The 288,358-nt window shown below is 40.2% G+C and overlaps 2 protein-coding genes and 1 long non-coding RNA gene across 30 annotated transcripts; 1 reads left to right on the forward strand and 2 right to left on the reverse strand.

The window, feature by feature from the left end:
• Positions 1 to 5,963: 5,963 nt before the first annotated feature.
• On the reverse strand, positions 5,964 to 113,446 carry golga4 (golgin A4). 6 transcript variants are annotated; one of them, XM_008112813.3, is made up of 26 exons: positions 113,163 to 113,446; positions 109,626 to 109,718; positions 102,657 to 102,755; positions 94,182 to 94,241; positions 93,450 to 93,764; positions 89,030 to 89,077; positions 76,277 to 76,333; positions 66,605 to 66,703; positions 61,136 to 61,268; positions 57,594 to 57,781; positions 57,251 to 57,334; positions 56,675 to 56,822; positions 45,980 to 46,158; positions 44,920 to 45,021; positions 42,555 to 42,710; positions 37,893 to 42,121; positions 33,807 to 33,928; positions 31,420 to 31,550; positions 20,460 to 20,540; positions 18,575 to 18,595; positions 17,330 to 17,398; positions 16,364 to 16,439; positions 15,041 to 15,144; positions 13,468 to 13,554; positions 8,376 to 8,440; positions 5,964 to 6,684 (listed from the first exon to the last, which is right to left on the reverse strand). In XM_008112813.3, the coding sequence occupies exons 1-25, from the start codon at positions 113,238 to 113,240 to the stop codon at positions 8,411 to 8,413; spliced, it is 6,789 nt and encodes a 2,262-aa protein (XP_008111020.2). In that variant the 5' UTR covers positions 113,241 to 113,446; the 3' UTR covers positions 5,964 to 6,684; positions 8,376 to 8,410. The 6 variants fall into 6 exon arrangements, with proteins under 6 accessions (XP_008111020.2, XP_008111018.2, XP_008111019.2 ...); XM_008112811.3 differs by having other exon boundaries at positions 44,890 to 45,021; XM_008112812.3 differs by lacking the exon at positions 8,376 to 8,440 and having other exon boundaries at positions 44,890 to 45,021.
• Positions 113,447 to 128,654: 15,208 nt separating this feature from the next.
• On the reverse strand, positions 128,655 to 195,154 carry lrrfip2 (LRR binding FLII interacting protein 2). Of its 23 annotated transcripts, none has more exons than XM_008112798.3 (28): positions 194,909 to 195,151; positions 185,564 to 185,712; positions 179,260 to 179,346; positions 177,239 to 177,289; positions 172,818 to 172,871; positions 172,682 to 172,726; positions 172,124 to 172,192; positions 169,273 to 169,335; positions 167,386 to 167,460; positions 166,462 to 166,509; positions 166,337 to 166,381; positions 164,246 to 164,293; positions 164,088 to 164,144; positions 161,859 to 161,927; positions 158,648 to 158,761; positions 154,361 to 154,405; positions 151,731 to 151,838; positions 150,786 to 150,857; positions 146,216 to 146,386; positions 144,102 to 144,194; positions 142,929 to 143,021; positions 141,121 to 141,222; positions 140,780 to 140,912; positions 140,533 to 140,582; positions 139,603 to 139,723; positions 132,055 to 132,134; positions 130,844 to 130,948; positions 128,655 to 129,561 (listed from the first exon to the last, which is right to left on the reverse strand). In XM_008112798.3, exons 2-28 carry the CDS (start codon positions 185,651 to 185,653, stop codon positions 129,451 to 129,453), a joined length of 2,199 nt encoding a protein of 732 aa, XP_008111005.1. In that variant the 5' UTR covers positions 185,654 to 185,712; positions 194,909 to 195,151; the 3' UTR covers positions 128,655 to 129,450. The 23 variants fall into 23 exon arrangements, with proteins under 23 accessions (XP_008111005.1, XP_008111006.1, XP_062840043.1 ...); XM_008112799.3 differs by lacking the exon at positions 194,909 to 195,151 and adding an exon at positions 194,519 to 194,644; XM_062983973.1 differs by lacking the exon at positions 194,909 to 195,151 and adding an exon at positions 192,182 to 192,204.
• Positions 195,155 to 195,210: 56 nt separating this feature from the next.
• LOC134299894 (uncharacterized) lies at positions 195,211 to 210,188 on the forward strand. The gene is made up of 2 exons (XR_010007146.1): positions 195,211 to 195,299; positions 203,616 to 210,188. It is a non-coding gene; the product is annotated as an uncharacterized LOC134299894 (long non-coding RNA).
• Positions 210,189 to 288,358: the final 78,170 nt, after the last annotated feature.

The raw sequence follows: 288,358 nt of genomic DNA on the forward strand, positions 1-288,358 counted from the left end.
TGCGGCCTAGCCACCTGAAAGGCAGCAGATCTGGCCTGTTGCTAGAGTCTAGGCAGGTCTAGCTGTGAATTGTTTTCTAGATGAGCAAACTGGCACAATGATCTTCGGGTGTTTTGCTCATGCGATCAGCTCAAACTGGATTTATTTAAAGAATTTTGAGCACTATTATAATGGTAAATGTTAAAATGAAATAAAACTTACCATAGCTGTAGACACGGATGTTAATTGACAGTTGCTACGGTGACGGATTTTATTTTACATTGACTTATCTTCCTTGGCTAAAGATCTGCCACATTTTCATCCTAGAGGACTCCCTCTTTCGGTTTGTACATGGTGCCATCCAACAGTCACCAGGTCTTAACTGCATTTGCAATTTTTTCTCAGCTTCTTTTGCACATGGCCTTACCCTCTTTGACAGATTGCCATGGCCTCTTATGCACATTGTCTCAGCCTATTTGATGCACTCTCTCAATCAATATGGAAAATTTTATCAGCCTACATGATGGCACAATTTTTCAACCAGTCAGGTACACTCTCTAAGCTTATTAGGCATACTCTCTCTGTCAAGTCATAGTAGTACCCTGTGTGCTGGAGCTTCTTTTTTTAATATAATTTTTATTGAAATTTGTTACAATCATGTATCCAATATTTATTTATTTATTTCCAGAATTTATACCCCGCCCTTCTCACCCGGGGGGACTCAGGGCGGCTTACACAGTTGGCAACATTTAATGCCAAGAACATAATAATAAAACAAAAAACAGTACATATAATCAATTAAAACTATAAAAATACATCATTAAAATACATTATAAAAATTAAAACATAAGTAAATTAGATCCATTTGTCTAAAAACCTCATGCTTCAGCCTTCAATCGGACCATGTCGACGTTATCATATTACTCGTTAAAAGCTTGACCGAGAGCAGGGCATCTCCAGATGATCTTAGGGATCTAGCTGGCTCATATGAGGAGATACGTTCGGATAAGTAAATTGGGCCAGAACCGTTTAGGGCTTTATAGGTCAAGACCAGCACTTTGAATTGGGCTCGGTAGCATATCGGCAGCCAGTGGAGCTGGCTTAGCAGGGGGGTGGTACGCTCCCTGTATTCCGCCGCAGTTATTAATCTGGCTGCCGCCCGTTGTACTAGTTGGAGCTTCTGGGCCGTCTTCAAAGGCAACCCCACATAGAGAGCGTTGCAGTAATCCAAACGAGCTGTAACCAGAGCGTGGACCACCGTGGCCAAGTCAGACCTCCCAAGGAACGGGCGCAGCTGGCGCACAAGTCTCAGTTGTGCGAATGCTCCCCTGGCCACCGCCGAGACCTGGGGCTCCAGGCTCAGCGATGAGTCCAGGATCACACCCAGACTGCGAACCTGCGTCTTCAGTGGGAGTGCGACCCCGTCCAACACAGGCTGTAACCCTATTTCCTGTTTGGCCTTACGACTGACCAGGAGGACCTCTGTCTTGTCTGGATTTGTTGGCCCTCATCCAGTCCGACACAGCGGCCAGACACCGGTTCAGGACCTGAACAGCCTCCTTAGTGACAGGTGGGAAGGAGTGACAGAGCTGGACATCATCTGCGTACAGATGACACGGAACCCCGAAACTCCGGATGATCTCTCCCAGCGGCTTCATGTAGATGTTAAACAACATGGGGGACAGTACTGACCCCTGCGGGACCCCACAAGACAATGGTCTAAGAGGAAGAACAGGGTAAGCGTGGGTAGGTAAAGGAGTGGGGTGGGGACAGGGGGATTGGGGTGGGGGTCAACTAACTTTAGGTATTAGAGAAAGTGGGGTTCCTACCTATATGCATGGGGGAGGGGTGGTTGTGGATAGGGGGAGGTCCTTGGGGAAAGGAAAAAAGGGGAGGGAAAAGTTACCTAACTGGGGGGGGGGGGTAGACTTCCACTCTTCTGTCTTCCGATTATTTCTATTTTTTTTAGTCATCTTCTTAGTTCTTCTTATATTGTCTTCAAAGCTCGACCAGTCCGTTTCTTTCATGGCTCGTCCAGTATTTTTTTTAATCAAATAAGTAAATTTATCCATATCTTTAATCTCTATTACTTTTTCTAACCACATTTCTTTAGTAGGGATAATTGTCCCTTTCCAGTATATCGCTATCACTAATCTCGCTGCAGTAACTAAAAATGTAAAAAAAAAAATCTGTATTCTCTTTATTTTTCATTTTACCTTTCCCCTCACTATCTTGTGTGGGGCATAATCCTAGTAAATAAGAATCCAGTTTACATTCCAATTTTATTTTTAAAAATTTTCCGCATTCAATATTATTTTCCATTTTTTTTATATCCTTACAACCCCACCACATATAATATGAACCCACTTGTTCCTTACACCTTCAACATTTATTATCCATATTTTTGTACATTAAGCCAATTTTTTTTGGTGTTAAGTACCATCTGTGGAGTGTTTTCAACCAATTTTCTTTAAGATCTGTTGCTAGACAATACTTAATTTTTTTATTCCAAATTTCTTCCCATTCACACATCAGGATTGGTCTGCCCAAATCCCTTGACCATTTTAACATCGACTCTTTAATAACTTCTGATTCTGTAGCCCAATCAACTAATCTATATATATATATAAAAGGATAAAAAAAATTCGGCCTAGGACAAAACAACAAAACTATACATCCCAGAAACACTAAACTTGGCAACACAACCCCTCATCCAAGCCTCTACGTTCATACAACAAAAAGAAAAGAAAAATAAAGTCCTAATTAGAGGGAGAGCAATAATTGTTTTTTTATCCAATTGCTGCCAGTTACAAGGATAAACTCTGCCCACTTGGTCTCCTAGCAACCTACTCAGCCCAGGGGACAGGTACAGTTAGGCCTCAGGCCTCTTCCCCACTGCCTATAAAATACAGATTATCTGATTTTAACTGGGTTATATGGCAGTGTAGACTCAAGGCCCTTCCACACAGCTATATTACCCATTTATAATCTTACATCTGCTTTGAACTGGATTATCTTGAGTCCACACTGCCAGATAATTCACTTCAGTGTGCATTTTATACAGTTGTGTAGAAGGGGCCTCATATAATCCAGTTCTAAGCAGATAATATAAGATTATAAATATACAGTAGAGTCTCACTTATCCAATATAAACAGGCGGGCAGAACGCTGGATAAGTGAATATGTTGGATAATAAAAATTAAAATAATTAAACATCAAATTAGGTAATGATTATACAAATTAAACACCAAACATCATGTTATACAACGAATTTGACAGAAAAAGTAGTTCAATGCTCAGTAATGCTATGTTGTAATTACTGTATTTACAAATTTACCACCAAAATATCACAATGAATTTAAAACATTGACTACAAAAACATTGACTACTAAAAGGCAGACTGTGTTGGATAATCCAGAACACTGGATAAGCGAATTTTGGATAAGTGAGATTCTACTGTAATATGAAATAATTATTGTGGTAATCCAGTCCAACCCAATTCTGCCATGGACGACACAATCCAAGCGCCCAACAGATGGCCACCCAGCCTCTCAATAATAATAATAATAATAATAATAATAATAATAATAATAATAATAATAATAATTTATTTACAACTCGCTTCCATCTCCCCAAGGGAGATGGAAGAAGAAGAAGAAGAAGAAGAAGAAGAAGAAGAAGAAGAAGAAGAAGAAGAAGAAGAAGAAGAAGAAGATACAATCCTAAGGTTAGCAAATACCCCTAAGGATCATCCAGTTCAACTTCCTTATATCATGCAGGAGGACACAATCCAAGCACTCCTGACATATGGCCATCCAGCCTCTACATAATGATGAAGAAGAAGAAGAAGAAGAAGAAGAAGAAGTTGATGATGATGATGATGATAATAATAATAATAATAGAAGCATAGAATCCAAGAGTTTGGAGAGACCCCTAACCCTTTCTACTATGAGTAGGACACAATCCAAGCATTCACAACACATGGACAAAGTATAAATACTATACAATACTACACAAGGACATAGACCCCCCTCTACCCTCACCACTTTCACAGTACACAAACAACCAAATGCATACTAAACATAAAGACAACCATACAACACACATTCAATACCACCACTACCTCAACAAGTTCTCACCAACACCACCAGACAACGCCACAACAACGCGTGGCCGGGCACAGCTAGTTTATTATATAATACTGTTATAATTTTTTTCCTTTGGAGCAGATTATCCCAAAACCCATTGTTCGTATTAAATCCTACTTCTTTATTGTTCTTAAAGCTCTCTTTAATTTGAAAATACTGGAACCAGAAGACATTATTATAATCTTTTTGGATTTCCTCCAACTCCTTAATTTGAGGTGTCCCTTCACTTATACTTGATCTATAGGTCGGCCAGTTGGTCCAGCCTCCTCTGATGTGCTTCTAATGGGGAAAACCAAAGCAGGGTTTTTTCATAGAAATATCTTTTAATGTTTTAATTAGGGACAATCTAATAAAATGATTGCCGAAGTTTTTCTCAATTTTAAATTTGTAGCACCATAAATATCCATGCCAACCTCTCCTCAGGTGATATTCTTCCAATGTTAGTATTTTTACTTTGTCTAATCTTACCCAGTCTCTAATCCAATCTAATGCGCACGCTTCATGATACAACTTAAAATCCGGAAGACCAAATCCACCTTTTGATTTCGGGGTAACCATTGTCACAAATTTAATTCTAGGTTTTTTTGTTTTTCCATATAAATTTACTTATTTCTTTATGCCAATCGTTAAATAATTTCATATTTCTAATAATGGGGATATTCTGAAATAAATACAGTAATTTAGGTAAAATGTTATTTTAACAGTTGCTATTTTTCCCAATAGAGATAAGTTTAATTTTTCCAATTTTCTAAATCTTTTTTTATTTCTTTCCACTTTGCCCCATAATTCAGCTCCAGCAATTTATTATTTTTGTCGCTATCCAAATTCCTAATTTTTTTTTTTTTTACTATTTCTAGGCCAGAAATTTTCTTTAATACTTCTTGACGTTCTAATGGCATATTCTTTGTTAGGATCACCGTTTTGTCCCTATTAATTCTGACTCCTGCTAACTTAACGAATTCTTCAATTCTATTTAGCCAATCTTTAATTTTAGATTTTGGATTATCCACTATACAAATTATATCGTCCGCAAACGCGCGGATTTTAATTTCTTGTTTGTCCAATTTGATACCTTTTAAATTTTCATCCATCCTGATTGATCTTAACAAAACTTCTAATGCTAAAATAAAAATAAGTGGGGATAATGGACATCCTTGCCTAGTACCCTTTTTTATTTCAAATTCCTCTGTTGTTTGGCCATTGACCCTTAATTTAGCTTTTTGTTGATCATAGATTGCGTGAATTCCATTTAAAAATTGTGTACCTATGTCCAATTCTTTTAGTAATAATTTTACAAAATCCCAATTGAGCTTATCAAAGGCTTTCTCTGCGTCCAGCAACAGGAAACCCACCTCTTTTTGACAATTCTGATCATAATATTCAATTGCGTCAACTATAATTCTAACATTCAGAGTTTCTTGAACTCTTTCCTCTCACACGTCATGGTATTCATTTCATGTTGACCGTGTTTGGTGATTACACACCAGATTGTTAGAGTGGGAGGGTCACACAGTGTAGACCTTGGAGATAATGTTTAATGATGCCAAATAAATTGTTGGTAGTATGATGCCAAATTGAGGCTCCCAGAATAGCTTGGAGAGTCATGATTTCCTTCAATCCTTGCCTGATGTTTGGCCAAACCAAAACAAAATACATCATCTCCAGTTAGGAATACCATTGTATATTGTTTTCATTGTAACTGTGGTCTTTTGGTTATACCAGCTCCTTGTACTGTATTTCTCTTTACTTGGGTCCCCAGTGGGGGGAGGTTGGTCGCCACTGCCCATGCAATTAGTTAATAACTCTGTGTATTAACAAGCACGCCAAGTCTCAGCATTTTAAAGTAAATAGAAGTTTTATTTCTCCCAGCTCTGCAAGATTAGCACTGCCAACAGTCAGAGATCAGCGTATGATACAATTTGGTAGTAACTATTTACAATTTACAGCAGTGTAAATTTAATCCCCACAAAATATAAGTACAAAAGCTAGGAATAAACAAATGAGGTACTGCATTTTGAACCGATTATAAGTCAACATTTAAATAAATTGTATTCTGTAAACAAGTAATCATTCAAATTTGGGGGGAGGGGTCAATAGTAGCTTGTCAGGAAGATCATTAAGGTCTGCTACCCACCCAAAGTGTATTGCACAAATATTTCAGGAAAAAAATCAGACAAAACCTGCAATAAAATAAATAAGACAAACTATTAATTTCTTATAGTGATATCATGTGAAATCTGCATTGAGATATTGCAGTGAGGCAAAGCATTGAATTCCTTTTCTCTTAAAAACATCAAGAACAAAATACAAAAAAAGGAGCTAACTTAAGCATTTATCACCTAATAAACAATCTTTCCTCAAGGCAACTGATTATGATATTCCTGGCCTAGGTTTCCAACTCATCTTTGCTCTCTGTATAGCTTCTTCCTCGGGGCCTTGAATAATCATTCTTCTGTAGTCATTTCCCAAAGAGCTAATAAGGAGATACCATCAAAAGTGCCGTCTGCTATAAAGTGCACGTGTCACAAGTTCTTCAAGAGGATGGTCGTAGCCAAGACTGGATGAGGGAGGGGAGGGGAGGAAAAGAGAAATAAAATATTAGTTCAGAAAAGTGAAAAGAAAAATGTTCCTACACTGGTAGGTTGAGGCATCTAGGTTACTGGACTCATGCTCCCATAAGCCAAAACCAACAGCATTCATGGTCAGTGGACTAGAATGTGTGTGTACACATTCTCTGCCCCTGCATATTTTCCAGCTAAATTGGAAATCAGCTGTATATTCCAATATCTCCTGAAATTAGAATTGAAAAATGTGAACAGGGTTTCTTGAAAACCAACACATTCTAACATACTGAGAACATGTGCTATATTGAATTTTGCTTTAAAAACTGAATTTGTAAATTGGACATGTGGCCAGAGGTAAAGGAATGGGGACGCCCCTAACTCCTAAGATGTAACAGAAAATACCGATTTTTTCTCTCCAGGAAAACAATGTAAATGAGAATTAATATGGTGCAGTGATTTTGCTGTTGAGAACCAGAGTCCAATATCTGTTCAGCAATGGAAACCCACTTGGTGACTCTGGGCAAGTCACACTTTATCAACCTCAGGGCAAAGCAAATGCAAGCCTGCTCTAAAATCTTGACAAGAAGCACTGTGATAGATTTGCCTTAAGTCAACCTAAGTAGGAAATGATGTGAAGGCACACAACAATGACAAGGTAATGTGAAAATGCTGCTAATAAACTTGACTGTCTACAGTATTCAAACCTGCATACAGTCGTCTGGCAGTGTTTTAATCATAATCCCATGCATCAGACAATATGTATCTGAATTTCCAGAGAATTCAGGAATGCTAATGGAATGAATGAGTATGAATGGCAATGAAAAATGGAGCAGCAACAATTACATGATAGAAAAATAGCAGAGACATTGACTTGGCAGCAGGCACAGAACCCAAGCCATCACTGTGCACAAAGCACATTTATTTATTAAACTTTCTGTCCTATACTATCCTATTACTTTAATATGCCCCATCACTATGGAAGTATGGCAATATTAGATTATTATGTTCTCGTCCCAATTTAGATTTTGTATTATTATCTCAATTCTTATAAATTCTATTTATTTCTCCCCCAACAAAAAAGATGGTTAAAACAACTACAAAATTGGAGCAAGATAATATTAACTTTCCCAATGTACCATTTTCTTTACTTGAATTTCCTCTGCTCCCAAATACGCCATTAGACCAGTAAAGAAGTAAGGAAAAATTGATGCATTTATAGGTTATGCATTTATTTGCATTTATTTGAGGAAAGGAAAAAGCTGGGGAATACAGGACAGAGAGGATTAACAATTTCCATATATCTTCCCCAATTTAAAGTTGTGGGTTGTTTCGACTGATTTTAATTCAAGGAAGAAACACTGGGAAGTATAAGAATGGAAACTTTGGACATAAAATTTATTCTAACCGAGATAGGAAAATGAAAATTAAGAGCCAATGAAATAAGAGCCAAAATACAATTGAATCTGTATTGTACAAAAATAATATTGTGCAGTTGTGCACAAGCTTTTCAGAAAGGTTTGAAATAATTTTATATCAGAAAAATGTAAAGAGGCTAAGTGCTTATTACAGTTGTTTTCTTTGACAAACTAATATGGTTGGAACAGATGTGCAGAATCTTAGTGTAATAGTGGTATACTATTATAGAAAAAGAGAAAACTGATGTTAAGGATTATATAACACTCACCCACATGCTAAATAAAGCAGTAATTGATGGTTTATTCAGAAGATGCCAACACGAGGTTGAGTGTGCTACAAAGCCAAGAAAAGAACAGCTGATGGGTTAGTAAAAGCAAATGTGCACTATAGAAGCTTTAGCATCTATAGTTCCCCTTTTTGGTTCTCCTAAGAGTTTCAATACATGAACTATGGCATATCTATGTTCGGAACAGCCATGGTTCTCAGTCTTTTAGACCACTACGTATTTTGGATTTCAACTTTTAGAATCCCTGACCATTAGCCAACATGATTGGGAACTGAAATCTACACATCTGGAAGGCCCAAGTTTAAGAAATACTTCTGTTCTACAGCTAGCATGCTACTAAAAGTTATTTAAGTGTTAATGTAATATTGACAATAAATTCAGGTACCATCTTCCTGGACAGTTTACAGTGAAGTGCTACCAGTTTCATGCCATGGACATGAACAAACTGAGAAATTGTATTTACTGTGCAGGTTCATTCTGGGATGGCAGGAGGAGTAATCCACTATAATTGGTTTCACCCCCATGCTCCAACTGGAATTTTCAGTTGACCCATTAAGACTCCACCCCTTTCTTCAAGTTTTATTATCAAGTCTTAACTAACGTAAATTCTGAGAACCACTTTCACTTGTCAACTATTTTTTTGTTTGTTTGTTTGAGGGAGGTTGTGGATAGCTCCTCCTGCCATCACAGAATGAACCTTCATGGTAAGTAGCATTTCTCATTCTCGGAATGGTCAAGTGGAGCAACTCACTACAATTTGGGACTTACCCAAGCCCTTCTTATAGGTGGGAGAATCACTTTGATACTACAAATGGTGCTTCAAAAGTTGCTTAGGCTGACTTATATTAGTCCAACTTACAATGTCTCACAAACTCTAAAGCTTCAACCTATCCTGCAGGATGACAAATATCCTGTAATGCAGAGGTTCACAACCTGCGGGTCCCCAGATATTTTGACCTTCAACTCCCAGAAATCCTAACAGCTGGTAAACTGGTTGGGATTTCTGGGAGTTGTAGGCCAAAACACCTGGGGAGAACCACAGGTTGAGAACCACTGCTGTAATGACACTTAAACAGAAAAAGGCTGATGACAATTCATGGGATCTTGTCAAATGATGCTGAACACATTCCAGTTGCGATTTATTCTCATAGTTATAGTATTTAATATGTATGCACACATTCATCTTCCAATAATCAGTCTAGATACCTTTTGTTTTACAATTCTAAGATTGTATATATTATATTATAAACAAAGCCCCTGTGAAACTAAATTCGAGATGTCCTCTTCCAATAAATTCACAGCTCTTTTCTCATCTAAGTGTGTCATCTGTTTTTCTAGATGACATTTTAGGCAAAGCTTTTGAAGATAAACTACTTCCATGGCACTCTTTCTTTCTAAGCACTTAGGAAAAAAATCCAGATCCACTATAAACTTTAATCTGTCCTGCTCAACTGACAGAAATAAAATTTCACCAGTAAAGCTGCCTTTCTGTTTTAAACCTACCACCTGTCTTAAGCTATTGCATTGTTCTTTTTTATTTTAGAGGCATCCCCCCTAAGTTCCAGTTTTCAAAATGGCTGCTGTTTTCAAAATGACAGTTGCAGCTTTTTGGGAGATATCAGTGCTACTGCAATGTTCTTCTCCAACATGGAGGCATTGTCTCTGAAATCTTTTCAAAACTGAGTTGCAGCATACCAGGAGACATATCATGGCTTTTTTACCTTATTTTCTCCTTGTTATTTATCCTTACTAACATCCTTGCCTTTTAAGTATGTCAGAGAAGGGCAAACATGACTGGTTGGTTAGGCAGGATTGAAAAACTGTTGGAGGAGGTGAGATCTCAATGGCTCAACTGAAAAAGAACCTTGGATCCTGCCGTTCCAGTTGGAACGTGGGGGTGAAAACCAGTTGTAGTGGATTGCTCCTCCTGGCCATCCGAAGAATGCACAAGTCATTGCCACTTAGCAGCCATCTGAGAAGCACTTTTAGTTATTTTATTTTGTCCCTGATATGGTCATATGCCATCAGGGGAAAGGTTCCTTCTTTATTATTTGTTTCCGTTTCAATTTTTAAAATCGCTCTCGCTAAAGGACAGAAATGTTTCCTTAAGTTTCCTTTTCACAAGAGACCCGCAGGTTGATGGTAATATGATATACGTGCAGACAGAGGCAAACTGCTCCCAAGCAATCCACTGATTTAGAGCGGTGGTCTTCAAAATGGCGGTTGCAGAGAAACCAGGGGGCATATGATTGCTACTACAATATTATCCTCTCCTTTGGAGCCACTGTTTTCAAGTTGCTTTTTTCAAATGGCAGTTGCAGCTTTCTATGAGAGGTGTAATTGCTACCGCAATGTTCTTCTTCACTCTGGAGGCATCGCCTCTAAGCTCCAGTTTTCAAAATGGCTGCTGTTTTCAAAATGACAGTTGCAGCTTTTGGGGAGATATCATTGCTACTGCATTGTTCTTCTCCACTCTGGAGGCATTTCCTCTGAAATTGAGTTTCCTTTCAAATTTGAATTGCAGCTTACCAGGAGACATATCCTTACTTACCTATCCTAATTGTATCTAGTTATTTATCCTTATTAATATCCTTGTCTTTTAAGTTTGTCAAAAAAGGTTAGGAGGATTGAAAAAACAGTTGGAGAAGGGGTGGAGTCTTAATGGCTCAACTGAAAAAGAACCTTGGATCCTATCATTCCGATTAGCACAAGTTCATTGCCACCTATCTAAGGATGCCTTTCAGTGGTTCTTTGTCGATTTCCTTTGCTCATTTCAGGTACACTGGGCAAAATATGGTAAGTCTGAATACAATTATTAATACCCAACTAAAGCAGACCCACTGAATCAATGGAAACTTGGTAGATCAATATTTGTTTAGTTAGAATCAGCAACTATATTTAGATCTAGTGTCCAAGATGACACTGAATGAAAAAAGACATGCAAAATGAAATGCTGATATTCTTGCCATATCATTCAACATTTGCAAACAAAGTTAAATAGAATTAACATCAGTAGCCTACATCTGTTTAGGACTGGCAGAAAAGCACATCAGAAGGATTAGTATGTATTAAAGCAGGATAGTTTTCAGACAAAGCAGCCAAACAGAAATTATGAACAGATAGGTACATATCATTTTTCAACAGTATATCTATGTAATAACCTGCCTCTTCCACAAAATATGGCATTTACATAGATTTCCAACAAAAAAACCAAAAATAAATCGGAAAGTCATTTAAAAGTATAATAGCTGCATTTTGACCCTCTTTTTGGTGTCTCATGTTCTCCAAAATAGTAATTATCATGTATACCCCAATAGCCTTGTATCCTAATAATCTTTAAAGTAAATTATATTAAAATGGCTAGCTGAATTCAATACAAAAATCATTTTAAATGTATGTTTAAATGGGATAACAGAAACTTAAGAGGAGAAATCCAGACTGCTCCGTTTAGTGAGATTAACAAGAAACAATTTCTTGTGTGATGAGCAAAGAAAAGTGATGTTGAAATAGCTGTTTGCTGAAAATTTGGCTGGTTTGCCCAAGTGGAATCATATCACATCAGTTCCTAAAGAGTTAGCTAGGTATGTGTGCACTACCAAACTTAAGGTGCTAACTTTCTTCAAATAGCCAACTGAAGACTCTGTGGATTCCCTTCGGGTCCCTGTGCTGATTTTAACAGGCAAAGCCAAGACCATTTCTCTTTTTTGCCATATCATAGCCGCTGCACATCTTTCTGGCCACCACTGATCTTTTTCTGATCTCAACGCAAAAGTCTTTTAGATCACCTGAACTTTAAGATTCTATTTCTACCTTCACCACATAGAGAGTATTTAGAATATCAGGAAGAAGTGAGGAAAAGGTTTATCTTATCAGTTTTGTTATTGTTGTTACTGAAAGATATAAATAAATATTAAGTACAATGGTACTTGGTATCCATTGCAATTCCAAAGAGCCCAAAATCTATGGACGTTTAAGTCCCATTACATAAAATTGTATTCTTTATATAAAGAGGCATAATCTATATTTGTTATTTTGATTTTTGGAGGGAATATTTTAAAGCTGTAGATGATGGAATCTATAAATGCAGAATCCATGGATACAGAAGCCCGATTGTAGAATGAAGAAAGACTATGTCAAAAAGTACATAGGACAGCTTACAAGTGACAAGAGAGATCCTGAAACATGAGTAGTTGGCAACAAAAACTCAAGGGGAGAGAGAAGAATTAATGAATGTAAATGAAAAATAACTTTGATGCTTACACAAGAGAATAACCCACATGAGTGTGGACTACTTTTCTGCAGTATTTTGAAAATGACTGGGGGTAGAACAGCAACTATCTAATGGGCATTCATTACATTTTAAAACTAAAACCAACCCTTTTTATTTTGCGTGATAAGTACAGTACAATCCTCTTCTTCAGAGATTTAATAACCACAGCTTCACTTACTCACACTCCCCCGACTGAAGTGCATGTAAGTCTCTTTAGGTCCTCCAGTTCAATGCTATGGTATGCTTCTGGCTCAAGTATAGCCAAAATATAAGATTCCTGATTATCTGCAGTTTCAGGTATCCATGGGGGACATACTGTATCTACTTTTACCTCTACAGTTCAGCTAGCAGCTACAATACATTATTCATTTTGTCACAAGTGGGACAGGAACTGAATAAAATAATTCAAAATGGGAGAAACCCTAATGAGCAGTAACCTGAAGTATTCATCGTATACATATGAAAGACCAAAAAATAGAGCTAAATCCCATTATGAGGAGTTTGTTCACTGAATCAATGATCCTTACATAAATTTTGATTTCACAAGTCCCACTAATTCATCCGGTCTATTGTAATGTGCTTAGCTGAACACCCCCAGCCTTTTACCCCATTACTGCCATTTAAAAATTTATAGGAAAACATTCCTTCAACCACTTTTTAGTCCTATTCAAAATCATTATTCCCAAATCTACTTTTATAATATGTAATCCTGCTGAAGAAATACTAGAATACTAATGCCAAATGTTTTTATATTTTGATATACGTAGATAAGACAACTTTGTTCACTATCTTAGTATAACTTACCACTGTCCGGGCAGCTTCTCGTTCTAAAATCTTCTGTGCTTGTTCAGCAGGAAATTTCAGCACTGTTGTTATAACCTTTGCCATTGTCTTAAGAAAAAGATAACCAAGATATTAGCAGTTTCAAATGTACCAATATACCAAAACACTGCATTTTACTTCCAAATTGCATATAGAAACATAGCTTAGAAAAAAATACTTACACATTTAGTTTTTTATTTCACTTACCCGACAGATTGTAACTTATGTGAATTGTAAATGAACTGAGATCACCTAATTTACTCAGCATACACTACAAATTTTTTTACTACCATTTATTTTTACAGTCTAATGTATTCTTCTTTTTCTTATATACTACCTTGCTGTACACTTCCCTTATGAAATCTGTATGGAAAGGTAGTACATATGTATTAATGATAAATAATAAATTTCTAATCACAGATATTTAGAAGAGATTGTAATTAATCTTTGACCTCTCATTGTATTAACATCAGTACACTGTGGCCATTCCTCTTAGAAACAATAAATCAGGGATCTTGTCTGTTTGGGTATGTAAGACTTACATCATAACAAAAGGAGCAATTGGGGTTGAAACTGTCATTTGACATTTAACTACAGTAATCCAGAACACAGGAGACACAACACAAGTGTCTCAAATAACTATACCTGAATATCTACATAAACATCTGTCCTTCAAATTTCTGAAATCTCTGGGAACTTAAAGATACCCACTAAGAAATAATTCTGAACAAAGGAGATGCAGAATGGATAAATTAGCACATACAGTAGAGTCTCACTTATCCAAGCCTCGCTCATCCAAGCCTCTGGATAATCCAAGCCTTTTTTGTAGTCAATGTTTTCAATACATCGTGATATTTTGGTGCTAAATTCGTAAATACAGTAATTACTACGTAGCATTACTGCATATTGAACTACTTTTTCTGTCAAATTTGTTGTATAACATGATGTTTTGGTGCTTAATTTGTAAAATCTTAACTTAATTTGATGTTTAATAGGCTTCTCCTTAATCTCTCCTTATTATCCAAGATATTCGCTTATCCAAGCTTCTGCCGGCCCGTTTAGCTTGGATAAGTGAGACTCTACTGTAATGAAAAAAGAAACAATTGTTTCTAAGCAGTCCTCATGAACCTGTAAGCTGCATATTTTCAGTAAAGAGAGATCTTTAGAGATGTCAGGATTCTAGACAATGGTTATAACAATGTAAGCATGAATAAACTCAGTGTTTGAGATCTGCATGAAGAACAAACCACAGACTCAGATATATGGTCAGTGGAGTCAAATAACTGTAACATAAGCTCTCGTTCCATTACATACAACAGGTAAATAATTTCTATCTCTGGTGAAAATCAAAACTGATCACAATCCTCACTAAGACTAACATACTAATTTCAGAAATGGCAAGGAAGGCACCTTTTGTGTTCACCATCCAGTCTTTTTTCATGGAAGTAATTATCTGGCTCACATTGTGAAGTTATTACTAGATTTCATCCTGCATTGCTTCCCTTCTCCCTCATGAAGTTTACATAATAATTATGTTCCCAAACATAAGAAATACCTTTGTCTCACGACCCATCATATATTCGAAGAACACCTTCCTCAAGTATTCAAATTCAGTTGGTTCCCCAAAGAGAGAAACATCTGAATGGCACAGGTTCCCTTCTGCAGACAAAAAAAAACAGCTTTTATATAGGTCTCCTTTTTTTACAGATGCATGCAGCTAAGTTAAGAATTATATTGTCTACGCATTTATTTTTTGAAGTCAAAAGGCTTCAGAACCTTAACTTTCCACACAGGTGGCTGTGGGTGCATCTATACTATCTGTATTCTTGAATTTTTCAGTTTTATATTTCTATCTATGCCTTTAAAAATGTTTTACAACATCTTGGAGGGAATGCTCATTTCTTTGTCCCATGTAGATTTTAACCTTTCTAAATGCCAAAGGAAAATATGAAATAATTTTTTATCAACCTGAGGCTCTTTGGCAGAGAAGTCCCATCTCAATGTTTTGCCCTTCTGCCACTGAAAAAGACATAAATACCCCCAAGGTTTTAGAAAGAGTGGAAAATTTCTTTCTTTCTTTCTTTCTTTCTTTCTTTCTTTCTTTCTTTCTTTCTTTCTTTCTTTCTTTCTGTCTTTCTTTTAAAAAAATAGATTGGTAGAAAATTACATGTGTGTAATGTTAGCTACTAGCAATTCCAATATTCCTGTGAAGGCTTGTGTTTTCAGACTTTGTGTATATGTGTGTGCATGCAGGCAACAGGCATATTGAAATCATAAAATTATTTTCAAAGAAATAGAAACTTAAACTAAGCTAGGAACAAACAACAACTCTGAAGCACAAGTTGCAATGTGCACCATAACGGCAACTGCATCACTACAATGCACATTTATAATTTTAAACTTCTAATTTGAAATGAAAATGGATAAAATCATGAACTATGTTTTATTAGCAATTCCAATGTAATATGTTTTCCAAAGGAGGAACATTGCTTACATGAATTGCATGAATGAAAGGGAACATCAATATTGACTGAAACTGGAAAATTCTTTTTTAAAAAAAAATAATCTGTACTTCTCTATATAAAAAGGAGATTCAATAGCAATCCAGATACCTACATTTCTCTATAACATTACTGATGTCTACAAACTGTAATTGAAATCTGGTATTATCAGAAATTAATATTACTGAAATATAGCATAAAGACTGAAGAGTAACATACATCTCTTTAAACTATAGATTATCCTAAATTTATTTCTAGTGATCATATGGTTTAATGGAATTTATTCCAAACAAGTATGAACAGGATCACAGTTCTATTTAGCCTTGCAATTATTTTCTTATGCTATACTCCCTGGTGCCAAGACAAACATTTCTCACCTCTATAAGGACTTTCAACTGTGGTGACATACATGTTCTTCTCGTACTTTTTCAACTTGTCTTGGAGTGTATGAATCTAAAAAAAAGTGGCGAATGAGGAGGATAAAGCAAATATAACTGAGATGCCTCTGGAATATGTTTCAACACCAATGTTTATTGAATGTATGAAATATTACCAAAAACCACAAATCACAATTGTAGATGTTACAATGTCATATCTGTTTTTCTAAATGTACTATGATAATATTGATTATGTTAATAAGAAATTACAGTTATTCTATGAAAGATGGAAGCATTGTGTCCACTAGAGCAACAATTTATAAGATGTCTCACTAAACATAAGTATCCAAAAATGGCCCCACTCTGCAAAATAAAAATAAGAAGCCTTGCTTATTACTTGTTGTAAGAAATACTCTTGATACTTGACTCAGTCTTACTCAGACTAATCTACTGTGGGGAGACAGTGTGAACTCTCTGGAAAAGTATGATAATATTTGTTATAAAAGCCTTCTATATTCGCTTAAAGGGCTATAAGACCTCTATTTACACAAAGAGTTTAGTCCTTAACTGGCATGAATGGGATTATAAATAGAAAGTGTAAGTATGGCTGCAGTAGGTATACATGAATCCAGACTGGAGCATATTGGGAAGAAACAGAAAGGAGAAAGAATACAAAGTGCATTGCAAATTTAAACTGTCCAGAGGTCACAACTGCTCACAAAGAAGAATGAAAGCTATCGTTCTGAATACAAAGTGAGAATTTTCTTTTTGTCCAAAGAACAGTTTTCTATCTTTTACAACTCATGGCACTCAAGCACATTTAAAGCAGATTTATAAATATTGTGTATCTGAACTAGATTTTGAAAGCAGTTTTAAAGTGACTCTTTCAAAAGATCCCGATAATATATTTCAGTGGACAGCATAGCTGAAGTTGAAAATGCCTTCTATTTAAAACTAGTTTCTTACCCGTTCTCTAAATTCTTGTTCTTGTAACTTTGAATCATTAAGAAGTGTTGTCTTCTGGGCTAGCTGAACCTGGTTTTGGGGGTAGGGGAAATGTACTTTAGCATAAAATGTATATCAGACTGTACACTGTTAAACCTTATTTATTTATTATTTATTTACAGCATTTATATTCCGCCCTTCTCACCCCGAAGGAGACTCAGGGCGGATCACATTACACGTATAGGCATACATTCAATGCCTTTTAACATAGAACAAAGACAAGACAAACATAGGCTCCGAGCGGGCCTCGAACTCATGACCTCCTGGTCAGAGTGATTCATTGCAGCTGGTTGCAGCTGGCTTGCTCTCCCGCCTGCGCCACAGCCTATTTTACTACTTTTGATCAGCACAGGAAAACGACTGGTGACATTATTTATTTATTTATTTATTTATTTATTTATTTATACTGCTCTTCTCCCCCAGGGGGACCCAGAGCGCTCTTAGACAATGGAAGAATTAGATGCCACATATAATACAAATGTAGTAAAAACCAAACATAAAACACAATTAAAAGCCGGTATCCAGATCAAATTAAAACAATAAAAACTATGTGACAATTACAACAGGGGCAGTAGAATTGAGCCAAAAGTCAGAGCCAGTTCGTGTTCAACTTCATATTAAACCACAGAATCCATCAGGTCATATCAACCCATATCCTAGAATGGTCCAAAAGCTTGGTCCCACATCTAGGTCTTCAGCTGCTTCCGAAAAGATATGAGTGAGGGGGCTTCCCTAATCTCCCTTGGCAAGGAGTTCCACAGCCGTGGAGCCACCACTGAAAAAGCTCTGTCTCTCGTCCCCGCCAACCGCACCTGTGACGGTGGCGGGACCGAGAGCAGGGCCTCACTTGAAGATCTTAATCTGCGGGACGGCTCGTAGAGGGAGATATGTTCTGAGAGGTAAGTTGGACCAGAGCCATTTAAGGCTTTGTAGGCCAAAGCCAGCACTTTGAATTGTGCCCGGAAGCTAACAGCCAGCCAGTAGAGCTGCTTCAACAGAGGAGTTGTATGCTCCCTGAATGGCGCTCCAGTTAGTACCTGGCTGTGGAACGTTGGACTAGTTCCAGCTTCCGAACAATCTTCAAAGGCAACCCATGTAGAGCGCGTTGCAATAGTTTCAAAAGAAATGTAACAAGAGCGTGAACCACCGTGGCCAATGCATTATGTCAATGGAAAAGCATAAATGTATTCATGAAGCCAGTCTCACCTGAAGGTCTTCTACGATTACCTACAATAAAAAACAAACCATAGATCATTAAATAGAATACACTTTCTTTGCACCCTAGCAGAATTATAAAGTATTATAAAATGTTTTTGAGCTATACTATTTCCCATTAATTTTCTGTTAACACTGAGTACCTATGTTTCACAAGCTAGAATCACAAAGAAATATTTCAGATAATTAATGATCAATACTATATTCCATAACTGCCATTATAGGTTGAGCATCTCTATCCGGAATATCAAAATCCAAAATGCTCATCTCCATAATATCTCATTATGTATGTATATGGAAAAATCTGTCATCCAAAACAGTTCTTGTCCCAAGCATTTTGAATAGGAAAAATTCAACCTGTATATAAAATCCATTATATTTCCATTATTATGAGTATTAATTTGGGAATGGGCAGCTTTGCAATTGCCAGAATAAAAACTAGTACATTAAGTATTATAAACTATTAAAAGAGAGATTCCACTTCTCACTAAATACAGTAATATTAAACCCAAAGACAAGCATTTTCAATCTGAAATCCCATGCTCCTTGCAAATATCCATTTTAAAATAATTGGACATTTTCAATTAATCACTTTATTTATATGTAAAACATCTATTTATAAAATCACTAGCTGTGCCTGTGATGAAGTATGGTGGTATGGGAAATAAAGTATTGAGGAATTGGTGGTAGTTAAGGTAAAGGGTAAACGTTTTCCCCTCACATTAAGTCCAGTCATGTCTGACACTGGGGGTTGGTGCTCATCTCAATTTCTAAGCCAAAGAGCCTGCGTTGTCCGTAGACACCTCCAAGGTCATGTGGTCAGCATGACTGCATGGAGCGCCGTTAACTTCCTACTGTACCTATTGATCTACTCATATTTGCATGTTTTCGAACTGCTAGGTTGGCAGAAGCTGGGGATAACAGCGGGTGCTCACTCCGCTCCCTGGATTCGAACCTGCAACCTTTCCAGCCCTAGTAAAAAAAAATGTTGGGAACCACTGGTTTAAAGCCAATTGCAAAGGCACACTACAATAGGACATGCCTTTTGCTTTCACTACTCTTTCTGTGTAACATGAAAGAGAAAGATACAAGAGATGTTAAAATGTGTGATGCTGTTCTGTATACTGGCACTACTAGAAAAAAAGAGTAGTAAACATTAGACTAGATTGCATACAGACTAGCTGCGCCTAGACCTCATTAAAATCAGAGACTATGTCCTTTTAAAGTGCAACTAGTTTTGTCAGGACTAAACTCTGTGTCACTACCTAGTTTACTGCTGAAATAAAAGAAAGATCTCTATCAATGATTTAGGTCCCCAGGTTCACCAACTTTGCCTCTGTGGCACAGAATTCGCAGTAGAGTCTCACTTATCCATGCTAAATGGGCCGGCAGAAGCTTGGATAAGCGAATATCTTGGATAATAAGGAGGGATTAAGGAAAAGCCTATTAAACCTCAAATTAGGTTATGATTTTACAAATTAAGCACCAAAACATCATGTTATACAACAAATTTGACAGAAAAAGTAGTTCAATAAGCAGTAATGTTATGTTGTAATTATTGTATTTACGAATTTAGCACCAAAATATCACGATATATTAAAAACATTGACTACAAAAATGGCTTGGATAATCCAGAAGCTTGGATTAGTGAGACTCTACTGTACTTCAAATCTGAGCTAACAGTGATAACAATAAAAAAGATAACCATGTTGCCAACAGTTTTGGCAAAACGGAGTTTAAAATACCAGAAGTCTCTTTGTCAAAAGTCCATACTAAAGAAATAAAGAGTCACAGGAGATTTTTTAGATTTCCAAATGATAAGAGAGCGAGAATATATAGATCCATGCTATACACAAATTTCACTATCCCAGCTTACTTCATCTGCCAGTCTTTGTTTATGTTCCTCCAGCTGCCTTTCCAGTTCATTTACTTTTTCTGTCATTTCCTCTTCACGAGACTACAGAATATAAAAAAAAAGAAACTCAAGTTAGAGCTTTTTTTCACCTATTTGATTCTTTAGCATAATAACTGTATTAGTAAGATAATCTCTGGTAGGATTTATGTGCTACCATCTAACTACCATATACCATTGCATAATAGTCACATCCTCCTTTTTGGGTACCAGTTTCAGTATTTTATGTTTCCTCATATAACAGTGCCCCCCGCCCCCCGGGCCTGCATACCTGCCTCTTAGAGCTATGGGAATTTTCAGCCGAAGGAAGCCCATGTAGCTTTGAGGAGCAGACACACAAGCAACTGAAGTCGCAAAAAGCATAATAGTCATCACATAATAGTTGCAGCCCCCTTTCCCCCCAAAACAGGAGAAAGGTGCAAAAATTACGCAGTGAAATATAGTACTTTTTGTTAATGATTACATCTAAATTGATTATCGGTATTGATATTCCCTCTCACCACAGCAGCAATAATCTGCCACTCAAACATCTGCATAATACTATGCCAACTGAGGCACATTTCAGCATCTAGTGGACAAGCTGCAGTCCATGAAGAGGGTTGCCCTATCTGTAGACAGATTGAAGAGTTGGCTCAGGAAGCAGGAGTCCAGAAACAAGAGAACTCAGTCACAGCAGCTGGAACTTGTTCCCTTCCAAGCTCACAATACTTTAAGTTGATGCTATGCTTGCTCACCACTTCTCTGTCACCGGCCTGAATCTCCTTCTTGTTCATGTGGCATCTCTTCCTCACTACCTCGTCTCCCTCTTAATCTTCCAGCTCCTTCCCCTTTCCATCTCCTGACTTGTCACTCACCTAGTATGCTTGTGCTTCATTAGCCAAACTTCCCTACTTCTTTTTCATCGCCTCTTTCTCCATGCAGCAATAACAGTAATTGCCCCCTGCTTTTACTTCCTCCCACCTGCCTGCTTCTGTGTCAATTACTTCCTTGCTGCTGCTATATGCCCAAAACCAGCAAAACTAGCCAAACTTCTTAAAATTACAAGGAGACAATAAAAAGGTGTTAGCAAAGGCGGCAGCAGCAGCACTTCTTTTCCCACTTATGGCAGTGGAAGCATTTAGGTCATTGCTTTTCATGAAAACCTATACAAAATAAAAGGATTTTGCCTCCAAGACTGTGTTTCATCTGTCTTCACCAACACAGATAGTCCTTAAAAAGTCTGAAATGTTCTTCTTGATGTAAAAAAATAGATATTTTTTACAACAAATATCAATACAGTGTAGTGAACCTGTGTTAAACTCATAACATCATTCCCTCACATTTTGTTTTCACTTTTTTATAACAATACTAGCTGTGCCCGGCCACGCGTTGCTGTGGCGTTGTCTGGTGGTGTTGGTGAGAAATTGTTGAGGTTGTGGTGGTATTGAATGTCTGTTGTATGGTTGTCTTTATGTTTAGTATGCATTTGGTTGTTTGTGTACTGTGAAAGTGGTGAGGATAGCGGACACTGTTTATGTTGGATTAGTGAGACTCTACTGTATATTTGTAATCTTATATTATCTGCCTGGAACTGCCCCTTCTACACAGCTGTATAAAATGCATACTGAAGTGGATTATCTGGCAGTGTGGAGTCAAGATAATCCAGTACAAAGCAGATAATATAAGATTCTAAATGGGTAATATAGCCTTGAGTCTACACTGCCATATAATCCAGTTAAAATCAGATAATCTGTATCTTATAGGCAGTGTGGAAGAGGCCTGAGGCCTAACTGTGCCTGTCTCCTGGACTGAGTAGGTTGCTAGGAGACCAAGTGGGCGGAGCTTAGCCCTCTAAACTGGCAGCAATTGGATAAAAACAATTATTGCTCTCCCTCTAATTAGGACTTTATTTTTCTTTTCTTTTTGTTGTATCAACCTAGAGGCGTGGATGATGGGTTGTGTTGTCAAATTTTGAGGTTGGGAGGCCTGGAGTTTTGTTGTTTTGTGGGTCGCCGTGATGCCATCACTCTTTTATATATATAGATGAATCTTTTCTGAGAAAATGATTCAAAAGATAAATCACACACCTAAGATGTAATGGTTGTTTACCTGGAACCATGTTTCTCTGAGTGGTCACCTGTGAAATTCACACACATGGTAGTGCCTGTGCAGGCAGCTTTGGAATCTTCTAGAAAGCTCTTTAGTACAAAATGGTGGTAGCCCCACCCACTCTCCCAATAGAGTATATAGCCAGTGGGAGGAGCTACTGCCCCAGTTCCTCTGCCATGTGCAGCAGCCTGAAGAACCGAGGCATGACGACAACAGGGAGGATGGGTGGGGATGTGCAAATTTCACAGGTGACCACTCAGAGAAACAGTTACAAGTAAGCAGCCATTACTTCTCCATCGTGGTCCCTGTGAAATCGCACATATGGTAAACTAGGAAGCTACTAATCTTTGCTAGTGGGCGTCATGCCACCCAAGAGATGAGGACTGCTCTGTCGAACGCCGCATCCCTCCAGGAAAGGGCATCAACTTTGTAGTGTGTGACAGCAGAGTGGACCAGGCTGCTGCAGGCAAACGTCGTCTAAAGGGATGCACCTCAGGAAGGCAGTAGAGGTTGCCACAGACCTTGTAGAATGTCCCCTGATCTGGGCAGGAAGGTCTTGGCCAGCCAGCTGATAAGACAACTGAATTGTAGCAATGATCCACGACAATAGTCACTGTGAGGAAACCGGAAGGCCACTGGCATCCTTCCAGTACTTCACAAATAGTCTTGGGAATTTTCTGATCTCTGCCATTCTAGCAATGTAGAAGGCAAAGGCCCTGTGAGCGTCCAACATGTGGACGGTCCGTTCTAAGGAAGAAGATGGGTTTTGAAAGAAGGCTGGTAGGATTATGCCCTGTGAAGTGTGAAAGCAGGAAGCTATCTTGGGCAGAAATGCAATATCAGTGCATAAGACAGCCTTATCTTTGTGGAGACAGAGATAGGGCTCATCAATCCTGAGCGCACAAAGCTCACTGGCACTCCAAGCTGAAGGGATGGCAACCAGGAATGCTTTTTTCCACGAAAGATATGTCAATTGAGGTCATGGGCTTGAACGGAGGCTTGGATAAGGAGGAAAGCACAAGTTCCAAGCTCCATGCTGGCACTACAGGAGAAACTGAAGGTCTGAAGTTTCTAAATCCTTGGAGAAAAAGAGTTACCAGGGGATCAGAAAAGAATAAAGGTAGTATTGCTTTACTTCTGTACCGTGATATAGCTGCCACATAGCATTTTAATGATGATAGTGAGAGGCCTGCATCTGCAAGGGAAGTCCAATATTACTGAGGTTGTGGCTGAGGTAGGGTTTTCTCCCTTCTGTGTAGCAAAAGATGAGAAGCTCAACCATTTGTAGATGTACAAACTCTTAGTGGATGCCCTTTGAGCAGCATCTATAATCGCCTGCACGGGGCGTGATAGGAGAGATGTCACTGATTGGGCCTGATGCGCCACACAGTCGGAGACGGAGTACACCTGGGTAAAGGACTAGACCTTCGTGGGTCAAGAGGAGGCCCACACAATGCGGGAGACGCAGGAATTCATTGTTGGACATCTCCAGGCGCAAGGAGAACCATGGCTGGCAGGGCCATCACGGGGCAATTAAGATGCAGTTCCAGTTGTAGTTTAGACACTACTCGTATTAGTAGAGGTATAGGGGGAAATGCATAGAGGTAGTGGTGACCCCAAGGCAGGAGGAATGCATCCCCAAGGCAGCCCTAAGTATGGTCCATGGGCCTGAGTATGGTCCATGGAGTGACCACTCATGGTGAGCACTTACTTACTTACTTAGGCGATCCCTCGTAGGCCGGGGATGATGGTCCTCCAGTTATAGGGTCCTGGGGGTGTGTCCGTAGATGGCTGAAGAGACCTATTCTTGATCTGCATGTTCTCCCGCAGTGAGGACATCGGTTTCCAGGTGGAAGGCGGTCTTGGTCAGGATTGGCTTGACGGGCCTTCTTCTTGGCACGTTTCTCCCTTAAGCCCTCCATTCGTGCCTCTTCGAACTCCGCAGCACTGCTGGTCACAGCTGACCTCCAGCTAGAGCGCTCAAGGGCCAGGGCTTCCCAGTTTTCAGTGTCTATGCCACAGTTTTTAAGGTTGGCTTTGAGCGCATCTTTAAATCTCTTTTCCTGCCCACCAACATTACGTTTCCCATTCTTGAGTTCGGAGTAGAGTTAACTGCTTTGGGAGATGGTGATCGGGTATTCAGACAACGTGGCCAGTCCAGCGGAGTTGGTGGCGTAGGAGCATCGCTTCAATGCTGGTGGTCTTTGCTTCTTGCAGCACGCTGACATTTGTCCGCCTGTCTTCCCAAGAGATTTGCAGGTTTTTTCTGAAGCAACGCTGATGGAAACGCTCCAGGAGTTTGGTGTGATGTCCACGTTTCGCAGGCATAGAGCAGGGTTGGGAGAACAATGGCTTTATAAAAAAGCACCTTGGTATCTCTTTTTTTAAAAAATAATTTTTCTTTATACTTAAAACTTATACATTCTTTAACAAATTTACAATACAGAGTTATGTATATTAAGCTCATATAGTATTTTCACTCTCTATATTACATACTCATATTATTTACCTTTTATTACCCTTCACCTAGTGCTATCCCTTCACCCCAGACCAGCCAATTACAATATTTATTTCCAAAATTTCATTGTTTCTTTTACAGGTTTTCCCCCCTTACCTTCTACATATACAAACTCTATAAATTTTCCCCATATCTTCCCAAAATCATGCTTTTTTAATAACCCTCTTTTAATTTTAATCTTACATGTCAATTTATCATTTATCGCAATATCCCAAATCTCCTTATACCATTCTTCCAATTTGCACTCCTCACTTCCTTTCCATTTTTTGGCTATTAACAATCTTGCTGCTGTTAGCAAGTTGGCGATTAGTTCCTTTAACTCTTTTGATATTTGAATATTATCCATAAATGACAACAGTGCTATTTCAGGCATTCCTATTATTTCTGTTTTGGTGATTCCCTTTATTTCCTTAAAAACGTTCTCCCAAAATTTTTGAACATATTTACAGGACCACCACATATGTATATATGTACCATTTTCCTGGCAGCCCCTCCAGCACTGCTTAGAGTATTTCTTATCAATTTGGTTTAATCTAATTGGTGTGAGGTACCATCTCCAAACCACTTTATAATAATTCTCTTTTATTCTTATAGACATGTTTTTAATATACGCATATTCCACATTTCTTTCCAGATTTGAGGGTGTATTTCCTTATTGCAATCTAACTCCCACATTTCTTTAAGGTGATCCTCCTCCTGTTCTTTATCTATTAGCAATTTGTAAATATCACTTGTTATACCTTTGGTTCTTTCTTTTCCTTCCCTTCCCCCCCTTTGACTAATCGTCTTCTCAAATTTTGTAAGTTCTCTATCTCCCTTATATTTCTTTCTTATTTCCCTTGCCCATCTTTCCAATTGTAGAACTTTATACCATCCAATACTCCCTAATAGTTGATTCCTTATTTCCAAGATTTTTCATTTTTGATTCCCAATCCTTTAATTTTATCATTCCTTTTTCTTTAAATTTTCTTTCTAACTCTCTTTTGAGATTCATTGGGAAATTTTTTGTAATGGGGAGATCGGTGGAATTAGTTTTTCTTCATACTTGGCCCAAATTTCTTATATATTTTTTAAAAAGGGGTTCCCTATTTTATTATATCATTTCTTCTCCGAATTCCTGGTTTTCCCTATGAAGAAAATATTCTCTAATTTCATATCTATATCTTTACTCTCTTCTTCCAACCATTCTAAATCCTCTTGTCCTATAATCCCTTCAATAATATACCTTAATTGATTTGCCATATAGTATAATTTTAAGTTTGGTATTCCCAGACCTCCATTCTTTTGTATTTTATACCATTTTTCCTTATTTATTCTAGCCCTTTTATTCCCATTACAAAAGGTATTTATCATATTCTGCCAATTTGTAATTTCACCAGTTGAAATTTTGATAGGTAGCATTCTAAACAAAAATTTTATTTTGGGTAAGGTTTTCATTTTTATTAATGCAATCCTACCGAACCAAGATAGTTTAAGCTTGGTAAATTTAGCCAGAGTGTCTTTAACATTTTTTCTTAATCTGATTATATTATCTCTTTCTAAATTGCCAATTTCTTTAGATATATTGATTCTTAAGTATTTTATTGACTTCTTTATTTTTATTCTACACAAACCCCCTTCTCTTATTTTCTCTTCCTCTTCTTTAGTATAATTAAATAATAAAATTTCTGATTTGTTCCAATTAACTTGAAGGCCTGTGACTTCCCCAAACTCTGTTAAGTGTGTTTCTATTCTTTTTAACTGTTCTATTGGATTTTCAAGGGATAATAGCGTATCGTCTGCAAATAAACATATTTTGTATCTTCCTTCCCTCCCTATCCCCTTTATATTTGTATCCTCTCGTATCATATTTGCTAATATTTCTATAACTATTGCAAATAGGGTAGGTGAAAGGGGGCATCCCTGTCTTGTCCCTCGGGTTAATCTTATTTTCTCTGTTAGGCCATCGTTTACTTGAATTGCAGCATAATTAGTTGAGTATAATTTATCAATCAATCCTCTAAATCTCTCTCCTAATCTAAATTTTTCTAATATTTTTTTTAATGCCTTCCATGAGACACAGTTAAATGCTTTGAATATATCTAGGGCCAATATCCCTGCCTTTAATTTTTTCCCCTTAATTTTATGAATTATATTTAGTGCTCTTCCCACTAGGTTTGACATATTTCTTCCAGGGATAAATCCACATTGATCTTTTTGAATATAATTATATATGAAGCTATTTATTCTCTTTGCCATTATTGCTGTCAATATTTTAGCATCTTGATTTATAAGGGAGATAGGTATATATGAACCAGGATCTGTAGGATCTTTATTTGGTTTTAGAATTAATATGATCCTTGATTCTTGCCACGACGGTGGGATCTGTTCTCCTGCCATTATCCTATTATATAATTCTTTTAATTTTGGTACCAACATTAATTTAATTTTTTTATAATATTCCGGTCCCAACCCATCCACTCCTGGGGTCTTCCCTCCTTTTAATTTATCTATAGCCTCTTCTATTTCCTTTTCTGAAACGAATTGCTCCATGCATTTTTAATCTATTTCTTGTAATTCTATTTTCCAATATTTATCTATCACCTCCTCTATCCTATTATTTGGATTATCAACAGCTGTATATAGTTTTTGATAAAATTCTTGGAAAACAGCCAATTTTTCTTTCATTGAGATAGCTTCTCTGCCCCATTTATCTCTAATAGTTCCAATTAAGTTTTTACTTCTCTTATCTTGTGCTGCTCTAGCTAATATTTTAGAATTCCGATTACTATATTCAAAATATTCCCGTTTTGTATATATTAAATCCCTCTGTGCTTTTTCTAAATTATATTTTTCTAGTTCCTTCCTTTTTGCCAAAGCTTTAAGATAACTTTGTTTATCTTTGTCTTTTACATATCTCTTTTCTAATTCCTGGATTTCTAACTCCAATTTCTTTCTCTCTACTTCTTGCTCTCTTCTCAAATTACATGCTTCTTTTATAAAAAGGCCCCTTGTTACTGCTTTCATAGTATCCCACACCATTGCGTAAGAACATTGATTATTATCATTAATTTCCCAAATTTCTCCTAGTTCTTTAGCTATTTTCTCTACCATCTTATTATTCTCTAATATTGCGTTTCCTACTTTCCAATTCTTATATGTTTTGTAATCCTTCTTTATTTGGAAATCCAAGCTTATTAATGCATGGTCTGAACATTTTATTACTCCTATTCCAGCATCTACTATCTTAGGTAACATGTTTGGTGAAACAAAGAAATAATCTATCCTAGAGAAATTTTGATGGGCCATAGAATGAAATGTAAATCTTTTCTCATTTCCCTTTAGCATTCTCCAAACATCAACCATCCTTTTATTCCTTATTACCTTACTTAGAATTGTATTTTTTTTTTGTGTTTTCCCATTCCTTTTCATTGTAAAATGGGATTTATCCATTTCCTCATCTATTATTCCATTAAAATCCCCTCCTAAAATCAAATATCCTTTTTGTATTCCCTCTATTTCTTTAAATATTGTTTCGTAAAATTCTGCCTGATTGGTGTTTGGGGCGTATACATTGGCTAGAGTAAAATCTTCACCATCCATTGTCCTTTGTATAATAATGTATCTTCCTAGTTCGTCTATCTTTGTTTCCTTTATGTTAAAACCACATTGATTTTGAATTATAATTGCCACACCCTTCAATTTAGATGTTCCATATGATTTTATATATGTTACAGATCCACACATCTTAAGCTCATTTACCCCTGATCTTGCTTGGTGTGTTTCTTGTAAAAAAGCAAAATGTGCTTTAGCTTTAAATATCATGTCCGCAATGATCTTCCTTTTGTAAACTGAGCCTAAACCTTTACAATTCAGAGATACAACCCTTACATATTCCTCCATTTGATTACAAATCCACTTTCCATCCTACTTGGCTGGTCTCTAATCCGTGTCCTCCCCTGTTTTACCCCCCTCTCCCTCCCTTCGCCCCTTTCCCTTGTGGAGTGTATTTCCCCTATTTCTTCCCCCCCACTACGTTCAGAGACCCCTGGTCTCGAACCTGGTTTATTCCAAACCTCTTTGTGGGGTGGGGGAGGGGTCCCCTCTTCCCACCGAGTGTGCCCATTCCGATATCTCCCAGGGTAATTATTTATATAATACCTTAACTACTAGAATTTACTCAAACATGGAATTAATCAGTCCTTGTCGCAGTCTTTTTCCTTCCTTCCTTCCTTCTTTCCAGTCTTAGTCCAGTCACAATCCAGTAACAGTCCTATCGTAGTCCAGTTATAGTCCACATTAGTCCATATTAGTCTGTATTAATCCATATTAGTCCATATTAATCCAATCTTAGTCCATATTAGTTCAGTCTTAGTCCATATTAATCCATATTAATCCAGTCTTAGTTCATATTAGTCCAGTCTTAGTCCATATTAATCCAGTCTTAGTCTTAGTCCATATTAATCCAGTCTTAGTCCATATTAGTCCAGTCTTAGTCCATATTAATCTCCTCCTCCTGTTGCTGCATCTTTCTTCCCCCTTTCCTCTTCTCTTTCCTTCTCCATCGGTACTGGTTCTGTTGCCTCAGTTGTCAAGTTCAATTCCTGAAGTAACGCTAGCCCTTGATCTAAAGATGTGATTTTGTAGTTGTTGCTTCTCCAGCGAAACCTCAGGTGTACCGGATAACCCCAGCTATACGGAATCTTCTGACTTTGTAGTATAGTTGTGACTCTCTTAATAGATTTTCTCCATGCCAGGGTTTCAGGACACAGGTCTGGAAAAATCTGTATTAGTGTCCCCTGGTATTTTAATGGGGATACCTGTCCTCTTAATACTTTCATAATCTTGTCTTTATAGTAGAAGTTTCCAAATCTGACCAAAATATCCCGAGGAAAAGGGGTATTCTTCTTGTATCCCACCCTGTGAATCCTCTCAAACCAAGATTCCTCACAGTCTGTTTGCGAGATTTCTTTTATCCATTTAATCATTTCTCTCTTTAATATCCCAGGATTTTCTCCGTTTATCTCTGGAAAATTTCTAATTCGAATATTCATCCTATCTCTGTCCATTAAATTTATCACCCTCAAATCCATCCTTTGAAGGCTTTCCTGGCATTGCTTTGTCTCTATTGAATTCACAGCCACCTGTGCTTCAGTAGCTGTAATCTTCAAATCCAGATCTTGGGTTTTTTTTTTCAATTTCTGTGATGTTGAATGCAATTTTTTTATCTGATTTTCCAGCCCAAATATTTTAGATGTAGTTTCTTGGGTGCTGTTTAAAATCAGATCCTGGAGCCCCTTAATCTGTTGTAATATCTCATTGTTTACATTTGTACTTGGGCATTCTCCTTCTCCTGGTTCCTTCCTCCCAGCTTTCTGTGCTGTCGCCATTTCGTCTTTATTTGTTTCTTGGGAGTCAGCCTGATTCTCAGCAACTTTGGCTTGTACCCTTTCCGGGTTTCTATCAGATGGACGGGGCCGTAAGTAATAATTAATTTGCTTTTGCTCACCCCTCTCTCTTTGAATGGGACAGCTTCTGCCCCCTCGCTTCATAAATCTTTTTCTTCTCTTTGCTAATTTCAGCTTTATCTGATCGCCATTAAAGGAGGCCTCGCTGTCCGGAGTCAAAATCGAAAGTAATTTATCCTGACTTCCCTATCTGCTCTTTTTCGGCATTGAAGATTTTTATGGGTGGTTTGACAAATCCCACATCCAAAAATATTCTTTACTCACTGCGAGTCCATTTCTAATAGTTAAATTTCTTTATTTTTCCTTTCCCCTCATGGGAGCTCCGGTTTCAGCGTCCACTCATGGGTCTGTGGCTCCGCCTCCCACCTTGGTATCTCTACGGTATTGTGGTGAGCAAATGGCGTCCTGATAAGATGATCTGCCAGGATGCTGTCCTTTTCCAGAAGGTGGATTGCCGTCAGGATTATCCACTTGCTAATGCACCAGTCCCACAAGTCAAGTGTGAGCAACAGGAGTGGGGCAGAGCATGTTCCTGCTTGTTTGTTTACATAGTACTTTGTAATTGTGTTGTCTGTGACAATTTTACTATGTGTCCCAAAAGCACAAGCTTGAAGTCTATTAGCGCCTTTCCAACTGCAAGGAGTTCCAGGTAGTTTATGTGGTTGGTGGAGTCCTGTTTAACATATGTACAATTTCACAGGGAACATGATGGAGAACTGAAATTATTCATTATTTATTATTTGACCAGAAAATGATATTAATAGCATGCACCTTTAAACAAAACAAAAGCTAAGTTTGGAATCTAGGGCAGTTACAGGACAGAAAACATTGCAAAAAAAAATAAAACAAAACAAAAAACAATTCAACATACCTGTAGTATTTCTTCATACTTTTTTACTGTCCTTTGTAGATCTTCATCTTTTTCTAAATTCTTTTTATTTAATTGAGTTATCTCTGCATGGTGGCTTTCTATCAGTTCAGATTCAACCTCTTGGGCTTTACCTGTTTAAAAGTAGCCAACTGGGTTAGTACAGCACAAGAGAGGGTAATTATTTTTAAAAATGTTAAATTACCAGTAAGGCTGTGATACCTCAGGCACCTTTGGCCCCTGACCCTGTGACTATTGCTGACCAGGACGAAGAAGACTTTGGTTTTCTTCCAAGTCAGCAAGATTCAACTCCTTTCCAGATGCCTTCTATTGACATTGCTGAGCCAGCACCAATTAAGGATGCCCTTGAAACAGTGCTGGCTCTCCCAGATTCTCCGGACTTGTTAGCGTTTGATCGCAGGGCCTTTTTGAAAACAGAGAGATCGCAGAGACAAAGCTTGAGGAGAAGCGCCAGATTAGCGGAGCATGGTGACTATGGCTAAGCTTAGTTCTCTTGGGAAGAATTAGGGAGTCAGGCATCTGGCGCGGCGACTATGGCAAGCTCAGTTCTCTTGGGAAGAATTGGAGAGTCAGGCACCTGGTTTGGGGGAACTTATGAACTGCAATAAAAGTATTGCGCCAGGAACTTTCCTTTGCAGTGTCAACTTTCCTTCTTACTGAAAAGCATCATCGTCTCTAGCTCTTGGAATCCAAGCGGCCTGAAGGTGCGCTTACTCTTGAGTAGACCGGGCGCCGGTCTACCTCCTTGCCCAAGTTTGGACTGTGTTTCAGCTCCTGCACATCCAGTTCATGCCTTACCCTGAAATCCTGCTTTTGGACATCTACTCCAGAGAACTCTTCTTTGCCACTTTGCTCCTTTTCCTCACTCAATACTCAAGCCAAGTTTGAGTGTGTTTCGGTTTCTGGACTTTGGACTTTAATATCGGACATAAGACTTTCACTTATTGGACTAATTTTGATCTTTCCTGAAAGGTCAATTGCTTATTCAACTTTGCTGCTTATTTCCTTTTGGAACTTTATTTGCTTTAATAAAGATATTATATTGTTATTGGCCTCTGTGTTGGTTTTCAGTGTTCTCACTGCCTAGGGGTGTAGCATAGGCATTCTAGACATGTTGCAAAAGTAAACTGACAAAAGAAGCTCTAGAGAGAGAAAAATGTGCAGAGTAAAGCAACTGAATTGGGATCTTGAAACCTGAGTTTAATAAAAAAAAAAATGTAATTTTCTTCCTACAGGAACATCCCTAAAGTTGGCAAAAAAGTATCATGTTGCATAAAATCAATAAAAAGGCAGACAAAATAAATAAAAATATACAATGAGTTAAAATTATTCTAAATTTCAGAAGCAATAACAGGACTTCTCTATCACCCTTCTTTCCCTTTATGTATTACCAGATAATATTAATGTAGTCAACTTCTGCTGCTCTACTGTGGCTATCCTCAAAACCACAGAAAGTTCTCGCAAGCAGAAGAAACACCCAGGAATACAAATGTAAGTTAACTTCAGATGGTAATAGAAATTTATATTTCCATTGATTTCTACACATGAATATGAATGCTAGGCAATGAAGAAAGCCAATTAAGAATTGAACAGAGCTCTACCTATAGCATGGACTGCCAAAACAATAAAGAAAGAGGTCCGAAAGCACATCAGGTCTGAACCCTCCCTAGAAGCCAAAATAATTAAATTGTACTTTTGACATATTATCAGATAACATGACTCTTTAGAAAATGGTGCCTAGACACAATACGGGAGGACAAAGCTTTAGGTTTTCATGATCTTAACTGGGTTATTAATAAGGTCTTTCGCCCACAGAGTTGCTACAGGCTGAAGGTAACATGATGACAATTAAGAACAACAACCATCCTTTCATGCCATACAGCCCCTTTGGATTCCATGAAGAGCCTTTCTCTGGAAGTCCATAGCCCTTCCAAATAACAGTGAGTCAATCAGCAAAGAAAAAAATTAAAAGTGAGCAAATATCTGCAATTTTTTTAATTGATTTCCTTCCATACACTACATTTTGGGAGGGCATCTCCATAAAAATCCTGTATTTTACATGAAGTGAAGGGTGCATGTATCAAAAGTATGCATACACCAAGAGATGCAGTATACACAAGAATTCAGATGTAACAATAGAATTGGGAAGAGAAGGAGAAAATATCAAGCTTAAATAGCAATGAAACTTGGCTTTAAAATAACCCTGTGTCACAATGTCTTCACACATGTTGTAAAATAAACCTGACTTCGGTTTGAACATAACCATGTCCCTCTTCTAAACTGATCCTTCAATAATAGATCTGATGTTTGGATTTAAAAAGAAAAGAAATAGCCATTCAAAATCTATACAAGGCATTGTTCCAACTCACTGATAGTTTCTTTTACAGCTGTTTCTAATTCCTGGTCCTTTTGTGCCAGCTGAGTATTGAATTCCCGCATTAATTGCTTTAATGTGGAGTTGTGCTTCAATTCAATGTCCTCTTTTTCATATCTATAAAGAAACAGGAAAACATGTTTTCCAGAGCAGGTAAGGCAGTTCAAATTAATAACTGAAACACATATTGTTTTTTTCTGACTGGTTTTGCTCCCAAACTCTTTAAAATGCTGTTAAAATAAGGCAGTTAAAATAGTTGTCCATGATATGCCCAAACTCCAAAAGAAACTTGGTTTATAAAGAACAGTGTGTTTGCGCATCCTGCTAAAGAAACTACAGGTCAGTTTTATTATGATGTAAAACACTGGCTGAGAGACAGTTGTCTGATTTGATTATTTTCTTAGAAGCTTAGAAGTAATAATTACAACATTAATTACAGAACAAACTGTCTTAATTCTCTATTTTGTTAAGGGAGAGACAAGCCAGAAAGCTGTCTCTCTGCCAGATTAATTCACAGCAAACAAACTAGAGTCTGTGATTTCTATAATCACTCTTACTGTCCACAAAAAGGTGGAATTCCTTCAAATTCTGTTGAGTTGTGAAATCTTTCTTCAGGTGTATATTACCAGCAAATATGAGTTACATACAACTCCTAGTTACAAACATGGGTGAGTGGAGGTGCTAGATGGGCCCAGGAGTGGGTGTGCCAACCAGCAGAGTGCACAATGCAGTATTTGAAAATGTTTAAGCATTTACATGCATCAGTAAAAATAAATAATGTGTTAAGACAAACTTCTGTCCTAGCTGCATTTCAAGTATAATTCCATGAAATTTCTTTTAAAAGTTTTTGGTTAGTATGGTATGGGATTAGAGTCACTATGAGGTTTTATTACTGCTGTCTGTATCTGCATTAGGAAGATTTAAACTCACATCCTGTCCCTGAGACAACCGGATGTTAGAGGAAATCTACTCCTAGGAAGGGGAAGAGTTATCATGGGGAAAAGGTGTCTCCACTGAAGCTTTATCACCAATCCCTGTTTCCATGACAATCCATTAAAAAAAATCCAATTGGCACAGGGACAGAAAGTGAGGTGAAATCTTCTGAACAGGGGCACAGACAACACAATTAACCTTCCCCTATATTATCCAAAAATAAAAAATAAAAGGTTTTTGGTTGGAGTTACACTTGAATCTGTTCCAATTTAAATACAAATTCAATTTAAGAACAAACCTACAGAACCTATGTTGTTTGTAACCCGGTGTGAAGACGTGCCTCTTCAACTTCAGGCAGAGGATAATCTTGTCATCCCAATCACTGCCATTAATAGATATATGGAGGCCCCTCTTCACAGAGATTAATCTGTTGGATCCTCTTCATAGAGTTTTCTTCACACTCAAAGTAAAAACTTTTGTTTAACATTGTTTTAGAGTCACAGTCTTTCTCTCTTGAATGAAACAGTAACAAAGTTTATTTTATTGTTGTCTGGCACAGAAGCGTGTTGGTTACATTGGAGCTTTGCTTTCTTAGTTGAAATACAATATTATAGTATTACTTTCTCTCACACAGTCTTGCAAACACAATAAGGAACACTTTTTACTTTGCAGAGGCAGAACTCTATTCTCAACTTATTATATTAGTTATTCTAGCAAATATCTTCTGTTAACACATTCCTTAACCTATCTTCACTGACAACTAACTATCCTGTCCTAACAGATAGCTTTCCCCATCCTAACTGCTTTAGAATGTTCAGCTGCTCTCCCAACTACCAACTACACTTTTAAACTTTGGCACATGCTCATTTACATATGACCAATCTGGTCACTGCTATGTAAATCAGCTCCTCTCTTGATGTCAGATTCCAAGTGCTACAAAATGGCGGTTCACACACCAACCCTGCAAGGTAAACTATGTCTTAACTGTTACAACAAGTTCTAAAATTTCCCATATAATTACACATTTCGCTACACCCGGGTACTAATTGCACTATTCTTCTGTTAATATAATATTTATTAAAATATTTAAAAATCCATTATCAAAATACCGTTACTAAATCGGCCAAATGCTATTCACAGTGTAATTTCCTGCAATTGTGAATCTGGTTTATAGTAGCCAATTTAATTGGGGGAGTGTTAATTAAATGTCATAGTTGCTTCATCATCTATAAAAAAGGAAATTTTGCTTTCCCTCTTCTGAAGAACTATAGCACAAAAAATTATAAGAGGAAAAAAATCAATATACAAATATTCGTGAAACTCATCCTTTTCTTGTTTATTCATAGAAAAGTCCTCAAATCTAAGTAACTCATCTAGGAGCAAATGGCACTGAATATGATGGAACCACACCATATTAACTATAATCTATATATATAAAATGATAAAGTTGTTTGCGCAGTGACTATAACAACAAAACTAAACATCCCAGAAATACGAAACTTGGCAACACAATGCAAAAGGCTTGCCTCCAGGTTACAACAACACAACCACACCACAAAACCACAATCCAGACCCACAAAACTCACAACAACGCATCATGTGATAACAACACAACTAAATGCCCCAGAAATACAAAACTTGGCAACACAATGCAGAAGCCTTGCCTCCCAGTTGTAACAACACAACCACACCACAAAACCACACAGGACCCACAAAACTCACAACAACGCATCATGACTCTAACAACACAACTAAACGCCCCAGAAATACGAAACTTGGCAACACAACGCAAAAGCATTCCCTCCCGATTGTAACAACACAACCACACCACAAAACCACAATCCGGACCCACAAAACTCACAAGAGTGCATCGTGACTATAACAACACAACTAAACGCCCCAGAAATACAAAACTTGGCACACAACTAAATGCCCCAGAAATACAAAACTTGGCAACACAACACAAAATCCTTGCCTCTCAGTTGTAACAACACAACCACACCACAAAACCACAATCTGGACCCACAAAACTCACAACAACGCATTGTGACTATAACAAATACAAAATTTGACAACATAACTCATCCACCTCCCCAATCCCTACATTCACACTTGGCCTCCAAAAAAACATTTACAATAATAACAATGACAACAACAACAACAATAAGAATCAACACCATCACAGGCAAGAAACAGCCAGGCACTGAGGCTGAGAGGTCAGTCAGTGCTACACTGGGCCTCCAAAAAACAATACAGTGGCATCTAACTTATCCAGCCTTCGTGACCACTACAACAACAACAATAATAAACACCTACACAGGCAAACAAAAAAAAGACTATCGTACCACAATAAGATGTAAACCGCACTCAGCAGAATCAGACATCACGATTAACAACAAACCAAAGACAACAGGGATCTCAAGCAATTATCAATCAACACAAAAATTGAAGAAGGTAACAGACTTCAAATACTACTACTAATGTGAGTATAAAGAAGGGTGGAGGTCACAGCATCAATACAACCTAATGTAGACTGACCAACACCACCAGACTAAGCCACAGCAACGCGTGGCCGGGCACAGCTAGTATACATTATAAACCGAAAACTGCAGAATATAATGTAAATTGTCAGGACTTCCTTAGACACCAACTATCAACAGCTACTCTCAGATGATCATCCTTTACACTCAATTGCAGGCTTTTTGCTCCTTTCTTTGCGGGGTAAGAATTTTAAACCATAATTTCTCATTTTGTCAAAAGCACAGATATCCGTTTCAGAACAAGTCATGATATGAAATCAATGTCAATGGGTTATTCCAGAGCAAGCGGTACCCACAGCTTCCTATTTGGGGTGAAATTGGACACTATGGTTACATAAAGGTTTCCTGGTTTGATTATTTGCTGCACTAGAGGAAGAGCAAGGGATCTGTTATGTATGGGCAAAAATCTCATTCGTATGTTGGGTTTGTTTGGGCAAGATACAAGAATACGGAATAACTTTCCACTTTTGATTTTCAAAACATCTAAAAATGTTATGGTCAATGTCAACGAAGCACTGATATCCATTATTTGATTGTAAAGTTTGGTAAAATCAATATACTGCTTCATTAAGTATAACATTGGCTAGTGCAACGTAACTAGAACTTACTTTATTTTTTGTTCCATTTCTTCCAAGGATTCTTTCTTCATTATTTCCAACTCCTGCTGATGCTCCTTCCGTAGAGCCCGCAAATCCTTCTGCAGTTTACTCAGATCTCTATGCTGTTTCTGCTTTTCCCGCTCAGTTTCTTCCAGTTTATTTTGCATTTCCTTTTGCTGGGTTTGCAAATCGTCAAGCGATTTCTGAAGTTCAAGGATTGATCTAGTCTTTTCTTCTCTGCTTTCTTCCAAAGCCTTTATATGGCTACTTCTTTCATCCAGCTGTTCTTGGACCCCTCGCAATCTTTCATCATATTTTGAAATTATTTCTCCCATCTCAATTCTGTGCTTTTCTCTCTCTTTCATTAAACACTCTTCAAAACTGTTTATCGTCTGCTGGAAAGATTGACCTTCTTTTTCTTTTTCTTTTAGTTTTTCTTGCAAATCTTTAATCACATTTTCCATATTTTGCTGCTCTTGTTCTTTGCTTTTAAATATTTCTCTGATGTTTGCTAAGTCACTATCATTCCTTTTGCATTGCTCAAGCAATGCAGTTTGTTTCTTCATTTGCTCCTCAATTTCTTGCTGAAGTTTTTCAATTATGATCTGATCTCCTTGTTTTCTTTTATGGAGCTCTTCTTGTTGACTCTGTACCTGAAGCTTTAAATTATTACTTGTTTTTTGTTCCTCATCAAACGCCTTTAGTAGTTTTTCTTTTTCCAATAAATCTTTCTGTAAAGCATCAATTTTCAGTTCATACATTTGTTGCATGTTCTCTAATGAATGGGTTTTGTCCTGTTGTGTAGAAACTTCTACTGCTTCAGCCTTCTGTATAATCTCCTTTTCGAATTCTGAATCTCTTGATCTAATTTTTTCTTCTAAAGACATGATCCAATTTTCCTTGTCTTGCAATTTTTGCTCCAGCTGCTTTTCCATGTCTAGTCTACATTGCTGTTCCCTTTCTTCCATTTGAGAGGTCAGCTGCTTTTTAATAGAAGCAATTTTTTGTTCAGCCTTCTTTTTCAGGTCTGCTATTTTAGCTGTGGTTTCTGAAGTAAGTGTCTCTTCTAAAGCTTTTAATTCTTTCTCTTTAGTTTTCGTTAGAGCTACTTTTATTTCTTCACATTCTTTTGATTTGTTTTCAATATCTACTTCTATAGATTGAACTTTCTTTTCAAAAATTACTATTTTGTCTTCCATTTCCTTAATCCTAGTATCTTTTTCCACAACGGCAACTTCAGCCTGTTGAAGCCTTAGTTCCAGTTCATTTTTTTCATTCTTTTGCTCATTGCATTTTTTGAGCTCATCCATTAAAGAGTCATTTTCTGCTGTTTTCCGAGCAATGTGTTCCTCTAGTTCAGCAATTCTTGCTATATGGATTTTTAATTCAGCAACTAAATCAGATTCTTGTTTTTCTTTTCTGATCTGTTTTTGTTCTATTAAGCCTTTCAAATGTTCTAAATGTTTACTTTGTTGATCACATTCTTTCTTCAGTCTGCTCAATTCCTCATCTTTTTCACAAGCTTGATTATTGCTCAGTTCAACTTTGTTTTGTAATTCCTTAATGGTATTATGATTCTGTGTAAACCTTGACTGTGCTTTTTTCTTCCATTCTGACATTTTATTCATCCAGTGGTCTACCTGTTCAAGAGCAGTTGCTTTTTCTAGAGTCAGCATTTCAACTTTGGAAGACAGTTCCTGCACCTCATTCAATAACTGTTCTTGATTCTCTTTGTGTTGCTTGTTTAGCAATGCTAAGGTAGCATCTTTGTCTGAGAGGCTGGTTTCAAGTCTGAGATTCAACTCACTAGTAAGTTTGTTCAGATCTGCAATCTCTGACTTCTTTGCATTCAATTCCTCCTTTGTGGAAGTGATGACATTAATATGCTCAGATAATTCTTTCTTCAGCTGTGTGATACAAGTTTCCTTCTCTGTTGCTGCTTCCTGTTGGTGTCCTCCTTCCTTTTGCAACTGCTCTTTGTCTGCTATAAGCCCTTCAATGTCCACCTTCATGGACATAATCAGATTTTCCTTTTCCTGCAAGTGTTGTTTTGACTCTTGTAAACTCTTAGTCAAATTACAATTAATATCTGTACTTTCTTTAAGTTGAGTTTCTAGGCCAGGAATTTTACACATTTTAATTAACATTGTTTCTTTAGCTTTTATCGCCTGTTCCTGGCAATGTTCAATTCTAACACTTACTGAACACATTTTTTCATTACATTTTTCTATCAGTTCACTGGTTTTTGTCTGCAATAAAGTCTCTGCTTTCTTCTGGTAGTCCTCTAGTTGTGTAATTGTGTCTCTTGTGAACTTCTCCAAATCAGTTGTTTTTTGTTGAAGCTCCAAATTTTTATCTTCAAGTCTTTTCTTATAGTCTTCACAGTCTTTAATATGGGAAGATTTCAGAGCCTCCAGTTGCTCTTCAGATGCTTTCAGTTTATCAGCCAATTCGCTAATTTTATTCTTCTCTTTTTCCTCAACTGCCTTTATTTCATTAAGCTGTTCCTGAATTGCCATCTTTTCCTCTAAAGATAAACTAAAGTCATTCTCAAGTTTGGCAAGCTTAATTTTCAAATCAGTTTCTTTTTGAGTCAAAACATCTACTTGACCTAAAGCCTGCTGGAGCTGCTCTTTCAGTTCATTAATGGATGTATCCTTTTTTGATTGCTGATCCTTTAAAAGAATAATCTCCGCATTGCTTCCTTCTCTTTCAGCATTTAAGGTGGCTAGTTTCTGCTTCAGATCTCCTACTTCCTGTTCTTTTTCTTGCAATTCCATTTCATGCTTTTCTTGAAGTTCTTCAGCCTGCTGAGTCACCTTATTTTCCCACATTCGTACAACTTCTTCTAGTTCTTGTCTATGAGTTTGAGTGAGACCTTCCAGTTGCTCCTTCTGATTTATCTCAAGTTTTGAGACAGCTTCACTGATTCCAATTGAACTGGCATGAGCCATTTCTAGAATTTTTGAATTGAACTCCTGATCTTTCTTACTAAGCTCCAATTGTTTGTTTTCAATTTCCTTTTTCAGTTTTGCTTCCTGCTCTGAAAGCTTCTTCTTGAATGTTTCTTGCATCTCCCTTGCTTTGTCTTTAATTTTTTGTGTTTGCGCCTGTTGATGTTTTAATTTGTTTTCATATTCATCTTTTAAAGTACTACTTTTGTCTTCTTGTGCCAATAAATCCTTTCTGAGATCATCAATTTGTTGATTCAAGCATTCTTTCATTTGTTGAAGCTCATTTTCCTTTGTAGTACAATGACTCTTCGCATGGTTTACTTCTTCTCTAAGATCTCTTAACTGTGATTCAAAGCCTTCTGTTAGAGAGGATACTTTCTGCATATTTTCAATCCTTTGCGCTTCCATTTCACATTTCAAATCACGTACCTGAGATATCTGAGACTCCAACTCTGCTTTGACTTCACTCAGGTGAGTCTCAGTTTTTACAATTTGTTCTTCAAGTTCTGATTTTTCAGCTTTTATATTAGCATGCTGCTGCTGCATATCTGTCAATTTCTGTTCATAAATGTTAGCCTGTTCTCTGGCACTGTCATTTCTGGACTGAGAAAGATGATCTACTTCTGTAGACATTTCTTTACACTCATTTTCAGCTTTTATGAGAGATTCCTGTAGTGTTTTTATTTGCTTTTCCAGCTCTTCTTGGCATTTCTCTTTTGCTTCCAAGAGTAGTCTCAAATGATTAATTTCTTCCTTGAATGCTTTCTTAGCTACTTCAGTTTGTTCCTTGTAGAGACATTTTTGTTCTTCCAGCTTTGCTTCAAACTCTTGTTTTTCTTTATCTGCTTTTTCTTGTAATGCAGACAGACATTTTTCAAGATCCTCACGAATTTTTAATGCATCTGACAACTCAGATGAGAGTGCTTCTAGTTCTGTCTGTTTCACATCAAGCTTTTCCAATGTTTTTTCATTCATCTCTTCTATATGGGCATGAAATATGGTCTCTTTGTCTTTCATCACCTTAGATAGTTTTTCCGCATAAATTCTTTCCAGTTTCTCAATTTCTGCATGCTGCTCCTGTGTAAGTATGTTCAGTTTTTCTGTCCAAAGCTGTTGCTCTTTCTGTTTCACCATCTCAAGCTCTTCTCTATGTTTTTCAACCATGGCAGTGATTTCTTGGTTGTGCTTGTTTCTCTCCACTTCTATTTGGGTAGACAAATCCTCCAATTGGTTTTTGTCATTTGGTGAACATTTTGTAAGGGAGCTCTCCAGCTCAAGAATTCTCTGTTAACAAGATTGATTGGGGGAAAATAGCATAAATACAATTTTTCTGTGAATTGATTTTTATATTCTACTCCGTTAGCTATACTCTATTCAGTTTAATTAACCTAAAGAACATTTAAATTTGATAAAACTATGCCCTTAATAAAGTGAAGAATGGAGAATGCTGTACTTCAATGCCAATGGAAATTTAAAAAACAATTTCAGTACTTTTAATATGAATAAAAAATAAATATTACTTCCTACAATAAATTAGAGAGAAGGGGGTCTCCAATTTCAAAGCATGAAACAACAATACCAATTTTGAATCTTCCAAGTATGATTAAGAGAAGAAATACAGAAACTAAATACTTCATCAGAATCTTCATCAGAATCTCTCCACATATGTGAATCATTTTAAATTTAAGTGAGAAAAGAAAAAGATTCTTCTACTCACCGTTTTGAAAGTTTCTACTTCTTGTTGTTTCTCCTCAAGTTTTTTGTCACATTCCAACTCAATAGCTTTTTTCTGCAGTTCCAGTTCTTCCAAGGCCAAAGATCCTTGTTGTTCCTTTTCTTGTATAGTCTGTAGATGTTCCCTTTGGCACTTTTCCTGCGTCAAGAATTATGACATTTCAGCAAAAAAGGTCTCTTACCCAAAAGCTGTTACACAAATTTAGCGAATATATGATAAGTAAATTGTTGACAAAAAACAACAAAAAAGTCAATTCCCATGGACATGGCTCCTAAAATATGTTCTGATGAATTAAAATCCTTGACTGAGGGGTAACAGTTAGATTGTCAGACAACATCAAATTATGTTGGCTATTTACAACAAAAACAGATTGCAATGTGTTTCCAAACTGAGGAACATTAAACTGGGGGATTAAATTGAGACATTAAAATTACAAATTCAGCCAACATTGATTATGCATACTGGGATCAATAATCCAAACTGTTCATACACACTGATTTGAAAGAAGTCATAAAGATATCTCAGTGTCATAGTGGATAGCTTGATTAAAAAAAAATTGAACCAGTGAGCAGTGGCTATGAAAGAGGCAAAACTGGTAATAACACAGTGACTTTCTCTAAATTCACACCAAATTACCCTGGACAATTATGATCATGGCATGTAAAGAAGGATACTCTAGAGCAGGGGTCCCCAAACTAAGGCCCATGGGCCGGATGCGGCCCTCCAAGGTCATTTACCTGTCCTAAACTTGACCTAGGTTGACCTAAGTCTACCTGGTCTTTGGAGGTCTCTTTGCTTACCTATGGTCTTATGAGATCGTCTAGATTGTTTTTGAAGGTCTCTTTGCTTAGCTATGGCCTTATGAGACCATCTAGATGGCTTTTGGAGGCCACTTTCCTTACCTATGGTCGTATGAGACCGTCTAGATGGCTTTTGAGGGTCCCTTTCCTTATTTTTATGGTCTTCTGATGGCCTGATGAGATCATCTACATGGTCTTTGAGGGTCCCTTTCCTTATCTATGGTCTTCTGATGGCCTGATGAGATCATCTAGATGGTCTTTGAAGGTCCCTTTCCTTATCTATGGTCTTCTGATGGCCTGATGAGATCATCTAGATCAATGGTTCCCAAACTTATTTGGCCTGCCGCCCCCTTTCCAGAAAATATATTACTCAGTGCCCCTGGAAAGGGGGGCGTGGCTTAGAGGGGTGGGCGTGGCTCCTGCTCAAGAGGGGGAGGGGGAGGGGGAGGTGGGTGGGGCCACAAATGGGTAGCCAGGACTGGGATGGGCAGAGTTACGAGCTCTGAGGCAGGGCTGAGCTTCTATCCCTGTCCTGCGGCGCCTGCCAGGACATGGGGCGTGGCTAGAGGAGTGGGCGGGGCCTCTTCCCAAGTGCCTGACGGGGCTGAACCTCTATACCCCGCTCCCGTGTTCTAACAAGCGCCTCAGGGGAGATATACACAGGCTCAGCCCTGTCTCGCTCTCTTAGGAAGAGGCCCTGCCCCAGCCCCGCCCTTTAGTCCTAAAAGGCCTCTCAGGAGAGTTATAGAGGCTCAGCCCTGTCTCAGGCTCTTGGAAGGAGGCCCCGCTCCCTTCCCTAGCTCCACCCTCTGTGTCCCAACAAGCGCCTTAAGAGAGGTATAGACTCTCAGCCCTATCTCGGGCTCTTGGGAAGAAGCCACACCCCTCCCCTGGCCCCACCCCCAAATACACATGTGGCCATCACCACCCCCCTGGATTGCTGCAACGCCCACCAAGAGGCAGTAGCACCCTCTTTGGGAATCACTGATCTAGATAGTCTTTAAGGGTCCCTCGATATGCTGTATGGCTGAAATCTAAAATTCTGAAGAAATTATTTATTTCTTAATAGGATACCCATATATTGAAATGATATAGAATTTTTTTTCTACAAGTCAAGGTAACATAGGAATGTATTGAAGGCAAATACTTTCAGTGGTGGTACTCTGTCTGAAGAATTTCTTTCTCAAGGGAACCTGTGTGAAATTGTTTTGTTTTCCATGCATGGCAATGCATTTTGGTTTTTTTTCAGTTTCTAACTATATTTTAAGGATACTGGAGTTTGTAAAGCCACACTGTAATTTCTTAAAATTTTAGGTCTGGGTTTTATTTTGTTTGGTAACTGGCTCCTGTAATCTGTAAACTTTCCTGATAAATATATGCATGCTTAAATGTAATGAACAGACAGTGTACCAAACATTTGGCAAACATCCAAGTACGTTCTTCACACTGCACACAAAAGAAGGACACACCACAGATATAGTCATACCAGGTATATTTTAGTCATTAAATGCACTTACAAGAGCCCTTTGCATTTGTTCCTGGAATACCTGATCCTGAGCTTGCAATCTCTCATTTAACATCTGTTCCTTCTTAGCCAGTTCGCTGTTATGCAGTCTTTCCAAATCAACAACTCGTTCTTCTAAAGATTTCTGAAAATTTAAAGCAATAAATAAAAGAATAACAGTGCTACTACAAGACAAGCAAAAGTAATTGAAAATAATAAAAACCCAGAATAACAGTATATCCACTGTACTGAAAGTTATATTTTAAAGGAAATCCATGTAAATCAATGGGACATAATTTCCAATCACTACTTAGGTGAGCTGAAAATATTTAAATAGTTTCACTTTAAATGTTACAAAAATTATTCCAGTCCACTGCTTTGCTGCAGAAAGGACAACCCGATGCAGGAAAATTAGTTCCAACAAGACTGTTTAATACTCTGCACACTTTCTGTAAATAGGTTTCATTAATCTCAATGGACCTCGTTTCTGAGTTGACATACATAGGATTGAACTGTGGGTGTTATAATTCATTCCTACACTATTTCAGTTCATTGAAAACTCACTCCAGGATATGTTTGTATATATTTATAGTGAAGCCGGTGATCCAATAAAAGTCAACAGCCTTTGCAAATCTTATCCTGTGAGGACGTGGGTCATATTCATGCATTTCTAGCTGTTTCATTTTGCTCCTATTGATTGTAGAGTGAAAAACCTTTGGTTCCAGCAAGCCTTTGGGAATTGATTTTCAAGGTAAGAAACTAGCCTTAAGCTGGATTTTGTTGTTGCTTTTAAACTTTTGCATGTTGTTAATTTTTAATTATGTTCGTGATAGCTGTTTTAAGTGTTCAGTCGCAAGCAAGAAAAAACACAGGATAGAAACAAGTATTATTATCTTTTATAAAATTCAAAATACTAATATTAAAACTAGGTTTTGCAACACATACAGAAGCATAATTAAAAATTCAAATTATTAGATATATTGTCTTTAAACTCAAATTGCTAATATAAATCTCTTCCTCAGAATCCTACCCCAGCACATAAAAGACTGAGAAATAACTCTAAAATAACATGATGTACTCAGACTTTATTCATCAGCATTTACCTTCATAATATTGACTACCTCTTGCTTCACCTTTGTTAACTCTCGTTGAAGAGTCACACGCTCCTCCTCACTGGCCTTTTCCACAGCCTTTATCTTTTCATCCATTTCTGCTTGTAATTTCTTGTGTGCTTCTTCAGTCCTTTGGGCTGCACTGAGAGCCCTCTCAAGTTCTTTAAATGCTGTAGAATGAATAGAAGAAACAAACATTTTTATAGTGCACACATGGAATTTGTAAGGCAAAAGTGTTTTCGGTGAATTGCATACCCAAAGACAAATTACCTGACTCTAGAAAAAAGTAATGGGTTCCCTCATCTAGAAACAATAAACTATAAATCTATAAATCAAACTATCAATCAAAGGACTAGAGCCTGCTTTCTGTTTAATACCAACAATAAAAATCTCAACGTCAAACTTAAAGGACTGAACAAGAATACTGTATGAGGACCTTCACTGGCAATTGTATTAAACCTTAATGTTTGGCTAAGAATTCTCAGGAGTCAATAAATGAAGAACGTCTGGAATGCAAAGCCTGCTGCAAGGTTATGAGCAGTTACATTCTCTAAAAATAATGAACAACAACAATATTGCCCATATGACTTTTCTGTGTTTTCTGTTTATTTATTTATTTATTTACTACATTTATATCCCGCTCTTCTCACCCCGAAGGGGACTCAGAGCGGCTTACAAATCAAATGAACATACAATATATTATTAGCATAGCACAATATAAGCATTAAATTACTATACTGTACTATATCATTACAGTAGAATCTCACTTATCCAACATAAACGGGCCGGCAGAACGTTGGATGAGCGAATGTTGGATAATAAGGAGAGATTAAGAAAAAGCCTATTAAACATCAAAATAGGTTATGATTTTACAAATTAAGCACCAAAACATGTGTATTTGGTCTGGAACTACATTATTACCGTAGCAACTTCAGGACAACCTGCCGACCACTTACTATACTACAGGCAGTCTCCTGTATAGTCTCCTGTTGTTTGACTTACAAACAACTCATAGTTAAGAAAGGGGGTGAGACAACAGGAAGTGGGTGAAATTTACCCGTAGAAAGGGAAATTCACTTCTGAGTTATCATGGGGAAAGAGAAGCACAACTGAAGCTTTCTAACCAATCCTTGTTTCTACAACAAGTCATTTTTTTTCAAAATCCAATTATCAGAGGGACAGAAAGAGTGGCAAAATCTTCTGAACAGAGGCACAAACAGCAAAACAAACACCACAAGGGTGTTAACCCTTCCCCAGACTATCCAAAGCAAAATATATCTCTAAATTTGGCTAGTTACACTTAAAAATCTATCTATTCTGACTTGCAAACAAATTCAATTTAAGAACAAACCTATAGAACATATATTGTTTGTAACTTGGGGACTGCCTGTATTTAGTTTTTTTTTTAATCTTTTGTGCTGTTTTCATATATTTTTAATGTATTTTATTTCTTCACTTCTAAGACACACTATAAGGGGCCCCTGGTGGCACAGTGAGTTAAAGCGCTGAGCTGCTGAACTTGCGGACCAAAAGGTGCCAGGTTCAAATCCCGGGAGCGGAATGAGCACCCGCTGTTAGCCCCACCTCCTGCCAACCTAGCAGTTCGAAAACATGCCAATGTGAGTAGATCAATGGGTACCGCTCCAGCGGGAAGGTAACGGCGCTCCATGCAGTCATGCCGGCCACATGACCTTGGAGGTGTCTACGGACAATGCCAGCTCTTTGGCTTAGAAATGGAGATGGGATCCAACCCCCAGAGTCGGTCATGACTGGACTTATCGTCAGGGGAAAACCTTTACCTTAAGACACACTACACCCCCATAAACATCTGTAAAAATTAGTTGCATCTTACAATTGCAAGTGTATCCTATGTATTTTTATTGATGGCGGTGCTCCTGAAATTAGGGTGTATCTTACAATTGATGGCATCTTACAACTGAAGAACTATAGTAATTATCAGCTGCTTTGTTAGCCATTTTAGGCATAGAAAATAAGACAGAAACCACTTTTAATACATACAAATCATGTTTAAAGTGATATAAATGGATATACCAAAATATAAAAATATGGTATTTAAAATTTTAAACTTCTTTTGAAAAGGACAGTATTTTTTAAACAGAATTATAATTACTCTATTCCATTTTTATGTGAAACACAGCCAGCTTAAAGGGGAAAAGGTTACTACAACATTAGAGAAACTGGGTTTTTTTTCGTGTCAGGAGCAACTTGAGAAACTGCAAGTCACTTCTGGTGTGAGAGAATTGGCCATCTGCAAGGATGTTGCCCAGGGGATGCCCGGATGTTTCTGATGTTTTTACCATCCTTGTGGGAGGCTTCTCTCATGTCCCCGCATGGAGCTGGAGCTGATAAAGGGAGCTCATCCGCACTCTCCCCAGGTTGGATTCGAACCTGGCAGCCTTCAGATCAGCAACCCAACCTTCAAGTCACAGGCTTTAACCCACTATGCCACCGGGGGCTCCTAGAGAAATTGTTGTAACAGCATGTCTAATACATACACCTACCACATTCTTGAGGATGTATTTTCAGATAAAAGTACATAGGATTGTCCTCATAGCAGGATTCAGGAGAAAATGTGGCAAAAGGTAAAATATACTTTTTTTATAAGGCAAATACAAAATTCCACATAATCTAGATGTGCATATCAGTTCATTAAAAAAAGAAGTCACTATCACTACTGAGCAGTCTCCAATACCAGCTCTGGTAGAGTGGCAGAACATTAACAATGAATGTGTCATCTCCTTGTCATCTTTCTCACCTACATTTTAATTGTATTTATAATTCTATACTAAATGGCTCCTATGACACATAATTAATTGTTCCTACAGTAGTGGCAAATATATAACAATATGTTCTTATAAGAGTGAAAGAACAATTCAATTTAAGAAGGCTACTTTTGGTGGCAGGCCTAAGAAATGTATATTTTTGCTCTGTAATGAATACTGGAGCCTCAATAAAGGTTTATACTGCAATATATTTGATTCCCAGTGTCACAGAACTAATTTCTAAGTCGCTGTATTCAACATTATACAGTCTTCTATCTAAAAAGCATTTGGGGACATCGAGTGGGTTAAAGGAAAATATACATTTAGGAAAATATGAAGAATAACCAGACATCTTCAATACATTTAAGATTGAACCACTCAAATGCAGTAACCCAGAAACATGCAGGTGCATGAACATATTTACAGGCACACAGACACAGGAAGAAAGCTAGACAAGCAAAAGGATATATGGTTGAAGGAAAAAAGAATGAAAAACACAAAGAAGCAACACTCCACAAAAACACATTCTATTTTCAAAAAGCAAAATTTTATGCATCTCAGGCACTCTTAACATATAAGCAAAAACGCAGGGCATTTTTAATTGAAATACCTAATTCTAATGCAAAATATATGTATTGTTGGACTTTGGTTGTGTGTATATGAAATGTAAATCAAGTGTTTCTGCTGTTTTGCATGTGTGTGTTTCAGCAATGAAACAGTAAACAGCAGACCAGTTTGACTAACAGCCTGCTGTGACCTATAGGACATGATTGGTTGGAACTTCCTTCGGACTAAGGAATGTGCTTTCTTATCTCTGTTGAACTGTGTGAGCCGAGCCATGCCGAAGAATGCCAGCTTCTAGTGATGGACTTTGCTGTTTGTAAATATCTTTGTAAATAAGTGTTTGAACTTCAGACTGCAGATGTCTTTGAGTCTGACATTGGAGAGGAATTGGTGAGGGCAGAAGTTCAGCAATTCATCAGGGTGCTGATCTGGAGCTGAGTGATCAATGGTTTTGAAGAAACCCACCAACACGCACCGTGACCCCCTGACTGCTGATCATTGACACTTCACAGTAGGAAGTGAATGGGTATAGTAAGACAATTACACCTACAGGTATCCAAATTTACTCATTGTTTCTCTTTATACATCAAGGCCATGAAACTAGCCCTAAGGCTTTTTTCTTCTTCCTTCCACTAATGTAATTGTTTCCAAATAAGAGATGCTTCAAAATATTCTATAGCGTTCACTGAGGTGGGATGAGAAGAGGACATCTTTATCAAGGTAAGAAACACCTAATAAGATGATCAACTTTACTCTCGGGTAAAAATAAGAATGTTTCCTTTAAAAATATCCAATTCATTATCATACAAAGTCATTAATTCAAGTGGAATCTGAAGCCTAGTTTCAATAAATAAACAAGGCTTCTGATTTCAATTGAATTAGTGTCATTGTTTGAGAATGGGCAGATGAAGTGATAAGACTGTGTTCTTGAATGTATCACTTCAAGTTCAGATGTGGACTCAAAAACCCAAATCCAGAACACAAAGTTATGTCCACAGGGATCTGAAAGAGGGAAGGTGAGTAGGTTTTGTGTGAGGGACAAACTATCATTCAAAGAACCACAGTTACAATTAATCAACTTTTGCTTCTTCATGGTCTCTGTGCCATACAAAAATGGATAACTATAAAGCTTACCAAGGTCGTTAAAACACAAAAAATAAAATAAAATAAAAATATGATTGTATAGCCAAAAGTAGTATCTGCTTTGGATCTGCAGTCCAGTCTACAGTGCTGAATGAATGTGGATATTTGTGTTAGTGAAACTGCTTTAGAAAACTCAAGATATGGCTATTCTGTAAAAGTGCTGCAGATGAAGTCATGGCTCTTGTTGAATGTGCACTACATTCTGTGTCAACCAAATGAGCTGCTATGCAGTAAACATGTCTCTTCAAACACCATCGCCATAGTCATAGCCAAGGCGAGCCATCATTGAATGTGCATTCTCGTTGGTTTATGACACAGACCATGGTTGAACTGTCTGAGGTCACTTGAACAACTCTGTTGTGAATCTTCCTCTCGAACGCTCTGAATGTTTTGATCACTGCATGAAGCACGACACAACTGTTGTGAAGTTCTGCTTCCTGAGCTGACCAATGTTTTTGCATAGTTCTACATCAGTCTTCACCCAAATGTCTCATCAAGTTATAGGTTTTCACCATACAGGCAGATCATCTTATCAGGATGCCATTTGCTCACCACGATACCATAGAGATACCAAGGTGCTTGTTTATAATGCCATTGTCCTCCCAACCCTGCTCTACACCTGCAAAACGTGGACATCACACCAAACTCCTGGAGCGTTTCCATCAGTGTTGCCTCAGAAAAATCCTGCAAATCTCTTGGGAAGACAGGCGGACAAATGTCAGCGTGCTGCAAGAAGCAAAGACCACCAGCATTGAGGCGATGCTCCTACGCCACCCACTCCGCTGGACTGGCCACGTTGTCCGAATGCCCGATCACCGTCTCCCAAAATAGTTACTCTACTCCGAACTCAAGAACGGGAAACGTAATGTTGATGGGCAGGAAAAGAGATTTAAAGATGGGCTCAAAGCCAACGTTAAAAACTGTGGCATAGACACTGAAAACTGGGAAGCCCTGGCCCTTGAGTGCTCTAATTGGAGGTCAGCTGTGACCAGCAGTGCTGTGAAGAGGCATGAATGGAGGGCTTAAGGGAGAAACGTGCCAAGAGAAAGGAGCATCAAGCCAACCCTGACCGGGACCACCTTCCACCTGGAAACCAATGTCCTCACTGCAGGAGAACATGCAGATCAAGAATAGGTCTCTTCAGCCATCTACGGACACACCCCCAAGATGGAAGACAATCATCCTCGAACTACGAGGGATCGCCTAAGTAAAAAGCATGTTATAATTAGATACAGAGGTGTAAAGTGATTCCTCCAGATATCAGTAGTCTCAATGTGATGCCCTCAAGTAGGCATATAGACTATCACTAGTGGAAGCATAAACCACAGGAACTTGTGGAGACAGTTACTTCATTTCAACAGTGTGAGTTGTCACTATCAATGTTACCGAGATAGCCTGGAAGCTTCAAGTATAACATGATGCTTGAGCAGTTTCTCCTCTTTAACAGTAGAAGCATCTCCTTACTCATAGAATTTGAGTTGACTTAATAGAAGTTGGCCCCTATTTCATTCAGATTTCAAATGGGATGACCTGCCTGACTTCTCTTCTTGTACTGAAGCAGAATCCCTTGCAAGTACAATAGCAGCAAGCTATGGGGTTATTGAATTTAATACCCACAAAGTAGAAAAGGGCTTCATAGCAGACATTCAACATGTTGATACTGAGAGAAAAGATGGCACAGTAAAGATCTTTGATACTGAAGAGGCTCTCAATATCACAAAAGATTTAGATTTCTTAGACTTAGAAGAGGAGCAAGTTTAAGTCTGCCTTTCCTGGTCAGCTCTGAAAGTGAGGCCAAGTGGTTGTTGGAAGGGCCAGTTTGGAAGTTGAAGAACAGCAGTTCGCAGCAGCTCCCCCCCCCCCCCCCCCCAGTCTATATTAGTTATTGCAGAAAAGAGCCTTCAGCAGGCAAAGCAGGCAGAAGCCACTACATCAGAGCAGGCTGATTAAATGCATGGGTTGAATGTACACAGATGACAATGTGCAGATGACAATGTGCAGAGGACTGCAGATCTGCACAATTAACAGAGAAATGGACGCTACACAGGTAACACCTGAGAATAAAGAACAAAAGGCTGTCAAGGTGAAACCTTGTTTTGCTTTGTGGTGTGAATCTGGTATCTGATCGTCTTTGTATTATCGGACTTGTTGATTCTGGACTGTGCTCTTCACTGTTGCATTTTGGTTCTTGGCTTGGATTTCTGACTACGCTATTTATGGACTGCTTGCGTTGTTGATTTTTGACTGGAATTCTGGTTTGTGTTTGTTCCTGAATGAACTCAGAAACTTCTTTGGTGTGATCACATGACTTTGGCTTTATCTCACTCGCAATGGCTTGTGTGTGTATGTACCTTAATATTGTGAGCCTACTAAAACTCTGGCATTTGGGGGCTTTTGCTGTTAATATATCAGGACTTTGTTTGACCCTTCTGTGGCTTGGAAAACCTTTGTTTATATAACCAGGACTTGGCAAAACAGAACACTGCTAAATTACAAACTTTCAGTGACTTCTCAGACCAATTAAGGTAAAGTTATTGAGGCCCTAAGATGCAAATCCTTGATCAATTGGGCATTTATCTACAAAGTGTCTCCCCCCAAACAAAAAAGCCACAGCAAAGAAAGACTTTTTGATCACATTTAGAACAGAACACAGATATTGACAGAAAGGAAAAAGGGGAGGATGAGGGGTGAAAGGAGTAAAAAGAGCAAGCTCCATGCTTTGCTTTAATCTGATGAAATACCAATGTGAGGTTTGAAAGCTTGGGAAATATTTTAAAAAATAAAACCACTAGAGTTGGTACAATAAAAGCTATCTTTACCTCTTTCTTTTAAGAATGTCCTGTCATGTTAACTTGTGTATTCAACTATGGCATCATCTAGTGGTGACAATCCTTGACATGGTGAGGGGGCTTGCGTGTTCCAATGAACCTGCGGGCACAACCACGGGAGTCACACACTCCCAGGAGTGGCCACAGGGGAGGATCCAGACCAAGAACAATCCAAAGACCCAAAGACCTCAACAGCGGAGCAGGCAGAGGATAACATGGTACATGTTACAATGGCTGTGAAGGCAGAAGAAGGCTGCAACAGACTGAGAAGCCACTCTCATTGTGTTAATCACACCACAGCTGGGACCTCAATCTGTGAAGACTGTGTGTTGACCGGTTGTGCACCGACCTCCACACATTAAAAGAAATCACGCACAGGCATCTTCCAAGAAATGGAGGACCATCATCCTCAAACTACGAGGGATCGCCTAAGCATCTAGTGGTGAAAGCTGAAGAAAGCAGAAGAGAGTAGAATGGAGCCAAATTAGGCCGACTGAGATCCACCTTATCTATTTCAACCAATCTGTGAAAATTAAAGTGCAAAGGGGTAAAAAAGTACCTAGTCAAAACAGTAGTTTTCCCTAACCAAGCACTGAATACAGAGCAGAGTTGTTCTTAGGGACATGTTTTGCTAAAAGAAGTTTCATGCTGTTTGTGAAATAAAAGAAATAAAAAACTAAGTTGTTTTATTGGTGCTAAAGTAAATTCTCAATGTTTTGAAAAAAATCCAAAATTTAATTCTGAGAAATTTCTATTTTAATTATGAGAACCTGGTCAAATATGTCAAGACACTGAACAGAAAGAAGATGAGGATACTTATTTTTGATAATGCCTGAGAAGCATAGAATTTACTTTCTAACGCTCGCTGCAAGCAGCAGTTGAGTGATGTAAGTAAAAGATCCCTTACCCCAATCCTGTTCATACAAGGCTTGGGAAAGGCACCATGATTCACTTATTGGCATGTGTGGATGCACAAAAATAAGATGCTTAGTGAGATTTGTTTATTCAATACATACACTGTTACAGAATGAAAAGCTGTCATAGTCATCTTACATAGGAATTGTTATGATTTTTTTTCTTTTCAATTCAATTCTAAAACCATACTCAACAAAATCTTAATTAAACAGTTATTAAACAGCAACTTGGGGCTCTCAATTATTTAGAAACTTAAACTGATGAGTTGGCTCCAAATGTAAATAGTGTCTGATTCCAGAAGAAATTCCATTAGCAGAAGGGATACAACAGTGTTTTTCACTGTTCCAGAGCAGCCCGCACCCGAAAGCTAAAAAAATTGTTCTAGTTTTTAATCTGTTTGGTTGTTCATAAAATGGCAAAAAATGAAAGACCTGATTTTGCTATTTATATAAGCAGCACCATTTACTACTCCTTTGTGCTTCCACAAATTTTGGTATGCATAAGGGCTCCTGGAACCAAACCAGAGCAGATATCAAGAGCCTGCTGTAAGGTAAAGGTTTCCCCTTGATATTAAGTCTAGTCGAGCCCAACTCTGAGGGGTGGTGCTCATCTCCATTTCTAAGCCAAAGAGCTGGCGCTGTCCGTAGATGCCTCCAAGGTCATGTGGCTGGCATGACTGCATGGAGTGCTGTTACTTTCCCGCCAAAGTGGTACCTATTGATCTACACACATTTGCATGCTTTTGAACTGCTAGATTAGCAGAGCAAAGGGGGCTAGCAACGGGAGCTCACCCCGTCCCATGGATTCAAACTGCTGACCTTCTGGTCAGCAAGTTCCTGCAACTTAGCGGTTTAGCCCACTGCGCCACTGTGGCCCACTGTACTTTCTTTAAAATTTTATTCGTTTTCCCAGTCCTATTCTATCTGTGCAATAATGTCTACACAGCTGATTTTTTGCTTATTTCCACTGACATGCCAGGAATAGAAACATTTTGGAAGAAAGGATGTTAGCTGAAATAATCAAAATAAAAGTCTCGACTAGGTGCAGGCACAAATACTGTCTACATAAAATCTATTGTTTGAAAGATAGTGCAGTCCCTGTTATTACCCTTTCCTTTCCTCTCTCCTGCAATTTCTCATTGCATATTGGTGTTAACCAGGGATTCTAAGCATGACAGGGTTTGAATCTCTGCTCAGTCCGCTGGGTAACCTTGGCAAGTCACATTCTCTCAACCTCAAAGGAAGGCAAAGGCAAACTGCCTCTGAACAAATCTTGCCAAGAAAATTCCACGATACACTTGCCTTCGAGTCGCCATAAGTCAGAAACAACTTGAAGGCACAACAACAACAATAACATTCTATTGCAGACAAGGCAAAACACATTTCTAAACCACAGGCTGAAATTATTAGCATGTAATTTATTTTTTAGAATGACTGCACATATAAAATGAAACTGTGGGTAATGTTTGGAAGAGAAGGGTTAGAGCAAAAACACTAGGAAGTTAGGATATGAGTATGCATATTCATAAGGCTAATTCCTGATTTGCAGGTACTTTACAGCAGTGGTTCCCGAACTGTGTTCTGTAGAACTCCAGGTTTCTGCAAAAGCATCACAAGGGTTCCACAAAAAAAGTGCCAGAAAATGAAGACCTACTTCAAAAACAAATTTTAAATCTCTGTATTTCCAAACCTATTACAATGTACAAAACACTCAGACAACAGAAGTAGATGAAAGAAGGAAGAACTGTGTTCACAGTGCTTATTAATAGGGTTTCACAAGAAAATCAGGGACAGTTGGGGTTCGAAAGGAAGAAAAAATAAGTCTTTTGAAGGTTTCCATGACCAAAAATGTTTGAGAACCACTGCTCTATAGTATGTATTAGTGGACAGACTGCTATATCCCCCCCTTACCCACTCAGTCTGCAAGACTCTGTCATTTTTAATATTCAGAATGAATTTTTCATCCAGGACAGAGGGGAAAGCAATCATGGAGTACCTTTTCCTCTTACATACCATAGGACTTCCTGCTTAAGTTATATAGTGGCCTTTGTTCAGAGGGCATGAAGTCCATATTACTGATCTATTCCTTGGACCTGGTAAGAAACTGGCGCAACCAGTTTTCATTAATCAAAATAAGGTTGAATAAATTTACAAAGCATTCTAACCTTTTTTGGTCACTGTGGTAAGAAGAAAATACTTACCTCTAGCAATGTTAATTTTTTTTAAAAGAGCAGTTGTTTTGACTGCCAAAATGTTACAGCCTCTACTATTACTAGACTGACAAAAAGAAAATGGGGCAGTTTTCACTGAGTACCACAATTATGTTGATTTTGATGGGGGGGGGGGCACAAGGGGAACTAATGAAATTGTTATAATGACGAATGACAAAAAGGCAAACAAAAGATGCAAAAAGGTTTCCTGCTCAAACGAGCAACAATCATTGTGATGCCTTACCAGCTTTTTCAGACTTTTCTTTCCCATCTTTTAACTCTTCACTTTCTAGAACAACCTGCTTGATATTGGCACGCAACTGAGCTATTTCTTCTTCCTTCATTTCCAGTGTTTCATGCATCTGCCGTTTTGTTTCTGCTATAACCATGCCCTGTAATACCAGTAGAAATACAATGTGTGAATACTTAAATGTAAAAACTTAGCATACATGCAAGACACTATCACTGTTATTTTTTAAAATCCATTTTAAACTCAATAGTACGTTCTGAACCAAGAATATACAATTCTAAAGGCTATTGTGGAACTTCTATGCTTACAAACCTCTGAAGCTGTGAAATACATTAACACACTTAGAATTAAATTTCTGCCTTCTTGTTTTTCTACATACTTCTGTTCTTATAAAACTCTATGCAGGCAAACAAAATTAAATTTTGGTATTTAAATGTGCTTAAAATGTGTTAAGTAGCAATACAATACCATAAAATATTTTTTAATTTCACAGGTTATACATATGAACCGCTTTTATGAACAGCTGACAACAATATGAAGCAATAGCAATTTAAGGTGCACTATACTTACTTTATCTTGCTCTAACTGTTCAATCAAGTTCTTAGCATCACGTAACTGAGTAATCAGTTTTGTTTTTTCAGCCATGTGAAGATCCTATGAGAGAAAAGTGGATGAACTTGCATTATATATATTTATGTGAAGTAGCTCTTTTCCCCATCCGGCTGAGCTTTCATGAGAGCTCAAGGCACACAACTCTGGGATCCTTCCGAATTCAATAACCCTTCCCCATGGACAACAAGAAAAAATGTTTATTGGACTATGCGTGTGAAAATTACTTCTGATACATTTTGATATAAGTATCAATTAATCAAAACCAATGTTTGAACTGATGAGTAAGAACTTTTTTCAGTACCTTTATTTTCTCTAGCTCCTGAAGTCTTTCATCTAGTTGCTCTTGCAGTGCCTCTTTCTCATTGGCCAGCTGTGCTGAGTGTTCCTTATGCAATCGAAGTTTTTCTTTACATCGATAAAGCAAGTTTTCTTGACGTTTAACTCGCTGAGTAAGAGTTTCCAGTGTTTTAGCTGTATCACCATCATCACCTACAAAGCAACGGACAATTATGATGGACTATGTAACACATTTTTTGTTCCTGGGTTATACATGTCATTTCCTAACTGGTTCTATCATAAAAACATAGAAAAAGCTTATTAAACTGCAAAAATGTTGTTTTTGCAGGACATCCTGCAGCACATTTTGCAATAGTTTTTTAATGAATATCTCACAGAGTCTCAATCAATTTAAATAGTTTGTTGTCGAAGGCTTTCATGGCCAGGATCACAGGGTTGTTGTGTGTCTTTCGGGCTGTGTGGCCATGTTCCAGAAGCATTCTCTCCTGACGTTTCGCCCACATCTATGGCAGGCATCCTCTGAGGATACCTGCCATAGATGTGGGCGAAACGTCAGGAGAGAATGCTTCTGGAACATGGCCACACAGCCCGAAAGACACACAACAACCCAATTTAAATAGTTTGTTATAAACAGGACGGATGGGTAGAAACAGGAATACAACCTAACATGATTGACTGCTGCTTCATAGGATGTGAGTGGGAGAAATCAAATTCAAGTGAAAGAAGCAGGTTTTGGGAAAGTAGTATAATTAATAGTTGATGTTCGTGGAACTCACATTTTACTGGCAATTAAAGGAAACTATACAATTAAATAAACTGGTGTAATTCAGAATGTGGGCCTGGGCTTGAATGTTTTTGAGAATGCCCACTGCACTAATAAAAGTATCTACAGAAAGATACTCAGAACAGCAGAGCATTCACTGAGTACCAGTACAGTTGAGAGACAGCCTCTGGAATGCTTCCAAGCACACTTGGAAGAGATGATTCTTCAGAGTGCATAAAAATTAGAGGTGGAAGGGCAGCAACTGCATACACAACTGATCCTACTGCACATTGATTCAGTCTTCCAAGAAGGACCAACTGAAGATACTTCTGTCATGAGAGGCAGAGATGAAAGGAATTTGTGCAGAAATCCAGACTTCTACTTGAACCTGCTGCCTCTACCTACACCTGAATAAGGCAGTGGTCTAGGTCAAAGCTTCCTAAAATGTAGGTTGCGACCCCAAATGAGGTCATCAGAGATTTATTTTGGGGTCCTGACACAGGTCGTGACACAAAGAGGAGGTGAGGGAGGGGAAAAGTGTCCTCTTCTGAGATGGATCATTTATCCCTAGAACCTTGTTGTCTCTGCTTGCCTTAAAGAGAGAAAAGGAAGAGGGAAAAGGAGGGAAGGCTTCAATTGGGGACCCTGTCTTTAAGGCCTGTGAAGAGGAGGGAGGAAAACGCCTTCCCATCTTGTGAATCTGGGTGTTTTTTCTTTCCTTCCGATCTTGGATGTCTGGGCATTCTTTCTTTCCCATCTTGGGGGTCTAGGGGTCCATTCCATTTTGGGGGTCTAACCGTGTTTCCTTTCCGTCTTGAGGGTCTGAGGGTCGCTCCTTTCCTTCTCATCTTCTAAGTCTAGGTATTTTTGTATTTTCTTTCCATCTTGGGAGTTTGGGTGTTTTTCCTTTTCTTCCCATCTTGGGGTTCTGGGGGATCACTTATTTCCCTCTGATCTTAGGAATCTGAGCTTTTTTCCCTTCCCTTCCCTTCCCTTCCCTTCCCTTCCCTTCCCTTCCCTTCCCTTCCCATCTTGGTCATGTGGAGTATTTTCTTTTCCTTTCCATCTTGGCTGTCTGGGCGTTTTTCATTTCCATCTCATCTTGGGGGTTTAGGGAGGGTTCACTCGCTTTCCCTCCTCTTTAATTCATTGTGCCTCCTGATTAAAGTGTCCCACTTGTGCCTCATACTCCTCCCTTCCTCAATGCTTCAACTGACATATCTGTCCATGAAGGCACTGTCCATGAGAGTTTATTTCCCTTTGAATCCTTTGTGCAGAGGAGGAGAGAGATTGCCGGGGGGGGGGGGTTAATCAGATTGTTTCAAAATAAATTTATTATTACCACCTACGACAAGCGAGGCAACTGGCACCCTATCTATCTGATGAGGCTCTGGTAACAGTAATCCATGCCACGGTCACGTCTAGGCTGGACTATTGCAATGCCCTGTATGTTGGGCTTCCGATGTCCATGACCCGAAAGCTCCGTATTGTTCAGAATGCGGCAGCCAGGCTACTCACAAGAACACCCATGAAATGCCACATAACACCAGTGCTGCAGCATCTGCATTGGCTTCCAACTGATTACCGTGGTCTATATAAAATGCTAGTCCTGACTTTTAAAACTCTTTACAGCCAGGGCCCATTGTATCTTAGGGACCGTCTCTCCTTTTCCCATCATTGGAGGTCACAACGACCATCCCAACGAGACTTACTCTATGTACCGGGTCCTAGAGAAGTGCACTTGGAGAGGACCAGGCGCAGAGCTTTTTCTGTTTCTGCTCCTGCCTTATGGAACGCCTTGCCGCCCTATATGAGAGCCATGCGTGAGTTAGGGCCTTTTACCCTAGCACTCAAGACCTGGCTCTTTACTGGAGCTTTTAATCTATTTTAATTTTTTTAAATCAATATTTGTATGTATGTATTTTTATCCTTTACAATTTTATCTTGTAAATCGCCTAGAGCATCGTGAATGAAGGGCGATTAATAAGTAATTAAATGATGATGATGATGATGATGATTATCAGTAAAAGCTTGATTTGTATACATATTTCATATATCTTGGATCTGGAATAAATTTCTCAGACGAAACAGGGTCATGAGCTGAAAAAGTTTAAGAATGTAGGCAATCAACAGGCAATATGTTACAAGTAGAAAATTTACTTTTATAAATCTTTAGACTGGGGTAAAGTGTAACCCACACTGTATGGGTCCAAAGCATCCTGAGTTGAAGCCTACTGCTCTTGGATGCAAAAGCTGCCTTCTCCTAATTTATCTTGGAAACAAACAAATATGTTATGTAATACAAAGGTAAACAATATGCCAAATTGGAAAGAGACAAATTAAATAAATTAAATAACTGTATAAGACTGAGTTATGCATTTCCAGCTCAACCCCAGCCTCCACCTACCCCTGAACAAGGCAGTGAATTATGAAACTGACAGGCAGCCTGTTGAATTGGAAAATTTACTCATAAATACCCATTGCACTGACAATAGTAAATTGTCCCATGTTGACAAATAAACAAAAGCTGTCTTACTTCCGTTTCTGTTTGTTCCCAAAAGAGAAAATTTTGTTTGTTTAAGCTGGAAGTAATAGTGGGGTATTTTTTTTCATACATAGAAAAGAAATTGGTTACCCTGCTTCAAAAAAAAAAAAAAAAAAAGGCCACAGAGTTAGTCAAAGCAAATGTTTCACTTCATGTAGAATGTCAATCTCATACGACTCTGGGTGTTTGTGAGATAAAAAAGATACCTAAAGCATTTTTGTTGAAGACATTAACTTACCAGGACTTTCCAAGTCATTCTCTGCATCTGTGTCCTTTGTTGGACTGTGAAGCTGTGTCTGAGTCTGATCATTTGCATCAGGCAGTTCAACGCATATTTGCTTATTCTGCAACCGTTCTTTCAGTAATGATACCTATGTAAACAGAGTAATATTCAGCTAATGACAGACTTTCCCCCCTTTAAAAAACTGAAGACAAAAACTAAAATATTTCCAAGGAAAGGATTAACATATTTTTTCCAACTCCAATGGAAACAGTGCTTTCAGTACGAGTGCTGGAAAGGCAAGCAGAAGGAAACAGCCTCCTTGAGGACTTCTCGGGTGCATGTGGTTTGCTACTGAGGGAAGACTGATGGACTAGAAAGGCCTTCAGTCTAATCCAACAGGATATGTATGTTCTTATAAACAAGTTGGATTTATGATGCTGATCTTCTGGTTTTCTTTTTTCCCAATTTATAAAACAATTAAGTCAAAATGAATCATAACGTTAGCCCTGTCAGCATTGGGCATTTTTATTTATTCTTATAACTGGCCCTAAAATTAGGACTCAGGGTAACTAAGACAAATAATCAGTGATCCAGTGTAGAAATTTATCTGTTTTCCTCCTAGTACTGACAGGGGGTTGTTGACACATCAAAACATGCTACTGCTACCATTTAACTGTTCAGTGGCAAGACAACACTGGGTGGTTGTTATTGTTATTATTTGTACACTGCTTTTTATTTTAAAAAACAGACTCGAAGCAACTTACAGAAAAACACAATACAATTCAAAACCTAAAAAATACAAACATTAAAATAGGATTAATAAACAGTTAAAACCCTTAAAACTAATGAAATCCTATTTATAGCTAAAACCACAGCACCCCCTAACTTGATCTTAAAAATCTCTTTCTTTAAAAGCCTGTTTGAAAAAAAGTCTTAGCTTTCAGAAGGATAGCAGAGAGTTTTTACTTTCGTATGAAGAGGAAGTAGAAGAGTGTCAATCACTGTGCTCAGAAGAAAGGCCATTCTCCCAATCGTTATGAGGAGAAATCCATCTCAACTGTTTTCTTCACCACACTCTGACCAGAATGGCAAGATTCTTTTTCAATTGAGTTCCAGCCCCCTTAGAATAATAGAATCATAGAGTTGGAAGGGGACCATATGGACCATCCAATCCAGCCTCCTGCCATGCAGGAAAAGCACAAAGTACCCCAAACAGATGGCCACCCAGCCTCTTTTTAAAAGACTACACCATGCTCTGAGGCAGAGACCATAGCTCTCATGGTCAGGAGTTCTTCCTAATGTTCAGGTGGAATCTCCTTTCCTGTAATTTAAAACCAATGTTCCATTGAGTTCTAGTCTCCATTGCAGCAGAAAACAAGTTTACTCCCTCCTTCTTATGACATCCTTTCACATATTTATATATGGCTATCATGTCTCCTCTCAACCTTCTCTTTGGCAAGCTAAATACACAAAGCTCTTTAAACTACTGCTCACAGGACATGGTTTCCAGACCTTTGATCATTTCAGTTGTCCTCTCTCTCTTGAACTGTGATGCCCAGAACTGGACAGAGTATTCTAGGAGAGGTTTGACCAAAGCAAAATAGAGAGGCATTATTACTTCCCTTGGTCTAGACCAGGGGTCCCCAAACTAAGGCCCGGGGGCCGGATGCGGCCCTCCAAGGTCATTTACCTGGCCCCCACCCTCAGTTTTAGACTTAGGCTCCCCCAAAGTCTGAAATGACTTTAAGACACACAACAACAACAATCCTACTTAACTTGACTATCTCATTGGCCAGAAGCAGGCCCACACTTCCCATTGAAATCCTGATAGGTTTACAGTATGTTGGTTAAAATTGTTGTTATTTTTAAACATTGCATTGTTCTTTCATTTACTAATATAGTGCTATGGTAATAATATAATATATTGTGTATACATATGGATAATAATATTATAATGTAATACAATATAATATTTATTTATTTATTTATTTATTTATTTATTACAGTCTTTCTACCCCACCCTTCTCACCCAATAGGGGACTCAGAGCGGCTAATAATAATGATACAATATAATAATATTGTATAATATAATAATATTAATTATATCTTATATATTAAATGTAATAATACAGTAGAGTCTCACTTATCCAAGCTAAACGGGCCGGCAGAAGCTTGGATAAGTGAATATCTTGGATAATAAGGAGGGATTAAGGAAAAGCTTATCAAACATCAAATTAGGTTATGATTTTACAAATTAAGCACCAAAACATCATGTTTTACAACAAATTTGACAGAAAAAGCAGTTCAATACGCAGTAATGTTATGTTGTAATTACTGTATTTACGAATTTAGCACCAAAATATCACGATATATTGAAAATATTGAATACAAAAATGGCTTGGATAATCCAGAAGCTTGGATAAGTGAGGCTTGGATAAGTGAGACTCTACTGTACTAATAATATTATGGTATATTGGTATAGTGCTCTATAGTAATATATAATTCTAATATTGTGCTATGCTAATAATATAATATATTGTATGTACATACAACTTGTAAGCTGCTCTAAGTCCCCTTCGGCGTGAGAGAGGGTGGGCATAAATGTAGCAAATAAATAAATAAATAATTGTTGTTGGGGGGCTTTTTGCACAACAAATAAGACATGTGTAGTGTGCATAGGAGTTTGTTCATATATTTTTTTCAAATGATAATTCGGCCCCTCAACAATCTGAGGGACCATGAACCGGCCCTCCACTTAAAAAGTTTGAGGACCCCTGGTCTAGACCCTATACTTCGTTTAGGGCTATTTTAGCTGCTGCATCACATGGTTGGCTCATGTTCAACATGGTCTAGTAAGACTCCAAAATCGCTTTCACATAAATTGCTGTCAAGCCAGACGTCACCCATCCTGTATCTGTGCATTTCATTTTTTCTGCCTAAGTCTCTAAGTTACAAACAAGATATATTCTGTAGATTTGTTCTCAAGTTGAATTTTTATTGTAAGCCGGAACAGGTACAGTTTTTTTTAATGTAACTCCAACTATCTATCTATCTGTCTATCTATCTATCAGCTTTGGATAGCATAGGGAAGAGTTAACATCCCTGGGGTATTTGTTTTGCTGTCTATGCCCCTGTTCAGAAGATTTCAACAAACTTTCTGTCCCTGTGATAATTGGATTTTGAAAATTTTGGCTTGTTGTGGAAACATAGATTGAAGAGAAAGCTTGAGTGGAGACACCTTTTCCCCATGATAACTCTTTCAGGGGTTAATTTCCCTTTCGAGGGGTAGATTTCCCACATTTCCTGTTGTCTCACCCCCTTACTTAACTATAAATAGTTTGCAAGTCGGATGTTTGTAACTGAATTCTACATTTCTCCTTACTGAAATTCATTTTGTTAGTATTGCCCCAAGTCTCTAAACTGTTTTGAATTCTGATCCTGACTTCTGGAGTAATAAAACTTTATTTATACCCCGCCACCATCTCCCCAACGGGGACTCGGGGCGGCTTACATGGGGCCATGCCCAGAACAGTACAATATAGCAAAATATAAAACAACATATCACAATACAATTAAACAATACAATAAATAATCATATACACTGCAACACTATATATATATATATATATATATACACACACACACACACACACACACACACACACAGGGCGGGCCGCATGAGACACTTAATTAAAACTTGGGGTGAGAAAAGGATAAGAATATAATCACGGAGACCAGGGACATAAGATAAAAACAATCTAGAGGGTAGATGATGGGAGAGTAACAAAAGAAGTGTGTAATAGTTACTCTCCGAAAGCACATTGGAAAAGCCAGGTTTTTAAATCTTTCCTGAAGGCTAAAAGAGTGGGGGCTTGCCTAATTTCGATGGGCAGTGAGTTCCATAAACGGGGGCCACAGCAGAAAAGGCCCTCTCCCTTGTTCCCACCAGGCGGGTCTGGGATACAGGCAGTGGTGACAGGAGGGCCTCCCCTGATGATCGAAGATATCGGGCAGGTTTATGGTAGGAGCTAATAGCTATCCCTCCCAAATTGGTGTCATCTGTTGACTTGGTAAGCCTACTCTCTAAACCTTAATCCAAGCCATTAATAAAGATGTTGAACTGCACTGGGCCTAGGACAAAACCCTTTGGCACTCCGCTACTCAGTTCTGCTGGAAAAATGAAAAGGAGGAAACTCTAAGCCTCCTTGAGATGCATGTGGTTTGTGACTGTGGGAAGAGTGCTGAGCTGGAAAGGCCTTCTAACAGGATATGTATGTTCTTATAGACAGCTTGATTTCTAATTCCTAACTTCTGATTTTCTTTCTCATTTCTCATTTATAAAACAATTCAGTCAACTTCTGAGGATGCCTGCCATAGATGTGGGCGAAACGTCAGGAGAGAATACTTCCAGAACAAGGTCATACAGCCCGGAAAACATACAACAACCCTGTGATCCCGGCCATGAAAGCCTTTCAGTATTGACAGAGAATTATTGGCTGTTTATACATCAAACCATGCTATAGCTACCATTTAACTATTCGATAACAAGACAACAATATACTGATGATGATTATTATTAGGCAGCAGAAATCAATCCTGCTCCCTCTTCCTTATGACATCCTTTCAAAGACTGAAACATGGCTTTGTCTCCTCTCCACCTTTTCTTCTTCAAGCTAAATATAACCAGCTTTTTAATCTGCTTCAGATAGGGTATGCTTTCCAGATCTTTGATCATTTTAGTTGGTAAGTGAAAGTTGTTTGGACAATTTAGGTTAGCTAAGACTTGATAGCAAAACTGTGGGAGAAGGGGCAGAGCTGTAACAGCTGGACTGAAAAGGAATCCTAGACCCTGCCATTCCAGTTAGAGTGTGGGGGAGTGAAACTCAATCATAGTGGATCGCTCCTCCTGCCATCCCAGGATGACTCTTCACGGTAAGGACAATTTCTTATTTTAAAAAGCCCTTGGATAAATACTGACCTATTGAGCAACATTACAAATCACAATATCTCCCTTCACAAGATTCTGAGAATGAAACACCTGGGTAACAGATTTAGAAATAATACATTATTGGCAGTTGATAGGATAGTTGGGTACGCAATCTCTCATAGAAGTAGTATACTATATGATAAAATTTATTTATTTATTTATTACAGCATTTCTATCCCACCCTTCTAACCGCCGAAGGGGGACTCAGGGCGGCTTACAACAAGATATAAAACAGAATATATAAAACAGTTACAATACAACAATAATAAAACATTAAATTAGTTAACTTAAATCATCCATATTAAACATTCAAAGGTGCATTCCAGGTCACAGTCCAAATCTGTCAGTTCTTTATCATAAGGTCATCAATTATTAGTACTGCATTCATCTCTCAAAAGCTTGGTCCCATAACCAAGTTTTCAGTTTTTTGCGAAAGGATAAGAGAGAGTGCATTGTTTCTTTCTTTGAAAACATATGTGTGGCTCAAACACAAATACCTGAGTCTGCAGGACACTGATGAGTTGGTCCTTCTCTTCTAATGAAGCATCAAACTCTTCCTGAAGATGTTTTTTGGCTTGTTGATCCATCTGGAGTTCCTAAAAAGCATTTTTAAAAAAGCACTTCTAGTTAAAAGCATAAAACCGCTTTAAGATGTTGTTTTAAACAATACATACAGGCAAATTAAAGGTATAAGCCAAGCTATGTTTGAATATTCTAAATACAGTGGATAAATCTAAATTTATTTGATATTAAGATTTCCTCCCCATTCCTCTTCCTCACTAGAGGGCTATATGTTTTAGCACCACTCTTAATTTCTTTTCTTCCATAAATTTCTGAAGAAACTCTCTTTTTATAAAAGTAGTCATGGCCCTACTCCTTTTTGCTCCTCCCAATATTAATTTCATCTTGTTCTGGAATACAATATCCTCAGTTAGCCTTTTAATTTTGGAGACTAGGCTATGTTTTAATAGCTTTACCGTATTTATGTTTTTATCTGTTTTATTATTTAATGTTTTTTATATTTGTATTTGCAATGTAGCATGGAAATTTGCAAAATTAACTGCTCTGAGTTTCCTCCGGGGTGAGAGAGAGTGGAAAAGAAATATAGTAAGTAAATAAATACATAACATTTTAAAACCGTAAGATAGAGGTATCCTTTTCAAAGACTTTACTGACATTTCCTAAAGGGAGAGATAAGGAGAGACTATTAACACAGCATTTTCAGAAGCAGGTAACAACAGCAGAGAGAGAGGGAGAGACTGGCTGTGTTAGCCCTCCTTATGTGATAACACAGAGCACAACAAAAAGCATATGCGCTAAGTCCAGGGGCTGTAGTTTTAACTCTAGGGGAAATAACTGTCTTTCAGAAGGTTATTAGAAATGCTTCAGGAAACATATCAATAGCAGCTGAGCATTCCTGAAAGTTAATCTTTTTCTGCAACGTGTATTTTTTAACACATCCTCAATTTACACTCAGCAAAATCATATAACAACCCTGGCTAATATCCGGTTTTCTAATCCTGATTTGTGGGCAATCACAAAACACAGTTTTCTGCTTCATATGAACAATTTCAGATTTTATGCAATATCTCTTATCACACTATGTACTCTGTAGTGTTTGGAATCATTTTTATCAGTTCAGCTGAAAACTTATGAAAAACACTGTTGTACAAAACAGACATATTGTCAAGAGTCAGGTGCAGTGGCCAAACATTCCCATTTTATTCCCCTTCCTCCTGGGTGACCAAACACTCACACCCAAACACCAGGTGTCCCAAATCTACTCAGAGTCTGAACTCCACACAGCTAGAGCTCGTGGATCTGGAGTACCTAGCAATTCGTCGGAGTCCCAATCATCCTGCCCACACTTAGCCCCATGAACACTTAAAGAACCATCCTCCCTTCTCCAAGCATCCCAATTGGGATCAGCTCCTGCAGAAACCCCAGGTTCAGAAGTATCCATAAGCCCCAAATCCCCAGACATCTCTGGTGGGTGTGCCCATTCAGTGCCCGCTTCCCCAGCCACCACCTGTTCCTCAGCATCCATCTCCCCATCTGAATCTTCCTCAGAAGATCCCCCATATAGCTCTCTAAGTCGCTTCCTGCGCAACTCCTCCAGTGAACCCTCATCACGAGGGTTTTTTCTTCCTCTCCGAATTCCATCACCATCAACCATAATCCCCGAAGGCGCAGTCACAACACATATAATATGTATAATGTATAACTATCTAGGTTTTTTCATGCAAGTTCTTAATTTTAATGTAATTTTTAATCTAAACTGATTTTTAAATGTGATATAAATTGTTCTGATGTATATCAGGGCGGGGTAGAAATCATGCAATAAATAAATAATAAATATACTTTGTTAAAGATGTAAACATTAATAAGCACAGGGTTTTAAATTTATACCTCCCACTGTCTATCCTCAGCAAAATTCAAATTCTGAAGTCATTGTACTAAGCCTTTGTCTAAAACAGTACTGGTGCTTTCAATATTTGCTTTGAATTGCTTGTAAAATTTCTTTGGTAAGGAATATACTGGGAGAAACACAAGTAAAATGCTGAAGCTGGGGGATTGTTGTTGGCCAACTAGTGAAGAAATACGAAACAACCAATATTAATTTTGGATGAAACATATGTAAAAAGGATTATGGCCTACTTATCAAGTATTCCTTTTGCTGTGACTAACAGAAGTAGTTCACTGGTGGCTTTTCTTATGAAAAACTTTACCTGTTTATCCCTGCATCTCAAGCTGTTGTTGAAAAGTACAAGAGCAGGATCATTTGGACTATGGCAAATTAGAAACACAATTCATTTTTTTCAGTATTATGAGAATATTGTAAACGAAATTAATAGAAAAGTAGAGATCTTGCTCCTGCTGTGTAGTTTGTGTTATGATTGAGCCTCATGGCTCTGTTACTGACAGACGTGGGCGTAAGACTCCTCGGGAGTCAGATACTCTCGAGGAGCGAGAGAGAAAAAGACTGCGAGACATATTTGCAGCACCATCTGACGAAGAATCTTTCGAAGGGTTTACGGAGAGAATGGAGGAGGGGCTGGTTAGCTCAGAGGAGGATGAGATGGATTGGACTCGGGTAAGGGAGGAATTGGGGGCCACTGGCCATGATGGGGCAGAAGATGAATGGGGACCTTCAGGATTAGACCCATGGCTTAGCTGGAGGGATGGGACGGGATCCACAGCTGGAGATGCTGTTGGGCGTAGTCAGAGGTGTTCCAGCTCTGACGAGGAAAGTGATGAGGAAACGCCCGGGTTAAGGAGGACAGCTGACAGTGATGAAGATTTGTAACTGGCATAAAATGGGGCTTGGGAGCAATTGCAAATTGCGTCAGGCAAGGTAATCTGGGCAAACGCTTGGGATCCGTGTGTGTGTGGGACGCTTCCCTGAAGACTTGTGTACTTTCCTGTGCTGAGACGTAAGTTGATTGGAATCCAGGGTCAGACGGCGGGAGGGATTGTGTGGGCATTTGTTTGTGCAAACCTGTGCTTACTCTTATTAGCTTGACCTTCCGTCGTCTTTCTGACGGACGCCATCTCCTGCTTTGAGAACCCGGACTGAACTGACCACGGCTTGTCTTTCCCCCTTCTTGGACTTGGAAAAACTACAAACGTCTGCTTCTGGCTTTGATCTACGGAACGGAACTGGTCTACTCTACTTCTACAATCCTTGGCTGAATTGCTCGTGTTGGAGATCCTGTCTACTGTGTGTGTGTGGGAGCGACGCAAGTTACTCTAAGCACAGTGCTGGCAGCAGAGAGGAATCTGCTGCCAATTAGTTGCATTCTTTGTATCTTTTGTTCCTTGGCTTTCGTTCTGTTAATACCTAGGCTGAAGCAAGCAGTTTGTTTTTACCCGGATTAAACTCCGGTTTAATCCGGTTTATCTTTTGAACATTTACTTTTGTCCCCTTTTTGCTCCTAAAGGCAAAAATTGCCTGGCCCTTGTGTTTTTACGGGCATTTTTGAGTTCTGTAATCTAATAAACTCTGTTACTTTGAATCTTGTGGCGTTCTGTCCTTGACAGATTGCCTGACGCCCATAAAAAGTTTATTGCAGCAATAAACCCGTCAGGAAGACGATGGATGAGTTAAGAGCCAAAGTAGACCAATTGCAAACGGCCTTTACCGTAAGCCAAACAGCTTTTGCTGTGAAAGGACATGTTTTGACTCCTGAACGCTTTGACGGAACCAGGTGCAAGTTGCCAACCTTTTTGGCACAAGTGGAGCTTTATTTTTCCCAGCTCAGTGCTCATGCTTTTCCTACTGACACTAGCAAGGTGGCTTTTATTTTGAGTTTGTTGACCGGTCCCGCAGGACAATGGGCCACTAATTTAATTTTGGGAAATGACCCAGTCAAGGACAATTTGAATAATTTCAAAAAGTTGTTAACTGATACTTTTGGGGATCCTCTCCGCACGGAGAACGCTGGGTGGGCTCTATATCGGTTGAAACAGGGAAAGGGGACTGTTTTGGATTACTTAAATAAGTTTAACCTGTATCGCCACCAGCTGGATTGGGGGGAGAATGCATTCATGCTTTTATTTACTGCCGGGTTAAGTGATATGCTCCAGGATGAATTAGCACGCTTGGAGCCGGCTGAAAGCTGGGACGCCTTAGTAGCTAAGGTGCTGCGTTTAGACGCAAGGTTCGAGGCTCGTAAACACTCAAAAGCAATGTGTGCGCCACCCATGCATGTAACCAGGGCACCTGTGGTGATGGGGGAAGAGCCCATGGAGCTTGGGGTCTTTAAAAAACTGTCTACAGAGGAAAAGAGCCGTAGGAGGCAGCTGGGCTTGTGTTTGTACTGTGGGAATGCTGGGCATTTTGCCAAAAATTGTAATGTGAAACCTTCCCAGCTTTCGGGAAAAGGCCAGCCCTAGTGCGACGTGAGTCCAACGCACTAGGGCTCCTCAAGCAGTCAACTGAGGGGAGGAAGCATGTTTTCGTACCCATTACATTATCTGTTGGGGGAAGGGAACTTGTTTCTACTCTGGCACTGCTGGACTCAGGAGCTACGGTCTCCTATGTAGATATTGAGTTTGCTAAGAAGCATGGCATTCCTAGAGTGCGCAAGGCATGCGACGTGTGGGTGGAGGGAGCAGATGGGAGACTGCTGGAGACTGGGGTGGTTAACCAGGAAACCTCAGCAGTAACGTGGGAGGTGCAGGGAGTAACGGGAACGTTTGTGTGGGATATTACGAGCTTGCCTCGATATGATGTGATCCTGGGGATGGATTGGCTAGCTGTAGTAAACCCACAAGTGGATTGGGCAACACGTAAAGTGATCTTAAAGAGGCAGGATTGTTGCACTCTAAACGTTACTCATGCTGATATGGAGGGAGTGCCTGCTGAGTATGGGGAGTTCTCTGATGTATTTTGTAAAAGAGAAGCGGACAAATTACCACCGCACAGGCCATATGATTGCGCCATCAAGTTGGCAGAAGGTGCGAAACTGCCAGCAGGGAGGCTGTATGCCTTGACTGTACCGGAAAGGCAAGCTTTGCGGGAGTTTTTAGATGAAAATTTAGCCAAGGGGTTTATTCGCCCATCTAGTTCTCCAACTGCGGCACCAGTATTCTTTGTAGCCAAAAAGACTGGGGAACTTAGGCTGGTCTGCGACTATCGGATCCTAAACAAATACACCATTCGGGATAGGTACCCGCTCCCTTTAATCTCGGAACTGTTATCAAGGGTGCAAGGGGCTAAGGTCTTTACCAAGCTTGATCTGCGGGGGGCCTATAACTTAATCCGTATACGGGAAGGGGATGAATGGAAGACGGCATTTAACACGTGTTTCGGATGCCACGAGTTCCGAGTCATGCCTTTTGGGCTTTGTAATGCTCCTGCGGTCTTCCAGAGGTTCATGAACGATGTGTTCAGGGATCTAATTGACCAATTTTTAGTGATTTATTTGGATGATATCTTGATTTTTTCTAAGGACGAGAAAGAACATCGTCAACATGTCAAGCAGGTTCTGCACCGACTGCGGGCTAATGGGCTTTTCGCCAAGGCTTCCAAATGCGTCTTTCATGTGCCTGAAGTGGAGTTCCTAGGTCATGTAGTGTCAGGTAGGGAACTTAAAATGGACCCACATAAGGTTGACGCCGTCAACTCATGGCAGGAGCTGAAAACTAAGAAGGATGTACAAAGGTTCTTAGGTTTTGCTAATTACTACCGGGAATTTATTCCGAATTTTGCAAAGCTCACGGTACCTTTGACGCAGCTTCTGCGCAAGAAACAGCCATTTGTGTGGGGGCGGGAAGCTCATGAGGCGTTTCTACAACTTAAGTCTAGTTTTCAATCGGACAACATACTAACCCATCCTGATGTTGACAAACCGTTCGTGGTAGAAGCGGACGCTTCTAGCTACGCGTTGGGGGCTGTATTGTCTCAGAAGGATTCCTCAGGGACCTTGCGTCCCTGTGGATTTTACTCGCGGCAACTAACACCCTTCGAGCAGAACTATACCATATGGGAGAAGGAGTTGTTGGCGATTAAGGTGGCGTTTGAGGTGTGGCGGCACTGGCTTGAAGGGGCACGGCACCAGATCGTGGTCAGATCTGATCACAAGAATTTAGAGCACTTGCAAACAGCAAAGAAGTTAAACCAGCGTCAAATCCGATGGGCTTTGTTTTTCTCCAGGTTTAACTTCAAGGTGCAGTTCGTAGAGGGGAAGGCAAACTTGCGGGCCGATGCTTTATCCCGCAAGCCGGAGTTTAAGACCAATGAGCAGGTTGTATGTCAGACCATCTTGCCTACTGCCTCTCTGTGTGTTGTAGATAATGAGCTCGGGTTACATGACCAGATCCTTGAGGCTCAGAAAGATGATGTGTGGACACAGGAGCAACTGATGCTGCTCTCAGCAGGTAACCGTACCATACTGCCGCATCTACAAGATCAAGACGGAGTATTGGTACGCAGGGGGCAGGTCTACGTACCAGTGGGGGCCCTCAGGTTGGAGGTGATTAGAGCCCACCATGACGAACCCATGGCTGGGCACTTTGGCAGATTCAAGACCGTGCAGCTCATTACCAGGAGCTATTGGTGGCCAAAGATGCGGCAAGACATTTTGCGCTTTTGTGACAGCTGCGCCGTTTGCCAGCAGAGTAAGACGCCTGTTGGGCGCCCTAGAGGGTTGTTGTCGTCTTTACCTGTTCCGGACAGGCCATGGCAAATCATTTCCATGGATTTCATTTCAGATTTGCCTAAGTCTGGGGGTTATACTTGTATTTGGGTGGTGGTGGATTTATTTAGTAAACTGGCTCATTTTATTCCTTGTTCAACCATTCCGGCGGCCCCTACGTTGGCCTTACTATTTACTAAGCACATCTATCGTTTGCACGGAGCACCCGAGGTGATTATTTCAGATAGGGCTCCGCAATTTGTGTCACGCTTTTGGAAACATTTCCATGAGTGCTTGGGGACTAAGTTAAACGTTTCTTCAGCCTTTCATCCGCAAACGGATGGACAGTCGGAACGGGTTAATGGGCTCTTAGAGCAATACCTGCGTTGTTTTTGTTTAGATCAACCCACGGCTTGGGTGAAGTGGCTACCGGTGGCGGAATTTGCTTACAACAATGCGGTGCACACATCTAGTCAGCATACGCCATTTGAGCTAACTTATGGTTTTCACCCACGGGGAGGTGTGGCGCCGTCGACCAATGTGGTCTCTTCGGACCCTGTGTACCGCTCTACGGAAATGGCTGCATTGCATGATGTTGCCCGTCGCTTACTGTTGGAAGCTAAGGCAACGCAGAAGACTCAGGCTGACCGCCACAGGCAGGCAGGGGAGGAGTTGGAAGAAGGGGATTTGGTGTGGTTATCTTCCAAACATATTAAACAGGCTGGGGGAAAGTTTGCGCCTCGGTATTTGGGTCCCTTTCCTATCGTTAAAAAGATTTCTTCCGTTGCGTTTCGTTTGCGTTTACCGTCTAGTTTAAAGGTCCATCCAGTCTTTCATCGTTCGCTGTTGAAACTTGATACCTCTAGTCGTCGTGGTGCTATAGCGGAGGGTATCACTGCCACTTCTCCGCCATCGGGGGAGGAGGCCTTTGTGAGAGGGGATAGTGTTATGATTGAGCCTCATGGCTCTGTTACTGACAGACGTGGGCGTAAGACTCCTCGGGAGTCAGATACTCTCGAGGAGCGAGAGAGAAAAAGACTGCGAGACATATTTGCAGCACCATCTGACGAAGAATCTTTCGAAGGGTTTACGGAGAGAATGGAGGAGGGGCTGGTTAGCTCAGAGGAGGATGAGATGGATTGGACTCGGGTAAGGGAGGAATTGGGGGCCACTGGCCATGATGGGGCAGAAGATGAATGGGGACCTTCAGGATTAGACCCATGGCTTAGCTGGAGGGATGGGACGGGATCCACAGCTGGAGATGCTGTTGGGCGTAGTCAGAGGTGTTCCAGCTCTGACGAGGAAAGTGATGAGGAAACGCCCGGGTTAAGGAGGACAGCTGACAGTGATGAAGATTTGTAACTGGCATAAAATGGGGCTTGGGAGCAATTGCAAATTGCGTCAGGCAAGGTAATCTGGGCAAACGCTTGGGATCCGTGTGTGTGTGGGACGCTTCCCTGAAGACTTGTGTACTTTCCTGTGCTGAGACGTAAGTTGATTGGAATCCAGGGTCAGACGGCGGGAGGGATTGTGTGGGCATTTGTTTGTGCAAACCTGTGCTTACTCTTATTAGCTTGACCTTCCGTCGTCTTTCTGACGGACGCCATCTCCTGCTTTGAGAACCCGGACTGAACTGACCACGGCTTGTCTTTCCCCCTTCTTGGACTTGGAAAAACTACAAACGTCTGCTTCTGGCTTTGATCTACGGAACGGAACTGGTCTACTCTACTTCTACAATCCTTGGCTGAATTGCTCGTGTTGGAGATCCTGTCTACTGTGTGTGTGTGGGAGCGACGCAAGTTACTCTAAGCACAGTGCTGGCAGCAGAGAGGAATCTGCTGCCAATTAGTTGCATTCTTTGTATCTTTTGTTCCTTGGCTTTCGTTCTGTTAATACCTAGGCTGAAGCAAGCAGTTTGTTTTTACCCGGATTAAACTCCGGTTTAATCCGGTTTATCTTTTGAACATTTACTTTTGTCCCCTTTTTGCTCCTAAAGGCAAAAATTGCCTGGCCCTTGTGTTTTTACGGGCATTTTTGAGTTCTGTAATCTAATAAACTCTGTTACTTTGAATCTTGTGGCGTTCTGTCCTTGACAGTTTGACCTTGTCAAAGAAAGGTTTGAAGAAAGAAGTGCTCTCTATACTTCAAAACCACTTTATAGTGTCAGGATAAATTGTTCAAAGTACATATTTACTTGAAGTAGACTCCACTTGGTGAAAAAATCATGTTTGTTGTCCAGAGTATTAAAACTGTATATATCACAATAAAAATCAGATAAAAGTATATCCACAGTGATGACTAAATATGCTCATTTTAATGGATTTGAAGATGTATTTGCCAAGCCATATCCTAGAATCCATTTGTTTAGCTACTTATCTAAGGAGACTTAAAAAAAACTACACAGGTTGCTATTTTCACAGTTCTGGATCTTATCAGTTAGTTGTTACTACAGTAATGAACATTAGCAATCTGTAGAACCCAGTGACATCACTGTATCACTCTGTGTGCAGAATGTGTTCATCTAGTTTCAATAAATAGCTAGGAAAACAGCTAGATGAATATACCTCTACATTTCATTGCATAATAGTCTCAATCGCATAATAGTCCACCCCCCAATTGGGAAAACAGACTGCAAGTGGTTGCCTTGTGAAAATGGTAATTTTTTGGTATGGAGTAACAAACAGTCATCTTTAATATCACTGTAGCTAGTTAATTCTAGTGTTACTTAGAACAAAGATCAAATGTTCATAGAACCTTAGTAATTATTCTATTTGCACAATTACACACAGATCAAATTGTGTGTACTGACTGTATTATTACACATAAATTTCAAGGCAACCTTACCCCAAACTGGGGCCTCCCCATAATAAATGGGCTATAATCATCTGGTTATGGATCACAGGAGCTGTAATCTAACACACATCAGGAACACCAGATTGGGGAATGCTGTGTTAAAGAATTAATGATATATAAAATTTAACATCTTTTTTAAATGGGCACATTATATATACAAACGGAAAGAGCAGTTACCTCTCGCAGCTCACCAATTCTACGAAGTGCTTTATCCTGACTTTGGCTCAATATTCCCTGAAACAGAATAAACGTCAAAAATAATATCAATAATGAAAAAAAAATATATACTACACATCCAAATCAAGCCATTTACAAACTTTAAATCAAGAGAATGTTTTCCGGGAAAACGCCACCACAATATAACACACCACCACGCAAAACAAACATTCTGTGGGCAGAATGTTACCACTAAAAAAGAAACTGTGTTTCTTTATGCCTTCAAACAAAATGTATGACAATCTGAGCTTAATATATATAGTTAAAACATATTTTAAAGTGATTTAACACATTTCCTATTTATAAAAAAGACCATCTTTTTTACAGTTAAATAACACTGAATGTTTAGGTTTTGATCTAATACAATTGCATGGGGTATAGCTGTCAGGACCCAGGCTGCAGAACACCAATAACCATGCGCAGAGGCCAGACTCTATCTAATATCTTTATTAAAGAAATATATAAAAACAATAAAACAAGTGAAGAATATAGTTCAGAAGCAGACCTTTCAGATGAGGTCAAATATAGTCCAGAAATGTATTGTCCAATATAAGATATTAGAGTTCAAAGTTTTAATCTACTTGACCGAAACACACACTTTGCCAAGCAATAGTGTGGGGAAATGACAAAGTCTTTAAAGTCCAATGTAGCTTGACAAAAGGCTGGAAAATAAAGGCTGGAAAATAAACTTGATTCTTGGCAAGATCAAAGACTTGAAACGAGGCAAACATGAAGCTTGAAACAAGGTCCGTGGCAAAACGTGAAACAAGGCAGGCTTGAAACTTGATCCGGGAAGCAAGGAACTGGGGTTACGAAGTCCACACACGATCTCTCTCCTCAAGCTGATCAATTGACTCCGCAAAGTTCCCCTTGCAACAAACACCTATATTGGGTCTCGTTTTCCCGCCAACAGAACACTTTCCCTAGAGAACGAGAAGCGAAACCCAACTCTGTCCAGATGCATGACTCCTTAGAATTTCCCAAGGGAAGCAGACCTAATCAGCTAGTTGTTTGGCAGCGATTCTCAGGCTCCGGCGATTAGCCTCTCTGACTCCTCTATCTCTAGTATAATTGTCCCTCCGGGAAAACGGGGGGGAGTTCTGCCCAAGGCCTGTTTGGCTGAATTCTTGAGGGCAAACATCCTCCAGGTGGAGAGGCTCCGGCTCTGGCTGAACCGGCGAAAATCCCATGTTTTCCTCTTCGTCTGCCACAATAGTACTAGGAACAGGACTACAAGGCCCATGAGTCATCACACTATCCCCGCCCTCAAGGCCCCCCTCAAACATGGCCCCTCTCCTCGAGTCGCGGGGCCGCGGCTTGGCAGGGTAGGCCTGATGGAAGCGGCGGACTAAGTCGGGGCAGGACTGTGGAAGCGTCTTCCCAAGAGCGTTCTTCGGGGCCAAAACCCACCCAGTCAATGAGATATTGAAGGCAGCGGCGATGAAAGCGAGAATCCAAAATGTCCTGAACCTCAAATTCCTCCTCCCCGTCCACCAAAACAGGGGCGGGGGCCGGCCGGCTCGCATCGGGGCGTACACCTTCCGCCGGAAGGAGCAGGGAACGATGAAACACCGGATGAATGCGCGTGGAGCGCGGAAGTTCGAGTTTGAAAGTCACGGGGGTAAGTTGCGCCACCACTGGATAGGGACCAATGAAACGGGCATATAACTTCCAGCAGGGACGGTGGGAAGGCAAAAAGCGAGTGGACAATAGAACCCGATCTCCTACCTTGATCTCGGGGCCCGGCTGGCGATGACCATCAGCGTGGCGTTTATAGTCCTCCTTGGCTTGATCCAGTTGCTGGTGCAAGAGTTGTTGCACCGCTGTGAGTTCCTGCCGCCAGTCCTCCGCTGCAGGGACTTATGAGGTTTCAATGATAGAAGGAAAGAAACGTGGATGGAAACCGTAGTTTGCAAAGAACGGGGTTTCTTTAGTTGAAGCCTGGACACCATTGTTGTAAGCAAATTCCGATAGAGGTAATAGGGACGCCCAATTGTCCTGTTGGTAGTTTACATAACAGCGAAGGTATTGTTCCAAAGTGGCATTGGTGCGCTCAGTTTGCCCATCCGTTTGGGGATGGTGAGCCGAAGATAAACGAGAGTCTATGCCCAATAGTTTTTGTAGTGCTTTCCAGAACCGAGAGGTGAATTGAGATCCACGGTCAGTGACTAAACTCTTGGGCAATCCATGTAGTCGGAAGACATGTTGAAGGAATAAATCTGCGGTCTCTTTGGCCGTGGGAAGACCATCGCAGGGGATGAAATGGGCCAACTTGGTAAAAAGGTCCACCACTACTAGAATCGTAGTGAATCCAAGGGAGGGTGGTAAGTCAGTGATAAAATCCGCGGAAATTATCTCCCATGGACGAGAAGGAGTGGGAAGGGGATGTAGTAGCCCTGACGGCTTCTCCCTTCGTGTCTTGGAACGCTGACACACAGGACAGGTATTGACATATTTCTCCACATCCTTGGGCCACCAGATCTTGGGCCACCAGAAATCTCGTAGGATCAAGTGCATAGTTTTAAATAATCCAAAATGTCCTGCTGACTTGCTGTCATGACACAGATGAAGTGCTTTTTCTCTGCCGGGACCTGGAGGGATGTAAACATGATTCCTGTAGCATAGTAGCCCATCCTTAAGTGAGAATGGGAAACGTAGTCCTTGGCGAATCTGTTCTTGAGCCCAGGCATCTGCCTGTTGACTGGCTCTAATTTCTTGAGTGCAAAGGGATTCTGGGTTAGAGGGAGTTGGTTCAATTGGAGTGGATTTGGTGTTTCCCACTGTGAGCGTGGCAAAGTTTTCGGGTTGCAGCAATCGAGATTCTGAGGTCTCTCTGCATCCTGCAGCATACTCTGGTTTCCGTGATAGAGCATCTGCTTGCTTGGTCTGAGCCGGGGTCACATAATGGATCTGGAAGTCAAAACGTTCAAAGAACAAAGCCCAGCGCTGCTGCCTTTGATTTAACTTTCGTGTGGTCCTTAGGTGCTCTAAATTTCGATGATCAGTATGAACTTCAATAGAAAATTTGGCCCCTTCCAACCAATGTCTCCAATTTTCAAAAGCTGCCTTTATGGCCAAAAGTTCTTTTTCCCAAATAGTGTAGTTTCTCTCTGGGGCTGTTAGTTGACGGGAGTAATAGGCGCAAGGATGAAGATGTTCTCCCACTGGCTGCATGAGTACAGCCCCAATTGCCACATCAGAGGCGTCAGCCTGCACAACAAAAGGGGTTTTAGGATCAGGGTGCTGTAGAATTGGCTGGGTCGTGAATAACTGCTTTAGCTGCTGGAACCCTTTCTCTGCTTGCTCCGTCCAGCGGAAAGGCTGTTTCCCATGGATGCAGCTGGTGATTGGGTCAGACCAGCGAGCGAAGTCTGGGATGAATTTGCGGTAGTAGTTTGCGAACCCTAAGAAGCGCTGTACTTCCTTCTTGTTGGTTGGCGCCCGCCATTCCAATACTGCTGAAACCTTTGCCGGGTCCATGGAGAGCCCTAGTGGCGAGACGCGGTATCCCAGGAAGTCTACCTCTTGCAGATCAAAGGCGCATTTCTCTAACTTGGCATATAGTCCATGATCCCGCAGTCGTTGTAGCACCATTCTGACGTGTTGCTCGTGTTCCGATTGTGATCTAGAAAACACCAAAAAATCGTCCAAATATATGATCAAGAACCGATCTAGATAATCCTGGAAGATATCGTTGACAAAATGCTGGAACGTTGCGGGAGCTCCGGATAATCCGTAATTCATGACTAGGGACTCAAATAATCCGAATTTGGTCTGAAAGGCGGTTTTCCACTCGTCCCCTTCTCTGATACGTACTAGATTGTAAGCACCCCGGAGATCCAGCTTGGTGTAAACCTTGGCCCCTCGGAGCCGGTCTAATAGGTCCGAGATCAAAGGCAGGGGGTAGCGATTCCGCTTCGTGATATTGTTCAATGCTCTATAGTCCACAACCAAGCGTAGATCCCCTGACTTCTTTTTCACAAACATCACTGGGGAAGCTGCTGGGGATTGAGAGGGTCTGATGAACCCCTTGCAGAGGTTTGACTCTATGAACTCCCTGAGAGCTTCTTGCTCCGGTTCAGTCAGAGAGTAGAGGTGTCCTCGCGGAATTGGGGCCCCCTCCACCAAGTCAATGGCACAGTCGTAGGGTCTATGTGGGGGTAGTTTCTCGGCTTCCTTTTCATCGAAAACATCCCAAAAGTCCGAATATTTCTTGGGCAAGGTGATGATGGGCTCAGCGTCTGTGGCATGACAGACCTTGGCTACTAGACAATGGTTTTGGCAATATCTTGAGGCAAACTGTAGTTCTCTGTTGGACCAGGAGATGTTTGGGTCGTGGAGTGTCAGCCATGGAATTCCCAAAATCACAGGGAAGTGGGGAACCTCGGTAACGAAGAAGGAAATTTCTTCCATGTGTTCCCTTATCCACATTCTGGTGGGTTCAGTCCATTGGCTTACTGGACCTGTCTTTAGGGGACGGCCATCTATGGCCTGCACCACCCGGGCATTCTTGAAATCATGATATTGTAATCCCAGAGAGTCGGCATACTCTCTATCGATGAAATTGTTTGTTGCCCCCTGAGTCTATCATGGCATGGATCATGACAGGTCCTTTTTTCACTGACCACAGCGTGACCACCAGAAGAAATAGGACCCCGGTTTGCGGCTCTTGAGTGGGGTTTTTGACTGGGTTGTAGAGCCTCTCTACGCCCGGTCGCTGGCTTCCCCCGCCGGCTTGGCTCCAGCCGCCACGGCCGCCTCTGGCTTTGCGGAGGACGCTGCCGCCAGGCGGGCGACGGGCTTTCTTTTGGCTGGACATTCTCTGGCGAAGTGCCCCCCATTCCCGCAGTACCAACACAGATTCAAACGTTGGCGGCGGGCCTTTTCGGCAACATCTAGTCTGGGGCGCACATTGCCCAACTGCATCGGCTCCTCCTCGCACCCCATGGGGTTTGGGGCTGGCGGTGGGGATCTCCATACTGGACGTGGCTGAATACTGGCAGAAGCGGGGGGTTTCACTCCGGCTCTTCCACTCTGGCCTCGGAGCCACTGTTTTTTGTTGGCAAGCAGGGCTTCGGTTCGTAAACAATGGTTCATGAGTCTCTCAAGAGTCTCTGGGGGATCCACCTTAGAGATTTCTTCCTGCATCTCGAAGTTAAGGCCCTCGCGAAACTGTCCTCTGAGGGCTATATCGTTCCAACCGGTGTTCTGAGCCAGCACCCGGAACTCGGCTATGTACCGGGACAACGGCCTGTCCCCTTGGAAGAGACGCCGGAGTTTATGGCCGGCCGCCTCCTCGTTGTCCTCGATCCCCCAGGTCTTTCTAAGGTGGTTCAAGAAATTGTGCGCGGAGCTTAGGTGCGTGGAACCCGCATCAAATAGCGCCGTCGCCCAAGTGGCCGCTGGTCCATCTAGGAGACTGTAGATACACGCCACTTTGACATCTTCTTGGGGGAACTCGGCTTGGCGGGCTTCTAAGTACGCCTGGCACTGGCGACGGAAAACATGAACCTTGGAAGCTTCTCCAGAAAACTTGGTTGGTAGCGCTAGGGCAGGGAGACGGACACCGCGTTCCTTCAAGCCCCGTATTTCTCCCTCCTGCGTACGGAGTGTGTCTCGGATCCTGTTGAATTCTTCCTGGGAAATGGTGTAACTGGGTGGTTGGGCTTCCGCCCCGGTTCCTGTAGACATTCTGGCCTTAGGTTAATTGGTGCTTAAGCTGGCGGAGTCAAACTGTCAGGACCCAGGCTGCAGAACACCAATAACCATGCGCAGAGGCCAGACTCTATCTAATATCTTTATTAAAGAAATATATAAAAACAATAAAAACAAGTGAAGAATATAGTTCAGAAGCAGACCTTTCAGACGAGGTCAAATATAGTCCAGAAATGTATTGTCCAATATAAGATATTAGAGTTCAAAGTTTTAATCTACTTGACCGAAACACACACTTTGCCAAGCAATAGTGTGGGGAAATGACAAAGTCTTTAAAGTCCAATGTAGCTTGACAACAAGGCTGGAAAATAAACTTGATTCTTGGCAAGATCAAAGACTTGAAACGAGGCAAACATGAAGCTTGAAACAAGGTCCGTGGCAAAACGTGAAACAAGGCAGGCTTGAAACTTGATCCGGGAAGCAAGGAACTGGGGTTACGAAGTCCACACACGATCTCTCTCCTCAAGCTGATCAATTGACTCCGCAAAGTTCCCCTTGCAACAAACACCTATATTGGGTCTCGTTTTCCCGCCAACAAACACCTTCCCTAGAGAACGAGAAGCGAAACCCAACTCTGTCCAGATGCATGACTCCTTAGAATTTCCCAAGGGAAGCAGACCTAATCAGCTAGTTGTTTGGCAGCAATTCTCAGGCTCCAGCGATTAGCCTCTCTGACTCCTCTATCTCTAGTATAATTGTCCCTCCGGGAAAACGGGGGGGGGGAGTTCTGCCCAAGGCCTGTTTGGCTGAATTCTTGAGGGCAAACATCCTCCAGGTGGAGAGGCTCCGGCGCTGGCTGAACCGGCGAAAATCCCATGTTTTCCTCTTCGTCTGCCACAATAGTACTAGGAACAGGACTACAAGGCCCATGAGTCATCACAATAGCTTCCGTGTTTTTCATCCATTAATACACTCATTTCATGAATGTATTCCACAAGCATTTCCATTTATTTTCCCAATCTTTCAGCTGTAAGTATTGCTTTGTCTGGCATTAGGGTGTCTATGGCTTTTCTAATCGGGGGAAGAGTTAACAAAGCTGAGACACATCTATGCTTGCATGCTGCGAATGCAGATAGTGTCCCCACCAAAGAAGCTCAGCTTGAAAATGTTTCCTGAGAGGCTCTGTGCAACTAGAAATTCCAATTGTGTGGTTTATAGAAACCACAAATGACAAACTTTGCATCTATAGACTACAGAAAATCCAGTTCCTAAAGTATCTTTGCTAGAGCTTAGTTGAATACGAGTCCAGGAAAAGTATGGTTGCTCACCTGTAACCGTGTTTCTCTGAATGGTGATCTGTGGAATGCACACATATGGTAATTCCCTACACCTGTGTAGCATTTCCGGAACGCTTAAAGAGCGGAAAATAATTTACTATAGCCCCACCCACCTGCCCCTGAAGGTATATACCCTCAGGTAGGGTTATAGCCCATGTTCCCCGCCGCCATAGCGGCAGTTGAGAGAGGCATGATGTTAGCGGTGAGGATGGGTGGGGATGTGTGGATTCCACAGATCACTATTCGGAGAAACACGGTTACAGGTAAGCAACCATACCTTCCTCCTCATGGTGTCTGTGGAATGCACACATATGGTAGATTAGCAAGCCACTTACCGAGGACAGAGGGCATCATGCCACCGCTGAGAATAAGACCACTCTCCCAAAGGCTGCCTGGCGCTTAGATAGGAGATCCACTTTGTAATGGCATACAAAAGTTAGCGGCGTAGCCCAGGTAGCTGCTCTGCAGACCTCTTCCAGGAATACACCATGGGAAAAGGCTGTGGAGGCCGCAACGGCCCGAGTGGAGTTGTCTCTGAGTCCTTGAGGTGGCTCCTGTCCGGCGAGCTGATAGGCGAGCCTGATTGTGGCGACCACCCATGCCGACAGGCGCTGCGAGGAGACAGGGGTCCCCCTAGCATCCGCCCGATACTTCAAAAAGAGTCTAGGGGACTTCCTAAACTCCTTGGTGCATTTGACATAGAAGGCTAATGCCCTGCGGACGTCCAGGAGGTGGAGGGCCTGCTCAAGCGGAGTGGTTGGCTCCTGGAAAAAGGCCGGGAGCACGATGTCCTGCACCGCATAGAAGAGGTTGACGACCTTTAGGAGGAAAGTTATGTCGGTCCTCACCACCACCTTATCTTTGTGGAATCTCATGTAAGGTTCATCCATGCGGAGGGTGCAGAGCTCGCTGGCATGCCGCGCTGTGGTGATAGCCACCAGGAAGGCCGTCTTCCATGACAGGTGGGCAAGATCGACTGAGGCAAGTGGCCTGGAGGCTTCGTGAGCACAGAGAACCAGATGAAGCTGCCAAGCGGGTGGCGGGAGGACGCAAGGCGGGCAGGTGTTTCTTTAGCCTTGTAGGAAGATCTGGACCAAGGGGTCCTGAAAACAACATGGGAGGCCGCGGCATTTACGGTAGGCAGAAATTGCCGTGAGGTAACACTTGACTGAGGAGAGTGCCATGCCCCTCTGCGCCAAGGAGGCGAGGAAATCCAGCAGGAGGGGCGTTGGCACAGAAAGCGGATCGGCCCCCCGCTGTTGTAAAGTCTCTGAACTTCGCCCACTTGCGGCTGTAGGACTGCTGTGTAGATGGCCTGTGGGCTGCCGCGAGGATATCTAAAACAGCCCTGGATATCTAAGACGGCCCTCTAAGCAGCGAGATGGAGCCAGTGAATGTCCAGATGGCAAAGCGTGCCCTGTTCGCAGGTCAGAAGGTCCAGCCAGTGGGGAAGTTTGTAACAATCGTCGTCCGCCATTGCTGGAAGGAGGGGGAACCAGGGCTGGCGAGGCCAACACGGTGCTATGACGATGGCGTCCGCTTTGTTGTGGTACAGCTTGGACACCACCCTGGACAAGAGCGGGATGGGTGGAAACATGTACAGGAGCGGCCCCGTCCAGCGAAAGAGGAACACATCCCCAGACAGCCCGTTGGGGCTGGCCGTGCCCCCCAGGCGCAAAAAAGTTGGCATTTGGCATTGTCCTGGGACGCAAACAGGTTTATGGAAAGGCGACCCCAGCGACGAAACAGAAACGCCACCTCGTCCTGGTGGAGAGACCATTCGTGTCCGCTGTGGAGAGACCTGCTCAGCTGGTCGGCCAAGGTGTTGAAGTGGCCTGGTACATGCACTGCGGTAAGAAGGATGGTGTTCTTGACACACTAGTTCCAAATTGTCACTGCCAATGCCAGCAGGGAGAAGGACCTCATGCTCCCCTGCTTGTTTATATACCACACCACTGTGGTATTGTCCGTGTAGACCTGCATTGCAGCACGTCCCGGAAGGCCCGAAGAGCCTTGTAGAGAGCCAGGAGCTTTAACCAGTTGATATGGTGCCCGCGCTCATCCTGCGTCCACTGGCCCTGCACAATGAGGTGTCCGGTGTGCGCCCTCCACCCGAACGGGCAGGCATCTGTTGTGACAGTGTGGGAAGGGTCCTGAGCATGAAACGGCATGCCGCTGGAAAGGTTCGCCCTGGAGAGCCACCAGAGAAGGGAGTGGCGCACATGCGACGGCAGGTTGAGCAAGGTCGAGGCGCCGTCCCACAACGGTTTGAAGTGCCGCACGAACCAGAACTGGAGGGGCCGCATCCAAAGGCGGTCGAGTGGATTGACCACCGTTGATGACGCATGTGGACCAGCGCTGACTGGATGTGGTCGGCTCGTAAGCGAGGCCGGTGTCTGTCTCGTAACAGTGACGCTTGGAGCGCTACAAAGTGCTCCTCCGGGAAATACGCCCTGCGGTAGGACGAATCCAGTACTGCCCTTATGAACTTGGTTCTCTGCTTCATGTGGTTCACAACCAGGCCCAGACTCTGAAGGAGTGAGAGAGTGAAGTTGATGTTGTGCAGGAGGCAGTGGCGGGATCTTGCAACTAACAGCCAGTCATCGATGTAAGGGAACACCGTGACCGTCTGAGTCCGTGAGTAGGCCGCCACCGCTGCCATCACCTTTGTAAACACCCGGGGGGCGTGGAAATCCCAAAGGGGAGAACCTGAAAACAAAAAGCGCGATGGCCACTCACAAAGGACAAAACAAAATGGTGTCACAGGGCTATCACGATATGGAAATATGCATCACGGAAGTCAATGGTCGCAAACTACGCCTTCTCCAGTAGGAGAGGAAGAATGGTAGGGAGCGTGACCATCCGAAAGGTAGGTGCCCAAATGTGAGTGTTCAAAGCCCTGGGATCCAAAATGGTGCGCTGACCTCTGCCCTTTTTCAAAACTAAAAAGTATCTAGAAAAGAAAGCCGAAGAAAAAGAATCGGGGTGCAAGGGGACAATTGCTCCTTTCTGTAACCAAGTTCACGCCTCTTGCCACAACACCTCTGATGGCTGGGTGGCTTTAACAAGGCCTATACTTGGCCGTGTATGGAAATCAATAGAGGAGCCATACTGGACTACGTCCAATACCCACCTATCCATGGTAATGGTGGCCCACGCCAAAAAAACTGCTGTAGACGTGTGCCAAACTGAAAATGCACCCCCGGAAGAGCCTGACGCTCCTCTAGCGTCGCAAGGTCAGCAGGGGAAAAAGAAAGATCACCACTGTGCGAAGCAGAATCCACCACCAAGTGCGGGTTGGATGCCCAAATGGGCGAGAGGCTGGCGCTAAACACTCCGCCTAGAGCGAGGTTGGTGGTGGCCCCTATCCTGCTACCGAGGGCAGGACGGCAGAGGCTGCCAAGGCACCTGTGATGACGCCTGCGGGAAGGGCGTGGAACCGGTGTTGTAGGGCCTCTGGTTGTAAGTGCCCGAAGGCGTCCACTGGCTGCGGTTGTAATATCCCTGGGTGGTCATATTCATGTCTGACTCTAGGGGTTGGTGCTCATCTCCATTTCTAAGCCAAAAAGCTGGCGTTGTCCGTAGACACCTCTAAGGTCATGTGGCCAGCATGACTGCATGGAGTGTCGTTACCTTCCCACCGCAGCGGTACCTATTAATCTACTCACATTGGCATGTTTTCGAATTGCTAGGTTGGCAGAAGCTGGAGCAACAAGTGGCGCTCACTCCACTCCCGGGATTTGGACCTGGGATCTTTTGGTTCATACGCTTACACAAATATTCCTGGTATGCGGCCATATAGACCCCATGAGCCAAGCAAGTGACAAAGGCTGCACTGGCATGCACCTTCTTGCCAAGGCCCTTCGTAGTTTTGCCCTCCTTGTCTAACGATGTAGTCTGTGACCTTGACCCCTTGCCCCGGGTCATATCGGCGACAATGGTGTTCGGCTTCTGTGGCCGCGCCACCCATGGGGGCGAGGAAAGGTCGATTTTGTAGAAGAGATCATTTCTTGGTAACACCAGGGCCACTGTAGGCGGGACCACATAAGGGGTCTTAGTAAACTGGAGAATATATGGAATCGCTGGTAGCACAGCAGCGGGCAGAGGCGCCTGCTTCTGTTGGTCCGAGAGAAACAAGAAATCCTCCACGGGCGTCTGTGGCGGGGCCACAGGCACGTTAAGCACCCTGGTTAGGCAAGAAAATAAAGCAATAAAGGAGGCCGAATCCAGAGGCATGGGCGGGTCAGCCTGGCCAGCCGGGTCCGCTTCCCCCAAGGAGCGGGAGGATTGGGAGCCTGAAAGGGATAAGATGTTGAGGACCCGGGCCTGCCCGTCGGGCTCGTCTCCAGATAGCTCTAATGGCACCAGCTGCGCCTGCGGGGTGAGGCGTGGGGTCTGGTACCAAGATGGGCCCGAAGACATAGGCCCGGCCTACTAGGGGGCGGTGCACAAAGTCCTCCCAGGGAGGGTGGTCCCGGGATTCCAACCCACTCTGCCTGGGTCCAGGCTTCTTGAGTCACTGTAGCGCCTCGGGGGTGAGACATAGTCTTGTAGGCCCTGCTGGGATGGGCTGAGGGACCTGAAAAAAGAGGGGAGGTGACGTTATGCGCGGCAGATAGGCCGCACCAAAAGCTTGGCTGGCAGGGGAGCGCTGCTACTCCCCCCACCTCACGTCCGGCGGTCCCGTGGCCACCGCCACCCGCTCCTGGGTTCAAGGCATCGCCCGCGTTGCCGCAATGAGCGCCAAGAAGTCCGGGACCGTGCTGTCCTGGCAGGGGGCTGCCTCCCCTTCGGGGAGAAGCACCGTAACCACCTCCCAGCCCGGTATTTGCAGCGTGGTGCATGCACTGCCGCGGGGCTTCTGCGCTGGCGTGGGCAGAGCCTGAGAGGACCCAGAAGCCGCGGCCTCCAGCTGGGGCTGTGTGGCTGAGGAGGACGCAGCTGCGTCCCTACTCTTCTTTTTCTTCCTCTTGCGCTCCTCCTTGGAGACATGGGAGGAGGGTGCAGGCTCTGGAGACTTGGAGCGCGGCCACTTAGAGGGAGTTGAGGTAAGCGGCCTGCTTCCGGCAGAGAAGAGGGTAGGTGAGGGCTGGTTCTCCATCGGAGGGAAGAGCATGCGCTCATACAACAGAGCCTTCAGACGCGCCTCCCTAATTTTGCGGGCCCGCAGCGTAAAAGCCCGACAGGCCCCACAGCTCTTCACTGAATGTGCCTCCCCAAGGCAGAGGAGGCACCTGTTGTGCCCGTCAGCCTTCGGGAGGTTTCCCCCACATGCTAAGTACTTTTTAAACTTTGAAGTGGACATACCATTAAGCTCAGCCTCGCCCACGACGAACAAGAAAAGAAGGAACAAATTCACAATGTTCAAGTGAATAAGAGATTGGTTCCTCAACGCTCCTACAGCGGAAAGAAAAGGAACGTGAGCTATAACCCCATCTGAGGCTATATACCTTCAGGGGAAGGTGTGTGGGGCTATAAATTCTTTTCAGCTGTTTAAGGGTTCCGGAAATGCTACACAGGTGTAGGGAATTACCATATGTGTGCACTCCACAGACACCATAAGGAGGAAATAATTGTCTTCAGTCAGTAATATGGAATTCTGAATTACTTCTTAAAATGATGTTTTACAGCATTTGGGGCAGGCTTTAAAGTTAGGAGCAATTATATGTACTTTTCTCTGCAAAGCAGGAACTTAAGACCATGACATATCTTTTTTTCTTACCTGTAACTTTTTCTTTTCTCTTTGCACAGCTTGAAAGGCAGTGATCAACTGAAAGGTAAATAACAGGTAGTTAAGAAACCAAATGAAACTTAGCATACTTGAGTTAAATCATCTAGCAAAATCTAATCGGTTCTAATCACCAAAAAGATTATTCTCCACCACACATTTTTACATTTCATTTATGATTCATTGATATAAACCCAGCATTTTATAGATAAGAATTATGTTAATCTGTTTTAAATTTTTGTGTTTTCAGTCTATGTATTTTAAATGATTTGTTTCAATCTATCGTATTAAAGCTATGTTGTACCCTTCCTTGAGCACTGGGGAGAGGTGGATAAGAAATAACATGTATATTTTTATTGTTGTTGTTGTTGTCATTAATTTTAAAATGTTACATTTTATATGAAATTTATGATTTTAGTGTCAGAGTCAAACAATTTCTGAGATATCTATTTTACACTCCCATAATGAATTATTAAAATATATATTATCTATCACACACTATCACTATTGAAATATAATTTTAAAAAAATCAACTAAGAGCAGTATCAAGTATATTCCAATAGTGATAATGTGTGACGGATAATATATGTGTTAATAATTCATTATGGGAGTGCAAAATAGATTTATCTCAGAAATTGTCTGACTCTGACACTAAAATCATAAAATTCCTATAATAAAATGTAACATTTATAATTTATGATTCAGAAAACGAAAAGAAGAAAAACAAACCAAAAAAGTCCCATATGGATATGGACTCAGTCGTTCTACCTCAAGGACCGAGGCAGTTGAGTAGTCCGGCAGCTGTATCCATGACTGAGCAGCCCTTTTTAGGATCCGCTCTGCTCACCCCACATGGGGAAGAGGCTAGAAAAGGTGCCCTAAACAGAGTCTGCCTCTCTTACCCTGACTGGACTGCCGCATCCAGAGGGGTCACCACTCTGCGGCCAAAAAAGAGAAATGAACTTTGGAACATGGAACATACAGACACTGTTGGATAACACTGACAGCGAACGCCCCGAACGCAGGACTGCTATCATTGCAAGGGAGCTGGGATGCTTTAAGATCGACATAGCAGCCCTTCAGGAGACCCGGAGAGCAGGAGAGGGACAACTGAAGGAAGAAAAAGGAGGCTACACCTTCTTCTGGAAGGGACTGCCTGAAGAAGAGCGAAGAATACACGGAGTTGGCTTTGCTATCAGAAATGACCTGGTGAAGCACCTGACTGAAGCACCTACTGGCATCAACGAACGACTCTCAACCCTCCGAATTAACCTTGCCAAAAACCAACAGGCAACCATCATATGTGCCTATGCACCAACTCTAGATGCCAACAAAGACATCAAGGAAAAATGTTATTGTCAGATGGACACCATCCTATCGGAGATTCCTAAAGAGGACAAAATCATCCTCGGGACTTTAATGCAAGAGTCGGACGGGACTCCGACCTGTAGCCAGGGATCATGGGAAAGGATGGGGTCGGAAACAGCAACTGGAATGTCATCTTGCTTCTTACCAAATGCATAAAGCACAACCTTGTTACCACCAACATGCTCTTCTGCCAGAAAAACAAGCTCAAGACATCATGGCAGCACACCCAGTCAAAGCATTGGCACCTCTTGGACTATGTAATTACATGTGCCAGAGACCGCCGCGATGTGCTTCTCACAAGAGCCATGATAGGTGCTGATGACTGCTGGATGGACCACAGGTTAATCCGATCCACGATGGCTATCAAGATCATCCCCAAATGCAGACTCCAAGGAAGAAAAACAAGGCGTAAAATGAACACCCAAGCCCTTCAGGAGCCCTCCAAATGAGCCCTTCTCCAAACAACACTCAAAGATCATCTACCCACAGAACACCCCAAAAATGTTGAGGAACATTGGAACAAACTAAAGACCTCCATCATCACAGCCTGTGAAGAAACCATTGGATACCAAACTAGGAAACATCCAGTGTAAAAGCTGAGGTCCAAAGTAGGACCAGAGAACTCAAGAACATCTGGTGGACAAAGAAGGCTGAAGAAATCCAACACCTTGCAAATACCAATGATGCTCAGGGATTTTTCAAAGCCACAAAGATTATTTACAGACCAAGAAACCATGGCATACAACCCCTACGCTCATCAGATGGAACAAAAATTCTGAAGGACAATTGCACTACGTTGGAAAGAGCACTACCAGAACCTGCTGAATCGCAGCTCCAATGTGGCCGAAGAGACCCTCTCACAAATCCCGCAACAACAAACCAGGGATGAGCTTGCAGCACTGCCTAGTTTGGAAGAAGTTAGCAATGCCATCAGCCAACAAAAAAAATCAACAAAGCCAGCGGACCTGATGGGATTCCTACTGAAATCTTCAAAGAGGGTGGACCTGAGCTGATACAACAACTCCACCAGCTCACTGAAAAGGTGTGGGTGACCGAGAAAATCCCCGCAGACTTCAAGGATGCCACCATCATCACCTTTTTCAAGAAAGGGGATAGAACAGACTGCAGGAACTATCGCGCTATCTCCCTTCTAACCTCCACTGGGAAAATCCTCGCAAGAATCCTTGCAAACTGCCTTTTCCCCATTTCAGAAGACACCCTCCCAGAATCCCAGAATGGCTTCCGTCCCTCCAGAGGAACAGTGGACATAATCTTCACTGCATGACAGCTCCAAGAAAAATGCAGGGAACAAAATCAACCTCTGTACATGGCATTCATTGACCATGCAAAGGCATTCGACACAGTGAATCGCAGCACTCTCTGGACCATTCTCCAAAAATCGGGTGCCCTGACAAATTTGTGAACATCCTGTGGCTCCTCCATGATGACAACAGTCTTGGACAGCAATGGCTCCCAAAGTGACCCATTTAAGGTGGAATCAGGTGTCAAGCAGGGATGTGTTATTGCCCCTACCTTATTTTCCAACTTCATTGCTATGATACTTCACCTTGTTGATGGGAAGCTTCCCACCAGTGTGGAAATCATCTATCGGACAGATGGCAAGCTATTTAACCTCAGCAGACTGAGAACCAAAACCAAGGTCACCACAACATCTGTTATAGAACTCCAATATGCCGATGACAACGTAGTGTATGTGCATTCAGAAGAAGACCTACAAGCCACTCTAAACACCTTCGGAGAAGCATATGAGAAGCTCGGCCTCTCACTGAACATCGAGAAAACCAAAGTGCTCTTCCAACAGGCACCAGCTAATCCCTCTGCAATGCCAGGAATACAGCTTAATGGTGTAACATTAGAAAATGTTGACCATTTCCACTACCTTGGCAGCCACTTCTCCACAAGTCAACATCACTGAAATACAACACCGCCTGAGCTCTGCGAGTGCAGCATTTTTCCGTATGAAGCAGAGAGTGTTTGATGACCGGGACATCCGTAGAGATACCAAGGTGCTTGTTTATAAAGCCACTGTCCTCCCAACCCTGCTCTATGCCTGCGAAACGTGGACGGTCTACAGACATCACACCCAACTCCTGGAGCATTTCTATCAGCGTTGCTTCAGAAAAATCCTGCAAATCTCTTGGGAAGACAGACGGACAAATGTCAGTGTGCTTGAGGAAGCAAAGACCACCAGCACTGAAGCGATGCTCCTACGCCATCAACTTCGCTGGACTGGCCACGTTGTCCGAATGCCCGATTACTGTCTCCCAAAGTAGCTACTCTACTCCGAACTCAAGAACGGGAAACGGAATGTTGATGGGCAGGAAAAGAGATTTAAAGATGGGCTTAAAGCCAACCTTAAAAACTGTGGCATAGACACTGAGAACTGGGAAGCCCTGGCCCTTGAGCGCTCTAATTGGAGATCATCTGTGACCAGCAGTGCTGCGGAGTTTGAAGAGGCACAAATGGAGGGCTTAAGGGAGAAACGTGCCAAGAGGAAGGAGCATCAAGCCAACCCTGACCGGGACCGCCTTCCACCTGGAAACCGATGTCCTCACTGCAGGAGAACATGCAGATTAAGAATAGGTATCTTCAGCCATCTACGGATCCATCCCCAAGATAGTGAAGACGGAGGGCCATCATCCTCGAACTACGAAGGATCGCCTAAGTAAGTAATGTGTGATGGATAATGTATGTGTTCATAATTCATTATGGGAGTGTAAAATAGATTTATCTCAGAAATTGTCTGACTATGACACTAAAATCATAAATTTCCTATAATAAAATGAAACATTTATAATTTATGACTCAGTTTTGTTTCCAGCTGATCATAGAATGAAATACACAAGCAGTTTCAAATAAGTATGAAAATAACTTAATTTTTGCATTATTTAAGAGAACTATTTTCATTTATATAGTGTTCCATAATCACATGCTGCACTGACACAAATACACCAGAAAAGAATGATTATTTCCCTTACGGTTAGTTCTGATTTCCAAATTGCTCATGATGAAATCAATTTCCTACCTCAGAGTACTTCCCTCTATAGCTGCCTAAACTTCTTTCCATCCTTCGCAGTCGTTGCAACAGCTGTTCCTTGGGAAGGCTGTCCGCGTTTCCAGGCAGTTCTTCTGCTTCACTTTCAACATCAGAAGGTGGATCAAATGTTGGGCCAGGAGAATCAAAGTCCAGTTTGTTTAGTGAATCTCTCGAAGAAGTCCGCACTAAAGATTCTTTTGAAGAGGAGCGGAACAGAGATTCTTTTAAGGGACTTCGAAACAATGATTCCATTGAAGGAACCCTAAACTGTAGCTTCTGTGCAAAAGACTGGACATCACCAGGCTGCAAAATGGAAAATATAATCACTGAGTGCCTCTTCTTCAAGATCTCAAAATATGTTGATGTAAGTGGAACATTTCCCCCACCAAAGGCAGTTTACTTCTGTTATAAATTAATTATGAAGTTTATAAAATGCAAATATTTAATGTGTCAACACATTTTGTTTTTTAAGCAATTACAACACATACAATTAATTTCCCAGAAATGTTAAACTGTAAGTCTATACAGCATGGAATAAATGTTGGTATGATATTAAATATTCTGAAGCATAAAAATAATGTAATTTATACAGCAAAATTGTAATATTTTAACCATATATGTGATGCAAACATCAAAACATATGTGTTGCTTTAACAGGAATGCATTTCCGTTAATAAGACTAAAAAAATGATTATAAAAAATAGGACACTTGCTACGTACCTGTGGGGAAGACAGTTCACTTCCATTATTCGTGCTGGTCATTACTTGCTTAGATACATCCTAGAAGGCCCAAAAAGAAAAGAAAAAGAATATATCAACAACAAAGTAAGAACATAATATTCTAAGCATCTAATTTGAACTGTAGTAAGCAATTCTGTGATGGCATTTCAATTCAATTTCTTTTAGTAAAAAATTAATAGCTTTACTTTTCAGCTGTTTATTAAAATACTGCCATGCACACTAAATTAAGCATGATAAGTAAATGGGTGAATCAGTTTCATGTACGATTCAGAACTATAAGCAGCAGTGTTTAATGAATTAGTAGAATACGAAAAACAGATGAAAAAGTATTCTTTAAATATTCATATGGGTATTATACTCAGGATGTATTATTTGGGAAGAACTTCAAAACTGGATAACAATCACAAATATGGTGATTTTGTAAAAAAAAAAATCAAATATATTTGCAAAATAATTCTACTCCATAGAAGGGAAATAGGAAATAAGACTTCAAACCCTAACTATTGCCCAACTCTAATTTTGGGTGGGGGGGGGGGGGACGCTATTTGAGAATAAGAATAAACTGCTTGGTTATAAGCAATTATTTTGGACTGAGTCATAATTAAAAACCACTTATAAAGTTTAGTATTACTGCTATTATCAATGCTATTCCAAGACTCTAGTATTTGTAATTTTAGATATGTCATTCTAAATTTAGCAACATGTGTTGTAGCTTTATAATCCAAACTCTTTATAAAGATTTTTAAGTAACATCCTACAATCCTGGGTTACAAAACTATCATAACGAATTATAATAATAGAATGAATAAAAAAACCACACACTAATGTAAACCACATATACGAGCTGTGTCCAAAAAGTAAATTCCTCTATGCTAGGATAAATAAAACAGTGGCTGAAAAATTACAAAAAAATTTACTCTACAATGTCTATTCATTTCTCAACATAGTCCTCAAATTTCTCCAAGCACTTCAGAAAATGTGGAATCAAGGCACATCCAGGATATATCTAGAAAAGTTTCCCCCCATTTGAACAGATTCTTCCCATGTCATCTCATAATCTGCTTTGGAAAATCTACTCTGTTTCAACACACTATATGATGGGCTACTATATAAGAAGTACTCATTGACCACTGGCCCATATGAGATTAACCATCACCACATTATCCAATCATCATATTTACAATTTAGAAATTAATGCAAATATTGTATAAAAATTAAATGAACAGTCAAGAAGATATGAGAGATTTGCTGCACACTGAATATCCCGTTCAGCTAATTTCAGCAAGAAAGGCCATCTTAAATGTTACACTTTATTAGCCATACCTAGTGTACTTAAGGGACCATAGAACTGTGGCCTCCATTAGATTATTTTCACTTTTAAGAATTAGATCAGCATGGCACAACTGACTTGTACAAGTAATTGGTAGATATTGCCCAACTCAAATATCCTTCCCTAGCAGTCTTGAAATCAATTTACATAGCACCGCTTTCTGCTGTTTTACCAAAGAGTTGGTCCATTTTTAGAAAAACAGGGATGATGCTTCCAAGTTTGCTGAAGGGATACAATTTCTTGTCAGTTACAAACTGATTTATATGATCATGTTATACTAACTCTATATAGTGATCCTATTTTGAAGATTGTAAGACATTCATGTTTATGGAAGAAATGAGCTGATTTTGAAACTTAACATCACATCAACTGACAGATCCAAATCAAGAAAATATCTGCATTTTCAATATTTCACTTATTCATTAGTTACCATTATCACAATATAGGTTGAATGTTGCATATGCAGAAAACCAAAATGCTCCAAAATTGTCCACATAGGTGGTTGAGAAAGTAACTTTTCTCAAATACATTTCAATTGATTCAATGTACACAAATTATTTCATGCACAAAATTACCTTCAGGTGATATGTATAAGGTATATATGAAACATACTATATATACTTGAGTATAAGCCAACCCGAATATAAGCCGAGACACCTAATTTTACCATAAAAACTGGGAAAACTTATTGACTCGAGTATAAGCCGAGGGTGGGAAATGTAGCAGCTACTGGTAAATTTCAAAATAAAAATAGATACTAATAAAATTACATTAATTGAGGCACCAGCAAGTTAAATATTTTTAAATATTTACCGTATTTCAAAGAAACACAGTAAACTTGCTCTATAAGTGGAAAAGTAGGGTCAACAAAAACAATATGATATTAACAATAACTTAACAACAACAACAACAATAAAACTTCATTTATTATAATAATAATAATAATAATAATAATAATAATAATAATAATAATAATAATTCATTTATTATCCTTCATTTTTATCTTGCCCTATCTCCCCATGGGGACTCAGGCTGGCTTCCAACATAGTAACAGGTAAACATTCAATGCCTATATAAACAATGCAGAGCTAGATATAGATCTATAATTATACTAGCTGTGCCCGGCCACGCGTTGCTGTGGCAAAGTGGTGGTGGTGGTATTGGTTAAAAATTGTTGTGTAATTTTTATTTGACGTGATTTGTATTTTTTATTTATTTTATTGTAAGTTATCTTTTCATTTATCTAGACATCTATCTAGACATCTCTCTATATATAATTATATCTGCATAGGATTTGCAAAGACTTGCAAACATGTGAAGCAAAAATGCATATATAAAAATAATGTATACACATAAATACAGATATACAGGTATATGGAAATCTCTAGATATCTATATGTATATGGGATTTGCAAAGACTTGCAAACATGAGGGGACATTCATATATAAAATTAATATATATAGATAGATATATACAAATATTTAGGTACACAGGGATTGCAAAGGCTTGCAAGGGGAAGTGCCTACATATCTCTAGCAGAGATTAACAAATATTTCAGGCGAAAGTGCTTTTATAAGATTAATGGGTGTGTATATATATATATATATATATATATATATATATATATATATATATACACACACACACACACACACACACACACACACACATATATATTCTTCTTCCTGACTTGCAAGGGCTTATTTTCCTTTTCAAAACATTCCCTTGGTTAAGAGCAAGGGAGGCTTTGGAAAAACAAGCACACTGATAAGGGAGAAGAGAAATATATCATATAGTGCAAGCAATGGCCTCCAGGCTCCGCTGCCTGGCTTGACCTTGACCCAATTATAAGCCGGAGGAGACCTTTTCAGCTGATAAAAAGGGCTGAAAAACATGGCTTATCTTCGAGTATATACGGTAAATGAATTTTGTATTAAGCTTGTGTGCCATGAGCAGGAAATCTCACTATGTATATGCAAATATTCCAGCAATCCAAAATTCAAAAAGATTTGGCGCTCGGCATTTCGTTTAATGGATCTATACTCTCTGGTAAAATACAGATTTATATGTATAAATTATCAAATATGAATGACTCAAACATTTACTCAGTGAAACGAAAATCAACAAGTAGAATTTATAAGTATCTGCTGGAGAGTACTAAATTTGGTGTTACTGAAGTTACGACTGAGAAGAATAAAGAATTAGATTGTTCTGTTTAAATCAAACAATAGGAATCTGGCTTGGTCCAAGTATCTACAATCTCTTTAGACTCAAAATCATGTTTGCTCAGCAAAAACTGTTTCAGTTACCGTATATACTCGAGTATAAGCCGACCCGAATATAAGCCGAGGCACCTAATTTTACCACAAAAAAACTGGGAAAACATTGACTCCAGTATAAACTGAGGGTAGTAAATTTCAAAAATAAAAATACATACCAATAAAATTACATTAATTGAGGAATCAGTAGGTTAAATGTTTTTGAATATTTACATAAAGCTCAAATTTAAGATAAGATTGTCCAACTCTGATCAAATCATTATTCTCATCTTTTTCAATGTAAATGTGCTTATGTATCCTTTTAATAATAATAGAGTAAAATAATACATGTAATAATAATAATAAATATAGGAAAATAATACATGTAATAATAAATAGAGTAAAATAATAAATGCAATAATAATAAGATCAGAGTGAAATAATAAAATGTATTAATAATAATAAAAATAGAGTAAAATAAATGTAATAGTAGCAACAATAATAGAGAAAAATAATAAATGTAATAATATCAATAATAATAGAGAAAAATAATAAATGTACCATATATTTTCGAGTATAAGCTGGCCCAAATATAAGCCAACCTTGGTCAGACCACACCTGGAATACTGTGTCCAATTTTGGGCACCGCAGTTGAAGGGAGATGTTGACAAGCTGGAAAGCGTCCAGAGGAGGGCGACTAAAATGATTAAGGGTCTGGAGAACAAGCCCTATGAGGAGCGGCTTAAAGAGCTGGGCATGTTTAGCCTGCAGAAGAGAAGGCTGAGAGGAGACATGATAACCATGTACAAATATGTGAGGGGAAGTCATAGGAAGAAGGGAGCAAGCTTGTTTTCTGTTGCCCTGCAGACTAGGACACGGAACAATGGCTTCAAACTACAGGAAAGGAGTTTCCACCTGAACATCAGGAAGAACTTCCTCACTGTGAGAGCTGTTCAACAGTGGAACTCTCTCCCCTGGGCTGTGGTGGAGGCTCCTTCTTTGGAGGCTTTTAAGCAGAGGCTGGATGGCCATCTGTCGGGGGTGCTTTGAATGCGATTTCCTGCTTCTTAGCGGGGGGGTTGGACTGGATGGCCCATGAGGTCTCTTCCAACTCTACTATTCTATGATTCTATGATTCTATGAACCAGGACCCTCACCCGAGTATGAGCCAAGGGGGGCTTTTTCAGTCTTAAAAAAAGGGCTGAATAACTAGACTTATACTAGCATATATACAGTATATTATCTATTTATTTATTCAACTTGCATCCTACAGTTCTCCAACAAGTTCCCAAAAATGGTTCACACCCTACATTAAAATAGTACAACAAAACACATACACGAAAAGCATTAGACACCACTATGTATTTCAGAAATAAACTTCCTATTTCTATTAAATATTGGCAATGTAATAAAAGATCATGCTTCCTTGTGGCTTATGATGTAGGCATTCCGAATGGCCATCCCCTTTTTTTGTTGGTTGATTTTATTACACTGCATTAGCTTTGTGTTGAAAAAAAAACTTTTGGACAATTCTCGAAGGGGCATTGGAGGAAGTTTCCACCCTGTTCCTGGTAGCACAGATTATCATCTTGGGTGATTTTAATGCGAGACTGGGCAATTCCAAATCGAAGATTACAGCAGCTAGTAATATCCCTCTAGATGCAAACATGTTCGATTTCGGATGGAAGTCCCTTGACTGTCAAAGAAATAAAGCTGGAGCTTTACTGGTGGCCTTACTGTACAAATTTGATCTCATGATCCTTAGAGGATCAAACGAGGAATTCATATACCCATTCACTTTCCATGCAGCCAACGCTAGTAGTGCTATAGACTTTATTTGCGTATCTAAGGATCTCCAGCCAGCATTCACATCTTAGAAGTTATCCCCAGAGTGGACAGCGATCACCAACCTCTAACAGTGAGATGCCTCCTGCAGACTGACCTTAGGAGACCTATACTCAGCTCCAACCAGGAGAGCCAGATATTGGAATTACAAAATAATAAAAGACTTAGATGGAAATTTGTTAATTTAACCCACCTAATGGACATCATCGACTCCCCAGAAGTCGGCATTCTCAAAAAAGAAATCCAGTTGGAGCCAAACAGTATAGAGGCTGTTTTTGATGCCTATAATTCTTTAGTCAGTGGCTTAAAGGGGGTGCTGACAGAGAAACCTAATAAAAAACCTCCACTGACTACTTTGAATGCCAATAAGTGCTTTGATCAGGGATGTCAACTAAAAAAGAAGCAATTGAAATGTGCAATAAGAATACTCCAACATACCCACAATTCAGATACACATGCCCACATGTTAAAAATTAGATGGCAATATAAAAAACTAATCACAGATAAAAAGAAGAGCTATAATATGAAAGTATGGTCCGATCTTGAACTGACTATTTCCACATGTAACTCCATTTTCTTTTGGGATATTGTGGCCAAAAAACTAAAGGAAGTACGATTTGATATCGATTCACCCATTCCTGCGGCCCAATGGGAAGACTTCTACATGGATTTATTTAACACACCACAGTTTCGAATGGAGGAATTAAGTATTAATTTAATCGTAGGAGCAGATCCCCTCCCCCAATGGCCACTAGTACAATCAGCGGAAGTGAAAACAATTATAACAAGGCTGAAAGCAAACACAGCCCCGGGCTAAGATTTTCTTCCCCCAGAACTGTTTAAGCAAAATATAGACTGGTGGGCTCAATTACTAGCGGGCCTATTCAATCATATAAATAAGGCATGTTCTATTCCATCAGGCTGGCAACTAAGCATTATAGTGCCAATCTTCAAGAAAGGAGACAAAGCCGACCCTAGGAATTATCACCCAATCAGCCTGATTGACATTACAGCAAAGATATACGCAAGATATCTTCTAAACAAAGTAGAGGAGTGGGCTGAAAATAACCTGATTATTAAGGAAGAACAAGCTGGCTTCAGGCAAGGCTACTTCACTATAGACAACACTTTCGTTCTTCAGCATGTAATTGACAAATATTCTTCATTGAATAGAAGTTTATATGTTGCTTTTATAGCCCTATCCATTGCTTTTGACTCTATAAGCCGAGGGTTACTTTGGAGGAAATTCTCGATGTCTAACATAGACAAAAGACTCCTGGCTCTTCTGATTGCTCTATATGCTGATTCCTCAGTTAAAGTGAGATTAGGTAATAGCGGGGCGACCTCCAATGGAATAGCTTCAACTAGGAGTGTGAGACAGGGATGTCTGCTGGCACCGTTGTTTTAATTTTTATATAAATGATATTGTGGAATATTTCAAAATGAAAGAATGTCACGGTCCAAAGATTATGGATAGGGAATTAAATATTTTGATATACGCAGATGACATAGTACTGTTATCCACCACCCCTGTTGGGTTAAGGAGGTCTCTGCAAAAACTTAGCCAATACTGTACTGAAAATGCCCTCACCATAAATAAAGAAAAATCCAAAATAATGGTCTTTGGCAAGAAAACTAAGGTTTACAACTGGCACCTTGATGGGCACAAAGTGGAACAAGTGAGGATATCTGTTACCTGTTACTATGTTGGTAGCCGGCCTGAGTCCCCATGGGGAGATAGGGTGGAATCCAAATGAAGGTTTTATTATTATTATTATTATTATTATTATTGATACCATATTGTTTTTGTTGCCCCTACTATTCTACTTATAGAGCTAGTTTATTGTTTTCCTTTGAAATACGGTAAATATTAAAAAACATTTATCCTACTGATGCCTCGATTAATGAAATTTTATTGGTATCTATTTTTATTTTGAAATTTACCCATAGCTGCTGCATTTCCCACCCTCGGCTTATACACGAATCAATAAGTTATCCCAGTTTTTTGTGGTAAAATTAGGTGCCTCGGCTTATATTCGGGTCGGCTTATACTCGAGTATATACGGTATATGTTAATTATATTTTATAAACTAAAAAACTTTCTGCAGTAACACCAGCTCAGCAGTACAAAGAAAAGCCAGCTGTGATAGCATGCTTCCTTTATCACAGCTATGTAGATCTAACAGTGTTGTTACATTCAAATGCCCAAATACTATTAGACAAAGTAATTGAAGTTAAATTATCAAATATCATACAGCAAATTAGCCTGAATCAGCAGTTTCTTTTTTTTCTTATTTTATAGAGCATCAACTGAAGTTAAGAATGAAAATGAGGTGATTAAGCTCCAAGGAAAGTTTGTATTATTATCCATGATCCAGCAACATAATGCTTCCAACACAGAAGTCTGTACAATGCTAAAATTGTCCAAAAAAATAGAAAGAGAGTGTATACCAAAAAGAATCCGTAGTGCTGCAGGAAGTAACAGTTCTATATCTGTTTTCTGAACAGATGCCAAATCGTTTGAACATACAATTTTATAGCTAAGATTATCCTTCTATAATCAAAAATATGATAGTAAGAAAACTGTCTATGATTTTTAAAGAAAATAAATTGTTTGAAAATAATTATTACTTAATATTCCCAAGCCTTGTTTTCAGGGAGAGATTTGTTGCAAAGAAAGAGGTGTACAGAAATGTATCCTCCTTTTCTTCTGAAAAATATCTGAAGAATCAGTTACCTTCATTTTCAATAATGTTACAAAATTACAAAGACTGACTTTTTCAATGAGATGGAATGAAAGCAGTGTTAATGCTTATGTTAAATTAAGCCAATGTTATCAAATTTCCAAGCCACTGGTTAAGCAACCATGTTCCTGGAGGTTTAGAACAGAATTAGCAATATGACACTTGGTCTGTTTTAGTAGCATATAAACAAACAAGCAGGCATGAGAAGACTTCCAGAATTATTGTATCCTCTTGTCTCAGTCAATTGCCACTAGGACAGAGAGGGAGGAGACTCACCACACTCTTATTCTGTGGCTTAGGTCGTTTGGTGGGATCCAAAGCAAAGATAGTATACTCAGAAAGAAAAGCAGGCTCTGATATCATCCCAGCTAGTAGCTGCATCATTTGATGCAAAAAGCAAAATGAAAAATAAAACAAAGTAGTGAGATAAAAAATAAAAAATAAAAGCATGTTGCATGTTTGTTTCACAAAAAATCGGCATAATCATTACTATAACTGCACAAAATATGCAAAGAAAAAAAGAAAAAACAGAATGTAATGAAGGTCAAACAGAACACTCAAATCAGCAAAAATGTATGTACAGGCATGAGAAGATAAAAACTGGAAACTGAACTATAGACTTCTTTAGAATAGTGTGCATATACATCACATGTATAATTGCGTATTAATATTTATTTATTTATGTAATGTATATACTGCTCTTCTCCCCCAGGGGAGGTCACAAGCATAGTACAAAGGTACATCCTTACCTCCACTTAACAACCTATCAGGCAAAACAGCAGAGAGAATGGTGTAGTAAGTAATACACAAAGTCCAAGGCTGATAAATGCAGCTTTCCTCCTTGGGTGTTCTTGAATGTGTAAAGGCTCAAAGGGATTTATGGTATGACTCCTGAACAGCAAGAACTTTTCAGCCAGTGATATGGGCTATACTCCCTGGTTGAGTTTAAACTGCTTGTTGACAGCATGCATACGCAACTGCCCTTACTTTGTGCCCTCCCTTTAGGTACCTGGAAAACGTATGCTCCTCTTCCTTTACGGTTCCACATCTCACAGAGGACTTGGTGTGTTCTCTACATGTGTTCTTTTCCAGAGGGCTATGTGGGTGTCATCTGTCCTCCTTATGTATTTTGTGCTTCAGAACGTTGACGTGAACTACATAAGCAGATTCAAAACTTTCTTCATAAAAACGCTTCGGGTACTGCCAGAAGTATTGCAACTTCTGCGGATACCATTGTATTCAGCAGGAAAAGAGTCCTGTGTTGACTGCTTGGAATTTTCTTAAATCTTAATGACAGCTAGACCTTAGTTACAACCAAAGTGAGATTTTGGCATCGTAGCTTATGATAAAAAACCTGCTAATGACGACATCGTATCTAATAAAATGCTAAAAATCCAATCCAAGTCAGATTTTTAAAGAATTTAGAATCATAACAGAATTGCAATGTTTTGGGAAACATGTTGTAAGTATGTATGCATCAATATGACTTATGAAAAGAATCCTAATTACATTTATTCCTATTCAAATTATAGTGACTGCTTTGTTAGTGAAACTCTCATTGCCATTCTTATGCTACTCATAAAACTGTAAGGTGTTATCTTCACTACTTTCTAGTCCTATTTTGAGTATTCATAGACTTCCATAATAACAAAATTATAAATATGTACCTTCTCTAAGACCAAATTATTTACAGGCATTATTTATAGGCATCATAAACAAGCTAATTCATTTGTTACAACAAAATTATGAGCATGTGTTCTTTTATGCTAATCACATTCTTGCCATTGAGTTGATGGGCTGCAAAGGTGCATATTCAAATTAAGAATAGAAAAATAAAGGCTGCTAGCTGTGATCACTTATTATTATACTGGGAGCACCTGCAGCATTGTTTTGCAGGTTATAGGTTTAACAATGCCAGGGATGTAGTGGAGAAACATTCTCATCATAATTTAATCAGTCCCCTCTATGTGGAATGTGGTCAGTGATACAGCTATGCTTCATGAGCTTCACTCCTATTTCCATAGACATTAGGGTATCTGCACTGTCTTTTCTGGTTGTATCCTTCCCTTTCCTGACCAGGTTGAACAACAATGCAGAGTCTGATCTGACAATACACCTACCCTCCAACAGAATGAAGACAGAGAATTGCTTAGCAAATACTCAACACATTCTGAGCACCAAAGACACCTTAAGGAATCTTTGATAAGAGAACTATTGTCTTTTCTTCCTCTCAACTTTCTAGGTATCTACAGTAAATAGGGTTGATTGATTTAAAGTCTGGAAAAGATCAACTTTAGATTAAGTTTAACATTTTAAACTTGTTTAGTTCATTCAGAATACAGTATAAGGTAAAGGTAAAGGTTTCCCCTGACGTTAAGTCCAGTCATGTCTGACTCTGGGGGTTGGTTTTCATCTCCATTTCTAAGCCAAAGAGCTGGCGGTGTCCGTAGACACCTCCAAGGCCATGTGGCCGGCATGACTGCATGGAGCGCTGTTACCTTCCTGCCGGAGCAGTACCTATTGATCTACTCACATTGGCATGTTTTCTAACTGCTAGGTTGGCAGGAGCTGGAGCTAACACGCCGCTCTTGGGGTTTGAACCTGGGACCTTTCGGTCTCCAGCTCAATGCTTTAACGCACTTTGCTACTAATTTATTGCTATAAAATAAATACTGGTTTATAATAAAACTAGCTGTGCCCAGCCACGTGTTACTGTGGCTTTTTGGATTCGTTTGTTCGACTGGTGGAATAGCAGTGAATAGCCCTGCAGCCGAAAAGCCTGGCCGTTTTCTTCGTAAGGGTATCCTAGTTTGGTGAGCTGGAATACACTGAATTGTTTTGGTGCGGCAGGTATTCATGCTGTTATTAGTCTCCTTGGGTAGCAAGTAATGGCCTTATAGCCTCAAAGCCTGGCTGCTTCCTCCCTGGGGAAATCCTTTGTTTGGAAGTGTTAGCTGGCCCTGATTGTTTCCTTTCTTGAATTCCCTTGTTTTCAGATGGTTCCCCTTGTATTTGTTGTCCTGATGGACAACAAATATAATTTTATTGTTTTGGGGTTTTTTTCCTGATTGTTTCCTCTTTGGAATTTCCCTGTGTTCAAAGTGTTGTTGTTTATTTAATGTCTGGGGTTTTTTTTGTTTTTAATATTGGGTCCTTTATTTCATTTCCCGTCGTTTGTTGGATGGTATTAGCTGGCCCTGTTTTCCCTGTGTTCATAGTGTTGGTTTGTAGATAGTTGCAATATTTGCAGTGAGGTGTTGTTTTTCATAGGATTTCCCTTGGTAGGAACCAGACATGCACGCTGCCATGTGTCACCTTGATTAGTATTGAATTGGCTTTTAGCGTGATAGGCTGGCTGGTTCCTGGGTGGGTGTTTTTTGTGTTTGAAGGTGTTAGCTGGCCCTGTGTGTCTCTGGTTTTGAATTTCCCTCTTTTAAGAATGTTGGAAGTAATTTGTCTGTTTAGTATTTATTGTCCTTGTTCTTTTTAAGATGGTAGGGGCTTGAGCAGTCTTGTTGTACTGTCCTGGTGTTTTGTACTGCAACTCCCATATTCCCAAATAGCCGGTTTGGGATTGTGGGACTTCATGTCCAAATGGGGGCCCATTTTGTCAGAGAACTGCTTGATTGTGCTTAAAGAAACGGCCTCGCAGCCCTTCCATAAGCAAAGTGAGGCATTTCTGAAGTAAGCAAAGTGAGGCGGCATGGCTTTTTCCCTCCCGGCTGTTTCGCCCTCTGTCCCTTCTCCTGTCTGCGTTGCTTTCCCTTTTTCCAGATTTTAAAAATTTATTTTCTTAGAATGCAGTCAGGGACTTTGCGAAAAGGCCTTAGCGTGAATGCTGGGGGGAGGAGGGAGGGAGGATGGGAGAGCCGGTTGGGGAAAAGCCACGCCACCATTACTTCATAAACACCTCTTTTTGCTTACCAGACGCCCACGGACGGGCTGCAAGGCCATTTTTTAAGCACTATCAAGCAGTTTTCTGATGAAATGGGGCCCCATTTGGACTACCACTCCCATAGTCCCAAATAGCCGGTTAGGGATTGTGGAAGTTGTTGTTCGCTCTCCATTCCTTTCTGCCGCCTGCGTTCTCGCTATGTCTTTTTCACAAAGTCCCTGACTGAATTCCAAAAAAATAAGTTTTTAAAAGCTTGAAAAGGAGAAAGCTTTCCTTCGCCCTTTTTTCCTCTGCCTTGTTCACGTGGATATGGTTGTTTAGGCCTATTGTCCTACTCCTTTCCGTTACGCAATCCGCCGGCCCCGGCGGTTGGGATGCTCGCCCCCAGCCGCCTTTCATGCACGTATGTCTTCCAAGAGTGGCATGCGCACAGTGTAATTTTCATTTTGGGGGGGTTTTGAGTAACTTCCAGCTTTAATTATTTTATTTTTTTGGTTTTGATGTCTAAACACAGCATGTCAGGATGCAAGAAAGAACAGCATCCTCAAAGCTGTTCTTTTCGCAACCTGACTACAAGACAGAGGAAGGAGACCATTTGGCGGGGAAGGCTGATTTATGACAGGGTCTGGTCTTCAAATGTGGGAAAGGACAAAAGGAAAGGGAGGTGTGGATGGAGAAGAAGGGAGGGGGGAGGCAACAACCCAATATACTGAGGGGAAAAGCGGAAGAAGGGCAGTAGAAGCTTTTGCAGTCATCTTGGCAAGGCGGATTCAATAAAGTTTTCCATAGCGACCAGCTGTGTGAGCCTATCTTTGTGTCCTACACCTTCCAGGAACGGACACAGCAAGGATGACCATGTCTTTTGTGGCGAAGTTTCGTGGATTTTGGGTGTTTAGTTTTACATTTTTATATAGATAGATACAAGAGGAGATAATTTAAACCATTGGTACAGCAACCATCTTGACTTTCACACCACACAACTATGTCTGTGAAGAAGGGAAACAGCTATAAAGTAAATGATTTCTGTTACTTAAAAGGAGGGGGATATTTAATTCAATTTAGAAGGGGAGGGACTGCTGCTAGCAAAATGGGAACAAAACTGTCATCTTTGTTTACTTCCATCCTTTCTAGAATAACAACAATATTCTGCTCAGCAATAATGCCTTACTGAAAGCCTCAGAACAATCTAACCATCATGCATATCTGAACAGTCTCTGAAAAAAAGAGGAAATTGGCGGCTAGCATTTACATTACAGGTTGCATCTCACAGAGACATTATGCTGTGACATTGTACTATTCTGGGGAACAAAAATAAAGACCACTAAGACAGGAAGTCCACCACTCACTTTCAACACAATCCTTTCTAAATCTGAAAATGGGATTACAAAACAAGGAGCTCTGGATTTGACTCTGTAGCAGCATTTATACCAGGCATGGGCAAACTTTGGCCCTCCGGGTATTTTGGACTTCAACTTCAACAATTCCTAACAGCCTACAGGCTGTTAGGAATTGTGGGAGGTGAAGTCCAAAACACCCAGAGGGTCAAAGTTTGCCCATGCCTGATTTATACAGAAAAATAAAATCAAAAACCCTAGCAAGTTTACTTTAAAACAAATATCATAATTAATACCACAGATTGAGGTATGATGAACTAGATTCTATAATGTTCAAAGAACATAAATGATAATTTATAGACAAATACTCCTCCATGATGTAAATACTGTACCAATATTCTTCTGAATAAATATATTACTATGTATTGTGACTCATGTTGTATCTTAAAAGACTACAATTTTCACTAAGTACTCTTTCCTTCATAAACATGTTTTAATTCAGTGACTTTAACATATAGTCATTAACCCAGATTGTAAGTACAGTAGAGTCTCACTAATCCAAGCTAAACGGGCCGGCAGAAGCTTGGATAAGCGAATATCTTGGATTATAAGGACTGATCAAGGAAAAGCCTATTAAACATCAAATTAGGTTATGATTTTACAAATTAAGCACCAAAACTTCATGTTATACAACAAATTTGACAGAAAAAGTAGTTCAATACGCAGTAATGTTATGTTGTAATTACTGTATTTACGAATTTAGCACCAAAATATCACGATATATTGGAAACATTGACTACAAAAATGGCTTGGATTATCCAGAGGCTTGGACAAGCGAGGCTTGGATTAGTGAGACTCTACTGTATTGCACAATTTAAACTAGTTATATTAAATTTTCATTTTAAAAGATAATAAATCTAAGTATTACATTTTTCTTTTAAAACAAAAAATAGAAAATTTGAGTTGTCTATAAGCTTCCCCAGAGATCTTGAAATGTATGCTACATTTTTACTAATAAAAAATGATATGATATTTTTCTGATATGATAAATAAATAACAGATAAATGAAGAATATGGCAAAATGAAAGAGAAACTGAAAATTGTATGCATTACCAGGAATGGTATCTCACAAATTACACTGAAGAAGAAAATACATAATTCCCACATGATCATAGGAAGTCTGATGTTTCACTGTAACCTTTCCTATATCTAAGGAGGTTCAAGATTCCTTATACTAGAGAATACTACATCAAAAAGGTTTTTTTATTTCTGTTCCTGCTTAGAATCATGCGGAAGATGAATTAATGTTAGCCACAGGGATGCTGAACATAACTCTCCATCTTGCTCCAGCTGTTTCAAGGAAAATATCTCTACCTCATTTTAAAATGACGTTCTCTCTAAACAATCATGGTGCAAGAAAACTACAGCACCCATCTGTCTGAGATTTACTCCGGTCACATGGGATTCAACACATTAATATTATGATTTATAAAGTTTACTGCTTCTGCCAACCTAGCAGTTCGAAAAGATGCAAATGTGAGTAGATCAATGGGTCTGGCGGGAAGGTAATGGCGCTCCATGCAGTCATGACGGCCACATGACCTTGGAAGTGTCTATGGACAATGCCGGCTATTCGGCTTAGCAATGGAGATGAGCACCAACCCCCAGAGTCAGACACAACTAGACTTAATGTCAGGGGAAAACCTTTACCTTTACCTGAAGCTTACTGCTAGGCTCATTACTCATAGCATGAGGTCTGAAACTCCATATCCTAAGTGAGGCTAATGCTGAAATTGACATTATTTGAATGGGCCCTTTTAACCTATACCATTTGTAATTTTCATACTTTCTCATTCAGTCCAATTTTGTGAGTTTGACTTCTTGCAATATCTTTCAACATTCTTGTTATGTGGTACATAGTTTTAACATACAGTGTAAACATTTTTCACTGAATCTTGCTCCTCTTTTCTCATTGTTTCTGGCTTCCTCCTTTTAGTTGCTAGACTGTCAGCCCACCTCTTTGCTGGGTGTTAAACCGCCTTCGTCATTTTGCTCTACAAGAGAAGATGTTCTGCTCCTGACTACTGAAGATGAAGATGTTGAGGGTCCCTGTGTGGTAACAAGAACGAACAGTTACTTCCTATATGCAGATAATCTGATAACATGCAGTACTGATTCCACCCAACCTCATAGTTTGGAGTACTTTCTGATTTTTTAAAAAATGCTTTGGAGGTTCTATACCAATACTTTCAGATCTGCAGGACTCATTACAGGTCAACTCAAAATATGAATCAATTTTGAATAATAAATTCCAGTTATTACTGTCACAGCAATGCAAAGTCATATTCAATACTTCCATACTTTACTAAAAATACACCATGGTGTCAAATACGTGGTGTTTTGAGGTAAGGTAATTCATTTGGGTACATTCAAAATGGTTTTAATAACATAAAAAGGTGTTGTATTTACAATTAATAACTACTCCCATGCTTCCTTTCCAACTCTATTTATCAATTTCAAACACTTATGCCCAAGATATAAAAACTGGCCACTAATTCTTTGAGAAGGAAAAAGTGGCATTTTTATCCTCCCTTATGTGAAATCTCCCCACAAATAGTAAATTAGTAGATGAGGCAAAAAGCATGACAGAATATAAATACAGGTAGAAGCCCCTGATGGCGCAGTGCATTACACCTCTGTGCAGGCAGGACTGATGACTCAAAGGTTGCCGGTTCAAATCCAACCCAGGGAGAGCGCAGGTGAGCTCCCTCTATCAGCTCCAGCTCCATGCGGGGACATGAGAGAAGCCTCCCACAAGGATGATAAAAACATCAAAAATCAAATATTCAGGCGTCCCCTGGGCAATGTCTTTGCAGACCACCAATTCTCTTACACCAGAAGCGACTTGCAGTTTCTCAAGTCACTCCTGACATGAAAAAAAATACGGGTCGGCTATACTACATGAAAGCCAGCACGATATTAGTGGACAATGACTGCAGACTAGGATTTAACTCCCCTCTCAGCCATGGTAGCCCATTGACCCAGCCTCAGAGGCAACTCCCTTCTGAACAAATTCAAATCATGTTTTATTGATTAGCCCATCGGCCGTATCAAAACATTTAACACATAGACATACATACAAAAGAAGTTAAAATAAACTTCAGGTCAAATATCTGCATCACCTCCACAGTTTACCCCCAATTGATTCCAAATATGCAATTCTCAGCTGTGTTGTTTTGAATAGGAAAAGGGATGTTTTGTGTGTTATTTTAGGATTCTGGCCGGCCAACAAAAATGAAGTTTTAATATATGGGTCCCAGTGTGTTTTGTGAATAATGTATGGACCGAGGCATTGGTCTCTCTCTTTCTTATACAATTCACAGCTGATCAGTACATGTGCAATATCCTTCACCTCTGATGCTCCACAAATACAAAATTGTTCATTGTAACGCTTCTGAACAAATTTTGCCAAGAAAATTTCACAACAGGATTATCTTAGGATCCCCCATAGGTCAGAAACGATTGTTTGTCTGCTTTATTATGGCAATGAATGTTTGCCACTTTTGTTGGAAACCGCGCTGAGTCCCCCAGAGAGAGAAGGGAGGTTACAAATAAAGTCTCATTATTATATTATTATCTTCAGGTCTTCCAAATCTAGGAAAGGGTGCAGCTGGCAGTTCAGCTGAAGATTATAGTAACCATGGCATCGCCCAGGTCAAAAAGAAGCACAATTAAGGGCCTGGCAAAATATGCAAAAAGAATCTGTGAACCCCATCTCCTCCAAGGTGAACTGAACCACCTAAACTGGGCTCTTTAGGCCAATGGATACTCCACCACAGACATCTGAAGAGCTGCAAAACCAAGAACAAGCCACGAGAGTAAAGACAACCCACTCAGAGGAATAGTGTTCTTACCATACATCAAGGGAACCACTGACCGCACAGAGAAGGTGAAGAAACACAACCTACAAACAATATATAGACCCACGAAGAAAATCCAACAAATGCTACGTTCAGCAAAGGACAAGAGGGATCTGATCACCTCTGCGGGAGTCTACCACATACCATGCAACCTACATAGGGACCACCAAATGCAGTGCCTAAATATAAATCAAGGAACAAGAAAGGCACTGCAGTCTAATTCAACCAGAGAAGTCAGGCATAGCAGATCACTTGATTAACCAACATGGACACAGCATATCATTTGAAAACACAGAAATGCTTTCACAGCACACTCTACCTTTCTTTTTGCATGTTTAGAAGCTAAGAATCATAGAAAAGATTATGGGGGAGGGGTTGTTTATGGTAAATGTCCATGAAGCACTAGCAACATCCCCTCGAGCTCATCAATTTCTGTCAATCTATAGAGAAAGAATATGGCAGAATATAAATAAAGCTTGGCTATTCAGGTAGCCCATTGACCCAGCTTCAGAGGCAACTCCCTTCTGAACAAATTTTGCCAAGAAAATCTCACAACAGGATTACCCCATAGGTCAGAAACTATTGTTTTATTATGGAACTGAATGTTTGCCACTTTTGTTGGAAACAGCCCACAGTCCCCTCAGGGAGATAGGGCGGCTTACAAATAAAGTTTTATTATTATTACACTTCTTTCTTCAGGTACTCCAAATCTAGGAAGGGGCGCAGCTCGTAACCGTGGATGTACCTGGGCTGACAATAGGAGAGGGATCCAGAAGAACTTCCAAGCTATATATAGGCCTATACTGCGTGCAGGACCTTACTTCCTGGTCTGCAAGGATTTAATCCGCCCACTACTTAGCTGGGAGTGAGCCCCACTAATCCAAAGTGGCCCAGTTTCCAAGAAGCACGTAGCAGCTAATGCACTTCTTGGATAAATGAGGCCTAGCTCAAAGTGTTGTTGAAGGCTTTATTTCTCTGACTACACAGAGATGCCATTGAAATCCCAAAGCATGTGGACAATTTCAACAGAATGGAGGAAACAATGAAAATGAACAAAACCTGGCTACCAGTATTTAAAAACTCTAAAATCAGGACAGTAAATAAAGAACACTCTGAAAACAGGAATTCCAGACATGGATCAATCAGGGCCAGCTAACACCTCTCAACAAAGGATTCCTCCAGGCAGGAATAGCCAGGCTTTGAAGCTGCAAGGCTATTCAATACTAATCAAGGTGATTAACTGCAACATTGACACTTGCCTCCAACAGACAAGAGTTCTTTCTCCCACCTTGGGCCTTCCACAGATATAGAAACCACACATGCTTAATTTCCACCAAACCTCACAAGCTCCGAGGATGCCTGCCATAGATGTGGGCGAAACGTCATGAAAGAATGCTTTTGGAACATGGCGATATAGCCCGGAAAACTCACAGCAACCCTGAGGCCTAGTTCTTTCGCTAGCCAAAGGGGCGACAATGTTTACCTCTTGACGTCAAAACCCGAGCAGCACCTGCAAGGGCCTCCGTGGGAAAGGACCAGCACTTCAGGCCAGCTCCCCTCCTTCCCCTCCACTCCCAGCCCGGGCCCTCCTTCCTGACAAGGAAACAGCCCGCAAAGTCCTGAGGTGGCGTACCTGAGGCGGGCTCGAGGGACTCCGCGGCGCCGGCGCCGTCTGCTCCTCGCTGATCTTCTGCTTGAGTTTCTTGAACATGACGAAGCGTCCGAGTAAGTGAATGGCGCCCGAGGCTCTTTCTTTGTGGGCCTTGGCTGAAGAAGAAGGGGACGCCGCTCTGTTTCTTCCCCCACAGCAATGCGAGAGTCAGGGAGCGTCGTGCGAAGGCCTCCCGGATGCCTCTCCCCTCCCGCCGCGGCCACTACGGCTCTTTACTAGGCTTCCCACTCAGACAAGCGACGCGCGAGGCGATAGTGCGCATGCGCGGCCAGCGTGGCCCATAGAACAGCACCAAGCGGATACGGCGCAGGGTAAGGTCCAAACTTCCTTCAGGATTTACAACTACGCCATATATAGCCTCCCTGTGCATGGCAATGCTTGAATCTGGCGCCCTTGTTTTGCACACTACAAGCGCTTTATTTGCAAGGTGATGGCTTGGTCCTCGCTGCCTGAGGACCCTTCCACACAGTTGAATAAAATCCCACATGATCTGCTTTGAACTGGAATTTATGGCAGTGTGGACTCTGATAACCAAGGCAGATATTTTCTTCCTTGATATTCTGGTTATTTATTTATATCCCCCTTTATCTCTCCATACGGAGACTCAAAGCGGCTCATAATCAAAAACATTAAAATTTAAAATATACAATAATAAAATAGTATAGCATTATATATTATTAATAGTAATTATATTTAATATATTAGTATTAATATTGATTCCCCTCTGGAATGGAGAAAGGAGAGATAGATACAGTAGAGTCTCACTTATCCAACACTCGCTTATCCAACGTTCTGGATTATCCAACGCATTTTTGTAGTCAATGTTTTCAATATATCATGATATTTTAGTGCTAAATTCATAAATACAATAATTACTACATAACATTACTGTGTATCGAACTACCTGTTCTGTCAAATTTGTTGTATAACATGATGTTTTGGTGCTTAATTTGTAAAATCATAACCTAATTTGATGTTTAATAGGCTTTTCCTTAATCTCTCCTTATTATCCAACCTATTCGCTTATCCAACGTTCTGTCGGCCCATTTACGTTGGATAAGTGAGACTCTACTGTATGTTGTAAATAATAATAATAATAATAATAATAATAAATTACAATATTCTTAGTAGTATTATATTGTATTACATTATAATATTATTATCAATATTGTATATATATACAATACATTATATTATTAATGTAGCACAATATTAGTATTATAGAATCATAAAATCATAGAGTTGAACGAGACTGTGTGCGCCATCCAGTCCAACCCCCTGCCAAGAAGCAGGAAAATCGTATTCAAAGCCTACCCAACAGATGGCCATCCAGCCTCTGCTTAAAAGCCTCCAAAGAAGGAGCCTCCACTGCACTCCAAGGCTGCTGAACAGTTCCACTGCTGAACAGCTCTCGGTTAGAAAGTTCTTCCTTATGTTCAGGTGGAATCTTCTTTCCTGTAGTTTGAAGCTGTTGTTCCATGTACTAGTCTCCAGGGCAGCAGAAAACAAGCTTGCTCCCTCCTCCCTATGACTTTCCCTGACCCTTACATATTTATACATGGCTATCATGTCTCCTCTCAGCCTTCTCTTCTGCAGACTAAACATGCCCAGCTCTTTAAGCCACTCGTCATAGGGCTTGTTCTCCAGATCCTTGATCATTTTAGTCGCTCTCCTCTGGACACATTCCAGCTTGTCAGCATCTCCCTTAAGTTGTGGAGCCCAGAATTGGACACAGTATTCCAGGTGTGGCCTGACCAAGGCAAAATAGAGGGGTAGCATGACTTCCCTGGATCTAGACACTAGACTCCTATGTATGCAGGCCAAAATCCCATTGGCTTTTTTAGCTGCCGCATCACATTGTTGGCTCATGTTTAACTTGTTGTCCACGAGGACTCCAAGGTCTTTTTCACACACTGCTGTTGAGCCAGGCACTTCCTTAATGATCTTTTCCAGAATCTTGCCTGGTATCGACGTGAGGCTGACCGGACGGTAATTGTTGGGGTCGTTCTTTTTCCCTTCTTGAAGATAGGGACCACATTCGTCCTCCTCTAATCTGCTGGGACTTCTCCCGTTCTCTAAGAGCTCTCAAAGATGATTGCCAGTGATTCTGAAATAACTTCTGCTAGTCCTTTCAATGCTCTTGGATGTAGTTGATCTGGCCTTGGGGACTTGAATTCAATTAGAGCAGCCAGGTGTTACTGGACAACTTGTTTCCCTATTTGGGGTTGAATTTCCCCTAATCCCGAGTTCATTCCATGTTGGTGAGGTTGAAGATGGCTTTCTTTTTGTGAGAAGACTGAGGCAAAGAAGACATTAAGTAGTTCTGCCTTTTCCCTGTCCTTTGTCACCATCACCCCATCTTCTCCTTGCAGAGGCCCTATATTCTTCCTTTTTCTACCGACCTAAGCATAAAAGCCTTTTTTGTTGTTTTTAATGTCCCTGGCAAGCCTGAGCTCATTTTGTGCTTTAACCTTGCAAACTTTTTCCCTACAGGAGTTGGCTATTCGTTTGAATTCTTCTTTGGTGATTTCTCCCCTTTTCCACTTCCTGTGCATGTCTCTTTTGAGTCTTAGCCATTTAGAAGTTCTTTGGACATCCATTCTGGCTTCTTCTCACTTGTCTTATTTTTTTTTCTTTGTTGGCACTGTTTGCATTTGCGCCTTGAATATTTCACTTTTAAAAAACTCCCATCCATCCTTAAGTCCCTTGTCTTTTAATATTGGCATCCATGGAATGCAGCTCAGTCTTTCCTTCATTTTTTGGAAGTCAGCTCTCTTAAAGTCCAGAAGTCTTAGTTTCAGCCTTTCTTTGTATGGCAAACTGCAGGAGCACATGGTCACTTGCCCCTAAGGATCTGACCATTTCGACTGCATTGATCAGGTCTTCCAAATTTGTTACGATGAGAGCAAGAGTAGCTGATTCCCTTGTTGCCTCTTCTACCTTCTGGGCCATAAAATTGTCTGCAAGGCAAGCATGGAATTTGTTGGACTTTGTACTCTTGGCCGGGATTGTTTTCCAGCAGATATCGGGATAGTTGAAATCCCCCATGACTACTATATCTCTTTTTTGTGCCTGTTTGGTCAACTGTTGACAGAAGGCTTCATCAAGTCTTTCATCCTGGCTCGGAGGTCTGTAGTAGACACCCATGACGAGATCTTTTTGAGTCCCAGTTCCCTTGATTCTTATCCAGATGCTTTCAAGCTGGTTTCCTGGATTGCAGTCTTGCATTTCTTCTGCAACGTAACTGCATTTGACATATAAAGCTATTCCCCCTCCTCTCCCCTTTGTTCTATTTCTGTGAAAGAGGTTATAGCCCTCAATGGCTACATTCCAGTGATGGGAGTCATCCCACCAGGTTTCAGTGATGCCTATGACATCGTAAGTGTGGTTTGTGCTAAAAGTTGGAGTCTTGCTTCCAAAATTCCCTCGTGGTAATAATCCTAAAACTAAAGATGGCTCCCTTCCCCAGCAAAGGGGTGGGCCAACTTACTGCTCTAAACCAATAATGGTTTCCTTAAGATCAACCTTCATAAAACTGACAAAAATAACTGACATTTTAATCATCCCTATCACACTCCTCTTATTAAGCATATAATTAAATATGTAATGCTCAGGGGCTTCAAACATGCATAGTTCTTTATCAAGTTTAGGTAGATATGACAAACGATCAACACATAAAACCGTATGGCTTCAGAATTTCTCTAAAACAATAGTGCAAGAAACATTTTTTTACCCTCACTTCATGCAGATTAACAGATGGTTTCTTAATGCGCTTAATGTTTCTCAATAACTCTGATATCATCTGCACAAATTTAAATAATGACCTACAAATTCTTCAAATTCTGTGATTCTCTGAAGCAGGGAATTGGTAGAAAATTGGTAGGTGCCTGGCTGCTGTGTCGGATTGGATGAGGAAAAACAAAGTTGAATCCAGACAAGAGAGAGGTAACTCCTGGTCAATTGCAAGGCCGAACAGGGTATAGGGTTACAGCCTGTGCTGGATGGGTCGCACTCCCTCTAAAGGCATTGGTTCGCAGTTTGGGAGTCCTCCTGGACTCATCGCTGAGTCTGGAACCCCAGGTTTTGGCGGTGGCCAGGGGGGCCTTTGCACAACTCAAACTTGTTTGCCAACTGTGCCCGTATCTTGGGAAGCCTGACTTGGCCACAGTGGTCCACGCTCTTGTTACATCTCCTTTGGACTATTGCAACGCACTCTACGTGGGGTTGCCTTTGAAGACTGTTCAAAAGCTGGAACTAGTCCAACGTTCTGCAGCCAGGTTACTAACTGGAGCACCATTCAGGGAGCATACAACTCCTCTGTTAAAGCAGCTCCACTGGCTGCCTGTTAGCTTCCGGGCACAATTCAAAGTGCTGGCTTTGGCCTACAAAACCTTAAACTTTTAGTTGTTAGTCTCGGGAGGAGTTAGAATTTTTACTTTTCCTTGTTAACTTTTCACCTGTGTAAATCAACTCTGTTCCTGGTGGGATTAGACCACCTTCAAGAGTTAGCTCGGGAGATGGAACAGTGACCCCTCTACATTGAGAAGTGGGTGATTCTCTAATTTTATCCTTTCTTTTAACCAACTAAGCCTGCCATTTCATATCTATGATCTGGTAAGGCCAGTCCCCCTCTGTCTTTTGCATCTATTAAATTTCTGTATGCGATTCTGGCATTTTTACCTGCCCATATGAAATTAACTACGTCCTTCCTCCATTGTTCGAAGATCTTTACTCCTTGGATAACTGGTAAATTTTGAAATAGATATAGAATTTTCGGTTATACCATCATTTTAATCACTGCTATCCTTCCCCTCAAAGTTAGTTGAATTCTTTGCCCCCTATTTAAGTCGTTTTTAATATCTTTCCAGGCCCTCTCATAATTATTCTGGTATGGTAATATTTTTGTTAGTTAGCCATATGCCTAAATACTGTACTTTTGACACCACCTTACACTCTGATACTTTCCATAAGATTATCTGTTATGGGGAAAAAATGATGATGATATCTATCCTGCCTTTTTGCTAGTTTGGGACTCAATACTTACATAACAGCTATCACAAACATAGTTAAAAAGCAACAAAAAATCAGCATAAGGCCTGTTTCTCACCTTGAAAACCAGCTCCCAAAGGCCTCCTGGAATAAAATTTATTACTCTGCAACCCTTAGTGCTGTTGGATTACTTTGAGCTATTTATGTTTGTATTTGTTGTTGTACTGAGACATTGAATGTTTGCCTTTTTTTTATTTCTTGGAATCCGCTGTGAGTCACCTCGGGGAGATAGAGAGGAATATAAATAAAGATTATTATTAATATTTTATTCTATGACACAGCAAACAAGATAGATATGATGGATTTTGTGTCACGAAATTATTATTTGTTTATTTGCGACATTTATATACCGCCCTTCTCACCCCGAAGGGGACTCAGGGCGGTTTACAAGTATATATACATACAATCTTCTATATATATAAAAGAGTGATGGCATCAGGGCAGCGGACAAAACAACAAAACTACAGGCCCCTCAACCTCGAAATTTGACAACACAACTCATCATCCATGGCTCTAGGTTGATACAACAAAAAAGAAAAGAAAAATAAAGTCCTAATTAGAGAGAGAGGAATAATTATTTTTATCCAATTGCTGCCAGTTAGAGGGCTAAGCTCCGCCCACTTGGTCTCCTAGCAACGCACTCAGCCCAGGGGACAGGCACAAGAGTTTGGAGAGACCCCTAAGGGCCATCCAGCCCAACCCTTTCTACTAAGCAGCAGGACACAATCCAAGCATTCACAACACATGGACAACGTATAAATATTATACAATACTACACAGGGACATAGACCCCCTCTACCCTCACCACTTTCACAGTACACAAACAACCAAATGCATACTAAACATAAGGACAACCATACAACAGACATTCAATACCACCACTACCTCAACAAGTTTTCACCAACACCACCAGACAACACAGCAACGCGTGGCCGGGCATAGCTAGTTCCATATAAAAACACAACAGCAGTAACAAACATATAGTTGTTGTGTGCCTTCAACACAATTCCAACTTACGTCAACCCCAAGGTGAACCCCAAGGTGAACCATGGGAGGGATTTATTTAAGGTTTATGGTTAAGGAAAACTTAATACTAGAGAAAAAACATGTGCTAAGACTCCAAAGAACACATCTCACATGAGATTTTTTATTACCTTCTCATCACTCTAATGAATATATATTTACTGTACCATGCCATTCCATCTATATATATAAAAGAATGATGGCATCAGGGCAGTGGACAAAACAACAAAAGTACAGGCCCCCTAACCTCAAAATTTGACAACACAACCCATCATCCACGGCAGTCATGTGGCCGGCATGACTGCATGGAGCGCCCTTACTTTCCTGCCGGAGCGGTACCTATTAATCTACTCACATTTGCATGTTTTTGAACTGTTTGGTTGGCAGGAGCTGGAGCTAACAGCAGCCGCTCACGCCGCTCCCGGGGTTTGAACCTTTTGGTCTCCAGCTCAGTGCTTTAACGCACTTTGCCACCGGGGCTCCTTATACAATACTACACAGGGACATAGACCCCCTCTACCCTCACCACTTTCACAGTACACAAATAACCAAATGCATACTAAACATAAAGACAACCATACAACAGACATTCAATACCACCACTACCTCAACAAGTTCTCAGCAACACCACCAGACAACGCCACAGCAACGCGTGGCCGGGCACAGCTAGTATATTATATTATACAACTATATCGCAATATTATTAGTAATATTGCATGTAATATAAATATACAATTATAATAGTGAATTATAATTATTATTACATTGTATTACATCATAATATTATTATTAATATTACATGTATATACAATGTATTATAATATTAGTATAGTATAATATTATTATATATCATTATATCATTAAATTGATACAGGAGACATGGTGGAAAGATGTCTTCCTGGCCCCATCTTCTTCATTCTGCTCCAGAATGGCAGTTAGACCTTGGAGGGGGGGGGGGGGGAGTGCTCCCATATGATGGTAAAGGAGACATGGTGGAAAGATGTCTTCTTGGCCCCATCTTCTTCATTCTGCTCCAGAATGGCAGTTAGACCTTGGAGGGGGGGGAGTGCTCCCATATGATGGTAAAGGAGACATGGTGGAAAGATGTCTTCTTGGCCCCGCCTTCTTCATTCTGCTCCAGAATGGCAGTTAGAACTTGGAGGGGGGGGGAGTGCTCCCATATGATGGTAAAGGAGACATGGTGGAAAGATGTCTTCTTGGCCCCGCCTTCTTCATTCTGCTCCAGAAATCACAAGTTGAACACTTCCCAAGTGTCTAGGACTGTGTGATGTATTTTCGGATGATGCGTGCAGATCCCAGTAGGGTGGCCTTTTGCAGTTGGCAGATCGTAATTTTGTCAATGTCTGTTGTTTCCAAATGCTGGCTGAGATCTTTTAACACGGCACCCAGTGTGCTGATCACCACCGGGACCACCTGCACTGGTTTCTGCCAGAGTTTTTGAAGTTCAATCTTGAGGTCATGATAGCGGCTGAGTTTTTCCTGTTGTTTTTCGTCAATGCGACTGTCACCTGGGATGGCGACATCAATGATCCAAACCTTTTTCTTTTCCACAACTGTGATGTCTGGTGTGTTGTGTTCCAGAACTTTGTCAGTCTGGCTTCGGAAGTCCCATAGTATCTTTGCGTGCTCATTTTCCAATACTTTTGCATGTTTGTGATCCCACCAGTTCTTTGTTGCTGGTACTTGAGGCATAAGTTCCAATGAATCATTTGGGCCACATAGTTGTGCCTCTGTTTGTAGTCTATCTGTGCGATTTTCATACAGCAGCTGAGGATATGATCAATGGTTTCCTCGGTTTCCTTTCAAAGTCTGCATTTTGGGTCATCAGCTGATTTTTCGATCTTGGCCTTAATTGCATTTGTTCTGATGGCTTGCTCCTGGGCTGCAAGGATCAGGCCTTCTGTCTCCTTCTTCAGGGTCCCATTCGTGAGCCATAGCCAGGTCTTCTTCTTGTCAGCTTTTCCTTCAATTTTATCAATGAACTTTCCATGCAATGTTTTGTTGTGCCAGCTGTCAGCTCTAGTTTGTAGTACGGTTTTCTTGTACTGGTTTTTTGTCTGCTGTGCTTTGAGGAGTTTCTGATTTTTGACTTCAATCAAAGCAGGTTCTTCACTTTGCTTTACATATTCTGCCAGGGCATGTTCTTCTTCTTTGACTGCTTGTTTTACTTGTAAGAGCCCTCTTCCCCCTGATCTTCTAGGCAGATATAGCCGGTCAACATCACTGTGTGGGTGCAGTGAATGATGAATGGTCATGAGTTTTCTTGTTTTTCTGTCCAAATTGTCCAGTTCCGCCTGTGTCCAATTTATAATGCCAGCAGTATATCTTATGACAGGTATGGCCCAGGGGTTTATGGTCTTGATGGTGTTGCCTCCATTGAGCTTGCTTTTGAGAATTTTTCTGACCCTTTGTGTGTATTCTTTACTGACCACAGTCACCACATGTTCATGCTTGATGTTGTCCAGCTGTAATATGCCCAGATATTTATAGGCCTCTGGCTGGTGACACTTTATTGTTTCGCCATTAGGCATATTTACGCCCACTTTCAATTTTCCCCTTCTTCAATGCCACTGTTGAACACTTGTTCAAACCAAACTCTCATGCTGATATCAGTGCTAAAAATTCGGACAGTGTTAGTCAGAGACTGGATTTCAGTTTGTGTTTTCCCATATTGCTTCAGGTCATCCATGTACATCAGATGCGAAATTTTGTGAGATTTTTTAGATGTTTGATAGCTGAGGTTTGTTTTTTGTAAGACTGTTGACAGAGGGATCATGGCAATAATGAAAAGCAGAGGGGACAATGAGTCTCCCTGGAAAATTCCTCTTCTGATGTTGACAAGTCCATAACTTTCATTTCCAACAAACAGTTCAGTTTTCCAGTGCTCCATCATGTTTTCAATAAAGGTGCCAACATTTTTACTAATTCCGATGGTGTCCAGGCACCTGATAATCCAGCTGTGTGGGAGTGAGTCAAAGGCCTTTTTGTAGTCAATCCACGTCATGTGAAGATTAGCTTTTCAGCTTTTACAGTTCTCCAGAATCATTTTGTCAATCAATAACTGGTCTTTTGTGTCCATGCTTTTCCATTTGTTGCCTTTCTGTTCATCTTGCAAGATGTTTTTTTTTCTTCAAGATAGTCTTGAATTCTGTCAGCTTTGATGCCAGTCAGTAGTTTAAACATAGTGGGCAGACACGTTATTGGCCTGTAGTTTCCTGGTGCTGCTCCTTTTGCTGGATCCTTTTGTATCAGGTATGTTCTTCCAGTTCTTAGCCATTCACTGATACTTCCTTTCTGCAGCATCTCATTGAATTGTTGGGCCATTTTTCCATGTAAACTAATCAGATGTTTGAGCCAAAATCCATGAAGTTGATCACTACCAGGCGATGTCCAGTTCTTGACTTTTTGCACTCGTTTGCTGATCATTTCAGTTGTTATTTCCATCTGTTCCATTTTGATCTGTGAGAATTTTCCTTCAAACTCCTTTATCCACCCAGCGTTTTTGTTGTAGTTCTTATTATTTTCCCAAAGTTCTTTCCAGAACTTTGTTGTTGCAGTTTTCTCTGGCTTTATGGTTACTGTGTCTGTTGTTTGGTTCAGGCTCTGGTAGAACCGTCTTTGGTCTGATTGAAATAATTGATTTTGTCTGTACTGGATGATTCTGGCTTCATATCTTTCAATTTTTCTAGCTGTCGCTGTAATTTGTTCTTTCACAATTTCCAAAGCTTCTTCAATTTTTCTGGTGTCCAGCCAGTATTTTCTGATCAGGTATTGCTTGATTTTGTCATTCTTCAGTTTCTTCTCTTTCATATTTTTCAGGTTACTTGCATCTGATCTAGGTTTCTTGATTTTCAACTCTAGCCTGACCTTCCACTTTGGTTTTCCAGTCAATTTTCTTTGGGGCTGCCTTGGTTGTAGGAGCCCAAGCTCTTCTGTTACTATCACTGCTGCACTATAGGCAAACTGGTTTGTTTGTTCAATTAATGTTATTTGGACAGTGGAGAGTACTGTATTCACATCTTTCATGACAGGCGCCAGGTGTCTCTTGGGCACTGTTTTTAGAGCTGGGAGCCGCTTTCTTATTGCATTTGCTGCAGCACGAGCCATGATCTTATCCTTGAGCTCTTGTTGTCTTGCTGTCAAGGTTCCTGGTGGTTCAACAGGTGTGATGCCTCATGGGCCTTGTAGTCCTGCTCCTAGTGCCATCGTGGCAGATGAAGACGAAAACATGGGGTTTTCGCCGGTTCAACAAGAGCCGGAGTCCTTTCACCTGCCGGATGTTGATGTTTGTCCCCAAGAATTCAGTAAAACAGACCTTGGACATTCCTCGCCTCCGTTCCCTAGAAAAGATTCCTACTGTGCTGACAGAGGAGTCAGGGAACAGAATCGCAGGAGTTTACGGATTACTGCCAAACAACAGGCTGATTAGACCTGCTTCCCTTGGGAAATTCTAAGGAGTCTTGCATCTGGACAAAGTTGGGTTTCGCTTCCCATTCTCTAGGGAAAGAGATTGTTGGCGGGAAAACGAGACCCCAATATAGGTGCCTGACGCGGGAGAATGTTTGCGGAGTCAACAGAGCAGCTTCAGGAGTAAGATCGTGTGTGGACTTCGTAACCCCAGTTCCTTGTTTCCCGGATTAAGTAATCAAGACTTGCCTCGCTTGCTTTTAACCACGGACCTTGTTCCAAGAATCACTGTTGCCTTGTATCCAGCCTTGTATCCAGCCTTGTATCCAGCCTTGTATCCAGCCTTGTTGTCAAGCTACCTAGGACTCCTGAGACTCAGACATTTCCCCACACTATTGCTTGGCAATAGTGTGTGTTTCGGTATTGGATAAAGAACTTTGAACTCTAATATCATTTATTGGACAATACATTTTTGGACTATATTTGACCTCATTTGAAAGGTCTGCTTCTGAACTATATTCTTCACTTGTTTTTATTGCTTTTATATATTTCCTTAATAAAGATATTAGATAGAGATTGGCCTCCGTGTATGGTTCTTGGTGCCCTGCTGCCAGGGGTCTGACAACAGGTGTTACAAGTGCTGGTTTTTCAAATTCTTGCAAAAGCTCCACACTTTCTTCTGGTTCAATCTGTTCCACCATTCCAAGTGTTGCTGGAGTCTCTGCTGCTGTCTGTGCTGTGGTCTGATGGTAATTTGCTTTGCAGATTTTCTGGATTTCTTCGAGTTCAACTTCACTGAACACTTTGTTTCTGATTGTGAATCTTCATTGCTCAGCCAGTCGGGGTTCTGTTATCTGTGAGTCAGGGTACTCTTGTTTCCATAGCTGATGCATCCTTTTTTGGTAGCCGCGCTTTTGAGGTTCAGAGTTGTAATAGCATTTCATAACTGTGCGGTTTTCTGGCATTGTATATTTCTGCCGCTTCTGTGACTGTTCATTTGTATTTTGATTCCGTAGCCCACTTGTCGATGGATGTCCAGAATCAGCAGCATCCACCGTGGTCCTTTTTATCCTGGGCGACGACCAAGCCAGTATAGACTTTGTTTTGGTTTGATTCTCCATAATGCTAATGGGTTAGGTGCTCTTAGTTCTACTCCTCAGCTGAGGCCTCTCTGGCTTGGTTGGACCTGCCGGTACTTACACTACCGCCAGCACAGCCGTCAGTCATCATTGGAGCAGTTAAGGCCCCCCACCACGTCAAGGTGGCACCTGCGCGCGGGGGGGGGGGGTATTATTATTATTACACTCTCCTTATGCTGGTCTAAGACCATAAAAATGAAAGTTGATCACAGGGTGTGGCTTATTATACTTAACTATAGGCTTAGACTATCTCTCTCACCCCTTGGCCTTGCACCTCTTACTATGTTGGATGACTTTCAGTACAGATGGGAAAAAGCAATAGCAGCCAAAATGTCATCCTCGGGCTTCTCTCCAGGACTGCTAACCAGTATGGGCTATGACCAAGCCAAATCTCTTATTAAGCAAGGAATAACTGACATAGAGCACCAATTAGACTTAGCCAATGCCCCATGATTAAGTCAGTAGGTTTTGTACCTCGCCTATGAAATATGTAACAACGCTAGAGGTTTCCAGCCATCGGACGGCCTTCACTCCGGCAAGTGGTCAGGCCTTCACATCTCCCGTATTGGAAGGTCGTTACCAGAAGACCCCATACACCAAGAGATGGTGCCCCTGTGACTCAGGACACAGAAACAACGGAATATGTGCTTCTTCAGTGCCTGTTCTATAGAGGTATTTGATCCAACCTCATTACGCCATGGCTATACAAACACCCAGGACACTTCTTAACAATTCTACATCTCTCTGCTGCTTGGCTATCACTTATAATGTTTCCAAGTTCTGTACAGCAGCGATTAAAATACGGCAGTAGATGACTAATAGCACAAGCTAGTACAAGTTAAGATTTCATGCTAGAAGGAAATTGGGATTATAGCCTTTAATTATAGTATGGATGTTGCTCCCACTTTTTTTGACTGGACTTCCCTTCCCTGTGCCACATGAGCACCCCAACTCCCTCCCTTCAGACTCCTCTTCTTTTAATTCCACTAATTGCGTTGGGTTTTGATATAATCCTGTATATGGCTTTGGCTTAGATTCTTGGTTTAATTATCTTGATGTCCTGGCAATGCACTTATTTTAAAGTTTTGGAGTTTTAAAGTTTTGAAGTTACTGTAGTTTAAAAGTTTTAAATTTTTCCTGACCCTTAGAGCTGATATGTTTGTGCAGAACTATATCCCTCTTATTATGAGCTGGTCATTGACTGTAATAAAGTGAATTTGATTAATAAAGATTTGATTTGAACAAGATCAGATCATAACTGAAAAACTTCAGCCAGAAATTGGGGAGCAAATGAGGGAACAGGCTGAATTGAGCAATGGGAAAAATTATAGTGACTTAGCAACATCAGAGAAATTTTTAAAACCAAAGAACAAGAGCAGCAGAATGGGGAAAATGTGATTAAAGATTTGCAAGAAAAACTAAAAGAAAAGGAGAAAGAAAGGGCAGTCTTTCTGGTAGACGATAAACAGTTTTTAGGATTTAATGAAAGAGAGAAAAGCATAACTGAGATAGGAGAAATAATTTCAAAATATGATGGAAGATTGCAAGGGGTCCAAGAACACCAAGTTGAAAGAAGCAGCCTTATAAAAGCTTTGGAAGAAAGCTGAAAAGGAAAGACTAGATCAGTCCTTGAACTTCAGAAATCGCTTGATGATTTGGTCTTAAGGAGTAACTGACAAGTGAAACAAAATGGCTGCCGCCATAAGGATAACTAACACTGACAAGAAAAGAATTAAAATGGCCACTCTTGGTATGTGAAGCCTAAAAGACAAGGGTGAAAAATGCTGCCCTACAAAGTCATTTTAAACTAACTGCCAGAGACCCATAAACTGGAAACAAATCAGTCACCCTGAAGGGGCAGTTAAGTACTCAGTTTATACTAACTAGCCTGTAGCAAGAATGCAGATTGATGTGCAGTACCCAGGCACCCTGAAGAAAGTAACTGCTACTTCTTAGCAAGGCCTAAATGAGGCCTATGGAGGCCCACAAACAGACCTGGCAGGCCACACCTAAACAGCCAAATGAAGTAAAGGCAGCTGAAAAAACCCCCAGCCTGCTAAAAACCAAGCCAAGTTTAGCAGATAGCAAGTGGAGTGGAGAGGAAAGAAGCCCCTTCTTACCTTATTGAGCTGCCATCCCACCTCCAGTACCCCATGTAACTGAATAAATAAAAGGGACATGGGGAAATGAACAGCCCCCAAATAAAGGTCTCAGAATAAAGAGAAGGATAAAAGGGGGGAAAAGACCCCAATTGGGCTGAATTTCCCTCAGGCAACAGCCAATGCTGTTGCCATCTCACACAACTGGAAAGGAGGCTGATTGTGAGGGCCGGGCTTATTCAGAGGCTTCTTCAGCCCTTGCCACATGCAGCGGGGAAAGGCTGAAGCCACCCATTCTCCCAGGCACTGTGTCTAGCCTCTTCGGGTGGGTCTTCAAATGCCTCTCCTGTCACAGGCTTCGTCTTTGTGGCCTGGGTTGGTCTTTCAAGCAGATCAACACTAGCTCAGTAAGCTATATTTTATTCGTATTTTGTGTCAAAAGCATTGCAGAAATCATTAAGTATAAAATTGATAATAGAAAGGGAGCACAAGAAGATAAATAATTTTAGACCAAAAACAGGCAACAGCGATTACATTGTCTGTAGCTTTAAACAGTTCTTCCTCTGCATGAAGCAGAGGATTGTGGGCAAGCATACAGATGCTGAGTTGTTTGTTCTGCTCCAGACTCACACAAAGTGGAGGATTCTTCTAGGTCAGTGGTTCCCAACCTTTTTTTTTGACCAGGGCCCACTTGACATTGTGGCTGAGGGGGTTGCTATGACACAAAGTGGATGGGGCTTAAAGTGGGCGGGGCCTACCCTTCTGTCAGCCAGGAGAATGGCTCTTCCTCATCCCCCCCCCCCCCCGCTTTCTAATTGGATGTCTACATGTTCCTGTGCGTGCAAGGAGGGAGGATAGCCCAGCCAAGAACAGCAGCCCTGGCAGCTGCCTCTTGCTCTACCTGCTCTTCTCCACGTGCTGGGCTCTCCCCTCAGCTGTACGAAGTGGAGCTTATCTCCTTTTTGTTTCCTATATGTGCCTTTACGTACTCTCGCTACCACAGTCTTTAGGACTTTTTCCAATATTATGAATAGTGGTGTTTGTTTCATTTCCACTTTAATGAAATCAAAGTTAACTGCCTGTGCTTCTCTAAATCTTGTGATGCATTTTCCCGAAAAAGAAATGCTTACAAACATATAAAACGGTTCTTCATTAAAATTAGAAATATGACAGAATGAACTAAAGATCTGAACAAGGTGAAACTGATATAAATTCAAATTCTCAGTTTGTCCATCCCATTAGTTATTAGTTAATTTTTAGAAGCTGAATTATCAACGCTGGATATAGAAACAATTGAATGTGTAACAGGAAGAGATGTGTTAACTTCAAACCCCAAACATAGCGCACATCTATAACTAATGATTTAAATATCGTAAGTAAGATTAAGAAGACTCCCCTTCCCTTACTTCTTTCTCCAGTTTACAAAATCTGAAATGGAGCTTTTTGGAGAAAGGAAGAAGCAGGGAAGATCTGAGTTCCAGAAACATCTATTTCAGGTTTTTAAAACTGCCTTCCCTTCAAAGAAGGAAGGGGGGAAGAAGGGGGCATCACCCCCAAACAGCTCTGCAACTATTATGCGAGGAACACAAAAATACCAATTTTGCCACCCATAAAATGGGGGTGAGACTATTATGCGGTGAAGACTATTATGCAATGTAATGCAGGTAGTTCACAGTGAATAGCGAGGTAAGAAACATATACACAGACACAGCCAATACTAAGTAAAGTGTCCATTTAATAGATTTTTCTGCCACATCTCTCCCACCCACCCATGTTTCACTCCACGCTTAAGCACCTGACACACCAGGTTTTACACTGTACAACAAAACATCTTACGCACACTACTCTTACACTAAGAGTAGCTGGGGATAGTGCTTTTTTAAAGTCTAAAACTCAGGTGTGCTTCACCCATGCAATAAAGCAAATTTTATACAGTCATTTCTATTTTATATAAATTTAAATATTTTACAAAAGTGTTTTCCATCAAAAATGTATAAAATTTAGCAAACACAACCCAAAGGTATTTTAAAATAAAGGTTATCTGATTCCAAAGGTTATTTTAATCTAATCATCAAAGTCTACATTGCACTAGAGAGAAGGCACTTGTGCCAGGTGATGTCTTCAGCACGTCATTGGTTAGTTTGTAATGCAGCATCCTCTTGAATTCATGCGGTCGTCTCCAAGCACCAAGCATTATTAAAGCAGTTGAAAGTATTTCAGTGAATAAACCTAACTTCACAATTGTGAAAATAGTTTGTAGCAGGAAGTCAATCATACAGAATTGGGCTCCAGCAGGCTATAGACTTAAGCTGCTAAAACTCATTATTTGCATAAAGATTCAAGCTATGTTTTTCATTTGCTCAAGTTACAAAACATTTGCCACTTAATTAGGGAACTAAAATTCATGGAACAGCTCCACATTCAAAGTTTGTGCCAAATTAAGTCTGTATTAAAACAAACTGGGAGAAGTTATTTCAAGGAGCAGTGCATAATTTGTTTTAGGTTTCCTTGCTACTGTTGAGATAGAAGTGCAGTTCGGTTCGCCTTCATTTTTTCCAGCCGTTTCACTAAGTGGCTATTGGTCATCTCCATTTCCTCTATCCTGTCCAACGCCGTTCTTAACTAAAAAAAAGAAAAGAACAAAACATACTGAATACAACAGATAGTTTGGGGAGGATTTACAGAGTGATATTTTAAGCAAATCAAAGTGATTTCTGAACATGATATGAAAGAAAAACACAATGTTTTAATCCAGCCTTTGTTCACATATATCCCGTCTATCAAGCATAATCCAGAAGATGTTTCATTACTGTTCCTAATGAAACCATAAGTATAATTCCAAGACATTTCAGCCCTGCCACTTTGATGATATTAGACACAGATTTACAACAACACCGCAGAACCTGGGGGGGGGGGGGGGGGTATCTGTTTTCAAACAGCAATGAGTGAAATTTAGAAGTGAATGCAGAATTTTTCTTATTTATGTAGTTATCTCCCTGCAACATCTCAATCACTTTCCCCTTAAAAATATGCTCATTTCAGTATAAACCCAAAGAAAGAAATTAAACCATCTTCTGCCACAAAAATCACATACATTTGCTTTGGGGTCACCGTTAGTCAGAAAGCACAGAACAACAAAAAAGTAAGAATAAGATATAAAATATTTTGAAATGATATTCCATATTATCCAAATAAGTGGGTTTCCATCCTTTGGTTCTCCAGGTGTTTTGGACTTCAGCTCCCAACAATTTCTAAAAGCTGGTAAGCTTGCTAAGATTTCTGGGAGTTGAAGTCCAAAACAACTGGAGGACCAAAGATTAAGAACTACCAATCTAAATTATCGAAACTGTCTAACAGCAAAAGAGCAAGAAGGCTAAAGAACCCTACTATGACCAGAGCTCAGTGGGCTCATGTTCTAAATACAGTATCTACAATGTTTAATATAAAGCAAAGAGTTATCCATCTTAAGGACACTTTCTTCTTCTAAGGATGGTATATTCCATGAAGGATGAATATAAGACTCAAAGAGATAAGCCTTACTTTGCATAAATTCCTACAGTTTGGATAATTCTGTGAGAGCAAAAACGATTTTGAAATGGTAATTCACATCCAAAGGTTTATATAGCATTATTCCATTTTCCTGCCCTATCCAAAAAGTAGCAGACATATACAAAATTTAAGCTTAAGCACTTTCATAAGCAGCAAGTGAAAAGGAGTTACCATATCAGAATATTTTACTCAGGAAATTTCAGAGAAGACAATTGGCTCCAAATCAAAAGTTCATAGTCTTGATGTTCCCCAGTCACTGTTGCCAAAGATATCCAATAGAAAAACAACCCATATCTGGCTTTAAATATAGGGAGTATATTAGCACTTAAATATTCTTCAAATTTATTCACTCTACCTCTCGTTGAAGTTTTCTCTTTTCTGCTTTTAGTTCATCTTCCACTTTTTCTGCATTCTCTGCAGCAGTTTTATATCTTACCACCTGTCCTTCAAGTCGTACCACCTACAAAAACAAGACATTTAAACATTTGCTTTTCTCATCGCATGAAAGGAAGAGCCCTTTTATCTGTTAACTGTCATACCACCAGAAGGCTCTCCCCTATTGCGCTGCTCCTGTAAGGATCTGAGGATCTTAGCCTCGGTTCCTGCTAGCTTTGAAATGGCAGTTAATTTGTCAGTTAGGATTTGTCAGTTAGTGTTTAGTATTGGAAGGAAGCATATGAAGGTAGAAGGTGTACAGAAATTCACGTCATGTCAGAACTGTATTAATTCAAGTCATGTCAGAACTGTATTAAGTCACATTAGAATTGTATTTAAGTTAGATTAAAGAGCCAGTGATACATAAAGTTATGTCGGCATTGCCTTGAAGTTAAAGATACATAGAAATCCAGACATGTCGGGACTTTATACTGTGTGGCAATAACCATCTAGAAACAAATATTTCAGAACCAGAACTGCATAGACTTCAAAGGTTTCCTTTCCTCACAGAGACTTTATAGTGGCAACCAAGAGGAAAAGAATTTCAATTTGTCTATTAATAAAATATTTTAATTTTCCAAATACAGTTGCTGATCTGTCCTTTGTGCTACAGTGCCTTCCAGTTTACTTAGTTAAGCACGGAGGCAGAACATTAACACTTAAAGAAGGAACTTGGAAGCTCCCACTTCCAGTTCCCCTTAGACAACCAACCCACTAAGATTTGTACTGGGGTAGTTACAAGGACATACAATCTCAAAAGAGGTAATGTAATGTAGTGGACATTTAAAAAGCCGTTGCCACTCCCAACACTGAAAGTCAACATTCAAATCACACCCTCTTTTCTCTTTTTCCATCCAACTAGAATGTCAATAGTTCTTTTTCTTGGAAATCTAAGTCCACCAATTCATGAATGCATTCACCAGTTTTATTCCCCTTCAATGGTCACATCCACATTCAGCATAAAAACCTGGGAATTGTTGCCTGGTTATGCAGTGGAAGAATTTCTGCACCGACAGCACAGAAGCAATAATTACAATGAAGTAAGAGGACGTAAAGGTGTTTCTGCCAATTGCCAAGGAAGACTATAGAAATTTGCAATATGATATACACGAAAATGTTAAAGATACCTACATTTTGTTCCAGAGTTGTAATATCTTGTTCAGCTTTTGAAAGTTTAAATCTGAAATCACTAATTTGTCTGTTGGCATCTCCTAGACATACACACAAAAAAAGGAAACATATAAAAGTTGTCAAATGAAAATTTAAAATGTAAACCAAAATGTCACTGAAGATTATATATTGGGAGCCCCTTCCTTCCATGAAAGCAAATAAAAAATACAAGGAAATTCTCAACGTTTTTCCCCTCGAGTGAGGGAAATTATTCAGAATGGAAACTGGCCCTTCTGAACGAAGAACAGAGTACTAGACCTTTACCTTAAAGGTTTCTTCTGATGTTGGCATCCAACAATAGGTTAACTCCTTATATTGCCCATGAGGACAGAGATCACATGACATAGGTTTTCAGTTGTTAAGTTTGGTTCTGGTTTGCCCAAGTTCCTTACTTACTTAGGCGATCCCTCGTAGTTCGAGCAGGATTGTCTTCCATCTTTGGTGTCTTGGGGATGGGTTCTTAGGTGGCTGAAGAGACATATTCTTGATTTGCATGTTCTCCTGCAGTGAGGACATTGGTTTCCAGGTGGTAGGCGGTCCCAGTCAGGGTTGGCTTGACGGTTCTTCCTCTTGGCACGTTTCTCCCTTAAGCCCTCCATTCATGCCTCTTCGAACTCCGCAGCACTGCTGGTCACAGCTGACCTCCAATTAGAGCGCTCAAGGGCAAGGGTTTCCCAGTTCTCAGTGTCTATGCCACAGTTTTTAAGGTTGGCTTTAAGCCCATCTTTAAATCTCTTTTCCTGCCCACCAAGATTCCGTTTCCCGTTCTTGAGTTCGGAGTAGAGTAGCTGCTTTGGGAGACGGTGATCGGGCATTCGGACAACGTGGCCAGTCCAGTGGAGTTGATGGCATAGGAGCATCGCTCCAATACTGGTGGTCTTTGCTTCCTCAAGCACAGTGACATTTGTCCGCCTGTCTTCCCAACAGATTTGCAAGATTTTTCTGAGGCAGCGCTGATGGAAACGCTCCAGGAGTTGAGTGTGACGTCTGTAGACCGTCCATGTTTCGCAGGCATAGAGCAGGGTTGGGAGGACAATGGCTTTGTAAACAAGCACCTTGGTATCTCAAACACTCTCTGCTTCATTCTGAAAAATGCTGCACTCGCAGAGCTCAGGCGGTGTTGTATTTCAGTGTCGATGTTGACTTTTGTGGAGAGGTGGCTGCCAAGGTTTTCTAATGTGACACCATTAAGTTGTATTCCTGGCATTGCAGAGGGATTAGCTGGTGCCTGTTGGAAGAGCACTTTGGTTTTCTCAATGTTCAATGAGAGGCCGAGCTTCTCGTATGCTTCTGCAAAGATGTTAGAGTGGCTTGTAGGTCTTCTTCTGAGTGCGCACAGACTACGTTGTCATCGGCATATTGGAGTTCTATAACAGATGTTGTGGTGACCTTGGTTTTGGCTCTCAGTCTGCTGAGGTTAAATAGCTTGCCATCTGTCCGATAGATGATTTCCACACTGGTGGGAAGCTTCCCATCAACAAGGTGAAGTATCATAGCAATGAAGTTGGAAAATGAGGTAGGGGCAATAACACATTCCTGCTTGACACCTGATTCCACCTTAAATGGGTCACTTTGGGAGCCGTTGCTGTCCAAGACTGTTGCCATCATGTAATCATGGAGGAGCCACAGGATGTTCACAAATTTGTCAGGGCACCCGATTTTTTGGAGGATGGTCCAGAGAGCGCTGCGATTCACTGTGTCGAATGCCTTTGCAAGGTCAATGAATACCATGTACAGAGGTTAGTTTTGTTCGCTGCATTTTTCTTGGAGTTGTCGTGCAGTGAAGATCATGTTCACTGTTCCTCTGGAGGGATGGAAGCCGTTCTGGGATTCTGGGAGGGTGTCTTCTGAAACAGGGAGAAGGCAGTTTGCAAGGATTCTTGCGAGGATTTTCCCAGTGGAGTTTAGAAGGGAGATAACCGCAATAGTTCCCGCAGTCTGTTCTGGAAAAGGGTGATGATGGTGGCATCCTTGAAGTCTGCTGGGATTTTCTCAGTCAACCACACCTTTTCAATGAGCTGGTGGAGTTGTTGTATCAGCTCAGGTCCACCCTCTTTCAGCAGATATCCCATCAGGTTCGTTGGCTTTGTTGTTTTTTTGTTGGCTGATGGCATTGCTGACTTCTTCCAAACTTGGCAGTGCTGCAAGCTCATCCCTGGTTTGTTGTTGCGGGATTTGTGAGAGGGTCTCTTCGGCCACATTGGAGCTGCGATTCAGCAGGTTCTAGTAGTACTCTTTCCAATATAGTGCAATTGATGTTTTGTCCTTCAGAAATTTGGTTCCATCTGATGAGTGTAGAGGCTGTATGCCATGGTTTCTTGGTCCGTAGATGATCTTTGTGGCTTTGAAAAATCCCAGAGCATCATGGGTTTCTGCAAAGTGTTGGATTTCTTCGTCCACCAGATGTTCTTGAGTTCTCTGGTCCTTCTTTGGACCTCAGCTTTTGCACTGGCATAGATCTTTTTCTTAGCAGCACAGTTGGTGTCTCTCTGCCATGTTTGGAAGGCTTTCCTTTTGTTATCAATTAGCTGTTGGATTTCTTTGTTGTTATCGTCAAACCAGTCTGGATGTTTCCTATAGTTTGGTATCCAATGGTTTCTTTGCTGGATTATGTGTTGTAAAATCCTATCTTACCCCAGAAATAAGGAGGAGGGAGAGAGCACTGCGTTCAAACTGTCTTTGATGGGGAAGAAAGCAAAGAAGAGCTCCATGCTTGTTTCAATTATCTTTGGGAGGGAAGGTAGTTTCTCAGTTTTATAAATATCTGCCATTTTATGTGAGGAAAGGAGAAAAACCCATTTTGGGACCCCAGAAATGGGGCTGCGACTATTATGTGGTGACTATTATGCGAGGAAATACAGTAACTTGAGACAAAGAGGGCTTTCTCACTGATTGGTCTGTTTTGCAGAGAAAATATGAATTACTGTAGTTGTAAGCTAAGAAAATTAAACCTGAAAAGAGAGGAGCTAAACTGCAGAACCTTATTTTGGGTGTGCCAGGGAAAGTACTAGAGTAGATCCTAGAAGCACCAAGCCAAGATGTTTTTTGATCCCAGGCGTCCTGGGTAATAAAAGTAATTAAGTCACTGCTGGATGCCACCTCTTACTAAACTGTGAGCAGTACTTACTGTGATTTTTTAAGTCTTTAGAAACAGGTATTAAAAGTTCGGGAGTCTAAGGCAATGGAGGGCCTGGCACACACACTACATGAGCCCTGGATAATGAGCTTTTCATTTCAATAGTGATGGTTTGATCATTAAATTGTCAGTCACATGGTTTAATCCCACAATTAAGTTTATTAAATCAACAACAAAACATTACTTGACGTGATGGTAGATTTGGCCCTGGTTGTTACAACTAAAATAAATAGGGGTGGGGTTGGGTGGTAAGAAGCCCCTTGTTATTAAAAGATTTAAACCAGAAAGCAAATGTGTTATCCCTCAAAGAGCAAACTATTTATCCAACAGTTCCTGATGAGTCTTCTAACCTTATTTATTTCTGCCACTTTGTTTTTAAATTCATCCCTTATTTGAACAAAGTATAGATTCAGGTAAGAGAGAAATGCCCTGTCTGGAGTTTCAAATGAAGTCAATTTTAAATAGAAGTTTTCTAATAAAAGTTTCTTCAAAACTGATTTTTCAAAGGCAAATACCGTATATACTCGAATATAAGCCAATAAATAAATAATAAATAAACTTTATTTTCATATCCTGCCCCATCTCCCCGAAGGGACTCGGGCGGCTCACAACAGGGACAAGCCCGAAACAACAACACAACATATTTGACAAAAACCTAAAACATTCCAACGATACACAAAATAAAATAATGGACAATACATTAAAATCCAAGCAGATAAAATCAGAGTAATTAAAAGCAAACTAGCGGGGACAGGTTTCATAAAGTGCTGTATCATGGAAATAAGTAACAGTGATAAAGTGCCATACGCTTTTAAAACAGAAAGAAGTATTCTAATGACAGCTCTATTGGGCCTATTCATTCAAACGCACTCTGGAACAACCATGTTTTCAATTCCCAGCAGAAAATGGGCAGGGAAGGAGCTAACCTGATTCCCTTAGGGAGAGAGTTCCAGAGCCGGGGGACCACTGCCGAGAAGGCCCTCTCCCTCGTCCCCACCAGCCGCATTTGAGACAAAGGTGGAAGCGAGAGGAGCATCTCCCCGGATGATCTTAGGGTTCACGTTGGTTTGTAGGAGAGGAGGTGATCACGGAGATAGGCAGGTCCTGAAGCGTTTAAGGCTTTATAGGTAATAATCTGCACTTTGAATTTGGCCCGGTAACTTATCGGTAGCCAGTGGAGCTGTTTAAACAAAGGAGTTGACCGTTCTCTGTAACTAGCTCCTGTTATTAATCTGGCTGCTGATCTCTGAACCAACTGAAGTTTCCAAACCATCTTCAAAGGCAGCCCCACGTACAGTGCATTGCAGTAATCCAACCTGGAGGTGACTAAGGCGTGGACCACCATGGCCAAGTCAGACTTCACGAGGTATGGTCGCAGCTGGCGCACAAGCTTTAACTGTGCGAAGGCCCTCCCGGCCACCGCTGACACCTGAGCATCAAGTGTCAGCGCTGAGTCCAGGAGGACCCCCAAACTGCGGACCTGTGTCTTAAGGGGGAGTGCGACCCTGTCGAGCGCAGGTTTATTTATTTATTTATTTACAGCATTTATATTCCGCCCTTCTCACCCCGAAGGGGACTCAGGGCGGATCACATTACACATATAGGCAAACATTCAATGCCTTTAAAAAAAATATTTTTATTGAAGGTTTACAAATATTCACAGTAATAACAATAAACACAAACACATTTACATTTGGGAAGGGGGGGAGGGGTAAGGCTTGATGTAAGGGGAGGGGATAGCGGGGAAAAGGGGGTGTAGTGGATCAAAGGTTGTGAGGAAAAAAAAACACCTAAGGGAAGGGGCAAACATTCAATGCCTTTTAACATAGAACAAAGACAAACAAACATAGGCTCCGAGCGGCCTCGAACTCATGACCTCCTGTTCAGAGTGATTCATTGCAGTTAATTGCAGCTGGCTTGCTCTCCCGCCTGTGCCACAGCCCGGGCCCACCCTATGCCCCGATTGGCCGCACGACTGACCTGGAGGACCTCTGTCTTGTCAGGATTAAGTTTCAGCTTATTCACCCTCATCCAGTCCATCACGGCGGCCAGGCACCGGTCAAGGATCTGAGGGGCTTCCTTGGAGTTTGGTGGAAAAGAGTAGTAGAGTTGAGTGTCATCTGCATAGAGATGGCACCCAACTCCAAAACTCTGGATGACCTCTCCCAGCGGTTTCATGTAGATGTTAAAAAGCATGGGAGACAGAATAGAATCTTGCGGGACCCCACAGGACAATGGCCAGGGGTCCGAGCAGGAGTCTCCCAGCTTCACCAACTGGGAACGGCCCTCCAGGAAGGAGTGGAGCCATTGCAAAGCAACGCCCCCAATACCCATTCCGGAGAGCCGTCCCAGAAGGATACCATGGTCGATGGTATCAAAAGCCGCTGAGATGTCCAAGAGAATCAACAGGGTCACACTCCCCCTGTCAAGTTCTCTGCGGAGGTCATCCACCAAGGCGACCAAAGCTGTCTCCGTACCATGACCGGGTCTGAACCCAGACTGTGATGGATCCAGATAGTCGGTCTCTATCAGATACCCCTGGAGCTGCAAGGTGACTACCCGCTCCAGAACCTTCCCCAAAAAGGGAAGGTTCGAAATTGGCTGGTAGTTGTTAAGAACCGACGGGTCAAGGGACGCCTTTTTCAGGATCGGTTTAACCAATGCCTGCTTTAAGGTAGATGGAAAAAGTCCCTGATCCAGTGAGGTGTTTATTATCCCCACGAACCAATTTGCCAACCCCCCATTGGCAAGTTTTATTAGCCAAGATGGGCAAAGGGTCTGAAGTGCATGTGGTCGCTCTCACAGCTCCAAGAATCCTCTCGACGTCATCAGGGTGAACAATCTGAAACGAATCCATTAACACTGGACAAACAGGTGCCTCGGTCACCTCCACAGATACTGCGTTAAGGCTGGTGTCTAAGTCAGAGCGTATCCAAGCGACTTTGTCTGCAAAGTGATGGGCGAACTCGCTACATTGAGTTGTCAGGTGGCAAGGGGCAGCCCCCCCATCACAAGGGTAGAGGAGCTCTCCCACCACCCGAAACAACTCAGCTGGTCTGTTTGTTGCAGACGCAACACGGGCAGTCGAGAAAACTTTTCTGGCTGCCCGCAATGCCGCGGAGTAGGCCCTAAGAGAGGCTTTAGCCTTTGCTCGGTCGGATACGTCCTGAGATCTGCACCAGATGCACTCCAGTCTCCGTCTCGTCCGCTTCATCACAGCCAGCTCCTCAGAAAACCAAGGAGCTGACTCTGCGAGACGATAGCCAATCCAAATATAAGCCGAGGCATCTAATTTTACCACAAAAAAACTGGGAAATCATTGACTCAAGTATAAGCCGAGGGTGGGAAATTTCAGAAATAAAATAAAAAAATTGCATTAATTGGGGCATCAGTAGGTTAAATGTTTTTGAATATTTACATAAAGCTCAAATTTAAGATAAGACTGTCCAACTCTGATCAAATAATTATTCTCATCTACTTCAATGTAAATGTGCTTATGTATCCTTTTAATAATAATAGAGTAAAATAATACATGTAATAATAAATAGAATAGAATGTAATAATAATAATAATAATAGAGTAAAATAAATGTAATAATATAATAATATAATATTATAATAATAAAATAGAATAAAATAAATGTAATAATAATAATAGAGAAAAATAATAAATGTACCATATATTCTCGAGTATAAGCTGACCCAAATATAAGCCAACCAGGATCCTCACCCGAGTATAAGCCAAGGGGGGCTTTTTTAGTCCTAAAAAAGGGCTGAAAAACTAGACTTATACTCGAGTATATACAGTAATTGCAACAGTTAATTTTATTAAACTTGCAGTGCAGCTTTCCAAAAGTATACAACTTCACTAGGTTCCAATGACTACTTCATATGAAGACTGCATAGATACAGCAGGCAAAAATTACACTCAGTCATATCTGAAGCTAACACTCTCATGTATTATGACCTTAGACAAGTATAATGTGATGTAGTTATTGCCACATGAAGCTTTATGGCATAAATACATTAGATGGTACAAAACATCTGCAAACTACCTGTTACCATTCTAAACCACTAACATTCTACCTAATGAACCTACAATGCTAACTTCTCATTTAACAGTTGCTTTTGTTTTTGCAGCCACCCATTTAGCAGGGGTGGATTGTTCCTCTTGTTACTGAAGTACGAACATTCACAGTAAATAGCAACTCTTCATTCTCTGGCTGGAGAAACATTACTTTAATAGATCTGACAAATAATTACAAAATATACTTTGCATCCTGAAAACTAAAACAAAGCTATACTTTCAATGAAAACTATAATTTGAATCCAGAATTTAAACCCTGCAATTATAACTGCAGACTGTATACTTACTCTGCATTTCAATGAGCTGCAAATCAGAGCCGTTTTCTAATCCTGTCAAATCAGTACTTGTGCCATCATTTCTAGAGGCTTTCTGCTGTTCCTCTTCCAACTGGAATTTCAATTTTTTAATCTGAAATAAACATAATTTTAAATTAACGTTGCAAGCAGACCACTGCTACATCTAATAATGAATAGTGCCTATAATCACACGAGTCAAGTGTGCATCTTTTAGACTAAATAACACAGGCAAAATTGAAGGGTGCATTATATTCAATGGCACATTAGAATCGGGCATATAAACCTGCCTGTAACCCTATGTCAGACCGAAGCTGCAACCTCCTGCCAAACTACGGCTGGTCATGGTTCTCAACTGTCCTCATTCATGAGGCCTTCAAAGTCAAGGGGGAGGTTTTGAAGGCCTGGTGAAGGAGGCCAGTTGGAAGGATGCACCGCACCCCCGTCAGGCTGAGGCTCCATCAGACTGGTAGCTTCCCAACTGGCCTCCTTCATCAGGCCTTCAAAACCTCCCCCTCGTGTTTGAAGGTCTTATGAAGGAGGCCAGTACCTCAGGCTTTCCCTTGCCTGTCAGCTTTTTCCGGGGGCACATAACATTTAATAACAAATCTTTTTTTTATAAAGCACAAATTTAGGCACCCCTTATAATCAACAGGGCATTATACAGGCAGTCCCCAAGTTATGAACACGATAGGGTTCTGTAGGTTTGATCAATTTGTATGCAAGTTGGAACAGATACATTTTTAACTAGTATCTGCTGGTCTTAATCCCCTTCCCAACTGCCATCCCCTCTTCCTTTTGCCCTTCATTAGATTTATACCTTAACCAATTAAAAAAGTTTGTTATTGTTGTTGTTAAGATCCCTAGTATAGGCTTCAACATTCCTTATTACACTGTTGGGGAGAGGGCATGTGTATGTGTTACCTGTGACAACAATTCTTCCTTTTCTCCTGCAAGTTTTCTTAGCCTAATATCTGTTTAAAAATAAAAAAAATAAAAATCAACTCTTCATACAGCAAAACATTTTAATGCACTTTAGCTTGAGTTATGAAAAATCACAAAGAACAAATCTCTGTGGTACATCCAAAGATAAGTAAAACTGCTCCTATCCAGGTCTCATGTAACTAATATTTACCTATACACACTGAAATCCAAATTTACTCATGTTTACCTAGTGGTCCTTCCCCTGCTGATTCCAAGACCTGGGCAGCTTCCTGTGAAACAACTGTTATTGACCCAACTAGTGGTTCATGGTTGACATCCCCATTTGGAGTGCCATCAGGGATTATAACTAATCCATGTTTCTGCAAAAGGAAAAGCAAGATTAATATTACCTAAGAGAGAGTTCAGTTTAACTGACATTGGCACAACAAAGAATAATAACATCACTGTTCATGTTTTGGTAAAAAGAAATGGTATTTCACTCTTGATTACATCATCCTCCAATCTACTATTATTATATGCTTCATGTCTCCAATCTACAATTGTTACATGCTATTGCTGCTAACATACCTCTCCTGTCTTCATTGTTTCCTTGAGGTCAGCCAGCTCATCTCTGAGCTCATCTCGCTCAATCCTAATGCAGTCAAAGTACTCTTTTTGTCTCTCTAGAGCCTGGATACAGGCAGGTATGCGCAAAGAAAACAGCATAGAGAAAGAATGTATAATAGATAAGCAAGATTCTTTTTGCAAATGAAAGATAATCAAATGAGCAAAAAGTGAAGTTAAAAGATGAAAATTGAGGTTTACAAAGTCCTGTGTTTGCCACAGTAGTTCAAGTGTGGCACAAACAACCCACAGTTACCATATATCTGGCAAACATTCAGCCTCTCCAATTCATTAAACTTGGGGGACTAAATACCTTAAAGGCACCAGATACTATCTAAGCTTGGAAGCTAAGCATAGTTAGTATGTGGATGAGAGATGGCTAAGGAAAACCAAGTGCTAAAGGCTATATTTCAGAGGAAGGAACTAGTAAAACCAACTCTACTCTTTGCACAAGAAAACCTCAAAAAATTAATGGGGCCGACACAAGTCAACAGGAAACTTTGACAGCACACACACTTCAGTAAATTGCTTTCGAAATTATGAATACAATTGTAGGATAATATTTGTAAAATAGTGACAGGCTTTCTGCCCACCAAAGAGATCAATGAGCCTAACAATATAATGAAGTACCAGTGATAGTGCCATTTATAAAAAGTCTCAATAACTTGCTATCTAGTTTAACAATCTACATAAATTATATATTGCTGTGTGTCTTCAACTCCTTTCTGAAAGTGCAGTTCGAAATGATATGTACAAACTTCCAGTGGCCATTGAATGGGAAGGAGGCAGCCTGCAAGTCTTATTTAATATCTATTGAACTTATGTACATTGTAAGCCTGAGGGCAAATTAACATTTTGTAAGGCGCTCTGGGTGCCTTTTTGGTTGAGAAGTGGGGTAAAAATCCCCCCCTCTCTACATATTCTCTCACTGTCTTGAACATAGGATCTTCCCTGACATGGAAAGTAAAAGCCAAGGTACTGTATATTTAATGGCAAAGCATTATATTTATGGGATTTTGTTTTGAACAGTTTATTACACAGAGAAGAGGGGATGCCTGACCCTTGATTCCACTCTCGGAGAAACTAAAACTACTTGAAGTATAGTACTCTGAACATGCCCTAAAACACTGTGTTCTGTTGCAAACCAAAATTTATACTGTTAACAAGCTGTACCACTCTTAAATATCTGAAACTAGACTAAGGGTGTGTCACCATTCATACCCTTCACAAGTGTATAAGTGGGCTCTGCAGGTTTTCCCCTTCTTAAATGGATTCACAGTCTCACTGAAATCAATAAATATTTAGTGACCCCTGTTTGATCCAACTGATTCTAATGAGCCAAAACTTGTCTCTTCTCTCTTGACCCGAAATGCTTTTGAGGGTGGTACCTAAGTCTACAGACAAAAATGACATCTCCCTTCAAAATTATTAATTTTTACTTAGTGAATAAAACTTATTTGATAGAACTAATACTGAAATCCAAAATATCAATGCTGGTATCTATCAGTATAAATGGAACAGTCATTTCAATGCTCATATATATCATTATTTTGTTTACAATGTGCTGATGCATGATTCATACTGAATGCCATTTTTACTCACTCTCTAATATTGAGAAAGAAATTCAGTCAAGAAACTAACAGGCTAAGTTTAACTTGTTATATTAAGATTCCTATCTGCAATTCCCAATTTTACCCAGAAACTACAAAGATTTCTAACTTTTATAGTAGTCTTGCTTAAGTCACTCTTCACCTCCAGAATTAATCTCATACCCCAATTTTTTTATCTTTCCAATTAACTGTCTCCTGGAGGTCAAACACCTCTTTGGTTACAGATTCTATTTTCTGCTGCAAGCGTTGGTTCTCCTGCAGTAAACACAGGGAAGAGAATAAAAGAAGAAGAAAGACAGGTAAAGAAAACTGCAAAAAGACAGAATAAAGTGAGCAGATAAGTCAAAGGAACACAAAAGGTGAAAGTTATGAATAAAGGCTTATTCGTAAGAGATTTTTTCCCCCTTTCCTTAAACACCCTAAATAGAATAGAGTAAGTCATATTTTAGTGAATTATAATTTTATAATTCCAGTGAATTATAAAAAGATCCCATGGAGTTGCCATAAGGCAACAGGCAACTTGAAGGTGCATACATATAAAGTTATGTAACCACTTACTGAAATGATTCCTGGAATAATACTAATGCCCTTTATTAGCTTACATTTACAGCTTCATATTCACTACCACCATCTTAACAGAAAAGTGTACAAAACTAAAAGTGATATTGAAAGATGGTGAGCTGGGCATTTCTGTTTGTCATGGTTCAAACACTGAATTGATGAAGAAGGAAAAAACATACTCTCTTTTCACAAGTTCTCAAGTGCCAAAAGTGGCATTTGCTACAATCCTTCTTGGGTGATACTTCTTTAGAAAGTAAATCGTAACTGGTTCACTGAGGTTTACACTGAGAACTCTCTACACGTGGAGACTTACCATGCTGAACAAAAATAATTTTACTACTTTTCCTTCTCCCCAAAGTTTAAATATATGAAGATAGGCGAGGAGGGTTTATATATAATCTTGCTTAGAATGAAAAAAGGTCATTTTGTTAATAACAGGGAATCTACAGGCTTTGCCTTTACTGAAGAGAATGAACCTAAATTCTGGATTTCAATCCAAGGAGATTTCTCCAATAAAACACATGAGATTGCTGCCTGAATTAAACTGGAAGGATTCTACAATATGCTTTGACTGGAGGCACAAGACATCATTAATTTCAGGAAAGAAAAATTGGGTCCCAGATTATATGGAAATCATGTTATAGAAAGGGTCTTGGAATGGATCTCTCGTGTAATATGAAGGCCTGCTGCATATACAGCATGTATCATGCATGTTGATTTGTACACCAAAATAATATGTTTTAATTCAAATTATTGTAAAACATGAATATGTACCTCAATTAATTCATCTCTTTGGCGAATACCCTCCTTAAGTTCATTGACTTTATGCTGCAGAACAGTGCACGAGTGTTTTTGTCTTTCCAATTCCTGTATCAAACAAATATCAACAAAGCAGTTCAAGCTGAATTTTAACAATACACTTAGCCTAAACAACATGAGATTTAAAAACAAACTTGACATGAACATCATATTTTTGGTTCTTAATTTGTGTCCCTTGGCCTTCAGCAAAATAAGACTAGCTCAGATAGATATCAGCTTGATTTAGGTGTTCTGGCCACTTCCCAACACCACCTCATAGCTCACTTCTGCAGGAATGGTCTAATTTCACGACAAAGCCAGCTGTATTTTCATTGTAAACATTCAGTCACTTTGTGATGTTCCTAGCTTTAAAGCACATGAAAAATACCTGTCAATTTTTGTAAAACGCATTGTAGATCACTTAACAACCTTTGAAGGATTTTCTGACTTTTTCTCTACCCGTCCATTTGCTTCCCATCTTTCTATCCCCACCTGATCATAATCCTCTACGTTTTTCTCTGCTCATCCATCATCTTACTTCCTGTCTTTCTCCACACACTCATGTTGACCCTCTGCCTCTTTCTCCCATCGTCAGGGAGCATGTGAAGTTTGTGAACACAGCAAAGGGAAGGAGACAGGGAAGGTGGCCACAGTGACTGTGCCACCCAGCCTCATCAGCTAACACAGCCAAGTTAATGGTATCATCAGTGAAAAAGGCTCATGCAATACCAAGAAGACGAGGAAGAGCAAACATCCCACAGGCCAGGAACTGGCAGAGCAGCTGAGGTGACAGAGGTGTGCAGGTCTGCTTTTCCTCCTTTTATTTATTTATTTATTTGTGGTACTTTTACCCCGCCTTTCTCAATCCCGGAGGGGACTCAAGGAGGCTTCACAACATGGCAACAATTCAATGCCTTTAAAAACAGAGTACAAAAACCACCAATAAAATAAAACCTTAAAATACAATTAAAACAGTTAAAAGTGTTCCTCTGGACATTGCATGCCACATGTGTCTATTTCATTCACTCAACACCAATGACACTAATAGCTTGGGTCCAGTTTATCTGAAGGACTGTGTCTCTTTCTATGAACCTGGTAAACATCTACAATCTACTGGGGAGGACCTTCTCTCTATCACACCACCCATTCAAGCGCGTTTGGTGGAAGCACAAGAGGGCTTTTTCGGTGGCTGCTCCCAGACTTTGGAACTCTCTCTTAAGAAACACCAGGTTAGCCCCATCCCTGCTTGCCTTTTGCAAGAAGTTAAAGCGCTTCTTTGCCATCAGGCATTTGGGGGGAATGGGGCCACACTGCTAGGGAGGATGTGGGTGGAAATTGGGGAGCATATTTAGTTTTTAAAGTAATTTTAATAGTACAAGTATTTTATTGTAGCTTGACTGTGTTTTAACTCATATCCATAACACAAATATTAAGTTGTTTTCCCCCATGTTTTAAATATATTGGGTTGTGTCACGTTATTGTAAGCTCCCTTGAGTCTCCATGGGGAGAAAGGCAGAGTAAAAATAGTACAAATAATAGTAATAACAAAAACAATAACAGTATGGCGATGACCACTGCCATCTCCCACATTCACTCGATAACCCCAAGATAGGGTCCTGGAGATATGATCTCTTTTTTGACTGGGGTTGCACCCCTAGACCCTGTGAAAGAGGAAGGCCAACACTACTACAAACTGATTTAATAAATTACTCTGAAGTAAAAACTAGCAGGATTTAAAACTGTTAAAAACATTTAAAAAGTAATGTAATTATTCACCTGTGAAAGCAAAATAGACAATCTTGACTACCATTTAATAATCTACATGATACCAAACAAAGGTATAAACATGCCTATAGATCTGCAAATTACTGAATTTAAAGTATTTCTGACTCTAAATTTGCCTGGGGAGAGGTGGGGGGGATTAAGCTGTCCTAAGAATTACTGTTGTGACTAATCATAACATTTCTACATCATTTTCATTAAAATATCTTACGTATATTGTTTAACTAAATACAGATATTTTTATGTCCAGCTATTCACAGGGAACAGTTAGCCTCCATTATTATAACCATCAACATAAAATTTGGTACCTTTGATTTTTCTTCATTTTCCCTGTAGTATTCTGCTAACTGTTCTTCTCTTTCTTCAATTACATCCTTTAGAGTATCTACTTGATATATCAAATTGTTCTTCTCGTTATCTAGCTGGGCATTAGAAACCATTGCTTTCTTGTATTTTTCTTCAACTTCAGCAAGCGATTCCTAGATATATATTTGATAATTGGTATCATTAAGACTACTCAAAGAGTTAACAATAACACACATGACAACATGGCAAAATGGACAGTGTTAACTGATTTTTTTAAAATGATGATATATGTATATTAAAATTAAAATGAATGTATTCACAAATTCAAAAATACTTTCACTATCACTAAGTCTGTTATTTCCAAGAGTTTATTTAATACTATGTTATTCTATTGTTAAGCAAACCAAGCAACATAGCTCTGGAAGAACACCCAAAGAAAAATAATTTCAGAGAAGCAGTCCTGTTAGTCTGTTGCAACAAGAACTAAAAGGATTCCTTTTTTAAAAAAAAGAGTAACAAATATTTTAAAGTACAAGCATTTTTGAAAGAAGAGAGAGGGTTTTTTTAATGGCTCCTCCCAGATTTTGGAACTCCCTCCTTAAAGGAACTAGGATGGCTGTCTCTGTGTTCTCCTTTGCTATGAAGTAAAAACATTCCTATTCCGTTAAGCTTTTAAAAATTGACTATAAAGAACTTTTAATGGTGTGCTGTGCTATTTTGTTGGTTTTTATTTATTTTTACTACATTTAATTTTTGTAATATTATACAGGTTACATAATTCTTTTAAAATAACTTTAAATCATAATTTATATTGATATTTTTGTAGGTTTTTAATCTGTACTGGTGTTATTAAATTGTAAGATACCCTGAAAACCATTATTGTGGGAAAGGCAGAAAATAAATGACTACAACAACAACCAGATTTAATAGACTGAAATCGAGACGAAAATATGGTCCTCTCTTCCACTTCATACAGGATGCACAAGTTTCCTTTAGTATCCTCTAGTACACTGGTTCTCAACCTGGAGGTCCCCAGATGTTTTTGGCCTTCGACTCCCAGAAATCCTAACAGCTGGTAAACTGGATGGGATTTCTGTTAGTTGTAGGCCAAAAACATCTGGGGACCCCAGGTTGATAACCACTGCTCTAGTAAGTGGAAGGGTTTGCTTTCAGTGCAAACACTGTAATACATTTTGAGATTAAGTAATACAAATTAGACATTTAAACACATTGTTTTATAATAAAAATAATTCTATAATCAAGAAACAAAATCCACTGTTTTTGTTTGTTTTTGTCTTCTTCATAGGAATATATTTGCTCCATCACAAATTTGAAGTGGCTGAATGTTCATTAATTTAGAAGCAAAACTGGGGCTACATAAAAATAAAGTACTGGCTGTGCCCTGTAACAAATGCACAAGTTGATGATATTTTTTAAAATGATATTTGATTTGCCTGATAGACACTTGAATTCTTATACAATGTTAATAACTGCTGAGCCAAAAAGAAAAAGTAAAGAAGAAGGGCACACACACACAGTATTATAGGAATTAGAGTTGACATGGATTGTATCCAGGCATTCAATTGAGGACAAAATGATCATGTAAAGAAAGGGACCAGAGTGACACTCAGTAGTAACACTCAGTAACAGTTCCTTGGATGATCATGCTGAGGCAGACGAAATGGCATTGAGTGATGAAGCGGAAACTGTGCTAGTTATAAGCACCAGTAGAAGCGAAGTTCTTGCCAAAACTCTTACATAATAGCTATAGAAGGTTTTGGACAATGAGCTGCATAGGTGCAAATAACCCATTTGTGTGAGTCAATTTCTAACCACATGGACAGGTCGTACATATAGATAGCTCTGTCTTCATTAAATTTAGCCTATTCCCTCTTGTGCTTTCAAAGTCTATCAACTCGAAAGATCAAATGTTTGGGTATCAGTTAAAATGCCCTTAACAAAAAGGGAAAGGAAGAAATTAAATTAGGGGAAAGTGACCCAAAAAAGCCATTAACTGCTAAAGTATTTGTCTATTTTTAATTTATCCATGCCTTTCCTCCAAAGTGGGATCCTTAAGGTAGTTTACAATGATTTAAAAATAGATTCATTTGAAATCTTCTTTTGCAACAATTAAAAAAAAGAATTAAACATCAGTATTATTTTAAAAAGTCATGATTAACAAACTGACTATAGTAGTTGTAACAAATATCATGGAGTAAGGAACTTAACTGGAGGTATGGCTTTTTCGATCGGGTATCACATGCTCTCCATCCCCATAACATAATTGGTTTGGGCCTAGAAGACTTTTAGTAATATTAGTATAATTGAGAAAAGGTCCCTCGAGAGGATGCTCTTTATCATTTTCCCCATCCCTTGAAGCTTGATTTATATATAAGTCCTCTGCTCTAATTTAGCTTAAGCCCTGAAAGAAAATACTTCTAGGAAGAACGGGATGCATTGTCTTGTAATATACACAAAAAATATATTACAAATGAATTTATTTTCTGAAAACAAAAACTAGCCAACATTTTTGGAGCTGATAAATAAAAAGGCCAATTTCATAAGACTGGCTTTATTTTTTAAACTGCACATTATATTTACATGATTAAGTTCCTGAAAAGTACAGAGCATTAGTGTATGGTGGCCTGCTGAAGTCTTAGCTTCGCTTCCAAACATAATTTGATAGAAGAAATGATGCAGTGCAAGACATGTCCTGCCCCAAAGTATTTTTCTGCAAGAGACAAGAGCACACTGTGGGAAAGGAGCGTGATATAGCAACAACATGCTCCTTTTGCAAGGTAACTAGCTAGGTAAAGGTAAAGGTTTCCCCTGACGTTAAGTCCAGTCATGTCTGACTCTGGGGATTGGTGCTCATCTCCATTTCTAAGCCGAAGAGCCGGCGTTGTCCGTAGACACCTCCAAGGTCATGTGGCCGGCATGACTGCATGGAGCACCGTTACCTTCCCGCCGGAGCGGTACCTATTGATCTACTCACATTGACAAATTTTTGAACTGCTAGGTTGGCAGCAGCTGGAGCTAACAGCGGCCGCTCACACCGCTCCCGAGGTTTGAACCTGGGACCTTTCGATCTCCAGCTCAGTGCTTTAACGCACTTCGCCACCGGTATAACTAGCTACACACTATAATTATGAAATGGGTGTATCCAGTAGTGATGTCCTATTTGATTCATGATTACTTAACAAATGGCAGAGAAGAATGCAAATGGAAGGCAAATAAGACAAAAAAAGGTTGTGAAGGTTGATAGATTTAAAAACGAAGTCCAACAAAAGAGATTTGTCAGAGTTTCGGCAAATCGGTATTCATTATGAACAAAACAGAAGAAATGCTGAATATTTCTTAGTTGCTCTTTGTGTTTTCATTTTAAGAAGGGGGTACTACAAGGCACAAACAGTTTAAATGTTATAAACAGTCCAAAAGCACATCACAGCAACCATAAAGAGTAAGTAAAAGAAACTAAAAATTAATTAAGAGTTAACATGCAAAGAATTACTGAACTGAGAGGAAACAACTTATGCACCATTAATCAATGAAGATAGAAGTACAAAGTAATAGAGGGATAAATTGAGATCATTTCCTCTTCAGATTAAAGTGAAGAACTGATAAGTGGACATTACATAGCTATATGGAAGCATCACACTGAGTAGTAACTGCTCTATATAAGATATAAGGGGAAACTTCAAACTGTCCAGGGATTCGTTTCCTGAGTAATTTTTGTTATTTTATCATTTGGGTAGCTTGAAACATCACAGTCAATCCCCGTATCTTCTTTTGCCATTCTCTGGCTAAGAAGTTCCTAATATCTAAAGTTACATAAATAAGACCTTATTATGGTAACCAAGGTCAGGTTGCTATAAGAAGGAAATCCAATCTTCTCTAAGTAAGTTTCACAGAGTCAGGCAAAATTTATTCTTGGCTCTACAGAAGCTAATGTAAATAAGTAATTTGACTTGAGCCTACCAGTTATCAAAAATCTTTAGAATATTTATTTATTTACAATATTTATTTACAATACTATTACCTCGCCTTTCTCACCCTGGAGGGGACTCAACGTGGTAAGAAGATGCTTAGAACTGACCTTTGAAAAAAGAAACTGCACAAAGGAGAGCACCCTAAATACTTACATAATAGATGGCACAATTGAAAACTACGTGGTTACAAGGATAGTTTAACTAAATGTTTCCTGAAACAAACTGATTTTTGGCCTATGTTTACTATCATTCCAAACTCAACTGTTTCTGTTCATTAATATCTAGTTGCTACTATTCATCTTTAATAACCACAGAAAAGCACCAACATTGTTTATACCATTTGTGCTAATGAAATATGCTCTAGATTAAATATACTTTACTGTGCTCTGTCATAATTATTACTTCTAAGCATCACAGAAAGTTCATTAGCAGATATCTAAATTCATTATGACCCATTGGGTGATTAGGTTAGGCACATGCTTAAAAAAAGTGATATGTTAGTAAAGCTGGGTTAATGACACTGCCAAAAGCTCCATTACCATGTATTATCATTATCATGCATACTGAGGATAAACCCTGATACCTTTAGTTCTTTAAGTCCCTGCATGTATCTCCCCTCTACATCTTGTATCTGGTCCTTAAGATCATAGATATCCTGTAGGACATAGGAATGAACCACTGCATAAGAACACCACAGAAAATCTTTTTATGTCTATTAAAGAGGAATTTAGCTTGCGTGTGTTTTACTTGGGAAACGTTAACTCGTTTTTCTTCTTTGTGCAGTTGACTATAGTACGTGGGTTTCTAATTCTCTGAGTGATATAAAACTAAATCAGTGGCCAAAATTACTGTATGTGACTCTTGTGAACAAGAATCTTTCCACAAGTGTAGTTCATTCTAAGCTAGCAGAATACAGCATAATTACTGTTCTGCTTCTTTCTTAAGGATAATCGTCATTAGAAATCTGCAATTTTGTGGAAAACAACCAAGAATTTTAGCCAAATTATAAAGATATCTAAAGAACTTCCAATTCTGTCATTCTATGATTCTATGAAATCAATAAATTGAAAAATAATTAAAAATATAAATAATCTTAGTTCTAAACTGTCAAAACTAAATACCGAAGCTCCCTAGGAGAAAAGAATACTCTCATAACATTTCTTTTAAACATACATAATTCCTTATCCTGTGTGCACCACTGACATTTTTAGATTCAGAGAATGCAAAACATTTTTAATTACATAAATATTCAATCTCACATAAAACTAAAAATTTACAATTCCGAAAGTATTCTATGAGCATTTAATTGGGAGTAAACCTAAAGATATCAATGTAATTTGCTTCCATTTAAAAATTTACAGTTCTCATGACTAAGAGAATTTGGACTTGTGTACTAAACATTCACCCCATTCTACAGGGTTAATCCCAAAAACCCAAAATTAATAGTGGGTCTTGCAATCTTAGAAATGTAATCCTCTGCAAATAAATGAAGATATCCTTTCATTTTCAGTCAACAACGGATGCTCACCCGCAATTCACTCAAGGAGGTATCAGGATCCACCAAACTGCTGGTATCTCCACTTCCCCGTCTAGATGAATTTCCACTAAGAGGTGTTGCTGAATTGCGAGATGCTGGCTAAAGAAAAAAGGCCATGGTGTTAAAATTGCAGAAAATCCCCCAAATAAAGCATGCAGTTGATGTTTCCACATATAAATAACATTGCTTCATTTCTTTAAAAAAAAAACTGCTCACAGTGAGATTTGTTATTGTACCTATAAAGGTAGATTATTCAAGTTCTCACAACATTCATGAGCTTTTATGATTTTTTTTCCTGTTTTGATCCATCTCTGCTCCAGGTAAGATGTACTGGATTTATTTAAAATGTGTCTTTCAAACAGCAATAGAAAATGAACAGTAGGCTTGTCATAGCCCTTCCTACACCAGGGGAAGGAAACTGCAGTTAAACTGGGGGCCACTTGGGGGCAAGGTTTGCATAATTCAGCTGAAGAGGGCAGTTTGTGGTCTTTTTCTGGGTATATTTTTATTTATGGGTACATTCTTAATATGGCAGTCTGATATGTTATGGGTATATCTAGGAGTAAGCATATTACAGCTATATAAAGTCCCTCCACTGGTTGTCAATTAATTTTTAGGCAAAGTTGATTTTGACCTTTAAAGTCCTATATGGTTTGGGTCAGGTTACCTACAGGATGGCCTTCTCCCATATAATCCTCCACAGACTCTTAGGTCTTCCAAAGGATGTTTACTTCAACCAGACAGAACTCAACTAGCAATTGTCATCCAGAGGATCTTTTCATAGCTGCCCCTAGAATGTGGAATGTTATTTGACCTATCTTTTCCAGACAATTTTAATCCATGAATTATACATTAACATGTTATTAGTATTGGTGTTCTAATCTTTGTTCAATATTTTTAATACAAGCAGTCCCTGTGATACGAATATCCGGCTTTACGAACAAAGCATAGTTATGAACGGGCCTCTCCCCTCTTTCACTGCCATGAAATCTTAGCGCTGAGCCAAAGTGTGTCTGTATCTCTCCACACACACCCCTTTCCTTTTTCTTCCTATTGATTTGTCTCCAAACCCCTTTCCTCTTTTCTTTCTATGGATCTCTCCAAATCCCATTTCCCTGTTTCTCCTATCGATCTCTCCAAACCTCTTTCTTCCTATAGATTTCTCCAAACTCCCTTTTCTTTACATCCTATAGATATCTATAAACCTCTTTTCCCTTTTCTTTCTATGAATCTCTCCAAACCCTGTTTCCCTGTTCTTTCTACCAATCTCTCCAATCCTTCCCCCCCTCTTCCTATCGATCTCTCCTTAATTCTCCCTGTATCTTTCCACCTCTCCTTTCCTTGGTGTCTGATACAACTTCTAATTGCCCTGGCTCACACAGAAACTATAATGTACACCTTTTTTGGCCAAATTGCAAAGAGTGCAATTTTTGCTGGACCCGTTGCTGGACTTACAAACAAATTCAACTTAAGAATGAAACTACAGACCTTATCTTGTTTGTAACTTGGAAACTGCCTGTATATGCATTTTATGGTTCTTTGTTTTATCTATATATATTAACTGCACCCTATCTTGAGCCATGAGAAGTGAGTAACCCCTCCCCCCAATTATTTATTTCTGTGTTTATTTTAAAAATGTGGGACATCAGGGAACTTGGGAACTGTAATATAGGAAATGGGACTCATGTTGACCATGGACTACATTTTCCCCATCCCTGATTGTACTGAAGTATGAATTTTTATTTACAGATGATATGTTAAATTGTGTGTATTTGTTTTACAAGGGTAAGTATTATAGTTATTGCATGAAGGAGGTAGCCATCTCAGCGTTCTGAAGCTGGTTGCCATGGAGAAGTAGGTGGAGCCAACTGCCATATAGCAGAAAAGAGCAGAATTTGAAAAAATAACTCAGTCTGTGATCTGAGAGTCACAGGGAAGAGACTGATTCCAGGTTAGGGAAACCAGGGAAACTCAGATTTCTAGTTGTGTCATATTAAGCAAGTCAAGTGACTTGGTTGGGTTTACTGGTAGAATCTGAGTGGTAAAAGGAAGTAATTCCAGTTAGATCTGAAGTGTTCAGTTAATAGCATTAGTAGAAAGAATAGGAAAAGGTTTAAACTGCTCAAGGAAAGGAGAAAGTCTTTTGAGAGTGGATTCATCATATGTTATTATTGAAACTGTTGAAGAAAGTGTACCTCTAAGTGAGAAATAACATTGAAACCACTAAGCTCTGTGCCTGAATAAACTTGTTATTGTTCTTTCAACCTCCAAGCCTCTGTCGCATATATTCTAAACCAAGTTATGCTACCATCTAAAGTAAAAACAAACATCTCCCTGTGTCTTTGGTGGTTGCATCGTTACCATTGGTGGTAGTCATTATAGATTCTTTACAAATTGGTGGCAGCGGGTGGATGAAAAAGATTCCCCCCGCCTGAAAGAGTTTTAGTCATTATTAGTCCTTTACACTGATCCACAAATCCTGCTATCACAACGTTCAGAAAATGCAACGTAGGCTAGAAAAAGAGGTTGGAAAACTGCTATAAACTTGCAGTCCAACGAGTATTTTTGAAATGAATTTTTTTCCTCATAATCTGAGGTCAACAAATTATTTTAAAACTCACCCGAACATATGAATCAGAGTATGGCCTATCATTCTTCTCCTCAAGCTGAAAATATAAAGAAAATTGAATTGAGAACTTTCTTTCTCAAGATCCTATTATGTGAGTATGAATACATATCAAGAACAGTAAAACAATAATAAAAAATATTTTAACTGTTTTCTTCCCATGTTAATTCAAAAAACTTCAAGTTATACATACCTAATTATTATAATAACTTGCTTCTTAGGCTACTCTTCTATTAAGCAAATGTAATCAGAAACACTAAGTCAGCAATCTAGACTAATTTAGAAGTTATGCAGAAATTTAACAGACATTCTGGAATCCATAGTACATACTTATCACTAAATATAATGTATGAAAAGCATGTCCATGACACCACGTAGTGATTGATGACAAAATGCTGGATTTGTTTCTAAAGGCACACCATGAATTTTTGGATTGCACTTGTGTAGGGCATTCATTGCAAAGTTGTTTGGTTATACTGTATTATTACTAAGACATGAAACTTTTAAGCATATGCTTGTATAATAGTCCACATATTAGGACTCAATTGCTAAAATCATCTCTGTATTTTCCTTGCAATGCACAGCATTTAGAAGGCTAGATCATCTCCTCGTCCTTGTCTTCTTCTCATTCCATTATTCACCATCCACATTTCTTCAAATGCTGTTCCAAGTCAAAGTAGAAGATGTTCTATTTTTAATTCATAATGTATTTTAATAGTTTTAACTGTTTTATGTGCTGTTTTATATTGGTTTGTATGGGCATCTAATTGTTGCCACTGTTGTAAGCCGCCCTGAGTCCCTTCAGGTGAGAAGGGCGGGATATAAATGTGAGAAATAAATAAATAAATAAATGTTCAGATAATCCCCTGTAAGTTTAGATGTTCTTGAAAATGACTTTCCAATCATAATGATACTGTGGAAGACTGGAGCCTATATTAGTTTCCTAGGATATCTTGAATGGCCACACCATAACGAGAAAAATGTTTAGTAAAATAATTGCATGCAATTTCTTCAAGGGTATGGGGCATTTTCACCATGTTTGGTTTTTTAAAAAAGGTCCGGGGCCTACATGGATCCCAGCCTCCACAAAGGGTGGGAGAACTCCCCCCCCAATGCTTTCAATGGTAATTTTTGAACACCTAGTGTCATTTTTTAATTTTGCAAAACTTGTTTTTTTTATCCTTGGGAGCCTAGAAGCCCTCCAAATGTAGACAGGCATATCTTTTGAGGGCATTCTGGAGCAACAACAAAAAGATTTTTTTAGATTTTATTTTTACTCCTTGGGGAGTAACAGGCCCTAGCAGTCCACACTTTACTACTCATGTGTTAGAAAGAATCAGTAAAGTTACTTGATATGTCATTTTCATTTTTCAGAAGCATTATATTACATCATCAACATCACTCCTTACTCCCATAAGTAATCATATTGTCAATTCCAGTGCACTTCCTCACTAAGGATTATGAATCAAACAAAGCTTCCACACATGCATGTCAGTATCTTAGTTTCCTAACTACTTAATTCAACATACTAGAATTAAAGTATAAGCCAAATAACAGGTTTTTGTTCAGCTTTCCATCCAAGTGTGTCTGAATCATCCTACCAGCAAGTAACAGCTACAGTAGAGTCTCACTTATCCAAGCTTCACTTATCCAAGGTTCTGTATTATCCAAGGAAGTCTGCCTTTTAGTAGTCATTGTTTTTGTAGTAAATGTTGCAATGTTTTGGTGTAAATTCGTAAATGCAATAATTACTACATAACATTATTGTGTATTGAACTGCTTTTTCTGTCAATTTCTTGTAAAACATGATGTTTTGGTGGTTAATTTGTAAAATAATGTATAATGCAATTTTATGTTTAATAGGCTTTTTTCTTAATCCCTCCTTATTATCCAAAATTTTTGCTTATCCAATGTTTTGCCGGCCCTTTTATCTTGGATAAGTGAGACTCCACTGTACCTTGAATATTTTATGGATGCAGGACACCCATGTACAAACAGAAACATTTAATCCTCACACTTCCATTAAGAACTCTAATATTTACTAAAGACCTGCATTGGCATTCTATAAAGTATAAAAACTACAATCTGATGGCAGAGGTTCAGTTCAATGCACACTTATTCAGTATGCACAAGTATCATTTGATCTTTGTTTTTACAATTGTGTACGTGCCACAGAACAAGACAGTTCTGGGCTAATTAAATGTTTTTTGCCAAGACATGAATTTAAGTGATAATGAATTTTATTTGAGAAAACAATTCCTAGCAGGACCTACTCTGAGCTTCTCAATCTGTAGCAATCTTCTGGCAGAAGCAAAACAACAGGCTGTTTGACAGATAAGAAAGTTGTGTTGTCTTACCTTCTGACCCTTCCTTTCTCTTGTGCAAATTAAACCTACTAGTCCTGGCTTAGCCATCATTAAAGGATTACAACACAGATCTGAACCATGATTAATGCCAGACAGGATTCACTACTAAGAAAACTTTATATTACTTTTAATGAGCGAAATAGCCAGGGTATTTTTTTCAACAAGATAACATAGGCATTTTGTAACACAAGCAGTATACTGCAATCAAAACCTCTACATGCGTTTAAGTACTACAACTATTTACTGTGCTATGTAAGTATTAGATATAATTGAGATTAATAGCACTATTAGCATTCAGACATACTCAAGCAATCTTCAAGGCCATCCAATTTTGTGGCAGTTAGGGGGGCAGGATCCCTGTGAAACTGAGGGGAAAATTGAATATCGTAACTGTGTCTCCTACATGTATGCTCCAGACTCCTTTCTCACCAACTCATTTCCTTTCCAGCTCATAGCTCTCTTTCTCAGCCTGGCACAATATCTCAGCCAGAATTTTTGAGCAGCTATGACTGGCAGATTGATCTTTGCTTCTCCTCCCTCCTCCTGTCCTGCCAGCACCCCCAGCCTGTAGCTCCCTTTTCCACTTTGGCAACAGCCAGATTTTTAAAGGTCCACTGCTTCCCTGGGACACTGAAGTCAATTTCAGCAGCAACTGATGAATCAATCTCTCCCCTCTTCTTCTCCCCTGCCTCCTCTCCAGCATCCCAGCGCAGAGCTTCAAGTTACGCAACAGTCAAAATTAACAGAACATCAGTCCTGGCCTTGTCTTACTGTTGAGTATGCCTGCCCCATCTGGCATCAATCTGCCCACGCGAAGCAGGTGAATATAGCACTGAGTGAGACATGCAGGATAATCAAAGGATGTCTTAAACCTACACCTGTTGAAAGACTCTATAAGCTAGCTGGCATTGCCCCCCCCCCCCAATGTGCAACGGGAAGTTGCTGCCAAGTACTAGAGAAATAAGGTTGAACACTGTGAAAGCCACTCACTATATGGCTATCAGTCTCCTCCCAGTAGACTTAAATCAAGGAAGAGTTTCATGAGAACCACCACTCCTCTAAATGTTCTTCCAGCGACAGCATTCTGAGCCAGAATGAAGATGGGGGCAGCAAGACATCATTCCACCATGTTTCCTATGTCATCGGATGGGAGACCTCCCCCCCCCCCCCTGCCCCAAGGAAGCGAGTTTGCAAACTTTGATATTTAGATTGAAGGTGAACATTCTGCAGTATCATCCAATGAAAAGAAAAACCCTCTATCCAAAACACATGTGTATACAGTATTTTATTTAATTTATATGCCACCTTTTCCTAATATGAGAGAAGGCAGTTTACCATAAGATTATAACAAGATGTTTCAGAAAGATGGATTTGATTTGAAATCACTACAGCTCTGAAAACTACCCATGAATTAAACTCTTACCAGTTAAAAAGATGGGGCATAGAGTTTCAAATGATTATTGCTAGATGCCTCTCTCAATGCACAAACAGCCCCTAGCCTCACAACCACACAATATAAGGCCCATTTCAGCAAGACTGTGTTCTGCAGTTCAGCAAGACTGAATCCACAATTGTGGTGCAGCGTGCGTTTCAACTGCATTTAGCATTGATCTGACAAACCTGATAACTTATTGAACTGTTTGTAACTTTTTAAAATTGTAACATATTGCCACTGAGAAATATAGTGCTTTGAAATTGAGTCCATTACTTTGAAACACCTTGTATTTCAAATACAACATGCACGTTAATTTCAAACCAATATTAAAATTTTTCTATACTGCAAGAAACAAAATGCACTACACAATTATTTGTGTTACTAAAACCTTTATCAGAATGCTGACATTCTACTCCCAGGAAAAAAATGGTCTTCATCAAACCCGCAGCAATGACATCAGCACAATACCAAGCACACTCACACTATTCATGTCTGGAATGCTGACATCATCCAAGTCAGACACAATGCTTCCCCTACGATTAGAGCGGCTAAAATAATCAGCTGCAGTTTCACTCTGATCAGAAAAATCAGATGACTTGAATGACAAAGACAACAGATGGAGAGAAAAATGACAGACAGAATATGAGATTCCTGAAACATATGATTAAACCATATTTTATCAATATGCACCTTCCTTAGTATCAAATTTACAGTACAGGCAGTCCCCGAGTTACAAACACCCAACTTACAAACAACTCATAGTTAAGAACAGAGGTGAGACAACAGGGAGTGAGAAATCTGCTCCGAGGAAGGGAAATTCACTCCTGGAAGAGTTATCGGGGGAAAAGGTGTTTCCACTGAAGTTTTACTACCAATCCTTGTTTCCATAACAAGCAATTTTTTCAAAATCCAATTATTATAGGGATAGAAAGTGAGATTAAATCTCCTGAACAGGGGCACAGAGAACAAAACAAACACCACAGGAGTGTTAACCCTTCCCTGTGCTCTGTGTGTATGTGTGTGTGTGTGTGTGTGTGTGTGTGTGGCTGGAGTTACGCTTTTAAAAGTACCTGTTTTGACTTACATACAAATTCAACTTAGGAACAAACTTATAGAACCTATCTTGCTTGTAACTTGGGGACTGCCATTACTTACACACTCATTCACATTATGTCAGCTATATAACATACCCTCTCACACTAAATAGGTAAAAACAAAAATAAAATAATATTGTCAACCCTCCATAAAGTGGGGAAAAACCTGAATATAGGTCTGCTATTTTTCTACATGAGACAACGCGCCTTAAGGAATTTTAGGCCCTCCAATGTGATTCTATGGGCAACTTTAATTTGAGGTGTAATTCTACGTTCAACTTCCCCTGGAAGTTTACCAAAGAGTCACAGAGCAGAATGTACAAATTCATACAGATAACATATTTTTAGATATGTGTAGGTCTGCAGCAGAGGTGGTAGCAAATCCAGAATCCAGGTGTTGTTGGAACAATAGCCAACACTGTCAATAGTAAGGGATGGTGAGCAATATCCAGATGGTCATGCATCTCCTAATGATGTTCTACTCTACCTCAGGAAGGAAGCTCTTATTGAAGCAATAAGCTGACAGTCACAGAACCTTGGGTGGTCGCATTCATTTGCATTTAAAAATGCTGCTGAATATTATGCTATCAATTTTTATCAAGATGATCTTGAGCAGCTATTTAAACAAAGATTTAATCACAATTCTAGGGTTACTTCTTTGATTAAATGTTTATATGCATAAGCCAAATTTTGCTAAGCAGCTGAATATAACCATGAGAGTTGCTGAAGGAAAATCTGTCATTAAAAAAAACCAAATTTTGTATTAGAATACCTACCAATTAAATATTTTGAACCAGAAATCTCCATACAAAGGAAGTTTGAAAATGAAATCATAAAAGCCAAACTGACTTGTTGAATCAATAGTTTGTTATGCGTTGGCTTAATTTTATGATTCAAGCTCCTTATGAAAAACATGCATCAAATGTGTTTCAGGGATACAGTAGAACAAAGTAAATAGCTATCCAATAAGACAGTGAGATCTTGGTGTCTGCTTAGATTTGGCTTCAGGTGTTACTGCAGATACCACTATCCGTGGATGCTCAGGTTGTATTACATACAATGGCATTGTAAAGAGGAGTCTCTTATATAAGATTTGCTTTTTAAAATTTAAATGAAATATTTTCAAACTGTGGTTATAGAGTCTGTGATATGGAGGGCTGACTATACACCCAAATTATTTTTGAATAATGTCATACTATGATCAATTGCTACAGAGATCACTACACTACAGGATGTATCTTTGTGATTCTTTGAGCATCATATTACTAATACTGTACTAGGAAAAACTTCTAGCTACAAGTCAGAAAAATTATCTCTCTTTTTTTCTCTTCTACTAGTCTGTTTCAGACAGACCAAATTCAAGTCTGTTCTACTTGGCAATTCTGCTACATAAGAAAGGCAAAACTGGTTTTGCCAGAAAGAGAATGCAATAAAAACAAAACGTCAACAATTGTGAAACAGAAAAATATATTGTCTCCTCTATGTCTTCAGCATCGAGCACACACATCTTTTAAAAATAATTTTAGGACACCTATGTGAATACCCTGTCTTAAATATATTGTGTATCATTATAATAGAGATTGTTCCACACTGTTTGTTATCTGTGCTTTTTTCAATGGTGGTGGGGGAGGCTCCTAAGTAATCAAGAAAACAGTATGTTCACATATCTACACTTAAATTTAATATGCTTTCTAAATATGGATCCTGGCTTGTAGTTTCTTTCAAAACTCTGGTTTTATAAGATAGCTTCAAACTCTGGATTAACAAGTCAGATTTTCACTTTAACAATTTTCACCCAGAAAGGTTTTGGTGATTTCAGCAACTTGCTCAAGGAGCTAAATGGGAACAATAAGGCAGTGTTTAACAGCACACTGTTTACTGTCAATTCTGGCATGCAGAGAAACTTTCTAAGCCTAGAGGAAATGATTTTAAGGTTATTCGTAGCCCAAAAACACTCAAAATAATAAGACATGATGCAGCTATTGTGGGAAGATGCTGGACAATGTAAATTAAAAGTTAACCATTTTTCAGATCTGTATTATATTACTTCTATCATTCCCAATACACTCTTGAGATGTTTAGAATACCTGATATCTTTGACTTCAGAACAATATTTTAGCTAACTCACTTGCTATTCTTAGAAATGAAGATGCTTCCAAATACAAGTAAGCAGAGGACATACGGTACTTACAAAATACTGTACAGTACTAGTTAAATAAATTTGAAATATTTTGTGTTGATTTAAAATTAATTTAGGCTATGTATGAAATGAATTTGATATCTTCCTACTTTAAAAGTATATTCTATTCTTTAATTAAATTAATTTTAAATTATAATTGAGAAAATAAAAATAATACCAAAATACATATAGAGAGACTGCTTTTACATTAGGATATGACACTCAACACATACATTTATTTCTGAAGTCCAAATTACTGGTATCATGCAACCCAAAAGAATAAAACAGAACAAAACTGCTTCAAGCTATTATGTGCACACAATGTGAATTGTGACTATTAAATTCAGAACCAGGCTTGTGGAACTTCATGTGCTACAGTTGAAAAAATCAGAACATAGCAATCATGCAACTACGCTCACCACACTATCCCTCCGCCCTCGAACGGCACGGTTAGAGGATGCAATGCTCCCTGATTCATCATCTGTAAACTATAAAATTCAAAGATTGATCATTATAGCTTGCTTTATGATATACAGTCACTTGTAAAAAAAAAAAAACACACACACACATACATATCAATGCCACAAACAGAAATAATAGCTCTGCAATGCCTTTGAGAACACTATTGCTAGCAAAGCACCCATGGCCAGGAAGGCCATATAAATAAATTCCATATTAATGTGTATTTTTCAAAGCAAAGCAGGTAAACTTCATGTATGCATTGAAACAATTAACAGCAAGTCACACGCAGAGGCAGTTAGGGATGAACTACAGAATGTCAGGATGTATTACAGATCTGACTACTTGGTGCAATGCTTTCTTCATATAGAGGACTGGACAGTGATAATTCACTTACAGTAAACGAGAAACAAAAACCAAAGGGGCTCATTTGGGCACACAATTAGTTAACTTATTCCTTAGCACCAAGATCCCAGTTATAGAGAATCAGACCTGCTCTTATCTGTTTGGCCCTATGCTAAATTCTGCTTCTTGATTACATTAGAGCTTTTCCTCCCAACCTATTGTCTTCTAGAAGATGTTAAGACTGCAACAACTAAAATGCTCAAAAACATGATATTGGCAATGCTCACTTCAGATAAAGACAGTTATTTCATTAACCACGTTAGGAAGATGTTGTAAGGTAGCACTATGTTGTTGTTATCATCTTTATTTACAACCCGCCTTTCTGCCTGTGGGGACTCAAGGTGACTAACACTAGGCATGTTTAAAAGGTGAAATACAAAATTTTAAGAACAATAAAAAAGCAATTAAGTAGTAGCGGTGTGGTAAAACCAAAATTAAAATACAGTAGGTATATACTCAATTCATTTATTGTACATAATACAATGTTTAATGATATTTAATACATTGTTATAATTATATACAATTACCATCTATGAAGGAGTCAAGAGCCAGACAGTAGAAAAATGGAATGTTGTAATGGGAGTTGAAGGTTTGGCATATTAACTGCAAAGTCCTGTCTTCAATCTGAAAATTCAACATGCCCCTCAAAATTAAGCCTATGGCAGTCCCCCCCTGCCACCCCCCCAAAAAAAGACTTCATCTGGATTTAAAACAGCTGGGGTATATGGAAAACATGGTAACATCCCACCCCCTAAAAAACACATCCGTGTATGCAGGGGACATTTTGAAGTAATGTTTTGGAGGAGAGTAACACAGTATAACATTCTGTGTTCGGGGAAAGAGTGTGGTTGCCACACCTGCCCTATCCTCATCAAATGAAGAGATGCAACCTGGATACTTCTTGTTCAAACATTTTCTTTTAATACCAACATTTCCTTTCAGGATTGTAGAAAATAATGCTAATATAGTATTAGGGTTCTTTTATGTCCTAAAGATCATACTCTAAATTGACTCAGTGGGACAAGATCGCTCTCACAGTATCTAAAAGGGAATGCTGAATATCATTAAAAAGAGTAATTATGGAAGCCATGAAAGTTCCTGAACTGTCTGTATTCCATCCAAAACATGGTGTGTATGACATAGAGTGCTTGAAGATTGAGCATCCCTTATCTGAATAGATTGGGACCAGGAGTGTTCGTATTTTGGATTTTTTTTGAATGGTAAAATACTTGTAATATATATAATGAGATATCTTGGGACCCCAGTCTAAACATGAAATTCATTTATGTTTCATAAAACAAGTTTGCGTACATTGCATTTACAGAAAAATACCTAATACATGGACAGTTTTGGATTTTGGACTACAGTATTCCAGAATTCTAGATAAGGGATACACAACCTGTTCAGAAATGTCCTGTCTTCTTACTATAAATAACAAACACCCCTCACGTAAAACCAAAGGAACAATGCCTTCACTGCATCTATTAAATACACCTAGCTATTTATTCACATCTTCCTAAATTGTGAGGTAATTTTTACTTCTGTTCAGGTTTCCCACCCCACCCCCCCAACCCCCCAGGTTTAATACACTATATTCAAAATATATATTTTACAGACATGGATTTCTACAAACATCCTCAGAATGACTGCCAATGAAGCTTACTTCCAATTAATGTTTTATATCATCTTCAGTGAAACAAATCATAAATCTATAATCCATGCATTAATTCACACAGATGGTTAAACTGAAGAAAGGAGGGAAAGACGTGCAATAAACATCTCACCACTGGACTACTTCGTGCTGAACTTGTTCTTGAAGAAGAATAGCTGTATTCAGAAGGCTAAAAATTATTTTAAAAGGAAAATGAAAAATTTGCTTTATCAGCTACTTCTCACAGAAAAGGTATTCCATAAAACTAAAACAAAAGAACTGTAGACTTACAGTCCGTCTACTATATGACTGAGTGAATTCATCACCATATAATGATGCCTGCAGAAGACAGAAAATAGATTTGTAGAAAGGATACTGAAGAACAATACTGATCATGTAAATACCCTGTAAGCACTAGGGAGGTGGGGGACAGAGAAAGGAGAAGGAAAAGTTTGAAGGCAAAAGATGAAAATGAGGATTAAAGATGATATGATGGGAAAAAGAGGGTGAGGCCTCTGCATAGGATTAGACATCTAGGATATGTGTTCTGTCACTCTATTAGCACCATGTTGGGCAATAGGTAGATGAAAGAGGCAAAGGAAGGTGTCATATAGAAAAGAGATTATCCTGTTCATTTTCATCTTTAGACCATCCATCATCAGTATTCAAGTCAACACATTCCTGTCAAGGGAATATATATCTTGTCCACCACTGCCCTAGCTTATCAGAATCTTTTCCAAATCCAAACACATTCTACTAAAAACTGTATTAAAAATGAAACAAAATGTTACTAAATTACACACCTGTAGACACAGTCTGTGTCACCTTTAATAGAGTACATAATATTATTCTTTTCAGCAACAATTATTCAGACCATTGACCTTTTGCCAACCAAAAACAAGAATTCTCAGCTTTGCAATCATACACGGTCTTTAACATAATTACATTTTTGTACCAGAACTGTTTAATACAAATCAAAACACCAGTTGTAGTTAATATGTATTTCATGCAGTTCATCCACATTCAAAGACAGATCTGGTTTAATACAACCCACCATTTAACACAGCACAATGCTTATGTCAGGTAATCCAGTAGCCATTCCATCTCTTTGATGAAAACATTCCTTGCTTATCATTCCAGCAGATTTCTATGTTTATTATACAAACTGAAGCAGCAAATTGTTCAAAAACCTTATCAGATACTCCAAATTTCATGCCAAACTACAGGAAACACAACAATTTAAAAGGGGACGAGGGAGAAAAACAATAGTTTTTTTCATTTAATTTATGGCTCTTCTCTGATGACTAACTAGGCAATAATAATAATGGTTGCTATTATCATCCTGCCTATTCCCCAAATGATCTCAAGGTGAAGTGCAAATTAAAATATAATTTGATTAAAACAACCACTAGGTTAACATTCAAAGGTAATTAAACTTCCAATAATAATTGGAACATCTTAAAGCACACAATTACAAACATACAAACACAGCTGAAAAACAGTGCACTAGAAAAAAAGTATTTCCCTTTCTAATCAAGTAATAATTGGATTGCCTTGATTTCTTCCTGTGATCTTTTTGTTTATTATCTGTTTCTGCTGGAAAGTGGGAAAATAGAGTAGAACTCTAATACTCCAGCTTTTCTAGTATCTCAAAAACTCTCAAAGTGAAACCTTGCATTCTCCAAGTTTAAGGAACCTATGAACAATAGAACACCTGTTAGTCATAGTGTTAAACACACTGTATTATGAATACAGATTCATTGGTAGCTCTAAAAGTCTCCACAGAGTTTGGATGTGCATAACAGAAAATATAGGTAGTGCAAACAAGTGTTGGCCAAGTTGTAAAATAAGTATTCAAAACACAATTACATGAACTTGTCTTCCCATCATGTTGAGGGCATTATAAAAGTCATAATCTAGATAGCTTCACAATCAGGATAACATTAATTTTTTCTGATAAATCCTGAAAATTATAATGGAGCTTCAAGGCAGTTTGTATAGGTCACTCTGATGTACCATAGATACCTGAGCAAACCACAACTCAATGGGCACTATGCACTGATAGAATGATTCTCAGCACCCAGATCTTAATAGGCAAGTCAGTGATGAACCTCACTAAGTACACAAAGAAACAATTCATGCTGATGTATATAAGCACCTTCATACATGTTTTATATTTGATACAAAGACATTGCAATTGAAATGCATTGGCTTTAAAAGAAAATGCCACCATACATTTAACTTTCTGCATATTTTGTCTTTCCTCCAAATGATTTTCTTCCTTGTATTCCTGAACTTCCTAGATCAGAACACATAATGCTTCCAAACCACAGTACTTTCTGAATGCAAAACAAAGGCAAGCATGCAAATTTGCATACGAACCAAACTGGCACTTCTCATCAAGCCAGTGTTTACATCTGGAGACACCTATAGAAGAGAGTACTACCTTTAGATTTAAAGAATGTTACAATATGTAAATATATACTATTATAGCACACTCTACTAACCCTGTAGGTTTTAGTTGTTGCCAAAGGATCACTGTATAGAGATGATGACTGTGACAAGAATAAGATACTTTATTACATGTGATGCTCTAAGCGTACATCATTTGTATACAAAATATACAAACACACTCACAATACTGTTAGTATTGTCATAAACTGAAAGCATCAAAATACAAAAGGTATTCAAATAAGCTAAAATTAGTAATGAGAAAAAACTTTAAAAATATTTTAATAACGATTGAGCTACATTTTGAGTACAAATAGCTTTTGAATAGTAAACCACAATGAAGTACAGTAGAGTCTCACTTATCCAACACTCGCTTATCCAACGTTCTGGGTTATCCAACACATTTTTATAGTCAATGTTTTCAATATATCATGATATTTTGGTGCGAAATTCGTAAATACAGTAATTGGTACGTAGCATTGCTGCATATTGAACTACTTTTTCTGCCAGATTTGTTGTATAACATGATGCTTTGGTACTTAATTTGTAAAATCATAACCTAATTTGATGTTTAATAGGCTTCTCCTTAATCTCTTTTTATTATCCAACATATTCGCTTATCCAACGTTTGTCCGGCCCGTTTATGTTGGATAAGTGAGTACTGTAATCAGTTAATCATGTTGTTTCTAAAAAATAAGTGAACTGAAACATAGGTGTCATATCACACAAAGTTAAGGAAATGCTATTCTGAATTCAGAAACCCTACATTCCTTTTAGGACATAATTTGATTCACACAAGTAATCTATCCAAAACAAAACAAAACACATGATACTTAGCAATATGTTAATCCAAAATGCAATTTCAAAAAAACAAGCAGATCTTTTCTATGATGACAATATTAACTTCCATGCTGTAAGTCATGACTATGAAAAAGAAAGTTTAGTAAAAAAAATAATAATCATAAAATCATGAGACAAACCCGAGGACGGTAGGTAGAAACTGGTTTACTATGTCTAAGGCTGCTGTAATTTCGTTGGTCATGGTAAAATCCACTCTATCAAAAAGAGATATATAGAAATTACAAATGTTTAAAATATATTTAAACAGAAAGACATAAAGGATTCAAATTACTGATATTTGCTCCTGTTTCTAAGATACAAAACAAATTCAAAGGTCAATTCAGGATGAGCTAGATGTATTATGCAATGATTTCTACCCTGTATGCAACTCTCAAGGAATCAGCATATACTATAGAAAACTGATAAAAATTTTATACTGACCTATATGAATAATATTCAGTGTTTTTTAAAAAAGAGATCCTGCAGGTTACATGTGTCTAGTAAACAAGATACATTTTCATTATATTGTTTTTCAATACATACATATAGTTTAACTGCTGCTGCAGCTATAAACATCCAATGTAATGATTTAAAACCCATGTATTTAAAATGAACTGCACAATTCAATCCAGGTTTTTTCCCCACAAGATTAAGTCACAGTTTAAGCCTCCTGGCAAGATAATTCACAAATTGTAATAATATATTATCTGATTATCTGTAAAAACAGTTATTATTGTTTTTAAAAAGACACACAAATTTAAGTGTTTTGCAGTTATATACAAATGTTTTCTAGAAGTCAAAACATTTAAGCTCTGTTGCAATAATTCACTGAACTGGTTTCAGTTGTTTACTTTAGTTTAAGCATCTGACCTTATATAGCCTGTTTTCAATGGAACTTCAAGCACTGAGGGGCTTAATCAAACAGATTCTAGCGTCTACTAAGAAAAATATATATAAAACTACAACGTGACTTTACAGCTGTGCTGGAATCATGGATACTTAAGTATGTATTTAGGCTGAAAGTCCCAACAACCCCAGCCATCACAAACAACAGTGTGAACTTGTGAGAGCTGTACCTCAGCTGTATTCCCAGCTTCAATGATATCAATAGAAGTATGCCTCAGTTAACAGAATAGATGAGCTTCTGGGCATAATCTGGCTCCAGAAGCAAAGACTGGATAGAAAGAAAAGGGATAGGATTCTACTTCTCAAAGAAGAGGTGGAGGAGGTGTTGTTGTTGTTGTTAAACTTATTTTAGAAAACCTTTTTTATTCAGAATAGTATGCATATGTGAAATGAAACAACCAAATCAGATAAGACCTGCATAAGTGAACAGAAAAATTAGAATTGTCCAGATATTGCCTGAAAGCTTCTTCTAAAATGCATTCAGAGATTACTTTTTTGAATGTACCATCCTTCCTTTTTGTGATGATTTCCATTCTGCCATTCAGTCAAACTTGCAGCACGTACTAGCTAACACAATAGGCATATCCACTCTGCCTTTTCTCTCTGTTTTGTTATAACATATGCTCTAGAACAATTCTGGAGTCAGCTACCGAATATGGGCTTAAAGAAGAATTCCCAATCTTTCTAAGTTCAACCCTTTCAGTGCTATTTACTACAGGCATGCTGTTTTTATCAGTCATTATAAGTCTGTGTTCCTCCAACTCTTCTTCCAGTGACAATGCTACTTTCCAGCTAGGAAAGATGTGCAGATGCAAAAATACTTTGTAAAAGTCATTTTCTTTGTCAAAAGATTTAACTGAGGTATGTCTGTGATTCAATGTAGCTCTAATGGGAAAAAAACATAGAGCTAGAAAGTCAAAATGACCTGACGAACAGCATAGCTATCATTTCCCATCCCCTTAGTTCTGATTCTGCCAGCTTGATTGCCATTTCACAAAGTAGATAGAATCTTCCCAGTCAGCAAGATTTTTTTCACTTCGAATAAGCACCAATGCACTGTGTAAGGAAATACTCTATAAAGAAAGCATAAGGGTGTTATAAACCCAATTGAAATCACTAACCAACAGATCTTTATGAGAGCTAGAAGACTTCTTCCCACCATAAGAATCACCATAAGTATGGCTCTGTTAAGTAAACATTTAGAAAGTTAGAATCATTAAGGAGTAATAGCATCCAAACAAACAATTGTAATGCACTATGTAATAATTTTAGCAAAGCATCTTCCTAAGTATAAAGTCTATTAACCACTGGCCTACAGAGGGTAAAAGGTCTTGAGTATAACAAATAGATACAAACAGAGATTGTTTAGGGAAAAATAAATGGTGCTACATCTTTGTACAACAGAGATAAGGGGTGTAAACATAAAGGTCCAGCTGCCTGTGTCCGGATAATGGAACAGTACCAAAAAAAGTAATAAATCAGAACAATGGTAATATTGTGCTGTTATCTCCTTTAATGTCCACTTGAAGTTTGCACACCCTACAAAAGCTCTGTATAGGAAATAATTATAGAAGATTATATTTATACTAAGAATGAGAAGGTAACTATTTGGACTTTTGTCTTAGTTGCCTACTCCTCACCTGAAAATCTGTAGGTTTAATCTGCAAATCAAGTAGTCTTAGGCAATAAATAATATTTATTATTAATAGAAAAAAGGATTAGAAAGCAGCACCAATAGGTGCTCCTGATGTCTTTGAGATAATGAATCTACCCTGGTTTTTAGTATTGGGGGAGTATACAGAACTTTGGCTAACTTCTTTTAAAGTTTGCATTAAAAGCCAGAGCAGATTCGCCGGTCATCTCCATGGATGTCACCAACAGGAAGATCTTACACATTTTTTCAATAATGTTTACCTGCTCCTTTACAAATCTGCTACAACTGATACAACACAAGATGCTCTAGAAGTGGCAAAAAGGGTTTGGAGCTGAGTCTTAACAGTGTGTTGATGAGAACCAGTTCCCTTTTTAAAAGCTGCCAAGGAGGCTTTAAAAATCATGATCTGTTGTGTGGGTAGTGAGTAAAAACAGATTACAATATAGACAATATAGAAATCTTCATGGTCAAGAGAAAGGCCCAACTAGAATTGTTCATGCAACCATCTCTGGATGGGGTTGGATTCTTTCTGCAAAACTAGATAAACAAAATGGTCATTGTTTCAGATCCAGCACTGGTCCTGGATAGTAAAGATGGTGGCTCAGAGTGCTTTACCACATTTTTGGCTACTGACCTCTCCCCCTTCCTGGATAAAACCGATCTGGTCCTAAATGCGCAAATCTTAAGCACCCTGGGTTTAGTGTAGCATAACATGTTATGTGCACAAGACAAAACAAACTGTTGGCACCAGCCTTCAGTCGGGAGGGCACTTTGTATATCAAAAAACATCAGTCTTGAAACAGCTTCACTTAGTTCCTATCTTTTTCTGAACCAAATTCAAGGTTCTGATTCTTATCCATAAAGCACCAACATGTTTGGATCCAGGATATCCAAGAAACCACCTTCTCTCAGTTGACTATGAGGTTTAGTTCTTCTTTGATGGTCTTCTTATATATGCCTCATTTGGGATGAAATGAGACTGTGCTCTTCAATGTGGTATCCACCTACGCAGCTTCTTTTTAAGAGACCTTAAATTTGCACCCTTATTGCTTTTCTTTAAAAACAACACTATGCTGTTCCAATAAACATATCCTCACCAAGGCTGATATTTTATTTTAGAAGGTTCTCCATTTTATTGTAGTTCATCAGCTTCATTTTGTTTGCTTCAACTTCTATTTTATTGTGACTCTTAATCCATAATCCATAATGAAGGGAGGTTTAATAATTCTAGAACTACATACTAATTACTCTACATATCTTTTCCCACACAATCACACATTTTAGTAAAATAAGGAATGAAATACATTAAGGTCCAAATGCAAGGAAAAAAAGGATGTAAAGTCAAAATTAAAACTTAAAATGCATCAGTTCAGACAAGAAAAACCAAAAGTCAAATCATTAAATATTGTATAGTTAGAATTGGTGATCAGAGGGAAAGAGTAACTCCTACTTTTATTATGTCTAACATATTTTTGACAGATATGCTTTTACAGATGTTTTGGCAAATGAGGAAAACTGTTCTGTATTCAAAGATGCCATCAAATACAAATTATTAAAAAATAATATCTATTATCTCCTTTTGCAATTAAGACAGATAGTTGTTTTTGTTCATATACATACAAACTGCTAGTCCCAAGAACTGCAGTTGAAGAAGTCAATGGGTTTTTATTACTCCCCCTTCTATATACACATAAACAGGTAGTCCCCAAGTTACAAACTTCCGATTTACAAATGACTCACAGTTAGGAACAGGAGTGAGAAAACAGGAAGTGAGAGAAATCTACCTCCAAGGAGGAAATTCACTCCTGAAAGAGTTATCATGGGAAATGGTGTCTCCACTGAAGCTTTTTCACCAATACTTTTTTCCACAACAAGCCAAATTTTTCAAAATCCAATTCTCACAGGGACATAAAGTGAAGTGAAATCTTCTAAACAGGGGTGCAGACAGCAAAACAAACACCACAAAGATGCTAACCCTTCTTGATGCTATCCAAACATATAGATAGATATTTGGCTGTAGTCACACTTTAAAATGTACCTGTTCCAACTTTATTTCCAACATTTGTATCCCGCCCTTCTCACCCGAAGGGACTCAGGGCAGCTTACAACTTACATACAAATTCAACTTGGAGAACAAGCCTATAGAATCTATCTCGTCCGTATCTTGCAGACTGCCTCCACATACATCATTTTCACATAACATGTTAAATGTCTCCAGCATCCAAGTTTGAATATTAAAATGCTGGCTCATTTTCTCTTATTAATTCGCATAAAGTGTTATCTAGACAAAAAACAGCATGCTCATCCAGGATACGCACCACAAGATCCCTTCTCCTAGAAGTACTTGCTCTGCTCCTGTGTGACCCACTGACATCCAAGGCAGAGTTCTTAAAAATGAAGTTACAAAAAGACAATGAACCTCAAAAATAAAGTTCACTGCAAAAATATGTAATAAAGTTTTTTTTAAAAAAATTCTTGGGCTTCTAGAGTATTCTTACATAGGACATTAACTGTAAAATTAATCTACATTGTAATATTAATATGGCATTTCAATTATATTTATCTTATAATTCATCCTAACATGAACTGTTCCATTGCGAGTTTTAAATAATAGCTTAAGTGTATTTATATTTTAATCTGTATTTTAACTTAATTCCACACTATATTATGTAACTGTTTTTGTTTTTAAATTTTTGTATTGACTTTGCATTAAACTGTGACCAAAGTGTGGGATTGTAAGTCCCCACGGGGAGAAAGGCAGATTATAAAATAAATAAATAAATAAATTCCCTAACCTGAAAGTTAGAAAAAATCAAAGTAATACACTCGACAAAAATAAAAAGCAAATTTATGAAAGCAAAAATGTTGGTACTGACCCTCTGACTAGAGGTACTTCGATTGGAAGCCAAGTCATCTGCTCCCTAATTACAAAATTAATTGAAAAATGAAATGGCATGTTGCAAAAACAGAGACAGACAGAGAAAAAGAATGACTTTACAATTTCATACAAACCAGATATGACCGCCGGCTGGAGCGGTGTGAATACCTAGCCTTCTCTGAATCATCCTAAGAAGGGAAAACCAATATTAAAAAAAAATGGAAAAAATAAAAATTGAGATGGAAAAAGAAAAAGTTAGTATTTTAAAGCCTGAAAAGTATTCAGAAATGGTGGAAAATATTGATGTACTGTTCACACAAATGTAGCTTCTTCTTTTTTTTAGTTTACCTGATAGAAACATTCCTTCACTCTCAATGTAACATCAGTTCATCTAAATGTGATACAGATTATTATCTGATAAATTTCAGTAGGAAATCAGTTATCCTTAGGGATGAAACTTTTCTCTCTGAAATCAAATGAATTTTAATTTAATCAATTAAAGTCTGCATGTGAAAAATATTTGTTAATAGGTCTTTCACATTACAGAATTGTAGTATTTGGAGGTCACTTTAGATTTCATAGCTTCATCCTATGAAATTCTGATATTTAAAATTTCATGAATTATTTAGAACTGTCAATCAAGGAGATGTAGCAACAAAAACACACATTCCAGGGTGTGACTATGGCCATTAAGCTGATTTCAAAGTGCAATGAGAAAGAAACATGATGTATATATCTTTCTTCTTCTTTTTAACTGTTCTAAAGTTAACTTTGATCTCCAATATACAGCCTATCCACTTTACCCATTTTATTTTCTAATGAGTCATGCCAAAGCACAACAGGCAGAGTTGAGTCATTGGAGTTTCTAGAAAGAGTTAAAATTGGAGAATAAAGGAATCATGGAGTTGGAAGAGACCACATGGGCCATCTAGTCCAAACCCCTGCCATGCAGGAAAAGCACAATCAAAGCATCCCTGGCAGATGGCCATCCAGCCTCTGTTAAAAGCCTCCAAAGAAGGAGCTTCCTCCACACTCTAAGGCAGTGAGACTGAGTTTACACTCAAACCAATTTAACAGGCTATGGTATGTGTAGAACTCTCCTCCCACACCACAATTTGGTTTGCTCTCCTCCACACACAGAATAAATATGAAAAGCGGATTTTCACTTATTGCGGATGGTCCTGGAACGTAACCCCCGTGATAAGTGAGGGAACACTGTAATATCTATATATATAAAAGAGTGATGGCATCACGGCAATTCACAAAACAACAAAAGTACAGGCCCCCCAACCTCAAAATTTGACAACCCATCATCCACGCCTCAAGGTTGATACAATAAAAAGAAAAGAAAAATAAAGTCCTAATTAGAGGGAGAGCAATAATTTTTTTATCCAATTGCTGCCAGTTTAGAGGGCTAATCTCTGCCCACTTGGTTGCCTAGCAACCAAGGGACAGCCAGGTTTCAGTTAGGGGACAGGCAGATTTAGGCCTCACTTAGGCTTCTTCCACAGATTATCTAATTTGCACTGGATTATATGGCAGTGTAGACTCAAGGCCCTTCCACACAGCTATATAACCCATTTATAATCTTATATTATCTGCTTTGCACTGGATTATCTTGACTCCACACTGCCATATAATCCACTTCAGTGTGCATTTTATACAGCTGTGAAGAAGGGGCCTCATATAATCCAGTTCTGAGCAGATAATATAAGATTAGAAATATACAGTAAAGTCTCACTTATCCAACGTAAACAGGCCGGCAGGATAAGTGAATATGTTGGATAATAAGAAGGGATTCAGGAAAAGCCAATTAAACATCAAATTAGGTAATCGTTATACAAATTAAGCACCAAAACATCATATTATACAACAAATTTGACAGAAAAAGTAGTTCCATGCGCAGTAATGCTATGTAGTATTTACAGTAGAGTCTCACTTATCCAACACTCGCTTATCCAACGTTCTGGATTATCCAACGCATTTTTGTAGTCAATGCTTTCAATATATCGTGATATTTTGGTGCTAAATTCATAAATACAGTAATTACTATATAGCATTACTGTGTACTGAACTACTTTTCCTGACAAATTTGTTGTCTAACATGATGTTTTGGTGCTTAATTTGTAAAATCATAACTTAATTTGATGTTTAATAGGGTTATCCTTAATTCCTCATTATCCAACATATTCGCTTATCCAACGTTCTGCCGGCCCGTTTATGTTGGATAAGTGAGACTCTACTGTACTGTATTTACAAATTTACCACTAAAATATCACAATGAATTTAAAACACTGACTACAAAAGCATTGATTATGAAAAGGCAGACTGCGTTGGATAATCCAGAACATTGTATAAGCGAATGTTGGATAAGTGAGATTCTTCTTTAATATGAAATAATTACTGGGATAGAATAATGCAGAACAATATAATCTCTAAAACCAGGACACTAAATAAACAGGGGAATTCCACACAGGAAACAATCAGGGCCAGCTAACACCTCCCAACAAAGTATTCCCATCATCAAAGTCTGGAAAATCCTCTGTTTTCTCAGGGCCACAGACAGTAGAAGCACATAAAATATCACAAACAACACCACTCTGAAAACAAGGGAATTCCAGACAGGAAACAATCAGGGCCAGCTAACACCTCCCAACAAAAAATTCACTCAGGGAAGAAACAGCCAGGCTTTAAAGCTGCAAGGCCATTACATCCTAATCATTTTTCCTAACTGCAGCATTCATACTTGCCTCCAACAAACAAAAAAAAAACCAATCAGAAATATTGTATATTCACAACCTTTAGGAAATAATATCGCCTGATGGCGCAGCGTGTTAAAGCGCTGAGCTGCTGAACTTCTGGACTGAAAGGCCACAGGTTTGAATTGGGGGAGCGGAGAGAGCTCCCACTGTTAGCTCCAGCTTCTGCCAACCCAGAAGTTCGAAAACATGCAAATGTGAGTGCATCAATAGGTACTGCTCGGGCGGGAAGGTAACGCCGCTCCATGTAGTCATCCCACATGACCTTGGAGGAGTCTACGGATAACACCGGCTCTTCGGCTTAGAAATGGAGATGAGCACCAACCTCCAGAGTCAGACACGACTGGACTTAATGTCTGGGGAAAACCTTTACCCTTGACCTTTACTACCACCAATTCCTCAATACTTTATTTCCCATACCACCAGACTTCGCCACAGCAACGCGTGGCCGGGCACAGCTAGTATAATATAATATATAAACATTTCTTGTGGGTCAACGAGAAACTTTTTCTTCAAAAAGGGTTCCACAGCTGAAAAACTTTGAGAAGCCCTACTCTAAGCAATTTGAAACTGTATCTGCCCAGTACTATGCATCACACTGTATTTTCTCTATTACAGTAGAGTCTCACTTATCCAACACTTGCTTATCCAACGTTCTGGATTATCCAACGCATTTTTGTAGACAATGTTTTCAATTCAACATGATATTTCGGTACTAAAATTGTAAATACCGTAATTACTACATAGAATTACCATGAATTGAACTACTTTTTCTGTCAAATTTGTTGTATAACATGATGTTTTAGGGCTTAATTTGTGAAATCATAACCTAATTTGATGTTCAATAGGCTTTTCCTTAATCCCTCCTTATTATCCAACATATTCGCTTATCCAACGTTCTGCCGGCCCGTTTATGTTGGATAAGTGAGACTCTACTATATTACAATTATGACTTTATAACAATGTAAGTTAATACTGATAGCAAAGCAGATAACTGGATACTAAAAAGGATGCACACACCCCACAAATATGTCTACATTTCAACAACCATAGCCGATGGAGAGATATCACAAGCTACCTAGATGATTGATCTACCTATAAAATATTAATAAACATTAAACGATAAGTATTATTTTAAAAATCTGTCCCACTTTTATGTTTATACAAATCTGCATGACAAATGGAGCAAAGCAAGGCGATAATTTTTCCCCAATGTATATATTATGTGATTATTATAGAGCTTTTAAATATGTTATTACTTTGAGAAAAAGAAAGATCTACAGAGATTTAAACCTGAACATCTATGTTTTTCTAATGATATCACACTGGTTTTCATACAATGCTGTTAAAAGAATCATAATGTACAGGCTTATCCAAAGGCCACAAAAACAGAAGTCACTCATGGGAGCAAAGCAATGGGGTGAAAAAGAATCTCCCTATTTTGCCCTCCTGCGTCATTCCGTTAAAGCATAGCCATGGTGTTCAGCAAATACTACATCCTTCAAACACAAGCAGAAGCTCTTCTGAGATAATGCAGGATGGGGGATAATGTTGCACAACTACTTTTGATTCAAATATTGCAAAAACATGAACATACTGCTTATTTTTCATATTAATACATTGTTAAGCTGAATGATTTGCACATTTCCTCATGTAAATATCTTCATTATTCTGGTTTTTTAAAACTCAAGGTACATTATGGTTAATACACAATCCAAAGTATTAGTAAATGAAACACTCCAATCAGATTAACTTTCCAAGTATAAAACACCACACAACAGGCAATCCTGTCCTACCATCCACTTTTGGATATGGCCCCATTTTCTATCGTAAGACCGTTGAGAAAGCTATAAAGGGTTAAAAAACAAACTTATTTCACAAGATGACATAAATCACTTCCAACAACAAGATTTGAAAAGTTGTCAATTGCTTTATTTTTAAAACGCAGAAAAATATGTACTGGATTATCATAGGATTCTTATATAAAACTAACTTCCTCATTTCAACTCCAGTTATATTTAATAATCTAATTATTATAAAATATAAGCATAATACACGAAAAACCAGAAATGACTGGCAAGACAAATAATTAGGATACACGAACAATGACTCACAGTATGCATTGCAGCCAAACCTAATCATTCTTAGAGTAGAGCACTGAAGGAAATGGGCCTTAGTCATACATTTCTTGTATCACTCATCTCAGTGAAGACAATCTAAAGACAATGAGATCTGGAACTATCCGCAATTTGTTCAGGATTATAAGAATATGATCTCACCATGGAAGTGCAAAACAATCATTCTCCAAAATAAACTCAATGGGATCTTAATAAAAGCCTGTTAGTATTTTGGTATAAATTGTTTTTATTTAATTACTGTATAATAGCTTCAAAAATAAACTATTTTTCACTCAAAGGGAACACCTACCTAAAAACGGCATATTGATATTAGTGATATAAACAATAATTTAGTAACAGCATTTACATGGTATTTAAACTTGTTGATTCAACTTCTTCTTACTTGCATAATCACCATTTAAATGTGAAAGAAATGCTGTGTAAGCTTTAGCTTATTTAGACCTAATGAGGATTTCTCATGTTACTTTATATTATCCCCACACAAGTTCTGCACTCTCATCACACTCAATGAAATTAAAAATATGACCAGGGGTATAAAGCAATACATTACATTTATTTAAAAGAGACAGTCTGAGTGTTATCCAAAATGCTTGAGACCACTAATGTTTTGGATTTCCCCACCCAGATTTCTGAATACTTGTTTTTGCATACACATACATAATTAGATATCTTTGAGATCAAACCCAAATCTAATAGACAAAATCTATTTACATTTTGCAAACACCTCATACATGTAGCCTAAAATTATTTTAGAAAGCATATTTGTAAGTCTACACAAATATAACTTGTTTTTTACCAGCTTCACATACAAAAATTTACAAGACTGCACTGGATCCCTATTTCTTTTCCTCTTCTAAACAAAGTATGTGGGATAACAGCCGCTTTATGCTAAAAGTCAAAGCATAAGAAGCATAAAACTATAACTAAACACGTGCTAATAATTGTTAAAAAGCTTATCAATCTCATAAAATAAATGTGGTAATGAAGTATATGAAGAAAGATTAAAAGAAAATAACATCTTTCTCCAGCCTCTGGCAATTATATTCTAGAATATCATAGTTCGCACACCTTATCATCCCTCAGCAAAACTCTCCAGAAATGAAGATATAGAAAACCATTTAAGCAATACCTTCTTGCTCAAGTGGCCTTTTTCTTGCACAAAAATCTAGATCCAAGCCAGTCTGTTTATGACTAACAGTATTCTGCAATAACAGCATTTCCAAAAAATAAGAGAAAATACCACTCCAATTCTAACATAAAAACTGAAGGAATTCAATTCTGGAGGGAATAACTAGCATTTACAGCCCACCTATACAGATGATTGCTGCAAGGTTGATTTATATGCCAAGTACTGCAATTTCTGGACAACACATATTTTTAGAATATGGAGAAGCATTCCCTATTAAACCCAAGAAATATTTTAAAATCAAGTTTCATGTTGTCTGGTAATTTAGCTTCATACATAACTATACCTGTAATTTCTCATAACAAGTGACACACAACTATAATATTCATGCTAATCCAGACCTAAATACATCTGGAAAAACATATTTGGAGCTTTCCAAGCAGCATTCAGTATTGTGTCACAGTGTTGAAAGGATTGGTTAGGGTTATCAACTCTAATATGCTTCAGAAATTGATTAGCCCAGAATTTGTTCTAAACACTATAGTTGCATTACCTCCTTCTGTTGTCGTTCCAGTTCTCTCATGCGTATATCCCTTGCTTCTGCCCGGGCTGCACGTTTAGCTGCCAACCGCGCCTCAGCCTATAACATTCAAATAATATTTCTTTGAATATATGTATATTCAAAAGATCAAATTTCTCATTCAATAGTACTCTTATTCAAACTGAATGAACAACTCCTAAAACGGTTCAGGACCTGCCTACCTTCGTGACCATGTTTCTCCCTATGAACCTGCACGATCTCTTCGTTCATCCAGGGAGGCCCTTCTCTCGTTCCTGTCCCCATCGCAACCTCGGTTGGCAGGGATGAGAGAGCAGGCTTTCTCAGCAGTGGCCCCCCGGATCTGGAACTCCCTCCCTAGAGAGATCAGGCAGGCACCCACCCTTGCATCTTTTAAAAAAGAGTTTAAAACTTGGTTTTTTCATTGCGCATTTGAATAATCCAGTCCCCACGACCAAAATTTAAATTAATACACTTTCTTCTGCACTGGTCCCTTTCCCTATAATTAATTGGATGTCTGTCTCCCACCCCAACGGTCGAGAAATGTTTGCACGTTGTCCTTCTGCCCCAAAGCACTTTATAACTATACTATAGCACTTTAGTTCAAATGGCCCCCTCTACGCTATCCCCCTCCACCAACCTGGTGATCCATCTTATTTTATTTTATTTTTACTCATATGTTTTAATATGTTTTTATGGTTAATGGACTGTTTTGCAACTTACTAGGTTACTTACTAAGTAACTAATGATCAAGGTTACTATTATCAATATCATCTAAAGAACTTATGCAAATAGAGTGAATTTTAAAAATGCCTTTGCAAAGAAAAAAAGTCTGACATTAACTGCTAGATATTTGCACTAAAAAACTGTCTTGCAAATTTTCTGATCATGTTATCTCTTACCATAGTACTTATTGCAAAATGTTCAGTTTCTAAGTTTAAAGTATTTTCAAACATTGCTTCATAATTTAGCTGATAATGTGATTTCCAACACTCTAGGCCTTTTCTGAACTATATGTCATATTTTAACCCTACTATAACCAAGAAAAAAAATCATGAAAATGAACTGAGAGGGCCTGGTTTTTCTTCTCCCCCCCCTCCAACATCCTCCTTCTCTCCAGTATCTATTAAAATTACAAAATATTTTCCAGGACTGGAAGGGCATGGGTTGCTTTGGGAGCTTGGAAGCTCTGGAGCGTAGAAGAACGGACACTGGAAGACGTCAGTAAAATCAATGCACACAGTTTTACTGTGTAAAACAGCCAAAACAGCACTGTTATACCCCAGCCGCCTTTGGATGCCGAACCTGGTTCAGACATGAACTTTGACCAGGATGAAGCCTATTCTGACATTTCACCTAGTTCTCCTTCAAGTTCCTTCCAATTACAGACCCCAGCTGTGGATAGCTCCGAGGCTTCCTTAATTGGGAGAGATAATGATAACACTACTCCTCTGGAAGAACCAGATGTTTCAAGCTCCCCAGGAAATGTATCTTTTAACAGGAGACAGACTTTCCAGCAACAAAGATCCCAGACACAGCAGCTTCGCAGGAGTCAACGATTGGCTGCTAAAGCAGATGCTGGATAGCAGATTGCTTTGGGAACATTTGGGGAGTTTTGGTTCCCTTCGCTGTAATTAGATCTAACTTCTATAAAAGTGTCTTGCACTGTGAACCTCTTGTGGTGTCAAAGTAGCAACTTCATCGTTTCCAGTTCCTTGATTTCTCCAAGCCGAGTTTGCTGTTTCCTGTCGGCCAAACCGAGCCACGCCTCCCGATGTTAATCCGGAGTGAATTCACGCCCTTGCCTTGTTCCTGAATCCAGTTTGCTTTTAGCCTTGTCTTTTGCCTGCCTTGTAACCCAAGACTTTCCAGTGACTTTTGACTTTGTTGTTTACTCCTGCTGCTTTGTTGTTTTCCCCGCTCAAGAACTTTGCAGCAGTTTTGAGCGTGTTTCAGTTTCTGGACTTTGGACAATAATATTGGACATATCTCTTCAACTCTTTGGACTAATTCATACCATTCCTTAAAGGACTATTGCTCACCCATCCCTTCCACTTATTCTTTCCTGAATTTATTATTGTTCTAATAAAGATATTATATGATTATTGGTCTCTGTCTGGTTTCCAGTGTTCGAGCGGCCTTGGGGTGTTACAAGCACATACAGACTAGGCAGATGACGAAGACCACGCAGACAGACAACTAACAACCAATGACTGATGGCTGATATCTGGTGGCTTGTGGCTGATGCAAGAGGAAGGAACTCACTCGTATATCTGGAACTCACTCGTATATCTGGATCCTCCCTATTTCCAGACACTCACAGGGTCATCACAGTTCATTACTGATTAACTCTTTCAACGTCCATACACTTCAGATGATGCAATCACTTTGCAATCCCAGGCACAGCACAAATTACATTTAAACATTCACCTTACACAAATCTTACATTGACAATATCCCTCTCTTTAAATGTAATTTTCTGTTCTTTTATATATACAACAACTAAGCACATTTAAATCATCTTATTGTACATTCATTCTGAATCACTCTGAATGTCTTATAACATTCTTTAAACTAGGCAATCATATACTATCTTTGTACAGTTATCTCTTATTACATTTCATATACACAGGGAATATCTCATAACTTTACAGACTATTATCCACAAACACATATTTCTTCTGCAGATTCATTTCTTCAAGATCGTACTGCTACACTTTATGAATAACACAATTACATTTCACAAATTACATATACACCATTATCAGTGTAGTTAGCTCCAACAGGAACTTCGTGAAACTTCCCTGGATTGGACAAATAAGGCATAAGAGCATATCTCTTTACTTCTTTCTTTTCTGCACTTACATGTCCTAACTGTACATCTTCTGTTACCTCCTGTTTTATTTGCTTAGCTGTTACTTTACTTTTTGGCGTTTTACTATTTTCCTTCTTCTGTGTACTCAAGTTTTAGGTGTACTCAGGTTTTCCCTTTCTGATGCAACCTTCTTCGGTGTTACACTCTCTGATTTGACGAATTGCTGTTGCTCACTTACATCACTAGATGTCCTTTTACTCTCTTCATTCAAAACAATGTTTCTCTCTGAAAACCATGTAACTGTTCTGCATTAGAATGAATTTCTTTCCAGTCTTTAGGTCTTTCAAAATAAGCGATTCTAGATAGTTTCACTGTCTTGGGTGTGTCTAAGAACTTATAATATCTTTTGCTATATCCAATGAATGTCATTTATCTATGTCTTTGCCTCTTTTGAGTTCTCTCTTTTGCCGAAATAAGTACATTAGCTTTCTGACCAAATATCCTTAAGAACTTGTAATTTGGAACATAATTATACATTTTTCGAAAAGGTATATCATGTATACATTCATCCCATAACCTATTGGTTAGGTAATGGCAGGTATGTAGTACTTCAGACTAATAATTATTGGAAATATGACTATCTTTTAACATGCATGTTTTCATTTCACTCAGAACTTGCATTCTCTTCTCTGCAATCCCTTCCTCATTTTTAAATTGTCCAATTTCCATACATTCAATGTTCTTAGATCTCAATAGTTGCTTGAACTAATTACTACAAACTTCTGCACCTTTGTCAATTATGAGTGTATCCAATTTCTTTCCATAGACATTTTCAATCAAACTCAGCCACTTAGACAGTTGCTTCAGACATGTCCTTTAAGAAATACACATATCCAAACCTGCTTAATTTTTCTACAAACAACATCATGTACCTAGACCCACCACTGCTTTCCTCATAAGGGCCTTCAATATGTACATGTGCCTTTTCAAACAAATTAGTCACCTTTATCTTTGATCTTTTGTAAAACTTTATAGGCACCTTCTTCACTTCTTTACAAATGGCACAATCTAAGTCATAAAAGCATGACTCCATTTTACAGTCTGGACATAGATTGAGTATTTTCTTCAAAATCTCCATGTTTGCATGACCCATGACACGGTGGAACAAGTGTAAACAGCGATCATGTTGTATCTGACTACCTACACACGATTTCAACATTTTCCTCATCAATACTATTCACTTTGTTAAACATTTCATACATCTTATTTCACTTCACTCCTTTACCTACTAATTTTCCTTCCTTATCATGGACATAACAGTAGATCCCTTTGAAAGATACTCTATACTGATGGTCAGTCAATGTAGCTACATTAAGCACATTAGATTTCATTTGTGGCACATACAAAACCTTTTCCCAGTACACTTTTAAACATAGAATATAACAAGTTCCAAACTGCAATGATCCATCAGCTAACGTGACCGTCGCTCCCTCTGTTGACTGTGTGTCCCTTAGACAGGAGAGGTTGTTGGTGATGTAATGAGTCGCACCGGAATCAAGCACCCACTTGTCACTCTGGTCACTGGCCACATCTCCGTTCGCTGCCATCAATACTCTTGTCCCAGAAAAATTTGTGGATTCACCTCCATGGCCTCTTCCTCTGTTAAAGCCCCCTCTGGCGCGGCCCCCTATGGGTTGTTGTTTCTTTAGCCAGATGGCCAGGCTTATTGCAAGTAAAACACCTCCTCACTGCCAACCATGCACACTCGCAAACACAGGTTCCTTTTTCGGCTCCGTCTGCGGCGACTCCCCCTCATTCTTGCAGCCTCCGTACTGTTCACTTTCAAACCAACGTCTGTCCTCTTCTTCCAGGATTCTCGAACAAACTAAGTCCAAAGTGAGGTCTTGAGATCGCACAGCTTGCAAGGAGTACAACAAATGATCCCAATCACTTGTTAAACTTGACATCATTATGTAGGCTTGTTGTTCACTGTTTATCTGGACACTTCTAGTTTGGCATTCCATAAACAGCTCTTTCATTCTCTTGACATGCACTCTCACATCTCCTCCTTCATCCAGTTTGGCTCTGTACAGTCTCTTTGTCCAAATCATTTTGTCAAGTGTGCTCTATCTCTGATGCATATTACGGAGAGCTTCCCAGACTTCCTGAGCAGTTTGCAAATTCTGTACATGAACTAGCTGGTCTGACATCAAACAAAGAATCAGGCTCGATAACCCCCCTCTAATTCTTTTCTCCGTCTGCTTCTGTGCCCAAAATAGTCTTTTGCAATCCATCTCTTGCCAGCAAGTGCTGCATGAACACAGACTATTGTTTATAATTATGGTCATTCAATTTCTCAATCACAGTCAAAAGATGTGAAGTAGCCATTCTCACCTCCAGGAAACCCTCGCACTCGAGTTTAAGCCCAGCCGCTGACTTTCACACACCTTCAGTGGCATCTGGCAGTCCCCCTCTGCTTTCAGCTTTATGGCTTTACAGCTTCACACTTCTGGTCATCAGTCAGAGTCCAGCACACCCCGCTCGCAGCTCTGCTTTCTCCGGAATCAGTCTTCCTCCGAAGACACGCACAGATCCTCTGTAGAAGCAGGCTCACCAGAACAACTCCCATCTCAAGTCCGAACTACAGCTTCTGCTTTCTCTTTAGCTCCAAATCCTGGGGCCCATAACCCTTTTGTCAGCGTTATGAAGAGGCTTTTGGAGCTTGGAAGCTCTGGAGCGTAGAAGAACGGACACTGGGAGACGTCAGTAAAATCAATGCACACAGTTTTACTGTGCAGAACAACAAAAACAGCACATACAGACTAGGCAGATGACGAAGACCATGCAGACAGAAAACTAACAACCAATGACTGATGGCTGATAACTGGTGGCTTGTGGCTGATGCAAGAGGAAGGAATTCACTCTTATATCTGGATCCTCCCTCCTTCCAGACACTCACAGGGTCATCACAGTTCATTACTGATTAACTCTTTCAACGTCAATACAGTTCAGATGATGCAATCACTTTGCAATCCCAGGCACAGCACAAATTACATTTAAACATTCACCTTACACAAATCTTACATTGACACAACCATAGTCTACAACATGCACAAACTTTTACTGAAGTAGTTATTGATCTCTATTCTTAACATTAAAATTTAAAATTGGAAAGTACTATGCTTAAAACCTAACACTCAGAGTAAAAGAGAGTTGTATTGGAATACAACATAATACTAACAGTGTAACTAAAGATTCACAATCAAATGAAAATATAACTTCAAAACAGTAAGCATCTAATGAAAGTAAGAGAACAAAGGCAGCTATGACTCTATAACGGGAAAAGTATATAAAATAACACAGCACAAAAGCTCTAGAAATTGTTTCAAAAAGAACTTACACTCTTGCTCTAAGCTTCCATATAAAATGTTAATTGTCAGAGTATTTTGGTTTATCTGGAAATGTATGTACAAATCTACCAACCTCTCTAGCAATATGACCCAAAGCTTCATCTTCTGCTGAAAATCTATCTTTCACTGGAGTTCTTTTCCTTCCCGATCCAGGAGTCCCCATGTTGAAATACACTCTCTGTAATTTTCTTATAAGATCGGATTAGATCCAAGTGTCCAGATCTGAAATAAAGTGGGGGGAAACACACAACCAATTTAAAAGCATACATAACATCATACTTAACTTTGCATAAGAACTTCCACTTTAACTATTGTATTCTCTTGCTTAGTCCATGCAATACATATTTTCATTTGAAGGTCATGAGTTAGACTCATTTATAGTTTAAAAATAAGGTTTAGACTGACTTATTGCTATTTGTCAGGACTATAATTTCAGGGCCTGTACTCTGGTGCCACAAATTAAGGACGCTGACATCACAGACTGATAAGGCATCTGCTGTTCACGGCCCTGAAGGAAAATGGCTGGCATGCTGAGGGAAAGAATTGCACGGGGTTTTCTCTGGGCGGGAATTGTTACTTTGAATGTGGGTGAGTGTATATAAGGGAGTCTTTCTGGGCCGACCAGCAATCTCGGCTTTGTGCGTGTCAAAGTATCCTACAGTAAAGTTTTCAGTGATAACAGAGGGAGTCTCTTGTGTTCATTTGGAAGCAGCTGGAGTGAGCTGACAGCTATTTGTGCCTAAAAAGAGAATCATGATTTGACGTAGTTCACATAAGGTTTCTGCCTCCTGTTTAGAACAAAAAACCTCCCCTTCCTTTTAAAATCTGGCTACTAAGCAAAAAGTTTCAGAGAGATAGTCAGAAGCCAATGTTATTCCTAGACTGCTAAGTTCAGTTCTAGTACAAAAAACAAATGTCATGGTCATCTTTCCACCATGTCTCCTTTACCATCAGATGGGACCACCCCCCCACCCCCCAGGTCTAACTGCCATTCTGGACCAGAATGAAGAAGGCAGGGCCAGGAAGACATCTTTCCACCATGTCTCCTTTACCATCAGATGGCAGCACTCCACCCCCCTCAAGGTCTAACTGCCGTTCTGGACCAGAATGAAGAAGGCAGGGCCAGGAAGACATCTTTCCACCATGTCTCCTGTATCAATTTAATGATATAATAATGTAATACAACGTCATAATAATTATAATTCACTATTATAATTGTATATTTATATTGCATGCAATATTACTAATAATATTGCAATGTAGTCGTATAATATAATATATTGTATGAATATATACTTGTAAACCTCCCTGAGTCCCCTTTGGGGTGAGAAGGGCGGGATATAAATGTCACTAATAATAATAATGTCAGGGTTAGAAGTAGGTTTGTGTCATAACTACTCTCCCTTACCCCAAGCCACTGCTTTGAACTGGTTTCCATTGGTGGATGTCAGAATTTGGGCAAATCACAAGTAGATTCTGAAAGCCACAAGTCTGTCTCCACCCAGTCACAGGATAAATTTTCAGCCTCACTGAGTATCATATGCTTTAATACCTTGGCCAATAGAATGTGTATCATATGGATGCAACACGCTGAAGTATCTCAATGAAGAATGTACTATAAATACACAAGAGATGCCTCCACCCCACTTTTCTAACAGTGCACATGGTCATATTCATGTAGGCAGGGATGAAGTGATATTTTCAGAGCCTCTTGCTCAAAGAAATCTTGGAGAAACAATTACCATTCAGCTGCATACAAATTTAGTTCAAAGTTTTTACTAAAAGCTTCCATTGAATCAGTGTACAGCAAAGTACAACTTGGTCCTTGATCAATATCATTATTTTAACATATGCCATATTTGACTTTTATGTAAGAACTTCACATCCACAGAATGGCATCAATTTTCAGCGAAACTGTTGAACATAGTCTATCTGCCACATGTTTTAAAGAATGTAGTGGAACAGATGCATGGATACTTTGTATTAAACACTTCATTCATCCCAGTAAAAGAAAATATTCTATAATCCATTTCTTTCCACTGGTTCATAGAGTTACCAGGATGGAATCAGTTGTAGCCTACAGGCACCAATAAAATACCAGACTGGGGCTCATTGGAAAATGCCAGCCCCACATATCAGATAACTAAGAAGAGCTGAAGTAAAACATCCAGGTCATAACAGAGCAGAGTGATTTCATTTGCCAAGTGTCATGCAAATTGTTTACACGGATCTGTTAAGTTGTCTACATTCTCCATTTATGGGCCTTGACTCCTAAGAACAGCTCTTCCGGATGATATAGCAAACAAAATGCTGACAGGAAAATATGCCTTTTTTGATGCAAGCACCACTGCAGAGTAGGTCTTCTGATGAGCTTTAGTCAATGTTCAATTAGTGTCACTGGGAGATTTCTATCATAATCTCTTTAATCTTTATCCCATTTTTTTCATCATCAGCTACCCTTTACTAAACCTAATTTGGCTTTATTCCATAGGAGGGGATGGTCAGGCTCCATCCACCACCTTGGTCATATCCCCACTTCAGAAATCAACCAGAGCAGCAGGAAACACCGTCCAAGAAACATCAGGGAACCATCTGATATATCAAACTCTTGGGGATGACCCATCTTAATACTCCTACTCCTGCACAGGCTCCAGATTCCACCAATTGTAGCCTCCAGCAGATACTGATTTAGAGAATTACTCCACATCAAGACAGTTATCATCCCATCTAGCACAAATATAATATCTGGAACTTGATGAAAATACTTTAGAGCAATGTAACTAATTGCATAATGCATACAAATGAACTTCATAATAGAACAATTTAAGAATATAGCAATACCTTGAGTTAAGAGTTTAATGTGTTCCATGACTGAGCTCTTAACACAAATTGCTCTTATCTCAAAGCATATTATCACTTAAATGCACTAAATGCTATTAATCTGTTCCAGCCCCCCAAAAACACCCCGCATTTTTGTTATGTGTTTTTAAATAAGAAAATGTACTTTACAAACAACAAATAATGTACCGTGTTTCCCCGAAAATAAGACAGTGTCTTATATTAATTTTTGCTCACAAAGATGTGCTAGGTCTTATTTTCAGGGGATGTCTTATTTTTCCATGAAGAAGAATTCACATTTATTGTTGAACAAAAAAATTAACATTTATTATATACTGTACAGTAGCTGTCATCACAAACCAGCATAACCAGACAAACTGTGAATCCTATCAAGAATTTCTTGTTACTACCATTATTTCCATGTACATGGTATGTACATTTACCAATCCTGCATGCTCTGGTGTTCTATTTGGCAGGCACTGGGCATGCTTCCAAACAAAAACTTTGCTAGGTCTTACTTTCGGGGGAGGCCTTATATTTAGCAATTCAGCAAAACTTCTACTAGGTCTTATTTTTCAGGGATGTCTTATTTTAGGGGAAACAGGGTATAAATGCACATTCACACGGAACAATAAAAAGAAAGATCAAATTTAAAATGATAGAAGCACAAAGTTGTGGCAAGGAAGCACAAAGTAAAGAGGCAGGAGCATCATTTTTTTTAATACTGTACTCATTCCAGCCTCCCTCCCTCTCTTGCTCTCTCTCTCTCCATGAAGCCAAACATACCAGGAATAAAAAACACACAAAATCAACTAATCCAAAGTTCCTCAAAGCGGACAAGAGCAAAGCAGACAGCAATCTCCCAAAACAGACAAAAGCACGAGGCACGGTGACTGCTCCCTTGAAGCCCTAAAGCCCTGTACTCTGATGCTTGCACTCCCTCTGGTGATAGCTTTTAACTCAAAATGCTTCTCGTATGTCAAAGCAGGGTTTTTGGACTGAGTGACAGCTCTTAACTCAAAAACATTCTTAAGTCAAGGTTCCACTGTACATATACTTATTGTCCCAGTACTATTCCCAACAACCTCAGAGATATTTCCAGCCCTAGTACCTTTTAACCAGACAAAACTATGATGAAATCTAGAATCTTTCCATCCTGTAGTTCTTATGCAAAGTAATAAGAAAAAATATTCATGTACTATATACGGTAGTCTCACTTATCCAACACTTGCTTATCCAACGTTCTGGATTATCCAACACATTTTTGTAGTCAATGTTTTCAATACATAGTGATATTTTGGTGCTAAATTCGTAAATACAGTAATTACTACATAGCATTACTGCGTATTGAACTACTTTTTCTGTCAAATTTGTTGTATAACATGATGTTTTGGTGCTTAATTTGTAAAATCATAAGCTAATTTGATTTTTAATAGGCTTTTCCTTAATCCCTCCTTATTATCCAACATATTCGCTTATCCAACATTCTGCTGGCCCGTTTATGTTGGATAAGAATTAAGCAGCGTTTTCCCCTATCTAACGACAGTCATATGGCATCTAACTAATATTTTGCATTCTACAACTTCTTCATGTTTGGAAAAGAAAATTATATATAAAACCAAGCTTAGCTCCTTTGAGTTTTCTCAAAGTACTAGCTCCCCGGCAATTTGTATACATTGATTAAAGGACTATATGATGACATCTGGTTCCTTCTCTTGGATCAGCATCAAGTACTACTTTACAAGAGGAAATTCCCACAATTCTATTAATCTTGTTCAATATCTTTCTGACTCAAATTTCTAAGTTCTTACAAACAGAGATCTTGATTGAATTTAAACAAATTCCCTATGGTATCTTTCTCAAGTGTCATTTTTATTCAAATAATCAACACCACATGTTTCAGCAAGTTTGATTTTACACACTGATTTTATTAGAAAAAATATAGTGTGAAAAAATACAACTACTATAACTAGTTGTAGAATTGTTTACCATCAAACTATTAGTGCAACTCCCAATGATTATTTTCTAAAGAATTTAAAAATGTTCAGCTCTGAGCATAAACCATAAATTATCAGTTAACTGAAAGTGGTGACACTTGTAAGAAAATAATCATATGATCCAAACATTCATTCTTACCAGCCAAAATTCAGACACACATTCAAAAAAGTTAACTCTAGTTCCACCACAAAGGATCAAACTCATAGAAAGTGATATTGCATCAAAAAGTGTCTCATTGAAATGTGAACTTATTAGTAGGACTGACATTTAAAGTTATTGCAAAGTAATTAGATAGCAGATACTCATAGTGGTAGATACAACCATGAATGTAATGTTCTGAAATAGGAATTTGTATATTACTAAACATTCTTCCATTTACATTTATTTACTAACATACTTATATTGGGTCAAATGCAATGCTTGTTTTCCTTAGAGTAGACCCACTAACGTGAGTGGGGTTTCTTAATCACAACTAATTTAATGAACAATAACTTTTTGAAAAGGAAAAAACTATTGTCAGCACTCCTCTTTGGAAACTGACAAAATTATTTTTCTCTAATGTAATCTACAGCCAAGTGAAACACATTTATTTGGAAGTGCCATGAAAATATAAGTTTAGAATTACATTCTGGGGGAAGCTCCATGCCTTTCATAATTTTTAGTGTACTGCAGAAGGGCAAGAACTTCTCATTATCTAAAAATGTTCCAGTTACAAAGTTACAGATCTAAACAACTTTTCATCCCATCACAGCTCAACAAAAAGTATTAATAATATATTGACCTCTATCCATCACCACTCCAATATGAGAACTGCTTCTAAATCTTCTTCAATATCAAACCAGTATCTACTGAGATTTTGTATTTTTAAAATCTTTTATTTTTATTTAGTTTATTTTCTGTGCAGAGAAATTTTAGATGGTTGCTATCAATATCATATCAAATTAAATAATAAATATTACATGTAAATCCCTTGGGATTTACTGTTTCGAATGGACTTAGATTAGCTAGCGGTGAGCAAATCCCATTCATTTCAATGGGCCTGCTCTAGCGATGGCAAACAGTGGATCTAGCATTGTGCTTTATGCAAATTGTGCAAACATCTACACATTAAAAAGGTGGAGAGATTCCAGCCCTTCTGTCTTCACTTAAGACAAAAGACTCTTCTAGTGTAGTTAAATTATATTATTTATAACTATCATCCACACAGATAATCAATGTCTTGAGAAACTAACATGCTTTAACTAACAATGACAAAACACACCTCAACATGAGTCCTTTCTATTCTATGTTGCAATCCTTAGCACACTTACAATAATTTTCTGAACAAAGTTATGACCCCCTCAGGTGGACCTACAATGAGCCAAATATAATCCCCCTCCAGTAGAGAAGAGTTTTCCCAGCAGTAGGCTGACACTCTGGAGGTTTTATTTATACATATAATAGGCATATGTGTACAGGCTGTTACAGGGTTCTCATAGGACAGAGGTGGATTTTGAGGTGCTGGAAACCACAAAGGGATCTTGACCACAGAATGACTGTTCGAAAAAACTGCCAAAATGCTTCCTGCCCTGATTAGAACAGCTCTAGAATGGACAGAGTGTCACAGTGCTTCCCCAACCTCATTTTTGTTCACCTTACGTGCATTTAGTTTCCATTGAAATGAACAGGTCATAAGTCATTTGAATGGAATGAAAGAGACAATGGCACAGCGGGTCAAACCACTGAGCTGCTGAACTTGCTGACCAAAAGGTCAGCAGTTTGAATCCGGGGAGTAGGATGAGCTCCAACTCTTAGCCCCAGTTTCTGCCAACCTAGTAGTTCGAAAACATGTAAATGTGAATAGATCAATAGGTACCGCTTTGGTTGGAAGGTAACGGCACTCCATGCAGTCATGCCAGCCACATGACCTTGGAGGCATCTATGGACGTCAGCTCTTCGGCTTAGAAATGGAGAGTCAGACACGACTAGACTTAATGTCAGGGGAAAACCTTTACCTAAAGAACATAAAACTGTACTTCAATCTCATGCACTGACATGAGGATTGCAAATGCATCATACAAGACAAAATACCCTTAGAAACTGTATCTGAACCCAAGCCTCTCCTTTCAAAAGCTCAGAAGATAGCCCTAAACATTACCGTGTTTCCCCAAAAATAAGACAGTGTCTTATATTAATTTTTGCTCACAAAGATGTGCTAGGTCTTATTTTCAGGGGATGTCTTATTTTTCCATGAAGAAGAATTCACATTTATTGTTGAACAAAAAAATGAACATTTATTATATACTGTACAGTAGTTGTCATCACAAACCAGCATAACCAGACAAATTGTGAATCCTATCAAGAATTTCTTGTTACTACCATTATTTCCATGTACAACTGGTATGTACATTTACCAATCCTGCATGCTCTGGTCTTCTGTTTGGCAGGCGCTGGGCATGCTTCCAAACAAAAACTTTGCTAGGTCTTACTTTCGGGGGAGGCCTTATATTTAGCAATTCAGCAAAACTTCTACTAGGTCTTATTTTTCGGGGATGTCTTATTTTTGGGGAAACAGGGTATGTATGTGGCGGAGTATGTTTGCGGCAGCTTTTCTATTGGTGCCCACTTCCGGAGAGCACTGTGTTCCCACCAATGACAGATCTGGACCAAACATCTCACACAGAACCCCCATGACTTGCAGAACATACTGGAGGGATTTGGTGGGGACTAACCCACCCGGTGGGAGTTGTAGTTCACCCTGCATCCAGAGAGCATTCTGAAGTCCACCAATGATGGATCTGGACCAAACTTGGCACACAGAACCCTGATGACCAACAGAACATACTGAAAGGGTCTGGGAGGGGAGCTGACCCACCTGGGTAGGAGTTTGTTTATTATTTATTTCCAGCATTTATATCCCGCCCTTCTCACCCGGGGGGACTCAGGGCGGCTTACAACAGTTGGCAACATTTAATGCCAAGAACATAATAATAAAACAAAAACAGTACATATAATCAATTAAAACTATAAAAATACATCATTAAAATACATTATAACAATTAAAACATATGTAAATTAGATCAATTTGTCTAAAAAACCTCATGCTTCAGCCTTCAATCGGACCATGTCAACGTTATTGTATTACTCATTAAAAGCTTGTGCACACAGCCATGTTTTCACAGCCTTTCTGAAACCCAGAAGAGTTGGGGCTTGTCGGATATTTGTGGGGAGGGTGTTCCAGTTTATTTATTTATTTGGGTCGATTTTTGCCCTGCTTTTCTCCCGCAGCAAGGCAAAACTCAAAGTGGCTAACAATACAATAAGAACACAAAGTAAAATTTAAAACAGATTAAAACCTGATAAGTTTCTTATAACAACCTGACTATCTAGTTCACCCTGCATCAAGGGAGCCTCCTGAACCCCACCAATGATGGATCTGGACCAAAGTTGGACACAAACCCAACATGATCAACTTTGAATACAGGTGGGATTTCGGGGTGATTGACCTTGAAATCTGGAACGTATAGTTCACCTGGATCCAGAGAGAACTGAACCCAGCCGACGACGAATCTGGACCAAACTTGGCACACAGACCCAATAGAGCTTTCTTTGAATACTGGCGGAATTATGAGGTGAGTGACCTATTACTTTTTTAGAATTGTAGTTCACTCATGTTTTTATGCATTTTCTAATGGGCACAACCATAAAAAAGCAAAGACTGGATATTTTTCTAATAAATAGCATTACAAATTGCTTAAGTGGTATTACCTAACATCTAAAAACAAACAGTGGCTTTTTTTTTTCAAATAACCCGGACATTGCCGGGTACCCAAGCTAGTATATTATTAAAACAACTTGATCAGGGTTCTCTCAGGGCTCCTCCACACAGGCATATAACGCAAAATATCAAAGCAGAAAATCACACAATATCTGCTTTCAATTGGAAAGCTGAATAAAATCTCACATTACCTGCGTTGAACTGAAATATATGGCAATGTGGACTCAGATAACCCAGTTCAAAGCAGATATTGTGGGATTTTCTGCCTTGATATTCTGGGTTATATGGCTGTGTGGAAGGGCCCTGAATTATCTGAGTCCACACTGCTCAATATCTGTGCCATTTTATTCAAGCTGTGTGGAAGGAGCCTCAATCGGCGGATCCCAACCCTGAATCCTCCAGGTACCTTGAACCTCGTCTCCCCAAATTCCTGACCTTTGGTCAAAGCCGGAGCTTCTGGGGGTTGAAGTCCACCACGCCTGGAAGGGCGACGTTTGGAGACTGCAGACTGACAGCCCTGAAAAGGGAGATCCTTCGCCACCCAAAGCAGTGTACACACAGGAAGGAGGAAGCGAGCGAGAGACACACCCCGCGTCTTGAGAGGAGATAGACGGTTCAAGATCGCAGCCCTAAAGACACCAGGACTGTTCTGGCCGGAAGCGACCACCCCTCGCCCAAGTTACCTTCCTGATGGGAGTGCCTTGAGCTTCCTGCTTGCTTGCCTGCCTGCCTTCCTTTCCCCGCCCACCTCCAGCCCCCGCGAGGTGAAGGGTCCCGCCCTCGACCTCTCCTCAGGCCTGCCTTCCTCTCTCTCCACTCACTCACCAGAGGCCAGCTCCATCCGGGGCCTGCGCCCCACCTCGGCGCTTGGGCTTCTCCTCAGCGCCGGGCGAGGACAGAGCGGAGACTTCACAGGCGGTGGCACCGTCGAATTCAAGCCTCATTCAAGTGACACCCGGCGTTTCTGGAGTTTGAAACCTCCCTCGCCACACTCTTTCTCCTCTTTCGGCCACAGTGTTGTTCCGGAGTGTCACCAGCGGAGCCGCACAAGCAACAGCGGCAGCGAAGAAGCCCTTAGGCGCACACAACGGCACCGCGCATGCGTCGTAAAGAAGAGGCCGAGCCGAGGGCGGTGACCGTCAGGGGAGGAAGGAGCATGCGCAGAAGTGAGAGCGCTCGCCTTAGTTGGCGCGAGGCTGCCTGCCACCAAGGGAATGTGAGTCTTTCAGTCGCCCTTTCCACACAGCTGAATAAAAATCCCACATTATCTGCTGTGAACTGGAATATATGGCAGTGTCGAGTCAGGTAACCCAGTTCAAAACAGATATTGTGGGATTTTTTGCCTTGATATTCTGGGTTATATGGCTGTGTGGATCATTATTTATTGCAGTGGGTGCGCGAGCTCTCCGCTGTCACTCTTTGTGGGGTTCTAATGTGTGGACCAGTTGCAGACCCTATGGGGTTTGATAATAATTTTGATTGTTTTTCCTGCATGGCAAGGGGTTGGACTAGATGGCCCATATGGTGTCTCCCAACTCTTAGGCCCCTTCCACACAGCTGAATAAGATCCCTGCTTTGAACTGGAATACATGGCAGTATGGACTCAGACAACCCAGTTCAAAGCATATATTGTCCGATTTTCTGCCTTGATAGTCTAGGATATAGGGCTGTGTGGAAATGCCCATAGGGTTCAATGAAAATTGAGCCAATCCAGAGTGTGGTCAAAGGTGTGGCTAGGCCAAAAGGCTCCAAAAGTTAGGGATGAGGATGATGACCTGAAGCTAGTGTTTTAAACAAAGGCCCCTTCCAGACATTTTATTTATTTATTTATTTATTAAACTTATATACCGCTACTCCCAGTTTGGCTCGGAGAGGTTTACAAAAATAGATTAAAACAATACACTTGGCTTTAAAATAACAATAAAAACAATAAAAACAACAATAAAAGCAACAATAAAAACAGACATAGCCCCGAGTTTTTCACCCACTGAAGGTTTTGCAGGCTTTCCGAAAGGCAAGTAAGTCTCGGGTGGTTCGAGTTTCAACTGGCAAGGCATTCCATAATTGAGGGGGTACAATCGAGAAGGCTCTCTGGCTAGTAGAAGACAAATGATAAGTCCGTATGTTAGGGACTTCAAGCAAATTTTGGTCTTCGGACCGAAGTAATCTCTGGGGTTGGTAGGGGGATAAGTGGGCCCTCAGGTACACTGGCCCCAGACCATGTAAGGCCTTGAAAGTTAGTACCAGTATCTTGCCCTATATCCCAGGATTTGACCCCAGATTTTCTGCTTTCAACTGGCTCCCCTTCCACACTGCTAAATAAAATCCCACATATTCTGCTTTCAACTGGGATATTACTTACTTATTTACTTAGGCGATCCCTCGTAGCTCGAGGAGGATTGTCTTCCATCTCTGGTGTCTTGGGGGTGGGTTCTTAGGTGCTGAAGAGACCTATTCTTGATCTGCATGTTCTCCCGTAGTGAGGACATTGGTTTCCAGGTGGAAGGCTTGACGGGCCTTCCTCTTGGCATGTTTCTCCCTTAAACCCTCCATTCGTGCCTCTTCGAACTCCGCAATACTGCTGGTCACAGCTGACCTCCAATTAGAGCGCTCAAGGGCCAGGGCTTCCCAGTTGTCAGTGTCTATGCCACAATTTTTAAGGTTGGCTTTGAGCCCATCTTTAAATCTCTTTTCCTGCCCACCAACGTTCCGTTTCCCGTTCTTGAGTTCAGAGTAGAATAGCTGCTTTGGGAGACGGTAATCGGGCATTCGGACAACGTGGTCAGTCCAGCGGAGTTGATGGCGTAGGAGCATCGCTTCAATGCTGGTGGTCTTTGCTTCCTCAAGCACGCTGACATTTGTCCGCCTATCTTCCCAAGAGATTTGCAGGATTTTTCTGAGGCAGTGCTGATGGAAATGCTCAAGGAGTTGAGTGTGATGTCTGTAGACCGTCCACGTTTCGCAGGCGTAGAGCAGGGTTGGGAAGACAATGGCTTTGTAAACAAGCACCTTAGTATCTCTACGGATGTTCCGATCATCAAACACTCTCTGCTTCATTCTGAAAAATGCTGCACTCGCAGAGCTCAGGCGGTGTTGTATTTCAGTGTCGATGTACACTTTTGTGGAGAGGTGGCTGCCAAGGTAGTGGAAATGGTCAACGTTTTCTAATGTGACACCATTAAGCTGTATTCCTGGCATTGCAGAGGGATTAGCTGGTGCCTGTTGGAAGAGCACTTTGGTTTTCTCAATGTTCAATGAGAGGCTGAGCTTCTCGTATGCTTCTGCAAAAGTGTTTAGAGTGGCTTGTAGGTCTTCTTCCGAGTGAGCACAGACTACATTGTCATCGGCATATTGGAGTTCTATATCATGTTGTGGTGACCTTGGTTTTGGCTCTCAGTCTGCTGAGGTTAAATAGCTTGTCATCTGTCCGATAGATGATTTCCACTTCGGTGGGAAGCTTCTCATCAACAAGGTGAAGTATCATAGCAATGAAGATAGAAAATAAGGTAGGGGCAATAACACATCCCTGCTTGATATAGCTGTGTGGACTCAGATATCCCAGTTCAAAGCAGATATTGTGGGATTATCTCCCTTGATATTCTGGGTTATATGGCTGTGTGGAAGGGCCCTGGATTATATGAGGCCCCTTCCACACAGCTGAATAAAATCCCACATAATCTGCTTTGAACTGGAATATATGGCAGTGGAGATTCAGGGCCGAGATCTTCCACACAACCATGTAACCCAGAATATCGAGGCAGAAAATCCCACAAAATCTGCTGTGCACAGGAGTATCTGGGTCCACACAGCCATATAACCCAATTCAAAGCAGATACTGTGGAATTTTCCACATTAGTTTTTTGGGTTATATGGCTGTGTTGGAAGGACCCAGCTTATAGTCTCCACTGCCAGATAATCTGGGATAAACAGAAAACCTAGGATCAGAAAACCTGGGGCCTGTTTGGAAGAGCCTAAAGAGATCCTGGTGATTGTGCTTAGGCCCCTTCCACACAGCTGTATAAAATCCACATTGAACTGGATTATCTGGCCGTGTGGACTCAGATTCCAAAGCAGATATTGTGGGTTATCTGCCTTGATATTCTGATTTATATGGCTGTGTGAAAAAGCCCTTAGTTTAAGGAAAGCAAAACCGCCCACCTCTTGCTCTGTTTTCTCTCTTTTTATCGCAGAGCCCTTCCATACAGAATATCAAGGCAAGTAATTGACAATATCTGCTTTGAACCAGAATCTCTGAGTCCACACTGCCATATATTCCTGTTCAAAGCAGATAATGTGGAATTTTAGTCATCTCTGTGTAAGGGGACCCTGTTGAAGGCAGCTGAGGATGAAGTGAGACAATACAGGGAAAAGAGAGAAATGTGGATATTTTAGGGCCTTTCCACACAGCCATATAACCCAAAATATCAAGGCAGAAAATCCAACAATATCTGCTTTAAACTGGCTTATCTGAGTCCACACTGCCATATATTCCAGTTCAAACAGAAAATGTGGGATTTTATTCAGCTTTGTGGAAGGGGCCCGAGGCAGTAGGGGATTAGCTGAGATTGATGAAACAAAATTGTTAGAAACTATGCAAAGAACTAAACCAGCTTTTGTAAAATGATTCATAATCAAATTGCATTTGTTACCTGTTTCTTGTCACAGTTTGAGGCGGATACAACACAGTCAAAAACATATCAACATAAAATACATATATTAAAGCGCATTACTGTAAAATATGTATATTGATACACAGGAGTAAAATACAAGAATAATAGAATGTAAATTTAAGACTCATTATTTAAAGTTGACTGGGTAGGCATACCAGAAGAGATAGGCCGTCAATTGTGTTTTAAATTCCAACAGCTTATTTACCTGTCAAAGCTCTTCCAGCAGGTCATTCCTTGGGGCGGCCGATGAAAAGATTCTCTGGGTGATGGTCGCCAGTTGGGTTCTGTCTAGTTGGAGTCAGGCTGGATCTACACAGCACTATATCCCAGGATCTGATCCCAGATTATCTGCTTTGAACTGGATTATATAAGGCTACACTACCAGAAAGTCTGGGATATGCAGATAATCTGGAATCAGATCCTGGGATATAGTGCAGCGTAGATCCAATCTAAAGAGCAGAGACGTCAAACTACAACTCGCCCAAGCATTGAGAGATCCAGGAGAATTAGTAAGGTTTCATTCCTTCTGACTTCTTTCTGGAAAAAGAGTCTGAGAAGTGTTCAAGTCTGTGCTCTCCACAGGAAAACCTTGGCCAATAAATGGCGTCACTTAGACAGTATGAGTCTTTGCCAGAAACGTGATATTTAAAGCAAGCAGCATGTCAATGTATCATCCTTGCAGTTCAGTGATATGATCTTTTTCAGTTCCCTGCAAGTGAACCAAGATCTATGAATGCAGGATTACTCTCCTAAACTCCGGACGACCTAAGAAATGCCAAGACCTATTGCCAAGTCATATCATTTATCCATCTGTATCAAAAGTGAACTGAGTCAAAATAGCTGGACAGGGAAGCAAGGCTATGAGTGTTTCTGTTAATAGAAACTTATCTATGTTCAGTGGAGTGGTCCGATTATAGAAGTATTTGGTTGAGAGATTATAAACCCAGAATCTTGCTTGAAGGTTTCAGTTATTCCAGCACTATTAAGGCACTATCTTAGGTAACTTCTAGGATAGTTATCTTACGCAGTGTCTTAATAGTGCACTAGAAGGGGTGTGTAGGAGAACTTAATCACCTGCCCCTCCCTCTTCTTCTCTCTCGTGATATTTTTGGAAGAAAATGTTGGTAGTTATCTAGCTAAATTAGTTCTACAGAAACAGAAAAGGAAATTGTTGGAAGCACTGAATAACCCCGATGATTACAGAATTACAAAACAATAATTAGGACTCCTTAAGGGGAAGAGAATGCAAAAGCAGCAAGTTCAGCAACCACGGGATGCTAACAGATTTTGCGGGATAAAAAGGAAAGCCAAAGATGACTGCAAGGATGTACCTTGGAAAGCATGGCAGGCTAACAGGGACTGTTAACAAGAGCACTCCAAACTGATTGATTATATTACTTCTTGCTTTTATTATTGTATAAGTTTAGATGTGTAAGAAGCCTGTAGTGTGAATTTCTGTTCTAGACCATGGGTTTGTTGTTGTTGTTGTTAATGTGTCTTCAGGTTGACCTTGACTTAAAGTGAACCTACGAAAGAGATATCTCCAGAAGCTCTTTGATTGATTCAGTCAGTCTGTAGTGTGGTTTTCTTTACCTAGTCATTTCTGCTTTGCTGAACACAATTATGTTTTCCAGTGAATTATGTCATTTCATTAGAGGTCTCAAAATGGCAATCTAAATGTAATCATCTTGGGTTCTAAGGAGAGTCCTGACCCAATTTACTTAGATCCATTTATTTGTAATTTTGATAATTAACGGAACTCTCCTCTGTTCTGGGAACTCTCCACATGTCCCTCCTGGCTAGTAAAATCTTGCCTGGAGGGATTACGTGAACCTCTGTTGAATATAATAAATTGCTCCCATGAGCAAGGAGTTTTTCCAGAGGGTTTAAAAGAGGCGATGGTATCTCCGCTGCTGAAGAAACCAGACTTAGATCGTTCGGTTCCCTCTAGCTACCGCCCAGTCTCGAACCTTCCGTTTCTGGGCAAGGTGGTTGAGAGGGCAGCAGCGGAACAGTTGCAGCAGTTCCTTAATGACACAGCCTGACTTGATCCCTTCCAGTCCGGCTTCCGTAAGGGGCACAGGACGGAGACTGTGCTAGTTGCCATCACAGATCAGCTTTGCTGCCAAAGGGATCAGCGCTGCTCGTGTTATTGGATCTCACAGCAGCATTTGATACAGTCGATCACAATCTATTGACCCACTGCCTAGCCATGACGGGGGTTAGGGGGATACCCCTGAAATGGGTGTCCTCCTTCCTCCAGAATCGGGGACAGCGGGTGGTGAGGGGAGGGACGGTTTCCGGGAGGTTTCCGTTAACTTGTGGGGTCCCACAGGGAGCTATTCTCTCTCCTCTATTATTTAACATCTATATGCGACCGCTTGCCCGACTGGTGCGGAGCTTTGGGCTTGAGTGCCACCAGTACACTGATGACACTCGGCTCATTCTGAGGATGGAGGGCCGGCCAGACTCTATACCCAATAGTTTCCATCAGTGCCTTGAGGCCGTTACTGGATGGTTGCGTGCCAGCAGGTTGAGGGTGAATCCAGCGAAGACAGAGATCCTTTGGCTGGGCCGTCCGGGGGGGGAGGGAGATCCAGCTGCCTACCCTGGATGGTGAGACACTACGTCCGTCATCTTTGCTAAGAAGTCTTGGTGTCTTACTGGACCCTCTGCTCACAATGGAGGCCCAGGTCTCTGCGGTGAGCAGATCTGCGTTTTTCCGTCTACGTCAGGCTAGGCGACTGGCTCCCTACCTATCTAGGAACGACCTGGCTACGGTGATCCAGGCAATGGTCATCTCGAGGCTCGACTACTGTAACGCCCTCTACATTGGCCTTCCTTTGTCAGTGATCTGGAAACTGAAGCTGGTGCAAAATGCGGCAGCTCGTCTTCTCGCCGGGGTGCCGGCGAGGTGGCGTATCACCCCAATTCTACAACAGCTGCACTGGCTTCCGATTGAGTACCGGATTACTTTCAAGGTACTGGTACTAACCTTTAAGGCCTTACATGGTTTGGGGCCGGCGTACCTGAGAGCCTGCTTATCCCCCTACCAACCCCAGAGATTACTTTGGTCCGAAGACCAAAATTTGCTTGAAGTCCCTAACATAAGGACTTATCATTTTCTTCTACTAGCCAGAGAGCCTTCTCGATTGTAGCCCCTTATTTATGGAATGCCTTGCCAGTTGAAACTCGAACTGTGCCTTTCGGAAAGCATGCAAAACCTTTCTCTTCTGACAAGCTTTCGATGGGTGAAAAAACTCGGGGCTATGTCTGTTCTTATTGTTATTTTAAAGCTAATTGTATTGTTTTAATCTATTTCTGTAAACCGCTCCAAGCCAAATTGGGAGTAGTGGTAAACAAGTCTAATAAATAAATAATACTACAATTCTAATTCATTAATTTTCTTCCTCTCAGTTTTCTTTATCCTCTAGCTTTCCCACCAGGCACAGATATGGCATGGATAATTCTGACTTTGAATATATTTACACTGTTGAATTAATGAAGTTTGACACCACTTTAGCTGCTATGCTAAAAAATCCTAGGATTTGCTGTTTGATGAGGCATTCGTACTCTTTGACAGCTAAATCCTATAATTCCATAGCATTGGGTCATGGCAGTTAAAATGATGTCAAAGTGCATTAATGCACCATGGGCCTTCTACACTGCCATATAATCCAGATTATCAAGATAGATAATCCACTTTTATCTGCTTTGAACTGGATTATATGAGTATACACTGCAATATAATCCAGCTCAAAACATGCCTGCCATAAATGTGGGCAAAACGTCAGGAGAGAATACTTCTGGAACATGGCCATACAGCCCGGAAAACATACAACAGCCCTCAAAACAGATAATCTAGATTTTATATGGCAGTGTAGATGCAGCTTTAGTTTTCCATAATGTACACAATCAAACCTTTGCTATATCTATGAAGTACAGGCTTTATATCTGAAAGACTTTGGTGCATGCCCCTAACCAACCTGTATTTGTGCTATGATCTCTAGGCTACCATTGAGATATTTGTTATCTCTAGCACTCACCAGATTAAGAGAACACAAACAGCTGATTTTAAAACAGGTTCAGGCAGGTATAGGTAGTCCTTCAAGTAATCCAGAACTATTACCTCACCATCTAAGCCTGTAAGGACTTGAATAACAAAGTTATGTGCCAAGTTATATTTCTGAATCATATTCAAAAGCAGCGCCACATAGAATGCATAGAATTACATTGATCCCAGTCTCAATGTAATTAGGCGCATGCATAAGTGAGGTCAGATCTGTATTCCCTCAACAGAAATCACAAGTAATATACTAACTGGCATTGCTAAGTACTCTTAGCAATTAATTCTATGGACTTCTATAGACAGCAGTGAGTACTAAAGGACAATCAAACCATTAATTTGATTCTTCAGGGGAGAGCATTCCTACTGACAGTAGAATCCATTATATGCAGATCAGCATTTTTCTATCTAGAGTATTTCTGCCTTGTCTGGATTCTATATGGGCTTTGCAAGGCACAGAATTTAGATTACTGTACATGCATAGGAGCATATGTTGAAATAAATACTGTATTTTAAATATGAATTCACTATATAGTGACCAAGTTGTGGTCGAACCAGGCCAGCCATCTGCATTCAGTCTAATCTGACCTGCAGCAGTGAGTTCCACCGATCGGAAGGAACCATGCTGAGACCAATTTGGCAATGCATGCATGCCCCAGCAGTAGCTTAAGATATGTCTTCTGCTTCTTCCCAATCCCCTTCAGACTTTTAACTATGTAACAAATCCCTAATAAAAGTATCTCCTTGCTCCAACTCCTTCCCAAGTGATTATTTTGTTTCCTTTCCTTTACTATAGCATGAATTTCCCTCCGATCTTAGGAGCTCTGCCGCTCTCTTCCTCTCTCCGGACAAACCGCAGGAGAGAGGTTTTACCCTTTCGAATCACGGACAAGGCTTGTCAGACACATATGTATATTTGCACCCTCGGAAGCTGCCTTGAGGGCTCAGCAGGGTGCTTGGCGTTTCCTTTTGACATATCAGGTCATTTGTTTATCTATAATCCGCTCAGCAATTCATTGTTCTTGGCTCAGCCCGCCTCCTCGCCTCTGATTGGCAAAGAAACGGAAGCGACAGGAGCTCTCTGATTGGACGAGAGTTCGCACTGTTCCCTCGGAGACCAATCAGCGCACAGGTGGGCGGGAACTTCAAATCGCGCCTCTCTGTTTTCTGTATTATAAAAGTTGATGTTCTGTGTTGCATGATATGGCTTCCTGACTAACAATCGCGGGTGTCATCCTTTTCAGCTGAACTGAATAAATCAACAACTCGGTGCTCTTTCTTCACGTCTGCGGGTGAGATCATTGGGAGTGGGAAACCTTGATCTTTAGCGACTCCCCCTTGCCAGGATCGCCGGACCTGAGCCGGGGAGAAGCTAGGGTTTCCTCCCCAAGGAAGGGAACCCCCAAATTCTAGCCCGATATCAAAGTGACATATCTGCCTACTCAGTCTGAACATGTTTTAATATTTGTGTTCTAAACTCTCTCCACCTATGTAGTCGACAGAATTGTGCCTGGTGGTTGACTGATATTATTAACTGTTATAATGCTCCTGTGCTATATTGTATTCTTGTTTTTATCTTTTATACTATGAATTGTATTTATGTTGCTGTTTCTCTGTTTTATTATGTTGGTTGGGCTTCAGCCCATGTAAGCCGCCCCGAGTCTCCGCGGGGAGATGGTGGCAGGGTATAAATAAAGTTTTTTAATTTTATTATTAGGTATTTTAATAAACTATTTTAATCATAGTGTATATTATATGGGTGATTTGACTGCCTTGAGCTGTAAGGAGAGATTGATAAAAAATAAGTTGTTGTTAATCAGGCCCTACGATTTGATGGGCAAATTTAAGGACACCATTCCATCTTCTTCTGTTTAGCTTTGAATTAAACAGTTCCTCAATCAGAGAGCTATCTTCTAACACCCTTGCAACAAATCAAGGGTAGTTTTCCATAAAATACACCTGGTGACTCTGATGACAACATAAGTCCCAGTTTGCTTTGAGTTTTCCGGGCTATATAGCCATATTCCAGAAGCATTCTCCCCAGATGTTTTGCCCACATCTATGGCAGGCATCCTCGGAGGTTGTGAGGTCTGTTGGAAACTAGGTACAGTAGAGTCTCACTTATCCAACATAAACGGGCCGGCAGAATGTTGGATAAGCGAATATGTTGGATAATAAGGAGGCATTAAGGAAAAGCCTATTAAACATCAAATTACGTTATGATTTTACAAATTAAGCACCAAAACATCAGGTTATACAACAAATTAGGCAGAAAAGGTAGAAATGTTATGTAGTAATTACTGTATTTATGAATTTAGCACCAAAATATCACGATGTATTGAAAACATTGACTACAAAAAAAAGTTGGATAGTCCAGAATGTTGGATAAGCGAGTTTTGGATAAGTGAGACTCTGCTGTAATTGGGTTTATATATCTATGGAAAGTCCAGGGTGGGAGAAAGAACTTTTGTCTGTTGGAGGCAAGTATAAATGTTGCAATTGGCCACCTTGGTTAGCATTGAAAAGCCTGCAGCTTCAAAGCTTGGCTGCTTCCTGTCTGGGGAAATCCTTTGTTAGGAAGTGTTAGCTGGCCTTGATTGTTTCCTGTCTGGAATTCCCCTTTTTTGAGTGTTGTTCTTTATTTACTGTCCCGATTTTAGAGTTTTTCTTAATATCGGTAGCCATATTTTATTCATTTTCATGGTTTCCACCTTTCTGCTGAAATTGTCCACATGCTTGTGGATTTCAATGGCTTCTCTGTATAGTCTGACATGGTAGTTGTTAGAGTGGTCTAACATTTCTGTGTTCTCAAATAATATGCTGTGTCCAGGTTGTGCTCAGCTATGGCTGACTTCTCTGGTTGAATTAGTCTGAAGTGCCTTTCATGTTCCTTGAGTCGTATTTGGGCATTGCGTTTGGTGGTCCCTTGTCCACAGCTGCATAGTATATGGTAGACTCCTGCAGAGATGAGAGGATCTCTCTTGTTCTTTGCTGAATGTGGCATATGTTGGATTTTCTTAATGGGTCTGTAGATAGTTTGTATGTTGTGTTTCTTCATCAAGTTCCCTATGCGGCCAGTGGTTCCTTTGATGTATGATAAGAATACTTTTCCTCTGGGTGGGTTCTATTTATTTCACTGAGTCTAAGTATCAAAGTAATCTAGATCCAGCCCACTGCATGTAATTTTCTTAGAGCAAATGTTTCCTGTTCAACAATGCAGATTTTTTAGAAAACTCTCCAGTCCTATGATAGAGGAGGTTAGCCACAGCGCATGGCATTTCCTTCGGTGTCGAGGAATGTTCTTTACTTCTGTCCCTGTACTGTACTCCTTGTGAAGAGCCTAATAATAATAATAATAATAATAATAATAATAATAATAATAATAATAAAACTTAATGTATACCACGCCACCATCTCCCCACGGGGACTCAGGGTGGCTCACATGGGGCAAAGCCCAACTAGCACAATTTACAAAGACAACAGCATAAATACATTGAACAATATACAAAAAAAAACAGTAAGACAATAAAACAAGAGTTAATACAGCAGTAAATCAATCAACCACCAAGTACAATTCAGTCGACTTCATTGGTGGTGGTGGGGGGGGGGGGACTGCAGCAGCAATATAAAAATAACATCATCAGTTAAAATACCAGAATAAAAGGGACCTAATAAAATTCAGGATAGAGTTATAATGCCAACTGAGGCTGGTCATCCAGTGACTGTCTCACCAAAGGCCAACCTAAACATCCAGGTCTTCAGCTGTTTCTTGAAGGAGGATAGAGAGGGTGCCAACCTAATCTCCCTGGGGAGGGAGTTCCAGAGCCGGGGGGCCACGGCCGAGAAGGCCCCTCTCTCGTCCCCACCAGTCGTAACTGTGAGGAAGATGGAAGCGAGAGGAGGGCCCCCTCAGAGGATCTTAGAGATCGAGTAGGTTCATAGGGGACGATGCGGTCACGAAGATAGGCAGGTCCCGAACCGTTTAGAGCTTTATAGGTAATAACCTGCACCTTGAATTGGGCTTGGAATATTATTGGCAGCCAGTGGAGCTGCTTGAACAGGGGGGTTGACCGCTCCCTATAAGCAGCTCCAGTTAGTAACCTGGCTGCCGACTGTTGTACCAACTGCAATTTCTGGACCGTCTTCAAGGGCAGCCCCACATAGAGTGCATTGCAGTAGTCCATCCTTGAGGTAACTAGAGCGTGGACCACCATGGTCAAGTCAGACTTCTCGAGGTATGGTCGCAGTTGGTGCATGAGTTTTAATTGTGCAAAGGCCCTCCCGGCCACCGCCAACACCTGGGCATCAGGCGACAGAGATGAATCCAGGAGGACCCCCAGACTGCGGACCTGTGCCTTCAGGGGGAGTGTGACCCCGTCAAGCACAGGTAGCCACCCTATGCCCCGATCGGTTGAACGACTGACCTAGAGAACCTCTGTCTTATCAGGATTAAGCTTCAACTTGTTGGCCCTCATCCAACCCATTACAGCGGCCAGACACTGGTCTAGGATCCGAGGGCTTCCTTGGAAGTAGGTGGAAAGGAGTAGTGGAGTTGAGTGTCATCTGCGTAGAGATGGCACCGAACTCCAAAACCCCGGTTTCATGTAGATATTGAAAAGCATGGGGGAAAGAATAGAACCTTGCGGGACCCCACAGGTCAAAGGCCAGGGGTCCAAGCAGGTATCCCCCAGCTTCACCATCTGGGTACAACCCTCCAAGAAGGAGTGGAGCCACTGTAGTACATTGCCCCCAAGGCCCATTCCCGAGAGCCGACCCAGAAGGATACCATGGTCGATGGTATCGAAAGCCACTGAGATGTCTAAGAGAACCAACAGGGACACACTCCCCCTGTCAAGTTCTCTACGGAGGTCATCCACCAAGGCGACCAAAAGCCATCTCAGTCCCATGACCAGGCCTGAAGCCAGACTGGAATGGGTCAATACACATTTTGCAGGTGTTTGACTTCTGAGAAACAGAATAGATTCTTCATTGCCTCATGCAATATTAACAGTGTTTATAACACCACTTTGGTTTCCCTAGCAAGACACTGTGATCTCACAGATCCAGATGCAATGACTCATCCACAATGTTGAGCAAGAAGAACTGCTGCATCATGAGAGGGAAGACTGCTTTCAAGCACCAAGCAGAAAAGCAGCAGAGACTGCCAAAACCTTTATTGTTCTCATCTTGCAAGCATATTTTAGGGAATGTCAAAGACCAACCCAGCAAACTTTACAGATTTGTTTATTGTTTGGGACAAGTCTTTTTCCTCTGTTACTATTTTTAATTTTAATTTTTTGGAAGGTCCTTATTTTTCTGAGTTTACCACACATTTTATACCAGGCTCTTATAGAATCTGGATATTCTAGATCAGTTTTGGACACATGAGTTATTCTAGGGTTTCAGTGGCCCGAAAAAGCCTTTTAGTGATGTTTGTACATTTTCCTCAAAATAACCACCCATGATCTTTGCACATTTTGTATACATATAGAAAATAAATTGTTTATGTCTCTAGGCTGCATCAAACATTATTCTAGGAAAAACTGTTGCAATAATATGCTAGGACAGTAACAATTCCTAATATAGTCTTGTTGTATAAAAGCTGTTCAGATCAAAGGGTTTGTTTTGTTTTGTTTCATTCTGTTTTAATTGTATAGCCATCTCAGCTAGGGCTAAGTTAGGCTAGAAATCTAAATAAATAATAGTGCTTTAATCAGAGAAACACAAAGAATATAACCAAAGCTGGAAAATGGAAATCACAATTTTAAAAAGCCTACATGGCTGGAAAAGCTGTGGACATGATTAAAAGTTCTCCAAGCATACAAGATTTGCCCATTCTATTAATTTAGTGTTTGTCTAATCATGGAAGAAAAAAGGAATATCCCTTGAAAAAAACACTTTACAAAATGAAGAAAATGTTTAATGTTACACCTTAGCCCGATTCTAGCTTGTCACTCCGAATTATTCATACAAACTTCATATTTTGGAAACCCACTTCAAAGCTTAGGTTTTAGATAGATTAAAGTTACATTGATCCATGGATTAATCGACCCATGTTTTGGGACCGATTTTTGGACTAAAATGTATAGACTTATACCTGAATATATAGGGTAAGCTTTTGTGAAAACAGATGAAGTATTATATGGAACATCATAGACTTGTGGGTGTAGAGAGAAAAATGTTAGCAGTTAGGTCAGAAGGATATACTATACAAGAAATATGGCCTGTGATAATTGGCTCAAAGTTTAAATATATCTTAATTATAATAAGTAATTACAAAATAATGACAATACAAACATCCTGGCATTGAGCATTAATTAGCTAACAATTAGTAGGATGTTATTGTCAACCGGTTGATGAATTGTCACTGTAATTATATTTATTAGCCTTTAAGATGTCACAAGACTAGCCTAACAGACACACTAGTCTAACAGGCAATGGTTCTTTCCTCCCACCCTGGACATTCCACATGTATAGTTTATATACTCCACTTGTTTAACTACCATTGGATCCTCTGAAGATGCCAGCCACAAATGCAGGAGAAACATCAGGAGAAAATGCTGCTAGAACACGGCCATACAACCCAGAAACCGCACAACACCCCACTGTCACCAGATCTTTTTTGTGCATGTTTGCGGTTACCTGCAAAGTGGCAAGTACATATTTGCTATTATACAAACAAACAAACAAACATACTCATAGGTTCTATCCAAAGAGCTATGCAGTGAGTTCCCCATATATGTGCTTGAAGAGGATAGTCTTCATATCATAGTCCAAGTTGTTTCTAAAAGTAAGGAATTTTTTAGACATAATTTCAAAAATAACATGAGAGCATGTTGTTCACAGAAGTACTACTTTTTGTTGGATGTTTCCAAACCATGGAATTGGTCAAACCAAAATTGTCCTTTCTGAACACTAGTTTAAATTTATGCCTTTGAAGGTGAAATATTATTCTTGATTAGCATTTACTAGGTTGCAATTATTTTGGCTCACTTTAGGGTTGACTCTACCATGAGACAAGGTGAAGCAATGGCCTTAGCCAGCAAGTATTCCTTGGCTGTTACTCATGAGACTCCCGCACACCAACTCCTATTTTCCTCTGTTGGAGTTATGCATGCCAAATAAGTTGCTGCCTTCCAAGTCTGATGAAGGATATTATCTGATCAGCAATGGATGAATAAAATGGATTTACCAGTCCCAGTTTGCTGGTATATATGCTATGGAGATAGGGCAATATTTTTGCCTGAGGCAGAAAAATTAGTTGAGCTGACTCGGAATGTCCACAGCAATGAGGTCTGATAGCACACTGTGTACTACTACTTGTGAAGGGTCAGCTAAATAAATACATTAAAATCTTTTTGTCTGGAAATTTATCAGGATTGTTCTTCTTTTCTGAACTTTCTGCAAGTAAATGAGACATGCTCATCTTTATAATATACAATATGCTCCCTCCATAAAAATGTAAATGAGAAGCAATTTGTTTAGATACACATCCTAGCCATAAAAAATCTGACTTACATAAACGTACATTTCTGAACCTATCAAAAAGAATTTAGAACTTAAAGAAGAGTTGCTTTTGTGGTTCACAAGTGGTTTTGGTGAGAAGATACTCAGAAACATTTGGTTAGGGCTTTTTAAAATAAATTCAATGAGCAGGATCACTCTGTTTTATGTTCTCCATTAGACTTGTTTTGTGGTTTGACAGCCAAGTAACAAATATTTTTTCCAGATGCTTCTGTCACCCAATCAATGTTGCTGATGCACCAACAAAAATGCTCTCATATAATCAATAGCTGATGCACGCTGAAGCTGCTGCTGTGGTGCACGAATAAAGGAGGACAGGGAGCACTGTATTATTCCAAACACAATGGCTAAAAGAATCAATGTCAGTTACACCAGGAAGGATACACAGATCAATGAATTCAGCTGTTTACTGTTAATGAGTACTGTAAGGAAAACAAGAACAAGAATATTGATAAACTCTTAAAAAAGCCAAACTCAGTGTTTCTTCATGTAGGGTTAATATGACTCCCATTCAAATGGTACATAACTGAATATAATACAGAACTTGGAAAAAATAAGTAAAGCTTCATTCCTGTTTTGGGGTAAAAAAAGGCAGTTGTATAATTATAAAATAATAGTTAAATTTATTTAGATCCCGCCACCCGCTTCTGACCTTCTTGATGACATTTATAAAATCATACTTCTCCAATTAAACAATTATTCATGCACTTCTTTTGGTAAACCAAATTTATTAATAATAATAAAAATCTTTTTAATTATTGTTTTTCAATGATTCCATATCTTTATTTTATTGGAAAGCAGGCCAAATTGCCCTAATCAAACCTACTTCCAGGTACATGCATGCATATATGTGTGTATATTTATACTCAGAAGTAAACCACATTGACTAAGCTAAGAGAGGAACTGATAGCCATCTTGTGTGTGCACATGCTGATTTCAGCACTAAAAGAAGAAACGCTGAATGGTAACTGAAAATCCCTGAGAAACAAAAGGGTTGGAGAGTGAGCAATCAGTAAAGAGTGTAATGTTAGGAAGACTGCATGATGGCTCCAGTGGAAATATGTCAGAAAATGTGGAAGACAAGGGAGGCGCATCTTTGCTCATGAGGCAGAAAATCACCAATATTGGAAAGGAACACAAACAGTGAGATACCCAAGAAAATGTTGGAACTCAGTTACTGTTTTTAAAGCACAAATGAAAAGAGGTGGATAATGGTGGGAATGATTACCAAAGCCTTCAGATGTGTGCTTTTAATCAGTGAATGAAGAATTAAATCCACAGGAATCATAATATGACTCACTTTCAGAAATCATATTCATCTCATGTGATACACTGTTTATAAAATGGCTGTAATTAGGGTCCATTTTAAAAGTAACACAATTTCTCCATTTAAAGGGACTTGTAGCACCTATGAGACAAACTCAGGTTGCATCTACACTGGAGAATGAATGCAATTTGACACCACTTTAATTTCCATAGCTCAGTGTTATGGACCTCTGGGATTAGCAATTTGGTGAGGCACCAGCATTCTTTGGCTGAGAAGGCTAAAAACCATGTAAAACTACAACTCCTGTGATTCCACAGTATTTAGCCATGGCAGTTAATGTGGCAACAAGCCGCATTGATTCTGCATTGTAGATGCATCCTTAATCTACTGCCTCAGATGTATGGAAACTATGTCTTCAAATTCTTCTCTAGTGTTTATGACATTCTCTTTCCAATCCTAACTGAGGCTGCCTTTGAAGAATGTTTTAAAACTTCAGCTGATCCAAAGAACGACAGTGAGGTTGGTGAGTGCCTCTCATTACAGGCTGTATATGATACATAAGTTTCACTGGCTGTTTTTTTTTATTGTGTCAGAAGCGACTAGAGTATATACTGCAAGTTGCTTCTGGTGTGAGAGAATTTGCCATCTACAGAGACATAGGTGAATATCAGATCTGCAGGGGGTGCTTTGATTGTGCTATTACTGCATGATTCTATGAAATTCTATGAAATTCTTGAAATCCTTAGGATTGTTAAAAAAAAAAAACAGCCACAAGCCTAAATTAACAGTGAACCAAAGCCCTAAATCTAAGAATGGCTGTCTACCCAGTATGGGCCAGTCCCTTTCCCTACCACTTCTGTAGTCATCAAGATCATGGGAGGGACCAGTTCCATTTATCAATCAATCAATCAAGATTCTGCGTATTAGATATTTGCATGTGGGCATATGAGGTCCAGCTCATAATGATCCGCTAAAGAGGAAGGCTGTGAGGACAATGGGGGAACATTTCCCGGGACTGACAGATCTGTGTGTGGTCCTGCAGTCTTAGATTTAAAACACAGATTTTGGTGCTGCCTGGAAGCACCCTGGGATTCGGATACTTGAGATATTGGTTGTGTTCCATAAATCTGTGCATACACCCACCATCAGCAATTGGTGTCATGGTAAGCAAGCACACAATTACTAAGAATTCCAGTGCTGATATATAATTTAAAAGCAATATGATTGAACAAGAATAAGAGACAGTTTAATTGGCGCAAGCTTATAATAAATGACGACACAAGAATTTTGTTTCATTTCCACAACAGGTGTTTTTCAAGGCCTAACTGGTTGAAAATAGAATACTTCATTTTTATAGGGTGGGTCTTTTTCAGAAAAATCATGCAATCACTTTCCCTCTTTCTGGTTTCGCAGCATCTGAAAAGGAGGGGGAGTTAAGGTTAGCAGATTCAACCAAGGACCTCATCAGACACAAATCCCCATCCCTGTCTCCCTCAGCCATTTCTATATACTTGTAAAACATTCTATAGATGAAGTGCCACAGAGCCCTTCATACAACACAAATTTACTTCCGACTATCATATGTGATGTTTCGTTTATTAATCTTCTTAGAACTGTAGAGAACTGTAGAAGAGGCAGGAAGGATATGGGAAGAAATGCTTCAAAACACGTGGGATGCTATCTGTCAGATTCACCAGTGTTGTATGGTTGCAGTGATGTGCCGTGATGGGTGTTCTAAGGACGGTTTCTTCCAGTTCTTTTTCTATGTCCTTTTAAAAAAGTTATTTTATTGAATAAAGAAATTGAACAATTGAAAGACATCACCACTTTGATGTTTTGGACTTTGATTTTGAAGTTTCCCCTAAGTTAAAAAAAGAAAAGAATGCGGAATGGGCAAGGACTGCGCTCACTCATGTGATGGTTCACAACACGGGACAGAGTGGGAGAAAGGCTGGAAAACATACAGCGTCTGATGGGATTAGACAAATGGTACAAGGCCTTTTAAAACTAAGCGGAACAATTCGCTACACTAAGATGTCCCCCACTCCCGACTTTTGCAGCTCATATGATGAGGTCATTAGTTGGCTCAAAAGCTATCTATCATCATACAGTAGTCGTTCTCAACCTGTGGGTCCCCAGACATTTTGGCCTTCAGCTCCCAGAAATTCTAACACTGGTAAACTGGCTGGGATTTCTGGGAGTTGTAGGCTAAAAGACCTCGGGATCCACAGGTTGAGAACCACTGTCTTACACTATTGATTGCAATCCATCAGAAAAAAATGATAATTTTTCTCTTGTTCTTTTGATGCAGTGAATTCAAACCAGCATACATGGTTTGCTTCCTCTTTATAATAATAATAGTAATGTGATGAAATGGGACAAGCTGAAAGGGAGGAATAGAGAGGTAGAAGTCAATGACTGTCCAGTGTGCTTTAATGCTGAATGGGGACTTGAACCTGTACCTTCCAGCTCTATGATTCTGTGATTCTGTTTCCAATACAGTAGAGTCTTGCTTATCCAACATAAATGGGGCGGCAGAACGCTGGATAAGTGAAAATGATGGATAATAAGGAGAGATTAAGACAAGTCTATTAAATGTCAAATTACACTATGATTTTACAAATTAAGCACCAAAATATCGTCTTTTACAACAAGTCTGCCACTTGTTTGGGAGCGTAGCTGCACTTGTGTTGTTGTTGGGCGTGTTGGCCCGCTGCACATTGCTGCCTAGAGAAACAGCTGTGGATCCAAGCCAGAGGCAGACTGCGTTGAATAACACAGAACGTTGGATGAACAAATGTTGGATAAGTGAGACTCTACTGTACTAAAGTTTCTCTGGTTCTCCTTCAGTTTTCCAGCTGCTTTGGTTTCCAGAAATTTTAGTCAGCATGGCTCATGGTGAAGAATTTGGGGAGTTGAAGTCCAAAAATCTGGAAAAACCAAAGTTTAACAACACCTGCAGCAAGATCGCTGTGTCTTTTAAAGTTGAACAAGAAGATGATTAATCAATATAGCTTTCAGATTCCCCCATGAAAGCAGGGAAGTATCTTATGGATTTCTAAAGACTAACACATTCATTCTTCTCCAGAAATTATGGCGTATGATGCTTGTTAAGTCTTCAGGATGCCACAAAAATCTTTGTTGTTTCTTCTAACAACAGTGATAAAATTGCCTCCCTGTAATTTTTCCTCCTCCACTCTGAAATAACAAATTATCCAACAACTATGCAGCATTTAGTGACATTTCCTAAATTGTTATTATGTGCTGCATGACTATTGTCCCATTTAAAATGACAGGATTTCTTCCTGTTTTCCATGTCATAAAATTGGCAACAGCAACAACAAAAAACTGTTTTGTACTGCCAGCTCATCAACATATAAAGATAAACAAAACAAGAAAGTTCTGTCTGAGCAGTCACTTTCCTTTTCCAGCAACAATGTCACCAAAGTAAGGATTTTGTTGTTTTTATTGTAAAAGTTTCCAATTAAAGCTTCTCATCTTTACGTAACAGTATATTGAAAAAAATTGAAGAGCTATGTTTTAAGGAGAGCTCACAATTTAGCTCAGTGTCAGAGTGCGCACTTTGAATCCTTAAGGGACCTGAAGTTCAATTCCTTGTAGGCAGCGTCCAAGCATAATTATTTACTCCTGGTACAGGCTTGTAATTCAAGCTTCCACCCACACACATACCACAGTACTATCAGAGGCATGCAATCTGATGAATCATGTCCAAAAATGTCTATTTTAGTCCTAAAATTATATTTTCTATACTTCCAAGATCACACTATGGCACACCACTAGGTCTTTTCTGCCATGCCACCAAACGTGTGCCAGTTGATACTTTGTTCTTCCAACTAGAAGAAAAATCCTACAAGGGATGTAGACTATATCTGTATCCCTTTTTTGTCCTAATAAGAGTACTACTCTCTTAATTTCTATTTAAAACATTCTAATGCAGAAATATCCTGAAAATAGGTCTTGATACATTCATTTTAAAACTTATTTTTTAATACTCTTTAAGGCAACTACCTTTCCAATGCCAGTTTCTCTTGAAAGCTCACATTTGACAGAAGAGCTAGGGCCCCCTTCTACACTGCCCTATATCCCAGGATCTGATCCCAGATTATCTGGCAGTGAAAACTCATTTAATCCACTTTAAAGTAGATAATCAGATCCTGGGATATAGGGCAGTGTAGAAGGGGCCTAGGCTGCATCAGTAGGAGTATAATATCTAGATCAAAGGATGCAATGGTGTCCCTCTTTTTTTGCTTTGGTCAGACTTCACATACTGTGTCCAGTTTTGAGCATCACAATTCAAGAAGGATATTAAAAATCTGGAATGTATCGAGAGAAAGGTGACCAAAATAATCTGGAAGGTCTGGAAGCCAAGCCCTATGAGGAGTGGCCTAGGGAGCTGGGTGGTTTTAGCTTGAAGAAAAGAATGTATAGCCATGTTTAAGTATTAGAAAGGATGTCACATTGAGGGGGTAACAGGCTTGTTTTTTTTGTTGCTGTAGAGACTGGGACATGGAGCAATAGATTGAAACTTGATATCCATCTGATTGTGTTTTCCTGCATGTCAGTGGGTTGGACTGGATGGCCATTGGGGTCTTTTCCAAATTTATGAATGCATAACATCTCAAAGGAGACAAACTCCTGACCACAGTGCTGGTACAGTCCTGTTTTCTTCTTTTCCTGTATTCTGCAGGAGACAGCAGAACAAAAGGCAAAAACAGAGGTGGTTTCTCTTCTCCTGCTCTTTTTCTTTTACACTAGGGGCTTCATCAGACTAGCATTTTAAAGTGGGCACCCCCACATTTTTTTCTCCTTCTACCCGAGGTTGAAGATAGACAAGGACCGTGGATACGGAGGTTCCGTGCCTGGTGAGCATTTACACTAACAGCCCAATGTTTCAGATTAAAGAACACTCATCGGTTTAATTATGATCTGGGCAGAAAGGATGTAAGTAAGGCTGATGCCAAAAATGTACAAGCATAACATGCAATACAGAAACAGGTTTTATACAGTTGACAACAGTTGACAGATCTTCTCACTCTACCTGCTTCCTTCCTTGATTGGCCAGCAGAGAGGCTGGCATGAAGCAGTGGCCTGATTGGTTGGCACTTTGGTGATATTGCAGGGATTCTTTGGTGGAGGGGAGGAAATGGAGGAGGATAGGGCCAATCAGCCATTAGGGGGTGGCTCCCCTGGGAGGAGGTGAGTCCTGGAAAGTCCATGTGCATATTGGGAAATGTAAATGAGCCCTTGATTGGTTTTAATTATTTTAGTCTCTGGTAAGGGGAAGTTCCTTGCGAAAAACAAGACGGGACCTGGAAACAAGCCTCGGATGACAAATAAAGGATTTTAAGGAGTCGACATATTTGGAGTCTGTTTCTATGACCAGTCATCCCTCAGCTCAATCGAGACAATCAGCTGGACAAGTATCACCCAGAGATATTGGATCAGGAGTGAAAACTGCCTGTTGGTCTACATCAGTGGTTCTCAAGCTGGGGTCCCCAGGCCAAAAACATCTGGGGACCCCAGGTTGAGAACCACTGGTCTACATACACATACATTGAGTTTTTGTCACCTTTGTCTAGAATATTGGTTCTCAACCTGCGGGTCCACAAATGTCTTGGCCGTCAACTCCCAGAAATCCTAACAGCTGGTAAACTGGCATGGATTTCTGGGAGTTGTAGGCCAAAACACCTGGGGACCCACAGGTTGAGAACCACTGGTCTAGAAGATTTACCCAGCCCCAGATGTCCAAGAAATTCCTCAGTGGGGTCACAAAGAGGCGATGACCCCTGTGGCTTGCTTAGGCAGAAATCATATTATTTAAATAGATTTTATACATATAAGGGTAAGGCAGAGAGCAAGGGATACAAACATATATAAAAGTTATCAGAAAACGGTACATTTTATCAAATGGTTGGGAAAGGATAGGATATGAGATTCGCTGCTGTAGATCTGGTCTGCATGTGTGCTTATATGTATTAGTGCATATCTGCAGACATTTAACAAAAAGAATATAAAATGAAAAATGAACGTAGAGGGAGAGTTGTAGCTGCTGGCAAGTCTGCCAGTCTCATTCTTTGCTGGAGTCGTTGAAGTTCAGCAGAGAAGGGAAAGAAAATCATTTGTTCTATTCTGGTGCCGTTAGCAAACTATAAATCATCAGGTGGGGGTGCTGTGTTCCACAACATGCCTCCTATGGAACTCTGGGAAATGTAGTTTGGGAAGGTGAGAACCTCTCTAGCTGAGAATTCTAAAGGCCACATCCTAAACTACATTTCCTAAAGTTCTGCAGAAGGTAGAAGACACCAAGAAAACGGGGGTGTTCACTTTAAAATGCTAGTCTGATGAGGCTGTAGCTCTTAGTTGTAACCTGCAGTACAGTTGTCCCTCCACATTTGCGGTTTTGACTTTTGCAGATTAGCAGATTTGATTAATTTGATAAGTGCTTTTTTTTCTAGGGATTTTTATGTCCTCCAGCGTGACAACATTCTATGAAATCTTGGGATCTATAGTTTAGAATCCTCAGCTACTGAGTCCTCAGGCTTCACCAAACTACAAACCCCCAAATTCCAAAGGATGTTGCCATAGCAGTTAAAGTGGAATGCAGTGCTTTAACAGATACATATATTAGCTTCAGAGCATAGCTAAAATGCTCTTTGTTACAAGTAAAGCATTACATCAGGCAGGATAAGCACCCTGTTTCCCCTAAAATAAGACATCCCCAGAAAATAAGACCTAGTAGAGGTTTGGCTGAATTGCTCAATATAAGGCCTCCCCCGAAAGTAAGACCTAGCAAAGTTTTTGTTTGGAAGCACGCCTGCCAAAACAGAACACCAGAGCATGTAGGATCGGTAAATGTCCATACCATAGAGTGATGTACATGAAAATAATGGTAGTAACAAGAATTTCTTCATAGGATTCACAGTTTGTCTGGTTATGCTGGTTTGTGATGATAACTACTGTACAGTATATAATAAATGTTCATTTTTTTTGTTCAACAATAAATGTGAATTCTTCTTCATGGAAAAATAAGACATCACCTGAAAATAAGACCTAGAGCATCTTTGGGAGCAAAAATTAATATAAGACACTGTCTTATTTTCGGGGAAACACGGTAGCACTGGGAGGTATTTATATGTGTACTTTACCTATGATCCTGAGAATGATGATGATGATGATGATGATGATGATGATGATGATGATGATGATAACAATAACTTTCTTTTTGTATCCTGCCTCCATCTCCCCAAAGGAACTCGGGGTGGCTTATATAGGGGAAATCCCCACAACATAGTTGAAACGTGACACATTAAAATTCATAAGCATCATGGGCTCGGGCTGTGGCGCAGGCTGGAGAGCAGCTGCAATGAATCACTGCAATGAATCACTCTGACCAGGAGGTCATGAGTTCAAGGCCCGCTCAGAGCCTATGTTTGTCTTGTCTTTGTTCTATGTTAAAAGGCATTGAATGTTTGCCTATATGTGCAATGTGATCCGCCCTGAGTCCCCTTCGGGGTGAGAAGGGCGGAATATAAATGCTGTAAATAAATAAATAAATAAATAAATCATAATATAAAACAAAAACAACATGACTGTAAAAACAATCATCAACAACAACCAGTGAACCTGGAATAGTAAACAGCTTCTGGGCTCAGGCAAGTGGGCTCATGCTACTCAATTGTGAGGGCAGGGCTGATGGATAAGGTTCAGATGTCAGATGGAAAACATTGACTCCAGTATAAGCCGAGGGTGGTAAATTTCAGAAATAAAAATAGATACCAGTAAAATTACATTAATTGAGGCATCAGTAGGTTAAATGTTTTTGAATATTTACATAAAGCTCAAATTTAAGATAAGACTGTCCAACTCTGATCAAATCATGATTCTCATCTTCTTCAATGGAAATGTGCTTATGTATCCTTTTAATAATAATAGAGTAAAATAATATATGTAATAATAATAATAATAATAATAATAATAATAATAATAATAATAATAAATACAGGAAAATAATACAAGTAATAATAATAGAGTAAAATAATGAATGCAATAATAATAATAACAATAATAAGATCAGGGTGAAATAATAATTGTATTAATAATAATAAAAATAGAGTAAAATAAATGTAATAGTAGCAACAATAATAGAGAAAAATAATAAATGTAATAATACCAATAATAATAGAGAAAAATAATAAATGTACAATATATTCTCGAGTATAAGCTGACCCAAATATACGCCAACCAGGACCCTCACCGAGGGGGACTTTTTCAGTCTTAAAAAAAAGGGCTGAAAAACTAGGCTTATACTCGAGTATATACAGTAAATTCGAGATCACATCTGAGGATATTTTAGAATACTCTCAAGCAAGATTTTGAAGTGGTGTACCTTGTGACCTAATCCCAGTTCAAGGGCATTCATGCAATGAATCTAGGATTATGTGCCATGCTAAAACTGCTCTCCCCCAATTTGTCCTGGTATCTTATAACAATAAATATAAGACCCAGAGTTCCTGGTGTATAGTCAGGAAGGGGAGTAAAATTTAACCTGGGAGCATGTTTTGTTGCTGTCACAGAACTATTGCATTGACTATGCTTTGCAGCTGTTGGTTGACAAACTTTTCAATGTTTTACAAGGAGCTTTCTATTTAAACCTATTGTTTTATAACTGTTGATCCAGCTCTTACACAGTTTTACTTTGTTAGTGCGACAGAGTTGGAAACCAAACCCAGACAACTGGCACAAAGTTACAGAATGGTTTTTTTCCTTTGTGCTCTTCTACTGAATGTGCCAGCCAGCAATATGAGGAAGGAGAGGAGAGGATGTGGTTTGATGTTCAGTGTCCTGCAGCTATTTTGGATCTGTCAGTCATTTCATGGGAGCTGTGGCAGCTTGGCATATGTACTAGCGCAGCTAGAAAACTGGTAACTAGTAGCCAGGAAGCACAAGGGCTGAAAGGATTGTATGGGAAACAGGCTCAGGTTCTGCAGAGCTAACTAGTAGAGCCTTGAAGTTAAGAGAATAGGCTTTTAATCTTGTTTCTTTCACAGATAAATATTTCTAAATATCTCTTTCATCCAAATGTCAGGATTCTGCTGTTATCAAGAAATTGACCCACCAAATAATAAGCTTTAAATCAGTGGTTCTCAACCTGGGGTTCCCAGATGTTTTTGGCCTTCAACTCCCAGAAATCCTAACAGCTGGTAAACTGGCTGGGATTTCTGAGAGTTGTAGGCCAAAAACATCTGGGGACCTCAGATTGAGAACCACTGTTCTAAATAATTATAAATAGATTTATATTAAGTATATTTACCATACAATGTCACAATGCCGGTAGATTGTTTCTCTATGTTTCGCCATTTCGATAAAGCCAAGCGCGCAGTGTCTCCTTCTTCCCATGACTGTGTTAATCACCTTGTAAAACTACCCAGCCCCTGGACATGTGTACTTTCACAATGGATCAGGATTGGAAAAAGCCGTTTAATGTCTGTCTGTTTTCTAGCTTTTCTAGGAGGTTAGCATTCTGAGGTATCCTCTCCTCTAGCAGTATGTAGCAGTTATTTATATCTAACTAGCTGTGCCCGGCCATGCGTTGCTGTGGCGAAGTCTGGTGGTATGGGAAATAAAGTATTGAGGAATTGGTGGTAGTTAAGGTAAAGGGTAAAGGTTTTCCCCTGATGTTAAGTCCAGTCGTGTCTGACTCTGGGGGTTGGTGCTCATCTCCGTTTCTAAGCCGAAGAGCCGCCGTTGTTCGTAGACTCCTCCAAGGCCATGTGGGATGACTGCATGGAGCGGCGTTACCTTCCCGCCGGAGCAGTACCTATTGATGCACTCACATTTGCATGTTTTCGAACTTCTGGGTTGGCAGAAACTGGGGCTAACAGTGGAGGCTCTCCGCTCCCCCAATTCAAACTTGCAGCCTTTTGGTCCAGAAGTTCAGCAGCTCAGTGGTTTAACACGCTGCGCCATCAAGGGATATTATTTCCTAAAGGTTGTGAATATACAATATTTCTGATTGGGTTTTTTTTTGGTCTGTTGGAGGCAAGTATGAATGCTGCAATTAGGAAAAATGATTAGGATGTAATGGCCTTGCAGCTTTAAAGCCTGGCTGTTTCCTCCCCGAGTAAATTTTTTGTTGGGAGGTGTTAGCTGGCCCTGATTGTTTCCTGTCTGGAATTCCCTTGTTTTCAGAGTGGTGTACTTTGTGATATTTTATGTGCTTCTACTGTCTGTGGCCCTGAGAAAACAGAGGATTTGCCAGACTTCGATGATGGGAATATTTTGTTGGGAGGTGTTAGCTGGCCCTGATTGTTTCCTGTGTGGAATTCCCCTGTTTTCAGAGTGTTGTTCTTTATTTAGTGTTCTGATTTTAGAGATTGTATTGTTCTGTTATATTATATCACATTTTTATATATTCTGATTTTAGTGTTTTTGAATACTTGGAACCAGATTGTATTCATTTTCACGGTTGACCGCAACACAATAATAATAATAATAATAATAATAATAATAATAATAATAGTAATGATAGTAATAATAATGACTTTGGTAATACACAGTGCTTCACTCCCTTCTCAGCTTCCTTACAGTACAGTAGAGTCTCACTTATCCAACATAAATGGGCCGGCAGAATGTTGGATAAGCGAATATGTTGGATAATAAGGAGGCATTAAGGAAAAGCCTATTAAACATCAAATTAGGTTATGATTTTACAAACGATGCACCAAAATATCATATTAGACAACAAATTTGGTAGAAAACGTAGTTCAATACACAGTAATGCTATGTAGTAATTACTGTATTTATGAATTTAGCACCAAAATATCACGATATATTAAAAACATTGACTACAAAAATGCGTTGGATAATCCAGAACATTGGATAAGCGAGTGTTGGATAAGTGAGACGCTACTGTAATTACAACATAGCATTACTGAGCATTGAACTACTTTTTCTGTCAAATTTGTTGTATAATATGATGTTTTGATGCTTAATTTGTATAACGATTACCTAATTTGATGTTTAATTGGCTTTTCCTAAATCCCTTCTTATTATCCAACATATTCACTTATCCTGTTTATGTTGGATAAGTGAGACTCTACTGCATATTGATAATCTTATATTATCTGCTAGAACTGGATTATATGAGGCCCCTTCTTCACAGCTGTATAAAATGCACACTGAAGTAGATTATATGGTAGTGTGGACTCAAGATAATCCAGCGCAAAGCAGATAATATAAGATTATAAATGGGTTATATAGCTGTGTGGAAGGGCCTTGAGTCTACACTGCCATATAATCCAGTGCAAATTAGATAATCTGTGGAAGAAGCCTAAGTGAGGTCTAAATCTGCCTGTCCCCTAACTGAACCCTGGCTGTCCCTTGGCTGAATTGGTTGCTAGGAGACGAAGTGGGCAGAAATTAGCCCTCTAAACTGGCAGCAATTGGATAAAAACAATTATGGCTCTCCCTCTAATTAGGACTTTATTTTTCTTTTCTTTTTGTTGTATCTTACTGGAGCCGTGGATGATGGGTTGTGTTGTCAAATTTCGAGGTTGGGAGGCCTGTAGTTTTGTTGTTTTGTGGGTTGCCGTGATGCCATCACTCATTTATATATATAGACGATCTCTCATCAGAACAAAATTAGCATAGGGCAATCTTGAGTGTAGGCCCAGAGGGGATGGTACTGTGAGCTTTCCATGTGTTTGGACAATCTGCCCCTTCTGACAAAATTCTCGATTTACACTGTCATGTCACTGTTTGGTCAGAATAGACACATATTATTGAGTTTAACTGCATTGAACAACATTATTTGGGCTCACACTGACCATATAATGCAGTTCCAAAGTTTGAGCTAAAAGTTAGTGACACTTTACCATCTAACACTTTATTTTTGATATCTGTAAAATTCATTCATAGTAATTTAACAAACTGATCTGTTATGTATTACACTGAATCTCTATGTGGGAGCATAAAGTAGAACCCCAAAATTTTGATGGTGGGTTTCCATATGCAATCTAATTGTAAAGGATTTATAATGACTGCCACCAAATTGCAAAGAACTAATAACGACTAAGGCTCTTTCAGGCAGGGGGGAATCTTTTTTATCCACCCACTGCCACCAATTTGTAAAGATGCAACCACCAAAGACTCAGAGAGGAGACCTTTTACTTTTTCTTTTCTTTCTTCTTCTTCACTTTAGATGGTAGCGTAACTTGGTTTAGAATATATGCGACAGAGGCTTGGATGTTGAAAGAACAATAACAAGTTTATTCAGGCACAGAGCTTAGTGGTTTCAATGTTATTTCTCACTTAGAGGTACACTTTCTTCAACAGTTGCAACAATAACATATGATGAATCCACTCTCAAAAGACTTTCTCCTTTCCTTGAGCAGTTTAAACCTTTTCCTATTCCTTCAACTGATGCTATTAACTGAACACTTCGGTTCTAACTGGAATTACTTCCTTTTACCACTCAGATTCTACCAATAAACCCAAACAAGTCACTTGACTTGCTTAATATGACACAACTAGAAATCTGAGTTTCCCTGGTTTCCCTAATCTAGAACCAGTCTCTTCCCTGTGACTCTTAGATCACAGACCGAGTTTCTTTTCAAATTCTGCTCTCTCTTCTACTAAACGGCAGTTGGCTCCGCCTACTTCTCCATGGCAACCAGCATCAGAACGCTGAGATGGCTACCCACTTCATGCAATAACTATAATACTTACCCTTGCAAAACAAATACACACAATTTAACATATCATTTGTAAATAAAAATTCATACTTCAGTACACTAATGAATTAACAATTTTGAGTATTATCATTAGTAGTCATAAGTTGATGAAAGATGATGCCATTTGCCAACAGATATGGAAAACACAAGAATGGCCATCAGATTGGAAAAAATCAACTTATATCCCCATACCAAAAAAGGGAAGCACTAAAGAATGCTCAAACGTCCGTACAGTTGCACTTATTTCACATGCCAGTAAGGTAATGCTCAAGATCCTGCAAGTAGATACATGGAGCGAGAGTTGCCAGATGTACAATCTGGGTTTAGAAAAGGCAGACAGGGCAGGCCCAAGGTAATTTTCCAATGTAAGCGAACAGAATTTTTGTGCCCCCTCCCCTCCCGCCCAACCAATCACTAAAAAATAAAAGTGTTGGATAAGCGAAAATGTTGGATAATATGGAGGGATTAAGGAAAGAGCCTATTAAACATCAAATTACATTATGGTTTTAGAAATTAAGCACAAAAACATCCTTTCTCCCACCCTGGAAATAATAATAATAATAATAATAATAATAATAATAATAATAATAATAATAATAATAATAATTTATTTATATACCACCCTATCTTCCAAAAAGGGACTTCAATCATAAAAATAACAAGTACATTACATAACAACATAAGCATATATTGAAGTCCAGATATGTAACCTCACTTACCTCGATTCCAACAGACCTCAAAACCTCTGAGGATGCCTGCCATAGGTGGACTTCTGGAACAAGTCCAGGCAGCCCAGACACCTGGACTCGAGGAGGCCTCAGAGGCCAGCACGAGGTTACGGAGGCTGGCCAGAGGCCTCAGTGGCTGGCCAGAGGCCTCAGAGGCCAGTGTGAGGCCTCAAAGGCCAGCATGAGGCTGCAGCGGCCAGCCAGAGGCCTCAGAGGCCAGTGCGAGGCCATGGGGGCCAGCGCAAGGCCACGGGGGCCAGCCAAAGGCCTTGGAGGCTGGTGCAAGGCTCTGGAGTGCCCAACACAGGCTCCGGAAGGCCCGCCCAGCCCACCGGAAGGCCCAACGCGGGCTCCAGAGTGCCCGACGCAGGCTCCGGAAGGCCTGCCCAGCCCACTGGAAGGCCTGACACGGGCTTCCGGAGCCTGTGCTAGGCCTTCCGGAGCCCACGGCAGGCACTTGTCTGGACAAACACCAGCACAAAATGGGGGCGCTGTCGAGGCTTCGACAGCGCCCCCGTTGACATGTGCCCAACGCTGAGGCATAATCAGCTTCCACATTGGACTGGGCCTGAAAGCAGAGGAATGAGAGACCAAATTACCAATATCCGTTGGGTAATGGAGGAAGGCAGGGAGTTTCAGAAAAACATCTGTTTTATTGAGTATTCTAAAGCTTTTGACTGTGTGGATCATAATAAATTGTGGCGAACCAGACTAACTGATAACTGGCAAACAGAGGGAGAAAACGTGGAGACAGTGACAGACTTTGTATTTCTAGGGACAAAGATTACTGCAGATGCAGACTGCAGCCAGAATCTACTTGGGAAGAGAGCAATGACCAATCTCAATAAAATAGTAAAGAGTAAAGACATCACACTAGCAATGAAGGTCAGCATAGTTAAAGCAATTGTATTCTCCGTAGTAACCTATGGATGGGAGAGCTGGACCATAAGGAAGGCTGAGCGTAGGACTGCAAGAAGATCAAACCAGTCCATACTCCAAGAAATAAAGCCTGGCTGCTCACTGGAGGGAAGGATATTAGAGGCAAAGATGAAATACTTTGACCATATAATGAGAAGACAGGAGAAGTCAATGATCCTGGGGAAAATGGAAGGAAAAAGGAAGAGGGGCTGACCAAAGGCAAGATGAATGGATGGTATCCTTGAAGTGACTGGCTTGACTTTGAAAGAGCTTTGGGTGGCGACAGCTGACAGAGAGTTATGGAGTGGGCTGTCCATGAGGTTACGAAGAGTCAGGAACGATTGAACGAATAAATGACAACAAGTCATAAGTTTGGAGAAATCGTGATTTCTAAATTGATTGTCATGGCAGACCTCTAGGCTGGAATCAAAAACATGTTTACATGAAAGTAAGCCCCATCAAAACAAAAGGGCGTTACTTCTTAGTAAGCATGTTAGGATTTCATGTCATGTGTGTCTAATAGTGCTATCTCATCTGATTATGTACATAAATTAATTCTAAGAAACATCTAATTATGTTCACAAATGAATCCTAATGTGTCCAATAGGACAAACAACCTTATCAGAAAGGCCAGGCGACGCATCCTGATTTGCCTGGCTTCTGGCAAGGAAAGAGGGAGCACCAGGGTGAATCTGTTGCCCCGCGTACATCTTCCTCTCATGATGGGGAAAGCTCCCTCTAACATGGGGAAAGTGTCACCCTCACAGGGAGACCCCGTGCTGGCTCCACTGGAGTCAGCACAACACAGGAAGCTTCCCGTGTTGGGATGAAAGCGTCAGGTGATGCTTTCATCCTGGTTGAGGGCGAGGCCTGTGCCAGAAGTAACACATCATGTGATGTCCAGCGTTGTTTTCCATCCACCAGACTGGGTGAAAGCATCCTAAGATGCTGATTTCACCCTGCCTGATAAGGTCGCAATAAGTAAAAGTATATAGGATTTGAAGTTTTGTTGTATAATCTTCAAAGTACTGGTAGTAGAAGAAAAAAGTCAAATAGACAAGCTGAACGTAAAGGGTCTGAACATTTATGTGATGGCATACCATAGAAATACTCTGTTTACATTGCATTTCCTTAACATGAACTAATTTCTCCCATGTAATTTAAACACGGGGGCATTCGTTCTCTAGATATTTTTGTCCTCTAACTTGTATCATTTCTCACCTTTTGCTATATTGTCTAGGGAAAATGCAGACTGTACCTGAACTACTTCTAGTGGCCTGCATTATGCCTCACCCAAGGGAGTTCCTGGATATTTTTACATTACCCACTTAAAATAGTCAAAAGCAATAATAAGGGCCTCCAGAGAGGAGTACTCCAGGGAGTACTCTGAATGTGACTGTCACTTTTATTGAGCAGGACTGAACATACATAGAGAGTAGAGGTGTATCTATGGAGGGAGGTGGCTGGAATTAAGGCATTGTCCTTTCAAATTAGAATGTTACCCTCTTAGTTCTCCAATTTGCTGTGTCTGCAGTCTCTTGATAACTTGGCCTATCACCTTTCCTTGATTAAAGTCTTACTTAAGTTATTGCAACCCTATATATTTTAGGACTAGAGTAAGGGAAGCAAAATACTTATGGGGAAGGGAAGTGCTCTCATTTTGCCCTCCTTTCCCAGCTACACCTCTGGGCAAAGAAAGTTCTATTTCAGCTGGTTATTTTGGGAATGGAATTTAGCTGGAGACTGTGGGAGTATAATTTAGAGCTACCAAAGAGCAGATAGGTTTTCTCTAGCACATGTACTTTTGGATCCTTTAAAAACAAGGCTTTCCGCAGGCCAAACTATGCATGCCACTATTTGTTTGATTGCAATTACAAAGCTTGGAAATGTTAATTTTTGTAGAATCCCCTAAACAATATGACTGGTAGCTATGCTGCCTGAAGGACTGTGGGAATTAGCCTTCTCAATCAACTAACCTCTCCCAGCTTTGGTATGTGAACAGCTTCAAAGTAGGTATTTTTACCAGCATCTTACCCCTAAGTGAGAGAGAAAGGATAAAAGCAATCCAACTCAATTTAGATCTTCATCACACGCAATCCCCCCTCCCCATTTCTAAAAAATTTAAAACAGTACCTTGACAAAGCATCACAGAGTCCATCAAACAACGCAAACAGACTTCTGCCTGTCATCCATGATGCTTCATCAGGGAACTGTTTTAGAAGTGTTGAGAGACAGGGCCGACAAGAGACGGGGAGAAATTGTCTACTCGACTCAAGATTTACATGGAAATGGGAGAAAGTGGGGAAAACACGTGGGATGTGATCTGTCAAATTTACTTGTGCTGAATCGCTTCAGTGATGTGGAGTAATGGGTTTTCTTATGGGTGGTCTCCTACAGAGCATTGACATTTCTCTCCCAAAATCCTGTTTCATGAACCTGGGATGGGATTTTTTTAAATTAATTTAATCATTAAGAATACCATAATACCACAAGATATTACCACACAGTTTTTCTTGTCATATCTCCTTCATAGTAATCTTGGATTTTGAAATTGCACTACTGCTAGCTTTGTAACTTTGTTTTCCTTTTTTTTTTGGGGGGGGGGGGGGGAACAGCTACAATAAATTCTAGTTTTTTCTAGGTTTCAGTCCTCCACGATTGAGAGTAAGGAAATTGGGAGGGCAAGGAGAGGATCCCAGAGAAGGGGTGTCTGCCTTAAGAATTATGCCTTCTGCCTCCTCTACAGATGGTTGAGCTAGAGGTGTGAGGAGGCGATCCTGTGTGATGGAGGTAAGTTCTCAGTTTTCTGTAAAGACAGATCCTGTGCAAAGAAGACGATTCTATACACAAAGAAGACCAAAATCAAATCACGTTTTATTGATTAGCCCATCGGCCGTATCAAAACATTTAACACATAGACATACATACAACATACAACATACAACCCGCGGTAAAAAAAGAAGTTAAAATAAACAAGCTGTTAACAAGACCCCGTTCAGGTCAAATATCTGCATCACCTGCACAGTTTACCCCAATTGATTCCAGATATGCAATTCTCAGTTGTGTGGCTTTGAATAGGAAAAGGACTGTTTTGTGTGTTATTTTAGGATTCTGGCCGGCCAACAAAAATGAAATTTTAATATGTGGGTCCCAGTGTGTTTTGTGAATAATGTATGGTCCGAGGCATTGGTCTCTCTCTTTCTTATACAATTCACAGCTGAACAAAACATGTGCGATATCCTCCACCTCTGATGCTCCACAAATACAAAATCGTTCGTTGTATGGAACTTGATTAAACCTTCCGTGTTTGACCATCGTATCCAGCTGCTCAAAACGGGCTCTGGTAAATACCCTCCTGAGGTGTTTAGGCATTTCTGTCTTTAGATACCTGGCTGTTTGGAAAGTATGTTTAAAACGGCTTAACCATTTCAATGAGCCAGCTTTACTCAGGGTAGCAATGTCTTTTTGGCCTTCTATATCCAGTACTCGTTGAGCCACTATTTTTGGGTCTAGTTCTTCTAAGAGATTTGGATACCGAATCGGAAGTCCACAACTACTAATGTATTTTGTCAGATGAACTAGCCAAGAGGACTGATGTTGATTTTCTATCTGCTCTAACAGGCACAGTTTTGGCAGTCTATCATTTGCCATGGCAATCAATTTTATCCAGTAGTTGTAGGCCCTGATTTTAGATAAGCCATCAACTGTGTATACTCCCAGTTCCGCTCTTACTGCAGCAGCTGGGGTCGTCCTGTCTACTCCTAGAAAACTTCGCAGGTGCTGTGATTGTGATTGCTCTAATAATGGTACCTGGTTTAGACCCCAAACTTCAGCTCCATATAAAAGCATGGGGGTAACCTTCGCTTTATACACTTTAAGAAGTGGGTCTAAAGATCCTGGTTGGCTGTGAGTTGTTAATTTAAGCAGTTGGTTTACACGTACTCTTGCCCTGACTGAGCTTCTTTGATGATGTGGTAGCCAAGAGCCAGTCTCAGAAAAAACAATTCCCAGGTACGTGAAAGTGCAAACTTGCTCTATTGATTCACCATCCAGGAACCAGCTATGTCTGTTATGTCGTTTGCCAAATACCATTATTTTTGACTTTGATTTATTAATAGTTAGAGTGTTGTTATGACAATAAGTGTTAAATCTTCTCAGCAGCCTACGTAGCCCGACTTGCGAGTATGATAATAAAATCATATCATCGGCATATAGTAGGATGTTAAAGTGTGTTTTACACAACTTAGGCATATGTACCTCTGGGTCCTTCAGCTGTTCGGGGAGATCATTTACGTATAAGCTAAATAACAGTGGTGCTAATATACATCCTTGTCTAACCCCTTTGTATGTTTCTACACTGTTTGTCATGGCTCCTTGCGTCCCGAATCGCACTTTCAGGAAGGTGTTTGTGTAAAGTGCTTTGATTAGTGCCAGCAGTCTGGGTTCCATATTGAGATCAGTTAATTTTTTCCATAACGTCTCTCTATTTACAGTATCAAATGCTGCACTAAGATCTATAAAAGCAGCATACTGTTGTTTCCCTCTGCTGACATATTTTGCAATTGTATGATTTAAAACAAAGCAATTGTCAATAGTTGATCTATTCTGCCTGAAGCCAGCCTGTTCTTCAACGAGGATATGTTTTTCTTTTTCCCAGCATTCAGCTCTGTTCAGGAGATATCTGGCATATATCTTGGCCACAATATCAATTAGGCTAATTGGCCTGTAGGAACCAGGGTCTTTTTTGTTCCCTTTTTTGTAAACCGGGACAACTATAGCCATCTTCCATCCAACTGGAATCTGGCAGATGTTATTTATGTGTGTAAATAAGCCTGCTAACAGGGGGGCCCACCAATCCAGATGTGTTTTAAATAGCTCAGCGGGTAAATAATCTTCCCCTGGGGCTTTATTGGTCTTCAAATTATTTATAATACATCTGATCTCATCTTCTGTTACTGGTGGCCAAAGGGGCAGGGCACAAAGAAGACAATTTCCCCCACTTTCCCGTTTCCCCCAGTTCCTTCTGATGAAGTCCTTGGTTCAATCCTCTCCACTTTATCCCACCACCCTTAAGCCTTCTCAGCACACTCTGTCTACAGAACAAAACTCTGCATCTGGACATTTAACTCCTATTCTAGTTTGACCTCTACAGTACTGCCTGCTTATTCACTTTACTTACTTAGGCAATTTCTCGTAACCCGAGAATGATGACCCTCCAAGTGTAGTATCTTGGCGGTGGATGCGTAAGTGGCTGTGGAGACCTATTCTTGATCTGCATTGGTTTCCAGATGGAAGGAGATCCTAGTCAGGGTTGACTTGACGCGCCTTCCTCCTGGCATGTTTCTCCCTTAAACCCTCCATTCGCACCTCTTAGAATTCTGCAGCACTGCTGGTCAAAGCTGACCTCCAGTTAGAGTGCTCAAGGGCCAGGGCTTCCCAGTTCTCGGTGTCTATGCCACAATTTTTAAGGTTGGCTTTGAGCTCATCTTTAAATCTCTTTTCCTGTCTACCAACATTACGTTTCACGTTCTTGAGTTGAGAGTATAGTAACTGCTTTGGGAAACGGTGATCAGGCATTCGGACAATGTAGCCAGTCCAGCAGAGTTGATGGTGTAGGAGCATCGTTTCAATGCTGGTAGTCTTTGCTTATTCCAGGACGCTGATATTTGTCCACCTGTCTTCCCAAGAGATTTACAGGATTTTTCGCAGGCAACACTGATGGAATCTTTCCAGGAGTTGAGTGTGACGTCTGTAGACAGTCCATGTTTTGCAGGCATATAGCAGGGTTGGGAGAACAATAGCTTTATAAACAAGTACCTTGGTATTCCTACAGATGTTCCGGTCCTCAAACGCTTTCTGCTTCATTTGGAGAAATGCTGCACTCGCAGAGCTCAAGCAGTGTTGTATTTCAGTGTCAATGTTGACTTTTATAGAGAAGTGGCTGCCAAGGTTGCGGAAATGGTCATAATTTTCTAATGTTACACCATTAAGCTGTATTCCTGGCAATGCAGAGGGATCAGCTGACAACTGCTGGAAGAGCACTTTGGCTTTCTTGATGTTCAATTTGAGGCCGAGCTTCTCTTATGCTTCTGCAAATGTGTTTAGAGTGGCTTGTAGATCTTCTGAATGTGTGCAGACTATGTTATCATCAGCCTATTCTGCCTGCCTATAGTGTGGAAAGCACATCAGAGTCATTTTTTAGCCATTGCTGTGAGATGTGAGGCGAGTAGCCAGAAAGAGGAATGAGCGAGCACCACCTGAAGACAGCTACTTGGTCTGGGTTGAAGGTCAGCCCTCCCTTAGTAAAAATGGAAGGACCAGGAATAGCTGGACATTAAAGTTTTAAATATACTGTGTGGCTTCAATCCAAGTAGATTAAAGCTAGAGTTTGTAAAAGTTTTTTTTTTTTTTGACAACTCTCCAGCCAATCTTGCTGCTTTGGGAGTTGTTTCCCCAAAGAAATAATATTTCTAAACTTTTGGCTGGACACATCAGAGGAGAAATTACACACTCTTTTTTTAAAATGAAAGACCTCAAATGGGATAGCACCATACTTGCTCTTCTTCCAGAAGAAGATCAAGCATCTTTATGTCCTCAGCCTTTAAAAACTGATAGTGGTGGGGTTTAAAACTGTGCAGTACCGTTTTTAAGGTTTAAATATAGTATCCTAGTTAATTTTAACGTTTAATGTTTATTTATACTTTTATTAATTACTTTTTATAGTTTTAATCAGCATTTTTTTAGCTATTTTGAGTTGGATAAAAAATAGTCTGTGATATCATGCTTTCACAAATGCTTCTTAGTCAAAAGGCTCTGTCTGTTATAAATATGATTTCTTGGTTGTTTGTATAAAAGTGGCTGGTTTTAGAATATTAAAAGCACTAAATGGGCAGTGAGCCCTGTTTCTTTTCTTGTTTTTTTTAAATTAAATTAAATTTGCACATATAACAAATAGAACAAATAAAAATCTGTATTTACTGTGTGTGTATACCATGTTTCCCTGAAAATAAGACCCTGTCTTATATTTAGTTTTCCTCAAGAAGACACACTATGACTTATTTTCTGGGGATGTCTTATTTTTATTAAGTACTAGCTTGGGGGCCTGGTGGTGCCCGGGTTATTATAAAAAGGCATTATTTGTCTTTGAATGTTGTGTATTCTCAGTTTGCAGTGGGTGAGCTATAATTCCCAGAATCGTGGGTCAATCCTCCCCAAATCCTGCCAGTATTCAAAGTTGGCCATTTTGGGTCTGTGTGCCAAGTATGGTCCAGATCTGTCGTTGGCTTGGTTCAGTGGTCTTTGGATACAGGTGAACTACAACTCCCAAGTGTGGCCTAGAGCCATCATTGTTTGGGTTCATAGCTTTCTGGATGTAGGTGAACTACAACTCCTCTAAATTCCTCAATAGGAGTCAGAGTGCTTTGACTTGATGCAGGGTGAATGACAACTTCCGGCATGTGGAGTCAATCCCCCAAACTCCTCCAGTAAGTTTAGTTGCAGCTCAGTTGTGGTGTGTTTGTTCTGCAGACAGATTTGAAAGGGAAAGGCAGTAGGCGGGGTCATGCAAATTTCACACCAATGAAGAACCTTGGGATGCCTGCCTGTGGTGGATAATGATCAGTTAATGGTCAGACCATGACAATGGAAGAATAATTTGCTCTTCCACTCTGACCAAACCGTCGCCCACAACAAAGACCAGGTCGAGTGTATGTCCAGTTTGATGGGTGGGACCCGATATCACTTGGGACAGTCCCATAGTCGTCACGGCGGCCATGAATTCCTGAGCTGCACCTGTCAAGGTGGCCTCAGCATGGATGTTGAAGTCACCCAGTACCAGGAGGCGCTGGGAACCCAACACCACGCTAGAGACCACCTCTGCTAGCTCAGGTAGGGAGACTGCTGTGTCGTGGGGTGGACGGTACACCAGCAGAATCCCCAAACTGTCCCGGGTACCCACCTTCAAATGGAGACACTCAAACCCAGCAGATTGCGGAACGGTGCATCTGACCAGGGCGATGGACTGCCGAAAGACCATCGCAACCCCACCTCCCCACCCTCCAGGCCTGGCCTGCTGATGCACCCTGAAACCCGGAGGACAAAGCTGGGTAAGATTTACCCCACCCAGCTCATCCAACCAGGTCTCGGTGATGCAAGCCAGATCCGCCTGCTCATCCAGGATTAAATCCTGGATAATTGCAGATTTCCCACTGACGGATCTGGCATTAAGCAGCAGTACCTTCAGCCCGGAGGGGCTGCCACGGAGGCTACCACACCTATCCTTCTCCAGGGTCGCAAGACACCTGTTGCGCTTCTCCCTGGGAAACTGTTGACCGCACCCCCTCCTCCCCCACACAACCTCGATGGAACCCTCCCCCTCCCGGTCCCCACCCCCCAGGGACCCTGGCTCTGCAGAAGCGTTATTAAGAGGGCCTAGTCAGCTCCTTGAATCCAAACGATTACAAGGATTTCCATCTAGACTAGTGTCTAGTGGAAGGGGCGGAAGAAACCCATCCGAGGGAGGAGATCTCTCAAAATGGCTTAATGAAGAAGTAAAGGGCAGAAGATGCGGACAGGGTATGGGCAAGGGATGGGCAAAGATATCAGGGTCACTATTTTGCTTTTACATTAGGAACCTCTCCGCTCCGGGAAAATCATCTTTAGTAAAACAGCAACAAGATTTAAAGAGACAACAGTTGATTGTCAATTCAAGCCTCTCTGCCGGTGCGCCGCCCGACATGCTGCCGTTCCATGAATCGCCAAGTTCGGGCTGCATGCTGAACACGGAGAAGGTAACTATGGGGTCTCCTTGTGCCTCAGGCAGAGACCCCAATCTCCAATTGGCCCCTCCTCGCATTGAACTCTGACTAGCTTGACTGTGCTATGAACATTCAATGAAACCCTTATCCTTTCCCCTTGAATTCTGAAGTGGGCAATATGATTTCTGACTTTATTAATGTATTCTATGTATCCCTATATGTATCCTTTTTCCTTTATGTCCCCAATGTATGAAAATATTGTGAGCCACCTCTGTTTGACCTGGTTTGCAGAAAGTCATCCACATTCCTAAGGGGGAAATCCTCTCACAAAATGACATCACCTTGCATGAACAATAGACATTGGTCTCCCCTTTTGAGCCTCGGAGCAGGCCGCTCAAAAGGAGGAATTGATCACTTGGTTCCTTGTCATATTCATATCTGGGGCGGTCTAGCATTCAGAAAGCCAAGATCGTCCCGCCTGATTATTCCTTTTTGTCTATTCACCCGGCCGAAAATATTGACAAAGCACTCGCCCATCTTATCTGCCTCCAGCTATTTGACAACCGGAATCTGGCAAGCCACGCCAGATCAATATGTATATTTTCTGCCCCTGGAAATAACCTTTGGACATCTGAGAGCTTTTTAAGCTATCGGTGCCATCATGTACAGATTAGAACCACTGATTCATTCACAAATTCACTCAGTCGCCCTTTGTCAGAGACTCAGACCGCCCCCTCACTCCTGATTGGCTGAGGAGCCAAAGCGGGGATAGCCCTCTGATTGGACAGGACGTTCGCGCCTTCACTCCAACAACCAGTCAACGTTGAGCAGGCGGAGGGAGGCAGGGCGGGAAATTCAAACCTCTCCACCTTGTCTGTTCACTATAAAGGGTGCTATCCTCTGTTGTATGATATGTCTTGCTTGACGAATGATTGCGGTTTGACATCCAATCCAGCTGGATCGAATTAAACATCTCAGTGCTCTTTCTTCGGGTTTTGGTGAGAATTATTTGGGATTGGGGGATCTCTGATTCGCAGCAGCTCTCTCCTTCTCGCCAGGAGTAACTGACCCACGAGAAGGTCCCAGGTCCCTCTCCTTTCCAAGGGGACCTCCAAATTCTAGCTCGATTTCAGTAGCAGACTGCTTGCTGATGCTTTCCCCCTATCCCCTAGTGTTTGTGTGAGGTGAGAGAGACCTACAGACTTTTGCTGGTCAGTGCTGGGGAGGAGCAGCTTTACTAGTGTTTGTGGGAGGTAAGAGAGACCCACAGACTGTTCATGGTTGGTGCTGGGGGAGAGACACTCACAGTGCTGAGTAAAACGGCAGCCATAGCTTTACTTCTTCCCCCTGAGGACACACTAAAGGAGAGCGTCCTGCTCCTCATTTCACTGAGACTTTTACTTTCACTTTTTATATCTCCCTCTATGCCTCAGCTTATAGCACACACAGAACGACCTTGTGCGCTATATAGTACACCTATCACTATGTCTTATTTTCGGGGTAGAAATTTATGGGTATGTTTTATTTTAGAGGAAACAGGATATATGTATGCATTTTTTAAAATATTTTCCCTTACCAGTCATATAATTCTCATTCCTATTTATGTTGTTTCCTCCTTTTACCCATCCCTTTGTGGCATGAACACTTACAGAAAGAAGAATGGAAAGAATGTAAATCAAAAGAGTCCAACAGAAAATAAGAAAATAGTGATGTTAATTCAGTGCTGAACTACTAGGAATCCAAGTGACAGAACTAGGGAGGCAGAATTAAAATGTAGAGCTTGATCCCAAAGAGTTTTATTTTTATGGTATGACAACTTTACTTTTGGCAGAACCAGCCTGCTATGATCTTATCCTTAAGAATCTTCTCTGTCAAAGCAAAGCATAAAATAAAGACCCTGCACAATTATAGCACCATGACTCTACTTCAGATGCCAGGGTTGCATAATGAGAGTTCTTGGGAATTGTCGTTTTGGGAAGAAATAGAGCACTCTCTCAGAGCATTGTGAGTAGTTTAGGTAAACTGCAGATTCTGAGATTCCATAGGACAGAACCATGGCAGTTAAAGTGGAATCTTAGCACTATAATTGTGTGGTGTGAAAGGGCTCCAATGACTCATTTAAACCTAAAAGCAGCTCCCTCTGGGAGTGAGTTATTCTTTTGATGAAGAGCAGGATGAATGATCCAATCAAATCTAATGCAGAGAGAATGCAATCTAACCACAGCCAAGGCCAATTGACTCTCAGGGCTTCCTCTCAGCTAGGCAGAGGTCCTGGATCTGTATTCACATAACCATGCAGTGAACCACTGCACTGAATATGCAACTTCTTAGCCAAGTGCTTTTGGGCTTTATCTCTTTGCCAGCTATTGGATTCTTCCAAGTGGGAAGAAACACAAGGAAAGTCTTGTCCCCTCTGAACTTTGTTCCAACATTTTTTTTCCTGAGCTCATGTGTTTTCTATATCTGTGATATTTTTCAAGGAGCACATCACTTGATTTTTCTAAGGTTATGACATTTTTGCACCTAACCTTCACTTTTCCAATTGTCGCTGGCTTTGGCTGTTTCCCAAAACCCATGATGCTTTTGGCTCACAGGATCAGCAGCCTAATGATACATTTTGAAATGCAAGGTTGTCATCATGACAGTGTCTGTAATAATACCCTAAAGCAGAATCCATATATGTAGGGCTTCTACATTAAAAAAACATTGCCTGTTGGTCCTGCAATCATATTCATATGATTGAATGCAGATGGACAGGATGCTATCTGCAGTACATGGGAAAAACAACCATTGACCTACCTATGTGTTTCAGGAATCAAAACCAGTGTCCAAACATTTCAGCTAATACCACAGCCTCTGTGATTTGTCTTTGTTTGGACCCGGGATACCATCTTTTTCCAGTACTTTGGATGAAAGGGAAAATGATTAAATTTGTAGACTTTAGACCTTAACACTATTTGAATTCAACCCCACACTGCCCAAGTCTCTAGTCCTGAATGAGGAACAAATTAATTAGCTTAGAATATGCTGAAGGATTCCCTTCCCCCATCTCTAAATTCTTTACAGCCACATGGCACTTCAAGCTCTGCTTGCTGTGAGCTGAATGCTGAACTATAAGCATTTTGGTGTTGAGACCCAGTTCTTTATTATAAAGTAATACAGTTATTGTTTTTGTAAATAAACCTTTTATAATTATAAAGATTGAACTCTGAATGTTTTCTTCCTAAGCTCTAAATTCTTAACAGCCACATGACACTTCATACTCTGCTTGCTGTGAGCTGAATGCTCAACTATAAGTATCCTGTGTTTTTGTATTTTGGATGCCCTGCTGTATTTTGGGAGTTTTCCCTAACAGAAAATCCTAACAAGCACCACATGTTCTCAACGTATTGGATAATACCTAATACCATCTTCTACGTAAAAGGCTTAGAACAAAGGTGTTTTAAGCTTCCACCTTTGATATTGAGAAAGCAGGCACCAAAATGGTTTGCTAACTCATTTATTGTTGTCTGTGTTAATCATGCTAATTATTTATCACATAAACACTTTCATCTCCACTTTGTAAAGATAATGGCCCTTGCCCACTAAGACTGGACATGCACCTACACAGTAGTTTGACACCATTTTAACTGCCATGACTCAATGCTATGGAATCACAGGAGTTGTGGTTTGATGTGACATCAGCACATTTTAGCAGAGAAAGCTAAAGATCGTGTAAAAATACACCTTTCATGCTTCCATAGCACTGTGCTATGGCAGTTAAAATAGCATCAAATGGCATTAATTCTACAGTATCGATGTACCCTTGGGTCGCCTAAATATTTTGGATTACAAGGATAGCTTAGCATTGCAAGATCTCAGAGAGAACAGAAAAGTCTCAGGGAGTAGTTCAAGTCCCTGCCAATCTTGCACAACCTGGTTCTTCAGGATCTGCAAGATGCCATGGCAAAGTATATGTACTTTAATTTTGGCTGGATTCTGAGCACGGTAGGAACAAGCTCCATTGTGTTCAATACACAAGAATGGAATAAATTAATTTTTGTATCTCTTAGTATAATGTTAATATCGCTCAGGGCATTATTTAAAATAATGTCCATTTATACAACAGGTGAATTTGCATGACATGACAAACCAGGAACCTGTCTGCTTTCAGTGACAGCTTTGCACTCTGGTTTCTTTACTGAAGCCAATTGTTCACTGGAACTTTCTCTAGTTTGTTGAAAAAGACACAACCCTGAAAATAGTAGCTGAATAGATCTGGTCCCATTACATTAGTACTGTACTGGGTGAGTCTGATAGCAATCAGGCAGTATGTACCAACACGCTGCTCGTACATAACAACTCATGTTTCCCACAGATCCCTAGTTTGTTATATGATGCAACCAGGCTTACTCCAATTATAATATGTTTCGGATTATAGTTTCTGATGGTAGGCACAATCTTTCATTAAAAATTATACATTTCTATTTTAGAGAAGGGATGAGAATAATGTGGCCATCTAGCAGCTATTGGACATAAACCCCTAATCGTTCTGGATAATGGAAGGAAATACTGGGAGTTCCTATTCAACCATATCTGGAGGATTAAATTATACGAATCTCTAGTTTATAGGCTGATTGATGTGTGTTAGTAAAATCTGATCTAAAATACATTCACTTGAAAATAAGTACACAGATTTCAACATATTTTACTACAAATGTATAAGGTAATTATTTACATTTCACCAGCATGGCAATAGGCAAATATATGAGTTATACAGAATGGTTGAGATAGAAATAAAAATGGTGGTGTGGTACATATGGCATATGTCTTTTGTAAGTGATGTAATGATAAAATATATAAGTCACTTGCTCTCCTTTTATAGAAAAGCAGCCATGAAATATTTTAAAGAAAATTATACAAAATGCATTGGAAAATGAATAGTTAAAACAAAATAGTACAGCAGACAAGTCAGAATAAACATAAAAATGAAATGAGAGAATGATAGCATAACTACAACAAACAATTAAGCAGAAAGTAAAACACACAGTCCCTGGAAATGAATCCTTCCCTCACTAAGGAAATATGAGGTGAAAGTTTTTTTAAAAAAAATTCCATTTAGCAGCAAGTCTGTTTCAGGCGAAATGTTCAATATTTTTCAATGTTCAAGTGTAACAGAAACACAGGAGTCAGCTGTGGCTATGAGAAGTTGTCTTAAGAAAATGATAGCCACTCTAAACCAAAAAGGAAGCTGTGTGCCTTCCTTGCCAAAAAATAAAAAAGCGAGTAACAGCTCTGCAAGCTTGGAAACATATCATTTGCAGTATTTTCTTCTGAACTGCAGCTTTGCTTTATTCCACGAGGCAAGCCAATAGTGACTAATGAAAACTAAAATTAGAACGCTGCCCAAGGGACTCAGAAGTATAACATGAACTTAATATTTTCCGTTATCCTGAAGCACCAGGATGAATTATCACAAGAGTGAACACACACTTGGCAGCCCCAGGACTCACTTATCCCCAGGAGCTTCCAACCTGACCTTCAATGCATATAGCTCTATCATCTCAATGTGTGGAGGCATAATTGCTTCTTAATCTCTCCCCTCAATACAAAGAGCACCAGAAATGTCTGCATTTTACTTCTTGTAAGTATTAAGAGCCTAGAATCACCCAGGCTTTCCTCAGCAATAGGTCAAATGTAAGAGAAGCATCTAACATTTCTTGCTGTCCAGCACAGTGTGAAACTGGGGATAAGGAACAGGCTAGAAATTAATCTGATGTCAGTATGAGAGAGATTAAAGTGGATAAAGCAGTAATTAGAGTTTGGAAACAAATACAGTGGAGTCTCACTTATCCAACACTCGCTTATCCAACGTTCTGGATTATCCAACACATTTTTGTAGTCAATGTTTTCAATATATCATGATATTTTGGTGCAAAATTCGTAAATACAGTAATTACTACATAGCATTACTGTGTATTGAACTACTTTTTCTGTCAAATTTGTTGTATAACATGATGTTCTGGTGCTTAATTTGTAAAATGATAACCTAATTTGATGTTTAATAGGCTTTTCCTTAATCTCTCCTTATTATCCAACATATTCACTTATCCAACGTTCTGTCGGCCCGTTTACGTTGGATAAGCGAGACTCTACTGTAGAAGGGAAGACAGCAAACGGGCTTCCTGGAACACTGACAGTTTAATTGAAAACTCCCAATCTGTCCTAATGGGTCATTGCTTAAATTGTCAATATTTTCAGCACTGTGGAGATTTGGCCATAAAGTCATTTAATCTGATACACTTCACAATCTGGATCTTTCTCTTTTTCAAAGACTAGGGTTTTTAAGCCTGACAAAGTGAAGAATATAAACTGGAGGAGAGGTAAATACCCAGAACAATTATCCTGATAAGGAGCTAAGGCAAGCGTAAACATAGCAAAACATAGCAAAGGCCTGTTGGAAGAGCCAAGTTTTCAGGCTCTTCCGAAAAGTTAGGAGGATAGGGGCTTGCCTAATCTCCCTGGGGAGAGAGTTCCAGAGCTGTCAGGTTAATAGGGGGAAATACATTCCTGAAGGTAGGTGGGTCCCGAACCGTTTAAGGCTTTGTAGGTGATAATCTGCACCTTGAATTGGGACCGGAAGATGAACGGCAGCCAATGGAGCTCCTTAAACGGGGGGGGGGGGGGGATGACCACGTCCTGTAATTCGCTCCTGTTAATAGTCTGGCTGCCAAGCGCTGGACCAGTTGAAGTTTCCGAGCCGTCTTCAAGGGCAGCCCCACATAGAGCGCATTATAATAATCCAATCTAGATGTAACTAAGGCATGGACCACCATTGCCAAATCTGACTTCCTGTAATTCATTATTGTTGCACCCCAGGGCAGCGTGAGCACTCGAAAACCAGACAAAAGCCAATATAATACACTATATCTTTATTAAAACAATTATAAATACAAAAGAAATTAGGTATAGAGTCTGTGTAAGGAATAGTTCTTTTCAGAAAGTCAATGACGGTTTCAATTATGTGAAGGAAAAAGTCCGATATTATAATCCACAATGAGAACTCGATAGTTCTCCCAAGAAATCAAAGTCCATGAAGTTAAACAGGGAAACAAGGCTGGCAGAAACCAGAGTTCTATCCACTGGAAATGCTTCGTAGCAATCAAGGCAGCAAAGTTATTAAAGCTGAGGCAAACTTGAAACTGGAACAAGGAATAACATCCGAAGTAAAGTCAAGGTCTACTTGAGGGTCATGGCACAACATGGCCCGACTGGAACTGGATAACTTGGCTTGGAAATAGGCTAGAAAGGGAGAAACCTCTCTCCAAAAAGCAACGTTGACACCGCAAGGAAATCTACCGAACAAAACACTTTTAACAGATTCTGGGCTGTTCAGAATTTGGGGAGTACAAACTCCCAAAACTTTCCCAAGGGGACGCTACCCATTATCCCATCTATTTGCCAGTCTCTGGCTCCGGCAGATTTCCTGTTTTGCACTTCTTTCTCTAGTCACAAAATCTCTACGATTAAAAACCCTGCTCCCAGGCATTTCTTCCACATCTGGCTCTATCTGCGAGGGAGGACTAGAAGAATCCTCTCCAATTAACAAATCTCCAGCGTCAACATCCTCAGGAACCTGCAGCTGTAAAGGCCCCTCCATGGAGGGTGCAATGTCAGTAAATTCTTCATCATTATCTATGTCAAAGTGCAGGTCCCGAAACACTGCAGGCCTTGGTGCCCTGGCTGGTTGGGACCTAACAATTATTGTTATTGAAAACCTCATGAACATTGAAAAAATACAACTTTTAAACATGACAACATGGCAGAATAGTGAGTTCATTGTAAAACCTGTTTATAAACAACATTTTTGGTGTTCCCACCTGGCGAATAATAATAATAATAATAATAATAATAATAATAATAATAATAATAATAATGATAAAACTTTATTTATATACCGACCTATCTCCCGGATGGGACTCAGGGCGGTTTACAGTCATAAAAGCAACACAAACATTACATAACAACATAATAACACATTATTAAACAAAGTAAAATAATACAATTATAACAATAAATAACACTTACATGACCAGATCAAGGGGAAATTACAAATTATTTGGGGAACCTACTCTAGAACATGCCACATATAACTGTCCATGGGAAAAACACGGTGACTGCAAGTTAATCCCACAGTATTTGATTGACTGGCCCTGTGCCTTGTTGATGGTGATCCTGAATGCCAGCCTCACGAGGAACTGCAGTCTCTTAAAACGAAAGGGCAAATCTGATGGGATCAGGGGAATGCGAGGAATGAATACATCCTCACCCTACCCCTTCCCAGTCAGTATTGTGGCTTCTATGACGTTGGGCAGCAGCGTTTTGATGCACAGCCATGTGCCATTGCATAACCTTGGTGGTTCGAGGTTTTGAAGCAGCATGATGGGAGATCCCACTTTAAGTGGCAGGTGGTGAGATGGCATCCCAGGTGGATTAAGGGAGTTGAGGAACTCAGTTGGATAATTCACAGCTTCATCGGCATCCACTACTGTATCTATGGATTTGTATTCTGTTACAGAGCCTGGAATCATGTCTTGAACGTGCTTGTTGATTTCATGCACTCCATAGTTCTTAGCCGCGAGGATGGCTTTCACACAACCAGGTGTGTTGTTTGAAATTTTCTGAAATGTTTGGATAAACCATATCTATAAGTTCTCCAACTGACGTCACAATGGTATAGAAGTCATGTGGAAAGTGGATTTCACCTAAGGTCAAATCAGTGGGAAAAGTACCTTCACCGATTTGAAGGAGCTTCTCTGCAAAAGGTTGAGCATTTGCATCTCCTTGAAGTTGGACCTTCAGATTTGTTTGCAATGTCATTTTCTTCACATGTCTGCAAAGAACAGAAGCCTTAAGGCAAGCATTAAGCTCATCTGCTGGCGTTGACTTTGGAATGACGGGAAGTGTTTGACGAAAGTCACCAGCTAAAAGTACCAGAGCTCCTCCCATGAGTTCATTGTTTCCTCTTAGATCTTGTAGAGTTCTGTCAAGGGCTGCAAGGGATTTCTTGTGAGCCATAGTACATTCATCCCACACGATGACTTTGCAGATTTTTAACACTTGCGCCTGCCCAGATGTTTTACTGATATTACAGGTTGGATGCTGTTCGTTGGCGATGTTCAATGGCAATTTTAATGCTGCATGTGCTGTTCGTCCTCCATCCACCAATGTTGATGCAATCCCAGAGTAAGCAAGTACGAGTGCCACATCCCTACTTGCACAAATTTCAGCAAGTACTACATTAATTAAAAATGTTTTTCTGGTTCCTCCAGGTGCGTTGAGGAAAAGTATGCCACCTTTTTGGCTTCTGATGTGGTCCATTATGGTGTCATATACTTTTCTTTGATCGTGATTTAATAGAGGTTTTCTTGATTGTACAAATATTAGTAGTTCTTCAGTATTATAATTCCTTTCTCTCATAAGTTCATTATTGAAGACATCATGGTTATTTCATTCTGGAGGCTGTACACCTAACTGTTGTAATGTTTTGTTGCTGATGGCCAGGCATCTGTTTTCTAACAGTATAAGTGCCTCCAGAGGCAGTTCAACCACCAGGCCAACTAGGCAGTTGCCTGTGGAGCCATCTTGTTGGGGGTGCCATCGAAGCAACTCCTGTCTCCTGCGGCCTGCCTCCACAAGGTATTGGAATGCTTTTTTTGTTGATTTGTTGTAAAACATGATGTTTTAGCGCTTAATTTGTAAAATCTTAATGTAATTTGATGTTTAATAGGCTTTTCCTTAATCCCTCCTTATTATCAAACATTTTCGCTTATCCAACACTTTTATTTTTCAGTGATTGGTTTGGGGGGGGGGGGGGCGCCAAAATTCAGTTCGCCTACACTTGAAAAATACCTAGGGTCAGCTCTGAGTGCCTCATTAAAAATTTCTGGAGAAAATGTTAAGTGCATGGTGGGATTGTCTCTTTGGAGTTTTGCAAGTATGTCTTCACCCATGCTTTCTTGGTGTTTCTCCCATAGTCCATTAGGGTTTGATGGATAGCAGGTTGTCAGGATGATGGCAAAAAGGTTCCGTATTTGAAGCTGGTGAAGATTGTAATGCTGCTTCTGATAAAGTAAAGTTTCAGTGTTGATCATCCTCTAATAGACCAAGCTTTTGGCATGCCTCTCTGAAAGTATTACACACCTCTCCATTGACAGTTTTTAGAAATGCGAAAGACGTTGGTCCTCGAACAGTGTGAAGTAATATCCTAAGAAAAAAGCATTCAGCATTGTTAGGGTGAATGGTGTACACACGACCCAAGGCTTCAGTGGCAACTGCATCATGTCCCAAAACCGATAGCCCTTGTTTTCTTTTGGAGAAGACCTTTCTGGATGTATTCCATGTGTAGTATTTTGGAACTTCAGGATATAGCAGTGTCCTTGCAAACAAATCCTGTTGACACAGCTGAAAGAATGCTGTCAAGGTGGTATGTGGTGGTTCGGCAGCAACTGTCTCAGCATTATCTCTTATAAAGTAGACTCTTTGACCATTCTCTAAATGCACACTAAGGTGAACAACGGTTGGATAGCGTTTGTGGATGGGAAAGCTGAAAATCCGCCAAACTGCTTCATTATTGCTGATATATCTTCCCAGCTGGTTTTGAGAGACTTCATCATTTCTGTTTTCATTAGTGAGTCCAAAAACAGCCATGTCACTTCCCTTGTTCACATACTTGCAGATGTACTTAATGGATTTTATTGAGTTACAGTACTCCACATTTCAGAAAGGAGTGGAAACCCATCTGTTGTCCACTTCTACTTCCGTCTTGCCTCTAATCTTGAGTTTTGCCGTGAAGTCACCATCTGATGGTGCTCGTCTTCTATAGGGAGGATAACCGTCATGTCCAGTTTGTGTGTCTGTAACCAATTGTCTGGGATACTTCTTGCTGCACTTTCCTTCCTTCATATACAGTGCATTCATATTAAAGTTTCCACACGGTCTGTGTATCATATTTTTGATCACCCACTGCATAGAGGCTAGGTTCTTCAGATGGATTTGGGAATTCAGCAGATATAACATTGTCTATGTCAGTTGGATGAATTTTGTCTTTCAGCCAAATTAGATTATGGGAATGTGGAAGTCCTCGTTTCTGCCATTCGATCGAGTACAGCCAGCACAGTGTTTCACCAAATACATGGCTCTTATTTATTACATTGATTAACTTTATTTGTTTCTGTTTGAACACTCTTTCTATTAAATCATGACAATCGCTGGGTGTCTGTCTGAATAAAAGTTCTTCTTTTATCTCTGACCAAGATGGATCACAGGTGAAAGTAATAAATAAGTCAGGGCATCCATAAGATCTCACATATGTCATGCCATTTTGAGCGTATTTGGGCATGTGTCTTGGGTTTCCTGTGAATGTAGCAGGTAGAATGACCATTTGCCCAATGTTATCAACACTTCTATCATTGGAGACAGCATCTCTTAAGTGGATGTGTTCATCCACTCGAAGTTTCTTTTGATTTTGGCGTATGAAGAGAAGACACTCAGTTTCAATTTTAGCATACATGTCAACAATAAACTGATGAAATAGTTGCCGACAATTTAAAATATGATTAGAAACATGACTTCTAATCATTATTCTGTATTCTCTGGAATCCTTGATGCATTAGCTGTGTCCTGGTTATTATCAAGTCGGCAATCACTTGACTCGCTTGCTGGAATTTTCCCTTTTTTGCCTTTGGTGGGATTTTTCCTATGGTAGATTTCCTTTTTTGAGACATTTTGAAGGTACTACACCTGATAAAAGAAACACTATTATTTAGCAGTGTAAAACAAAAAGGAGTAAGATTTTTCGGATTTGGGGTTCAGGGAATAACTTATAACAATGTACACAACTGAAAATATCCCTAATAATTATGGTCTCTGTTGTCTTTTGAATAAAGCAGTACCTTACCTTGATGACGGACAATGCTGTTTCCAAATGATCCTGGATAAAATTGCTCTTTTTGGAACTATGTTGAATGAGGAGGATGATGAACAGTTGTGCAGCGTAACTGGCCCAAGACAGCTTGCAAGGATTAAGCGGAAGGGTAAATGGAGGCGTGGGGGGGGGGGGGGGAGAACTTTTCATAAATACACACAGTGTGCCTGCATACACACACACACACACATATACACAGACACCATATCTTTGACATTTCCATATATGTGTTTATTCATTCATATTCTTTCTTTTTCTTTTCTCTTCTCTCACAGACATACCTTCCATTTGATATTTGTAATGAAAAGAAAATGAAAGGATTCAAAGTGGGAGGAATAGTCTGTCAAACCCCATCTTATTGTTTAAAAGGAAACATTAAAAAGATAATAATTATTTTCCCTTTTATCTTTATAATAAAGTAGGACCTTACCTTGTGTAGGGACAGTGCTGTTTTGAAATTATCCTGGAAGAAGCCGTCTTATTTGGAACAATGTTGAAGTGGAACGAGGGCAGGCTGTGGTGTGGCCTAACAGTCTCGGGACAGCTTGCGAGACCTGAAAGTGTTCAGCAGAAGGGCCAAAGGAGGTGGGTGATGGTTAGAACTCTTAATAAACACACACACACACACACACACACACACACACATAGAGTGCCTAATATGGAGGGGGGGAATGAGAAGAAGTCAGACGAGAAGAAGTACTCTGTCAAACCCCATCTTGTTAAGAAGGCAGCATTAAAATATAATAATTATGTTAGCCTTTGTCTTTTGAATAAAGTAGGTCCTTACCTTGTGTAGGTACAGTGCTGTGTCCAAATTATCCTGGAAGAAGCCACCTTATTTGGAATAACTTTGAACTGGGAAGAGGGCGGGCTGGTGTGCCTCCTAACAGTCTCGGGATAGTTTGCAAGATCTGAAGTGTTCATAAGCATGGAAAGGTATAATTAAAAAGATAATAACAATGTTCTCTTTGGTCTGTTGTGAAAAGTACTGTCTTACCTTGTAGAAGGAGAGTGCAGTATCCAAAAGACCCAGGCAAAAGCTGCCTTCTTTGGAGCAATGTTGAGGAGGGAAGATGGCCTCCTCTTTGAGGCCTAGGAGGAGAAAGCCAGCCTGCATAGCCTGGAAGTATGTGGCAGAAGGATCAAAGGAGACTGGGATTGAGCGTTTGGGGGCTAGAAATATTCGTAAGCATGAAAAGGTATAATTAAAAAGATAAGAATGATGTTCTTTGCTGTATTTTGAAAAAAGTAGGGCCTTACCTTGTAGAAGGACAATGCTGTATCCAAAAGACCCAGACAAAAGCCACCCTCTTTTGAACAATGTTGAGCAGGGAAGATGGCCCCCTCTTTTGGGGCCTAGCAGAATGGAACCAGCCTGCAAGGCCTGAAACGTGTCAGCAAAAGGGTCAAAGGGGCCCAGGGGTGTGTCGGTGAGGTGAAGGGGGGGGGAGTAGAAGATTTCATAGAGACACCATAAACCATAATTAAAAGGAAATATTTAAAAGATAGTCCTTATTTTCTCTTCAGTGTGGTGTGAAAAGTAGTGTCTTCCCTTTTTGAAGGAGAGTGCTGTTTCCCAATGACCCTGGTGAAAGCTGCCTTCTTTGGAACAATGCTGAACAGGAAAGATGGCCTCCTGTTTTGGGGCCTAGCAAGGGAAAGCCAGCCTGCAAGGCCTTAAACATGTCAGCAGAGGGGCCAAAGGGGCCTAGTGGTGGGTGGGTAAGGTGGGGTGTGTGTGTGGAGTAAACGTTTTCATAAAGAGACCCAAAACCATCCTTAAAAGGAAAGGTTAAAAAGATAATAACGATGTTCTCTTCATTCTATTGTGAATAGTACTGTCTTACCTTGTAGAAGGGCACTGCTGTTTCCCAATGACCCAGGGAAAAGCTGCCTTCTTTGGAGCAATGTTGAGGAGGGAAGATGGCCTCCTCTTTTGGGGCCTAGCAGGGCGGAGCCAGGGTTTGGTCCATGTCAGTGATTCCTGGTGGTCACAGTGGCCTGTGAAAGTGGCGGCCAATCAGAAAGCTGCCACATATTCTGCCCGGCCAATCAGAAAGCTACCACATACAAACATACAAACATTCACTTTTATTATATACTAGCTTGGGGGTCCGGCGGTGCCCGGGTTATTTGAGAATGGAACTGTTTGCCTTTGTTTCAAGTTTAGTCTCGAACCAGTGGTCTGTGGGAGGTGAATTGAATGAAGGTATTGGAAATCCCATCATCCTTGATGCATTCTCCTGCAAACCACACCAGGAGATAAATTGTGTCACATTGCACCTGTGTGTCAAGTATGGTACAGTTTCATCTTTCATGGGTATCACAGTGGTCTGTGGGAGGTGAATCGGGTGAGGGTACTGCAAATCCCATCATCCATGGTCCATCCTGCACCAAATCGGATCAGGACGTAAAGGGGGCCACATTGCACCTGTGTATCAAGTTTGGTACAGATTCGTCATTCATGGGAATCACAGTGGCCTGTGGGTGGTGAATTGGATGAAGGTATTGGAAATCCCATCATCCTTGATGCATTCTCCTGCAAACCACACCAGGAGATAAATTGTGTCACATTGCACCTGAGTGTCAAGTATGGTACAGTTTCATCTTTCATGGGTATCACAGTGGTCTGTGGGAGGTGAATCGGGTGAGGGTACTGCAAATCCCATCATCCATGGTCCATCCTGCACCAAACCGGATCAGGACGTAAAGGGGGCCACATTGCACCTGTGTATCAAGTTTGGTACAGATTCGTCATTCATGGGAATCACAGTGGCCTGTGGGAGGTGAATTGGATGAAGGTACTGCAAATCCGATCGTCCTTGGTCCATCCTCCCCCAAACTGCTGCAGCATATAAAGTGTGTCATTTGGGAGATATATACCAGATTTGGTTCAGTTCTGTCATTTGTAGCAGTTGCTGTGGTCTCAAGAAGTGAGTGAAGGTAGTGCATGTCCCATCATCCTTGGTCTATCCTCCCCCAAACTGCCCCAGGACTTAAAGGGGTTCATGGGGGTTCTGTGTGCGAAGTTTGGTCCAGGTCCGTCAATGGTGGACATCGCAGTGGCCTGTGGGAATCGTAGTGATTGATAGTACTACATATCCCATCACCCATGGTCCATCATCTCGCAAACGGCACCAGGACATAAAGCGCATGATGGGGTAGGCTGTCTGGAATTGTGGGAGTTGGAGTCCAAAACACCTGGAGGGCCCAAGTTGGCCCATGCCTGGTTTAAAGGCTTTCATACAATCCTAGAGTTATAAGGGGCGCCCAAAGGCCATCTAGTCGAACCCCCTTCTGCCATAGAGGAAGACACCATCCAAGCCCTCCCAACAGATGGCCATCCAGTCATAAATACGATTGGGAGACAGACTCCTAGATTTGAAAGAGGTCTCTGAAGGTCATCCAGTCCAGCCCCTTCTGCTGTAAAGTAAGACACCATCCAAGTCCTCCTGACAGATGGCCATCCAGTCATAAATACGATTGGGAGATAGATAGACTCCTAGATTTACAGGGGGACTCTGAAGGTCATCCAGTCCAGCCCCGTCTGCCACAAAGGAAGATACCATCCAAGCCCTCCCGAGAGAAGGTCATTCCAACCATACATACGATGGAGACATTTATTTATTTATTTAATTCTGATATTTCTCCCCTGCCTTTCTGCAATGGACCCAAAGTGGCTTGCAAGGTCATTAAGCCACGTGGTAACATCCACCATATAAATAAAACATAAATATAACTTCAAGCAATAGTAGTATAAATAAGACATAACGGGGTTCAGTGGGGGCAGGTGAACTACAACTCCCATATGCAAGTCCATCATCCATGGTCCATCCCACTCCAAACATTCACTTTTATTAAATATATAGATAGATATAAATATAGATATAGATATAGATAGATATAGATAATATAGATATAGATAATATAGATATATAGATAATTAATATATAATCAAAATATAATATATAACTGTAGTAACTGAATAATCTGCCTAGATTTCTAGACACTCACTCCACCTTTATTCCTTCTGTATTTAATAAATGATATTGATCTTTTTTTTTGTTTTTTGAAGTATATTCCAATAGTGATAATGTATGATTGATAACGTATGTGTTAGTTAATAATTAATTAAGATGAGAGTGCAAAATAGAATGGTAATCATAACTGCTGGATAACTTGATAATCGGAATGACTGATTTAAATGGTGATATATATTTAGATTGTTTTAAGAGGGTAAATAGCTTTTAATTGTTTTTTATTAATACTTACGTTATTTTAATTGTACTAAATGATATTGTTTATTGGGTTGTTGTGTGTCTTTCGGGCTGTGTGGCCATGTTCCAGAAGCATTCTCTCCTGACGTTTCGCCCACATCTATGGCAGGCATCCTCAGAGGTTGTGAGGTACAGCCCGAAAGACACACAACAACCCTGTGATCCTGGCCATGAAAGCCTTCGACGATATTGTTTATTGTTGTCTATTATGTATTGCTTATATTATTTTCTGTATTTGTGGATTGCTGTAAGCCACCCTGAGTACCTTCAAGGAGGGGAGCAGGGTATAAATAATATTTATGATGATGATGATGATGATGAATCTCAGAAATGGTCTAGCACTAAAATCATAAATGTACTACAATAAAAAGTAACATTTACAATTTATGCCATATACTTTTTAAATAATAATAATTTAAAAAAACATGTTATTTCTCATTTGCCTCTCCCCAGTGCTCAAGACAGGGTACAACAGAATTATAATATGATAGATAGAAACAAAACATTTAAAATACATAGATTTAAAACACAAAGATTAAAACAAACTGAAACCATTCATATCAATAAAAAGACAATTTTATATAGATGAATGATATAAGGTAAAGGTAAAGGTTTTCCCCTGATGTTAAGTGCAGTCGTGACCGACTCTGGGGGTTGGTGCTCATCTCTATTTCTAAGCCGAAGAGCCGGTGTTGTCCGTAGACACCTCCAAGGTCATGTGGCCGGCATGACTGCATGGAGCGCTGTTACCTTCCCACCGGAGCGGTACCTATTGATCTACTCACATTTGCATGTTTTCGAACTGCTAGGTTGGCAGGAGCTGGGGCGAACAACGGGCGCTCATTCCGCTCCCGGGATTTGAACCTGGCACCTTTCGGTCTGCAAGTTCAGCAGCTCAGTGCTTTAACACACTGCGCCACCACCAGGGTGGTGATATAGGAAATGCAAAAATGTGTAGTGGGCCACAAGAAGGAAAATCCAGTCTGTAACCCCCCTTCTCTTTATTTGATTTTATTAATTTTATTTCTGTTCATTTCCACAGAGCTGACCATTGCATCGGATAAACCACATTCACTCTAGATTATTAAATATGGTTTTATGTGGGCAAGCAGATGGCAAATACTGGAAGGCATATGTTCTGTATCAGAAACAAGAGCTCATGTGGTCCATCCAATGCAATTTTCTGAATTAGCACCCCAAATAACCAAACCAAATTTAAAGTTGACCAAAAACTGATTTGTAACCCTTTTGGTACTTATGTTGGAGAGTGGTCCCTGGTCAAAGTGGTTTTAGTGGCATCTTGACCTTAAGTCCTTTGTCTTAGAGAAATTACAAGCCCCCATTAACATGGATATCAGGAAATCTTTCCTTCGCAGGGAGACCTTTTGGATCCACAAACGAAAGTCTTTAACGCCTCAGGGCTTGAACGACAAATTAGAATTCACCTGTTTTCTTTAATTGTGCTATAGTACTTAAGCAATTACTGTACCTCAGTAGAATGCTCACCACCTGATAAAGAACATTACGTTTAAAGATCCTTCCAGGACATGTAAGCTCTAACCATAATCTTTATATCATGTATATTTGTTATATATAACATTAATTAGGGTGTTTTTTAACATGTCTATTTTTAGTATGGTATGTATTACTTTTACTTCGCTACTGAAGTGTATACTAGATAGTTTCTCTTTTTATTTTTATATGTATAGAAGAATTAAGAAGGCAGAGCCACGCTTTAGCCCAAGTAAACAGTGGGAAGTCTATGAAGAAGCAATGAAACTGGCCTATACCCGGGAAACCAGTCGTAACCATCCCCGGCACCACAGATCACTTGGCCATCTCAGATACCCTACAACGGATTGGTCTCAACACCTAGAAACAACAACCGATTCATTTAACTCTTAAGATATCGTTATACGACTGGTATCCAGGAGCTACTCTAAGAAGAACTTATACAGATGTTATGTTAATTACTGAACTGACTTTTTCCACGCTCCAGCAACACTTGGGAACACTATCAAGAGGGCAGTAGATTCTGCTTGTTTTTCATTTATTCGATTTGACAAGATTGAAATCAAACTAGAGACTACAAGAGTTTTACGTTAAGGCTTATGTGAAGGGTTGCCTAATTGTACATCTGAATGTTAAGAACTGTTTATTTAACTCGATTCCCGAAGTGTGTTAAAGCACTGAGCTGCTGAATTTGCAAACCGAAAGGTCCCAGGTTCAAATCCCGGGAGCGGAGTGAGCGCCCGCTGTTAGCTCCAGCTTCTGCCAACCTAGCAGTTCAAAAACATGCAAATGTGAATAGATCAATAGGTACCGCTCCGGCGGGAAGGTAAGGGCGTTCCATGCAGTCATGCCGGCCACATGACCTTGGAGGTATCTATGGACAACGCTGGCTCTTCGGCTTAGAAATGGAGATGAGCACCAACCCCCAGAGTCAGACATGACTGGACTTAACGTCAGGGGAAAACCTTTACCTAACCTAATGCTGCGACAGCAATTTTGAATGTTATTAAGTCGACAATAAGACTTTGTCTGGTTTTTATTTCTATTTGACATAACTGGCACCTAAACTAGAAATAGGAATAGTTTTTCCATAATATCTTTGTAAGTGTTGCCAAGTGTATTCCTTTATGTTAAGAACTATACTAATGTAGTGAATGGGAATACAAGTATTGGATACCTTAAGTAAAGTATTCATTGCAATATAAGAGATTCCATAGGGACGGGGGCTATGATCTACCACTGTTTTTATTCAAATCCAGTTTAGATTGATGTTAGTACGACATCATAATCCCCTTCTTTTGCAGCTTGTATAACAAGTGCCACTAAAAGTTGTTTATATAGAAGATAATATTACATTACTAACATAGTACTTACATATTATATACCACACTTTCCTTTTTACATTTCACTGCATCTGTATGCTTCCCCGCAATACTCTGCCTCATGAACAGAGGAAGAACTGTTTAAAGCTACAGACGATGCAGTCGCTGTTGCCCATTTCTGACCTAAAATTATTTAGCTTCCTGTGCTCTCTTTGTATTATCAGTTTTATACTTATTTATTCATGCAATGCTTTTGACACAAAATACAAATAAAATATAGCTTACTGAGTTAGTGTTGATCTGCTTGAAAGACCAACCCAAACCACAAAGACGAAGCCTGTGACAGGAGAGGCATCTGAAGGCCCACACGAAGAGGCTAGACACGGCCTGGGAGAATGGGTGGCTTCAGCCTTTCCCCGCTGCATGTGGCAAGGGCTGGAGAAGCCTCTGAATAAGCCCGCCCCTCACAATCAGCCTCCTTTCCAGTTGTGTGAGATGGAAATTCAGCCCAATTGGGGTCTTTCCCCCCTTTTATCCTTCTCTTTATTCTGAGACCTTTATTTGGGGGCTGTTCATTTCCCCATGTCCCTTTTATTTTATTCAGTTACATGGGGTACTGGAGGTGGGTTGGCAGCTCATTAAGGCAAGAAGGGGCCTCTTTCTTCCCCACTCCACTTGTTATCTGCTGAACCTGGTTTGGTTTTTAGCAGGCTGAGGGTTTTTTCTGCTGCCTTCACTTCATTTGGCTGTTTAGGTGTGGCCTGCCAGGTCTGTTTGTGGGCCTCCATAGGCCTCATTCAGGCCTTGCTGTGAAGTAGCAGTTACTTTCTTCAGGGTGCCTGGGTACTGCACATCAATCTGCATGCTAGTTAGGAAAAACTGGGTTCTTTATTGCCCTTCAGGGTGATTAGTTTACAGTTTTTGGGTCTCTGGCAGTTAGTTTAAAATGACTTTGTAGGGAAGCCATTCCTCCCCCCCCCCCCCCCATGTGTTTTAGGCTTCCCATACTAAGAGTGGCCATTTTAATTCTTTTCTTCTCATTGACAGTTACTCCTTATGGCAGCAGCCATTTTATTCACTTTTTGTCAGTTACTCCTTAAGTCCAAATCATCAAGCAATTTCTGAAGTTCAAGGACTGACCTAGTCTAATTTTCTCAGCTTTCTTCCAAAGCTTTTATAAGGCTGCTTCTTTCAACTGGATGTTCTTGGACCCCTTGCAATCTTCCATCATATTTTGAAATTATTTCTCCCATCTCAGTTGTGCTTTTCTCTCTCTTTCATTAAATCCTCCTCAAAACTGTTTATCGTCTGCTGGAAAGACTGACCTTTTTTTCTCCTTTTTGTTTAGTTTTCCTTGCAAATCTTTAATCACATTTCCCCGATTCTGCTGCTCTTGTTCTTTGGTTTTCAAAATTTCTGTGATCATTATCATCCCCCCCCCCCCCCCCCCCCATAGCTCAAGCAATGCAGCCTGTTCCCTCTTTCATCTCTAATTTCTGGCTGAAGTTTTTCATTTATGATCTGATCTTCTTGTTCAAATCAAATCTTTCTTTATTAATCAAGTTCAAGTTCACTTTATTACGGTCAATGACCAACTCATAAAAAGAGGGACACAATCCCGCACAAACACATCAGCTCTAAGGGTCGGGAAATTTAAAACTTTAAAACTAACTTCAAAACTTTAAAACTCTAAAACTTTATAACTCCAAAACTTTAAACTGTAAAATAAGTGTATTGCCAGGACATGAAGACAATTAAAGCAAGAATCTAAGCCAAAGCCATATACAAGGTTATATCAAAACCCAACACAATTAGTGGAATTAAAAAAAGGGCAGTCTGAAGGGAGGCAGTTGGGGTGCTCATGTGGCACAGGGAAGGGAAGTCCAGTCAAACAGAGGTGGGAGCAACATCCATACTATAATTAAAAGACTATAATCCCAATTTCCTTCTAGTATGAAATCTTGACTTGTACTAGCTTGTGCTATTAGTCATCGATTGCCGTATTTTAATCGCTGCTGTGCAGAACTTGGCAACCTTATAAATTATAGCCGAATTCATATCTAAAAGCAGCAGAGAGATGTAAAATTGTCGAGTGTGTCCTGGGTGTTTGTAGAGCCATGACGTAATGAGGCGGGATCGAATATCTCTATAGAACAAAAACTGAAAAAGCACATGTTCCATTGTCTCTATGTGTCCTGAGTCACAGGGGTGCACAGTCTCTCAGCATATGCGGTCTTCCGATAACTACCTTCCAATAGGGCAGATGGGAAAGCCTGGCAACGTGCCAGAGTGAAGGCCGTCTGATCGCTGGAAACCTCTAGCATTGTTAAATATTTCATAGGGGAGGTACAAAACCTACTGACTCCATTGATAATGAAGGATGGGGCATTGGCTAAGTCTAATTAGCGCTCAATGTCAGTTATTCGTTGCTTAATCAGAGATTTGGCTTGGTTGTAGCCCATACTGGTTAGCAGTCCTGGAGAGAAGCCCAAGGATGAAATTTTGGCTGCTATTGCTTTTTCCCATCTGGATTGAAAGTCATTCAACATAGTAAGAGGTGCAAGGCCAAGGGGTGAGTGGGATAGTCTAAGCCGATAGTTCAGTATAACAAGCCACATTCTGGCCTCAACTTTCTTTATTATGGTCATAGACCAGCATAAGGAGAGTGTGGCAATAATAATAATAATAATAATAATAATAATAATAATAATAATAATATCAAGAACCAGCACTTGAAGTACTTGTTGAACCACCAGGAACCTTGACAGCAAGACAACAAGAGCTCAAGGATAAAATCATGGCTCATGTCATGATGCAAATGCAGTAAGAAATAATAATAATAATAATAATAATAATAACACTTTATTTATATCCCGCCACCATTCCCCGTGGGGACTCGGGGTGGCTCACAATGTTACAAAAGTAACCGCGCAAATACATTAACAATATACACAGTTTAAAACACAAGAAGATGATAAACCAGAAGTTAAAACAAAGGTTTATACAACAGTAATAATATCAAACAACCACCAATGCAATTCAGTCAACTTCACAGGTGGGGGGGGGGACTATAGCAGCAATATAAGATAAAATCATTAGATTAAAATACCCCGATGAAAGGAACCTAATAACATCCAGAATAGAATTATAATGAGGCTGCTCATCCAATAGCTGTCTCTCCAAAGGCCAGCCCAAACATCCAGGTTTACAATTGTTTCTTAGAGGATTTTTCTTAAAGGATGGTAGGGAGGGCGCCAACCTTAGAAAGCGGCTCCCAACTCTAAAAACAGTGCCCAAGAGACACCTGGCGCCTCTCATGAAAGATGTGAATACAGTACTCTCCACTGTCCAAATAACATCAATTGAACAAACAAACCAGTTTGCCTACAGTGCAGCAGTGATAATAACATAAGAGCTTGGGCTCCTACAACCAAGGCAGCCCCAAAGTAAATTGACTGGAAAATCAAAGTGGAAGGTCAGGCTACAGTTGAAAATCAAAAATCTTAGATCAGATGCAAGTAACCTGAAAAATATGAAAGAGAAGAAACTGAAGAATGGCAAAATCAAGCAATACCTGATCCGAAAGTAGTGGCTGAACACCAGAAAAATTAAAGAAGCTTTGGAAATTGTGAAAGAACAAATTATAGCAGCAGCCAGAAAAATTGAAAGTTATGAAGCCAGATTCATCCAGTACAGACAAAAACAACGATTTCAATCAGACCAAAGACGGTTCTTATCAGAGTCTGAACCAAACAACAGACACAGTAACCATAAAGCCAGAGAAAACTGCAACAACCAAGTTCTGGAAAGAACTTTGGGAAAATTGTAAGAACTACAACAAAACCGCTGGGTGGATAAAGGAGTTTGAAGGAAAATTCTCACAGAACAAAATGGAACAGATGGAAATAACAACTGAAATGATCAGCAAACAAGTGCAAAAAGTCAATAACTGGACATCGCCTGGTAGTGATCAACTTCATGGATTTTGGCTCAAATATCTGATTAGTTTACACGGAAAAATGGCCCAACAATTCAATGAGATGCTGCAGAAAGGAAGTATCAGTGAATGGCTAAGAACTGGAAGAACATACCTGATACAAAAGGATCCAGCAAAAGGAGCAGCACCAGGAAACTACAGGCCAATAACATGTCTGACCACTATGTTTAAACTACTGACTAGCATCATAGCTGACAGAATTCAAGACTATCGGAATTTGTAAAAACGTTGGCATCTTTATTGAAAACATGATGGAGCACTGGAAAACTGAACTGTTTGTTGGAAATGAAAGCTATGGACTTGTCAACATCAGAAGAGGAATTTCCCAGGGAGACTCATTGTCCCCTCTCTTTTTCATTGTTGCCATGATCCCTCTGTCAACAATCTTACAAAAAACAAATCTTGGCTATCAAACATCTAAGAAATCTCACAAAATTTTGCATCTGATGTACATGGATGACCTGAAGCTATATGGGAAAACAGAAACTGAAATTCAGTCTCTGACTAACACTGTCCGAATTTTTAGCACTGATATCAGCATGGAGTTTGGTTTGGACAAATGTTCGACAGTGGCATTGAAGAAGGGAAAAATCATTGAAAGTGAAGACATAAATATGCCTAATGGCCAAACAATAAAGTGTCACCAGCCAGAGGCCTATAAATATCTGGGCATATTACAGCTGGACAACATCAAGCATGAACATGTGAAAACTGGTCAGCAAAGAATACACACAAAGGGTCAGAAAAATTCTCAAAAGCAAGCTGAATGGAGGCAACACCATCAAGGCCATAAACACCTGGGCCATACCTGTCATAAGATATACTGCTGGCATTATAAATTGGACACAGGCGGAACTGGACAATTTGGACAGAAAAACAAGAAAACTCATGACCATTCATCATTCACTGCACCCTCGCAGTGATGTTGACCAGCTATAACTGCCTAGAAGATCAGGTGGCAGAGGACTCTTACAAGTAGAATAAGCAGTCAAAAAAGAAGAATATGCCCTGGCAGAATATGTAAAGCAAAATGAAGAACTCACTTTGATTGAAGTCAAAAATCAGAAACTCCTCAAAGCACAGCAGACAAAGAATCAGTACAAGAAAACCACACTACAAACTAGAGCTGACAACTGGCACAACAAAACATTGCATGGAAAGTTCATTGACAAAATTGAAGGAAAAGCTGATAAGGAGAAGACCTGGCTATGGCTCACTGGGACACTGGGACACTGAAGAAGGAGACAGAAGGCCTGATCCTTGCAGCCCAGGAGCAAGCCATCAGAACAAATCCAATTAAGGCCAAGATCGAAAAATCAGCTGATGACTCAAAATGCAGACTGTGCAAGGAAGCTGATGAAACCATTGATCATATCCTCAGCTGCTGTAAGAAAATCTCACAGACTGACTACAAACAGAGGCACAACTATGTGGCCCAAATGATTCATTGGAACTTATGCCTCAAGTACCACCTCCTAGCAGTAAAGAACTGGTGGGACCACAAACCTGCAAAGGTCATGGAAAATGAACATGCAAAGATACTGTGGGACTTCCGAATCCAGACTGACAAAGTTCTGGAACACAATATACCAGACATCACAGTTGTGGAAAAGAAAAAGGTTTGGATCATTGATGTCGTCATCCCAGGTGACAGATTGATGAAAAACAACAGGAAAAACTCGGCCTCTATCAGGACCTCAAGATTGAACTTCAAAGACTCTGGCAGAAACCAGTACAGGTGGTCCCGGTGGTGATCGGCACATTGGGTGCTGTGCCAAAAGATCTCAGCTGGCATTTGGAAACAATAGACATTGACAAAATTACGATCTGCCAACTGCAAAAGGCCACCCTACTGGGATTTGCACGCATTATCCGAAAATACATCACACAGTCCTAAACACTTGGGAAGTGTTCGATTTGTGATTTTGTGATACGAAATCCAGCATATCTATCTTATTTGCTGTGTCATACATCATTGTTGTGTCAATAATAATAATAATAACTTTATTTATATTCCGCTCTATCTTTCCAAGGAGACTCTGGACAGATTCCAACAAACAAAAAAAGCACATTCAATTCTCAGTACAACAAGAAATACAAAAATAATAGCTCAAAGTAACCCAACATATAAAATCAACTTATAACATGACACCTATACATTAAATAAAACATAACCTGGTGGCACAGCGGATTAAGCCGCTAAGCTGTGGAACTTGCTGATCAGAAGGCCAGCGATTCGAATCTGCAGATGGGGTAAGCTCCCATTGTTAGACCCAGCTTCTGCCAATGCAAATGTGAGTAGATCAATAGATACCACCTTGTCGGGAAGGTACCGGCGCTCCATGCAGTCATGCAGGCCACATGACCTAGGAAGCGTTACTGACGAGGTCGGCTCTTCGGCTTAGAAATTGAGATGAGTACCACCTCCTCCAGAGTCAGACACGACTAGACTTAATGTCAAGGGGAAATCTTTACCTTTACCTTTAACTTATAAAAAATTACATCTAACATAAAACCTGAACACAAAACATCAGCATTAAGGAACACACTGGCAGGAAACATTTTCATAGTTCTTTCTTCTTGTGCTTAATTTAGATTTCCTTTCTTGCCTGTAATGTCTTATAAGGACTTCATCAGATTACACTGGGAAGTGTTCAGAAGAAGAGAGTTCAATCTATCTAACTCCATTCTGTAATAAAAAGGAGTTTTTCCCTACCTTGGGATCACACTTTAGTTCAGGGGTCCCCAAACTTTTAAAGCAGAGGGCCGGTCTACAATCCTTCAGACTGTGGAGGGGCCGAATTATCATTTGGAAAAAACCCCGAACAAATTCCTGTGCACACTGCACATGTCTTATTTGTAGTGCAAAACAACAACAACAATGAAAGAACAATACTATATTTAAAAATGAAAACAACTGTAACCAACATAAACCTATCAGGATTTCAATGGGAAGTGTAGGCCTGCTTCTGGCCAATGAGATAGTCAAGTTAATTAGGATTGTTGTTGTTGTTGTTGTTGTTGTTGTGTGCCTTCAAGTCATGTCAGACTTTGGGTGAGCCTAAGCCTAAAATTATTTATTTATTTGCTACATTTATTTATTACATTTATATCCCACCCTTCCTACCCCAAAGGGGACTCAGAGCAGCTGTATGTACATACAATATATGATATTATTAGCATAGCACAATATTAGCATTATATATTACTATATTGAACTATACCACTATACTGTAATACTATATGTAATATATAACACATAATTAATATTATTATATGGTATTATTATTAGTACTGTATTATATTGTATAACATTATAATATTTTTATCAATATTATATGTATATACAATATATTATATTATTAAAACTGATATAAAAATATATTATAAAACTGAGGGTGGGGGCCAGGTAAATCACCTTGGAGGGCCGCATCCGGCCCCCGGGCCTTAGTTTGGGGACCCCTGGTTTAGTTCATTCAGTTGTCTTGCCTATTTTTCAGTTAAGAAGTTTCCATACTGCAAACATTTGGCCCCGCCCACCATCCCTCTCAGTGCTTTTTGGTACTTCAACTCCCACAATTCCCAAAAGAAGAGAGGGAATGAGCGAGAAAAGGGGTGGGTGGGAGGGAATCCCATCTGGAAGGGCAGAAGCAAGCAGAGGTTCAACTGTTGGGAGAGAGGGAATCACATTTGGAAGGGCAACAGCACTGGCCCTTCCAAATAGAACACACAGACAAACGATGGAAGTAAGGGAAAAGGTACGCTAAAAAGCTATTTTATTTTTTTGCTAAGTAGAAGCGTTATGAGGTAGCTTACAACCAAACCTTCCTGCTTGGGGAGCAAAAGGAAATGACGGAAATTGCCCAAAAAAGTATATTTTGACTCCTCCCTCAAATTGGGTGCTCCTAACCTGAGAGCAACGAGGGCTACTTCATTAGAAATTTGGCAAAACATCCAGAGTTTTGCGAAAAATCAATTTCCTCGCCTCGTCCTGATATGTTGGAAAAAATTGCTGCCCTCAACGTTTAAAAGACTAAAAAAACTGCACTTTAACCAAAACGAATGTAGTGGACCAGTGGGATACCAGATTTTAAGTATAGAACTCAGTGGAATTTAAGTTATGTGATGAAGTGGTAGATCTTGGAAAATTATTTCTTGATTTAAGGCGTTGGCATGATGGCTGATATCTGAACAGGGATTGGGCCGGAGATGTCAATGCCTTGGTCCTTTCATTGCTGACTGCCACTTCCTGGCAGATGTCCGATGGTGCAATGCCGGCTAAACAGTATCCCATACTGAAGCCTAGAGATGAGATTTTAGTGGCAAGTGTCTGTTTCCATGTGGACTGGAAGTCATCCCTCATAGTTAGTGAAGCAAGACCAAAAGGAAGAAAGAGATAATCTCAGGCAGTAGTTGGGTATGACCACCACCCACCCGCATTATACAGATTAAGCACCCAAACATCATGTTATACAACAAATTTGACAGAAAAAGTAGTTCAATGCGCAGTAATGCTATGTAGTAATTACTGTATTTACAAATTTACCACCAAACTATCACAATGAATTTAAAACATTGACTATAAAAACATTGACTATAAAAACATTGACTACTAAAAGGCAGACTGCGTTGGATAGTCCAGAACATTGGATAAGCGAATGTTGGATAACTGAGATTCTACTGTAATATGAAATAATTACTGTGGTATAATAATACAGAACAATATAATCTCTAAAAACCATGACAGTAAATAAAGAGCAACACTCTGAAAGCAGGGAAATTGGGAATTTCACAAAGGAAACAATCAGGGCCAGCTAACACCTCCCAACAAAAAATTCCCTCAGGGAGGAAGCAGCCAGGGTTTAAAGCTGCAAGGCCATTACATGCTAATCATTTTGGCTAATAGCAGCATTCATACTTCCCTCCAACAGACAAAAAAAAAGAACAAACAGAAATATTGTATATTCACAAGCTTTAGGAAATAATATCCCCTGATGGCGCAGCGTGTAAAAGCGCTGAGCTGCTGAACTTGTGGACCGAAAGGTCGCAGGTTTAATTGGGGGACCAGAGTGAGCCCTCACTGTTAGCCCCAGCTTCTGCCAACCCAGAAGTTCGAAAACATGCAAATATGAGTACATCAATAGGTATTGCTCCAGCGGGAAGGTAACGGTGCTCCATGCAGTCATGCCACATGACCTTGGAGGAGTCTACAGACAATGCCAGCTCTTTGGCTTAGAAATGGAGATAAGCACCAACCCCTAGAATCAGACACGACTAGACTTAATGTCAGGGAAAAACCTTTACCCCTTACCTTAACTACCAACAATTCCTCAATACTTTATTTCCCATATCACCATACTTCGCCACAGCAATGCGTGGCCGGGCACAGCTAGTTGTGTGTGTGTGTGTGTGTGTGTGTGTGTGTGTATATATATATATATATATATATATATATATATATATATATCGTTTTATTATAAAACAATCTGCTAAGGTTTAAATGTCTAATTCATATTACTTAATCTAGAAATGTTTTACAATGTTCTCACTGGAAGTTTGAAGCAAACCCTTCCGCTTACTAGAGGAAACTGTGCATCTGTCGCACCTCAGCACCGATTCACCTTGCTTCAGTACACAAACTCCACCACAGCAGGCTAAAGTCTTTTCAATTTATTGAAGAAAGAAAGCAAAAACTTATTAAAAAGCAGAAAAGTAAGTAAAAACCAATTGCAAGTGCACTCCTTAAACACAGTTCAATGATTCCATAGATATTAGTCCAAAACCCCAGAAATAGCACAGTAAATCCAAGAGAACATGAATACATGAGCTTCAAAAGTAATCCAAGCACGGATTCTAGGTATGAGACAAGGCAAAAGCTGCTTCTCCAAAAGCGAGGTTGCTCTGACTGGAAACTTATTTATTTATTTATTTATTTACAACATTTATATCCCGCCCTTCTCACCCGAAGGGACTCAGGGCGGCTTACAAAAATTGGCAAAATTTAATGCCCTGAATACAATCATAAAAACAAAACAGTAACAGATATATTAATAACATCGTTAAAACACATTATAAAACCTTAAAAACGTATATATAATTAATTCCATTCGTCCGAGATCCTCATTCTTCATCCTTAAATCAGTCCATGTCAACTTTGTCATTTACTCATCAAAAGCTTGGGCACATAACCATGTTTTCACAGCCCTTCTGAATCCCAGCAGGGTAGGAGCCTGTCGGATATCTCCAGGGAGGGCGTTCCACAGCCGGGGAGCCACCACCGAGAAGGCCCTGTCCCTCGTTCCCACCAGCCGCGCCTGTGAGACAGGTGGGACTGAGAGCAGGGCCTCTCCAGATGATCTTAGTGATCTTACTGGTTCATAGGAGGAGATACGTTCAGACAAGTAGATTGGGCCAGAACCGTTTAGGGCTTTATAGGTCAAGACCAGCACTTTGAATTGGGCTCGGTAGCATATCGGCAGCCAGTGGAGCTGGCTTAGCAGGGGGGTTGTGCGCTCCCTGTAAGCTGCCCCAGTTATTAATCTGGCTGCCACCCGTTGTACTAGTTGGAGCTTCCGGGCCATCTTCAAAGGCAACCCCACATAGAGCGCGTTGCAGTAGTCCAAACGAGCTGTAACCAGAGCGTGGACCACCGTGGCCAAGTCAGACCTCCCAAGGAACGGGCGCAGCTGGCGCACAAGACGGAGTTGTGCGAAGGCTCCCCTGGCCACCGCCGAGACCTGGGGATCCAGGCTCAGCGATGAGTCCAGGATCACCCCCAGACTGCGAACCTGTGTCTTCAGGGGGAGTGCGACCCCGTCCAACACAGGCTGTAACCCTATTCCCTGTTCAGCCTTACGACTGACCAGGAGGACCTCTGTCTTGTCTGGATTCAATTTCAATTTGTTAGCCCTCATCCAGTCCGACACAGCGGCCAGACACCGGTTCAGGACCTGGACAGCCTCCTTAGTGACAGGTGGGAAGGAGTGACAGAGCTGGACATCATCTGCGTACAGATGACACCGCACCCCAAAACTCCGGATGATCTCTCCCAACGGCTTCATGTAGATGTTAAACAACATGGGAGACAATACAGAGCCCTGCGGGACCCCGCAAGACAAGGGTTGTGGGGCCGAGCAGGTGTCCCCCAATGACACCATCTGGGACCGACCCTCCAGAAAGGACTGGAGCCACTGCAAAGCAGTACCCCCGAGTCCCATCCCGGCAAGGCGCCCCAGAAGGATACCGTGGTCAACGGTATCGAAGGCCGCTGAAAGGTCCAGCAGAACCAGCAGGGACACACTCCCCCTGTCCAGTTCCCGGCGTAGATCATCGACTAAGGCGACCAAGGCTGTCTCGGTACCATGCCCCGGCCTGAAGCCAGACTGTGCCGGATCCAGATAATCGGTATCTACCAAGAATGCCTGGAGTTGTGTGGCCACCACACGTTCCACGACCTTGCCCAAAAAGGGGAGATTGGAAATGGGCCGATAGTTATCCAATTGAGTGGGGTCCAGTGATGGCTTTTTCAACGGCGGTTTTATCACAGCCAATTTGAGGCTCGCTGGAAATATGCCTTCCCAAAGGGAGGCATTCACCACCACCTTCACCCACTCGGCCAATCCCCCTCTGGCCCCTCTCACCAGCCAGGATGGGCAGGGGTCTAGGATGCATGTGGTAGCCCTCACCTCTCCCAGCACCTTGTCCACGTCCTCAGGCTGAACCAATTGAAATGAATCCATCAAAAAAGGACAAGCAGGTGCCCGTGTTACATCCTCGGAGACTGCCGTTAATATGGTGTCGAAGCCAGAGCGGATCAAAGCGACTTTGTCCGCAAAGAACCGAGCAAATGCTTCACAGCGGGCTGCCGAGTTGTCAGGGATCCCGTCTTGAGGGACGGGATATAACAAACCTCTGACAACTCGGAACAGCTCCGCCGGACGGTTCTTTGCGGATGCAATTTTAGCTGCAAAGAAAACGTTCTTTGCAGCATCTATTGCCGCGGCATATGCCCTAAGGTAGAGACATAGCCGTGTTCGGTTTGGCTCGCTTGGCTTCGAACGCCACACGCCCTCTAGTTCCCTCTTCTTTCGCTTCATCGCTGCCAACTCCTCAGTGAACCAAGGAGATGGTTTAGCTCGGGTACTCGAGAGGGGACGTTCCGGAGCAATCGTGTCTATTGCCCTAGTCACCTCCTTATTCCAGAGGGTGACCAGAGCATCGACAGGATCACCAGCCGAGGTGGCGGGAAACTCCCCAAGAGCCGTCAGGAATCCATTTGGATCAATAAGCCTCCTGGGGCAGACCATTTTAGGTCCTCCACCCCTGCGGAGGTTGGGGTGTGCGGTGAGTCTAAACCTGATCAGGTGATGGTCGGTCCATGGCAAAGGAGTGATGGTGAGCTCCTCCACACCGCCACCTTCCTCCCATCCCTGGCAGAAAACCAAGTCAAGTGTGTGCCCCGCTCTGTGGGTAGGGCAAGGTACTAGTTGGGACAGCCCCATGGTTGCCATGGTGGCCATGAAGTCCTGAGCCGCCCCGGACAGAGTGGTCTCGGCATGGACATTGAAGTCCCCCAGCACAATGAGCCGTTGGGACTCCAATGCCAGGCCGGAGACCACCCCTGCTAGCTCAGGCAAGGAGACTGTAGTGCAGCGGGGTGGTCGGTACACTAACAGAATCCCTATTCTGTCCTGGTCACCTATCCTCAGATGAGCACACTCAAACAAGGTTGACTGCGGGATCGGGCACCTGGTCAGGGGGATTGACTCCTTATAGACCACCGCAACCCCTCCTCCCCTCCCTCCGGATCTTGGTTGGTGCTGTACGGTATACCCTGGCGGACAAAGCTGGGTGAGATTGGCCCCCCCAGCCTCATCCAGCCAGGTCTCCGTTATGAACGCCAGGTCTGCCCGCTCATCCAGGATAAGATCCTGGATGATCGCTACTTTTCCATTAACAGACCTGGCGTTCAGCAGCACCACCTTTAGACCGGAGGGATCGCCAACCTGGGCACCCAGATTTACTGTGTCAGGAGGCTGTTTTAAATCTACAAGGACTCTTCTTCTTTCCCTAGGCTGAATTAATTTTTGCCTCCCTTTCCCGTATCTCCCCCTCCCCTGAATTACTTCTATAGGGACCCCTCGGCTGTTGGACATCCACCCTCCCCCAACCTGGTCCATAATTACATTAACCCTGGGTTTTAGAGTGGCCAGAATTCCTATTTCAGCTGCGTCCTGCTTCCACCAAGTGCCCAGGTGCATTGACATAGCCAACCCTTTATACTATTTGTGCTATTTCCTGTGGCCAGTAGTTGTACTTATCACATAAGCTCTAATAACAAAACAAACCTTCCCACCCTCCAACCGCCCCTCCCCGCCCTCAACTATTATCCCAGTTGGTAAGACCCATAGTAGATGTTATAACAGCAACTATAATAGTACAAATAGAGTGCTGTAATACTTAATACTCAGTCCAAGGCTTAGTTCAGAGGGCCATTTCAGATCAGTAGGCGTCTGATGGAATATTGAATGAGGTAGAGCGGTTCAATTTGATTAAAAAAAGTACAACAATCGAAAGCGGACTGTAAGAGGAGAACTACTGAAGAGGGACTTCAGACAAAGAGGAGAAGTACACGAACTTGTGGGTGAGACAAGGAAAGATTAGATTGGTTAAAGCTGTGGGAGGGCAAGATAAGGATAGGAGGACCAGAAGAAGAAGGGGGGGGGGGGAGAAAGAGGAAAGAATAAATTATTAAGTTAAGTACGAGGTAATAAAGAATACAAAGACTGGATAGAAACCTAAGACAGAGCGTCGGGACAGAAGGTGTATTTAATCAATTCTTTAGGCTTTCTCTGAAGCCAAGTAAACAGTGTTTACTCTTCTAGTATGGTTGGATACAAGAGAGGGACACTGGATATTAGAGAGTTCTAGATAAGGTGCCAGGTTAAGATTAACCCCAAATAAAAAAAAATAAAAAAAAGGAGGGGCGCTTGAAGGTCAAAAAGAGGAAACATACCTTAAACCAAAGCGTTTATACTCATTTATTTATATCGAGAAAATACACTTCATATCTACGACAAACATTAACCAAAAATTAATTCTTATCAATTTCACTATTGATTTCCACTTTTGCATAAATTAATTTTGTATAAATTAATTAATCTCAATAACATTTTATAATTCAAAAAAAAAAGTTGACTCATCAAATTAAGTTTAAGAAGCATAATCTAAGTGACTATATAGAAATCTACGAGATAATAGAATCAGCCTTGGGTGCAGTAGTGGATAAGACTATTGACATAATACTGTATAACCTCAAATCTTTACAATAGCATAACCAAAGAAGATGTCAACGCAAAAATTGAAGATAGAAGAAAAAAAAGCTACTGGGAGAAAAGGATCATTTTCGGATGAGATCAATTTAAAAGATGTGATGAGAGAACTTCAGAAAATCACAGAAAGTCAAAAAAAACCTACAGGAGCAGATGATAGACATGAGAAAAGAACTATCAGAAGAATTTATAGAGGTGAAGAAAGAAATAAAAGATTTACAAAGAGAGATGAAGGAAGTCAAAGAAGACAAACAGAAGATGGAGAAGAATCAAGACAAACTTCAAGCAAGATTGGACAAACTAGAAGCAAAGAACACCAGACTAGAAGAAAGACAAGAGAAATTGGAAATGAAAGAGCTAGAATTCCAAGTACGAATAAGAAACATCATAGAAGAACCTAAAGAAAACTTGAAACAAATTACAACTCAAATCCTGGCTGATCTCTTACAAGACGACGAGATGCAAGATAGTATCGAAAAAGTCTATAGAATCACTACAAATTACTCCAAAAAACATAAAGTAGCAAGAGATGTGGTAGTACAATTCGAAAAAAAGAAAATAAGAGAAGAAGTACTGAGGACAAGCAAGAAAAATACTATTCGTTACAAAGGTCAGAAAGTAACAATACTCAAAGAACACCCTGCCAGTACGATGCAAAAACGTAAAAAATATATGTTCCTGACAGAAGAACTAAAAAGACGCCACATCCGCTTTCGGTGGGAACGGAAGGAAGGAATCATGGCAACCTACAATAACGAAAGAATATGGCTAACATCGGAAGAGAAGGCAAAGGAATTTTATAAGAACTTAATGAAGAAGGAGATCGGACCAAACCCACCGGTACTAGACCTCGAGAGAGAGAGAAAGAGAGCTAGAACTATATCCCCCGAAAAAGTCCATCAAGTAACCACATCACAAACGCCAAATCTAATAAATCTAGAAGAGGAAGAGGAAGAAGAAAGAGGACCCTCTCAAAACCAGAACTAATTTATATAAAAAAAAAGAAAAAAAAGAAAAGAAAAATGCAAATAAAATGTTATTCCAACAATATTAACGGTTTGAACGCGCCCAATAAAAGAAATAGTTTATTTAATCACCTGCAAAAGTTGAGACTTGATTTAATAGCTCTGCAAGAAACACACATTTGCCATAAACACACCTCACACCTAATCCAAGGAAAATTAGGGAAAGAATTCATTTCATCAGCTTCGGAAAAAAAAAAAGGGGTGGTCTTGTACATAAACCCAAAATTAAACCCAGAATTAGCATTTAAGGATGATGAGGGAAGAATGGTGGGAGTAAAAATAAGGGTGGGAAATCAGATTATATTAACTTGCAACATCTATACTCCGAATGGACCAAAAACAACCTTTTTAGAAAAACTAAAAGGTAAAATTGCGGAACAGGAATTTGATGAATTAATGATTATAGGTGACTTTAACGGAGTTCTGGACCCGGATTGGGATAAGAAAGGAAACAGTACTAAGGGAAAAAAGAATTTAAATTCGGGTAAACTACCCGTAAATTTTATTAAAACCTTACAAGATTGGGAGCTCAGAGATGCCTGGAGAACACATCATAGGGGAGAAAGAGACTTTACATATTTCTCAAATAGGCATAACTCTTGGTCAAGAATCGACATGGCATGGATGACCCCTTCACTGATCCCAAAAGTGACCAAAATTGAAATATCTCCCAGGTACATTTCGGATCATTGCCCATTGGAATTTACATTAAATAAAACTCAAAGAGATTTAAATTGGAGATTAAATGAAAACTTAATAAAATCCGAAGAGGATATCCAAAATAATAAAAAAATTCTGAGGGAATATTTTCAAATAAACGATATAGAGGAAACAGCAATACAAACAATTTGGGATGCAAGTAAAGCAGTCATGCGTGGCCATTTCATCCAGCAAAGTGCCCGAAAAAACAAAGAGAAAAATAGAATTTTAATCAAAATAAATGAAGAAATTACCTTAAACGAAAAAGAATTAAAATCAGAACCAAACAATAAAAAAGTTAAACAAGAACTGGAATGTTTGAGAGAACAAAAAATCCATATGGAATTAGAAGAAACAGCGAAAAAACTAAAATTCATAAAACAACAACAATTTCAGAACGCTAATAAGCCAGGGAAATGGCTATCCTGGAAAATTAGGAAGAAAAAGCAGGCCCAAAGCATTATAGAAATCACTTCAGAAGGAACTAATTACACGACAGAACAAGGGATAATGGCCCAATTTAAGAAATTCTATAGCAAATTATACTCAAAAGATCAGGTTGAATTAGACAAAATATCCCAATTCATTAGTAACCAAAAATTGGAAAAACTATCAGAAAAACAGAGAGAGATACTAAATAAAGAAATAACGGATAAAGAAATTAAGAGAGCCATAGATAAGATGGATGGAAATAAGGCTCCTGGGCCTGATGGCCTAAGCGGCATTTATTACAAAGTTTTTGCGGAAGAAACAATACCTTATCTTAAAAAAATTATGAACAAAATTCTAGAAAATCAAAAAATCCCAGATTCATGGCGTAATGCAACAATGATTCCAAAAGAAGGACAGGACCTTAAAAATGTCAAAAATTACAGGCCAATATCCCTATTAAATTCAGATTACAAAATTTTTACAACGATACTAGCGGAAAGATTGAAAGAATTCCTGAAAGATTGGATAGGAGAGGAGCAAACGGGCTTCCTACCAAAAAGACAAATGAAGGACAATGTAAGAGAAATAATAAATATAATTGAATTTTATGAATTTACAAAGAAAGACGAATTGGCCTTACTCGCTATCGATATGGAAAAAGCATTTGATAACCTAAACTGGGATTTCTTCAAATTATTAATAAGGGAATTGGACATGGGTTATAAGTTTATAAATGCGATTAATCAAATTTATGATAAACAAGAGGCAAAAATTAAAATAAATTCAGGGGAATCGCAAAAATTCGAAATATGTAAAGGAACCAGACAAGGATGCCCGCTGTCCCCGCTACTATTCATCTTTTCATTAGAAATTCTCTTAAAAAGTATCAGAGACGATCCCAAATTGATAGGAGCAAAAATAAGAAAACACAATTATAAAGTCAGGGCCTTTGCTGACGATCTTATATGTATAATAGACGACCCCATAAAAACAGTACAATACTGGCTAACTAAAATAAAAGAATATGGGGAAGTCTCGGGTTTAAAAATAAACACGGAAAAGACCATGATATTACCAAAGAATCTGACTAAAATAAGACAAGAAGAACTAAAAAAAATTTCGGGGATACAGATCAGGGGAAAAATAAAATACCTAGGTATAAACATAACGGCGAGAAACTCCCAATTATTAGAGAATAACTACGACCAAAAATGGAAAGAAATAAAGAAGGACCTAGAAAGATGGAGATACGCAAAATTATCATTATTAGGTAGAATTTCGGTAATAAAAATGAATATCCTGCCCAAGTTATTATTCCTATTTCAAAATATCCCTATTATTAGAAACACACAGAAATTTAAAAACTGGAACAAGGATCTTAACAATTTCATATGGATGGGTAAAAAATCAAGAATTAAAAGAATTTACATGATAGACGATAAGAAAAGAGGCGGACTAGGCCTCCCCGACCTGCAACTTTACCATGATGCTTGTGGCCTCATGTGGGTGAAAGATTGGTGTACGCTAAGTAATACTAGAATCATAACACTAGAAGGAATAGACTTAAGGGCAGGGTGGCATGCATATTTATGGTATGGGAAAAAATCGATGGAAAAAAATTTCGGTAATCATTTTATTCGGTCTTCACTTCTAAAAATTTGGGAAAAGTATAAACCTAAATTATACCAGAAAACTCCAAAATGGATCTCCCCCCTGGAGGCATGCCAGAGAAGAGAAATAGGAGGAGCAACTTGGCCCAAATATAAAGATATTCTAATTAAGGAGAAGGGGACATATATTCTGAAAAGTCAAGAAGAGATTAATAAAGGATTTGGCAATTTGGGATGGTTCCAATATAGACAATTAAAAGAATACTATAATAAAGATAAAATACTAGGATTTGAAGAAAAAGAGAGTTTTTGGGACAAGGTAATGAAAATGGAAAAAAAACAAATATCTATAATTTACACAAAATTAATAGAATGGGAAACGGAAACGGTACCAATAAAAGAAAGCATGATCAAATGGGCCCAAAACCTAGGTAAAACAATACATCTAACAGAATGGGAAAAGGCCTGGAACTCTAGATTGAAATTCACCTACGCAACCGAATTAAAAGAAAACTGGATCAAAATGTTCTACCGCTGGTATTTGACCCCCCAAAAATTATCAAATTTCAATAAGAAAATCTCAAATAAATGTTGGAAATGTAATGATCAAGTGGGTACATTTTATCACTGTTGGTGGACTTGTAAAAAGGCGAAAATTTATTGGAAGAAAATCCATCAAGCAATACAAAAGATGTTGCAAATTAATATAGAATTAGATCCCAAATACTTCCTTCTGGGGTTGATCAATATAGAAAAGGATAAAGACAAAGAAATTCTCTTCAATTATCTCATAACAGCTGCAAGAATAGTCTATGCCAGATATTGGAAAAAGAAAGAAATTCCGGAGCTGAGCCAATGGCTAGTCAAGATTTTGGAAATAATGAACATGGATAAATTGACGTACTTACTCAGAAACAATTATGGCATTCCCAAAAAGCAAACAAACTGGGACCTGGTTAAGAATTTTTTGATTGAAAGGCAAATGAAGGTGTTAATTTAACCCCAATAGAAAATCCAATGTTAATGATGGAAGAATTTAATAAAATAAAAATAAATAAATAAATAAATAAATAAAGAGAAAAGGCTGACACCAAAGCAGAACGAACGGAAAGACCAATTAAAGATAGAAACCTTTCTTTAAGTATCTGTGTGAGAGATGGAAGTGACCAATTATTTTATATTTTTGTTTATTTTACCTTACTTTTTCCTTGTTTTTCTTTTCTCTATTTTTCCCCTCTTTCTTTAATTTCTACTCACTTATTGCACTTTTTCCTCTAAGAACCCAATGTGTTCTTAAACACGTACTGTAATTTTTATTTGAAAACTCAATAAAAAAATTTATAAAATAAAAAAAAAAAAAGTACAACAATCAAGTTTATCCCATAAAGTGCTGAATAGTTCTATTTCATAGAGTTCAGTAAAGTGCTTAATCAGTTCTCTTTTATAGGTGCTTGGTAAAATATTTGATGGAGTAAATGCTTTATGGGCGGCAGTTCTATACAATAAATGCTTGATATAAATAAAGTGCTTAACCGGCAGTCATTAAAGTGCTTGGTGCTAGGCGGTAAGTTCCGATAAATGTTGCAGTGGAGATGATTGTGATGACTCATGGGCCATGTAGTCCCGTTCCTAGCGCTGTTGAGACAGATGAAGAGGAAAACTTGGGTTTTCCACCGTTTCAGCCAGAATTGGAACTTTCCCAGCCAGAATTGGAGCCCTTGCACCTGCAGGAGGTTTGTCTTCCAGAAATCTGCCAAACAAGCCCTGAGTCAGAATCTCCCCCATTTTCTCGCCGTAGTTATTATCAACAACAAAAAGGAGTTCAACAGGCTAATCGCAGAAGCCTGAGAATCGCAGCCAGGCATTCAGCTGATTAAGTCTGCTTCCATGAGAAACTTTAAGGAGTCATGCATCTGGACACAGAGATTGACTTTCGGTTCTGGTTCCCCAGAGAAGTGTTCTTTGGTGGGAAAACAAGACCCTATTTAGGTTCCTTGCCCCGTAGGAATCTTGCGGAGTCAATTCATCAGCTACTGCAGTAGTGTGTGTGTGGACAGCGCTACTCCCACTTCCAAGCCTTCGTTCCCGCTTCCAAGCCTTCGTTCCCAGCCTTGTTTTGCTCCACGGACCTTGCCTTGCTTCCCGGACCTTGCCAAGTAATTACCACGGATCTTGTTCTTGCTCCTCGTTTCTTGTTGCCTTGAATCAAGCCTTGTGTTCCAAGAATCAAGTTACTTCCTAGCCTTGCTTAAGTTTCATGGACTAAAGGACCTTGTCAGCTCCCCTCACTTTGCTTGGCAAAGTGAGTGTTTCAGTTATTGGATTACAACTTTGGACCTTAATATTTCATATTGGACATTGTTTCTTTGGACTAATTTTGACCTTTCCTGAAAGGTCTACTTCTGAACTATTTCCTACACTTGCTTTTATTAACTTTATATATTTCCTTAATAAAGATATTAGATAGATTCTGGCCTCTGTGTATGGTTATTGGTGCTCTGCAGCCTGGGTCGTGACAATGATACAGCAACAACAGGCCTGGTCCAGTAACACAGTGGAGGCAGGGGAGGGAGAAAAGCACACTATCCCCCCCCCCCCAGGGCCACTGCCACCGAGTGACGAGCAGGGGCCGAAAGCCAGCGTCGAACTCTCTTGCGGCAGCCTAGGCAGCAGCTGTTGGTCACAGCAGACGGCGTTGCCACACCTCCCGCGCCGCCCGTCAGTCGCAGGAGTGGAACCCGGCTCCCCGAAAACGCCTCCAAGCCAGCGAGGGCAGTGGCCCCGAAGAGCAATTCTGGAGTGCACCCACGCAGCCAGAAGCACACCGCCAAGAACATGCCACCTCCAAGCCCCACCGAAGCACAGCGCCCCCAGCAATTCCAAGCACGCTGATAATCTCCAGCCAGCAGACGCCGAGCACCATACCAAGAACAAAATAAACAGACGTCCACACAGCACCTCAAACCACAGGAACGATGATCCCAACACAGCACAGCATGGAGGATGAATGAATGAAAATCCTGAGACCGGCAGCCGGGTGAACAAATAGTTAGCATAGGTCTTATTCGCTTAGTCTGATCTGTTCTTAGTTCGCTTAGTCTGGTCTGGTCTGGTCTTGCTGTTGTAACGGCAAAGGAGCTCTTTCTCTCTCTACCTCTTGCACTGGGCTCTCACTTCTCTTTCTCCTTCTCTCCTCACTTCAAACAAGCTAAAAACCAGACCCCAAGCAACCTTCGTCACTTTGGGGTCTAGTCCCAGCCTTTTTACACCAAGGAGGTGACGAGAAAGCAGTAAAAGGCTGATGTTTATCTACAGCTACGCGGAGCCACAAACGACCGACCGACCTCCCTCGGCGCCATCTTCTCACTCATCTCTCAACTTTCCTGGACTCAACTTTCTCTAATTGCATCTCTTTTAACCCTCTTTGCAAAACATAAACACATTCTTGTGCACTCTCGTTTCTGCGCATCTGTCTGCGATTCTCCCACTATGACATAGGCCTGACCTCAACTTTAATCTAGCATCTCTGTCTAACGAGCAACCCCCCTCACTCCCATCCGAGCCCTGTTGACTATGTTCAGACTCCTGTAGAAGGTCAGCCTTATCTTTGCTCGACTGAGAACTTTCCACACTCCCTTCCGTTCCCATGACAACCTCAGCTTCTGAATCCACATGGCGTTCTGAGTCAACAACATTCTCTGAGACAAATTGTGGCTCCACATTCCCAGCGTCATCAGACTGAACCACAACAGCATCCTGTATGAAACGGAAGAGGGGACCATCCTTTCCTTTCAATTTCAGTCTTTTAAACTGTTGTTATAGTCATTTTTTCCTGTCTTTCCCACAATAATGGTTTTCAGGGTATTTTACAATTCAGGGGATCTTACAATTTGCTTGAGGAAGCAAAGACCACCAGCATTTAAGTGATTCTCCAATGCCATCAACTCCGCTGGACTGGCCACGTTGTCCGAATGCACGATCACCATCTCCCAAAGCAGCTACTCTACTCCGAACTCAAGAACGGGAAATGTAATGTTGGTGAGCAGGAAAAGAGATTTAAAGATAGGTTTAAAGCCAACCTTAAAAACTGTGGCATAGACACTGAGAACTGGGAAGCCCTGGCCCTTGAGCGCTCTAATTGGAGGTCAGCTGTGACCAGCATTGCTGCGGAGTTCGAAGAGGGATGAATGGAGGGCTTAAGGGAGAAACGTGCCAAGAGGAAGGCCCTTCAAGCCAACCCTGACTGGGACCTCCTTCCGTCTGGAAACCGATGTCCTCACTGTGGTAGAACATGCAGATCAAGAATAGGTCTCTTCAGCCACCTACGGACACACCCCCAAGACAACAGAAATGGAAGACAATTGTCCTCGAGGGATCGTCTAGGTAAGTGTCAGAACCCTGCTACTAGAGCCTGGATGTGGCTCTGAGTTTCAGGGTCACTGACATTGATAAGACACCTGCGTCCCAGGACTCGGAGGAGAAACGGCTGATGGACTTGGCGGGGAATTTGCGCGGGGTTTTACTGAGCGGGAAGAGACTGTTCAAATGAGGGGGAGGGTATATAAAGGAGGGTTGGCCGGAGCCTCCCATTCTTGGCTTTTCTGATGTTCATGTTTCCTACAGTAAAAGTTCCTGGTGATACCACAAAGAGTCTCGTGTGTTCATTCAGGAGCGGCTGTGGTGAGCTGACACTAAGCCAAGAATGGGAGGCTCCGGCCAACCCTCCTTTATATACCCTCCCCCTCATTTGAACATTTACGGATTTGCCATTAACGGATTTGTTAAAGACTAAAGGTAGGGGAGAAACAGCCAAAGTGAAGGCCCCAGGGGCCAAACTGACCTGGACAATAGAATGCCAGGAAGCTTTCGAAGCCCTTAAAAAGCGTTTTACTGAGGAGCCTGTCCTACAGCACCCTGATATGTCTAAAGCCTTTGTATTACATTGCGATGCGTCAGACCGGGCATATGGGGCAGTTCTGCTACAGAAAGACGAGGGGGGGAACCTGAAGCCATGTGGCTATCTGTCAAAAAAGTTTAGCGATACAGAAAAAAACTGGCCGATTTGGGAGAGAGAAGCCTTAGCGATTCTAAAAGCACTAGAGTGCTGGAGACACTTCCTGGAAGGAAGTGGAACACCGTTTGAGGTGTGGACTGACCATAGAAATTTACAGTATCTAAGATCCCCTCGTAAACTATCAGCGAAGCAAATTAGATGGGCCCAATATTTCAGCCGTTTTGATTTCAGACTCAGATTCTTCCAGGGGAAACATAATATACTCGCTGACGCTCTCTCTCGGATGCCTCAGCACGGGGGAGGAATTCAGGAATCTGAAGGGAGTATTTTTCTTGATAAGCAATGGGGCCTGGCAGTACTAACTCGAGCACAAGCGGCCAAAGAAAACAAACGTACTGCCATTTCCACGGGGGGAGGAGAAATATGGGAGGAAGAGTTGAAGCGAGCGTATGGAATGGACAAATGGTTACAAACAAACAAAGAAAAGGGAGAATTGTGTGGGGATTTGGTGTTTGTAAATAAGAAATTGTATATTCCTGAATGTTTAAGACGAGAAATGTTAAGGAAGTACCATGATAACAAGGGTGCGGGTCATCTAGGCCCCACCAGGACTATTAAACTGTTGGCCAAACAATGCTGGTGGCCCGGAATGAGGAAAGACGCCAGGGGATACGTCACGCAGTGTGAATTATGTGCAGAGGGAAAAACACCACCGGGGAAGCCCCAGGGGCTATTGCAGAAGGTGGTGGAGCCCATGAGGCCATGGGAATGCGTAGCCATGGATTTTGTAGGCGAACTACCCCCCAGCAGAGGCCACAGATACATTTGGACAATATTGGACCTATTCTCAAAACAGGCACACTTTGTGGCTCTGCCAAAACTTCCTTCAGCTGAAAAACTTGCTGATTTGTATGTGAAGCATGTATATCGCCTACATGGGTGTCCCGACAAGATAATTAGTGACCGGGGAGTCCAATTTACTGCAAAATTTTGGGGAAAATTCTTACAGCTGTTAGGAGCAGAAAGGAACCTGAGCTCGGCCTTTCATCCCGCGACCAACGGGGGGGTCGAACGTACCCAACAGACACTGTGCCAATTCTTAAGGATGTACACCAATTATAGACAGGATGATTGGGCGGACCTTCTTCCGTTTGCTGAGATGGCTTTTAACGGGGCCGTACATTCGGCCACAGGTCGTGCCCCATTCGAAATAGTATACGGACAGGAGGTGGCACCTTTCCCCAGGCTACCCGAGTGGAAGGAAGGGGAGGGCCAGACCGACGAGGAATGGCCGGCCAAAATCAAGCAAGGGTGGCAAACCGTGGTAGAGGCATGGCGGGAAACACAAAAGAAGTACAAGCTCTTTGCGGATCGTAGGCGCCGAGAGGGGGACAAATTGGGCGAAGGAGATCTGGTTTGGCTGAGCACAAAAAACCTGAAATTGGGGTTCCCATCCAAGAAATTGGCTCCACGCTATATAGGGCCATTCAGGGTAGCAAAAAGAATAAACGAAGTGACCTATGAGCTGAGGCTACCAAAGGACCTAGGAAAGGTACACCCGGTATTCCATTGCAGCCTGTTAAAAAAGTATAAAGGAACTCTGGACAGCGGAGAACAATAGTTGTGTTTAATCTTTTCCTTCCAGGACGAAGGGGAGGAGGACGCCATGTCAGAACCCTGCTACTAGAGCCTGGATGTGGCTCTGAGTTTCAGGGTCACTGACATTGATAAGACACCTGCGTCCCAGGACTCGGAGGAGAAACGGCTGATGGACTTGGCGGGGAATTTGCGCGGGGTTTTACTGAGCGGGAAGAGACTGTTCAAATGAGGGGGAGGGTATATAAAGGAGGGTTGGCCGGAGCCTCCCATTCTTGGCTTTTCTGATGTTCATGTTTCCTACAGTAAAAGTTCCTGGTGATACCACAAAGAGTCTCGTGTGTTCATTCAGGAGCGGCTGTGGTGAGCTGACAGGTAAGTAAGTAAGTAAGTACAATTTAATAACACCAGTACAGATTTTAAAACTACAAAAATATCAGTATAAATGTTTAAAAGTTAATTTAAAAGAATTATGTAACCTGTATAATATTACAAAAATTAAATGTAGTAAAAGAGCATATAAAAGTAAATAAAAACCAACAAAATAACACGTCACTCCATTAAAAGCTATTCACAGTCTATTTTTAAAAGCTTTATGGAATAGGAATGTTTTTACTTCCTAGCAGAGGAGAGCACAGAGAGAGCCATCCTAGTTTAGGGGTGCAACTCCAGTGAAAAAAAAGATAATATCTCTGGGACCCTGTCTTGGGGGCATCGAGTGAATGACGGAGATGGCAGTGGTCAGTGCCATACTGTTGTTGTTTTTGTTATTACTATAATTAACTTTATTTCTACTCTACCTTTTTCCCCATGGGGACTCAAGGCAACTTACAATAACATGACAGAACCCAATAAATTTAAAACATGGGAAATAAAACAAATACAATAATTAAATATTTGTGTCATGAATACAAGTTAAAATTACTTAAAAAACTAAATCTCCTCCCCAACTCCAACCCACATCCTCCCCAGGAGTGTGCCCCCCATTCTCCCCCAAATGTCCATTGGCAAATAAATGCTTTAACTTCTTGTAAAAGGCAAGCAGAGATGGAGCCACCCTGGTCTCTCTTGGGAGAGACTGAAATCTGGGAGCAGCCACTGAAAAAGCCCTGTCTCGTGGACCCACCAAATTCGCTTGAGCATTTGGTGGGAGCATGAGATAGAGAGAAGGTCCTCCCTACTAGATGGTAGATGTCTACCAGGTTGATATAAAGAGATAAAGTCCTTCAGATAACCTGGACCCAAGCTATTAGTGCCATTGGTGTTGACTGAGTGAAATAGAGGCACATGCAGTATGCAGTGTCCAGAGGAATAAAAGGAGTAAAAGCAGGCCTTGCACACCTCTGCCACCTTAGCTGCCCTGCCAGTAACTGGCCTGTGGGATGCTTGCTCTTCTTCTTCTTGGTATTGCATTAGTCTTTTTCGCTGATGATACCACTAACTTGGCTGTGTTAACTGGTGAGGCTGGGTGGCACAGTCGCTGTGGCCACCTTCTCTGTCTCCTTCCCTTTGCTGTGCCCATAACCTGCACATGCTCGCCGACAGGGCCGGCCCCACTATTGAGGCACCTGATGCCACCGCCTCGGGCGCAGGCCCGGGGGGGCGCCGTCAGGCTGGGCGGGAGGCGGGGCACCGCCCTGACGGTGCCCCGCCTCCCGCCCAGTGCGCCCTGGCCCGTCTGGCCTGCTAGAAAAGGCCAGACGGGCGAGCGGGAGTAGCGTGGGAGGCGGGGCCAGCTCTGACGCCGCTCCCCCCCCCGCCCAGCGTGCCTTGGCCCTGCCTCCCACGCAGCGTGGGAGGCGGGGCCAGGGCACGCTGGGCGGGGGGGGGCGGGGCCAACTCTGGCCCCGCCCCCCTCACTATTCGCCCTGGCCCCGCCTCCCACGCAGCGTGGGAGGCGGGGCCAGGGCACGCTGGGCGGGGCCAGGGCGCCGGTGGCGGGGGCGCTTTTCAGCATCCCCGCTTCACATCAAAAAATATCTCCGGCCGGCCCTGCTCGCCGACAATGGGAGAAAGTGGCAGAGGGGGAAAATGAGTGTGTGGAGAAAGACAGGAAATAAGATGATGGATGAGCAGAGAAAAGCACAGAGGATTATAATCAGGTGGGGATAGAAAGATGGGAAGCAAATGGATAGGTGGAGAAAAAGTTAGAAAATCCTTCAAAGGTTGTTAAGTGAGCTACATGCGTTTTACAAAAATTGACAGGTATTTTCCGTGTGCTTTAAAGCTAGGAACATCACAAAGGGACAGAATGTTTATAATGAAAATACAGCTGGCTTTGTCCTGAACTTAGAGCATTCCTACAGAAGTGAGCTGAGAGGTGGTGTTGGGAAGTGGCCAGAGCAGCTAAAGAAGCTGATATCCATCTGAACTAGTCTTATTTTGCTGTGTGACAAAAATGTGGATTTAATATGTGTGGGTATGAATGGAAGATGAATGAATGAAACCTAATAATTTCCAAGACACCAGTCTGTAGACTAAGGCCTACAATGACTAACTACCTGCTTGCTGAATTATAATTAAAACCTGTTAATGAGACCTCAAATAGTTGACCTGCCTGGTAAACTGTGATAAGAATTGTGGCTGATAGAGAAATGTTTACATCAAGTTAAGGAAATGTTTACAACTGTTAAGAAGGAAGCCAACACAGAGTTGCTTGTGTTTGCTAAGACCAATCAAGAAGAATCAACATCTTGTCCAGGAAACTGAGATGGTTCCAGGATGGAAGACCTCTATCATTCATTTACAACTTTGGGACAACATCAGCAAAATATTGCTATATAAGTGACATTATGACAATCCAGAAAGTGTGACAGACAGTGACACTGTTCACCCGCCATAATCTGTGGAGATGGCGTATGGGAAAGTGGCAGATTTGCAGGGAAGCAGTCTGGTCACTTTTCACCCTCCTTTTCTCATAGGAAGAGAATGGAGTAGAATCATAGAATCATAGAATCATAGAATAGTAGAGTTGGAAGAGACCTCATGGGCCATCCAGTCCAACCCCCTGCCAAGAAGCAGGAAATCGCATTCAAAGCACCCCCAACAGATGCCCATCCAGCGTCTGCTTAAAAGCCTCCAAAGAAGGAGCCTCCACCACACTGGGGCAGATAGTTTCACTGCCGAACAGCCCTCACAGTGAGGAAGTTCTTCCTGATGTTCAGGTGGAATCTCCTTTCCTGTAGTTTGAAGCCATTGTTCCGTGTTCTAGTCTGCAGGGCAGCAGAAAACAAGCTTGCTCCCTCCTCCCTGTAACTTCCCCTCACATATTTGTACATGGCTATCATGTCTCCTCTTAGCCTTCTCTCCTGCAGGCTAAACATGCCCAGTTCTTTAAGCCTCTCCTCATAGGGCTTGTTCTCCAGACCTTTGATCATTTTAGTCGCCCTCCTCTGGACGCTTTCCAGCTTGTCAACATCTCCCTTCAACTGCGGTGCCCAGAATTGGACACAGTATTCCAGGTGTGGTCTGACCAAGGCAGAATAGAGGGGCATGACTTCCCTGGATCTAGACACTATACCCCTTTTGATGCAGGCCAGAATCCCATTGGCTTTCTTAGCAGTCACATCACATTGCTGGCTCATGTTTAACTTGTTGTCCACAAGGACTCCAAGATCTTTTTCACATGTACTGCTGTCTAGCCAGGCGTCCCCCATTCTGTATCTTTGCATTCCATTTTTTTTGCCGAAATGAAGTATCTTGCATTTATCCCTGTTGAACTTCATTTTGTTAGTTTTGGCCCATCTCTCTAGTCTGTCAAGATCGTTTTGAATTCTGCTCCTGTCTTCTGGAGTGTTGGCTATCCCTCCCAGTTTGGTGTCATCTGCAAACTTGATGATCGTGCCTTCTAACCCTTCGTCTAAGTCATTAATAAAGATGTTAAAGAGAACGTGGCCCAGGACGGAACCCTGTGGCACTCCACTCGTGACTTCTTTCCAAAATGAACCCTTTGGGTTCGTTTGCTTGGCCAATTACAGATCCACCTAACCGTAGTTTTGTCTAGCTCACATTTTACTAGTTTGTTTGCCAGAAGGTCATGAGGGACTTTGTCGAATGCCTTACTGAAATCTAGGTACGCTACATCCACGGCATTCCCTGTATCGACCCAACTCGTAACTCTATCGAAAAAAGAGATCAGATTAGTCTGGCATGACTTGTTTTTGGTAAATCCGTGTTGACTATTAGCAATGACTGCATTTGTTTCTAAGTGTTTGCAGACCACTTCCTTAATGATCTTTTCCAGAATCTTGCCTGGTATCGATGTGAGGCTGACCGGACGGTAATTGTTTGGGCCGTTCTTTTTTCCCTTCTTGAAGATAGGGACCACATTCGCCCTCCTCCAATCTTCTGGGACTTCTCCCGTTCTCCAAGAACTCTCGAATATAATTGTCAGTGGTTCTGAAATAACTTCAGCTAGTTCCTTCAATACTCTTGGATGTAGCTGATCTGGCTCTGGGGACTTGAATTCGTTTAGAGCGGCCAGGTGTTCCTGGACAACTTGTCTCCCTATTTGGGGTTGGATTTCCCCAAATCCTTCGTCCATTTCATGTTGCTGAGGTTGAAGATGGCTTTCTTTTTGTGAGAAGACCGAGGCAAAGAAGGCATTAAGCAGTTCTGCCTTTTCCCTGTCCCCTGTCGCCATCACCCCATCTTCTCCTTGCAGAGGCCCTATCGCCTCCTTGTTCTTCGTTTTTCTACCAACGTAAGCAAAAAAGCCTTTTTTGTTGTTTTTAATGTCCCTGGCAAGCCTGAGCTCATTTTGTGCTTTAGTCTTACGAACATTTTCCCTACAGGAGTTGGCTATACATTTGAATTCTTCTTTGGTGATTTCTCCCCTTTTCCACTTCTTGTGCATGTCTCTTTTGAGTCTTAGCCCGGTTAGAAGTTATTTGGACATCCATTCTGGCTTCTTTGTATTTGTCATATTTTTTTTCTTTGTTGGCACTGTTTGCATTTGTGCCTTGAGTATTTCACTTTTTAAAAACTCCCATCCATCCTTAACTCCCTTGTCTTTTAATATTGGCGTCCATGGAATACCGCTCAGTATTTCCTTCATTTTTTGGAAGTCAGCTCTTTTAAAGTCCAGAATGCATGTTTGATTTGTCTTAGTTTCAGCCTTCCTTTGTATGGCAAACTGCAGGAGCACATGGTCACTTGCCCCTAAGGATCCGACAACTTCTACTGTATTGAGCAGGTCTTCCACATTTGTTAAGATTAGATCAAGAGTTGCTGATCCCCTTGTTGCCTCTTCTACCTTCTGGACCATAAAATTGTCTGCAAGGCAAGTGAGGAATTTGTTGGACTTTGTGCTCTTGGCCGAGTTTGTTTTCCAGCAGATATCAGGATAGTTGAAGTTGCCCATGACTACTATATCTCTTCTTTGTGCCTGTTTGGTCAGCTGCTGACAGAAGGCTTCATCAAGTTCTTCATCCTGGTTCGGAGGTCTGTAGTAGACACCCACGACAAGATCTTTTTGAGTCCCGGTTCCCTTGATTCTTATCCAGATGCTTTCAATGGCTACATTCCAGTGTTGGGAGTCATCCCACCAGGTTTCAGTGATGCCTATGACATCGTATGTGTGGTGCTGTGCTATAAGTTGGAGTTCGTCTTGCTTATTTCCCATGCTCTGTGCATTAGTGTAAAGACATGTAAGCCCCTGTGACCTTCCCCCGAGCTGTTTATTTGGGATTATTGTGCTCTCAGTACTTGGTCCTTGCTGTGTTTGTGCAGCCCTCCATTTAGCCTTTTGGCGGTTCCCTGTGGTTGTGGGTAATATAGTGTTTGCCAGGCTGTTGTTCCCCTCCCCCAGTACATTTTGGAGATGTTCTTTTTGGAGTAATGAAGTTTTGGCATTTTGGTATTTTGGAACTATGTGTTGGCAGGCTGCAGTGAAAGCTTAGTCTGGCCTAAGCAGGTGCTTCTCCAAGGAGGGAGAAAGGATATGGTAATATTTGCATGCATGAAGATGGATGCATATTGTGTGTGAATGCTGAGTGAAAATGTAACCCCCCCCCTTTGTCTGTTTGTTAGCCAATGTAACTGTAGGTTGTTTGTGAATCCAATGTAGTTGCATAGAATTTGTATGTCTGTATGTCTAATTTCATTCTCTGTTGTTGTGTTAAAGTTCTGATATATCTCTCACACTGAAATTGCAAAAAAAAAAAAGAACCTATGCTTTAAAGTTATTGAAAAGTTATTCATAACATTTTTGGTGTCAGAAGTGGAATATTCTGTTCAGTCTGAGCAGGATATTTTAACCTTTGTTTTAAAAGTATTCATAACAGCTGAAGGCTAAGAGATACAATGTTGTGCTTTTTAAAAATCTGATGTTGTTTAGGCTAAATGTAATGTTAAAGTTAAGCTTGAACTTCTTCGTTGTATCTGTTTGATACAGGAATTGGAAAGACAAAAACACTCGTGCACTGTTCTACAGCATAAAGTGGATGAACTTAAGGAGGGTATTTGCCAAAGAGATGAATTAATTGAGGTACATATTCATGTTTTACAATAATTTGAATTAAAACATATTATTCGTGTTGTAAAAATGATCATGCATGATACATGCTATATAAGGAGCAGGCCTTCATATTACATGAGAGATCAATTCCAAGACCCTTTCTATAACATGATTTCCATGTAATCTGTAATTTTTCTTACCCAAAATTAATGATGTCTTGTGCTTCCAATCAAAAGCATACCGTAGAGTCCCTCAAGTTTAATTCAGGCAGCAATCTCATATTTTTTATCGGAGAAATCTCTTTGGACTGAAATCCAGAATTTAGGTTCATTCTCTTCAGTAAAGGCAAAGCCTGTAGATTCCCTGTTATTAACAAAATGACCCTTTTTCATTCTAAGCAACATTATATCTATGACATCCAAATGCCTCTAGGCCTTTTTATGGCAAGTGACAAACATGGCAGTGCCATTTCTTATTAGAAAATGTTTGTTTCAAATGAGACCAACATGTATTTGAGTACTTAAAGGAGCATGTTAAATATATGTTGTTAGTGATCAGTTGACAAACACTAGCTCAGTAGTTTAAGGTGTTTGTGTACTAACTACAACATTCAAACTGAGAAAAAATTCCTTATTAATTCATGGTGGGAAATAATAACAGCCTCTTTTCTTTTTTCTCTTTGCAGAACCTCGAGGATATGTTGGTCATACTTTGAATTGTATAAGTTCAGCTATAACAGAGAGAAGATTAAAAGGAACTTGTCCTCCGATTGGCCATGGAAGTTTTGGAAAGCTCTTCTTTGGTACCAATTGTTTCATTTCCCCATTTATAAATTCTCGGATGGGTTTCCACACGATTCATTCTGAAAACAGCACAGTAAAACCAAGGATTGTGACTGTAGTGAAATCCTATGGGCACACAGTCAGGAAAATAACTTTGCTACTAATTCGGCATTCTATTCAGACATTTGAACTGCTGGTTGCTGACATCTCAGAAGCCCTGGGATTTCCACGTTGGAAGAATGAACGTGTGCAGAAACTATACAATTTGAAGGAAAGGGAAATCTAAAGTGTTTCTGATTTCTTTACAGAAGCTATGGGAAAGGAACAGCTAACCCTGAAAAACCTTGAAGTGGCAATGGAAGAACTTTTTCCTCAGAACCGTTATGCTCCTGTTATGGAAACTACACAGAACTGGGAGTAACCTCAAAAACAAAAAAAACAGGCAGTGTGAAAGGGCTCCTAAAGTAGAAAAAAGCATTGAGCCTATAGTTTCCAAGAACTGCATGGATGCTGTATCTCCTAAACGAATTAACAGGCATGAGAAAAAAAAGCTCAAACCAAGGTCAAACAAGAGGAGAAGGTGAAAAACAAAAAGAAGTGGATCAGAGAGAACTGGAATGGAGAGCAAGAAGTGATCATGCTGATCCGAACTCAAACCAATCTGGGTCACCTAAGATCACATGGCCAATTATTCAAATGAATATTTCAATCACACTTTTAAAATATGAGGTGGCATTTTCTTACACATCATATATAAAAATTATGGATTTATTTTTCTTCCTTCTTAGGCTATAGGCTAGAAGTGGACATGTGGGCCACTGGAGTGATACTCTACATTTTACTGTGTGGCTTCCCTCCTTTCTGAAGTCATGAACGCGACCAAGAGGAGCTGTTTCAAATCATACAGCTTGGACATTACGATTTTCTCTCACCGTACTGGGACAACATTTCACCTGGTAGGCTTCTTAAAATTGTGACATTTTATTTGTATTCACTAGGGTTGTCCAAACTTTCGTTATGATTCTCGTTTCGTAATTATTTCGGATTGTTCTCATTTTTTGAAACGAGTATTGAAACGTTTTCCCTGGGCGCAACTGGCAATGTAATTCGAACCATCATTGGCCCATTCTCTAATTGTTTCTTAAAATTTTCATTAATTTTTTTCCTTCCAAAAAATCTTTTTTTAAAAGATTTTTAAAAAATTAATTTTTTTTGTTTCTACAACCTAACATGAATGGGAACCTAGCGCAGCCTAACATGGCTACCACTCCCTGGCCAATCAGAGACTTCCACGATGGCTGAAAAAGGTGGGGGCTAGCATCCTCCGCATCCACGTGGAGGATCTCTATAAAAATCCCCTCCCCAACTGAGCCAAGCCATTCTGGGCTAGGATACCAAGCAGAGAGGGTGGTTCGCGCACGCTGGGAAGCTGCTTGCTTGCTTGGGGGAGAGAGGGCTAAGTGACTGTTCTGGCTATAGGGGGTAGAGTGTCTGTCTGTTGTTGCTGGTTCGATATTGTGTTTGTTTGGTTTTTTTTGGGAAATTGGCTTGGGGCTTGTGGCAGAGTCCTTGCTGTGGCTTTAGGGAACTTTTATTTTCCAAAGGACGTCTGCGTTCCTGCAAGTGCAGAGCTTGGGGTGCTTTACTTTTCTACTCCAGAGGGAGTCCCTTTGCCTTTCTGTTTTCTTTTTTGGAATTTAGCAATCACCACATCAGCCCTTCTTTGCAATCCTGAAAGGGGGGGGGGACTTGAAAATAATAGTTTCCAAAGGACGTCTGCGTCCCTGCAAGTGCATTGCTTCCCTCCCGCTCCGTTTGTAATCCCAAGCCCCCGGGCTGAGTGTTATTGCAGCAATCACAAAGACACACATTGTTTTCAAACCTAAAGGGTACATTGGAAGAAATAGTTTCCAAAGGACATGGGGCACCCGCCAAGGCATTGCTTCCCTCACGCTCCATTTCTATTCCCAAGCCTTGGGCTGAGTTTTATTTCTGCAATCACAAAGTCAGACATTGATTTGATTCAATAGAGGGTCCACAGCAATTTATAGTTTCCAAAGGACGTGGGCACTCCTGCCAAGAAATTGCTTCCCTCGCGCTCCATTTCTATTCCCAAGCCTTGGGCTGAGTTTTATTTCTGCAATCACAAAGTCAGACATTGATTTGATTCAATAGAGGGTCCACAGCAATTTATAGTTTCCAAAGGACGTGGGCACTCCTGCCAAGGCATTGCTTCCCTCGCACTCCATTTCTATTCCCAAGCCTTGGGCTGAGTTTTATTTCTGCAATCACAAAGTCAGACATTGATTTGATTCAATAGAGGGTCCATAGCAATTTATAGTTTCCAAAGGACGTTGCCAATCCTGTCAAGGCATTGCTTGGCGTGTGCTGCATTTCTAATCCAAAGTCCTCAGCCAGAGTTTCATTTTTGCAATCACAAGGTCAGCCAGTGGCACCATTGATCAAAAGGTTCAAAGGCAATTTATAGTTTCCAAAGGACAGTGGCACTCCTGCCAAGGCATTGCTTGGCGTGTGCTGCGTTTCTAATCCAAAGTCTACACAAGTAGAAGAGGGA

The sequence above is a fragment of the Anolis carolinensis genome, chromosome 6, assembly GCF_035594765.1.
Source record: "Anolis carolinensis isolate JA03-04 chromosome 6, rAnoCar3.1.pri, whole genome shotgun sequence".
NCBI classification, from domain to species: Eukaryota; Metazoa; Chordata; class Lepidosauria; order Squamata; family Dactyloidae; genus Anolis; species Anolis carolinensis.

Bases quoted from the DNA above. Each gene is read 5' to 3' on its own strand.
- lrrfip2 (XM_008112798.3), bottom strand. From the start codon at position 185,653: ATGGGGACTCCTGGATCGGGAAGGAAAAGAACTCCAGTGAAAGATAGA. The intron at 139,724-140,532 runs GTAACACATACA...TGTTTATTTCAG, and splicing joins AGGAAGAATTGTTGTCACAG to ATTAAAAAATTGAAATTCCA. The intron at 132,135-139,602 runs GTAAGTATACAG...GTGTATGTCTAG, and splicing joins GCAGCTCATTGAAATGCAGA to GAGATGCCAACAGACAAATT.
- golga4 (XM_008112811.3), bottom strand. From the start codon at position 113,240: ATGTTCAAGAAACTCAAGCAGAAGATCAGCGAGGAGCAGACGGCGCCG. The intron at 20,541-31,419 runs GTATGTTGAATT...TATATTCTGTAG, and splicing joins AGTATGAAGAAATACTACAG to TCTCGTGAAGAGGAAATGAC. The intron at 17,399-18,574 runs GTGAGACTGGCT...CCCCAAAACCAG, and splicing joins TAATCGTAGAAGACCTTCAG to GTTCAGCTAGCCCAGAAGAC.